This window comes from Papio anubis, chromosome 9, assembly GCF_008728515.1.
Source record: "Papio anubis isolate 15944 chromosome 9, Panubis1.0, whole genome shotgun sequence".
NCBI lineage: Eukaryota > Metazoa > Chordata > Mammalia > Primates > Cercopithecidae > Papio > Papio anubis.
In genome coordinates this window covers 8,027,978-8,316,335 of record NC_044984.1, presented here as the reverse complement: position 1 = coordinate 8,316,335, position 288,358 = coordinate 8,027,978, and the positions used below count along the sequence as shown (strand labels likewise).

At 37.0% G+C, this 288,358-nt stretch overlaps 7 protein-coding genes, 2 long non-coding RNA genes and 1 pseudogene across 14 annotated transcripts; 3 read left to right on the top strand and 7 right to left on the bottom strand.

The window, feature by feature from the left end:
• Window positions 1–19,240: 19,240 nt before the first annotated feature.
• LOC103875620 lies at window positions 19,241–32,760 on the top strand. The gene is made up of 3 exons (XR_634474.2): window positions 19,241–24,715; window positions 29,217–29,249; window positions 32,631–32,760. It is a non-coding gene; the product is annotated as an uncharacterized LOC103875620 (long non-coding RNA).
• Window positions 24,722–29,208, top strand: LOC110740646 (annotated as a pseudogene).
• Window positions 32,761–65,685: 32,925 nt separating the features above from the next.
• On the top strand, window positions 65,686–283,745 carry PRH2 (proline rich protein HaeIII subfamily 2). 6 transcript variants are annotated; one of them, XM_031650240.1, is made up of 8 exons: window positions 65,686–65,805; window positions 93,570–94,112; window positions 108,749–108,864; window positions 275,449–275,541; window positions 280,716–280,837; window positions 281,784–281,819; window positions 282,179–282,498; window positions 283,649–283,745. In XM_031650240.1, exons 5-7 carry the CDS (start codon window positions 280,774–280,776, stop codon window positions 282,478–282,480), a joined length of 402 nt encoding a protein of 133 aa, XP_031506100.1. In that variant the 5' UTR covers window positions 65,686–65,805; window positions 93,570–94,112; window positions 108,749–108,864; window positions 275,449–275,541; window positions 280,716–280,773; the 3' UTR covers window positions 282,481–282,498; window positions 283,649–283,745. The 6 variants fall into 6 exon arrangements, with proteins under 6 accessions (XP_031506100.1, XP_031506102.1, XP_031506101.1 ...); XM_031650242.1 differs by lacking the exon at window positions 275,449–275,541 and having other exon boundaries at window positions 93,570–93,723; XM_031650241.1 differs by lacking the exon at window positions 275,449–275,541 and having other exon boundaries at window positions 93,570–93,887.
• Window positions 80,414–81,501, bottom strand: TAS2R7 (taste 2 receptor member 7). The gene has a single exon (XM_031650237.1). The coding sequence runs from the start codon at window positions 81,438–81,440 to the stop codon at window positions 80,487–80,489; it is 954 nt and encodes a 317-aa protein (XP_031506097.1). The 5' UTR covers window positions 81,441–81,501; the 3' UTR covers window positions 80,414–80,486.
• On the bottom strand, window positions 85,064–86,303 carry TAS2R8 (taste 2 receptor member 8). Its single transcript, XM_009180211.4, has one exon. It carries the CDS (start codon window positions 85,991–85,993, stop codon window positions 85,064–85,066), a length of 930 nt encoding a protein of 309 aa, XP_009178475.1. The 5' UTR covers window positions 85,994–86,303.
• TAS2R9 (taste 2 receptor member 9) lies at window positions 88,112–89,175 on the bottom strand. Its single transcript, XM_009180210.4, has one exon. It carries the CDS (start codon window positions 89,087–89,089, stop codon window positions 88,154–88,156), a length of 936 nt encoding a protein of 311 aa, XP_009178474.1. The 5' UTR covers window positions 89,090–89,175; the 3' UTR covers window positions 88,112–88,153.
• TAS2R10 (taste 2 receptor member 10) lies at window positions 102,868–104,004 on the bottom strand. The gene has a single exon (XM_031650238.1). The coding sequence runs from the start codon at window positions 103,921–103,923 to the stop codon at window positions 103,000–103,002; it is 924 nt and encodes a 307-aa protein (XP_031506098.1). The 5' UTR covers window positions 103,924–104,004; the 3' UTR covers window positions 102,868–102,999.
• PRR4 (proline rich 4) lies at window positions 145,595–149,177 on the bottom strand. Its single transcript, XM_031650245.1, has 4 exons — window positions 149,114–149,177; window positions 148,111–148,146; window positions 146,792–147,117; window positions 145,595–145,696 (listed from the first exon to the last, which is right to left on the bottom strand). Exons 1-3 carry the CDS (start codon window positions 149,175–149,177, stop codon window positions 146,813–146,815), a joined length of 405 nt encoding a protein of 134 aa, XP_031506105.1. The 3' UTR covers window positions 145,595–145,696; window positions 146,792–146,812.
• LOC116268827 lies at window positions 215,861–240,444 on the bottom strand. Its single transcript, XR_004175983.1, has 3 exons — window positions 240,364–240,444; window positions 234,906–235,034; window positions 215,861–215,947 (listed from the first exon to the last, which is right to left on the bottom strand). It is a non-coding gene; the product is annotated as an uncharacterized LOC116268827 (long non-coding RNA).
• Window positions 247,919–249,544, bottom strand: TAS2R13 (taste 2 receptor member 13). The gene has a single exon (XM_003905994.5). It carries the CDS (start codon window positions 249,286–249,288, stop codon window positions 248,377–248,379), a length of 912 nt encoding a protein of 303 aa, XP_003906043.2. The 5' UTR covers window positions 249,289–249,544; the 3' UTR covers window positions 247,919–248,376.
• Window positions 283,746–288,358: the final 4,613 nt, after the last annotated feature.

Here is a 288,358-nt window from a genome sequence, read left to right as displayed (position 1 = left end):
TTTTCATTTTGTCTACTACTAGCCTTGACTCTAGCTTTTGAGCTTTCACTTACCTTTGAGAGTATGTAGATGTCATTTGTGAATGCACCTATATGTATATATTTAATTCTCCTGATCACCATTGTACCAAATTGTAAATGGACCTTGAGAAGTAGGTCAGTTAAAAATTTTGCTGTATATTTGTTTGATTTTGGTTTTTGTTACATTTGGTTTTGTTTGGTATAACTCTGTATAAACCTAGAAAAATGTCAGTTAGAAATGGTTTCTCTGTCCTGAGCTTAGAGCAAGAGTTCTTAAAGTGCAATCCCAGATCAGCAGCATTGCATCACCTGGGAATTTGTGAGAGAAGCAAATTCTTGGACCATATACCCCAGGCCTAATGAATCAGAAATTTGAAGGGGAAGAAGGTGGCTGGCAGGCAGCAGTCTTATGTTTTAACAAACCCTTTAGGCAATTCTAGAGGGTACTGTAGTTCGGGAACCACTGACATAGGGCGTAAGCAGCATGTAATTTAGCTTTTGATAATAGGTTATACTTATAGTGCATTGGTAACTTTTACCTTTCTTTTTTGCTAAGTATAATAAGAAATACTGGTTGTAAACAACTTCAGAATGTCATTTTAAAAATCCACTGACTTGCTTCTAATCAATATATTAAATATCCTTACTATATCTGCTTTATTATTATTATTATTAATTTTCCCTAGGAAAAAGTCTTTTTTTTTATTATTATACTTTAAGTTCTAGGGTACATGTGCACAACATGCAGGTTTGTTACATATGTATACATGTGCCATGTTGATGTGCTGCACCCATTAACTCATCATTTACATGAGGTATTTCTCCTAATGCTCTTCCTCCCCCAACGCCCCCCGACCCACCCACAACAGGCCCCTATGTGTGATGTTCCCTGCCCTGTGTCCAAGTGTTCTCATTGTTCAATTCCCACCTATGAGTGAGAACATGTGGTGTTTGGTTTTCTGTCCTTGTGAAAGTTGCTCAGAATGATGGTTTCCAGCTTCATCCATGTCCCTACAAAGGACGTGAACTCATCCTTTTTTATGGCTGCATAGGATTCCATGGTATGTATGTACCACATTTTCTTAATCCAGTCTATCATTGATGGACATTTGGGTTGATTCCAAGTCTTTGCTATTGTGAATAGTGCCGCAATAAACATACATGTGCATATGTCTTTATAGTAGCATGATTTATACTTCTTTGAGTATATACCCAGTAATGGGATCACTGGGTCAAATGGTAATTCTAGTTCTAGATCCTTGAGGAATCGCCACACTGTCTTCTACAATGGTTGAACCAGTTTACACTCCCCCCCCCAAAAAAGTAAAAGTGTAAAAAGCTTTTACACTTTTACAACAGTGTATCTCATTGTGGTATCTCATTGTGGTTTTGTTTCACATTTCTCTAATGACCAGTGATGATGAGCATTTTTATGTGTCTGTTGGCTGCATAGATGTCTTCTTTTGAGAAGTGTCTGTTCATATCCTTTGCCCACTTTTTGATGGGGTGTTTTTTTTCTTGTAAATTTGTTTGAGTTCTTTGTAGATTCTAGATATTAGCCCTTTGTCAGATGGGTAGATTGCAAACATTTTCTCCCATTCTGTAGGTTGCCTGTTCACTCTGATGGTAGTTTCTTTTGCCCTGCAGAAGCTCTTTAGTTTGATTAGATCCCATTTGCCTATTTTGGCTTTTGGTGCCATTGCTTTTTGTATTTTAGTCATAAAGTTCTTGCCCATCCCTATGTCCTGAATGGTATTACCTAGGTTTTCTTCTAGAGTTTTTATGGTTTTAGGGCTAACATTTAAGTCTTTAATCCATCTTGAATTAATTTTTGTATAAGGTGTAAGGAAGGGATCCAGTTTCAGCTTTCTACATATGGCTAGCCAGTTTTCTCAGCATCATTTATTAAATAGGGAATCCTTTCCCCATTTCTTGTTTTTGTCAGGTTTGTCAAAGATCAGATGGTTGTAAATGTGTGGTGTTATTTCTGAGGCCTCTGTTCTGTTCCATTGGTCTCTCTCTCTGTTTTGGTACCAGTACCAAACAGGCTTTCTTCAGAACTGTCACCCGGCTTTGATGAAACAACCATGACACTGACCCTAGACTAAGGTTTGAATTCTGCCTAAGTCACTCACTACCTCGGTTACCTTAGATAATTTACTTGATTTCTCTCTTTCTAGTTTTTTTTTTTCCCTGTAAAATGAGGAAGAGATTGGTACAGTCTCCTTTGCATTACTGTGAGGATTGCCAAGAGTCTGGATCACAGTTTGTTCTTCCGTGGGAATCATTGCCATCATCGTCATTGCCCTGTGTGCGGCCTTCCTTCCGCCAGCTTCTGTGTCCTTGGTGACATCATAAAATCAGGGAAAGGGAAGTCTGGAAACACAGGCCATTGAAGAATACGGTTTCTCAGAATTTCCACTCTGAATTTGCTTTCAGTTCAGTGTTATCGCCACCCTGTGGACTTCTTGGGTAATGAGACTCAGACCGGGAAGTGAAAACGGGGATTTTCAGCAAATCGGTTCCAGTAAATCTCAGCTGCTCTTGTGCGCGCCCTCTTTTGAGCACCGGAGGAATGAGCACAGTCCTTCATTCTTTTGGTTTTGCAAAGTTGTAGAGCAGCGTTCATAAGTGGTATCATTAATTAATCTGCCCTTCTCCCTAGACCTTCCTCTTCCCCAATTTTCAATATAAAAACTGATTCCCAAATAGTTTTAATTTCAAAGCTGGTCAGTGGTAAATTTAGGAAGATAATTTAAGGTCTCCTGACTTCCAATCAAACATAGTTTCCTCTTGCCCAACTGGATAATAGATGCTTGTTTTACAATTAGCTGATTATTTCTCAGTATTTACTTACTTTATAAGTAGTAATCAATTGACCAATTGGACTTATGGCACTGTGTTTACATGTGATCCTGCCCCTTTCTAGTTTATTTTCTGGAGGTTGTCAATCATCTTCCTTTAGAAGTATTTTCTGCCATTCTTTTTTGTGGAATTATTGGGTGATTGTCTAAAGGCCTGTTCCTATTTGCAGGGACTCTTTGAGAATTTCCACCTTTGTGTATTTCTCATACTTCCTGAAATATCCCTTCATTTCTCAGAAACTGTGCAAATCTTATTTCCTCTAAGCCCAATTTAAGTCCTGCTCACTTCTGAGCCTTTTAGGCCATAGTAACTCTTGCTCTTCTTTCTGAGGCTCATATCACTGGCATATATGAATTATTTTAATGTCTTAATTGTATTACCAAGAGCACTCGAATTCCCAACACATACATGATTAATGCTTATTTCTGGATCTATTGTGGGCATCCCTGCTTTCTCTTCCCCTTTCTATCATATTTCCATCTTTCCAAACAATCAGAAAAAAAAAATCCATGGCCTATTTTAGGTAGTGGCAGATTATTGTGTTTTGTTTCTACAGGTGTTTACTTGTGGCAACCTGTTTCCTCGTTGTGCATGTGTGTGCATGCTAAGTACGTGTGTGTGTTTAATTCCCTTATAACCTTCTGCTGTGAGGATTTTATCTATAAGTATTCCTTGGGATCTGTGTGCAAGTTGCTTTCCTCTACAGGAAAGGTTTTCCTTTGCTTCTTACATGCAAACTGAAGGTATCACTTTAAAATAAAATTTCAGGTTGAAGTTTTGGGGACTAAATGTTGCAAACATGTTTGAAGCCTGGCTTATGGTTATGAATTCTTAATGGCAATTATTTTCCCTCTCTCCTCTCATTTCCAAGGTTGAAACCTTTAATACATTTGTTGTTCCCTTTTTGTTGGCTTGTTTGTTTGCTTGTAGCTCTCCATCACAATCAGGGTGTAGTTTTATTGTATCCCAGGTACATGTGTGCTGGAGGAGTTTCTATGAATTAGTCTCCAATTTGACTGTTTTTTCATTAGTCCAACTTGAGTGTGGGCTTTGTGGCTGTCCTTTGTCCACACTGGCTACACCAATGAAAGCTCAGATTATCCTTGATTTACATATACCCTCAGGACAGGACCAAATTTTAGGCTTTACTTACTTCCCTGGATTTTTGCTTTGTCTTTATTTTTGTTAAATCTATGAACATTTCCTTTTATTTTTACCAGATCAGTCATGCATTTAGCCATATTTTTTCATGTTACAGCTAGAATCCTAAATTCTTTGAGTTGAGATACTTGTCCTTGAAGTACACAGTGATCACCCATTGAAAGTTTTAGACTAATTTTAGGATGAGTTTGTAAATTTCATGGAACAATTCTGTTAGGATTTTAGATTGCAATTTCACTAAATTTGGAGAATTCCAGGAGAATTAATATCTTCACAATACTCTTCCTTCTCATTCTTGAAAATAACTTATGATTCCACTTATTTATGTCATTATGTTCTTCAGTAATGTTTATGTTTTTTCCTTTGAAGATCTTACGCTGCAGTTTTGTAAACAGGGTTTTTTTAACTTCCATTTTTTTATTTGTCACTGTTGTATAACTAGCTAATACTTACATAGTACTTACTATGTGGCAGAAATCATTTTAAATTCCTCAGTAATCTTTTACCTGATGAACTTGTTTATTGATTTAAATAGTCTGTCATTTGGTTTCTCTTGAATTTTCAATGAAGGCAACTATATTATCACTAGTCATTGACTCCTTTCTCATTTTCTTTTCAGTACCTGTGCTTTTTATATAATTATTCATTCATTTTTTATTATTATTTGTCTATTTGGTGTCTCTCTTTAATGAGATTGTTCTGCACTGTGTGGGTTGTCACTCTTGATTGCAGTTTTATATTTTCATTTGAGAATTCCTCTTCCCCTGCTTACAGTGTTCGAGTGGAGACGATTAGAATCTGAAGGATAGAAATCTGACAGGATTGAATTGAGGAAGAAAATCTGGGCCCAAAGATAGAAATCAGATAAGATGGCTATGGATGAGATTTGTTCTGTACATATATATGCAAACACACACATGCATATATATATAAAAGTATTGTCAAACCATTTGCAGTGGTAGCTCAACCTGACGGTTCAGAGTTTCCAGACAATACAAAATGTGTTGGGAAAATAGTGTTGAAAGACAGATACTTCCATCTCTCATGGAGCTTATATCAGAAGAGGAGTCAAATGTTGAAAAAAAAGATTATACTACAACAAAGTCATAATCATTGTACTAAGGACATTAAAGCAATAGATCATTTGGCAATGTGCTGCTCAAAAGAATCAAGTTTAATTCCTCTTCCCCTGCCTACAATGTTCTAGTGGAGATGGCTGGAATCTATTACTGCAAGACCTTCCAGTGCAGGAATGAAGATTTTTCTATTCCTTTTGGGTGTTGCCAAACACCTGGAACACTGTGCTACTTCTGTGACCCAGTTATTCATACTAATGTCTCCGGTCTAGAAGCAAATGCTACACTGTTCACTGCATGACTGTCTCTCTGTCTCTCTCTCTCTCTCTCTGTGTGTAAATGCTTATGTTTGCGTGGGGATGTGGAAACGGGGCCAACCTGCCTGACTGTTTTACATTCCATCTCTAAGCAGTCATCCGAAGGATGATTGTCCTTGGCTCCAGACTCCTCTTTATTTTCATTAATTGCAAGTTAGCAGAGTCTGCAGAATTCATCTCACTCGTATCAGCCATCTTATCTGATTTCTAATTTCTATTTTTGCGCCCAGATTTTCTTCCTCAATTTGATCCTGTCAGATTTCTATCTTTTAGATACATATACATATATTTGGTTTTCTAGTGACATTTCCTTCTTTTGTTCCAACAGGGTTAAGACTTTGTTCTTTATTTTAAAATTCATTCTCAAAGATTAGTTGTGAGGTGAAATTTGTTGCATTTGTCCATCCTGCTTCATTGATGTAATTGTTACTAATACCTACTTATTAATTGTTTTCCTTATTCTTAGCTATCTTTTATTGGCTGAACTGCTAGCACAACAACCAATAATAGAAGAAGTAATGAAATAATATTTGTATTCATCAACTTCTGATCAATGCATAGGTCAGAGAAACAGTGACGTGAAAAAAATGAATAATGATCATAGGCTATTATATATTAACTGAAATCACTTTGCATTTCTCCAAAACGTTCATAAATCATATCACAAAATTCTCCCCACAAGCCTGGGACAATTGGTGTAATTTCAAGTAGAGAACAACAGATCCAAAGAGTAATTGAGATTCACACTATTAGAATGTAACAGAATGTCTCAATGCTCAGGGTAGCATGGCTGTTAAAAGCACAAGATGTGCAGCCAGACAGTCTGGGCTCAAATTTCATTCCAATTACCAACTAACTTGTGTTACTACTGCAAATTATTTAATTTCCCCCTCTCATAGTTTCTCATTTACAAAGTGTTATTAATTAGTACTTCCCTTAAAATATTATAGTAAAGATTAAATTGAAAGAGTTTAGAACCGTTTCAATTATATAATATGGTGGTCAGGCACAAAGGCTCATAGCTGTAATCCAGCACTTTGGGAGGCCTAGGTGGGCAGATCACTTGAGGTCAGGAGTTTGAGACCAGCCTGGCTAACATAGTTAAACTCCATCTCTACTAAAAATACAAAAACTAGCCCGGTGTGGTGGTTGACTTGAAGTCCTGGAATCAAGTTATCCACCCACCTAGGCCTCCCAAAGTGCTAGTTATAGGTGTGAGCCAGCATGCCTGGCCACATATATGATTTGTATTAGTCCTTTTTCTCGCTACTGATAAAAGACATACCCAAAACTGGGTAATACAGGAAAAAGAGTTTCATGCACTTGCAGTTCCACATGGCTCACAATCATGGCAGAAGGTATGGAGTACTGTGTCACACCTTACATGGATGGTGGCAGGCAAAAAGAGCTTGTGCAGGGAAACTCCCCTTTTAAAACCCTCAGATCTCATGAGACTTATTCACTATCATGAGAACAGCATGTGAAAGACATGCCCCATGATTCAATTACCTTCCACCAGGTTCTCACAGCATGTGGGAATTCAAGATAAGATTTGGGTGGGGACACAGCCAAACCATATCATTCCGCCCCAGCCCCTCCCAAATCTCATGCTCTCACATTTCAAAACCAATCACGTTTTCCTAAAAGTCCCCTGAAGTCTTAACTAATTTCAGCATTGACTCAAAAGTCCACAGTTCAAAGTCACATCTGAGACAAGGCAAGTCCCTTCCACCTATGAGCCTGTAAAATCAAAAGCTAGTTAGTTACTTCCTAGATACAATGGAGGTACAGCCATTGGGTAAATATAGCCATTCCAAGTGGGACAAATTGGCCAAACAAAGGGGGTACAGGCCCCATGCAAGTCTGAAATCCAGAGGGGCAGTCAAATCTTATAGCTCCAAAATGATCTCCTTTGACTCCATGTCTCACATCCAGGTCATGTTGATGCAAGAGGTGGTCTCCCATCACCTTGGGCAGCTCTGCCCCTGTGACTTTGCAGGGTATAGCCCCAGTCCTGGCTGTTTTATGGGCTGGTGTTGTCTGCGACTTTTCCAGGCACATGGAGCAAACTATCAGTAGATCTACCATTCTGGGGTCTGGAGGATGGTGGCCCTATTCTCACAGCTCCACTAGGTGGTGTCCCAGTAGGGACTCTTTGTGGGAGCTCTGACCCCACATTTCCCTTCCACACTGCCCTAGCAGAAGTCCTCCAAGAGGGCCCAGACCCTACAGCTAACTTTTGCCTGGACATCCAGGAGTTTCCATACATCCTCTGAAATCTAGGTGGAGGTTCCCAAACCTTAATTCTGGATTTCTGTGCATCTGCAGGCTCAATACCACGTGGAAGCTGCCAAGGCTTGGGGCTTCCACCCTCTGAAACAACAACCTGAGCTGTACCTTGGCCCCTTTTAGTCATGGCTAGAGTAGCTGGGATGCAGGGCACCAAGTCCCTAGATTTCACACAGCAGAGGGACCCTGGGCCCGGCCCAGGAAACCAGTTTTTCTTCCTGAACGTCCTGGCCTGTGATCAGAAGGGCTGCTGCAAAGGTCTCTGATATGCCCTGGAGACACTTTCCCTGTTGTCTTGGTGATTAACATTCAGCTCTTCATTGCTTTGCAAATTTATGTAGCTGGCTTGAATTTCTTCTCAACAAATAGGTTTTTCTTTTTTATCACATTGTCAAGCTGCACATTTTCCAAACGTTTATGCTCTGTTTCCTTTTTAAACTGAATGCCATTAACAGCACCCAAGTCACCTCTGGAATGCTTTGCTGCTTAGAAATTTCTTCTGCCACATACCCTAAATCATCCATCTCAAGTTCAAAGTTCCACAAATCTGTAGGGCAGGAGCAAAATGCTGCCAATCTCTTTGCTAAAACATTACGAGAGTTCAGTTTTTTTTTTTTTGCTCCAGTTCCTGACAAGTTTCTCATCTCCATCTGAGACCATCTCAGCCTGGATTTCATTGTCCATATCATTATCAGCATTTTGGTCAAAGGCATTCAACAAGTCTCTAGTGAGTTCCAAACTTTCCCGCATCTTCCTGTCTTTTTCTGAGCCCTCCAAACTGTTCCAACTGCTGGCTGTTACCCACTTCCAAAGCCACTTCCACATATTTGGGTATTTTTTCAGCAGCACCCCACTCCTGGTACAAATTTACTGTATTTGTTCGTTTTCATGCTGCTGATAAAGACATACCCGAGACTGGGTAATTAATACAGGAAAAAGGGTTTAGTAGACTTACAGTTCCACGTGCCTGGGGAGGTCTCACAATCATGTAGAAGGCAAGGAGGAGCAAATCATGTCTTACATGGATGGTGGCAGGCAAAAAGAGCTTGTTTAGGGAAACTCCTCTTTTTAAAATCATCAGATCTCATGAGACTTATTAACTATCATGAGAAGAGCATGGGAAAGACCTGCCCTCATGATTCAGTTACCTTCCACTGGGTCCCTCCCTCAACATGTGGGAATTCAAGATGAGATTTAGGTGGAGACACAGCCAAACCATACCATGATTGAAACAGTTCTAAGCTTTTTCAGTGTAATATTTACTACATTTTGAGGGCAGTACTATAATTAACAACATTTTGTAGATGAGAAACTAAGAGATGGGGAGATTAAATAATTGCAGTGGTAACACAAGTTAGAATAAAATTTGAACCCAGACTGATTACTAGACTAGTAGCCTAGTAATCCCAGCTACTTGAAAGGCTGAGGCAGGAGAATCACTTTAATCTGGGAGGTGGAGGTTGTAGTGCCAAGATTGCACCCCTGCACTACATCCTGGGTGATAGAGCAAGACTGTCTCAAAAAATAAAATTATTTTAAAAAATCATATAACATGCACTCAATAATTGTAGTAGTTGTTATTATTATTGCTATAATTTTGTCCAGCAGCTTTTACTGTATTATATTATTGTATGTATAGGGGTAAAACCCCACCCCCGATATTTAACCGTGAGTTCTTTTCTATTTCCCTAAGTGTCTCGGCTGGTTTGAGAAATAAAGGGAGAGTACAAAAGAGAGAAATTTTAAAGCTGGGTTTAGAATTTGGAGGAGACATCACATGTCGGCAGGTTCTGTGATGCTCCCCGAGCTGTAAAACCAGCTAGTTTTTATTAATGATTTTCAAAAGCGGAGGGAGTGCATGAACAGGGTGTGGGTCACAGAGATCACATACTTCACAAGGTAATAAAATATCACAAAGCAAGTGGAGGCAGGGTGAGATCACAGGACCACAGGATGGGGTGAAATTAAAATTGCTAATGAAGTTTTGGGCATGCATTGTCATTGATAACATCTTATCAGGAGACAGGGGTTGAGAGCAGACAACCTGTCTGACCAAAATTTATTAGGCGGGAATTTCCTCGTCCTAATAAGCCTGGGAGTGCCACAGGAGACCGGGGCTTATTTCATCCCTTCGGCTTCGACCGTAAAAGGTGGCCGCCTCTAGGGGGCCATCTATAGACCTACCTTCAGGGCGCATTCTCATTCTCAGGGATGTTCCTTGCTGAGAAAAAGAATTCAGCGATATTTCTCCTATTTGCCTTTGAAAGGGGAGAAATATGACTCTGTTCCATCCAGCTCACTGGCAGTCAGACTCCAAGTCTTACCTCCCTTGTTCCCTGAAGATTGCTGTTATCCTGTTCTTTTTTCAAGATGCCTAGATTTCATATTGTTCAAACACACATGCTCTACAAACAATTTGTGCAGTTAATGCAATCATCATAGGGTCCAGAGGTGACATCCTCCTCAGCTTATGAAGATGATGGCATTAAGAGATTAAAATAAAGACAGGCATAGGAAATCACAAGGGTATTGATTGGGGAAATGATAAGTGTCCATGAAATCTTCACAATTTATGTTCAGAGATTGCAGTAAAGACAGGCATAAGAAATTATAAAAGTATTAATTTGGGGAACTAATAAACATCCATGAAATCTTCACAATTTATGTTCTTCTGCCGTAGCTTCAGCTGGTCCCTCCGTTTGGGGTCCCTGACTTTCTGCAACAGTATGTAAGACATTTTACATAAAATGTAAATTTTCACAGTCCTTTTGAATTTAGGGATAAGCCCAGAAAAAAAGAAAAGAATTCTAACAGTGCAAATATACACAAACACACACATGCACACATATATAAAAGTATTGTCAATCCATTTGCAGTGGTAGCTTAACCTGGTGCTACGGAGGTTCTAGACAACAAAATGTATCAGGAAAATAGTGTTGAAAATGACAGATACTCCTGTCTCTCATGGAGCTTACATCAGAAGAGGAGTCAAATGTTAAAAAAATGATTACACTGAAACAAAGTCATTATAATTGTATTAAAGGCATTAAAGCAATAAATCATTTGGCAATGTACTGCTTAAAAGAATCAAGTTCAATCATGATGACTGCAATTTTATCTCCTGGAAGATATACCGGGAAAATATGGTAGTTGCTTTTTAAATTGTTAAAAAAAATGTGGTAGCAGAATATTTACAGCTCTTATTAGAAGAATTGGAAACTTAGCACTTTTTTATTTCCATTTTTACTCTACAGTTGAGAAAAACAAAGAATCTAACAGGCAGGATAATTCAGGACTTTGGAGACATGTATTCCATTGCGAAGAAAATGACAGATGTTCTATTGTTATTGTTGTTAGAAGATTCTGGAAGTGGGGAGATGGCTAAAACAGTAAACATGCATTAGTAGGTTCATGGATTTTAATTAGTATGTTAGGAAGGCAAAAATAAAAACTTTCTATGTATTTATCGGAGATTAATATACACAAGAATTCTTCCATTACTTGTGTCATTAATCTATATTTAACTCAAAGTTGAGTTAATAAAAACAGCTTCAGGGGTTTCTTTATTAATGTTATTATTATCATTATTATTATTTGATACAGAGTCTTGCTCTGTCACCCAGGCTGGAGTGCAGTGGCACGATCTCAGTTCAATGCAAGCTCCAACTCCTGGGTTCACGCCATTCTCCTGCATCAGCCTCCTGAGTAGCTGGGATTACAGGCACCTGCCACCATGCCTGACTAACTTTTTTGTATTTTTAGTAAAGGCGGGGTTTCACCGTGTTAGCCAGGATAGTCTGGATCTCCTGACCTCGTGATCTGCCCGCCTCGGCCTCCCAAAGTGTGAGGTGTCTAACACTTAACATTATATAAGATTATCCAGTATATTCTGATTGCCTACTACGTCCTAAGCACTATTCTAGGTATTTGGGGTGTATTAGTGAGCAAAATAGATAAAGATCTTTAACCTGAATGCACCTCAAGTAAGTCAATAGAAAATACCCACTGTGTTCCATGAACCCTGTCTTTGTGGAGAGAGAAATGGGAGAGGAGTAGAACCCTGCTTCTGAGGATGGAACTCAGGGCAAACTAAAGGTAGCCAAGCTGCAGTCAAAGAAAGGGACAGCTGTCATGACATGCTCCTCAGGCTTGTTCCAATGATGTTTGCTCACCTGAGGTATCTTCACTGTTTACCCCTTAACAAGCGTCTACACTTGTAGGCTCACTTGCCACTAGGTATGCTGTTCAAGCAACGTCATGAACTATCCGCTGCATCTCAGGTCATCTCTGTTTCTAGGCAGAATATTCAGGGCATGAGGAGAAGCCAGATTACAATGGATTGAGAAGTGAATAATTGCTAAAGAAGTATTCTTAGATGACAGAGTGAGATTTCAGTGGCATTAAAACAGTCATTCAGGATCCTGCTACTCAGATTTTTGCCACACAATTCCTGTTGTAGGAGCTTATATGAAAATAATAGTGGAAAAAAGAAAAGCACACTTCTGTTGAGTTGCATCTAACATAAATTTAAGAACCAAAGTTAGGACACCAGGGGAAAAATTGTGGATTGACGGAATTACCCTTGATGATCCCATAATTGCCCAAGTTCAAGTACTTGGTACCTGTTTTGTTTTTACAACTATATATCAGTTCCTGTAACCTTTCGTTAGTTAATGTCTTTTATGCAATTAATTAATTCTCCAATTGCTTCCTCAAGAATATTAGCAAATCCATCACTGCTTACACGTCTGTTCATATGAACCATTCATTTCTTTTCTTCTTTTTTTCTTTCTGACTGTATCTCAAAAAAAATCTTTTGAATCAATTCTTTATTTTATTTTATTTTATTTTTTTTGAGACGGAGTCTCGCTCTGTCGCCCAGGCTGTAGTGCAGTGGCCGGATCTCAGCTCACTGCAAGCTCCGCCTTCCGGGTTCATGCCATTCTCCTGCCTCAGCTTCCCGAGTAGCTGGGACCACAGGCGCCTGCCACCTCGCCCGGCTAGTTTTTTGTATTTTTTAGTAGAGACAGGGTTTCACCATGTTAGCCAGGATGGTCTCGATCTCCTGACCTCGTGATCCGCCCGTCTCGGCCTCTCAAAGTGCTGGGATTACAGGCTTGAGCCACCGCGCCCAGCCGAGTCAATTCTTTATTATTTCCTTAGGTTTTCCCTTGTATACTGACTTTTTCAGCCTGATTGTACTTAGTAAAGGTGATCATTAGCGTCGTATATGCTACATTTCAACAATTTTAATGTGTGAATGGATAGCTTCCATTGTAACATTTGAAATTATCTGGATAAGCACTGGGTAATGCAGGACTATTTGGTGCAAACCAGATTACAAGTACCTAAGTGAGCCCTTTGACTCTATTTCTCCCTTGAGAAGGCTGAGCACAAGAGGGGACCATTGACTATTTATTGACCTAGCCAAATGACGAAGAGAGAAGAGAATAATCTCTCTGTCTTAAGCGAGAAAGCCCAGCTAGAATATATTCCAGGGGGTAAATGACCAATAGTGTGCACTGCACAAGGATTCTGAAACAGCATACCTATCCCTAAAATATAATCAAGTTAATATCCTAATATCCTTGGTTCCGAACATTCAGATGAGAAAATCCTTATATCCTGGGAGGGAACAGAAAGGGAGGTGGGCAGAGATTGGAAACATGGAATGAAGCACAAAAGTGTATGAAGAATAAGCACGCCTCTCTTTTCATAAGTACCTCATAGCAAATACATTATCCTATAGTTACAAAACGAACCCAAATTTTACAATAAAAACACCATCAGAGAAAAAATTATCTCTTATTAATTTTTCAAATAAAATGTCTCATGCGTTATCAATTAAAAATTTTAAAAAGTAAATTCCACATTACTCTGCTCTCCAATGTCATCTTCTGCTCATTTTATTCAGGCCATTCAGATACCTTGTTAGATTCCACTTTCCTTTCATTGTAGCTAAAATTGAGTCATTTTCACTTAAGCAATTATAGGTGCTTGCATCTCGAAAGTCAAAAAATATTCCGTTGCTTTCCCTCGACAGTCTCACACATATTCCTTTCCCAACTGATAAGAAAGATGATTACACATAAAAAATAATACAAAAATATCTCCACAGTTAAGTTTTGAAAATTTGCCTTGAGCAATACCATTTAATGAGCAAAAGTGATGTTCCTTTGATCAGTTACAGAAGTAGAAGAAATAAAAGAAAGAAAATATTGTTTTCTACTTAAACTATCAGTCAATTTCTAACAGATGTCCATAGTCCATAAACTGTAAACTTCAACTCCACAGGAAAAAAATATCACCTTTAAGAAGTTATGGTGAGTTTATGCCTTATCTACACTCTCAGAGAAGAAAATGTGAAACTCTCTGTTTTCTTTAAAATTGTGTAAACATTGCATACAGTTTACTTAAGGAATTATTCCCCTTAGTTTATGAGAAATCTGAATTTCTAATTCCTTTTCAAGCTGATATTCCTAGTATCATACTACTAAATGGAACATGAGTTCCACAGTGGTTTTTTTTGTTTGTTTGTTTGTTTGTTTTTTTAGCAGGGCAGTCTTATTTGTACAAATATAGGTCCAGGAAAACTTAGCCATCATCCAAAATCTTCCAGTCTCCTTCCTGTATGTCTTTATTTCCATCAGAATCCCAAAACTTTTAGCTCTACATTATAGTGTCTGTCTTTATTACCTCCAGTAGTAAAATTCTCTACCATCATATAAATGACAAATACAACTTGCATATACTTATAATATACAATGTGATGTTTTGATATATGTATACATTGTAAAACAATTACCAAGAGTTAATTAACTATGAGCCAATTAACATATTCTTCACCTCACATAGTGATCCTTTTGTGTGTGTGTGTGTGTGTATATATATATATAGTGAGACTATTTAAGATCTATTCCCTTACTGATTTTCAAGTATACAATACATTATTATTAACTATAGTTACCTTTCTGTAAAAATGGATCTCTAGAACTTATTCCTCCTGTCTAGCTGAAACTTTATACCTGTTGATCAACATTTGTCTCCCCATTCTCCAACCCCAATCCCAGCCCCTGGCAACCACCATTCTACTTTCTTTAGATTCTACTATAAGTGAAATCATGCAGTATTTATCTTTCTATGTCTGGCTTATTTTGCTTAGTAAAATGTCCCAGGTTCATCCGTGTTGTCACAAACTACAGAATTTCTTTTTTTTTAAAGGTTGAATAATATTGCCTTCTAATACACACACACACACACTACATTTTCTTTATGCGCTCATCAGTTGATGGACACTTAGCTTGATCTCATAAATGGCTATTGTGAATAATGCAGCATAACATCAAGATATTGATTTTTTCCTTTAAATATATGTCCAGAAGTGGGATATCTGGATCATATAGTAATTGTATTTTTAACTTTTTGAGAAACTTTCATACTGTTTACCATAATGACTGTACTAACTGACATTTGCACCAAAAGTGTGCAATAGCTCCGTTTTCTCCACATCCTTGCCAATACTTTTCTTGTATTTTTGATAAAATCCATTTAAACAGGTGTGAGGTCATATCTCATTGTGGTTTCAATTTGCATTTTCCTGAAGATTAGTGATGCTGAGCATTTCTCAAATACTTACTGCTCACTTTTATATCTTCTCTGAGAAATGCCTATTCAGGTCCTTTGCCCATTTTTAAATTGGGTTATTTGTTTTCTTGCTATTGATTTTCTTACATATTTTGCATATTAATTCATCAATACAGATATGGTTTCAAATATTTTCTTTCATTGTGTAGGTTGTATCTTCACTCTGTTGATTGTTGCTTTCACTCTACAGAGCTTTTTAGTTTGATGCAAGTCTATTGTTGCTTTTGTTACCTGAGCTTTTGGGGTCACATCTAAAAAATCATTGGCCAGATCAATGCCAAACTTTTCTCTACGTTTTCACTTAGCCATTTTACAGTTTCAGGTCTTACACTTAAGGCTTTAATTGATTTCATTTTTGCAGATGGTGTAATATTTTATATATGATGTGGTCCAAATTCATTCTTCTGCATGTGGATATTCAATTTTCCAACATCGTTTATTGAAGAGATTGTTCTTTCCCTGTTGTGTGTTCTTGTCACCTCTTTGAAGATCAATTGATTATAAATGCATGGGTTTACTGGACTTTCTATTTTGTTCCAGTGGTTTATATGTCGCTTTTATGCCAGTGCCATGCCATTTAATTACCATCATTTTGTAGTATCTTATGAAATTACATGGTGTGATGCCTCCAGCTTTGTTATTTTTACTCGAGAGTGTTTTGGTCTTTTTTTTTTTTTTTTTTTTTCATAGAAATTTTAGGATTTTCTGTTTCTGTGAAAAATGCCATTGGATTTTGGTAGGAATTGCATTAAATCTGTAGATCACCCTGGGTATTATGGGCATTTTAACAATACTAGTTCTTCCAATCCATGAAAACAGGGTATTTTTCCATTTATTTGTGTCTTGCTCAATTCCTTTTGTCAATGCTTTACAGCTTTTAGTGTACTGACTATTCACCTCCTTGGTTAAGACTTCCCTTTTAATATACTTTTTGACCCATTTGCTGTGCAAGAGTGTGTTGTTTAATTTCCACATTATGTGAGTTTTCCAATGTTTTGACTGTTATTAATTTCTAGTTTCATGCTATTGTGGTCAGATAAGATACTTGATATGATTTCAGTCTTCTTAAATTGGTTAAGACTTGTTTTCTGACCTAACATGTGATCTACCATGTAAAATGTTTCATGTGTACTTGAAAATAATACATATTCTACTGCTGTTAGATGGAATGTTCTAGATATGTCTATTAGGTTGATTCGGTCTATAGTGTTATTTAGATATGCTGGTTTCCCTATCTCTATTGATTTTTTGCCTGTAAGCTTTTTCCATTGTTGAAAGTAAGGTATTAAAGTCTCCTTCTATTGTATTGCTGTCTCCTATTATTGTATTGTTATTTCTCTCTTCAGTTCTGCTGATATTTGCTTCACAGTTAGGTGCCGTGATCTTGGGTGCATATCATTTTACAATCATTAAATCTTCTTGATGAATGGACTCTTTAATGATTATATAATGACCTTCTGTGTCTCTACCCACAATTTTTCACTTAAAGCCTATTTTGTTTACATAAGTATAGCCATGTCTGCTCTTTTTTAGTTATCATTTGCATGAAATATCTTTTTCCATCCCTTCACTTTCAACCTGTATGTGTTCTTAAGGGTAAAGTGAGTATCTTGTAGGCAGTGTGTAGTTGAATTTTGTTTTTTAATTCATTCAGCCACTCTAAGCTTTTTGACTGTAGAATTCAATCCATTTACACTCAAAGTAATTATTGATAGGTAAATAATTACTGCTGCCATTTTGTTAATTGTTTTCTGATTAGTGTGTGGTTCCTTTGTTCCATTCTTCATCTCTTGATGTCTTCTTTTGTGATTTGATGGTATTTTTGTAGTGATATACTTTCAGTCCTTTCTCTTTGTCTTTTATGTACTGATTATAGATTTTTTTTTCTTTGTGGTTACTATAAGGCTTACATAAAACACGTTATAGTATAATAATCTATTTTAAGCTGATAACAACTTAACTTTGACAACATTAAAAAATTCTATACTTTGACTTCTCCTCCCCCTCCCAGTTTTTATGTTATTGATGCCACAATTTACATTTTAAATGTATCTAGTAACAAATCTATTATTGTGAATCTATATATCTATTATATAATATATATCTATTATATTTATATAATAGATATATATTAACAATTTATCCATTGTTATATCTATTAACAAATTATTGTACCTATAGTTTTGTATTTTATTATACTAGATTTGAAGGCTATTTATGCACTACCATTATATTAGAGTATATAAATTTCACTATATTTTTCCCTAAAGTGAGTTTTATTTTATTTTTATTTATTTATTTAAAGTTAATAGACTCTGTTTCTTAGAGCAGTTTTAGATTTACAGAAAAATTGAACATAAAGTACAGAGTTCCTATATATTCATCTCCCATCCCTACAGTTACCTTTATATTAACATCTTGTGTTGGTGTGGCACATTTGTTACAATTGATGAATCAATATAGACACACTATTGTTATCTAAAGTTCCTATTTTATATTAGGATTCACTATGCATTGTACAATTCTATGGGTTTTGCCAAATGCATAATGACTGCTTTAACTTTTATCCGTCATAATGACTAAGTGATATACAATTTTAGTAGAATGAACAGAAAAGAAATGAATATAATTAAAAATCAATTTGTGCAATAAAATGATTTAAATTATATGGATTGGTGCTGCATAATTTAATAAATTTTTATTTGCACTGTAACATACTTGTAAAAGTAGACTTATACAGTGAGTTATATAGCTTTATATGTTTCTACGTTCATAGTTAGAATTCTTTCCTTTCAACTTTAAAAATTTTCTCTGGCATTTCTTGTAAGGCAGGTGTAGTGGTGATGAACTACCATAGCTTTTGTTTGGGAAAATATTTCCCTCTCCTTTATATCTGAAGGGCAGTCTTAGTAGGTATAGTGGTCTTGGTTGCCACTTTTTAAAAATTTTAGCTCTTTGAATAAATTATTCCACTCTCTTCTGGATTCAGGGTTTCTGCTGATAAATTTGTTGAAAGTGTTTTTGGGGTTCCCCTATATGTGATGTGTTACTTTTCTCTTTCTGCTTTCAAAATTTTCTTTTTGTCTTTGACTTTTGATAATTTAATTATAATGTGTCTTGTGAAGATTTCTTTGTATTTAGTCTATTTTGTTACTTTTGGCTTTATGAATCTATACATTAATTTCTCTCTCCAGATTTGGGAAGATTTTTGCCATTATTTCTTTAAGTAAACTTTCTGCTTCTTCTCTTTCTTTTCTCATTCTTTTACTCCTATAATGCATACATTGACTCTCTTGATGATGTACTATAAATTCTGCAGATTTTCTTCACTCTTTTTAATTTTTTTTGTTTCTATAACTGGATAATTTCTGATGACATGTCTTTATGCTCACAGATTCTTTCGTCTGATTGATGAAGTCTGTAGTTGAAGTCTCTCTGATATTTTTAAGTTCAATCTTTATGTCCTTCAGCTTCAAAATTTCTATTTGATTTTACTTTTAATAGTTTCCATTTTTTTGGAACTTTTCATTTTATTCATGTATTATTTTCCTAATATTTGCTTAGTTGTATATTTGTGTCCTCTTGTTCTCACTGAGCCTCTTTAAGATGGTGTTAATGACAATAATTACTGTTATTTTTTGAGACAGGATCTTGCTCTGTCATCCAAGCTGAGTAAAGTGGCATGATCATAGCTTACTGTGGCCTCAGGCTCCTGGGCTCAAGTGATCATCTCACCTTAGCCTCCTGAGCAACTGGAATTACAGGTGAGTGCCACTATGGCCAGCTAATTAAAGAAAAAAGTTGTAGAGAAGGGGTCTTGCTGTGTTGCTCAGGCTGGTCTCAAACTCCTGGCTTCAAGTGACTCTACAACCTCGGCCTTCCAAAGTGCTGATATAGACATGAGCCACTGTACCTGACCAAGATGATTATTTTGAATTCTTTTACAGGTAACTCATAGATCTCTAGTTCCCTAGAGTTTGTGCATTTGATGAGCAGGTACCTTTTCCAGCCTTTATAGACTGGCTACAGCAGGGAAAACCCTGCACCAGTCAGTTTATCTAGAGATTCTGTGTGGGCCATGTAACAGAATCTCTAGAGAGATGGCTTTGGTGTTTGGATTAATGTTGAGCAGGTCTGACACCTGGAAAAACAGAAGCTGTCCAGGCACCATGGTCTACTGCGGTGGACCTTTTGTCTGGGTCCGCAGAAGCAGGCCTGGAGGTGGGATCCACAAAGACTAGCCTGAATCCTGGATCCATAGCAGCCATCTGGAAGCTGCAGTGGGACTGGGACCTGGGTCCATGATATAATAGTAGGCTTGGGTCTTTGGTCCTGGATCCACAAAGTCTGTCCTGGAGCCTGGATCTATAGCAGTGGTCCTGGAGCTTGGGTCCATGGGGCCAGTCTGGTATTGGAATGTACTGTAGCAGTTCTGGACCCTGGGTTTGTTCAAGTAAATCTGTAGTGTGGAATTCCAGGGGCTGGCTGGGACTCTGGGGCCATGGGAACCAGTCTGGAGCTAGGCAGACCTGGAGTCTGAGTCCATGTGGGCCAGCCTGGATCCTGGGCCATGGGATCTAGCCTGGTATGAGATTTCACTGAAAAAATATAGCAAAAGTCTTTATGCCTATGGGTCCTGTCCACTAGAAGAGTTTAACTGGCTCACTTCTTCATTTTAATGGAGGCATAACCTATGTACACTATAACGCATATCTTAATTATATAGCTTGGTAAAATTTTACATATAAATAAACTTGTGTAACTGCTTATGAGATCTAGATAAAGAACATCTCTGTTAGCTTATTCTTAAATTGAACTCTTGATGTTTTTGGAGCAAAGTCTGTGCCCCCAGATCCAGGTGAGGAACAATATATCCCTTTCTGTAAGCTCTCTTCTTCCCCCAAAAGTGCTTTTTTATGGCTTCTAAATTTTGCAGGCCATGAGTATATTGCCTACTTCAAGGGAAGCAGATATAGCTCTGTAGTCCAAATCCTATTCTGAAGCAGTGGACTTGGCATCTGGTGTTCTAAGATTTTTTGCAGATGTGACTTTACTTTTTTTTTTTCTAAAGCATATTTAACTTAATTGTTTTCATTTTGTTTACAAAATGACTAACAAAGTTGAATATCTTTTCTTGTGTTTATTGGCTATGTTAATTTACTGCTCTGTGAAGTGTCTGCTCAAATTATTTGCCTATTATTGAATGGTTGTCTCACATTTCTTATTGCTTTGTAAGGGTTCTTTCTAATTTCTGGTACAGCCCTTCTTAAAGACTTGTGATGGAGATATCTTCTTTATGATCTGCTCTGTTGGTGTCAATTGCTATTTTTATGATTTCCTAGGACAATTTTGGAGGCCACCTCTCAATACGTTTTGCAAATAGCTCCTACTAGAACAATTATTCCACTTTGTAGGATCTTGTTTTTCATTCTCCATTAAACCAATCCTGACCTATTGAAAATGAAGTGAGGCCATTAAATATAAATTGTGCTTTATCCAAAATGTAATATGTAAACATTGCATATAACTTTTTGAAATTAAACCTTACTATGGCATCATGAAGAATTAACAATAGATAAAGGAATCTGAGCAATGTTCCATAATGAAGTTTGTTTATTCCAGAGTAAAAGAGAGTGAATAATCTATGTATTTATATGTTGTATAGATATTATAAATATGTCTGAGTTAGCAGGTAGACATATAACCATTTTAAGGCAGGAGAACAGACCGCTAGATGCTATTGCATTGTTCCTGCATACCTTTGATTCTAAGTGTTTTCATAAAGGGAAACTATAACTTATGAGAAATAAGACTTTAGATCTATAGATTATTTGTTTAATAAAATAGGAAGACATATCAGGAAGCTCAGCATACTTCATTTAAATGGGCACTGACCTCAATAAAGAAACTATTTTCTCTCAAAATTCTAATCTTTTCAAGCAATACATTTTGTTAACCAACAAAAATAATCATGGTCCCTTTACTTTCTATTTCTTATTTGACTGATATTGTGGTTGACCCTAAGAAAACTCTCAGAAGCTCTGTGTGGTATAAGTATTAAGAAGAAAAAGCAAAACAAGCTTAAATATTTCACCCTTGTATATAAGGACTGATGCCTAACATAGATTAACATCATGTAAAGAAAGTTTGAATAATATCATGTTTTTTAAGAAAATTCCTCTCCCGAGCAGGAATATCAGACAGCTGTTAGTATTTGTTAGTGTTTCTCTTGCTGTTCCACTTAGTGTTATTGACTTTTGTGCTTTAACCTTTCCCTTTCCTGGAATATCTAACTCTCCTGCCAATCTCAACAACCGGTGGAAATCTGACTGAGGAGCTTTCTCTAAATCCTGTGCTGGAAACCTTCTGTAATGAGGAGGCACATTCTACGTCATTGAGAATAAAGCTATCAATCATAAATAATCCATAACAATAAAATAATAAAGATAACAATGTTTTTCCTTTATCTCCCTGTTTTTGTGTTTTAGCATCCCTGTAGGACTCAATTTAATGTTGAGGGATAGGTAACATTTCACTGATTATTTCTGTATACCCACCAATTCCCAAAGGGCTGTGATGGAGGTTTACTACTTTAAAATGGAAGGTACAAAGCAAAGGTAATAAGCTTTTATTCAAGGAAGTCTTTCAAAGTCATTGATATAACATCTATTTCAAATTGTCGTGAATATATATGGCACATGAAAAGAAAGCAACCTCAAGAATTAAAACCCAAGTTTTACTTTGGATTCTTCTCCCATAACGAGTAACAAGTACTTGAGAAAGTCATTAAAACACTCTGGGCTTCACTTCACTCTCCTCATTTTCAAGTTAAAGATTTGGGGAAAAAAGTTTCCCTGATATTTTTTGCTTCATTATTTTAAGATAAAGTTTAGTTTTATAAAGTTAGATTAATAAAAATTTAGGTTTTAAAGGAGAAAATAAAAGAGCTATATCTATTGGGAGATAACCGGTTTTAATGATGCTGTAGATACATTTTTCACCTGCATCAATATTGTTTTCAACTGCAAACAATATTGTTCGGTAAAGATGACACAAATGGTAGATGTCAGTTTAGAAGCCCACGTTTACCCGTGAATAGAACATACTGCTCTTTCTCAAATTTGCATCACTAGATGGAGCCCTTGAGGGAATACCATTTCAGGAGATGGAATTTTGAGGATTCACATTAGAAAGGAAAGATTCCAAGCCTCACACAAATCCAAAGGGAATTAAAGCTCTTCTCTTGAAGTTCAATGCACTTTAATTTGGCTTTGGATAAACAGAGTACCAAGGTGAGCTAATGATTTTCCCCAACTTCTACGACTGTTCTTCTTACTCCCTTCATACTGCTTTGAAGTAGACAGCTTTTAAAATTTCCTAAACTGAAATTCTAATAGTCTTCCTGTCTAAATTGTGTGAGTCAGGGCAAATAAAAAAGTTGAAAATACAAAGTAGACATTTGGATAAGGCTATAATATACTTGTAGAAACTCACCTAAGGGCTTAAGAGAAGACCGTAGAGGGATAATAATGTGAAATTCGTCTATATTTATAATAACTGTTGTTCTGTTCCCTGATAAGACTACTTTCGTGTTACTTTAAAAAATACTACAGTCATCATCTGGTCACTTCTCCCTGCAGCTACTATTATTTCTGCAGTGTGCTCCTGTGCCCCACCACCGTCTCACCATATCTCATTCTGAATACTATACAGCTCTCAACTTTCTCTTTGATACTGACTATCCTATTTGTTCTCTAATTTCTGCCCTTATCTTGTATAAAAGACAGAAATAAAAAGATAATTGGCCGCAATCTTGCCTCCTCTCTGTAATAGCTCTGATTCTTTTCTGCCAATGTCTTCCTCCCGCATGCCAAAGACATGGCTGCCAGTGCCTTGGATCCTGTCTCTGGTGTTAACCTTCTACTTGGCTCTCTTACCAACTCACTCTCACCCTCCATATACTAATACATGCTGTCAGTATGTGGGAGGCAATCTTTTCTTTCATCCTGCTGTAAATATCCCAAAGAAGAAATGCATGCATTCTAAGGAACACCCATATCGTTCATCATTATCACTAATATTTATTGAATACTTATGAATATACCAAGATAAGAACTTTATATGTGTAATGTTATTTAATTATCACAAACTGATATGAGTTAATTACTGCTTCTCTTTCACAGACAAAGAGAATGAATGCAGCTTAGAGAGGTTAATCAGTTTGCTATAATTACAAAGGCAGTAAGTGATGAAGACAGATTTTGACACTGTATCTGACTTCACAACATAAAACTTAACCCCTGTGTTCTATTACTTAAGGGAAGTTTTCTTCTTTGGGTGTATTCTCTCAATCAAGCCTTTCCCCTGCTTATAAAATAGTCTTTTTTATTTTTGTAATTTTTCATAGACAATTTGATAAAGTATCAATTTCTACCATGAGAAACCTTTTTTATTTTTTTTTTTCCGGATATGCAGCGTTTGAGACAAGCATAAGTCTTTAGAAAGTGATTAATTCAATTCTCTCAGTTTTAATAATGCTCCAGGTCAAAAAGGTAATAAATGGAGGAGTCAAGTCCTGAGTTCATGGAAATCGTTAGATTTGACCTTTTGTGTTTATGTGAGAAGCAACATTTTTTTTTTTTTTTTTAACTTCCTAATTTCCTTCTGTGGGGGCAAGTTTGTCTTAATTTTCCTTTCAAGGTGCTGTGGAAAAATGTCATTGTTCACCACATGTTCTCTGGATCCTCTATGCAACTTCTAACATCTCACTTCCAACATTTTTTGCTAAGGGCATGCATAAGGTGTCATCCATCTTTATTTTTAAATTTAATATCTATGAACTAAATTAAATCTTATATTAGATATTATACATTAATGTGGGTCTCTACATTATAGATGCTTTCTCTGATGCTCCTTTGTGACTCCTTTTCTACTGAGAAATCAGAAAGTTCTCCTAGATTCTTTCCCAAAAGAGTTTTTGGGTCATCAGGCAATTATATTTGTGTTATCTTAACCTTTTGTTGTTTGTCATTCTTGTCATAGTTAAGGAAGACAGCAGAATCCATATATCATTTGACAATTGTTAGTAACATAGAACACCATGAAATAGGTGGTAAATCATATGAAGGAAATGTTCCAGTAAAAGCCGCCTCAAACTCCAGAGGCCATTCCTGGGTAGCAGCAATGCTGTTATTGTTCTCTATAAGCCATATAAGTGAGGATCCCCAAATTTCCCCAGCAGAGGGGAAGTATAAGTCTGATTTAAAGATGTTTTCTTTCTTTCTTTCATCTACTTTGCTGGCTTTGAGCACAACCCAGGAAGAAGTTCAAAACCAAGAAAACGGTAAGTCTGATACGATGACAGGTATAAAGTTTTGAGACATGTTAGCAACTAGACTGTCTTTTTCACTTCAGTCATGTTTTTCCTTTCTTTTTCCCAAGACCATAGAGAATAAGATGTAAGAGAATTAAGATTTCAACCCTAATTCCAACATAACAACTGACTAGACAATCTACTCAGCATATGACTTGTTAAATCATGATTCCATTTCATATATGTCTTTTAAGTCTATCGATTTCTCTATCAGTTACGTACGATGTCAGTTCTTCTAATCAGTAGTACAGATTAACAACAACTACACACTAACATTTCTAAGATTTCTCTTATCCTTTCTCAAGAGTCTTGCCTTATTATTTTAATCATGTGGTATTGAAATATCAGGGAGAGATTTAGCTTATTTTGAATAGCATTTCTAATAGCTAATTGAAATAATTAAAGGACAATTTCTTATTATACGCTTGTCACTTTGGTCAATTAAAATACAATTTTAGAATGCTAATTAAATTGATTAAAGAAGTTATTTTTTTCTACAGAATTGTAGAGATAAGCCTTCTTCAACTTATTCATTTTAAATTAAGAATGTATTTACTGAAAACCTATTATGCAGAGGGTACAAAAGAAACATGTGATGTGACTTATTGCCTTTAGGTAGCAGACCATCTTCATGGGAGAGTAAGGCTCAAATATACTTAATAAGGTAGTACCTAAAAGAAGTACTAAATTCAACGTTTTTACTGATAGATTATGTTATACAAACAAGTGATACACATTCCACAGACCCGCAGGATTAGGATAGTGACGAACGGGGTCTCTCCTGGCAGTACTATATGAAAGCAGAGTAAAAGTCAGCAATAGAGGGGCTCATGGCAGGGCAAGCATTTAGAAAGTTACTTCCACTCTTTGACCAAGTATTGGTTGAAAGGTGTGCCATCGAAACTGTAACCAAAGAAACCATTATGCTTCCGGAAAAATCTCAAGGAAAAGTATTGGCAGCCACAGTAGTATCTGTTGGATCAGGCTCTAAAGAAAGGGTGGAGAGATTCAATCAGTTCGTGTGAACCTTGGAGATAACACTCTTCTTCCAGAATATGGAGGCACCAAAGTAGATAACAAGGATTAGTTCTCATTTAGAGATGGCGACATTCTTGGAAGATATGTAGACTGAAATAAATCCTGTTGAAATGGCATCAACACGAAGCTTCCCATTCCACTGAAGTTCTGAAATTTTTCATCATGTAAATAATTTATATGTCTCTCTTTTACACTAAGCTAATCATAAATAATGGCAAAAATAATAATGACTAAGTTATTAGAATCAAATAAAAAGAGAATTAAAGGAGTCAGATGAAATAAGCAAGAATGGAGTATACTTGATTGAATTATTTTTTCATAGTTATGTTTGCATCTATTATATGTCGTGCTATTGCAAGGAACATTTAAAAAGTAGTGCTTGGAATAAGATTAATAATAACTATTGTAAATGTATCATTTGAACCTCTCCATCCTTATGGATTTCATTATTTTAAAAAGTACCACTTTTTTCACATAGAAATAATATAAAACATAATTTAAAAGTTGAAATATTTACAAGTCAACCTCAGGTGTCATTACAAAGTTTTCGGCTAAATTGTAAAATCATGTATTTAGTTTTAAGAACCTAATTTTTTTCATTCTCGTTAGTTTATCTAATTTTTTTTTGTAATTTACATCCTATATTTGGTCTTATATATTTTCAATCTTATATATTACTTAAAAATAAAGTCGGAAGCCACATTAAGAATAAAATAAAAGGACCATGAAAATGGTTGTAATTGATATCTAGAAATAAGATGATATATAAAGTGGGTTGCATAAAAGCTATACTTACATTTACCACAAGGTGACATCCTAGCATCACGAGTGACAATAAAACTACAATACATTCAGAAGCATAATCACAATATGATGAAAACTAGCTCAAATTATTACAAGTTCTTTCTTTCAAGGAAACCATCATGAGAAACCAGGGTTTAAGCATTATGCTTAGTATTTTATAAGTTTAACTCTCCCTGACTCTAGTTACCTTAGATTTTAGATAATTCTAAATAATTATCCAGAATAATTCTAAATAATTATCCAGATTAATTCTAAATAATTATCCGGAATAATTCTATATAATTATCTAGATACAACTAGATAATTCTAACATCTAATTTTACCTCTTATCTTGGCATCTTCCCTTTCCTCCTAGTCATATCTTCCTTTATTTAAAGAGAAAAATGAATCCTACCTAATCCTCAAGTCAGTTATATATCAGCTCACTCAGTTCTTGAAAAATAATCCTTGATTTGTAGAATCCACTTTCTAATTACACTCCAGTCAACAGGAGTTTGGTCTCCAATGCCACCTTTCTATTGAAACTAGCTTTCAAAGTTTCAATGAGCTCAATGAGTATCAAAATGAGCTTGCATTTGACACTAACTACTGTTCATCCCACTCCTTCGGAAACTCTCTTCTAGTAAGGTTTGGTGGCATTAGCCTCTTCTAAATTTGTTGTTAGCTGTTAGGTTGTTGCTATTCGATTTAGTTAGTTCTTCTTCCTTAGTCTCTTCCTTATATGGTTGCATCCTCCAGAATTTTGCCACCAAAAGATCTGTCAGCCAGTCAGTTTTCTGTACAGGAGTCCACAGACTATTTTCTCAATCCTTTCCTTAGAGTTCAAGAAACACAATCCAGCCAATATTGATTTCATAATGTGGTGGGCTTTGGGGCATGCACATCTTTTTCTTGAGTTTCCATCCAAGGTTTAAGGTTTTAGTTCCTGATACTGAGAACACCGAAGGCAGATGGCAGGCAGCTTCCCCTCTGAATCCTTTTCAGGCTCATCCTTCTATCCTTTCAACTTATCCACTGCCACCACTTGTCTCTTCTTGCATTTGATTCTGATGAGTGGTTCTACTGCTGGGCTCCACTGTTGAGTAGGGAGAAAAAAGTGGTCTTGGATCCTGCATGTGAAGGTGGAGAGGGAAATAACTCCAAGTCATGTCTTGTGTTAGGTCAGATTCTTCAGAAGCCAATCCTTAAATGGCACTGTTTTTAAAAAATATTTATTGAGAGCTCTCCCAGAGAGGGGATTTAGTAAGCAGGGTAGATAAGGAATAAGGCTAAGCAAAATGTGGTCTCACGTGCAGACTAGCTTAGTCTAACCCCACACAGAAAAGTCTGAAACACCTATTGCTCCATAGAGTTAGTCTCACTTGAGGCAAGGAGGCCAGACTTTTATACCTTCATGCCAGAGAGCCACTGCTAAGGGTAGTTACCTGGAGAATGGGGTAGCTGTGAGTTGCTAGTAGCCAATACTCACAGCAAGTCAATGGCCACTGGCCAGTAAAAGGGATGAGGGCAGGGCTCCCATAACTTCCCTACCTGTTGTCTTCAGATGGAGGATCTGAAAGCAAGTCACGCTTTTTCACTGCAAAGGTTAATCCTTGCTGATATCCTAGAGGTAGACATGTTCTATCTTTGACCTAGTGTTTAGTCACTTTTAAAAACTCAGTTTACATATAGACAACAAAAAGTAGAAACTTTACAGTGGAGAAACCTGGGTGATACCATCTTAAATAAGTAATCAAGTTAACATCGTCAGTAAGTGCCAAGACACAGTGATATCAGGCACGCCCTGATGTGATCCAAGGAGAAGGGCTCTTCACCTCTGTGGTACTCTTTCCAAAATCTGTAACTGCAGTTTAGTTATAAAAAAATCAGACAAACACGAATTGAAGGACATTCTATAAAACAGCTGCCCAGGACTCTTCTTAGACATACAGGTCATGAAAGACAAAGAAAGACTGTGATACTCTCACAAATTGGAGGAGACTAAGAAGTTAGAAATAAATGCAGTGTGCGTCTTGCATGGAATTCTGAAACAGTAAATAAGCATTGGTGGAAAAGCAGGAAATTCAAACAAAATCTGTAGTGTAGTTAAGAATATTCTACTGCTGCTAACTTCTTCATTTTGATAGTTGTACCATGGTTACGTAAGATGCAAACATAAAAGGAAGGTAAGGGAAAGGTAAACAGGCACTCTCTATTATCTTGGCAACTACTCTGAAATCTAAAATCATCCAAAACTTAAAAAATATTTTTTTTCTTTTGAAAATCCTTATTCTATTTGCTTATAAATGAGGGACTGGGTTTGTGATGAAGAATAATCCATTCTGCCATATTACAAGTGCATGAAATAGTTGACAAAATAATATTCCTATTGAACAGTAAAAAATCAATAACATAAAGGAATATTTATATCAAGCATAATTTTATGCTACATATTCACTGAGATGATACATGACAAATGGCTGTAGTATGGCAAATAGAAAAGAGCCACTTTGTTTTCCAATCACTTACTAATAGTAATTGCCCTAGAATGAGAACAACATATTATCAAGTCACTTTAGAATTTGCTAAAAGAAGATGTTTGAGCAAGAAGGGAGCACTTACTTTATACTTTATTCTCCATTTCCCTTAGGTGTTTGGCAAGACCAGGATGCTCAATGGCAAGGTGAGATCCTGGTTATCTCTTTTTCTTCTAGCATTTGTTTCCCTAAGTGGAATACGAGATTTACTGCATCTTTTTGGTGAATGATATGAAATAGAGGCCTGATGTTCATGACTGGAGGGCTTATCATTGAGAATTATGTTAAGCTGTAAGTAATAGAATTCTTGACTAACTGTAGCTTAAACAAATAGCAGTTTCATTTTTGTATATAATGGGAAGTCTGGAGGTAGACAGGCTCCTGTATTTCAGCTCCTCTGTCTTCCTTTGGGGGTGCTCCACCCATTGCAGGACACCCAGCAGCCTTGCCTCACTTACTGAATACAGTTAGGGAGCTGCAGTGCTGTGACAGCCAGATCGGCCAGCAGATTTCCAAAATGCTGCCAGTTGAGATCCACTGGGCACATTACTCCCCTGAACAAAATCAGGGTTCTATTAGCAAAGAAGAGGAGAAAGAGAAGTTGGGCTAGCACTGCCTGCCAGAGAAGAAAATGAAGTGGAAAATAAAGGGCAGAGTTATATTTATTTACTTTTACTCTCAGGTCAGGGACTGACCTGAGTACATTGTGCAATGTGCAAAAGTAATGTAACATAATGTCATTCTGCCACCTGAAACTGTGACCATGGAACACGTAACAAAGAGGGAGTGAGGGAAAGGAAGGTAAGAGACATCACTATCATCTGATAAACAAGCAAGAGCTGGAGAATAATTACCCACAGGGTAATTGACAGGATTGAACAAACTCATAGTGAAAGAAAATGTCACAGAAAAATTAGCTATGCAGGACATTTTATCAAATTTTTTTTCCAGAATGAAACAGACTGATGAAAGAAAACATTGTAATATGTATAGCTCCTCCATGAAAAGGATTGTAAGCTGCTCCAATTCTGTTACTCTCCTATTAAAGGAAACTAAGGGTTATAGAAAAAAGAAAAATTCAGTTTTAAGCTGAAATTAATACTTGGTTGATTCTATAATTCCACTATTTTTCCTTTATCTTTTTTAGGAAGTCAATTCAGACAACCATATTAGTTTTATTTATTGTTTAATTTACAGATTATATGTATCTCTGTGTGTGTGTATGTGTGTGTGTATCTTTTCTTTTCTTCTTTCCTCTTTTCTTTTCTTTTCTTTTTTTTCCTTTCTTTGAGAGACAGAGTCTTACTTTGTCACCCAGGCTGGAGTGTAGTGGTGCCATGACAGCTCACTGCAGCCTTGATCTCCTGGACTTGAGTGATCCTCCCATGTCAGCCTCCCAAGTAACTGGGACTATAGGCTCACACCATCACAGCTGGCTAATTTTGTATTTTTTGTAGAGACAGGGTTCGCTATGTTGCTTAGGCTCATCTTGAGCTCCTGGGCTCAAGTAATCCTCCTGCCTCTGGCCTCTGACACTATATTTTTACTCTTTTCTCTTATGTACAGTGTTTCCAAGTCTATGGTATAAGGAACATCAGGAGTTAATATATTCATATGTTAAATTTTCTTAACTTTCTATAGTGTTATAATGGCATAGAATAATTATGGACGTTTATAATGCTTCCTGTCATTTACTAATTACTGATGATATTTATTTGCATTTTAATAAGAAGCCTGTAACCTAATTGACCTCATGTAAAGGAAGAAAGCTATTCCTGTTAGTCCTAGTGAAATTTGATCAGTGTTTCTTGGATGACAGTAAATGTGAACAGATAACATACACAGTGTGCAAAAACTTCTGAAAATAACTGATTTTTGTAGATTACATAACTAGGGTTAAAGAATTAGGGACCCTTAGCATTGCAAGGTACTTTTAGGAATCTCCTTGGATTTAATTATTCTCTTTAGCAGTAATCTTTGTCTAATATACTGTAAATTTTACTAGTTTATCTTTGTTATCTATCTTGTCCACTCCAAAATAGAACTTTTTTGTTTTTTCTATTTACTACTGTATCAGGAGTGCTGACAACTCTGGAATACACAGTAGGCACCCAATACATATAAGGGAATAAATAAATGAATAAAAGCTATCTGTATCTGCTGATCATCCGCAATTTAGATGTCCCATACTACATTCCAAGTAAGCCTACATTTGAACACACCTGGTAGTTTAAAAAAATGTGTACATGTATGAAACTATTTTAACATAGCACTGCAATAAAATTCTATTAAAATAGAAAAACATAAGTTGAGCATCTTTCCATATTGTATAAGTAATTCCTTGACCCCAATTTATTTCAAATGTGTATATTCCAAATAAACATACATATACTAAATCTATATATATTTGGAATATATACTTTCCAATTATGTATATAAATATTTCAAATATATATTTTATAAATATATGTATTCCATACATAATATATATCAAAGTATTACAATAATCAGGTTGGATTTAGTCTAACAGCCAGTTCATAATGATACCTTAAAAATATACTTGATAGTGCTTTATAGTGCTTTTAAAACATGATTTAAGGAGCAAAATCAGCTAACAGAAGAGCATAATTAGGAGATTATAGACATATCTTTTAAAGAAATTAAATTCCTGGTACAAATAAGAGAAGGTAAAAAAGCTCACAATTCCTTTTTTCTTTCGTAGTTGAGGGCAAGCCAGGTACATGTCCTGAATTTATAGAATCTTTTGACACAAAGCAACAGAGCCGCAGTCAAGACTGAAGTCAAAAGAAATTTAGATCCCATCTGGGCAAAAGGGCCTCTAAGCAACAATCTAAGATTTCCACCTGTTGTTCTGGGGTTCCTTGTATAAATGATTATGACTGCAGAGATCTTATGAAGTGCTGTGGTACCTGTAGATGTGGCCTGAGGTACACACATCCTCTTATGATTGACCCTGTATTTTTCAATTCACCTCCACAATCTAAGGCATAAGTAAGTATGGGGCAACATGATCTCCTCATCCGTTCTCCGACTCTCTTAAAATACTTTATGTATCTTTTGTCTTAGTATTCTTCCAACCCAACCTCATATTTTATATTCTATTATAACTATAGTATAGAATTTATAGTTAGAATGGTCTAGAATATAGTCCACTTTCTCTATGACATATAAAAGGGCATGCCATCTCAGAAGAAATTCCACATATATGTCACCTGATTTCAATTATTTATTCATTCAATTAACATTCATTGGATGCCCACTATATGTCACACACTGAGAATGCAGGAATGGACAGGACAGGTGGAACCTCTATAGTTATGCAGTTGATAATATTAGCATATGTTCTTTACCCTTCACTAAGCAACCAGAACTTTTCCTTTTTTTTATTCCCTTCTGCACCCCTTCCATCTCTAAGGAAAAGAAAGCATGAGTCTCATGTCACTTAAAAGTTAGGCATCAGTTTTTAAGCCTTGGTTGAACTACTTTCTTCTCTGTTTTCCTCCCAGATATTGGATGGAGAAATGGATTCAGACGGAGGCATCATTGAGCTTATTCTTCTTGACTCATCTCAGTCCAAACATTACTCTCTCAAGTGTTGTTGTTAAAATCTACATATTAAAAGCTCAGCATCATCTATTTGTGAGCTCTGTGTCTCATTCAGGGATTTTAATTAATTTTGAGTTCTAAGGGTACCGGAAATAACTGGATTAGCAAAGCCTACGGTCTTCTCTGCTGTCCAGTTGGGATACCTATGGCCCAATGGGGCATCCCCAAAGTTTCTTTAGAATATGAAATCTAAGGGATTCTGGAAAATATTCAGAAAACACACATTTCAATTTAATCATCGAAATGGCCTGCAGATAATTCTGAAAGTCCACCTGCCATACAGGTTCTTTGTTCCTGTTTTGTCTTGTATGTAATTGGTATTATTTTAATCTTTCATTTGATATTGATCTAATCTTTTACTATTTGTTTTGGGGAAATATATGGAAGAAATCCATGCCAATGACATTTACTAATCTGCTTAAGTTAAGGCACAAAGTAGATTAGTGAGATCCATGGAGCCATCTTTTATGATGTCCACTTCGAGATGACAAATTTTTCCCATTTGTATAATTTGAACTTGTTAATTTAAGAAATAATTAATGAACTTTAATGAAGCCTACCTTTGCACAGACATGCTTCATAATATGGCATGAAAATGCATGAATCATATGGATAGTAACTTGTACGAATTCAAAGAACAAAGAAATTGCTGGTAGAAGCTATAGCTGACAATGCTGGCAAATATTCTCATTTGTTTTTATATTTTATTCAGTGATGGGGAAGAAGAAACTCCAGAAAAAAGAATTCCACATAAATATTAGTATGTTTCTTTTATATTTTTCAAAGAAAACTTGTTAGAATAAAAAGAAAAATTATGTTTACTAAAAGGTAGTAGCCAAAAGTTGCATATAGCTCAGCATTGTATTATGTTGCTCAAGGCTTACATTCAATATACTCCTCTGCAAAGCTGTAATTATGATTTTGTTTTACTGAGTCAATGAGGAAGAAAATTATTGTGTTCCCGTAGTACTGAAATGAAAGTGAGCTTGCAGCTGGAGTGATGAGATAAAACTAATCTTGCTGTTAGTGTCTAATTGGCCCTAAACATGGCGAGTCTTAGGCACTTTGAATAGCAAGGGGTAGGTTGATGATAATGCTAGTGAAAAATTAGAATTGACCACTTTAGCTGCTTACTAAGTAAGACTACTTCCTACCACTGTGAGCTATGTAGCTTAGCTATCAACTTTTAAAACTTATTTTTATTTACTTTGAATTCCACAATTAATATATAAAGTCATTCTCAGTGTAAACATATTTTTAAAAATTATGAACAAACTAAAAATCCTTCTTGACTTATCTAAAAATAAATACTATAATCTATTTGATTTATTATCCAAACAGGCCTTTTGGGGTGCCTTTATGTTTAAGAACATTTATAAATATATACTGTTATTTTGTGTACTTAATTAAACATAACGTATGCATCATAGCATATCCATTGTGTTCCACCTTTAGTTTCTTACTTAACAATATGTCTTGGAGACAATTCCATGTCAATTTGTAAAGAACTGCCTCATTCTTTTTTTAACTGCTGCTTAGGATTTTATACAATTAGATATATTAGAATTAACTCCAGCATTCCTCTGCTGGGGGCCATGTAAATGGCTATAATTTTTTTGCTATTACAAATAATGTTTAATATATATATATAAACATACATGTTTTAATATAAGTATCATTATTATTTAGGTATGGTGAGACCAACAGATCAGAAGATGACTACCATTGAAGAGATAGTGTGTTATTTGCAGATCCCAAGAGAATGGGACACACCTTGTCATACTGTGGGTGGTCACACATGGAAGCCTCCATGACAGTCAGGCAGCAGAGGGAGCAGGAGAGGACTGTGGGCAAGATCTTCTATTGTGGTGTCTGTGGGAAGGAATGGGTTGATGCAGGATAAGAAGGTTAAGGATTAGCTAGTTTGTTTCAGTGGGCTCTGGGGTATATAGACTGTTCCTGGTTGTCTGAGACCCTGGGGTGATTAGGACAGGTGGATAGTGGTCTGGAGTGTGAGAGCCCAAAGGAGCTGGTTGTGGGGTGTGGACACTGAATTGATTTGCCTTCGTAAAGCAAGTTCACTGGATGGGTTGCTTGCTGTCTCTAAGAGTTGGCTAATCCTCAAAGGGATGGTCTCCCCAGGGTGAGCAAGGCCTCAGATGTCAAGGCATTGACACACAGAAAATAAAAGCCATTTGCTATTTAAATATCCTTCCATTTCATTTTCCAATGTTAGCTCCTAATGGAATTGCAGAAGGGAAAACAGATTAAAGCTTTTCTAGGTCAATCATATTAAACAAATACCTAATAACGATCTTGAAATTTTTTATGTAATATTTGTTTACAATATTTGTTTAAAAAATAAACCCATGGTGACTGGTAGAAATTGTGAAAAATTTAGAATATACTTTCTATTTCAGTTATTATTAAATCTCCACTTTTAAATAACATACACTGAGAAATAATCAATATTCTTCCACATTACCTGCTTAAGAGAATAAGGTGGTCTCATGCCTTAAGTGGTTGAATTTACAGCTTTTCTGTTTCTGGACCTGCCTGCTCTTCAATATTTTGTACTTCTAGAAAGAAGTACATATTGGGAAGTAACTCTTCTGTTTCTCCAAGCTTGTTTCTCTAGGCAAATGCATTTTTTTTCTCATTTAGCAAAAGCAAAAAAAAAAAAAAAAATTTATTCATAGAATAAATCGAATAAAATATTACCACATTTTTGAGGTTATATTACTTTAATCCTAATTCTGATACAGTTAGCAAGGTGATCATTCTTAAATCCAATAAACTAGTGGAAGCAAGTGTTTTTGCTTATTGCATCAGGGAGAATGGCAGTGGTGTATACATATTTACTTCCTTAATTCTATGATTTCATTTATTATAAGATATAACATCACTTTAATGTCATATAACTTTAATATTGAAAAATAGCTAGCTACATTAAAATATGCATTGATTGTAGGATGAATACCATTAACAGAAAAGAAAAAATAAACATTAAATATTTCAGTTGTACTAATGTTTTTAGGGGATTTTGTGAGATTTGTATTAATTTTTTTATTGATACATGATCAATGAACATATTTTAAAATTACATATGATAATCAAATACATTCATATAATTTTTAAAGATCAAATCATTGTAATTGAGCTATCTATCCCTTTAAATATTTGTTCATGAAACTATTTTTAAGTGCCCTCTTTTAGACTTCTACACTCCAAGTTGAGGTGTGGTGAGCAAAAACAAATAACAAAAAACAAGAGAAGTGGAAACAGTGCTTGTGCCCAGAAAAGTGGTGAAGGCAGGGTCCTATGAGCCGTTTTGAGACAAAATAAATTTTTAATAGAGGTGACTCTAGCCACTACTGTAAATATAAATTTACAGTAAATTTAGGACCAGTTATAGTACCAGTAAGAAAACAACTGAGCTATGGGCCCATATACCTAATGTAAATGACGAATTAACGGGTGCAGCACACCAACATGGCACATGTATACATATGTAACAAACCTGCATGTTGTGCACACGTACCCTAGAACTTAAAGTATAATAAAAAAAATAAAAAAGGAAAAGAAAACAACAGAGTTTAAGCCAGTGGATGACCAATAAAGAGAAAAGAATGTCCGCCCGGAAAAGAGTAGTCTAAGAAATATGTAGCACTAGAAGGCAGAGCTAAGGAGAAACCTTATCAGAAACCGTATCATATCAAAAGACATCATAAGGAAGCTCTTTAATGTTATCCAAACTTAGGCTGACCACCCACACCTCTGCAAATCTTTTCAACAACAGCTTTCTCTTGGATATAGTGGTGAGTAGAAATTTCAGTCTTGGTTGTTGTCTTAATTGTTGCTCTTAGAAACGTATATTTGTCCCATATCTTTCAATTCCATAGTAAACCACTGCTCACTTTGCTGTTGGATACCACCAGGGTGCCCTGAATATAATACTCTTGAATTATTACTGTTTCTTCCCCCATAATAACATTAAAGAAGGAGGTAAGAGTCAAAACAATCTTTCCCTTTATTCTCTTTCCTGATGTATACATTTTTAAAAAGGAAAAGTTTAGACTAAATGGAAGAAATTACAATGTAGAATTGGAAAATATTAAAACTTTGTACTGAAAGTAATTTTGTCCGGGGCCTAAGGAGAAAGCATTGAGGAAATTAAACTTTCAACAAAGAATCACTGCAAGTTTCTGTCTACTGACCTTTCACAAAAATGAGACAATCTTTTCATCTTAAGAGAGTTCTAGCAGTATCTCAGAAAAAAGAATTCAGGGTGGGAGATATTAAAAGATGGGCTCAAATGATTTAAGGAAGGTCTCTCAGGATAGAGAAGTGATTGGACTTGGGCAAATTTCATGGCATAATAATTTAGAACTGGTGGACATATCAAAGTGAGGGTCTTGAAGCTAATCTTTCTTTTTTTGTTTTTGAGAGAAGGTCTCACTCTGTCGCCCAGACTACTGGAGTGCAGTGGCACGATCATAGCTCACTGCAGCCTCAAACTCCGAGCTCAAGTTATCCTCCCACCTCAGCCTCCTGAGGGCTAGGTAGCTAGGACTACAGGCGTGTGCCACCATGCCTGGCTATTTTATTTCTTACATTTTTTAAAGATGAGGATTTGAGGTTTTGTTATGTTGCCCAGGCTAGTCTTGAACTTCTGGCCTCAACAAATTCTCCTGCCTCAACCTCCCAAAGTGCTGGGATTACAGGCATGAGCAACTGCAGCTGGCCCATAAATGTTTTTAAATAAGCTGTTTGTCCAGGTGAACAGACTGTTGCCTAAGAAAAGTTGATTTTCAAGAATTTCCTGAAGCACAACAAAGTGAAGTGATTTTTGGTCTTACAGGCTTATTTTTCCCAGACTAAGTTTTCTCAGAATAACTAGGTCATATTAATACAGGAGAAGGTTTCAGTTCTTAGTTCTAATATCTATGTCACGTACATGCAGGTTGTTACAATTCTCATAGGCCAATTTCTAACCTGATTCCGTTGCCATCAATTTTGTAATAGTTTGGCTTCTTTGATCTTCTAAACCTCTAGTAAGTCCCAGGATATCATGTTGCTTACCTCTGGGTTTGATTGTGCCCTGGAATGTAATCTTCTCTTCCTACTGCAGTAGGTTTCCTAAAGTCTAAATAATTAATCTATGGTAATGCCCAGAGAATTTTCAGAAATATAACAGGTGATGCCTGTTGCAATTTTAACTCCTAAAATGCCCAGGAATTTATGGTAGAGGGATATGGATACAGGCTTTAATTTGGCATTCCAAATTGTATAGTGTCTATGGGGAAACGTGGGTCCTCTTAGCTGATTCTCTTTGCCATGTTTCTATAGAGGTAAAGTACAGGCATACTTGTGTAATAATATTAAAATGAGACTCTTGGTTTTATGAAATGCCTTAGATGGTTAAAACTAACTCTGCTTACCTTTCAAACAAAGTACTAGATGGCCTAAGCAGGACTTGCAAACCATGTGGCTGAAAACGTATTTAAAACTAATGTGCCATACCTACTTTCAGGTAATGTATACCAAGCAGACTGGAGATGAGAGAGAGAAGTTCTTTGGGGAAAAAGTGGTGAGAATGCTGTGACAATTTTCCTCTCTCCCCATGGAGATGAGTTGAAGAAAATGCTTCCTCCTCACTGACCACTTAGTAAGAGGGGCTCAAGAGCTTAATATGGTTCTCTGGAATTTGAGGAGTACCAGTTAATCATTGTCTAAATCACCCCGGAGAAAAATGTCTTCAGGTGAGTGTGGCTGAACAACCCTGTTGCCCAGCAGAGTAGAAGGCAGCATTTGAGAGGAAACCACATGCCTAGCCGCAGCAGATGAAAGGTGCATGCTTTCTATGGAGCACTTGTGGGCTACATAGCAAAGAGAGACTGAAATTCCCTAGGAGATGTTCTGAAATGGAGAAGCAACTCAGCAGAGAGAGGCTGGGGCAGAATCTGGGAAAGGAATGGGAATGATCAGAAATTGTCGGCTGAAGCCAGGGTGCTGTCCAGGTCAAGGGAATTGCAATCAGAGGCTGCAGGGTTGGGGAAGGGGAATCACTCTTTCGCACCCACCCCACACCTCACCCACTGCCCCTCATGTAAAATAAAAATAAAAATAAACAAATCCATAAGAGAAAGGGCAGCTTTCAGCATGTGTCCCAGTGGCAACCTATAAAATAAGTTTCAACAAGCTGAAGTTAACTAAAAATTATTTAGTCATTTGGTCAAGTGAAATCAACAAACACGGCAATTCTTTTTTTATTTTATTTTATTTTATTTTATTTTTTTTACAATGCTTTAAGAGTTTATTTAACAATTCTCTACCCAGTTGAAAATTAAACCAAAAGAGTTTCATGGAGTCATTCTGAGATGCTCATAGAAGTATTAGCAAAACGTAGCTAGTCTGTTTTATACGTCATGTAAATATTTTAGAATAGCATTCTGTGATCATTTTTTTAAAAATTTAAGTTCTAGGGTACATGTGCACAACGTGCAGTTTGTTACATATGTATACATGTGCCGTGTTGGTTTGCGGCACCCATTAACTCGTCATTTACATTAGCTTTTTCTCTTAATGCTATCCCTCCCCCAACCCCCCACCCTACAATAGGCCCCGGTGTGCAATGTTCCCTGCCCTGTGTCCAAGTGATCTCATTGTTCAATTCCCACCCATGAGTGAGAACGTTCGGTGTTTGGTTTTCTGTCCTTGGGATGGTTTACTCAGAATGATGGTTTCCAGCTTCATCCATGTCCCTACAAAGGACACGAACTCATCCTTTTTTATGGCTGCATAGTATTCCATGGTATATATGTGCCACATTTTCTTAATCCAGTCAAATCATTGATGGATATTTGGGTTGGTTCCAAGTCTTTGCTATTGTGAATAGTGCTGCAATAAACATACACATGCATGTGTCTTTATAGTAGCATGATTTGTAATCCTTTGGGTACATACTCAGTGATGGGATCACTGAGTCAAATGGTATTTCTAGTTCTAGATCCTTGAGGAATCCAAACATAGCGATTCTCTTAACTGCAAACAAGACCATCAGAGAAAGTCATCTTAAAAATATTATGATGTATTTGTTTCCATGAAAGCCAGGAAATTAAAATTATAACAAATTCTGGTTTTGTGATATTAAAAATAATTAAACTTAAAAATAATTTTGTAAGTTTCAATATATCTACTTTTCAACTTTTCAGTATATTTTCCCATTACTTTAATGTTCTGGAAAAAAATTAGTCATTAAAAATATATAAAAACATGTATATAGGAGAATATATTTTCCCTTTTGCCTCTAGTTTCAATGTAGATAGTATGAAAATATTTGTAGTATCTAATATAGTAAGGCACTGGTATTTATTTAAAATTTCAACATTTTGCTAATTATGAATTTTTCTGTGTTAATTTTGACTGTTAAATGTTGCATTAAAATTATTGATAAAAATAATAAGCAAATAAATATATAGCATTGTTGTAGATTACTGAGTTTTTTGACACTCCCTGAAATTTTGTACCCAGGGCAAGTGCTTCTCTTGCTCCACCATAATTCTGGCTCTACCAGGTGGAGACATATACTCTCATCTTACAAATCCACCATGCTCAGAGAGTACAGTCTGGATTTATTGATAAGAAGATAATTTTTTCTAAGTGGCTCATAATTTGCAAAATAACTTAGTTTCACAGCGAAGTTAGTATTTTGCATTATAAACAGAACAGTTTTTACTTCTCTTTTATCACTCCTGCTTTGTAATAATGTCCTGAAACCTAAATTATTATGACAATGTTATATAACCTTCTTATAGAACATGTTTCATATTTATGATTGATAGAAATAACTCTTAAAATCTATATAGAATATTCATGATCCATCACTCAACTTAGAAATAGAACATAATAACTCAAAACTGACTGTATGCTTATCTCCCAGTCCAACTCCCTGCAGGTAACAATCCAAATTTTCCTTTATTCCTTTGCCTTTAATAATAGTTTTACAACACAGTATCTGCAAAAACAAACAAACAAAAAACCCAGCAGTTGCACATAATGTTGGAAATGGTATCAGATCAGTGCTGTTCAGTACCTTAGAGTCACTTTAGTGATAGCATGATAAATACCAGATAATTTTTTGTTCTTTAATTGTTAGTCTCATGACTGGTGACATTTTCCTGCCATACTTTAAAAGGAAAAAGATGGCCGGGCGCGGTGGCTCACGCCTGTAATCCCAGCACTTGGGAGGGCGAGGCGGGTGGATCACGAGGTCAGAAGATCGAGACCGTCCTGGATAACATGGTGAAACCCCGTCTCTACTAAAAATACAGAAAATTAGCCGGGCGAGGTGGCGGGCACCTGTACTCCCAGCTACTCGTGAGGCTGAGGCAGGAGGATGGCGTGAACCCGGGAGGCGGAGCTTGCAGCCAGCCGAGATTGTGCCACTGCATTCCAGCCTGGGTGACAGAGCGAGACTCCATCTCAAAAAAAAAAAAAAAAAAGGAAAAAGATGAAGAGATTTGTGAATCTCTTTATCTGTTGCCTTTTTTGATTTTTTAAAACTATATGTATTAAATATTTATTGGGTACAACTTGATGTTTTGATATATGTATACATTGCAGAATGATTAAATCAAGCTAATTACCATAAAAATGATAGCTTTACAACATATTTATATACTTCTAAATAATATATTGCTTAGTTGGCTTGTGTTTTACAGCATGGTATTGTAATATATGCACAGTATTAGGTGGCTTGAATTTTTTTTAACCCCACATTCTATTTTTTTTCAACTTTTATTTTAAGTTCAATGGGTTCACGTGCAGGTTTGTTGCATGGGTAAATTGCATGTCATGGGGGTTTGGTGCACAGATAACTTTGTTACCTAGAAAATCAGTATAATACCTGATAGGTAGCTTTTCAATCCTCACCCTCCTCCCACCTTCCACCCTCAAGTAGATACAGTGTCTATTGTTGCCTTTATGTCCATGTGTACTCAATATTTATCTCTCACTTATAAGTGAGAACATGCTATGCTTGGTTTTCTGCTTGGGTGTTATTTTGTGTAGGATAATAACCTCCAGCTCCATCTTTGTTGCTATAAAGGACATGGTCTTATTCTTTTTTTATAGTTGCATAGTATTCCATGATGTATATGTACCACATTTTCTTTATCCAGGCCACTGTTGATGGGCATCTAGGTTGACTTCATGTCTTTGCTATTGTGAAAAGTGCTGCAGTGAATATGTGAGTGCATGTGTCTTTATCATAGAACAATTTATATTCCCTTGGGTATATACCCAGCAATGGGGTTGCTGGGTCAAAGGGTAGTTCTATTTTAATGTCTTTGAGAAATCTCCAAGCTGCTTTCCACAAGGGCTGAACTAATTTACATTCCCACCAGCAGTGTATAATCATTCCCTTTTCTTCACAATCTTGCCAGTATCTGATGTTTTTGACTTTCTAGTAATAGCCATTTTGACTAGTGTGAGATGGTTTTTCCTTGTGGTTTTGATTTGCATTTCCCTAATGATTAGTGACATTGGACATCTTCTCATGCTTGTTGGCCACATGTCTGTCTTGTTTTGAGAGGTGTCCGTGTGCTTTGCCCATTTTTAATGGGGTTGTTTTTTACTTTTTGATTTAAATTCCTTATAGTTTCTGGTTAGTAGACTTTTGTCAGATGCATAGTTTGCAAATATTTTCTTCCATTCCATAGATTGTATGTTCACTCTGTTGATAGTTTCTTTTGCTGTGCAGAAGCTCTTTAGTTTAATTAGGTCCCACTTGTCAATTTTTGTTTTTGTTGTAATTGCTTTTGAAGTTTTCACTGTGAAGTTTTTGCCAGGGTAGATGTCCAGAATGGTATTTCCTAGGTGTTCTTCTAGGGTTTTTATAGTTTTAGGTTTTACATTTAAGTCTTTAATCCGTCTTGAGTTGATTTTTGTATATGGTGAAAGGAAGTGGTCCAGTTTCAATCTTCTGCATACGGCCAACAAGTTATCCCAGCACAGGTTATTGAATAGGGAGTCTTTTCCCCATTGCTTGTTATTGTTGACTTTTTCTAAGATCAAATGGTTGTAGATGTGCAGTTTTATTTCTGGGTTCTCTAACTTGTTCCATTGGTCTATATGTCTGTTTTTGTACAAGTACCATGCTGTTTTCATTACTGTAGCCTCATAGTATAGTCTGAAGTCCAGTTGTGTGTTGCCTTCAGCTTTGCTCTTCTTGCTTAGGATTGCTTTGGCTATTTGAGCTCTTTTTTTGATTCCAAATGAATTTTAGAATGTCTTTTCCTAATTCTGGGAAAAATGTCATTGGTGGTTTGATAGGAACAGCATTGAATCTGTACATTGCTTTGGGCAATATGGCCATTTTAACCACATTGATTCTTCCTATCCATGAGCATGAAATGTGTTTCAGTTTGTTTGTATCATCTCTGCTTTCTTTGAGTACTGTTAGTAATTCTCTTTGTAAAGATCTTTCACTTCCCTTGTTAGTTGTATTCCTAGATACTTTGTGTGTGTGTACGGCTATTGTGAATGAGATTGTGTTCTTGATTTGGCTTTCAGCTTGGATGTTATTGATGCACAGAAATGCTACTGAGTTTTGTACTTTGATTTTGTATCCTGAAACTTTGCCAAAGTTGTTTATTAGATGTAGGAGCTTTTGCGCAGAGATTCTGAAGTTTTCTAGGTATAAAATCACAATTGCAAAGAGAGATATCTGCAAAGAGAGATAGTTTGATTTCCTCTCTTCCTATTTGGATGCCTTTTATTTCTTTGTCTTGCCTGATTGTTGTAGCTACTATGTTAAATAAGAGTATTGAGAGTGAGCATCCTTATCTTGTTGCAGTTCTCAAGGAGAATGCTTCCACCTTTTGCCTCTTCACTATGATGTTGTCTGTGAATTTGTTATAGATGACTGTTATTATTTTGAGGTATGTACCTTCAATACCTAGTTTTTTGAGGGTTTTTAACATGAAGGGATGTTGAATTTTATTGAAAGCCTTTCTGCATCTGTTGAAATGATGATGTGCTTTTTGTTTTTAGTTCTGTTTATGTGATGATTCATATAACCTTGCATCCAAGAAATAAAGCCTACTTGATCATGGTGGATAAGCTTTTTGATGTGCTGTTGGATTCAGTTTGTTAGTGTTTTGTTGAGGCTTTTTTGTATCTATCTACATTCTACTTTTGTGATTCCTCCATATTGACAGTAGATGTGATTAATTTTTACTCAACATACCATTTCACCAAGTGAACACATTGTATCTGTTTATGAATTGTGTGGATAATAGAGATTTGAACTGCTTCCAATATTTTGTTATTGAGTGACATTATTGTCAACATTCTTGGAAATGTCTCAAAGAATACATGAGTGACAATATCTTCATTTTTATTCTTAGGCCTAAGAATAAAAATTCTGAGTCACAGGGTATGCACTAGTTTAGGTTTACAAGATAATGCCAACTTGTGTTAGAGTGGTTTAATAATTTTTGCTTCTATAATCAGTATAAAAATTCCTGTTTCACATCCCTGCCAAGTCTGCTTTTGTCCAACTTCTTTAAATAAAAAGTTTTATTGAGATATGATTGTCATACAAAAAACTATACATATTTATACAATTTGATAAATTTAGAAATAGATATACATTAACGAAACCATCCCCACAATCAATACCGTAAATGTATCCATCACCTCCAAAAGTTTCCTCCCATGCTCTGTTTTTTCAGATAAGAAAACACAAGATCTACTCTCTTCACAAATTTTTAAGTATAAACACACTATTGTTACTATAGGCACTATGCTGTATAGTAGATCTGAAGGAATTAATGTATCTTGCATAACTTTTTACCCTTTGACCAATGCCTTTCTTTATCTCCCTGTCCCCAACCTCTGGCCACCACTGACCTGCTCTCTGCTCCTATGAATTTGACTATTTTAGATTTCACATTTAGGTGGCATAATGTACTGTTCGTCCTTCTGTGTCTGATATATTTCACTTAGCATAATGTCTTCCGGGTTCTTCCATGTTGTTACAAATGATTGAAACTTAGAAAAATTTATTGTAATTGACAAAAGTGAAAAAAAAAAAAAGAGCTTCAACCAATCACAAACAACTAAACGGCCATTTGAACAGCCATTTGATTATACAACTGGAAACCGCTCATCAGACCATACACAAATAAGGCAAATATCTCATCACACCAGTTCCAAATAAGGCAAACACTTTACTGTTGCCAATTAGGTGATTCATCTGCTTGCCTTTCCTTTGTGTCATATAAGAAGCTCACTGTTCATGCTGCTGTGTGAAGCTCTCTGAACCTCTTTCTGTTTTGAGTACTACTTGATTAATAAACTGTTCTTTGCTCAAACTCTGTTAAATTTTATTTGTCTAAAGTTTTTGTTTTAAAAGTATGTACCATATTTTCTTTTTCCATTCATTCATCAGTAGATATTTAGGTTGCTTCCACTTTTTGGCTATTGTGAAAAATGCTGCAATGAACATAAACTGCTAAGATCTCTTCAAGATCCTAATTTCAATTATTTTTGGTATATACCCAGAAGTGGAATTACTGGATCATATGGTATCCCTATTTTTAATTTTTTGAGAAACCTCTAAACTGTTTTTCATACTGGCTGACCCAATTTACATTCCCATCAATCATTCCAATGACGAATGGGATTACGTCAAATGAAAACACTACTGCAAAGCAAAGAGAACAATCAACAAAATGAAAAGGTTATCCACTGAATGGGAGAAAATGTTTGCAAACCATGTATCTGTAAAGGTTAATAGTAAAAATATATAAGAAATTCCTACAACAGAAAAAAAACAAACCAATTAAAATTAGGCAATGTATTTCAACAGACATTTGTCAAAAAAAGACATACAAATGGCCAACAGTTAGGTCAAAAGGTGCATAACATAATTAATCATCAGGGAAATGCAAGAAAAGAACTCTTGGACATTGTCAGGCTTCTTTACTTTTGCCTATCTGGTGGTGGAAAAGTGGTATTTTATTGTTGTCTCATAAGCATTCCCCTGGTTATTAATTAGGTCGAGCATCTTTTCATGTTTATTGGTCATGTGAGTGTACATCTTCTGTGCAATTCCTGTTCAATGTTTTCTGCCAATTTTTTAAATTGAGTTGTTTTCCTTATTTTTTGGAGTTCATGTAAATTTAGGTTACTAAGTGTTAAATGTGTGTGTTGTAAATAGTGCTTCCAGCCAGGCGCAGTGCCTCATGCCTGTAATCCTAGTACTTTGGGAGGCCAAGGGGGGTGGACCAACTGAGGTCAAGAGTTCGGGACCAGCCTAGCTAACGTGGTGAAACCCCATCTCTACTAAAAATGCAAAAATTAGCTGGGCGTGATGGCACACACCTGTAATCCTAGGTACTCACTGTTTGAACCCTGGCGGCAGAGGTTGCAGTGAGCCGAGATCACGCCACTTCACTCCAGCCTGGATAAAAGAGCAAAACTTCGCCCCTACTCCAAAAAAAAAAGTGCTCCTATTTTGTATTTTTTTTTCTGTCTTTATGATGTCTTTTGATGAATCCAAATATTCCAACTTTTTTCCCAGCTTTATTGAGGTATTACTGATAAATAAAAATTATGTATATTTAACATATACAACTTAATGTTTTGATATACATATATATTGTGAAATGATTGCCACAATGAAGCTAATTAATATATCTATCATCTCACGTAGTTACCTTTTGTTGGTTTTGTGATAAGACAATTCGACTCTATCAGCAAATTTCAAGTATACAAAACAGTATTATTAACTATAGTCACCACTATGTATGTTAGATCTCTAGAACTTGTTCATCCACATAACTGAAACTTTGTGCCTTTGACCAATATCTCTTCATTTCTTCTACCATTCTACTTTCTGCTTTTTTAGTTTGACTCTTAGATTCCACATTTAAGTGAGATCATGCAGTGTTTGTCTTTTTGTGTCTGGCTTATTTTGCTTAATGTAATGTCCTCCAGGTTCATCTATGCTGTTGCAAAAGGTAGAATTTTCTTCTTGTTATAAGCTGAATACTATTCCTGTGTGTGTGTGTGTGTTTACTATTTTTGAAAAAATCATTCATCCATGGACACTTAGGTTATCTTGGCTATTATGACTAGAACAGCAATTAACATAGGACTACAGATATATCTTCAACACATTGATTTGATTTCCTTTGCACGTACACTCAAAAATGGGATTGCTGGATTATATGGTACTTCTTTTCCAAAAATCTTTGAAGAACATCCATATGGTTTTCCATAATGGCTGTACTAATTGACAATTCCACCAACAGTGTACAATGGTTCCCTTTCCTCCATATCCTTGCTCAAACTTATATTTTGTCTTTTGATAATAGTCATTCTAACAGTTATAAGGTGATATCTCATTGCAGTTTTGATATGCATTCCCCTAATGCTTTGTGATGCTGAGCACCTTTACATTGACCTGTTGGCCATTTGTATGTTTTATTTTTAGAAATGTCTATTCAGGTCCTTTGCCCATTTTTTAATTGGGTTATTGGGTTGTTTTTGGCTATGTAGTTATTTGAGTTCCTCATGTATTTGGGATATTAATTCTTAATCAGATACATGGTTTGCAAATATTTTATCCCTTTCTGTAGGCTGTTTCCTTCACTTTGTTGATTATTTTCCTTTACTGTGTGGAAGTCATTATTTTGACGCAGGCTCACTTCCTTATTTTTGTTTTTGTCGTCTGTGTTTTTGGGATCATATCCAAAAAAATCATTGACCAGACCAATGTCAAGAAGTTTTGTTCTATGTTTTTTTTTTTTTTTTGAGACGGAATCTTGCTCTGTTTCCCAGGCTGAAGTGCAGTGGCATGATCTCGGCTCACTGCAACATCCATCTCTTGGGTTCAAGCAATTCTTCTGCCTCAGCCTCCCGAGTAGCTAGGACTACAGGTGTGCGCCATCATGCCAGGCTAATTTTTGTATTTTTAGTAGAGATGGAGTTTCACCATATTGGCCAGGCTGGTCTTGAACTCCTGACCCTGTGATCTGCTCACCTTGGCTTCCCAAAGTGCTGGGATTATAGGCGTGAGCCACCGCGCCTGGCCTCTATGTTTTTTTTAAAAGTAGTATTACAGTTTCTGATCTCGCCTTTAGCTCATTTCGAGTGCAATGTTATAGATGGTGTGAGATAAGTGTCTACTTTCATTCTTCCACATGTTGATATCCAGTTCTCCCAACAGCATTTATTGAAGAGACTATCCTCTCCCCCATTGTATGTTCTTGAAAGCCTTGTCAAAGATTAGTTGAATATAAATGCATGAATTTCTTTCTGGATTCTATTCTGTCCCATTAGTCTATATGCTTGTTATTATGCCAGCACTATAATGTTTTGATTACTGCTGCTTTATAAGAGATAAATATAATCTATACCTCAATTTATTTACTTACAACTTTGGAATGATAATAGTACCTATTTTTCCAGGTTGTCAAGATTAGATTAAATAAGATGGCTAAAAGGGCTTACACAATACTTTGGGCATATATTATCAGTCTCAAGTTTGGGCATGTGAATATTAAAATCAAGATCATGACTCAGTTCTAAAGAGCAGGGGGTGAAGATAAAAGTTACATTTGGAAGACGGCTTGAAGGAGTAAAATGAAGGTCAATTATCAGGTGAAAGCAGGTAAAGGTCAAAGCCTCATAGAGCCATGTGGAATTAAAGGGTAAACAAGTTAATTATTGGATGATAGAAGGGAAGGTGTCAAGTGTTTACCGGAGCGAAAACTAGACTTCAAGTGATGATTAAAGGCCAAGATCTGAACCTGGCAGAAGCAAATGAGGAAGTAGGAAGTTAAGGCTTAAGGTAAATTGCAGGACAGTTCCTTTCCATTGTATTAGACTACAGCTTGCTGGCTAGGGTCTTCATTTTTAACAGTGTTTTAAAAATATTAAAAGTTATCATTAAAGTTTAAACAATATAGGAGCATAAAAAGACAAAGTCTTACTGACTTCCACCACGATTTTATTTCCAGAAATAAATCACTAATAACATTTTTGTCTATAATTTGAAATATTTTCTGAACACAAATCTGTCTCTCATATATATATATACATATATTAGGTTGGTGCAAAAGTAATGGCAAAACTGCACTTAATTTTCCACCAATTTATATTAATGAAAATGAAAGAAAAATGATCACTGCTATTAATAAAAATGAAAATGAACACATTACTACATTCAACAAAATGCTGAGTGAAAAAAATCATTATATATCTGTATATATATTCCTTTTATGTAGAAATGGGATCATAGTAATCTTTGTTTTTATTTAATAATATAGTTAGGATATAATTCCATATGCATACCACACATTTATATCTCCTAACTTCTTTTAAATAACTGAATTATATATTTTTTGTATTGGTGATCTGTAAGTTACCTAACAAATTTGGTGAACATTTATATTGTTTCCAGTATTTTGCTATTATAAGCAGTGCTGCAATAAAATTTCTTATTCATTTATTTACCTATTATGCAATAACAGTTGCAGGATAAATTCTAAGACTGAGATTTCTGGGTAAAACACCAGGCACACTTTACATGTTGATGGTTTGTACAACTCAACTTCCAAAAATTGCTTCAATTTGAACTCCCCAAAGGTATAAGAGAATGGGTGCTTCCTACATTCTTACTAACAAAGTTTTTTAAAAAATTATATAGTGTACACAAATGTATATCATCTAATTAATAATTTTAAGGAAATATTTATTGTTAAAATGTAATATGCCTCTAGAAAAATGTACAAATTATAATTATGCAGATTTACAGATATTTATACAGCAAACACATCCAAGTAATACAGTCCAGCTAAGTTTTATACTAATATTTTACATTATATTACAACACTCCAAAGGAATCCCTTGTGCTGTTTCTCAGACACTAGTCTCCACTGCCTGTACATACATATCTTTCATGTTGATTAGTGTTACTGTTTTAAACTTTATGTAAAATGTAACAAGATAATATCTACTTTTCTGAGTTCAGTTTCTTTCACTCAGCATTTTCTATGAGTATAGTAGGAGTAGTGTTATTATTATCATTGCTATGTAATATTCCATTCTATGACTATACTACAATTTACTCATCTATTTTCCTGCTGACAGACATATGGGTTATTTCTAATTTGGGCTATTTCAAATCATACTGCTAATAATAATACACTTTTTTTAGTGCACATATCTTACATTACTGTTGTGTCTATTCCTGGAACAAAAACTGCTAGGTCATAGAATATGGGCATGTTCAGCTTTAGTACATACAGCAAATCTTTTTCCAAGTTGTTTGTATTAATTGGTACTCTTCACCAAATACATCACCCCTGCTGATTTCGCATACAGAAAATGACATCTCCTAGCTTTAGTGTACAATTCCTTAATTTTATGTGTCATATATTATTGTTTCTTATGTTCATTAGGAAAGTCTGAATTTTATTCTTTGGGAATAACTGTACCCACCTCTCTCTACTACCTGGATACTTCTATAAAATAAAATACAGTAATGCATTGTTTAATGATGGAAATATGCCTGAGAAATGTGTTGTTAGGTGATTTTCTCATTGTGTGAACATGATTTAGTGTACTCACACAAACCTAGATGGCATAGCCTACTACACACCTAGACCATATGGTGCAGCCTATTGCTCCTAGACTACAAACTTGTATAGCACGTCACTGCACTGAAAACTGTAGGCACTTGTAACAGAGTGGGATTTGTGCATACTAACCATAGAAAAGGTATAGTAAAAATATGGTATAAAAGATTAAAAAACAATACACCTATATAGAGAACTGTATTAGTCTGTTCTCGAATTGCTAATAAAGACATACCTGAGACTGGGTAATTTATAAAGAAAAAAAGATTCAATGGACTCACAGTTTCACATGGGTGGGGAGGCCTCACAATCAAGACGGAAGGTGAAGGAGGAGCAAAGACATGTCTTACATGCCGGCAGGCAAGAGAAGTGCCGAGCGAAGGGCAGAAAAGCCTCGTATAAGACCACTGGATCTTGTGAGAACTTGCTCATTATCATGAGAGCAGCATAAGGGTAACTGCCCCAATGATTCAATTAACTCCATCTGAGCCTGCCCGATTTGGGTGGGGACACAAACCATATCATCCCGCCCCCTCCCAAATCTCATGTTCTCACATTTCAAAACAAATTATACCTTCTCAGCAGTCCCCCAGAGTCTTATTTCGGCATTCACTCAAAAGTCAACAGTTCAAAGTCTCATCTGAGGTGAGACAAGTCTCTTCCACCTAGGAACCTGTTGTACAATTAAAAGCAAGTTAGTTACTTTCCAGATACAATGGCAGTACAGGCATTGGGTAAATACACCCATTCCAAATGGGAGAAATTGGCCAAAATGAAGAGGTTACAGGTCCAAAATCCAATGGGGCAGTCAAATCTTAAAGCTCCAAAATGATCTATTTTGACTCCATGTTTCACATCTAGTTATGCTGATGCAAAAGGTGGGCTGCCACAGCCCTGGGCAGCTCTGCCTCTGTGGGTTTGCAGGGTACAGCCTCCCTCTTGACTGCTTTCACAGGCTAGTGTTGAGTGTCTGCAATTTTTCCAGGTACATGGTGCAAGTTGTTGGTGGATCTACCATTTTGGGGTGTAGAGGATGGTGACCCTCTTCTCACAGTTCCAGTAGGCAGTGCCTAAGTAGGGACTCTGTGTGAGGGCTCCAACCCCACATTTCCCTTCCACACTGCCCTAGCAGAAGTTCTCCATGAGGGCCCAGCCCCTGCAGCACACCTCTGCCTGGACATCCAGGCATTTCCATACATCCTCTGAAATCTAGGTGGAGGTTCCTAAACCTCAATTCTTGACTTCTGTGCACCTGCAGACTCAACACCACATGGAAGCTGCCAAGGCTTGGGGCTTGTATGCCCTGAAGCCATGGCCTGAGCTGTACCTTGGTCCCTTTTAGCCATGGCTGGAGCAGATGGGATGCAGGGCACCAAGTCCCTAGACTGCACACAACAGGGGGGCCCTGGGGCCAGCCCATGAAACCATTTTTTTCCTCCTAGGCCTCTGGGCCTGAGGTAGGAGCGACTGCTGCAAAGGTCTCTGACATGCCCTGGAGACATTTTCCCCACTGTCTTGGTGATTAACGTTGGGCTCCTCATTACTTAGGCAAATTTCTGTAGCAGGCTTGAATTTCTTCCCAGAAAATGGGTTTTTCTTTTTTACTGCATTGTCAGGCTACAAATTTTCCAAACTTTTATTCTCTGCTTTCTCTCGAACCACTTTGCCGCTTAGAAATTTCTTCTGCCAGATACCCTTAATCATCTCTCTCAAAGTCAAAGTTCCACAGATCTCTAGTGCAGAGGCAAAATGCTGCCAGTCTCTTTGCATGGCAAGAGTGACCTTTACTCTAGTTCCCAACAAGTTCCTCATCATCATCTGAGATCACTTCAACCTGGACCTTATTGTCCATATTGCTATCAGCATTTTGGTCAAAGCTATTCAACAAGTCTCCAGGAGTTCCAAACTCTCCCACATCTTCCTGTCTTCTGAGCCCTCCAGGTCTCTAGGAAGTTCCAAACTTTCTCACATTTTCCTGTCTTCTTGTGAGTCTTCTAAACTGTTGCAACCTCTGTCTGTTACCCATTTCCAAACTTGCCTCCACATTTTCAGTATCTTTACAGCAGTGCCCCACTACCTGCTACCAACTTATTGTATTAGTCTGTTCTCACGTTGCTAATAGACATGCCTGTGATGGGGTAATTTATAAGGAAAAAGAGGTTTAATGGACTCACAGTTTTAGGTGGCTGAAGAGGCCTCACAATTATGGCAGAAGGTGAAGGAAGAGCAAAGGCACATCTTACATGGTGGCGGGCAAGAGAAGTGCTGAGCAAAAGGGGGCAAAGTCCTTTATAAAACCATCAGATCTCATGAGAACTCACTCACTATCACAAGAACAGCATGAAGGTAACTGCCCCCATGATTCAATTACCTCTACCTGGACCTGCCCTTGACACATGGGGATTATTACAATTCAAGGTGAGATTTGGGTGGGGACACGGCCTTATCATGAATGGAGAACTTACTATCAAGCACTTACCATGAATGAAGCTTGCAGGACTGGAAGTTGCTCTGTGTGAATCAATGTGTGAGTGGTGAGTGAATATGAAGGCCTAGGACATTACTGTGCATTACTGTAGACTTTATAGACAATGTAAGCTTAGCTTACATTAAGCTTATTTAAAAAATTATCTTTCCTCAGTAATAAATCAACCTTAACCTACGTGAATTTTTTTATTGATCATTTTTTAAACTTTTTGACTCTTTTGTGGTAACATTCAGGCTAAAACACAAATCGTACAGCTGTCTAAAAATATTTTCTTTGCTGTCTAAAAATATTTTCTTTCTTGATATCCTTAATCTATAACATTTTCTTTTTTTAAAATTTTAATTTTTAAAATTTTTAAAATAAACTCTTTATCCAGCCACCTTAAGCTTTTCTCCAAATCTGCTTTTATATTCTTTTGATTACCCACCTTGGTGAATTCTAATGTTGCTAGTTGTATAAACCAAAAAAAAATTTTTTTGTTAAGAACTAAGACACAAGCACACACATTAGCCTAGGTCTACACAGTGTCAGAGTCACCAATATTACTGTATTCCACCTCCACATCTTGTCCCACTGCTAAGTCTTTGGGGGCAATAGCAAGCACAGAACTGCCATCTCCTAGGATAACTGCGTTCGTCTGGAATACCTCTTGAAAGACTTGCCTGAGGCCATGTTACATTGAATTTCTTTTTTTTAAGTAAGTAGAAGTTACACTTAACTTTCTTTTTATAAGTAGAAGTGTACTCTAAGATACTGATAAGAAGTATAGTAAATACATAGAAGTATAGTAAATACACATACCAGTAACATAGTCATTTGTTATTATCAAATATTATGTGCTATAAAAAACTGTGTGCACTATAGTTTTATACAACTGATAATGCAGTAGGCTTGCTTCCACTAGCATCATCACAAACAGGTGAGTGATGCATTGTCCTATGATGTTAGGATGGCTACAATGTCACTAGGCAATAGGAATTTTCTGTTTCATTATAATCTTATGAGACCACTGTTGTGTATGCAATCTGTCATTTACTGAAATGTCATTATGTGGCACATGACAATAATTATATTTGTAGTTTTAAATTTTTGATGAGATGTAAGTATTTTGGACTTTTATTTTTATTGATTTGCTCTTTCAGTCTCCATGTGACTTTCCCAGCTAGGAAAATTTTTTTCTACTAATCTTTCATTTTTGCTTCTGTGCCAAAGTGTCTATATGTTGACTGCCCATTCTCTGTTCCTTTCCGTTATTGCATTACAATTTTTATGCTATGTTCTTTCCCACTGCATTCTAGACACATATTTATTATAATAATAACTAGCATTAATTTTGAGTATTTACTAAATGACCTTTACATATTTTGACTCAATCTTCATGAGAACCCAAAAAAGTGAGCTCTATTACCATTTCTCATTTATACACAAGGAAACTGAGGCCAGATTAGACTGAATAATTTTCCCAAGTTTATGTGACTAGGAAGTGACACAGTCACAATTTTAACCCAAGCAGGTTGGCTTTGAATTGTTGACTTGTAATCAACATTCCACTCCATACTGTCTGTCCTAGATAGTTACATAGGCCACAACACATGCTATTTGATTTTCTGGTGAATACTTTTTGCTTCTTTCTGCCTTAATGAATTTCAGTTGTGCTTTTCTAGTTGTACTTTCCATAAAAGCCTTTCTTGTTTGATCCAATTCCACTTTTATATCATAATGTTCTTTTCTGCACACTTTGTGCTACTCATTCACAATGCCTACTATTCATTCTTAATCTTAATTGACTTCTTCTTCTGTTGATGTCACTAAGTACTCCGTGATGGCATCCCCACACAGGGCTCCTTGATTTTTTCTGTATCTTAACCTTCAGTTTTCTCAGGAGAGTCTTTAACTGTCTTCTTCCTTTCTTGTTTAACTTACACACTGGGGTTTATTTCATTCACTGCTATGGCTTTAAGCACCTACACATTTGTGACTCCAAAGTATATATTTCACCCCAAGCCGAATCCTGAGCTACACAGTAGAATATTTATTCCTGTAATGTTGGTTGAGCACCTATTTTCCAGGTGCATGTGAGACACTAGAAAATTCCACATGAGGCCGGGCGCGGTGGCTCAAGCCTGTAATCCCAGCACTTTGGGAGGCCGAGACGGGCGGATCACGAGGTCAGGAGATCGAGACCATCCTGGCTAGCACGGTGAAACCCCGTCTCTACTAAAAAATACAAAAAAAAAAAAACTAGCCGGGCGAGGTGGCGGGCGCCTGTAGTCCCAGCTACTCGGGAGGCTGAGGCAGGAGAATGGCGTAGACCCAGGAGGCGGAGCTTGCAGTGAGCTGAGATCCGGCCACTGCACTCCCGCCTGGGCGACAGAGCGAGACTCCGTCTCAAAAAAAAAAAAAAAAAAAAGAAAATTCCACATGACTCTTATCCAGTCACCTTAAGCTTTTCTCCAAATCTGCTTTTTTATTCTTTTGATTACCCATCTTGCTGAATTCTAATGTTGCTAGTTGTATAAACCAAAAAATAAAATTAATCTCAGAAAACTCAGTTGACTTGCTTTTTTATTCTATCATCTTTACTTCTGGAATATCTCATTTAGTATTTCTCTTCATTTGAATTATCACTGTGTGTTTCTTGGGGGAATTGCAATAGTCTACTTTCTTCTCAACAGTCGTAAGAATCATCTTTCAAATGTGGTGCTCTAATGAACTTATTTTTTGTGGGATATTTGTTAACTATTTCCCATTCCATAAAGTATAATTAATACCACCACCTTTGTATGGCACACACAACTTTTGTCATCTGGTTTTATCATTTGGTCCCTGCCTACACATGCAGTCTTTTCTCCTTTCACTTCAAATCTTTTCTATCTTAAGACACTATAATTCAGAAATACTGAACAATATTCAATGTCTCAAATATGGATGTTCTTTCCTTTACACATTTCCTGAAGTACTCATCATTCAGCTATCTATCTGACGTTTAACTTTTAATTTATGACTTCTTTGGAAATACCATGTTCTTTATGAAATTTTCTCTGATTTCCACAGGCAGACGTGAGTGCTCCATTTACTGCTGATGATTTGAATTTGCATGTACTGGCCTAATGGCACTAATCCCATTCATGAGGACTCCACCTTTGTGATCTAATAGCTTACTGAAGGTTTCACCTCCTAGTACCATCATATTGGGATAGTATTTTAACATAAGAATTTTGAAAGGATAGCAACAGTGAACCATGAACATAACACTGCACTTCAGTCTCCAGCCTCCTGAGCAACAGAGTGAGACCTTGTCTCAATAAATAAATAAATAAATAAAAATAGTGACTAGTCCTATCAAATAAGGAGTAGTGAAAATAAGGAGTTGCGCTTCCCAGTCTTGCTTTCTTAACCTCTAGTCATCTAAGCAGCACACATAAAGTTTTGCGTTCCACCCTAACAGTCTACTGCAAGAATGATTCCTATAGATGTGATAGCTGAAATGATGAAAATGATTGATATTTATAAGGTCAAAGTTAGAAACTTAAAGTGTCAGCTGGAAATGCATTCATTATGTAGCATGTCTAACTACTAGAAACTTAACCAATTATTTTTGTCTAAGCAACAAGATATCCCAAGGCCAGGGCTGGTATGGAAGTTTAGTTATGCTATCAGGAGCTAGGTATTTTTCTATCTTTATTTCTACCATACGAAACGTGTTGATATTCACCCTCATCTTATGGTCCCATATTGCAAGATGGCCATTAAGATTTAAGATATTGTGTCTGCATTTTAGGCAACTAGAAACAATGATAAATGGTCAAATATTATGCCACAGGTATCTGCTCTTCCTCCACTCCCTACCTGAATGTAAAGTGGCTCTGAGGAGCACTATCCAGTAGACTTCAACCAACTTCTAACTTTCTGGAATTATGCCACATGGTCACCCCCAGCAGCAAAATAATCTGAAAATAAATATTTATTAACAGGAAATGTTGCCACCCTGATCAGTATTGGGTTTCTGCAAAGAAAATGGTAAAAATTGATACTGGGTAAGTAGACAGTGGTACCTGCCCCACCTTGTAGGTAATAATTTAAAAATGAATATTCAATAAAACAGACACAAAAAGGATGTAAAAATAATCAAGAGATTTCAGTGTTACAGAAGTCAAAAGAAAAAAAACTGTAAGAGGGAAGAAATATATAGCAATATACAGAATTTTAAAGAGGTTAAGGAGAAAAGGACTAAGAAAATATTACTAAGTTTGATGATCAGAGACAAGCTGTGACCTCCAGGGAGAGTAATTTCAGGACACTTTTTTAAAAGTGAGCAATTGTTTTAGTAAGAACAATAGGTACCTCAATAGGTTAGGAAAATTAAAAAAGTTTATGGAAGACTTTTTTTAGGCTAACAGAAACGTGAGGATTTTTTGGCTATAGGTAGCCAAATTAGTGAAGATTGAGGATGTAAAGAAGGGAACACAAAATTGTAAAAACAAAATATGAAATTTTCATCCAGAGGAAAAAGAATCCTTTCTTTCATTAACTATGTTTTAAAGAGATAGTTGGATATGGTGATTCTATTCCAATGAATCTCAACTTTTTTTTTTTTTTTTTAAACGTGCTAGATATAGATCTCTTAGTGCCTGAGCACATTCAGGGATAAGAAACTAATTTTCCCTGGATAGCTCAATCAATTGTTTCAAGTTTTAATAATTCTAAGAAATTTATTTTAATATTATTCTAAAGTAATTAAAATTATTTAAGATAATTTAAAATTCAAAATTATTTAAGATAACTTAAATAATTATAAAAATTATTTTATACTATCAACAAATTATCCCCCTTTTGAAATCAATAGCTCTTTTTGTATCTTCCAGAACTACACAAACAAGATTACTTTTTGTTCTATGTAACTATGTGGAACTATCATGCTTACTCATATTCTTCTCTTTCCAAGCTGAACACTCTTAATTCACTCAGTGATTCTTGAATGATATTGTTTTCCAACCCACTGATTATTCTGATTATGTTTAGTTTCAAGATTTCACAGTCCATTCAAATAACGAACTCAAGCACATTCTGAATAGTTATAGTTTTCTGAGTCTGAAGTTGATTTTAGTCTCTTACTGGCAATTGCTTTCATTTACCCAAGCCGTGTTAGATAACTTATACTAATCTTTCTCGAGGCCTTATTGCTCTTTCATCTTGTGATTATATTTCTATTATTTTAACCTTTGATTTCCTGATGATTCTGTTGGCTCATTCTATAGGAAAAGGACCAGAAGTAATTGATGTTCAGACAACTTGAACCATATTGAATATGGTAACAGAAAAGAGAACCATAGTTCTGAGTGGAATATTAATTAATGAAAGACAATTATTAATACGTATAACTAACAGTTGAGGAGGATGAACAATTGTTTTCAGGAATCTTACTAAATTTATGGTTTTCCTTTGAGGAGCTAGACCAGACTTTTAAACCAACTCAGCAAGTCTGACTGATGGGCAAATGGACAATTAGATATGAGTAAGAAGTGCCCAACCCAGTCCTTTATGGACTGTGTCTGAGGTTCCTACAGCATCAAGGGAGATGCACACCATGGCTTCCATCAAGGTGCTGCTGGTCCTGCTCCCAACGGCTTTGGTGACCCTGAGCTCTGCTCAGAGCATAGATGATGGCAAGAGGAGGAAATGGGGACAATACAATGGATAATGGGGTTAAAATGCATGGAAAAGACTAGAGTTAGATTGACCCTTTCAGAAATTAAGCACTTTATTTTCAGAGAGTAGGTCAGTAAAAGAGGCAACCTTAATTTCTATTTTTCACTGATTGCAGATACCTCTCTGAAAATCTGGGCCTAAGTCTTAAGTCAACATCTTCATGATGTAACTTTGCTGTTCTAAAGTATATGGATTTTCAGTTATTGATTCTGTTTCTGTGAAACAGGGCATCTAAATTGAATGGAAAATCTGTATTTTTCATTTCTATAATCTATAATAGAATTCTATAATTCTGTAATTCACCTAGAATTGCATTTCCTTGACATCAAACTCTTGAACATTTAAAATTATTGATAATTTTGATTAAATTTGTACTTAATCAAAATTTTGATGTTAAGCAGGCACTATCAAATTCTTTCCATTCCATTCCTTAATCCTTTAAAATACAGGCCACCCCTCATTCAGAGTCAATGATTGGGACTAGGGTTCTACTTTGGGAAATTTTGGTTTATTGTATCCAAACCTTTATAATTTTTTTTCCCTAAAGCTCTCTTAGGCATTTTTAAAACTCTTGTGTCTAAACCTAAGTGTCTTTCTACAAATTCACAGTTGGGGTTTTATCAAATCATGTCTTAAATTTGTCTTCTTTTTCATTTATTTTCTCTTAAAATCCTGAGTATTGTTGCTGAAGAGTTCTTTCAAGAGTAAGGTAAACCTTTATTAAGGGATGCGTTCTTTTCTTTTTTCTTCAGAACCTACCATACTTTTCTTCTTTGCTTAATAAGCATTCTCAAAATTCTTGAACATTGTCAACATTGAGTTTAGGGAGTACCAAAGGGAAAAAGAGACTTACAAAACCTGAAAGTTTTAGTGGTTCTCAATAATAATATTGTTCGATTTATTGAGACAAGCCTCCTCTGTCACCCAGATTGGAGTGCAGGGGCATGAACACAGCTCACTGCAGCCTCCACCTCCTGGGCTCAAGCTATCCTCCTACCTCACCCTCCTGAGTAGCTGGGACTATAGGCACACACAATCACACCCAGCTAATTTTAAAATTTTTCATAGAGATGGAGTCTCACCATGTTGCCCAGGCTGGTCTTGAACTCCTGGGCTGAAGATATCTTGCCACGTCATCCTCCAGAAGTACTGGATTACAGGCATAAGCCACCATGCTTGGCCCAATAATGGCTAATATAGACCATCTCCTTCATTTTCACATTAGAATCTCTTGTGTCAGAGTTGTAATTAGCATCTGAACATCAGCAGAATATCGACACAGTACTTATTTGTAAATGTTTTTCTCTAAATCTTTCTATAACCAATGGCTAATGATTGAATAGCACAAATCTCTTATCTTTGCAAGAGCAATATCTCCCTTGACATATAACTAATTTGAAGCATAAAGATACTGTGAAATTTGCCTACATTATTATAGTCAATCAGTGAATGTATCATTGCACTTTCTTTTGCCACTCTGAATTAAAACACAAATTCTTCATTGTTTAGTTTTGAAGTCCTGATGTCTGCTTAAATACTAATTTGTCTCAGAGTAAGTGAAATTTAAAGCCGCTGTTAGTCACACACACTTTACACGAAAAATCTGAAGTTTGTTCTAATGGCCTGGGTGAGAGACTGTGTGTAGGAGGAAGGATATAATACATGTCCAGAGTACATGAGAGAGCTAATGAGTTATGCCACCAAAGAAGTGGCAGAATTGAGTAAGTGAGTCAACCAACAATTTTGTTGTTTAAAGAAAACTTTCATGCTTAATCATCTTTTTCCCTGGTTCTTTATGATGTCATTTCAAACTTCATTCTTTTTCTCTTCTTTCTTTGAAGGAGCCTCTCAAGAGGAAGATGAAAAGACCCAAGCACCATGTGAGCTATTTTGAGTTCAATTAAGTTATTAAGAATTGTTCTGAATGAATTCAAGGAACCTCTTGGTTATTGTTCTAATAAAAAATTTCTACAAGTTTTAGCTGTAATGCAAATAATCATGTTTAACCATGAAAACTTTTTTTCTCAACCATTCTACTATTACATTTTAGTTCCACATTGTAGAAGAACAAAAGACCAAAAAAAAGTCCAGGTGCTGCGGCTCAGACCTATAGTCCCAGTGCTCTGGGAGGCTGAGGAGGGCAAATCACTTGAGGTCAGGAGTTCGAGATCAGCCTAGCCAACGTGGTAAAATCCCTGTCTCTACTAAAAATACTAAGAGTTAGCTGGGCATGGTGGCACACACCTGTAGTTCCAACTACTTGGGAGGCTGAGGCACTTTAACCTGGGAGGCGGAGGTTGCAATGAGTTGAGATTGTGCCTCTGCACTCCAGCCTGTGCAACAGAGCAAGACACCATCTCAAAAACAAAAACAAAAAGACGCAAAAAGAAAAAAAAAAAAAAAACAGAATGATTTGCTTTAGATATAAGGGGCTGTCTGAGGTCCAGTGTGGGGTTCCTCCTTGCTTTCTGATTCTTTTCTTGCCTAAGGTACCTGGCCTTGGCTGGTGTTGTGTGGCCAGGCCTGTTTGATGATTTCTGAAAGAGATATTTTCATTATTCTCCCCCAACATTAATTCAATAAAATTCAATGCTTCACAATCACTCAGGCAGGGCCCTATTCTCTGTACTGAAGATACAAAAAAGTAAATTAAACACTGTCACTGTCCTTAAGGAATTCAGAATGTAATGGAAGATGTAGCTTGGACATAACACCTAATGATGATCACCATCAAAAGAGTGACAAAAAAGGGAGTTATGAAAGCTCAGAGCAGGAGATGAAAGGGAACGTCTCATGTAGGAAGTGATACGTAATCTGTGCCTGGGAGAGTGGTGGGAAGGGAACAGAAGGAAATGCATGGCTAAATCTACACATACCTCATTTCATTTTCAATGGCTTAGGAACATAGAATAATCCTGAATGACTGAAATCAAAATAAAAGATAATGAAGTTGGAAATGTGGGTGAGCTCCAGATTGTGAAGGCTGTTACAAACGGCAACTTGAATTTGTTATTTAGTTTTGTGGCAAAGAGATTTTTGAACAGCAGAGTGGCACAATCATTTCTCTGTTCACCTGACAACAATGAAGACAGCTTGAGGACACAGACTGCCTTTGGTTCTTTGAATCTTAGTGTCTGACATGTCTAGGGTATTCAATTACAAGTATGTTAGTCTGCAAGAGAATGATCGTAATTAAGAGTCACAGCCATGAGATCACAAAGAAGTAATTGAAAGTTGATACGAAAGACAGTGAGGGCCTACAGTTTTGGGGGGCATTTCTGTTTTTGTTACCAGCATATAAAACTTGGGAAACTTCACATAAATATATTTCTGGGTTCTCTGAAAAAACAGAACAGGATACCCTAGACTCTGTTTTCAAACCTGACTGAAGTTATCTGGCAATAGATAGTGGTCTTTACCTTTGCATGGCACTGGTAGTCGTCTCTTGTTCACCACCTGGTCCACTCATGATTCCCCTGGCTCCTCTATATTTGAGTTTGAGATTCCCAGCTTAGGGTATTTTCACACCTTGACAGTGATGGCAGTCATCTAGATAGAACAGGGGGAATATCTGAATTAGGAGTGGGTTGTTAGTGCTTCAAATATGAAAAGGATTTAAGAATGTCCTTTACTGAGGTAGAAGAGCCAGAAGTGAGAGAGAAACATGGAAGTAGAAGAGTGTGTTCTGGGCTGAATTGTGTTCCCCCAAAATTCTTATCTTGACATCTCATATGGTTTGCCTGTGTCCTCACCCAAATCTCATCTTGAATTGTAGCTCCCATAATTTCCACATGTTGTGGGAATGAGCAGGTGGGAGATAATTGAATAATGGGGGTGGTTTCCCCATACTGTTCTCATGGTAGTAAGGAAGTCTCACGAGATCTGACGATTTTATAAAGGGTTTCCCTTTTTGCTTCACTCTCATTCTCTCTTGCCTGCCACCATGTAAGACATGCCTTTTGCCTTCTGCCATGATTGTGGGACCTCTTCCCCAGCCACGTGGAACTGTAATCCATTAAACCTCTCTTTCTTTATAAATTATCTAGTCTTGGCTATGTCTTTATCAGCAGCGTGAGAACAGACTAATACAATGTTCTAACCCCCAGTACCTCAGAATGTGACCATATTTGGAGATAAGGCCTTCAAAGAGGTGATTAAGTTAAAATTAGGCCTTTAGGGTTGCACCCTAGCCCAGTATGACTGGTGTCCTTGTAAGAAGAGGAAGAGACACCAGGAGCACCCATGCACAGAGGGACTGCCATGTTAAGGGGCAGCAAGAGGGTGGCCTCTCCAGCCAGAGAGGCCTCAGAGGAAACCAAACTTACAGATGCTTTCATCTTAAACTTCTAGCTTCCAGAACTGTGAAAATAAATTGCTGTTGTTTGAGCCGAAAAAATGGTAAAGATGGTGAGGGCTTGGATTTAATTATAGGTACTAGAAATTTGCAAAAGGAGACAATATGGGATGGGTTTTATTTATATATTCTATTTGTGAAACTACAGACTTAATAGTTTGTGGAAAGTAATAGAAGCAGTGGGAGAGTGGGCCTTGTATGATTGCTCTGCTATTGGCATAGATAAGGTGGCTGATAATTATCCCCTGTTCAATAGACTTGTGTCAAGGTATCATATATATTTACAGGTAGAGATAGTGACTCTGTCTGGTGGTTTTTTTAGACACCATGAGAAATCTGGTGGTTTATGGTTTATTTCATGTACTGTATAGACACTCCTTTATAACCATGGGGGATTGCTTCCAGAACCCCTTGTAAATATCAAAATCTGAGATGCTTAAGTCCATTATCCTAAACTGGGTAGTATTTGCACATAGCCTATGCAATCCTCTGGTGTACTTTAAATAATATCTAAATAAGATATATACCTAATGAAGTGTAAATATTATGTGAGTAGTTGTTACACTGTATTGCTTTAAAATTTGCTTTTTTTTTTTTTTAGATGGAGTCTTGCTCTGTTGCCCAGGCTGGAGTACAGGGGGCGGGATCTCAGCTCACTGCAAGCTCCACCTCCCGGGTTCACGCCATTCTCCTGCCTCAACCTCCCGAGTAGCTGGGACTACAGGCGCCTGCCACCACGCCTGGCTAATTTTTTGTATTTTCACAGCGTTAGCCAGGATGGTCTCAATCTCCTGACCTTGAGATCCGCCTGCCTCGGTCTCCCAAAGTGCTGGGATTACAGGCATGAGCCACCACACTCGGCCTAAACTTTGCATTATTTTTAATTGTTCTATTATTTTCTTCAAATACCTTTGATCCGCGTTGGTTGAATCTGTGGATGCAGAACCCAAGGACATGGAGGGTGGGAGAGTACACCGTGATGACGCAATTGAGAGGTGCCCAACTAAGTGCGGGTCCTCTCAAGAGTCAGGATTTCTCTTCCCCTTTTCTTCCAGGGCCTGGGTCCTGGCCACCACCTAATGGCATTTAAACCAGTAAAATATTACTCCTAAGTTTAGACTATGGCGGATTCCATAGTTGCCTTAAGTTTATGGCTAACCCTTCTCTTTACTTGTTCTTTTCTGGATCTGCGTCATTTCACCTAAGCTGCTGATGAATTAGTTGAGGAAACTCAGGAGGAATCACAACTCACACCCCAAGGAGAGCTTAGATGCCAGTGTGGCAAGAAGGGCACAAATAAAAAGGCAGGTCAGGGTCAGCAGCCTGTCCAGGGAGGCCAGGAGAGCTCACCTGAAAGCTGCATGGTGGAGGTGAGAGGTGAAAGCGTGCTGGCAGCCCTGGCAGCCCTCCCACTCGGCGCCTCCTCAGCCTCCGCGTCAACTCTGGCGAGGCTCGAGAAGCCCTTCAGCCCCTCACTGCACTGTGGGAATCCTTCTCTGAGCCGGCGGAGGCCGGAGCCCGCTCCCTCTTCTTGCAGGGAGGTGTGAAGAGACAGGCGCGGGCGGGAACCAGGGCGGCTCCGGGCGCTCAGGGGCCAGTGCGAGTTCTGGCGGGCGCGGGCTTGGTGGGCCGGGCACTCAGTGCCGCCAGCCGATGCCACAGGCCCAGGACAGTGAGGGGCTTAGCATCCGGGCCAGCAGCTGGGGAGGGTGCGCTGGGTCCCCCAGCACTGCCGGCCCGCCAGCACGGGGCTGAATTATCTCCCGGCCTCAGCCTCAGACGCCTACCCGCAGGGCAGGACTCCCACCTGCAGCCTGCCATGCCCGAGCACCCGCCAGGTGAACTCCCGAGTGGGCGGAGCCTCCCGGAGGGGCGCCGCCCCCTGTGCCTTGGCGCCCAGTCCCGTCCACCTCCCCGCTGAGGGCTGCAGGCGGTGGACTGGCGGGCAGTCTGCAGGGCCCTGGTCGGGGATCCACTAGGCAAAGCCAGCTGGGCTCCTGAGTTGGATGGGGACTTGGAGAACTTTTATGTCCAGCCAGAGGATTATATATGCACCAATCAGCACTGTGTGTCTAGCTCGGGGGTTTGTGGATGCACCAATCAGCACTCTGTATCTAGCTAATCTGGTGGGGACTTGGAGAACCATTTTGTCTAGCTAAGGAATTGTAAATACACCAATCAGCACTCTGTGTCTAGCTCAAGGTTTGTAAACACACCAGTCAGCACCCTGTGTCTACCTCAAGGTTTGTAAATGCACCAATCAGTGCTCTGTGTCTAGTTGAGCTGGTGAAGATTTGGAGAATTCTTATGCCTAGCCAGAGGATTGTAAATGCACCAGTCAGCACTCTGTCAAAACGGATCAATCAACTCTCTGTAAAATGGACCAATCAGGTCTCTGTAATATAGACCAATCAGCTCTCTGTAAAATGGACCAATCAGCAGCATGTGAGTGGGGCCAGATAAGGGAATAAAAGCAGTCTGCCCAAGCCAGCAGTGGCAACCCCGTAGGCTCACTTTCCGAACTGTGGAGATTTTGTTCTTTAGCTGTTAATAATGAATCTTGGCGCTGTTAATTGTGGGTTCACGCTGCCTTTATGAGCGGTAACACTCACTGGCAAGGTCTGCAGCTTCACTCCTGAAGCCAGTGAGACCACGAACCCATGGGAAGAATGAACAACTCCAGAGACGCTGCTTTTGAGAGCTGTAACACTCACCGTGATTGTCTGCAGCTTCACTCCTGTCAGCGAGACCACGAACCCACCAGAAGGAAGAAGCTCCAGACACATCTGAACATCTGAAGGAACGAACTCCAGACACCATCTTTAAGAATTGTAACACTCACCATGAGGGTCCGTGGCTTTATTGTTGAAGTAAGTGAGACAAAGAACCCACCAATTCCAGACACAGAGGTGGCATAGGAGGCTGAGATTGCCAGGTTTCCCAGGGTGACAGAGGTGGTAGAGGTAGCTAGAGAGGCCAGCCTGGAAGAGGTGGCCAGGGTGGTCAGTACAGAGGCGCTCCTATCGGCCAGTGAAGAAGGAAACCAGCTAAAGATGGCCTTTTGTAATTCCCTAAATCCTACCTTTATTTTGTTCAATAATCTACTGAATTTCTTTTTAAATTTCCTAATTATTGTTTCTTGTTGGTTTTAATTTCTCTTATTTAAAAAATCTTGACTTTAATCTCCCTTAAAGCCTTTGTCTAGATGTGTATTTACTACAATTTTCCTTGTTTCCACCTTACCCAAAGTCGCCTTCGTTTTTATAAGAGCAAGTGCTATTTCCGCTCTGAGGTTTTTCTGACACTTTTACGTTAGCCCACAGCCTACGCAAGTTCTACCCCTTTCTTTCTGTATTTTTTCTTCTCCTTTTCCTCCTCTCCTAGCCGCCGCCTCCTTCTTCCCCTCCCCACTTCCTTCTCCTTTTTCTGTTGGTATCTTGTGTTGGGAGACCACTTAATGGTAGAGCTATCAGGCATAGATGATGCCCAGGTTAATTTATTACTTCCATCTAAAATCTCTTTGCTTCAGAGACTGATGGAGCTCAACTGGTGACGAAAGACCTTTTGAAAGTGCAAATTTCTGAGTCTTTCTTTTCTCAAACTACCAAACATCAAAGTCACCAGCATTAAAGCCTTGGCGTTTGTTTTCTTTTTAGGATCATGATGCTTAGTCAAGGGACACAAAAATAGGGAGATACGGGGCCCTGACTGGACTCCTACTGGTCTGTATTGTGGAGCTTTAAGGGAGCTCAACTTTTAATATAATTTTTATGAGGGCTTAACTACCAGCAATGTTTGAAATGAAACTATTTTTATTCTTGACAATAGTAACTAGATTATCAATACACATATGCTTTTCTCAGTTCAAACACAGGGAAAGTTACCTTGTGAACTTCCTTGTCAGAGGCAATGTAGCAAGGCACCTGAGCCATTTTGTTACATTTTTGTTTATAGCTCGGATTCATGAGGGCCTGCGGAACCTCAGCATGCACTGTTAGAGATGACTTACCAATCAGCTGTCAATCAGGCAAACTTCCCCTTAGTTTATAGACATGCAGATATACTTTATACATTATTTTGAGATCACACAGTTGACTTAATTCTGCATATATGAATATGTGAAAATTATGTGAGTAAAACCTGGTGATGGTACCAGAAGTAGGCAAAGTATAGAAGAAGATGCATATAATGGGTTGAATGTGTCCTCCAAAAATTTATATGATCCTGAACTAACATCAATATCTCTGAATGTGGCCTTATTTGAAAATAGGGTGGTTGTAGATGTAATTAGTTAAGATGACTTATATGATTAGGGGTTGACAGCCCTATGACTGGTGTCTACAAAATGTGGAGATTTGGACACAGACATGAACACGGAGAATACCGTGTGACGATCAAGGCAGAGATTAGGGTGATATAGCAGAAGCCAAGGGATGCCCAAGATCACTGGCAAACTACAGGAAGCTAGGAGGGAAGCACGGGAGGAATTCTTCCTTATGGCCCTAACACGGAACCATCTTGAGTCAATAACTTGATCTCGAACTACATCCAGAACTGGGAGAGAATATATTTCTGTTGTTTAAGGCACCCAAGCAGTGGGTACTTTGCTACAGCAGCCCTAGCAAACTAATGCTGTGAGAAAGTTCACCTATCAGATTTGTTTTTAAAGAATGAGCATAGCCTAATTACACTGTTTTTATTCCATTCCACTTGCAGAGCCTTAGTGGAGGTCAACAGAGAGAGGTGTCAGAGGCATGCATCTCTCAGTTGCTGGGCTCACAGTCAAGCTAGTGGTTGTGCCTAGCTGAAAATTTCTTTGCTTTTCTGAGTGTCAAAATATAGTTATACCTACGAGGAATCTCCTATGTGAATGCAGAAGACCCCCAAAAAAGATTGACTCTAAAATCAGTTGAGGATAAAAATGAAGGCTCGAATGGCATTTCTATTAAGGTTATAAATAGTTTACTTTTAATGTTAGGATTAATGAAGAATTTATAGAAGGAGAAATGAAAAATATTTAATTCTGTTGATTTCCACATGCACGATCACGTTTAATTCTAGAATCAGATTTAGAACTGACCTTTCTCTTGGAAGCAAAATTAAGATTTGATAGTCCTGTTTTTCTCAGTGCCTGGATTCCTGATAGAATTTCCCTCTAGCTTCTGAAGTAATATGACCTCTCTGCGAATGAATATGACTGGATTCATGTTCAAACATATATGAGTGTAATCAATTCAAAATATTCTAAAACAGATAAACCTGAGGGTAGAAATATTTGGAACTGATTAAGGTGAGGATTAAAGAATAAATGTTTTCTTTTTGTGTTGCAAGCAGGCTAGCAGCCTTATTTGTGATCTTTTCTAATGTTTCATTAAACCATTTATTGAAGGTATAAAAAAGCTAAAAAACCAAAACCAATGAACCTCATAACATTAGGTAGTACAGATAATTGACATTAATTTACTTGGTAATGAGTTGGTATCATTTCAATCAAAATATTTGTCAGCAAAGATCATGTCCCATATCCAATCAATACAGTTTTGTGTAATACAAGCATAGCAAATAGGCAAGGACATTCACAAATAAAATAGAAATGTATGTATAAATGTATGTATGTATGTACAAATGCCGTATATATGTATATGGCACATTTTCTTTATCCACTCACTGATTGATGGGCATTTGGGCTGCTTCCACATTTTTGCAATTGCAAATTGTGCTGCTACAAACATGCACGTGCATGTATCTTTTTCATATAATCACCACTTTTCTTCTGGGTAGATACCTAATAGTGGGACTGCTGGATCAAACGGTAGATCTACTTTTAATTCTTTAAGGAATTCCCAAATTGTTTTCCATAGTGATTTTACTAGTTTACATTCCCACCAACAGTGTAAAAGTGTTCCCTTTTCACCATATTCACACTAACGTCTATTATTTTTTGATTATGGCCATTCTTGCAAGAGTGTGGTGGTATTACATTGTGGTTTTGATTTGCATTTCCCTAATAATGATGTTGAGCATTTTTCCGTATGCTTGGTATCCATTTGTGTACCTTCTTTTGAGAATTGTTTATTTATGTCCTTAGCCCACTTTTTGATGAGATTGTTTTCTTGCTAATTTGAGTTCTTTATGGATTCTGGATATTAGTCCTGTGTCAGAAGTATAGATTTTGAAGCTGTGGGTTGTCTGTTAACTGTGCTGATCATTTCTTTTGCTGTGCAAATGCTTTTTAGTTTAATGAAGTCCCATCTATTTACCTTTGTTTTTGTTGCATTTGCTTTTGTGTTCTTCGTCATGAAGTCTTTGGCTAACTCAGTGTCTAGAAGGGTTTTTCTGATATTATCTTCTAGAATCTTTATGGTTTCAGGTCTTAGATTTAAGTGTTTGATCTGTCTTCAGTTGATTTTGTATAAGGTGAGAGATGAGGATCCAATTTCATTCTTCTACATGTGGCTTGCCAATTATCTCAGCACCATTTGTTGAATAGGGTATCCTTTCTCCACTTTATGTTCTTGTTTGCTGTTTTGAAGATCAGTTAGCTGTAAGCATTTGGCTTTATTTCTGGGTTCTCTATTTTGTTCCATCGGTCTATGTGCCTATTTTTATACCAGTACCATGCTGTTTTGGTGACTATGGCCTTATATTATAGTTTGAAGTCAGATAAAGTGGTGCCTCCAAATTTGTCCCTTTTACTTTGTCTTACTTTGGCTATGTGGGATCTTTTTAAAATTTCATTTGAATTTTAGAATTTTTTTTTCTAGTTGTTTGAAGAATGATGGTGGTATTTTGATGGGAATTGCATTGAATTTATAGATTGCTTTTGGCAGTAGGGTCATTTCACAATATTAATTCTACTTATCTATGAACATGGGATGTGTTTCCGTTTGTTTGTGTCATCTATGATTTTTTTTCAGCAGTGTTTTGTAGTGTTCCTTGTAGAGGTCTTTCACGTCCTTGGTTAGGTATATTCCTAAGGTTTTGTTTTGTTTTGTTTTGTTTGCAGCTGTTGTAAAAGGGGTTGAGTCTTTGATTCTCATCTTGGTCACTGTTGGTGTGTACACTAATTTTGTATCCTGAAACTTTACTGAAAATATTTACCAATTCTGGAGCTTTTTGAATGAGTCCTTAAGGTTTCTAGATATACATTCATATCACCAGCATTGACAGTTTGACTTCCTCTTTAGCAATTTGGATGCCCTTTATTTCTTTCGCTTGTCTGGCTAGGACTTCCAGTACTATGTTGAATAGAAGTGGTGAAAGTGGGTATCCATGTTTTGTTCCAGTTCTCAAGGGAAATGCCTGCAATTTTTTTTCCATTCAATATAATGTTGGCTGTTGGTTTGTCATAGATGGCTTTTAGTACCTTAAGAATGCTCCTTCTATACTGATTTTGTTGAGGATTTTAATCATAAAGTGATGCTGGATTTTGTCAAATGCTTTTCTGCTTCTATTGAGATGTCATGTAATTTTTCTTTTTAATTCTTTTTATGTGATGTATCACATTTATGAACATGTATGTTAAACCATCTCTGCATTCCTGGTATGAAACCCACTTGGTCATGGTGTATTATCTTTTTGATATGCTGTTGGATTCAGTTTGCTAGTACTTTATTGAGGATGTTTGCATCTATGTTAATCAGGGATATTGGTCTGTAGTTTTCTTTTTTTTGTTATGTCCTTCCCTGGTTTTGGTATTAAGGGTGATACTAGCTTCATAGAATGATGTAAGGAGAATTCCCTCTTTCTCTATCTTTTGCAATAGTGTCAACAGGATGGGTACCAATTCTTCATTGAATGTCTGATAGAATTCAGCTGTGTCCATCTCGTCCTAGACTTTTTTTTTTTTTTTTTTTTGGCAATTTTTGTATTACCATTTCAACCTCACTGATTGTTATTGGTCTGTTCTGAAGATATGGAAGAGATTCTGTATCTTTCTGGTTTAATCTAGGAGGGTTGTGTATTTCCAGGAATTTATCCATCTCCTCTAGGTTTTCTAGTTTACGTGGATAAAAGTGTCCATAGTAGCCTTGAATAATCTCTTGCATTTCTGTGGTACAGTTGTAATGTCTCCTGTTTCACTTCTAATTGAGGCTATTTGGATCTTCCCTCTTCTTTTCTTGGATAATTTCAATAATGGTCTATCAATTTTATTTATCTTTTCAAAGAACCAGCTTTTTGTTTCATTTATCTTTTGTATTGTATTTTGCTTTCAAGTTCATGTAGCTCTGCTCTGATCTTCATTATTTCTAACCAGCTTTTTGTTTCATTTATCTTTTGTATTGTATTTTGCTTTCAATTTCATTTAGCTGTGCTCTGCTCTTCATTATTTATTTTCTTCTATTGGTTTTGGGTTTGGATTGCTCTTGTTTCTCAGTTTCCATGAAGTGTGACCTTAGACTGTCTATTTGTGGTCTTTCAGACTTTTTGATGTAGGCATTTAGGGTTATGAACTTTTCTCTTAGCACCACTTTTGCTGTGTTCCAGAGGTTTTGATAGGTTGTGTCACTATTATTGTTCAGTTCAAAGAATTTTTAAATTTCCATCTTGATTTCATTGTTGATCCAACAATCATTCATGAGTAGGTTTTTAAATTTCTATGTATTTGAATAGTTTGGAGGGTTCTTTTGGAGTTGATTTCCAATTTTATTCCACTGTGGTCTGAGAGACTGCTTGATATAATTTTGATTTTTAAAAATTTACTGAGACTTGCTTTGTTACCCGTCATATGGTCTATGTTGGAGAATGTTCCATGTGCTGATGAATGTATATGCTGCAGTTGTTGGGTAGAATATTCTGTAAATATCTGTTAAATCTGTTTGTTGTAGGGTATAAAGTCCATTGTTTCTTTTTGACCTTCTGTCTTGATGGCCTGTCTAGTGCTGTCAGTGGAATATTGAAGTCCCCGACTATTACTGTGTTGCCATCTATCTCATTTCTTAAGTCTAGTACTAATTCATTTATAAATGTGGGAGCTCTAATGTTAGGTGCATATATGTTTAGGATTGTGATATTTTCCTGTTGGACAAGGCCTTTTACCATTATATAATGTCCTTCTTGGTTTCTTTTTAACCACTGTTCCTTTAAAATTTGTTTTGTCTGAAATAAGAATAGCTACTCCTGCTCATTTTTGGTGTCAATTTGCGTGGAATATCTCTTTCTACCCCTTTGCCTTAAGTTTGTGTGAGTCCTTCTGTGTTAGGTGAGTCTCCTGAGGACACCAGAAAGTTGGTTGGTGAATTATTATCTTTTCTGTTATTCTGTATCTTTTAAGTGGAGCATTTAGGCCATTTATACTGAATGTTAGTATTGAGATGTGAGGTACTATTCTATTCATTGTGTTGAACTTGTTGCCTTTATAGATTACCTAATGCTTTTGCCTTACAGCCCTTAAGGATTCTTTTGTCTTGACTTTAGATAACCTGATGACTATGTGCCTAAGCAATGATCTATTTGTGATGAATTTCCCAGGTGTTCTTTGAACTTCTTGTACCTGGATGTCTAGATCTCTAGCAAGACTGGGGAAATTTTTCTGTTATTCCTTCAAACATGTTTTCTAAACTTTTAGATTTCTTTTCTTCCTCAAGACACCAATTATTCTTAGGTTTGGAGGTTTAACATAGTTGCAAACTTCTTGGAGACTTAAAAAATTCTTTTTTCTTTGTTTTTGATGGATTAGGTTAATTCAAATGCCTTGTCTTCAAGCTCTGAAGTTCTTTCTTCTGCTTATTCGATTCTATTGCTAAGACTTTCCAATGCATTTTGCATTTCTCTAAGTGTATCCTTGATTTTCAGAAGTTGTGATTGTTTTTAATTTATGCTATTTCACTGAAGAATTTTCCTTTCATATCCTGTATCATATTTTTGATTTCTTTAAGTTGAACTTCACCTTTCTCTGGTGTCTCCTTGATTACCTTAATAATCAACCTTCTGAGTGTTCTCTTTTTGGCAATTCAGAGATTTTGTCTTGGTTTGAATCCATTGCTACTGAGCTGGTATGATCTTTTGGAGATGTTACCCTTGTTTTGTGATATTGCTAGAATTATTTTTCTGGTTCCTTCTCATTTGGGTTGACTATGTCAGAGGGATGATCTTGGATTCAGGGGTCGCTCTTCAGATTCTTTTGTTGCACGAGGTGCTCCCTTGATGTGGCGTTCTGTCTTCCCCAAGGAATGGGACTTCCTGAGAGACAAAATGTAGTGATTGTTTCTGCTGTTCTGGGTCTAGCCACCCAGCGGAGCTACCAGGCTCCGGCCTGGTACTGGGGAGTGTCTGCAAAGAGTCTTGTGATATGATCTGTCTTCAGGTCTTGCAGCCGTGGGTAACAGCAGTTTCTCAGTGTCTCAGGGAGCCTGCAGTGGTGATCCAGTTCCTTCAAAGGGTCTGTGGATTCTCTTGACTTTCCTAGTATGTTTCTGCAGTAGTTCTTGAAGCTAAAGTTCACAATGTTAGTCTCCACACACTGCTCATAGGAGCAGGAGCTGCAAGCTAGTCCTGCCTCCTGTCTGCCATCTTCTAAAGTAAATATCTTGATAAAGAGGTTCCCCTTTTCTTTAAGCAAAATTTTATACTGTTAAATCATTTATATCCCAATCTGAAGTATTTGCAAAAGAATGATCATCTTACGCCCTCTCAAAAGTCTCTTTGTTGGCTGCAGAATAAATAACAAATTCAGTTTGCTATTTACATCAGTGTCTTTCAACATTATGAAACTAACCCACATTTCCAACTTTAGCTTCCTTTGTTTCTCTTCAGCCTTGCTGGAGTGTTCAGTGTTCCTAAATCAATGAAAATGCCATGAGCTATGCATAGACTTAGCTATGCATTTCATTCCACTTTCCCCAGCCCTCTACTCTCCCTGTTGCAGATCACTTATCACCTCTTGCATGAGATTTTCCCTTTCACCCCCTGCTTTGAACTTTCATAACACCTTATTTTGCCACTTTTCTGATGGTGATCATCATTAGGTGTTATGCACAAGCTAAATCTTCCATTGGATTCTGAATTGCTTACAAAGTGGTAAATAATTCATTACCTTTGTATCCCTAGTGCAGAGAATAGGATCCTTCCAGAATGATTATTGGAAGACAAGGAAGAGAACAATGAATAAATTGTTGATTTGTATATTTTGGGCCATACAAGCTTATTATATGATTCTAACTGGAACAAAGATATCATTTCCCAAAATAATTTTCTTTTGCCACACTTAAGGTTCCTAGCAGCAATTTTCTAACAGTTTTAGAACAGCTTTTTTTTTTTTTTCCTAGCTACACCTAAATTCCAGTCACAGAGAGCATCCTACTCTCTGATCGAGATATTTTAAGGATAAACGTTGGGATTTGTATATAAATTGTAATTAAATAATTTGCATTTTAGCATACAGAAGTTAAATACGCCGGGCGCGGTGGCTCACGCCTGTAATCCCAGCACTTTGGGAGGCCGAGACGGGCGGATCACAAGGTCAGGAGATCGAGACCATCCTGGCTAACACGGTGAAACCCTGTCTCTACTAAAAGTACAAAAAACTAGCCGGGCGAGGTGGCGGGCGCCTGTAGTCCCAGCTACTCGGGAGGCTGAGGCAGGAGAATGGCGTAAACCCAGGAGGCGGAGCTTGTAGTGAGCCGAGTTCGCGCCACTGCACTCCAGCCTGGGTGACAGAGCAAAAAAAAAAAAAAAAAGAAAGAAAAAGAAGTTAAATACCAGATTATACGGTTCTTTATTAGACGCATAGGTGTCCTGATCAGGTTTGAGAAAGACTTCTCTCTCCACATGATTATGATGGGCCTGGACTGAGAACTACAATAGATTATCTGTACACATATATTTTGCCTTTGGAAATACAACCATATGGTTGGTTACAAACCAGTAATTGCCAATATCTGCCCAGAGATGCTAGAATTAGACTAAAAACCTGAACATTCACCTCTTACTATGTGAGAACGGCTTTCAGAAGAAGTCAAGTCTGCACATATTTCTACCTTTTTGGCACCCAATTAATATTTGTCTTTCAACGTCTACTCAAAACTTGAATAGGTGAAGACAGAATTGCTGACATGCACCAGAGTCATTCTGTCCACCTAAAATTTAAGAGCCTTGATACTGTGTCTGATAGCTGCTAAGTATATCTATCCCAATTTTATTCTTGATAACTAGGGAAATAACCACGAGGTAGCACTGTGAATTCACTGGAGCCACCAAGGAATTTGTCCCCAAAGCCTCCACTCTTGCTGGAAGATCATAATGGCATTTCAATTGCTCTGATAATAGTGTCAGGGCAAACCCTTTATTTAAAAACTCTTAAAATATATAATGACTCCTCTTTCTCAATTCTGTCAAGTGAGTGCAGTTCCCTTGGAGAGGACTGAGAATTGGGAAGACGTTTACCATGAAAACTTGCAATCACTTTACAGGGTCTTTGCTTAACAGAATACAGTCTCCTACTCAATCAAAGGACTTTTTTAGTAAAGTGACTTTGTGCTTGAAGCTTGAGGAGGAACAGTGATTTTTCATTGCACTAGCTTCTTGGCATTTCATTTTTTCTTATGTAAATCAAGAAACAGTTTATTTCTCTTTCTGTATGAATTCTAAGAACACCATTTCTGTTAGTGATCACTGCAGATTCCTGTACATCATGGTATTCTGATTATCTCTGTTTGGCCTTGTTGTCAAATGTAGTAACCAACATTGAGTACTGCACATAGCAATTTCAACAAACTCATTGGCACTTGGGAGTCCAGTTTCTTGACAGGCTCTCCCACTAGGTGACTCTGGCTTACAGAGAACAGCCCATCACTGAGTTCTCATTGCTACCAGTGCTCCCCTCACCAGGGCATTCATTATGTCTCAGTAAACGGATGTCCTTTGGGATCTCTCAGGGCACACAGTCAGGTGGTGGTTTCTCAGGTCTTAGGTGGTTTGTCTGTTCTGTCTTTCCCATCTCCCTGAATTTCCCCGATCCCTTCCTAATATCATATCAAAGAAGTTGCAGCAACTCCAACTTACATACTAAGTCATCAGTGTGTCCAAGTTCCATGGAGTCATCCAAATAAAATATGAGGCCTGGATTTATGTGCCTATGCCAGCATATTGAGCCCCAAATCATTACTGAAAGGCCCTCATTCAATTTTCCATATCGATGCAAAAGTAATTGCGGTTTTTGCCAATTACTTTTAATGGCAAAACCGCAATTCATTTTGCACCAACCGAATACAAGCTAAATAAAGAGGACCTCTTGGTTCTTGAGGTGGGTCACCAACCTCAAGACCCATTTCCAGCATGTTTCCTTATTCCTACTGAGATATTAGCAGTATAAGATAGTATTAGCTTAAAGCTACTTTGCTTTGGAAGAGAAACTGTGCTTAACTGGTTGGGCTGTGCCGAAATCTTGATCTGAAATACTGAGGACTGGTAGGGCAGATCTTGTGAAAAACAAGCGTTAACTTGCCTGAGGTTGAGTTAGTTGAACAGTATCCAGGAATAGCGTGGCTATTCTTCTCTTGCAACGGGAAGGAATCTGCTTCTCGTGGCCCTGAAGTTTCAGGGAATCTGAGAGTTAAATATTTTCAGCTTCATTCACCTAAATATCCTTATCTCTGGTCCGAGGGTTTACTTTTTTGGGTCAGGACCATGATTGTAACATAATTGCTTCAGCAATTACTAACCCTCTCCTATATTATTAAAATTGCCCCCTCTATTAAATCATTTCAATTTGCATGCCCTCACCATATCATCCTATAGAAAAATAAAACCAATGAAAACACTAAAACTTTGCCTTATTTCCAAACTCCATTCTCTATTTTCCTCAGTAACAAAACTTACTAAAAATATTATGTATTCACCCTGTCTGTGTGTTCTCATTTCATTCTCTCCCTAACCTTCCCCGCTGACCTAGCCTCCACTGCCTTTGCTCTTGTTGGAGTCACCAATTTTATCCATGTTGCTAAATCCAATGGCTACTTTGTCAATTTAGTTTTTCTCAGCAGCATTTGAAAAGCTGGTATCTCCCTCCTTGTAACACAGTGATGTGAGTTACATTTCTTTATTACATTTCCATTCCACCACACTCTCTTTGCTTTTTTCTTGTCTTCCTAACAGAAGATAACAAATGAGATGCTTCTCATTTTCTTTTGCTGTTTTTTTTTTATCCATCTAACCTCGACAGATTCAAACATCTCAGAGCTCAGATATGGTGTCACTTCCTCATCAGTGATTTATTTTTATTTTTAAAGGTACTCCCATTTATATGGTGATGACTTTGGAATTTATCTCTCTGATGTTCTATCATTAGTTACAGATTCATATATCCAATTATCTATCTGAGCTCTTCACTTGGTTATTTCATAGATGTGTCAAGCATAACACGTAAAAAACATAATTTTTATTTCTAGTAATTACTCCCAAAATCCTAAATAGCCATATACTGCCAGTTGTTATGTCCTTTGCAGGGGCATGGATGAAGCTGGAAACCACTATTCTCAGCAAACTAACACAAGAACAGAAAACCAAACACCACATGTTCTCACTCATAAGTGGGAGTTGAACAATGAGAACACATGGACACAGGGAGGGAACATCACACACTGGGGCCTGTCAGGAGGTGGGGGACTAGGAGAGAGATCTCATTAGGAGACATACCTAATGTAGATGACGAATTGATGGGTGCAGCACACCACCATGGCACTTGTATACCTATGTAACAAACCTGCACGTTCTGTGCATGTACCCCAGAACTTAAGGTATAATAATAAAAAAAAAAGTTGTTTTGAATCCTCTTGTCCTTTAATTCCTGTCTTTATCTAATCATTCACCAAGACCTAGCAGCTTTATCCTACATAATATATATAAATCATTCATTAAGAAAATCCCCTAACCCCATTGCCACCATCAGGTCTGAACCATCATGATATCTCATAGGGACTGCTTACTGTAATAACTTATCAGCTTCCTAATTGTACTCCCTCACCAAAGTATACAGTATTCTTCCTATAACTAAAGTGAACTTAAGTCTATATTTGAGTCAAATTATGTTGCAGATAGCTTTAAATTCTTCAGTGTCTTTCCATTGCACTTAAATCCAAATTCCCTCTCACGACCTACAAGGTCTTTTATGATCTTGACCATGATCTCCTGCCATTCACTCCTTGCTCATCACACTTTGGTCATTCAGACCTTTGTGACATTTTCTCAAACATTTGCTCCTTAAGGTCTTTGCACTTACTTGCTCTGCCATCTTTTGGAGATGTTATTTCTCCAGGATGTTGTATGACTAGATTATATTTGTCATTCAAGTCTCAGCTAAGAGTTCATTTTCTTGGGTTGATCTATCCTGACTATGCTATATACAGGTATCCTTCACCTTCAGTTGTTCTCAATTGCATTAATCATGACTCATAATAATTTCTTTGTTTACTTGATCATTATTTGTCTTCCGTAATGCTTTCTATGACTGTACATTTCATGAGAGCATGGATTTTGTCACATTTGATCTGTATTTTCTGCACCCAAGATAGAGTCTAACAGACATTCAATGTGCTAATGGATATCTTTTTATTAAGCTGGGAACTAAAACAGAAAAAAGGAGTCTTTCTGTGTTTTCTGTAGCCCCTTCACTACACTCACCTAGAGAAAGCCTGAAAACTCTCTCCTAAATACTTGGAGTGAAAGACAGTGCAAATATTTCTTTCAACCCTAAGTTATCATCTTTGCATAATTTCTCAGAATTAATATAATCTCAGAAGAAATATACTTACCTTGGTTATATTACTTTCATCCTAGGTAGACCAGAACGAGAATTATGTACAGTAAGAGGTTACTAACACTGCTACTATTTCTACCTCTGTATCCTTTGCCTGACTGCTGACCACAGAGAAATTGAATTTTGAGATGCCATGTTTGCAATTAAATTTCTAGGGTCCACAATATAGAGGCACCAAATGTGGAGCTTCCAAGATTGCAATCAGCCTTCAAGTTTCTTTTGTTTCTATGCCTAAAAAATTAACACAAACTGGGCCTTGGCTCAGTTAGGGTATGGGGAAAGGTATTCTTTGAGACAGTATTAAAATAAAGTAAGCTTTAGCCTATGCATCTAATTTTCTTTTCTTTTTTTTAAATTACAAGGTATCCAAAGCATCTTTGTAAATTTAGCAGTTAAATCAATGTGTATCTTTTTCACTTTCAGAGAGGAAAAATGAACAAATAAAACTAGTATAAAACTAATTTTGATTTTTACCAAATTTATTGATGAGAACATTTATATCTCTTTATTTGTAAATATTTTCTTTTTTGTACACAAAGTTCCTGGCTACTCTAGGCTGGTTAGTACAGGATTGATCATCCCAAAATATCTTTGCCACAATACAAATGATGTGCTTTTGATGGCATGTCCCAAATGCATATTTCCTTTTGTGGCCTGACATATGGTATTGTCTGGAGAATATTCAATATATGCTTGAAAAGAGAATGTGTTCTCTCTTCCTTTTACGGAGTCTTTCATAAATATCAGATCGGGTTGCTTGATAGTGTTTGTTAATGTATTCTGTATTCTTACAGATGTTTTGCTGTTCTACAAATTACTGAAAGAGAATCATTGAACCCTTTTTAAAAAGATATCTTATATACAATCCAAACAATGTTTCCCTGGGGTGTAGAGATGATCTACATTGAGGCAATATATCCTTTGAGAGTTTTGACATTTTAACATAACCATATATAAGCTTTTGATTGAAGGTCTTATCACAGCATCTTGACAATCACTGCCTGGTGCAGTCCGTGGAAGTACCTCTTTTGTAGAGAAATTTTGTTTGATAAATAATTAATAGTTCAATTTAGGCTTCTTATTTTATAAACATTTTCTACATAAATTTTCCCTTTTTACTTACAGATTATCTTTCATTCATTGACCTGCAATGCTCAAATAATCTTTGAACTTACTCTGACAATATATTTATCCGTAATATATACTTTCACTGTGATTATAATAAGATTATTCATAGAATTCCACAGCATTTATTAAGAACTGTCACTTTAGTGAGTCTGCCAAAAGTAGAGCTTTGCAGGGTGATCTGAGACGAACAATCTAACGAAGACTATGAGAAGGAACTAGTTGCTTTTCATAAAGATGCAAATAACAGCAAGATCCTATTACAGTTCTTTTGAATTAGTCATACAACTTTGCATCTGGAAACAGGGTTTAGAACTATGAAAATGCCCTCTACTCTCAATAGTTGATATTAGGATATTAATTTCTCTTTGTTCTGAAACATGTTTTAAAAAACAGCAACTCTAAAGAAAGGAAGAGTGAGAGAAGAGAGAAACAGGGAGACACAGACAGAGTCAGACACAGAGATACAGAGATCCAGCCAGCTGTACATAAGATTCACTACATTACAATTACAGATATACTAATTAATTAATTAATTAGTGTAATTTAATTAATTAAACAGATATACTAATTGATTAATGGAGTCATTAATCCATAAAACATTAATGCAACAACTGAAGTTAATTTAGAAACATCTTATCTTTGTTTGTCCTAGAAAAGCTTAGTTTTTCTTCAGATCTGTTTCTGTTGAAATTTTCTTCCTTTTAGAATAGACATTACTGTCCAAAGCACCTTTAGAGATGCACGTCTTAATTTATTGTTCCCCAGTATTAGGATAAATGAATGGCTTGAGGGGTAGATTAGAGCTATGAACTCACCAAAAATCACAGCTAATTCCGTCTCTGGAATAAAGTAGCTGGAGGTGGCGATGAGAAAGGACAAATAGTAGGCAATAAAGAGGAAAAGGAAGGAAATGACAGCTTTCAGGGCTCTCACATGGGCTTCTGTGCTGGGGTCTCTGCACCCTGTGGCACTGAGCTGCATTCGCCTGATATGTCTCCACAGGGAGAGGATCAAGAGGAAAAATGACACCAGGCACACAGAAAAGGGGAGCAGCGTTACTAGGTTGAGAAATAACTTGGTAGAAGCATGTTGAGCTTTAGTTACTCTGCAACTCCAAGTTAAGTTTGTTTTCCTCTTTGCCTTCACACAACGCCTGAAATCAGCATTCAAATTCTCAGTGGCTGGAAGGTTAATAAACACAGAGAGAACCATGCACCCCAGTAGAATCCAGGAAATCACCCTGTCAATTCTCCACTTCATCCAGAGGAAAAGTGGGTGAAAGAAATTAGCTATCTTGAAGAAATAGTAAATGCTGAGGCAGGTTGCAAACCAGATACTTAAATGGTTGGTTAGTGTCCAGAAGAAGTCAATGATTCTCATTTGTTTACCAGTGGCATAGACATCTGGATACAGCACCAACATAAAACAATCTAATAATATTACACATAATAGACAAATTCTGGAAATGGCCAGACTTGTGAGGATTAAATCAATGGAGGCAATTTTCCTCTTCTTGACCCAGTCCATGCAGTTTACCAATCCAATGAACGCATTCCCTAAGATCCCCACTGAAAACTCTCCAATTGCTAAGAATAGTAAAGTAGTCTGTACTTTATCTGTCATGTTTAAATAGAGAAATACGCAATTAGTTTCTAGTTGACCTGATGGAGTTTGACATCCACACCTGCTTCTTAGATTTTGATGTAGTTTTCGACTCTTTGTTGTAGTCTGTCTTGTGATGGAGACTGGAATGATAAATGAAGACTGGAGCTATCTTCATTAAATCCTAATTAGTCTTGACAAACAATGTGGTTGGTGATCCTTGGTCTGGCCACTGTATGCCCATTTACCTACTCAGTAGGTTGTAATTTTCCACATATGGTTAATTTAGGCTGAGCTACTTTACTAAGATGCAAATTCAGTCAATTCCCTTTCATGGTCCTGCGTTGTCTTTCTGAGGCTAAGGTGTGTGCATTTTGGATTCGTTAATTTGTGATGTATATTAGTAACCTCAATAGGGTTTCTAGATTTAGCAACTAAAAATTCAGGACACCCAGTTAAACTTGAATTACAGATAAGAAAATGAATAATTTTTTAGTGTATGTCCCAAATTGCTTAAGATCAGGGCTTTCAGGAAGTACTGAAGTTCAAATTTGATTGAGTGCTCCATTCTGGCAACCTAAACATCAAGAATTTGGTAGCAAGTATAAAACTAGCAAAAATGGAAATTTATTGAAGAATTTTTATTTTCCTGAATGTTAATATTGATAATTAGTCAAGAATCCAAAATTTGGTTCCATAGTGAGAGTTATATATTTTCAGGAAATTTAAAAAGTTAACACTAAACATAGATTATTTGATTCCAAATAAACTTTAGGTCATTATTTTGGCCATTCAGATGAACAGTTATATGGCATAGTGTCTCTTTAATACAACACATTGTCTTATTGACCAAGTGACATTTAATGGTTACTTAACAATGTTATATATAATAAGGTAGAGGACCTATAATAAAAAAAGCTATTGATTATCTTAAAATTTTTCATTTTCTCTTAAAATGTTCTCAAGGAAACAAGGTAACGTCTGTTACCTTGTTTGTGGTGATGATATCATGGGTCTTTGAAATTGTATACATTAAATATATGCAGTTCTTTTTATTATCTTAAAATTTTTCATTTTCTCTTAAAATGTTCTCAAGGAAACAAGGTAATGTCTGTTACCTTGTTTGTGGTGATGATATCATGGGTCTTTGATATTGTATACATTAAATATATGCAGTTCTTTTTATATCAATTATACTTTTATAAAGATTTAGAAAAATTTAAAAAATGTTCTCAAGGGTAGTTGTATGCATGACAGGGAAGATAGTAAAATTCTGTATTTCATTCTTTCCACATTCCTTTATACAAACTGCATGAGTATCTAGATCCTCAACCCTTCTAGCAGCAGACTGAAGGTTAAACTTTCCACATCTCTAGAGATGTATTCTTAGTTTGAAATAGCTTCTCTACTTTAGAGTTACTGAGAAGTGCTTTACTACATGATGTTTCCATAGACTAGTTTTTGGGTACTCACATCTTCCTAGGAACGCATGTCTTCTCTTATCCTTCCTTAAAGGACAAACCTTCATTCCAGAGATGTAGCCTCAATTTTGGACAGTCTGCATGATTATGTCGCCATGTTCACAGAAAACTGGAACATCATCTGTGATAGGATGACCTTGGAAATGATCCCTGACCTAGACTCATCATTTCTTTTTATTTATTTATTTATTTATTTATTTATTTATTTATTTATTTTTATTTTTGAGACAGAGTTTCGCTCTTGTTGCTCAGGCTGGAGTGCAATTTCGGCTGACCGCAACCTCCACCTCCCAGGTTCAAGCGATTCTCCTGCCTCAGCCTCCCAAGTAGCTGGTATTACAAGCATGTGCCACCATGCCTGGCTAATTTTGTATCTTTAGTAGAGACGGGGTTTATCCATGTTCGTCAGGCTGGTTTTGAACTCCCGACCTCAGGTGATCTGCCATCTTCAGCCTCCCAGAGTGCTGGGATTACAGGTGTGAGCCACTGTGCTTGGCCTAGACGCATCATTTCTATCCCACAGTGTATCCTGGTAAATGAAGTGCTCACAGGAACTATGATGACATATTTGCCCAAATTATTTTTAGACTTTTGTTTTGTTTGGTTTTGGAAACAAATGTAGACTTATGCATACCCATGTTGTATAGCATTAAGTTATGTGAATATATAGTTAAGAAAAAAAGTTCTACAAGACAGCATTTTGTCAAAAGCTTACTACTTTGAACCCCAGTCACTGTGGTCACTGGAGATGTTTGAAACATTGGAGAGGCAAGAAACAAAATATGGAAGAAAAAAACTGAAGCCTAATGGGGTAAAACCTTCTCAAAAGTACTAATTCAATAAAACATTTATTTCATCTAAACATTTAGAAAAATATAAAGTTCATCCTAGTATAAAATCTACAGGTATTTTGTAGAAAATAATATTCCATCAAGAGAACATGAATTCTTCCATCTTGTACAATAAAGAGTAACATAAACAGCTAGCATGTTAAAAATACAGTTCATAAATTTATATACTTAGGGCTATAAATATTAGTAATATACAGAGTGAGTTTTGCATAATAAGATAATTGATAATTTTCAGGTTAAGTAGTATTTTAGTTACAGTAAAAGGAAATTAGTAGATTGAAATGCATCAGAATTAAACATAGAAAGTAATGGGAGTAAAAGCGACAATGTACAGCCATGTTAGAACGTACACAACCTGAGATATGCCAGACCAAACGTTTCAATAATATTATAGTGAGGATGGATTTCATGTTCACAGAAAAATTAAAAATTTTAGTTACTTATTTTCCTTCTTTTTAAATAAAAATTATTCTGTATTTTTTGTAAACATTTGTTGCTTATTCCAGTGACGGTATGTGCTTATTCCATGGTATATGCTAATTTCTTCCCAATTCATTTCTTTTGTTAAGTCCTGAGTGAAAACCTTTGCAGGGTCTGGCTAGAGAAAAGAACCTGAGTGGGCAGTCTGACTGATATTTGTTATCCCCATTCTTTAATCCAGATTGTGAAGAGGGCTTAGGAACACCCCTTAGTGGGTGGTACTTGAATGGGTTTGATTCCCACCCAGGTGCTCCATGAAAAGCAAGTTGTTTGAGAGGAAATTTAATCTCAAGGAAAATAAATAGCATCAGAACAAGGTTAATCAGAAAATATTCTCTAGGAGACCACAGAAAGCATCATTCAGGAAAACCAAAGACCAGAGAAGATCTGAGTTCCTAGTCAATAAGCCAAATGGGAGTGACTCAGCAGAGCCATGAAAGGAGCACAGTTAAGGAGCGGTAATAAAAATGTATGACAGAGAAAAATGAGAAATCAGTTACTGTAGCTCAGGTTGACTTTACCATGAGCCAGAGTAAAATCTAAAAAGATTTTAACCAGGCAATAGATGCCTAACATTTGCAGTGAGGAGACAAGAAGAGAACCATGAGCTCTGAAATTCTTCGAGGAAAAGGAGTGTAAAGATGAGCATTTCTGGGTTGTAAAGAGATACAAAAGATGTATTCATTAGTTTGCTACTAGGTCCTGATAATACTTAAAGATATGCATCTAAAATAAATGACATAACTGGGGAAAATGAGAATAGACTTATAAGAAAATTATATTTTTTGTTAGTGAATATTTGATTTTAAATTCAATTTATACAACAAAGATTTCATGTCACGCAGGCAATTTTTCTACATGTCAGCATTCTGACAGATGCCTGCCTCAGTTTGTTATTTAAAATAATTAAAATAAGTGAGTGACCCGAGGGATAGAGAATTGCTACAATCTCTCCAAACGCCATAGCTAACTTGTAGTTTGTAATAAGATAGCTAAAGTTCACCAAAAGAGAAGTAATATAGTATAGGAAAAAAAAGAAGATAAGCAAAGTCATAGTTTTAATGGCTCTCACATGAGCTTCTGTGCTTGGGTCTCTACCGCCAGTAGCATAGAGTTTTATTTGCTTGGTATGTCTCCACAAAGATCTTACTAAAAGGAAAAATGACATCAATGACACAATAAATGGGACAATTGCAAGCAAGTTAAAGAGAGTCAAAGGTTCAAAATATGGCATTTTACTCACATGGAACATTTCAGTAACGTTTCTTTTATGTTTGGCAATTGCATGAAACCTATAATCATGACTCAGTACTGTTGCTATTATAAGACTGACCAACAAGGAAATGGCAAAACATCCCAGCAGGATCCAGCGAACCACCATATCAATTTTCCGCTTCAGCCAGAGAAAAAGTGGGTGAGAGGAATTGGCTACCTTGAGAGAATAGAAGACATTAAGGCAGGCAGTAAACCACATATTTAAGTAGTTGGCAAATGTCCAGAAGGTACAAATGACTATCTGTAGTTTAGTTTTTGTATAAACGTCCGGGTAAAGTACTATTACAATGCCATTTACAACCATTACACTGATCAAACAAATTCTGGAGATAACTAAATTGGTGAGGATGCAGTCAATTGTGGAGATCTTTTTCTTCTTAATCCAGTCAATCCAGTTGACTAGTCCAATGTATCCATTCCCCAATATTCCTATTATGAATTCTCCAGTTATTAGGATTATAAAGATGTTATCTGCAGGACTGAACATGTTTGTAGAGAGAACAATCTGATGTCAAATATCACCGTAGATGAGCTAATTTACAGGTGATCTGTTGAAGCATGATAAATAAATTCTTCGAATCATGCAATAATGTATTCATCTGCTATTATTTTGACTTTGTTATCATTCCAGAAGTGTTCAGCTCTCCCCTGAAATAGGATTGTCTCTACATTCCTGAAGAAGAAACCAACTAATTGCTCCAAATGAGCAGCTTGTCTAGTTACTTATAGCCTGGAAAAATTAAAATTGTTACCCTTTAGTGAGTGATAACTGAAATGCTTGGCTGAAATTGCTCTCATGCAAATTCAAAGAGGTTTTATATCACGAATTTGCAACAGGCTTCTTGCTGCAGCTCTATATTTGGACCTTCAAACTGAGTTTCGAATAGGGAGTCACAAAAAAGAAAGAAATGTTTAATAAAAATCCAACTGTGTAATTAAAACTTCATTTTCATCATGTAAGTAATAAATAAGCCACAAATCAGTTCTCCCAGATGCAAACAAATTTTCACTTTGGAAGTAATTAGTACAATTAGATTGTAGATAACATTTAGTCAGAGGATAATAATTCTTGTCATCATTTAAACAGCTAATTAGGGAAGGATATGATACAAATCTATAACTATAAATGACATTTATTTTAGGCAGGCACATGGCAATATTTATGAAGAATTTGCTTTCTTTTCAATTGTTCCTTAGAAGTGAAATATGCCAGGTAAAGATTTGTTATCTTTATTTTTTTTAATGTGAGAAATACCCTTGAAGACAATTCACTTCCTGAAACATTGTCTCTTGTATAATAAGCATTGTAATCTAAAATTAGGGAAATTTAAGTTTTACATTATTCTAGTTCAAATCAACTCTTTTTACAAGATTTGTAATCTCACAGTGCATATTATAGTCATATTTCTAGATAGGGCAAACACATAAAAAAGTAACTACTCGGCAGACTGAGGCAAGGGGGATCACTTGAACCTGGAGGTGGAGGTTGCAGTGAGCCGAGATCGCGCCACTGCACTCCAGCCTGGGTGATACAGTGAGGCTCCGTCTCAAAATAATAATAATAATAATTTTTTTACCTGCCAGTATTTCCAAAGAATAGGACTAATTCTACTATTAAATTGAATTTATTTGTTTTGGGGTGAGGGAGAGTACAACTTAGCCCCAAATACATTTAAATATAGATAATAAAAATCACAATACACTAGGGATCTTCTTGTATTTAAATAGTTCTAGAATGTGTGCAACACATGCAGGATTTTTTCTATTTCTGACACTTGTGTAATGTGTAACAGGAAAGCATAAACTTAATAACTTAAAGAAACCTAGTTATCCATAAAATATTGCTGGAAACAAAATAGAAAATAAAATGATGCAGAGGGAAAAGAACATGTCAGAGATTTCTGAGTTAGAAGGCTAGAGAGAACATTCCAAAAACTATTTGGGAACTGACTTCTAAAATTGCCATCACCAGCTACAGTACTTATGAACAAGCCGACTACTGGCACCCTCAACCTTCTTTCTCAAGGTGGTTCTGCTATACATAACTGTGCCTCCTCTCCTGGTCAAACCTTCATTCTTGAGATTATACTCCTTTTCCCACATCATATATCATCCTAGACAGAACCTCATTAAAGACTGTTTTTCTCCCTTCTTGATCAAGACAAACTCTTCCAGAAATGGAGGGGATAGGGCAGTGAAGATAAGGACCGGTCTTCATTTCAAAGTAGAAGTTGTTTTGCATGATTGATTTTATAGAAAGGGTTGATGAGTTCTGAAATATTTTTCCCAAAGCCCATTTGCCTGAAATTCTTCTACTCATTGAATTCAAGGCCTTTGCCAGTATTTGTCAGAAAATAAGTAGAACCTCTTTGCATTTAGTCAATGACATGAAATGATGAAATGTTAGTGTGGGATTTAGATTCACTTTTTCTGCAATGACAAGGAATATGTGGTGCAATGATAACATTAGATTACCAAATAAACAAGACAAAAATGTGAAGGAACACAAAACAAATCTTCAGAATCATGGTAGACATTAATGACTTCCAATAGCATGTAAGAGAAAATGAATGCAAACAGAAGGGAGAATACCTGTTGTTGATTTCTTTCTCCTTGTAGTCAGGCTTTATGGGGTTTTTAGGGGTCTCTATGGACCAAAAGGCTTTCTTCTTCTAAGGAAACCCTTCACAAATCTTAGCATCTTCAGAAAAGCTTCCCTCAACTTGCTGTTTCCCATGATTAGAATGAATGAATGGCTTGATGGGAAAATGACAGTTACTATGTCACCAATCATCAACACTAATTTTCCCTGGGGAATCAGAGTGCTAGAGGTCATAACAAGAAAGACTGGGTAGTACACAATGAGGAGGAGCAGAAAGATGATCACTGCCTTTATGGCCCTCATGTGGGCCTCTGTGCTGGGGTCTCTCAACCCTGTAGCATGCAGTTGAATCTGCTTGGTGTGTCTAACTAAGGAGAAAAGTAACAAGAAAAATGAGATCAGGCAAAGCATAAAGGGAACCATCGCCCCCAGGTTCAGGGTTAACTGTTTGAAAGCACCTGGAATTGTACTCACTTTGAATGCCCAAGTAATGTTTTCTTCATGACTGACCTTGAAAAGGTGATACCACATACCATTAATTGGAAAGCTAATAATTAAGGAGATAAGAAAGGACCCCAGAAGAATCGCAAGGATGACCTTGTTGATCTTTAGCTTCAGCCAGAAGAAAAATGGGTGGGATATATTGGCTATCTTGAGTAAATAGAAGATACTGAGGCAAGAAGTAAACCAGAGACTTGAATTATTGGCAAATGTCCAGACAGCATCCATAATGCTTTCTAGCACATTAATGTCATATGTACCTGGAAAGAGCAGTATAAAGAAGCCATCTAATGATATTACACACAGCAAACAGATTCTGGAGATGGCCAAGCTGATCAGGATGATGTCAATCAAGGAAACATCTCTTCTTTTGAGCCAGTCAATGCAGTTAACTAGTACAATGAATCCATTTCCCCAAATCCCTATGGTCAATTCACCAGCAATTAAAATAATATATATTGCCTCTATTGTACTTGGCATACCAGCAGAGACTTCTGATTTTGAATATCACTGATGATGAATTGACTTTCAGCTGACCAGTGAAGAACAATGTATCTGTATACCACTTAGACCGTGGTATAATTGTCTTTATCTCTCTTTTTTGTTGGCAGATGAAGATAGCCAGTCCTGCTCTGGGCTAGAGCTGCTTACAGACTTCAATGATTGGGGCCAGTAATTTCCTTTGGTGTGGTGCAGTGATGACAGAAGGGCTCTAGGATGCAAATGGGAATGGATCTGGTTTCTTAAATTTGCACAATTTTTCTTATTTTAAGCTCTGTATATTTTGGATTTATCAATAGAGCTGTTGACCAGGAACTTCAAGGTGTATCAATTGCTTGGAAAATATGGCTCGAATTTAATTTGCTGGCCGACTATCCACCCTTGTTAGTATATTGGCATAGCTATCGCTATTACAGATTCTAGGTTTAATGTGTTAGCTTGTGTAGCCAGTTTACTTGCTTGGTTGACTAAAGCTTTCAACAAATTGTTGCTAACATTAAATGAGGCTTAAATGGCACAACTAGTGGAATGTAGAGGAAAGAATCTAAGGGTTTAGGAAGATAGATAGGAGTATTAAGGTGCATTTATTGTATGGGAACTTCACCTTCTCCCCATTACATGACTTAAGAGGGCCAAAAGGACACTCCATTCACTAGGGCATTGAGAAATACATTATTGAGGTAATTCCCAGTATCCTCAAAAAGCTGTGCAGTGTTGTCTTCTCAACAGAAGGTACAATGGGGGAAATAAACATGAAATTGTAGAGTTGTCAGTAAACGGGACACAGAAAATTCTGGTTTAGATGGTAGGGTTTCTTTTTTTTTGAGATGGAGTCTCACTCTGTGGCCCAGGCTGGAGTGCAGTGGCCGGATCTCAGCTCACTGCAAGCTCCGCCTCCCAGGTTTACGCCGTTCTCCTGCCTCAGCCTCCCGAGTAGCTGGGACTACAGGCGCCCACCACCTCGCCCGGCTAGTTTTTTGTATTTTTTAGTACAGACCGGGTTTCACCGTGTTAGCCAGGATGGTCTCGATCTCCTGACCTCGTGATTCGCCCGTCTCGGCCTCCCAAAGTGCTGAGATTACAGGCTTGAGCCACCGCACCCGGCCCTGATGTTAGGGTTTCTTAGAGTGTTCTTGCTTTGTACCTGAATGTAGCTTCCGTACATAGAAAAAATAGTCAAAATACTGATCATTTATCTTTAGAATGGAAACAGATCAGTCTGAACTGTGAGGAGGACAAAGAGCAAGAAACTAAAAAGCCTGAGAGATATGCAAGACTCTTCAATCTGAACTGAATAATAAGAATACATGCTCTGAATTTTCTTAGCTCTATTTTTTGGCAGTAGGTGTATTATAAATATTAGTATATTAATTATGTACACATTGGAAACACACAGTTTGTTTTATTGAGACACACTGAAACATGTCATTGGACGTAATAGAACATATTTGAAATGATAGAAAAAGGCACACAGCAATACACAGTTTCCAGAAATTGTATTTTGAAACTAATATTAAATTTTAAGGCAATATTAAATATTGCTTATCAAACAAACAATACAAAGTATTTAATGAGATAATGTGTCATATGTTCAGAGTTTGACAAAATAAAGAGATAAAAATTAATCTTGCAGATTTTTATGAGAAAGTAAATGGCTATTGTTACTCTATTAAGTGAAATTTGGGGTTTCTTTCATGCCTCTCTGTGAATTTTGTTTCTGAAGAAATATCAGATTTCACAACTCAAAAAGATGCACTGTGCTTGTCATGACCAAAGCCATAGAAGAGGTAATATTCTGAGAAGGACTTCACTAAAGAAATTGATTCGCATCCAACTGACAGACAAGGTTGCACCATGTTTACATCTCAGGGAATGCAGTATTTCATTATTTTGATTAAACTTTTGGAATGATAAAATTTTGAGGAGGGGAATAAAATGGGTTGAAGGTTATTATTTGGAAATGGAAGTACTCTGGGATCAATTTATAATGTCCAGAAAAGATGAAGATGAAAATATATCGTGTAGGTGGGTGATTAATAACTGACATTTTAAAATTTCTTGGTAAACCCAGATATAGAATCCAAGTTTGCCTTCTGAGTCATGGTCTTTTCCCCTGCATCCCTTCTTTTCTTTAGCTGTGAAGTTATTATGCCTATATTCAAATGTAAATGCAAATATGCTATAGTATATGACCAGAGTTCCCTAAGGGCCTATACTTACTAAAATGCCACCCTTTTATCTTTTCTTGCTATAAATTAAACCCAAATGATCTCAATTTATTTGACACCATTGAATATGTGTGTGTGTGTGTGTGTGTGTGTGTTATTTGCCCTTTGGATTTAATCTTAGCATTGAGAAGTTAAAGAGCGATCCTAGCTGACAGACTTTAACATGTCTTTCCATTGCAGAAACACTTTAATCTAGAATGTTAGTTTATTGATCATTTCTGTCTCCACTAGAAAACAAATGAAATGCTGGGAAACTTATGACATCATTTTCTGTATGTCTTTCCATGAGAAGTGAGCAAACACAAACCTACTTAGGCAGATATTTCTTAAATTTCATTTTCTTTTCTTTGTTGAAATACTGTTTACCATTCTTTAGAATCTTACATCTTTTACAGGCATTTGTCCTCGAATTATGCCACTGATCATTACTGATCAGGGGAAATGATTATACTCTTCATATTTGTAAATCAAGAACAGAATACTGCCGTACTGTCCTATTTTCTGACAACTTATATTTTGAATAGTTGCTGACTTTATCTTCCACCCCATTCTAAACTCTTCACTGTATCCATTGGGATGCCTAGTAAACCATTAGCAGAAGTCTTATATTCTCATTCATTTCTCTAACAGTTCACTTTATCTTCTTCATTTGAACTCGAGGTTCTGGAACTTTTTTGTTCAATGGACTCCTTTTCCAGTCTGGCGCATGCTATAATTTCAGAATAATGTTTTTAAATGCATGAAATAAAAATATTTGAAATTTATAAGGAATCCGTATATATATATGACTTTTTCCTACAGTATGAAATATATTTTTAATATAATATAGGAATTTATGTGCTTTTTAATTGACATAACAAAAATATCTGGCAGAAAGACCAGTGATGAAAGTAAATGATAATAAGTGGCACCTGTAACAACAAATATTTTTGACTTCCGAAGTAAAAAAATTAGAGACTGCTGGTATGATATGTGCTTGTTACTTACATTCAAGACATAAGAAATACTAGATTGAAGCTAAGGATTAATAAAAATAAGTATATAATTTGGTGCCCCTCCCAGTTTATTCATCACTCATGTCCATGGATCTTTTTATTTTAGTACTCTACAATTAAATCCTGTGGCAGCTGTTTTCTCTCTCAGACCCTCAGAGAAGTGGGTCTAAAGCTGGGGTGGGTGGGTGTTTTTCTTTCCCTCTCTTGTAACTTCCAAATTATTCTGTTTCCTTTTTTTTTTTTTTGAGACAAAGTTTCACTTTATTGCTTAGGTTGGTCTTGAACTCCTGGCCTCTAGCGATCCTCCTGCCTTGGCCTCCCAACGTGTTGAGATTACAAGTGTGAGCCACTGTGCCTGGCCAGATTATTCTCCCTCTAGTCCCTCATAAGACATACAGCAGTTCGTTATCTCCTGTCATCACTCTATACAAAACATTACCTTTCCTTGTCACAATCATAAGCCAGTCTTCCTTCCTTGATTTTTGCTTTCTACCTGAAATTAAATAGTTAAATATATTAAATTTTACCACCATTCCTTTTGTTAAAGTTCCCCTATCTTTTTGTTGGATGAAATAATCTTCTATTTAAAAAAAATTCATTCAGTAATCTTGTTTGTTGTATTTTTAATTTTTAAAAAGTTAATTATTATGGACATATAATAATCGTACAGATGTATGGGGGTACATGTGAACCTCATGAAAACAGGGCAATATAAAGACCCATGTTGGGAAGGGATGCCTTGAATGAGAAATATGCATATTTAAGAAGAGGACAGTCTTAATGGAGAACTATATAGATTCAATAATTCAAACATAAAACACCTAATAGCATATTGGGAATAGTCTTGTCTGTTTGAATAAAAATGGCAAAGAAATAGAATATTTGGGATCCATGAAGACAAATAATTTATTTGCTAAATAACAAAGTTTGGACAAGGCTTGAAATATATATAACAGTTAAGAGCTTTAGCTTTGGTGCCAGACAGCTGGAGTTGAAGCTCATTCTCAGTTTTATTGTGTGATTTAGATTGTGCCGAATCTTTTCTTTCTCCAATGTGTAAAACATTGATCATAAAAACGAATCCTCAAATTCGGGTGAAATTACAAGGGAACCCAAATACCCAGAATAATCTTTAAAAAAGGAGAACAAAGTTGGAAAACTCACACAATATTTTTATTTTATATATATATATATATATGTATGTATGTATGTATGTATGTATATTTTTTCCTGCAGGCCTCATTAAGGCTTCCCTGAGCCCTGGGCTGGCTTCTGCCATGGCAGATACCAGAAGCAGCAAGCCTTGTCCCTGTTCACAGAAGATTCTAGCCAGATCAGGAGCTGAAGATAGCAAAAGAGGGAGAAGTCTAATCCACAGTCCCAGGCCCTGGTGAGTAAGGTCTGGTGCGAGGAGAAAGTTGATGATATGGAAGGGCGTTCCAGTCCTGCTCCTTCTGCTTGGAAGTGGAGAATCCGGAGAACCTGGGGGATGCAAGATGGACAGGCTGCTCCTTGAGAACATCCAGCCTCCTAGAGAAGATGGTTGCTGTCAAGGTGACTGAATGAACTCAACTATGCCTTGTTATTTTAAAGCCCATTGTCTGCTTTCTGAACTGACAATCAGGAGTCCATGTGTGTCTTAGAGAACGATTGTTCATTGTAGTAGAACCCATTGGGAGAAGTCTCTTGGCTCATGAACTCCATCTGGCCACAGCTGATTGAATTAGGGGTGGATACCTAACCCAAGTGGAGCCAATCGTATTCTGTGCCCACTGCAATGTAAGATGTAAAATAGGTATTTTTGTCTCCTTGGATCAGTGCTGTATCTTTAGTGTCTAGAATTCTGCCTACTACACAGTAGGGGCTCCATGAATATTTAATGAACAAATGAATGAATAAATCTCTGTGAAGAATTTGGAATTTTGACCTTGGAAACGCAGAGAATGGGAGTTGTGGAAACTGAGTCACATTGGTTGCATAAGCTAGAAAGAATACCCATTCCTTCCCATATCTGAGGTCCTTGGGGCTATCTCAGTCATGACTGAGTCCTGACTCTTTCTAAAGATGATTGGACTCAACTCTTAACTTTAGGACAGGATGGCTCAACATCCTAACTATGAAGCTCCTTCCTCCTTTCCTGCTTACATTCATTTCTGTTGCAACCCAAAACCTTTAATGACATGCTGAGAAATTTTGCACCTTGACATATCCTGTTCCCCACCCTAGGAGCTTCTCTAGGAGTCATAATCACTCCTGGCTGCATCTTGGGCTGCATCCAGATCTGCCCCACTGCCACCACCCCCGGCTCTGTGGGCTCTGGCTCTTAAGACTACAGGGACCCAGAGGCAGGAAAAAGTGGCATCATGGAATTCCATGTCCTTTAGGGCAAGTGGGAAGTACTATGCCTCTTCTCCTTCCAAGACCCCTCACTACATCCTGTCCTCAGATATGGCTCTTGGGCCCCTCAGGTCAGATACTCCTAATTTTTCATCTGCTTTTACTTTACAGACACAAAGGGGAGATACCAAAGAAATCTACAGATTCATTCAAAGCCTTATTAAAAATTCTCACAGACTTTTTCAGAAACAGAAAAATTTATCCTCAAATCCGTATGGAATTACAAGAAACCTTGAATTTCCAAAACAATCTTAAAAATTGAGAATATTTAAGCTGGAAGGCTCGCACTTAATATTTTTAAAATTCACTACATTACTTCTCAACCTTTTGGCTAAAGTCAAGTATAAAACTTACTACAAAGATATGATAATCAAGACTGTGTTTTATTGGCATAAGGATAGACATATAGACCAATGTAATAGAATTGAGAGTCTTGAAGTAAACCCATGTATCTATGATTAATTGATTTTGACAAGTGTGTAAAAATTCTTTAGGGCATAAAGAGTCTTTGACAAATGATGCTGTGACAATTAGATATCCACATGCAAGAGAATGAAGTTGGACCCCAAACTTACAACATATACAAAACTTAGCTCAATATAGATCAATGACCTAAATATAACAACTAAAACTAAATACACTTAGAAGAAAATCTAGTGGTAATCTTTATGACCTTGGATTTGGCAGTGGATTCTTACATATGACATGAAAAAAGTAAGCCACAAAAGAAAAAATACTTAAATTGGATTTCACACAAAATAAAACTTTTGTTTATTGCAAGCCTCTCCAAGAAAATGAAAAGACAATCTATAGACTGGGGGAAAATATTTGCAGATCATATAACTGCGGTGACTTTAACATTCAGAATATGTGAAGAATCTCTACAACCCAACAAAAAATCCAATTTTAAATTGGGCAAAAGATTTATAAATGTCTAATAAGCACATAAAAAGATGCTAAGCATCGTTAGTCATTGGGGAAGTGCAAACCAAAACCACAGTCACGTATTACTTCACATCCACTAGAATGGCTATAGTAAAAATCTTGGAAAATAACAAGGGTGGGCAAGGATGTGGAAAGTGTGGAACTCTCGTACATTCTTGGTGGAAATGTACAATGATAAAGCTACTGTGGAAAACAGTTCAGTGCCTCCACAAGAAGCTAAGCCTAGGAATTGCTATATTATCCAGTAATTTCACTCCTAGTATATATTGAAAACAGGAACTCAAACAGATACTTATGTGCCAGTGTATATTGCAGCATAATTCACAATAGCCAAAAGGTAGAAATCACCCAAGTGTTTTTCAACAAATCATGGTGTACACAGAATAAAATATTATTCAGTCATACAAAAGAATGATGGTCAGATACATGTTAAGATACTGGTGAGCCTTGAAAACTTTCTTAGTAAACTAAACCAGATACAAAATGAGAAAATCTGTGTGATTCTATTCATATGAATTATCTAGACTAAGCCAATTCATAAAGCCAAAAAGCAGATCAGAGGTCACCAGGAACTGTGGGAAAGGAAAATAGGGAGTTACTGCCTAATGAATCTAAAGTTTCTATTTGTGGTAATGTAAAAGTTTTGGACACAGTTATAATACTTGCACAACATTGTGAATGTAATTAGTGCCACAAAATTATACACTTAAAATGGTGAAAATGGCAAATTTGTTACATAAATTTTATCACAATAAAATTAAAATAAATGTGTACATTTAAAAAATTAATATTCCAGACCATAAAAACATGCAGCATGGAAATGGCTATCAGGAGATAAGAACAAATTAAACTTAATTTTATACGAAATGAAGATAAAGATAAATGAAGATAAATCAATTTTAAACCCAGCACATGAAAATTTGATATCAATAGAAAACAGGAAAGGAAAAAAAATCTAAAATAAAGCATTAAAATAGAGTAAAAAGAAGAAATGAGAAGATAGAAAACATTATAGTCACAATTACATTAAGTGTAAAAATGTGTCTCAATAATAATTTTGAGATTACATTATTAAATAAAGGGTCAAAAATGAGATATTTGTTTTCTACAAGAGACATTTAAAAAATAAAATGCAGAAGTGTTGAAAATGCAGAGGTGGAAAACACATAATCTAGAAATGATAAATGCTTGAAGTGATGGATCCTAAATATCTTGACTTTTATTACACATTATATACATGAAACAAAATATCACATATACCTTACAATGTTGAACAAATATTATGTATCAAAATAAAATAAAATAAAATGTAACAAAATTAAGGAATTTACCAAGGGCGAAGTAAAATTTAAAGCAAAAATTTTCATGACAAGGGTTTTTAATATTAGTAAAAATAACCATAAGAAAGTAATGACCATGAATAAAAATGCAATTATCAACATTGCTTCAAATTAAATGCAACTACAAATAAAATAATTATGAGCATAAACAAATAAGCAATTGTAAGTGTAGGTTTACTAATTTAACTATTGGAATTTTTCATATATTAAAGATGTAAACAAGTAATATCATTAATGTTGTTCATCTAATGTATATACATTTAACTTTAACACCATCAAACTCATTTAAAGAAAATCAGTCACAAAAATAGATCATACATTGGGCCAAATAAATCTCATCCTTGGCCAAATATCATACACATATGCTGTCTGACCCAACTTAAATAAAATAAGATATCAATACAAAAGTTACCTTTAAAAATCTCATTATTGTTAAATATCTCTTGCATTAAAATGAAAGTGTAAAGAATATTTTGAAATTCTTTGAATTGAATAAAATATAAGAACCATGTGTCAACATTTGTGGAATACATATAAGTTGATATGTGGGCAGCAAACATACAATTTTGAATACCTTTACTGAAAAAAAAAAGAAAGATTGAACAAAGCTAGTGAAACAAACAACTTTTGCCTTCAAAAATATGGCAAACTGTCATCCTAAGCAAATTAACGCAGAAACAGAAAACCAACTATCACACGCTCTTACTTCTAAGTAGGAGCCAAACACTGGACACACAAATGTAAAAATGGCAACAATAGACACTGAGGACTAAGTGGAGAGGGAGAGATGGCAGGGATCAGGGGGTAAGGACTGTCAAACTACCTGTTGAGTACCATGCTCACTACCTGGGTGATGGGTTCAATTATACTCCAAACCTCAGCACCAAGGAATATAATCTGCTAACAAACCTGCACCTGTACCCCCCTATCTAAAATAGAAGTTAAAATTATTTTTATAAATTTAAAAAAACTATAAAAATATATGAAAAACCAGATGTCTGAAAAAGTCCTTCCAGTCCAGAAAAGATAGAGATACTGAAAAAGAAGCCTTCAGAATTATTTTTAAAGTGCATGGTCCAGCTGTCAAGAGAGTTAAAAAAGAATCCTCAGATGCCAAAAATAGTGGGAAAGTGCAAATCATGAGAGGAAACAGTGCCGAAGATAGAGTGAGTCCCTAACTAACTATCTTGGAGTTAGATAGAGGAGGTTACCTATCAGAGGGCATTGTCACTCTCCTTTAAACCAGTGTTTAAGCATTTTTTTATTTTGTTATTTTTTTAAATTGATGTTCTGAGGTGAAAAGGTATATGCAAAACTATCCCTAAAGGCTGACGGAGCCGAGAGGCCAAAGAAAGAGGCTAACAAATCTAGTTTCTCAGAAAGAAATATTTATTTATTTATTCACTTATTTATAATTTTTACTCCAACCACTTTTTGGGTACAAGTGTTTTTTTGTTACGTGGATAAGTTATATAGTGGTGAATTCTGAGATTTTAATGCACCCATCACCTCAGTAGTGTAAATTGTACCTAATATGTAGCTTTTTTATCCCTATCCTCCCAGTTCCGACCTCCCCCTTTTGAGTCTCTAAAGACCACCATATCACTCTATATTTCTTTGCACACTCATAGCTTAGCTCCCACTTATAACGGAGAACATACAGTTTTTGGTTTTCCAGTCCTGTGTTACTTCGCTTAGAATAATGATCTCCAGGTCTATCCAAGTTGCTGCAAAAGATATATATATCTTATACATATATATCTCTCTCTATATATATCTTATACATAGATATATGTTATCTTCTTTAAAAGAAATAAATATTTAGTAGGAACTTATAAACAGAGGCAATGTCTTGGGTGGCCGCAAGATATTGGATCCCCACACCCGCCCTCCAGAAAATATCCTTTATATATTAAGGTTTTTGGGTAAAACATGTGCAGCTACTCATACCTCAGACTCTCTTGCTAAAACTTATGACCACTAAGAAGGTTAGATAAGCATCTTTATGAGGGGTCATCTATGTCACAGGAATTGTTTAAAGAGCTTGCTGCAGAACACATTGGTATGCAGGAGATAAGCATCAGTGGCTGTGGTAGTTTTGCTTCAGGATGGCATCACTCTTTCTATGCAATAGGCTATTTTCCTACCTCATATAATAATAACTGTACACATTTATCAGGTACATAGTGATGTTTTGAAACATACAATGTATAGTGATTCGGTGGGTTAATTAGAAGATCTATCATCTCAAACATTTATCATTTCTTTATTGGGAATATTGAAATCCTCCTTTCTGATATTTAAAACTATGTATTATTGTTAGTTATAGTCATCCTATAGTCCTATAAAACACTAGAACTTATTCCTCCTATCTAGCTGAATTTTGTATACTTTTATAAACCCCTGTCCTTCTTAGCCTCTGGTATACTCTGCTCTTCTTTTTACTTCTATGAGATCTTCTTTTTTTAGTTTTCTTATATGAGCGAGAATGTGTGGTGCTTAACTTTTTGTTTCTGGCTTATTTCATGTACCATAGTGTCTTCCCTTTCCATTCATGTCATTGCAAATGACACTTCATTCTTTTTTTAAACTATTATGGATAAATAGTATTCCATTGTGTATGTATACAGCATTTTCTTCATCCATTCATAAACCAGTGCTTATGTTTTAAAAGATCATATGCATGTTGGATAAGATACCTGACTTGGACTTCTCCAAAGTTAGAAGTGAGATTGGATACTTTCTATAAGCCAAGGCCCCTGAAATGCAAAACCTTAATAGACAAAGGAGAAAATAATACATGTCCAGCAAAAGGCTAAAGTAGGAGTACTAAACACTCAGCCAGGGTAGTTAATTGAAAGAGAAATGTAAAGGGGAATGAAAGAGGAATGTTGCTCTAAGAATTTGTAACATTAGCCTTTCACTCATGTATATTTGCGGCTAGAAGTTAAATTCTATATAGCCTAAATCATTGCAAACTGAAAAGTTTAGCTTAAAGAAGTTGAGACTGCAAGTGACTCCAGTCAGCCTTCACAAAGTCAAACTCTTTCTGGCAGATGTCACTGTAAACCTGACCTCAAAGAATTCCCACAGATAATATTCTAATAAAACTGAGTTCAAAATAAAATCATAAAACATGTGAGGAACAAGCCAATATAATCAAAAGTTAGTACAAACAACAAAGTTAGTCATCAGAGCTACAAACGCAGCAGATATCAGAATTAGAGCTTCTGCAGTCTATGCAAATGCTGGGGAAGATTCTTTTTCCATCCTTTGTTTCTCAAAGCAAGTATACTAAACAGATATTTTTTCACATGCCTCATCTTTTATTTAATTGTATTTTTCATATGACATAAATTATTGCATACAAAATTACGTAATAATACAAGAAAATTAAAATTATCTATAATCCCAATATCCATAGATAAAGGACCTCGCAGTCCAGTTTATGTATAAATCTAATCAAAACGGATTTTTAAAGTAACATGCTTATTATCTAACTGTCGTCTATCTGTGTTGAGATCTATTTTACAATGTATGTAGAAATATGTTAACAATGGTTAGTTGAGTACTGCAAATGTGCATAATCAAATTCTTCTTTATATATTTTTGTGTTTGCTAATTTTAGATGCAACAAAACTGTGTTTTATAGTAGAAAATGGAGCTTTTGATGAAAGGAACAGGTATCAGTAAAAATAAGTTAATATCAGCAAAAATAGCAGAAGAAACCATAAATCAATATGAGATCATGTAAATTACCCACTTATTTCCCCAAACATTACAAACTAAATTACTTACTAAATAGCAAATTAAGAAAAAAATCATAACACATATATGGCATAGTGTTAATGTATAAAGTAGTCACAAAATTGGTAAGAAAAACTATGACATGAACAAATAAGGAGAAAACAATGAACAATTCCCAAAGTGTATATGCTATTGGTTAATCCTGTAATAATGCTTAACTGCACTAGTAATCAAATATATGTGAAGTAAAGATATTTTTGCGATCAAGGTAATGACATTAAAAATAATAACCTGCTTGATTTCAAGACTGGAATAAGATGGATATTTTTTCACTATTAACATATAGGTTTACTACTTCTACAGAGCAATTTATCAGTTCTGCAAGGAATTTGTCAAATTTCTCCCCATTGGAATTTTCCTTAAAAATAATTTACATATTACTCTGTCTATATACTAGTCATACTGGACCTTTAGTTTCTGGAATACCCTCTACTCCTTCTTGCTTCAAGACCTCGACATGATACTTTCCCACCCCAAATTTCTCCTCCTTTGTCCACCTTACTCCTACACATTATTTAGATATCAAATTAAACCATTAACCTCAGTGACATCTTGTCCATTCCCATGACCAGGTGAGGTCAGCATCCTATAGTTTTTCTCTCCCAATATCATAAATGTAGTTGTTTAAGTTAGCTAGCTATTCATTTGTTTTCCATTAGAATATATTTTCCATTATATTGATGTCTTGTTCACTACTCTGTCCTCAATACCTAGCCAAGTTAGCATTCAAATAGTATTCATATGAATGAATAGTATTCATGCTCTATAATACTCATATTATGTTTATTTCTAACAGTGGAAAACTGAAGACAATTTAAATGCAAACGATATGATAAACATTAAGTATATTATTGTATATTTGCAAGGGGAGTTATGTACCCCTTAAAATGATTAGTATAAGTAATTTTTGAAAACATGGGAAAATGAATAAATTCCACATTATCAACATAATCTATATGGAGAACATAGTTGTTTATACAATATAATTTCCAATAAGCCAATATATTTGGTTGAAATAGGCAGCTACATTAGGTTTTTTTTCCTGTTATCTCTTTATCTGTACATTCTAAACACAATAGTTTAAAAATATAAAAATATTGATTTGGAAAGCTGACATAGAAAATGAATTAAGTCTTTATATTTGGAAATATTTCACTCATTAGGCCATAAGTATGAAATCAAGGCACTTTTGGAAGTTGCCAAAATAAGTCACTGAGTTTATAACCTGAGTTGGACATAAAATTTCACTTTAAAACCCAAAATTTGAAACATGTCTGTGAATGCAAGTTTGTGCAGATGAACGTGTGTGTGCGTGCATGTGTGTGTGTGTGTGTGTGTGTGTGTATGAAGCTCTAAGACAGAACATTTCATATTTCACACAGATTCTATCCTGTGTTCATCTTGTGTCCTTTGGTCAGGGACTGTGTTGAATCTTGCAGCCTTTGGATCTATGCTTCTAGAAAAATCTTTACTCAACTTTAATTGGTTCATAATCTGCCTTATCTCAAATCACTGATTATGAAGAGTATATTTATTTCATCAGTGTTTTGATCCCATATCCCTCAACTAGACTTTGTTTCCCTAGCTATATTTCACAGACTTACATCTGTTACTCTGACTACTTGCTACACATCAAACATACACCAGTAAAAGAGGATGTTAGATTTTAAAAAATGAAAAAATAACCCTTTAAATAATTAAAATAGCATACTGAAAAGAAGCACCACCATCTGTCCTCACTTCCATGTTCTAAATGTCAAGATTGATCTAATTTTCTTTCTTTTTTTTTTTTCTTTGGGTTTTCTTGGAGAATAGGTGTCCTTGCTTCGGAAAAGTCAGGTAAAGCACAACAAGAAGTCTTATTTTAGAGCTTATTCTCACCGTTATAATCTTTACAGGGAATAGTCTCCAGGCTGATGGTTTTCCTCTAGGAAGTTTGTAGGAAGAAGTTGCAGGGTGGGGAAGCTGACTAAGCCACTGAGTTTGCATGTGAGATTAAAATCTCCTCAAAGACGAGATTCCCTGAAACGTAGTCAAAACAATTATGGAAGATTTCAGTGATCTTTAATGACACAGTTAATAAAACAAAGCAAGAATGCTGCAGTGCAGTGAAACAGATCTTCAAGGATTTATTCACTGGATTCTTTTCATGGAACATCCATATCTCCCCAAGGTGTCTATGTGGCTCTGAGATTTTTCCTTTCCTCACAGCACTTCAATTGCTGTAGTACCCTCAAAGAGGCTTGCTTTAGCTTGCTGTTTCCTAGAATTAAGATAAATGAGTGACCCCAGGGATAGATGGCTGTGGTTGTCATTCCAAATATAAGCAACAGTTTGTTTTCTGGCACAGTAAAATACGATATTTCTATGGCTATGCCTATAAAATACAAGATAAAGAGGATGATGAAAGATATTAAAACTTTCATTGCCTTCACATGAGCTTCAGTGATGGAGTCTCTCAGTCCTGTCACATTCGATTGCATCTGCCTGTTGTGTCTCCAAAGGGAAATGATCAACAAAACACTTGTAATTAGGGATAGTGTAAAGAAGAAAATGACTCCCAGATTTAGCAAAAGCTGTTTAATAAAGTATTCACTTTTATACATGTTGAGACGCCAGACTGTGTCATTCTTCATTTTAAGATCATTAAGAATCTTCACAATATATGCAAAATTAAGTAAGCATGAAATAAGTAAGAATCCCATCAGAAGGGGAAGAACTCTATTTATTCTACTCTTCAACCAGAGAAATATGTAGTTGGAAAAATTTGCTATCTTCAGGAAATAGAAGATACTGAGGCTGGTGGCAAACCATATACTTGATTGATTAGTAATTACCCAAAAGTAACTAATATATTCAATTAGGTTACCAGAGGCATAAACATCTGGAGAGAATATCTGTATGAATCCATCTGTAATTATTATCCATATCAGAAAAATTCTAGAAATAGCTAAGCCGGTGAGAATAAAGCCAATTGTAGATAACTTATTCTTGGCACAGTCAATGCAGTTTACAAGTCCAATAAATCCATTCCCTAAAACCCCAAATACTGACTCACTAATTACAACCAAAATGAGGATGCCTTCCACTACACTTAGCATATCTGCAAATTCTTAATATTGCTTCTGTTACGTCTATCTTAGATTACCTGCTGCAGAACGAGGCATATATTGGCTGCTTGATGGAAGCATGACTTTCTTCTCATTTGCTATATAAAGACTTGAAATTGCCCCAGTAATGGCTTATGATGGAATTAGAAATTTCTTAATGAAGACCTTTCCAAATATATCTATAAAACGTAGCTAGTCTAGAGAATGTATGTTCAGACTGAATGCCTATCTATAATTTGTTAAAATGCAAATGAAAATTTGTGTTTCATGGATTTTACATGTCCTCCTGAGACTACTTTACATTTAATAAATTGAATTGTAGAGAAGGAGTGCCAAACATATACTTATAGAATGTAATGCAAAACAGAAACAAAATACTTGACTTTATCTTTTAAAATATCAAATCATTATTTATGTCATTTATAATCAATTTATGTTTGTAAAGAAAATACTATGTAGAAGTGAAAAACAAATTTAGCCATTGTAGATACCTACTCTAAATGATCAATTTAATTTTTAATTAAAATTTAAGTTCAACTCTGGGTATGACAAGTTTCACAAATGTATCACAAAACTGTTGCTGTTGTTGTATACTCATGGTTATTACACCCTTGAATGCAGAAGATTATGTTGACTACCCTTGCCATGAAAGGCTCTTAGGAATAATCTCTTCATTTAACACATTACTGTTTGCTGGCACCCATTTATTTATCCAACAAGTATTTACTGACTATCTAGATACAAACTCTCTCTTGATCTTTGAGGGAATATAGTGGTAGACAGAATCTCAAAGCTTGTGTGATTTATGGAGTGTATATTCTAATGAGGGAGGCAGGAAACAAGTAAATCAACATACTGATCTAAGAATTAAAAGTGAAATTAAATGTGAAATCTACCATTTATTGAGCTTTTATTATATTCCTAGCACTATGTTAAGTATCTTAAGGTCATTTTTTTCTCAATTTCACAAGCCTTCAATCCTTTAAAAGAGGGGCTATTTTTTGTATTTACATTAAAAATGAATAAGCTTTGGAGAAAAAAAGACCTTCTCTCATTTATCCTGGCATGACTACCATAAATAAAATTGCATAATGATTTCAAAATAAAGTTAAATTAAGCATAGGAATAGACTACAAATGATAGAAAATCAAAACAAACCAACCAAAAGGAAGTAGAAAACTTAAATTCTCATGGACTGTGCATATTGAAATTGACAGATAAGAATATGTGTAGATAAATTAGCTAATGTATACACTGTTTACAAAACACAAGATGAAATTTCAGAGAAAAGCAGCAAGAGACTGTCAAAGAAATGGGAACATCTGGGGAAAAAACTTCTAGAAATGGAGAATATAATTATATAAAATGTAAATGAACTAAATACTCCAAGTAAAAATTAATATTAACAAAGAAGAATTTAAAACTCTGACCATATACTGCTTACAAGAAACACAATATAATATATAAAAAGAAAGCTTTAAAGTAAAATTATGGAAAAATAAGCCAGGCAAACATTATCCAAAATAAATCTGGCATAGTTATATCAATATTATATAAAGCAGGCTTTAAGGTAGGAAACAGCATTAGAGAATAAATGGGGAGTGTACTTTATAGTGATAAAAATGCTCAAATCTACAGAAAGATAGGGTAATCCCAAAAATTTATGAACCAAATAAACTACCAGACATTTACAGAAAAGGAAAAATAAGACAAATCTATAATCATCATGAAAGACTGTAAAATATATAACTCAATAGCTTAGCCTAGAAACATACCAAAAATCAATAGATGGAAAATATATGAAAAAACAATTGACAAACTTGTGTTCAACAGTAAAATAATTCATTATTTTCATGTGCACAGACTGTTTTTATCAAGAGTGATCATATGTGAATCCAAAAGAATATCTCACAAGTGTTGAATGTTCCCTGAATTCAAAGGAATAAAATTAAGTTCAATAATAAACAGATAACTAGAGAAAGAAACAATTTACTAAGACAAAAAAATTCTAAATACTCAAGTCAAAGAAGAAATAACAAAAATTAGAAGAATATTTTTAACTAAATAATACAGGTTGTGTATCCCTTATCTGAAATGTGTGAGACCAGAGCGCTTTGGATTTTGGATTTTTTTTTCTTTTTTTTAAATTTTGGAATATTCACATCATACTGATTAAGCATCTCTAATTCAAATATTTGAAATCCAAAATGTGCCAATGAGCATATCCTTTGAGTGTCATGACAGAGCTCAAAGAGTTTCAGATTCTGGAGCATTTCAAATTTCAGATATTTGGATCAGGGATACTCAACCTGTAATAAAGAAATGAGTTATTAAAGTTTACATAATCCAATTAAAGCCATTCTTTGAAGGAAGTTTGTAGCCTTGAATGCATCTTTTAGAAAGGAAGAAAGGCTAAAAACAGATGAATTTTGTTTTCATCTCTAGAAGCTAGAAAATTAAGAGTGAAAGAAAATTGAAGTCAAGAAATTATAGTAACAGCAGAAATCACCAAAAGAAAAGAACTAGATACAGTAATATACTAATGTTGGTCAAAAGAAAATACAAATTACTACAGTCCTTAGAGATAACAAAAATACAGCCTGGGTGTGGTAGCTACTGCCTGTAATTTCAGCAGTTTGGGAGACCCAGGTGGGAGAATCACTAGAGCCCAGGAGTTTGAGACCAGGCTGGGAAACATAGTAACACCTTATCTCTACTAAAAAATAAAAATAAAAATAAAAATAAATAATTTATCAGGTCATGGTGGTGTGTGCCTGTAAGGGAAGCCAAGGTGTAAGTATCGCTTGAGCCCAGGAGTTTGAGCTTGTAGTGAGCTGTAATTGGGCCACTGCACTCCAGCCTGGGTGACAGAGTGAGACCTCATCTCTCTCTCTCTCTCTACATATATATATATATACACGCACACATATACATATATATAATGTTATATAATGTACAGTTACATATCCTTGTGTATAATCTTTCATGATAACACAATACTGTGAACAGCTTTATATAAAATTTCATCAAGAACACTTATAAGACAATTACTGGCTAATATAGCCAGAATGTAGATGCAAAAATTCCAAACAAAATGTTAACAAAATAGAATCCAGCAATATATAAAAGAATAATTCATTATAACAAATGAAGTTTTAAAAGCTAATAGATTAAAATGAAATAATTAAAGATATAGTCAATTAACACAAAAGAAAGCCAGAAAAAGGACAGGGGGCCAAAAACAAGTGAGATAAATGAAAAACATAGAGCAAAATGCAAGACTTATAGCCAACCATGCTGATAATTGCATTAAATATGATTTGACTAAACACTCTAAAAGATAGAGATCATCAGAATGAATAAACAAAAGCACAACTAAATGTTATGGTTGGAAGATAAAACATTAAACATAAAGGCACAGATAGACAGGATGTAAAGGGATAGAAAAAGCTATACTATGGAATTTGTAACCATAAACAGCAGGACTAGTTCTATTCTCAAAGTGGCCATATTATCAAGACAAGTAGTAGAAAAATAGAGGGATGTTGTATAATGATAAAATATTCAATTTATCAAAAATATTTAACAATCCTGAAGGTGTATCAGACTAATAATTGTGACTCAAAATAAATAAAGCAAAATCAACAGAATTAAAGCAAGTGATAGGCATAGCAAAGATTTAAAAACCCCTTTGCTGTGATCTGCATGTGTCTCCTCCGCAGTCTATATGTTGAAACTTAATTGCCAGTGTGCCAGTATTAAGAGATGGGTCCTCTAGGAGGTAATAAGGGCAGACCTCTCATGAATGAGATTAATGATCTTATAAAAGAGGTGTGAGGGAGGTGTTCATCCTTTTTGCCCTTTCACCTTCTACCATGTAAGGACACAGCATTCATCTCCTGTGGAGGATGCAGCAACAAGGAGCTACCTTGAAAGCAGAGAGCAGACCTCAGGAGACATGTTTATCTTCAACTTCCTAGCATCCAGAAATGTGAGAAAATAAATTTCCATTGTTTATAAACTACCCAGTCTAAGGTACTTTGTTGTAGTAACACACATGGAATAAAGAACTCTCTCACGGTAATTGTTAAAAGAAGTAAACAAACAGCAGTAAAAATAGAGAAGACGTGAACGACACTTTCAAGAAACTTGATCTAGTTTACCCTTCTACAAAATTATATCTAACTGAAGACCAACCATTCTTTTCAAGTGCATGTGAAACTTTTGCTAAGATTAATTATACTCCAGTGAACAAAATAGTTCTCAATAAATGTCTCATTTTTAAGATGGATGTGATAGCCTTTTGTGACTTTCCACATTTAACCCAAGGAAGGAAGGAAGGAAGGAAGGAAGGAAGGAAGGAAGGAAGGAGAAAGAAAAGGAGGCCAAATCAAAAACGTTGTAATTCTTTCATGTTTACATTTCCTTATTTTTGTGAATTTTCTAACAAAATCCATTTTTGGATGGCATTTCATTAAAACTATAATTTATAAAGGTTTGGCATCACTTTGTAGCTAATTCTAAATCCTGACATATGGTATACCTCTTGGATATTCTTTGGTATAATTCATATAATGTTTCATAATTTTAACAAATATAGTCCTTATTTATTACTTAACAGATTTCCCTAGCTATGCTTTTTGTCACCTTTAGAATTGGGAAAATATTGTTACAACACATTTTCTAATGAATTTTGGTTGAAATGTAGGAAAACTCATGTTATCTGAAGATTTACTTGCATATGGTATCATTTCTAAATTATTTTAGAATCTGAATACTATTTATTTCTATTTCTCATTTCATTCTGTTTTGGTAGACAATAGTACCATCTCCACATTGTTCTTCTCCCCCTTCAAGAATGGTAATAAAAGCAGGAGACTGACTTGGGCGGCAGGATTCCTGAATTGCTCTGAACCCTTACACAGTACTCTGGTGAGTGTCTAGTTCTTTGTTTCCAAGTATTGGGGAATGTTTTCCCAAGTCCCTAGGAAGCTACTTCTATATGGCCTCTAATTCTTTTTCTACTCATTGCTCACATTTTCTTAAAAATTTTCAAGAAGTCGCTTATTGTATTAGTCTGTTCTTGCACCGCTATAAAGAAATACCCGAGACTGGGTAATTTGTAAAAAAATAAAAATAAAAAGAGGTTTAATTGGCTCATGGTTCTGCAGGCTGTACAGGAAGCATAATACCTTCTGCTTCTGGGGATACTTCAGGAAGCTTCCAATCATATTGGAAGGCAAAGGGGGATCGACGCATGTCAGATGAAGGGAACAGGAGCAAGAGAGAGCAAGAAGGGGAGATGCTATACACTTTTAAACAAGCAGATCTCATGAGAACTCACTCACTGTCATGAGAGCCGCGCCAAGAGGGGAGGGTGCTAACCCATTCAAGAGAAATCCATCCTATGATCCAATCACCGCCCACCAGGGCTTCCTCCAACATTGGAGATTAAAATTCAACATGAGATTTGGTGGGGACACAGTTCCAAACCATATCACTCATACTTTATGGAAGGTAGTTTTTATTCTGTAATTGATTTCCCTCAGCCATCAGTTTAGTCTGAATTTTGTTTACAGGCTTTTTGTTGTTATTTTATATAACGTACACACATTGTACATGTTTTTGTAGTTTGGCACATCTATCTTTTCCTTTGAGGTTTCAACCACTTCCCTTATGATTCAAAATGTCTTCTTCTCAAGATTAAACATTCATCTTTATTTTCTTTTGTCCTTTCACAATTTTTACTAAATTAAAAAAAAAGAAATTTTAAGATATTAAGCTAGCATTACCTCCCTACAACAAGTAGTTCACAATACTTATGAAGATTCTTGGTTGCATAACTAGAAACCAACTTTAATCAATTTAATTAGAAAAAGAATTTGTTGGAAGGGTATGGGTAACTCATAGAATTGATAAGTACACTTGAAAATTAGTATCAGACAAAAACCAAGAATAGGATGATAAAGGCAAACTCCTGCCACAGAACAGCCTTTGTAAGTTGCTTTCCCCACTGTCAGAGCTGGTTACGCTCATGCTGCCACTGCCACTGCCATCCTTAAATTCATTTTTCATGAAAAAAGGAAAATTAAGTTTTTTCACCTACTGTAAAAAACCTCTAACAGATTTTGGGTGATGTTCATTCTTCTGTATATCTTGTAACTCAGTTAACGTATGTTATATTGCATTATAAGGGAATAATAGATGAAAAATAGATATTTTATAAACTATGTATGTATTTATTTCCATAACAAAATAAAGGATAAATACTCATAACAATTATAATCTTTTTTTTCCGCAACTGGTTGCATGGTTGTAACTAGTATTTATCATTTTCTTCCACTTCAGCTGTAATATGGTTTGTTTGTATCCCCACCCAAATCTCAACTTGAATTGTATCTCCCAGAATTCCCACATGTTGTGGGAGGGACCAGGGGGGAGGTAATTGAATCCTGAGGGCCAGTCTTTCCCATACTTTTCTTGTGATAGTGAATGAATCCCATGAGATCTGATGGGTTTATGAGGAGTTTCTGCTTTTGCTTCTTCCTCATTTTTCTCTTGCTGCCATCATTTAAGAAGATCCTTTCATCTCCCACCATGATTCTGAGGCCTCAACAACCATGTGGAACTGTTAAGTCCAATTAAACCTCTTTTTGTTCCCAGTTTTGGTATGTCTTTATCAGCAGCATGAAAATGAACTAATAGTCAAACTGGTACCAGTAGACTGGAACATTGCTGAAAAGATACCTGAAAATGTGGAAGCAACTTTGGAACTAGGTAACAAGTAGAGGTTGAAACAGTTTGGAGGTTCAGAAGATAGGAAAATGTGGGAAAGTTTCGAATGTCTTAGAGACTTGTTGAATGGCTTTGACAAAAATATTGATGATGATATGCAAATTATCTGGTGGTAGATAAGACGATTTTCTTCTTTTGTTTCTGTTTTGGATCCTGGTTTTTAAGGCATCCAGGTCTGCTGTGAGATAGAGCTCTTATTATCTTTATGAAAATGACTTGTAAAGCTTATAAAATGATTTAAAGTTCAGACATGGTGCTATTTACCACTTGAAAGGCTATAACTTATATTTACGATGACTAAAAGCCTGAATTCTGTTCTTGTTATTGGAAAATGTTATATTGGCTTCTTGTCGTAATTTTACACTTTCCTTCTCACTCAAATTCTATTAATTTTTGTTCATATATATTTTAACTGAGGATTGGGGACCTCAAACAATGCTTTTGTTAAGTAAACACTCCAAACCCCACTTCAGAGTTGAACTCTGATTATTCCATTTAAGTCAATCGATTCATGACATTGTACTGACAACAGATCCTTGATCCAAGCGTGGGATCAGGTCCTAAATGGCTTCAACATATTGAAAGGAAAGATTTATAACTCATGGTTAAATAAGGCTTTTCTCATTCTGGCAAGACATGATTACGAAAGTTGACCCAGTTGCCATTGGCAGTCGTCTTCTATAATAACCTCAGAGGAAAGAGTTCTAGGACAAAGATTCTGAGTTCAGCAGAGTGGACAGGGAAATAACCCGGGTCCTTAGTCATGGCATTCAGCTCCTGATATTACCGTAACTGGGACCCTCTCTCCCTTAGATGCTTAGTTACATGAGTTGATCACATTCTTTATAGTTTACAAGAGTTCGAGACAAGGTTTTCTCTTTTTATAATTAAAAGCTTTCTAACTAATACAGCTCCTCAAAATACTGGTAATATATACATATTTCCAGGGACAGGTTGATGCATATAATAAAATAGTGTATTTTAAGTCACATTATTACACATATTAATAATTAATCTGAGTAATTCTCTTTATTTGTGTAAACTTCACTTAGTATAGAAGGTTAACATAAATGAGAAAATATTTTCTTTTCCAAATCACACAATAATATTTATTAAACTTTAACTTCACGCTGAGGTCTGTAATACAGAAATAAAAAGAAAAATATTAAGTTGTGTAGATATAATAACTCTGTATTTCATGTTCACTAATTTTAATATTTTAATTTTCTTTCTGGTTACAGAAGCATTTTATTTTAGCATCTTTACCAAAGTCCTTAGATTGTCTCTACTCTTTTGAAGGAACATTCCCTTCCAGTGTTACCACACGAAGTAAGATGCAGTCTCACATAGTAGTATAAAAAGAATTTTCATTTTACGAGGAAACAAAGTTGTGTGCAAAGTGGGTAAAGCTTTCAGGGTAACTGAATCTCAGGCATCAGACAACCACTTAGGAAGTGAAAACTTTAAGTGACTTTAAAATTAACTCAGATAAGGTCATGATCTATACAGAAACTTGGAAATCAGCAAAACAGCTTTTTAAAAAGATTTGTTGTCAATACTTTCCTATACAACTTTAAAGTTTTAAGTGTGTTTGGTGGGGAATACATTAAAATATGTTCTTCTATAATAGTTTTCCCACTAATAAACATATAATTATATATTTTTCAGGTTAATAATATTCTTCGATATCATTATTATCTAAGTGTGCAGTGATGTGATCTTGGCTAACTGCAGCCTCGACCTCCTGGGCCCAAATGATTCTTCCACCTCAGCCCCACCAAGTAGCTGGGACTACAGGCATGAGCCACCATACCCAGCTAATTTTTTCATATTTATGTAATTTTTTCATATTTTCATAAATATTTATGGATTTTTTTCCATATTTTTTTCTTGTAGGTTTAGCCATGTTGCCCAGGCTGGTCTTGAACTCCTGGGCTCAAGTGATCTGCCCGCATTTTCCTCCCAAAATGCTCGGATTACAGTCATGAGCCACCGCACCCAGACTTGGTTTTTCAATAATTCCCCTTCTCTTGGTTTATAATGTTTCCAATTGTACACTGCAGGGTTTCTCAACCTTAGTGCTGTTGACACTTTGGGCTGGATAATTCTTCACTGTTGGGAGCTGTCCTGTTGTAGGATGCTTAGCAGCATACTTGGATTCTACCTAGAAGGTGCCAGTCATACCTCCTCAGCTGTGACAACCAAAAATGTCTCCAGACATTGCAAAATATCCCCTGGGATGAGGGGCAAAAATCTATTCAGAGACTAACCATTGATATGCTATCTTGACTACTATGTTGGTAAACAATTATGTGTATGAGTGTTTGCAAATATTTATGTTGCTTTCCTTAAATTCCTGCAATGTTAGCAATAGGTCAAAAACTACACATACTGAGAAAATTACATACCCCTATATGAGTAAATATATTCTTGAGAGAATAATTCTGGGAAAGGTAGAATAGATACTAAAATTGAATATGTAGTAGGTCAAAAAGGAAGTCCTGACAAATTTTCAAATATCCACATGCAGACCATATTAGTTATTTTGCTGAGAAATACATACTTACATGGGACGAGTGAGAAAGAGTAATTGTAAAATCTTCAAAATTTACATTAAAATAAAATGCATGGTTTCCTTTCTAAATATACAGAGAATATTACAAAAAAACTATACTTATAAATGAATAATTAGCCTAGACATAATCTATTTCAATTAAAAAGCTTTAACTGGGATATCAGTGGAAATTTTGAAGAAAGGGACAGAAATAATGTGTTTCTGGATGAAGAAACAAAAAAATGTAAATAATGTTATTAACTTCACGAATGCACATATGTATGTTTTATTCGGTTGGTTGTTATGATGTTACTGTCAGAGAATTTATCTTAACATTTCTTGGGTATTTTTTTTTTTTTCTGGAGAGTGAAAGGTAAGGGTTGGGTTTTGCTTTGCAGGTTGATAATTGATCATTTTTTAAAGATATCTTTAGATATTTTAAAAAATCTAAGACAACTTCCATAGTATTTAGTTGCTATCACGTATCTAATAATTCTCCTTTATTAGTTTTAAGTAAGGTCCTATACAACTACATTTATTTTCTGAACTTAGATCTATAACATATTGATTATTGTAGATCATGACTTATTGGTTTAAAAATTATGTTGTGGCTGGGCGCAGTGGCTCACGCCTGTAATCCCAGCACTTTGGGAGGCCAAGGAGGGTCACGAGGTCAGGAGATCAAGACGATCCTAACACGGTGAAACCTCTACTGAAAATACAAAAAATTAGCCAGGTGTGATGGCGGGCACCTGTAGTCCCAGCTACTTGGGAGGCTGAGGCAGGAGAATGGCGTGAACCCAGGAGGTGGAGCTTGCAGTGAGTGGAGATCACGCCACTGCACTCCAGTCTGGGCAACAGAGCGAGACCCTATCTCAAAAAAAAAAAAAATTATGTTGTAATATGTTTAGTTTCATGAATTCTCTCCTGTTTTAGTCAGCTTCTTCTTTTTTTAAATTTATTTGTCTACTTCTTCACAAGTTCCCTTTTCATATTTTAATTTTTATCTCATTTTTTTCTTCTTTCATAGAATTGCTTTCTTGAATTTGATAGAAAACATTTAGTAACTATTATCTAATATTAATCCTCATTTCCTGCAGTGAGTCTTCTTTAAAACAATGTTTTTCCTTCACCTTCTGTGTGCTAGAGAGTGCTTTTAAATGCTGTATATTTTGTTGTTGCTTCAAGTTTTTTTGTTTTTAGCTTGTTTTTATTTCGTTTACTCAATCTTAAAGGGTAAGCCTTCAAACAAGGCCTGACATTTCCCCCTGAAGCCATGAATGACTTCTTTTATTTTCTTATTTTTCATTTTTTATGGTTTTTGATTATTTCTGTGGTCTCAGACTGAAAGTGCTGTAATTAAATTAGTGACCCATAAATCTAGGAGAGCAGGGAGGATTTGGTTTTTTTTTTGTCAGTTCCAATAAGGGAATTACAGTTTCTTGTTATCTCTTCATTTTTTAGGAGTTTCTCAAATGTTTATGACATGAACCAGACTAAATGTAACCCTGATTTTCTCCAAATGTGTAAATAGATTTTATCCCCTAGTGTTTTTTTCTCTACACTAATATATAGCATAATTTAGAATAGCACTGTTTTGGAAAATCCATCTGATTTTACTGAGAGCTTCTGGAACACACACCATGGAATTTTCACACTGTTTACTCAGTTAACCCCTCTTGACTTGCTATCTTGGTAACTATTTCTCCAGAACCACTTCTGCTGGTTTGTTATTCACCGACACAAACTGAACCCTTGATACACACAAGACCCTACCAATGATTAGGACTCTTTCATTTAAAGGAATAGGAAAGGCTGGCCCAAAATTGCTGCCAAGTCCAGCCATGATCCTTCCAAGTCCAGAGTTACCAAGATGAAGTGGAATTGTGTCTGATGCTTAGATATCTTTCTTCTGTAACTTCCAATATGAATTTGGGCTTTTGCCTCTTCCTAAAGGTGACTTTTTATATTTCAAAAGCTGATTTGATATTCTCAAATACTTCACGGGAAGACCATGGCAGAGGACTTTCCTAGCAGTGGTTATATTTATGGCTATATGGTTGTATGCACCATATTTCAAGGGTTGCAGCAGATCAAGGGTAGATCTACATGGATTGGAGAATACAGCAATCACTGAGGTGGGGCACAGGGTACAGCCACATATGTTGTCACGGATGTGATCACCTTGTTCAGAGTTTAAGTTCTCCAGATGCAAATATTTTCTCTTAATTTATAACATGTTTTTAGTACTTACCCTTTTTTTTTAGTTTTCTTATGATTTTTGCTTTTATCATAGCAAATTTTGTTTCAGTGTGATTTAACATGCTTTATTCATGATACTAATTTTTCATTGTCACCTTCAGAAACTTTGCTATTGTTATTAAATGAAAATGTTAAGAAGACATATATTTCTAATTTTGCTACATTATAAAAAGCTATATAGTTGTTAAAAGTTCTTAGAATTTTCTTCTTACTAAAGAAAACTATCTCATACTGATTAAGTAGATTTATTTATAATTTACTTTTTATAATACATTTTCTTTCTTAAAAACTAAACCCTTAATTAAAAAACTTCATAAAGTGCTATATCAGACTATTTACTCAACTAATTTTGGTGCTGTTACTAACAGAATCGAGACTAATAAGAGTTTAATTTATTCTTCTTTACTCCATCTTTTACTTTTAAGTCAGAAGATGTAAATTTAAACCCTAACATCTAAATCTTATAGTGAAATCACTTAAATAAAATCAACCTCAATATCTTTTTGTACAACTTTTGTGAGAATTACATTGAATAATCTATGCCAAAATGCATAGGATATTTAATAGAATTCAGAGAAAAGTTTCCTCAGCTTCCTCTATGCTATGAAATCTTATATGTTCTTGAAGCAGGGTTTAATTTGCCTTATCAGACTCATAGAAGCTTGCTTCAGTTTTCTGTTCCCACAAATCATATTGAAACAGTAAACTGAAGGATAAACTGATGCTACAATAATAATCATAATTACTGTTTTTTGTTTGTTTGTTTTTAGTCTGGAGTAAAAGCAAATTATCAAGTGTCCAAATAGTGCACAATTAAGAGAATGACGAAAGAGAATGACGAAATAGATCAGTTTTTCTGGCTCTCACGTGAACCTCTGTTTTGAGGACTCCTGTTTCTTTGGCCTGATGCTTCATCAACCTGCTATGTCTCTAAAAGGGAAAGATTAACAGGAAAAATGAAATGAAGGGCACAGCCAAAGGGATGAGGGGGTCCCAGGTTGATAAAAATCTGAATGCCAAAGTTCTAGGTTTTACACATATATTTTTTCCAAGTGAAGTTTCTTTCAAGTTTTAAATAGTCACTGACCCCCAAAATATCCCATTTTATGCTCAGAAGATTAACAAACAGAGATGTAAAGAACCCCAGGAGAATGACAAAAACAATTTTACCTCCTCTCCCCTTCAGTCAGAGAAAGAAGAAATTGGAAAAATTGGACAGCTTGAGGAAATTGAAGACACTGAGGCTGGTAGCAAACCAAATACTTAAGGCATTGTTCATACCCCAGCAGAAATCAGTGATTATGTTTATATTAGATGACGTGCAAATGTTTCTGAATAGAAAGCTCCTCTAATGCTATCTTCAAGAAGTAAACATTATCACACCAGTTCTGGAGAGGGCTAAGCATGTGAGGATGAAGTCAAACAAGGAGATGCTCTTGTTTTTAACCCATTCAGCACAGATTGCTAATCCAGTAAATCAATTTTCCCAGATTCTTATTATGAATTATGAAACTTCAATGGCTACAAGAACTTTTGCAAATGCACTTGACATATGGCAGGAGTAAAATCCCGGTTACTTCTGTCACTGCTGATAGATTGATTTTCAGATGACTTTTGAAAGGTGATAGAACTGTTGAGAGTGCGCCTCCTTAGGATTTTACTTTGGAGTCTGTTAAGAACCAGAGGAAAATAAAATCCAACCCTGATGTGAGAAAACAGTACTGGCAGCTTCATAAAACTCATTCCAAACGTGAAAACCCTCCCAACAGTAATTCGTGCATCAGCCTGATTACTAAATGGATCTTTTTGTCATTGACAAAGGCTGAATTTTTTATTTATGAGGCTGACTGAAGGTTGAGCTTATCATTGCTAACATGCAAATAAGAAGTTTCTATGGCATTGTTTTCTGCTTTCTTTACTCTCACTCAGGACATTTGGGATCCATTCATCAGAGAATTCAAAGTAACAAGTTACAACTAAATTGTCCGTTTTTCCTTGTAAATTCTGACACCTGAGATTCAGTTTAGCTGGGATCACCAATTGGCTACAGCCAAGACCTTTAAGATCCCTGTTCAGCATTTGTGAATTCTCCACCTAAGGCCCTCTGGGCTTTCCTATCCAGGGAAAGGCAGTACTAGGCCTGAGCTACGTGACTCCTCACTCCTTGGCCACAATACTCCAATTTAACTAGGATTTCATCTCTAAAATGTATCAGAAGAAAAATAGGAAGATAGTGTTTGTTTCTTCATGGTCTTTTTCTGTACTCTATGTCTTGTTCTGGTCTTACTTACATTCTAAGCTGACAACTTCTTCAGGCCCCACCGAGTAGCTTAGAATAATGAGAACAAGAAAGCAAGTTTAAAGAAGGAAAACACTGACCTCATTTTCTTCCTCCTTATAAAGCTCTGACCCTTATTAAGACCAATTGGTATGTTCAAAGGTGTCCAAGATAATATGTCCAAGTGCTAACCCTGGTTCCTGTGGATGAAATTTGTGTGGCTTTGACTTTTCTAGCTAATCCATATACTTTTTGGAGGAGGTGTGACAATAATTCAATTTAAAGTGATTCCTCAGCCTACTCCTCACTCACTTTAATCTGATACTTAGACTCAGTAATGTAAGCCTGAGGAGAACCAATGGACGAACAAGAAAAGATCCACAGGGCTGGAATCACAGGATAAAGTGACTGCGTGCTAGTAGTGTTCTTTGTGCCCTTATTCTCTAGTAAAAACAAGTAAGATATAACTGTATTTATGAGTCTTTGAGGAATATTCACTAGCCATACAATCACCATAAGTGATCTGTGAAACATGGTGTGTACCAAGCATCATTATGGTATTCTCAACACCCTCTCTCGTCTAAACCAGTAGAGAACAAAACAAAATGTTAAAAGCTTATGTAAACTGACTACCTCTCTTCATGAACAAGGTGCTGCAGTAACTAAAAAGTCAAGTAGGAAAACTTCTCCTTGACAGAATTACTTTTCTGAAGTGACCAGCTAACTTTCTCCATTAACTTCCCTTTGTGTACAGTTGTTTGGCATGTAGAGTCTCGAGCAGTTTTCCTCCAATGATACAGTAAAGCTTAGTTTGAAGTAGAATAGAGGTAACACACTGTGGTGTTAAAAATATAAACCTGGGGGTAGAGCAAGATGGCTGAATAAAAGCCTACACCATTCATACCCCCTGCAGGAATACAAATTTTTTTTTTAATTCAATACACATTTATTATGCACTATTTTATGGTAGGCATCGGGTTGAGTGGCAAAGACAGAACAGTGAACAAAACAGGGAACACCCCCAGTCTTACAAAGTGTACAACCTCCCAGCAAAATAAAAGACCTCATCTGCGTAATGGTTTCTGTCTTTTTATAAATCCCATTACACCCACTAGGAAGGCAGCAGAGCATAGACTCTTTGCATTAAGATTAAGACAGAACTGGGGGCTGGACACAGTGGCTTATGCTTGTAATCCCAACATTTTTGGAGGCTGAGGCAGGAGGATTGCTTGAGCCCAAGAGTTTGAGGCCAGCCTGGGTAACATAGTGAGACCTCATCTCTATAAAAAAAAATTACAAAAATTTTTTTTTTCTGAGCATCATAGTATGTGCCTGTACTTAGAGCTACTTGGGAGGCTGAGGTGGGAGGATCAATTGAGCCCAGTAGCTAGAGGCTGCATTGACCCAAGTTCTTGCCACTGAACTCCAGGCTTGGCAATAGACCAAGACCCCATTTAAAAATTAATTAATTTTTAAAAAGAAGTGGGTTTATTTCAGGTCCGGTGATTTTTTTTTTCAGATTCTATGTTTTAGAAATTTATTTTATTTTATTTTATTTTATTTTATTTTATTTTATTTATTTACTATTTTCTTTGAGACAGAGTCTCCCTCTTGCCCAGGCTAGAGTGCAATGGTGCGATCTCGGCTCACTGCAACCTCCACCTCCTTAGAAATTTATTTATTTATTTATTTTTTATTATACTTTAAGTTCTAGGGTACATGTGCACAACGTGCAGGTTTGTTACACATAGGAATACAAACATTTAATAGCTAACTACACACAAAAACACCATCAAAAGAACCAAAAATCAGATGAACAATCACAGTATCTGGTTTTAACTTCACATAAGAGGGTGGAAAAGATAGTTTTGAAGTGGAGATGCCACCCCTCCCACATGCCCCAGCAGTGGCCTCGTGGTGTGGAGAATCTGTGTGCTTCAGAGAGGGAGATCACAGTGATTGCGAGGCTTTGCCTTGAACTCGGTGCTGTCTTGTCACCGTGGAAAGTAGAACCAGGTTGTATTCGGCTGATCTCCACCCACAGAGAGAGTATTTGGTCCAGCCCTAGCCAGAGGGGAATTGCCCATCCCAGAGGTCAGAGCTTGAATTCTGGCAAGACTTGCCACCATGAGCTGGTGTGCCCTGGGGCCCTAAGTGAACTTCAGGGGCAGTCTGGACCACAAGTGCTGTAATTCCTAGGAAAGTCCTAGGGCTCAGCTGTGCTCATAGACAGTGGACGGTGGGGCACAGGACCTACTGAGACACCAGGCTTGGGGCAGAGGGAGTGCTTTTCCACCCCTCTCCCATCCCCTGGCAGGGGCCACACAGCATGGAGAAATTTGTATGCATGGGAGAGAAAGAGCATAATGGCTAGGGGACTTTAACTTGAACTCATTGCTGCCCTGTCACAGTGGAGATCTGGCAGGATTCATCACCTGTTGACTAAAGAGTGCCTGGGCCCTGAATAACCAACAATGATACCCAGGTAATATGCCGTGGGCATTGGCCTCTGAGATGTGCTGGCTTCAGGTGTGACCCAACTTATTCCCAGATATGGTGAAAGACTCCTTCTGTTTGAGTAAAGCAGGGGGAGAAAATGGGGGCTCTGTCTTGAGCCTTAGGTACCAGCTCAGTCACAGTGGGATAGAGCAGCAAGCAGGCTTTTGGAGTTCCCCAAGTCCAGGCCTAGGCTCTTGGTCAACATTTCTCAGTCTGCTCTGGGCCAAAGGGTGAGTCCCAGGGCTGGCAGCATTCATCATGAGCTGACTGAAGAGCCCTCGGGCTTTAAGTGAAAATTGGCGGTGGCCTGGCAGAAACCCCTGTGGGCTAGTGGTGGTGGCGGCCACAGGGAGAGGCTCCTTTGCCTGTGAAAGAGGGAGGGAAAAGTGGGAAGACTTTGTCTTGTGGTTTAAGTGCCAGCTTAGCTGCGGTAGAATAGAATATCAGGCAAGTTACTAAGGTTTTTGACTTTAATCCCTGGCTCCCAGGCAGCCACCTGGGACCCAGAGGAACTTGCCACCATGAAGGGAGGAAAACAAACCTGGTTGGCTTTGCCATCTGCTGATTGTAAAGGCCTGGGGCCTTGAGTGAACTTAGATGGTAGCCAGGCAGTGGTTACATTGGATCTTGGGAGAGACTTAGTGTTGTGTTGACTTTAGGTTTGAACCCAGATGTCCCAGAGGTGGTACACACAGCATTGCTTGTGTCCCCTAACTCCCAGTTCCAGGAGACCCAGCACAGAGAGAGACTCAATTTGTTTGGGAGAAAATAAGGGAAAAGCACAAGTTTCTCTGCCTGGTAATCCAGACAATTTTTCCATATCTTATCCAAGACTATCAAGATAGTACCTCTACAAGTCTGCAGGAACCACAACATTATTGGGTTTGCATCCCAAGTCCCTTGGAATACATAAAAAACCTTCACAGGAAGGACAGACACAAACAAATCCAGACTGCAAAGACTACAATAAATGCCTACCTCTTCAATGGCTAGATACTGACAAACATCTACAAGCATCAAGACCAGCCAGGAAAACATGACCTCACCAAATGAACTAACTAACGCACTAGGGATAAGTCCTAGAGAAACAGGGAATGTGACCTTTCAAGCAGAGAATTCAAAACAGCTGTGTTGAGGAAACTTAAAGAAATTCAAGATAACACAGAGAAGGAATTCAGAATTCTATCAGAAAAATTTATCAAGGAGATGGAAATGAATAAGAATCAAGCAGAAATTCTGGAGTTGAAAAAATGCAAATGACATACTGAATAAAGCATCAGGGTCTCTTAATAGCAGAATTGATCAAGCAGAAGAAAGAGTGAACTTGAAGACAGGCTATTTGAAAATACATGGTCAGAAGAGACAAAAGAAAAAAGAACGAAAATGTATGAGGCATACCTATAAAATCTAGAAAATAGCCCCAGATGGGCAAATCTAAGAGTTATTGGCCTTAAAGAGAAGCTAGAGAAAGAGATAGGAGTAGAAAGTTTATTCAAAGGTATAATATAAGAGAAATTCAATATCAATATCCAAGATAAATATATAAGTATTCAAATAGAAGAAGGTATAAAACATCAAGCAGATTTAACCCAAAGAAGACAACCTCAAAGCATTTAATAATCAAACTCTCAAACAATAAATAAAGGATTCTAAAGGCAGCAACCAACCTGAAGTCTTTTTTACATGACAAATCTGGAACAATTTGAGCATTAAAATAATGTTAGTAATCAAATATGAACCTATAAGTGCATGCCAATAAGCAGGTGGATAAATAAATGGTCGAATTTCAAGTAAGTAGTCTTTATAAGGCAAAAGTATTTTCTTGTTTATGAAGAGTATATGTCAAAGGACTTTCAGATATAATATATCTTTCTTACACTTATTAATAGTAACTAATATTATAAAATGACTTAGGAAGATTTCCATCATATATTTCTGGGATGCTTTAACTGTTAACCTGTCTGATATAGTTTAAGAAATCAGTTTGCCTCACCTCTCCTTCCCTTCTTCCCTTCCCTCCCCTTCCCTCCTCCTTGTCTCTCTGTTCTCTCTCTCACATTCTATAGTAAAGACTCAGGTTTATACAGTCAGATGTTTGCTTTCCTTCTTGCAGGTGCCAGAGAATCCCAAGAAAGCTTTCTTCGTTTGGCTGTATCCAAAAATCACAACATATGAGTGACCCAAAGGATACTGATTTCCTATCATAAACCAGATATCACAACCAGTTTGTTCTGTAGCAAAAAATTCTCCCGTACATGTCAAGAAAAGGGCAAATTTTTGTAGAGCAACAGGACAAAAAAGGAAAACAGTTTTCTTGGCTCTGAAATGGGCCTGTATACTGGGGTCTCTGGAAGCCCTGACATTGAACCTAATGTGTTTCATGTGTCTTCACGAAGAAAGGAGTAACAAGAAAAAGAAAATCAAGGGAATAGAGAAAGAAGAGAGAGAGATCCAATAATGAAGATGATTATATCATTAACAGTTTTATTATTATTTACATCAAGTAATCCAGTCATATGTCTTTCATATTTTTTTGGACATGATACCAGAAGACATAAAAACTGTACGGCAAAGGAAAGTTCGTAAACAGAAAAGGCAGACACCAGTGGAAGTGTGAAAGCTACCTTGTTAATTCTCTATTTTAGCCAAAGGTAAAAGAGGTAGGAGAAAATGATGATCTTTAGGAAATAAAAGACAGACAAGTAGCAAATCAAGTGCACAAGTTGTTGACCAGTCTCTGAACAATAGTAAGGATATGGTTTCTTTCCCTTACATTATGGATTTTCTAATAGAAGAGCATTGATTCTGGCGAAGGCCAAACTAGTAAGAACGAAGCCAACCATGCATAACTTCTGATTTCTCATCCAGGCAATGCAATTTGTGAGTCCAATGAATTAATTGCCTACATTCCTTTTATAAATCCCCCACCTATTACAATCATGGAAACCTTCTCCAATATATTCAACTACAAAGAGAAAATTCTGATCTGTAGTTTGTTGTGTGACTAATTTTCAGATGACTTTCTGGATAATAACATAGATCTCATGTTTTGATTGTACAGTGTTTATTGTTTTTATCTTACCATGGCTCTTCTTTTTAGCTATAAAATTTAGCAAACTGCAAAAAGCCAGTGAAATCACCCTCTGTAACATTCATTGAAAATTTCCAACTACCTCTGCTAAGAATTTTCAGTCTTGGTCCAGCTGTCAGCTATGAACTGTAAATTTCTTTATAGAAAGATGATTGACAAAGCAAATTATCATTTGCTAACATGTAAATAAAGACACAGACTAATTTTCATTCTTTTGAATAAAATTCTTTCTCCTCTTCCAACGAAGTGTTTCATTTGATTTACAAATCTGAAGTTTGACACAGAAACCTTTCACCACATTAAAATAATTCAACATGTAGGGAATACCAGCAATCCTTACGCTAATTAATTATAATGCAGTCACACTGTAGATTGCTACATTCCAAAGTAAAATACAGAGATTGAAATTTTCAAGGAACTTAATGGGCAATATATGAATCTAATATGAGTATTGTAATTATCAGGGAAACTTCCCCCACCGCTCCACAACCCCACTATAAAGATGCAGGCCTTCCAAATAATCTGTCAGTAGCTTTTTAAACACATTTTAAAAAAATGATGTCTTTCGATGGAACATAAGCACCCCAAACTAAACTTGGAAAAAGTGAACTTCTTTTGTTTCCTCAAAAGCAAGATTCTAGCACTTTGGGAGGCTAAGGCAGACAGATTGCTCGGGCCCAGGAGTTTGAGACCAGCTTGGGCAATGTGGCAAAACCCCGACTCTACCAAAAATACAAAAATTAGCTGGGCTAGGTGTGTTGGTACACGCCTGTAATCCCAGACACACAGGAGGTGGAGTTGGGAGGATCACCTGAGCCCAGGGAGGTTGAGGCTGTGGTGAGCCATGAAAAAAAAAAAATGTTTTTTTGAGATATTATAGTCTTCAAATATTTCCATAGAACTTTGTTAAGGTTACATTGTCTTGAGGGGAAAATGCTTAAAAAGTCATGAATATACTTAGGATGATCTGTTATGTGTATATCTATATATACTGATATAGATGCATATATATATACATGTATACAAATACACACATCTATTTATACACACATTGTACTGTGATTTGTCCTCCACTTCTCTGTATTTTAACTTGTCCGGGTTTTGTTACTTGGATTGCTTCTTTATGGCATTATTTTATTATTTTTAATCAACACAATAATTGTACATATTTATGATACAGTGTGATGTATGAATGCATGTGTACAATGTGTAATGATCAAATGAAGACAATTAGAATATCCGTTTCTCAAGTATTTAACATTTCTTTGTGTTGGGCACATTTAAAATTTGTTTTTCTAGCTCTTGGAAAATATACAATAAATTGCTGTAATTGTACTCACCCTACTGTGCTATAGAATACTAGAACTCATTCTTTCTATCTAGCTACACTTTTGTATTTGTTCACCAACCTTTGGCTATCTCCCTCTCCCTTGTTTCCTACCACATTTCTAGGAATCATTATTCTGCTTCCTGCTTCTATGGAATCAACTTTATTAGCTTCCACATATGAGTGTGAACATGTCATGTTTGTCTTTCCTTATCTGGCTTATTTCACTTAACAGATGTTCTCCAGTCTTATGGATGCTACCATAAATGACCAAATTTCCTTCTTTTAATGGCTAAATAGTATTGTATTCATTATGCATATATATCATATTTTCGAATCCATTCAAATGCTAATGGACACTTAGGTTGATTTCATGTCTCAGCTATTATGAATAGTGTTGCAAAAAACATGGGAGTGCAGATATCACTTTGACATATTGATGTCCTTTCCTTTGGATACATACCCAGTAGTGGGATTGCTGGGTCATATGGTAGTTATATTTCTAGTTTTTAAGAACTTTCATTCTGTTCTCCATAATGACTAAATTAATTTATATTTGTACCAACAGTGTGTAAAAGTTCCTCTTCCACATCCTCTCAAGCATTTGTGGGTTTGTTTGTTTTTTTGTCTTTTTGAAAATAGTCATTATAACTAGAATGAAATAATATCTCATTGGGGTTTTTATTTGCATTTCTCTGATGATTAGTTATATTGAGCACATTTTTATATACCTATTGGCCATTTGTATGTCTTCTTTTGAGAGACAGCTCTTCAGTTAATTTGCCCATGTTTTAATCTAATTATTTGTGTTTATGGCTAAGTTCCTTCTATAGTCTGGATATGAATTGCTTGATAAATGAATAGTTTTCAAGTATGTTCTCTTATTCAAGAGGTTGTATCGTCAGTCTGTTGATTGTATATTTGTGTATGCTTTTATCAAATCAACGTAATGTAAACTAAATGAGATAAAGCTAAAATGTTCATTATCTTGCTTAACATAAAATGTATTATTCATCTAATTTTATTGTTACTATTATATAATACTATAATTTTAATTTCACCATTGATTATATAGTTACAATTCTGATGGAAACAGTGAAATTATTTTCTTTTAACTTATTTCAGGCAGATAATTTCAACAATGAAGCTCAATTATCTATCACTTAACATAATAAAAGAAGTTGGGTTAAATGAAAGAGATGTGTGCTATTTGTTGTTTTTATTTTTGAGAGAATCACCAATCAATTCAGTTGTGTTTGTGAGGATTTAGATTTTCTTATATTCATGTAACACCAAAGGTTCCTCAGGACACAGAGAGAAGCCTGTTTCAGTTTGTTGTTCCATAAAATCAGAAAAAAATAAATGACTGGATAGATAGAAAAATGTTAACACAAGAGCAAAAATCTGTGCCACAATGCTGTGTAGATTAGAATAATTTCACTTTATAATCATATTGTTCAAATAGTATATAATAAAGAGGAGCAGGAATAAAATTATAGATATTAGAAGATGTCAAACTTATCCTTGCATTCTTTTTGTACAAAATTTCCTCAGTTTACATTTAAGCCCACATGTAAAATTAAAGCACGGTATTCTGGAAATTGCCCAACAGGTGGGAATAAAATCTATTAGGGAGAGTTTCCAGCTCCTGATCCAATCAATGCAGTGAACCAACACCATAACTCTAATTCTCTGAATCCCCATTATGAAATCTATAGCAGAAATCATTGTAAATATATTCTTCAACATGTTTGCCATGCTTAATTATGGGATCTCTGCCTTCTGTACACCACTGATTTATAAATAAGATGTTATAAATTTGTGCATCCAAAGCTTTAATATTCAGTATGTTTCTTTATCCTGTACTATTGATTGATACTGGAAAAGAATGGAATGCCTCCAGTGTGCTCCCAAAGTCTAGTTATCTTTGAAAAACAAAAAACTACCTTTATTTTTCTCAAAATTTCAGCTACTGATTTTCAAGGCAGATATTATATTACCTGCTGTTGTGACACTGTATATAATTTCCTTGTAAAGCTATCAACTAGGATTTGAATTCTGATTTGTTAAAATACAAAATAGAGATTTTAAAATATTTTTTGCATTTTTTTTCTTAAGATTTAAATGTTTTTTTCCATTCACCTTAGTTATAAGCTAGAAACATTAAATACATATAGAAAATATGGTGTCTTCGTGGATCTCCTGAGAAGCAAGGCAGTCACTGGGATAAATGCCTATATGAGAAAGGAAGGGGAGAGCGAAAGGTGAACAGAGCTGTTGTACTAGGATATAAGTTTTACCCCTGTGAAGGAGAGAGGGAGGGAAAGAAGGAAGGTCTTAGGCAGCAATGCAGTCCTGAGAAAATTTCAAGATGTATGGTAGGGAGTTATCAAGCCCAGGCTGCAAATTAGAGGAGTCCTGAGTCTCCCAGGAGCAGGCCTGCCCTTTGAATCTTCCCCCTTCTCAGTCTTTGGCTGGAAGCAGCTCATGGAAGTGAATGGGGTGATAGACTTCATAGCATAGATGCTGTGCTTGTTAGCTGTTGGGGAAATAGGATTAAAAGCAAAGTCTCCTCTCAACCCAGGAAGTCTCCCCACAAAGGTAGTAGAGAAAGAAAATAGTTTTCTTATTAAATAAATATTAAACCAGAATCTGATATACATTACAGGCAACCTACTAAGAGACTGCAAAGACAGAAAGAGATGTCACCCCTTTTTGTATAACCAATATATGCATACGACCCAATATATACATTTTCTCAAGTTAAGTGATAACTAATCCGCAGGAAAGAGGACTTGGCAGCATTATTTATTACACATAGTTTATCTTAAATTTACCTGGAAATTGGGGTGGCCATCTGTGTTAGTTAATAGACTTTAAACAAAGGACAAATAAACGCATATCTTTATGTAGGAGATAGTCTTGCCACTTGGAGCCTGGTGGCCATTGAAGTTAGGCTCCTGATCCCAGCAGAAACTGAGAGATAAGAGTGCTTATTTGTAACAGAGATAATTAAGCCTCTTTCTTCTTAATGTGAATTTGCCCTTCTGCAGCTAATTATGCTCCATCAAGTCTGAGATTTCAGAGGCACATTCCTACCACATGCCACAAATGTCTAAAATGGCAGTTTATCTTCTTACCTCACCAATACATATCATGTATAAAGTACCCAAGGTTTAAGTAAATACATAAAATCTGCTTTCTGATACTATACCAGGATCATTTAGAGTCTGTGGCAGTTTTGAAACAGGGCTACAAACTCTTTGATCCTCTTCCTTTTGAGGCCTAGGGCCTGCAGACCTTCCTCTTAAAGCCGAGTGGGCTTGTAACAGCTTTAAACAATAAATGTGTAGTGGAAGTGACATTATATAATTTCTAAGGCTATCAAGAAAAACTGTATGGATTTTCCCTTAGTCACTGGAAAGTTTCCTCTTACAGTCCTGAACCATTTCATAAGAAGTCTGACAAAGTTGAGACCAGCATGCTGTGAGGAAGCCCAAGCCACACGAGAAGGCCATATGTAGGCAATATAGTCAACCATTTCAAATGAGTCTATACTTCTGCTCATCCAAGTCCAGTGATAGATATGAGAGTAAAGGTCTGCTTGATTATTGCAGCCCCTGCCACTTGAGTCATAGTCAGCTGTGTACATATTCTCAGGTGAAGGTCCAGACATTTTGAAGGAGAGACAAGCCTTCTCATAGTGCCCTGTCTGAATTCCTGACCCACAGAATCTGGAAGCATAATAAAATACTGTTGTTTTACACCCACTAGGGCCTGTTGGGGTGGGAGGTTAGGGGAGGAGGAATATCAGGAAGAATAGCAAGTAGACGTTGGGCTTAATACCTTGGCGATGGGCTGATCTGTGCATCCAACCACCATGGCGTATATTTACTGATGTAACTGCACATTCTGCACATGTACTCCAGAACTTAAAAGTTGAAGAAAAAATAAAAATAAAATAAAATAAAATATTGTTGTTTTGTATCTCTGAGTTTTGGACTCAGGGTGTTTTAAAGAACAATACATAACTAAAATAGAGTTATTTAGCACGTACATGCAGAAAGTCTTTTACTAGCTTAGTTTTTATTTTCTGAGCATCATTATTTATAGTAGCCAAAAGATAGGAAAAACCCAAATGTTCATCAGTGAATAAATAAATAGACAAAAGGTGCTTTAGTCGTGTAATCAAATATTATTTAACTATTAAAGGGAATAAAGTGCTGACACATATGACATGTATGAGTCGTGAAATTATGCTAAGTAAAAGAAATCAATCACAAAAGACCCCATATTATATAATGTCATTTAGATGAAAGTCCAGAATATGAAAATATACAGATATGGGAAGAAGATTAATAGATGCTTAGGCTGGGGTGGGGAGGAAGGTGGGATGATGGGGCAATAGGGAGGTGTTAGCTAAAGGGTATAGGATTTCTTTTTGAGGCCATAAAATGTTCTACAATTGACAGTGGTGATGGTTGCACATGTCTGTGGAATATATTAAAACTCATTTAATTGGATACTAAATGAGTGAATTGTATATTATGTGAACTATATGTTAATAAAAGCATTTAAGACAAAAACAAGTTACATATGACATTTTTCCTTATACAATATGTAACATCTGTGTATATTTTTCATAATTTTTTTATACTTTGCAGTAATCCTATTAGCTCAGTCATCTTCGATTCGGGTGAGGTATAAATAAAATATCAAAAACTTTACATCATTTCACTTTTGTTGACTATTGCTTACCGAGAAGCTTCTTACTCGTTGGATGAGACATGATAGGATAGGCTATGCTGTAGCATCTACAATGTGAGTTTCATGAAAGGTTAATTTCTCGGTTCACATTATATGACCAATTTAATTTAAAAATGCAGAGTGAGGTGGTGACAATTTTCATGTAGTTTCTCAGGAATACAGGCTAGTGGAGTATCCAACAGTAAACATGTGGCTTTCAAGTCCCTCACCTAGGAAGAAAAGAGATATGGAGAGCCGCCTTTTACATACAAATATTCAACTGTTCCAACATGATTAGTTGAAAAGATTATCCTAATCTTTATTCTTATCCTTTTATCCTTATCATTATTCACTGAGTTGTTCTGTTGAATTTGTCAAAATTAATTACTATGTGTATGTCTATTTCATAATGATCTATTCTGTTCTAGTGTTCTATATTTGTATATATTTAATATACTGGCTAATTGGTATATTACCAATATCATACTGTCCTAATCTTTGTAACATTTATGTAATGTTAGCCTTCCAAATTTGTTTTTATTCTTCAAAGTTTTGTTTTGTTTTCTGCTATTAAGTTCCTTTTCATTTCTATAGAAATGTTAGAACTGGTGAGTTAATTTCTACATAAAAAGTCTGCTGGTGTTATTGAGCGAATGAACCCACTGCCCAATGTGCACAGAAGCCAATAACTATGGCACTGGCTTTTGAGAATAGAAAGGCTTTCTTTTAAAGTCCGTCAGCAAGAAGACAGGAGAGGGATCAATTCTGTCTCCCCAATTTGGGCCTGGTGCAAATTTATGAGTTCAGAGGGCAAGGCAAAGGATTTAGGAATATGGCTTTGCAGGGTCTCATTGGAGGGCTTTAAATTTGACCATTTGTTGAAAGATATATTGAGGCGGATTTTAGCACTGAATCTTCCAGGTCAATGGAGCCCCTCATGTCTGAAAGAGTTCCAGCATCCAAGTTCCTGTTATGGCACAGTCTTATTGGTTTAGAGGGGAGGATACGTTGGTTCTGGGTGTTGTTAGAAATCAAAACTCATTTTATTATACATGCCTGGGCTATATAACTTGAAGTTTTTGCCTCTGTTACACCTAAAAGGTGACTCCACATACTGTTATCAGCAGAATAGGCTCAGTTTGGGCTGGTTCCATGGATACAATGGGATTTGATTGGGATTGTGCTGGATCTATAGATTTACTTGAGGATAAATGACACCTTAAATAATACTGAGTTTTCCAATGATAAATAAGATATATCTTTCTACCTATTACCATCTTTTTAAAATTCTCTCAGGAATATATTGCATTTTTCAGCATACAAATTTGACCATCTTCCTTTATAGTTTTGCCTTAATATGTCATATTTCTATGTTACTGCAAATTATATTTTTAAAAATTTTATTTTCTGATTGTTCATTATTGGTACACAGAAGCACAAGTATTTTTGTATGTTGATTCTGTATACTATACCTTGCCAAGCAATGTATTAGTTGTAGTGGTATTTCTGTTTTTTTTTTTTTTTTTCAAATTCCAAGGAATTTTCTATGTAGATAGTCATGATGTCACCTGCGAATAAAAACAATTTCACTTCTTCTTGGCAAATATGATGCTCTTTTTTTCCTTGCCTTATTTTACTGGCCACAACCTCCTGTACAATGTTAAATGGAAGTGTGAAACAGTGGGCTTCCTTACTTTGTTCTTGATTTTAGGAAAAAATATTCTGTATTTGTTCTAAGTGTAATTTTAGTTCTAAATTTTTCATAAGTGCTTCTTATGAAGTTGAGGAATTTTTCTTCTAGTCCTAATTTTCTAAAAAAAATTTTTTGAGACTGAATCTTGCTCTGTTGCCCAGGCTGGAGTGCAATGGCATGATCTCAGCTCACTACAACCTCCCCCTTCGGGTTCAAGTGATTCTCCTGCCTCAGCCCCCACTCCCCAACAGACGCTGGTGTGTGTTGTTCCCCTCTGTGTGTCCATGTGTTCTCAATGTTCCACTCCCACTTACAGTGAGAACATGTGGTATTTGGTTTTCTGTTCCTGTGTTAGTCTGCTGAGGATGATGGCTTCCAGCTACATCCATTTCCCTGCAAAGGACATGACGCTGTTCCTTTTTATGGCTGCATAGTATTCCATGGTGTATATATGTACCACATTTTCTTTATCTAGTCTGTCATTGATGGTCATTTGGATTGGGTCCATGTCTTTGCTATTGTAAATGGTGCCGCAATAAACATACACGTGCATATGTCTTTATAGTAGAATGATTTATATTCCTTTGGGTATATATCCATTAATGGAATTGCTGTGTCAAATAGTATTTTTGGTTCTAGGTCCTTGAGGAATTGCCATACTGTCTTCCACAATGGTTGAACTAATTTACATTCCCACCAACAGTGTAAAAGCATTCCTATTTCTCCATAGCCTCATGAGCATCTATTGTTTCCTGACTTTTTAATAATTGCCATTCTGACTGCCTTGAGATGGTATCTTATTGTGGTTTTGATTTGCATTTCTCTGATGATCAGTGATTTTGAGCTTTTTTTTCACATTTGTTGACTGTGTAAATGTCTTCTTTTGAGAAGCGTCTGTTCGTATCCTTTGCCCACTTTTTGATGGAGTTGTTTTTTTCTTATAAACATGTTTAAGTGCCTTGTAAACTCTGACAGTAGACCATTGTCAGATGGGTAGATTGCAAAAATTTTCTCCCATTCTGTAGGTTGTCTGGTCACTCTGATGATAGTTTCCTTTGCTGTGCAGAAGTTCTTTAGTTTAATTGATCCAATTTGTCAATTTTGGCTTTTGTTGCCATTGCTTTTGGCATTTTAGTCTTGAAGTCTTTGCCCATGCCTATGTCCTGAATGATATTGCCTAGATTTTCTTCTAGGGTTTTTATGATTTTAGGTCTTACATTTAAATCTTTAATTCATCTTGAATTAATTTTTGTGAAAGGTGTAAGGAAGGGGTCCAATCTCAGTTTTCTGCATATGGCTAGCCAGTTTTCCCAGCACCATATATTGAATAGGAGATCCTTTCCCCATTGCTTGTTTTTGTCAGGTTCGTCAAAGATCAGATGGTTGTAGATGTGTGGTGTTATTTCTGAGGTCTCTATTCTGCTCCATTGGTCTGTATGTCTTTTTTTTTGAACCAGTATTATGCTGTTTTGGCTACTGTAGCCTTGTAAGATTGAAGTCACATAGCATGATGCCTTCAGCTTTTTCTTTTTCCTTAGGATTGTCTTGGCTATAGAGGGTCTTCTTTGATTCCATGCAAAATTTAAAATAGTTTTTTTCTAGTTCTGAGAAGAATATCAGTGGTAGTTTCACAGGGATAGAATTGAATCTATAAATTACTTTGAGCAGTATGGCCATTTTTATGATATTGATTCTTCCTATCCATGAGGATGGAATGTTTTTCCATTTGCTTGTGTCCTCTCATATTACCTTGAGCAGTGGTTTGTAGTTCTCGTTGAAAAGGTCCTAGGTATTTTATTCTCTTTGTAGCAATTGTGAATGTGAGTTCACTCATGATTTCACTCTCTGCTTGCCTATTGGTGTAAAGGAATGCTCGTGATTTTTGCACATTGATTTTGTATACTGAGACTTTGCTGAAGTTGTTTATCAGTTCAAGAAGTTTTTGGGCTGAGATGAAGGTGGTTTTCTAAATATAAAATAATGTTATCTGCAAGCAGAGACAACTTGATTTCCTTTCTTCCTACTTGAATACTCTTTATTTCTCTTTCTTGGCTGATTGTGCTGGCCAGAACTTCCAGTACTATGTTGAATAGGAGTGTTGAGATAGTGCGTCCTTGTCTTGTGCCAGTTTTCAAAGGGAATGCTTCCAGATTTTGCACACTGAATGTGAGTTTTGTCATAAATTGGCTGTGGGTTTGTCATAAATAGCTCTTCTTATTTTGAGATATGTTCCATTGATACCTAGTTTATTGAGTTTTTTTACACTGAAGGGATGTTGAATTTTATCAAAGGTTTTTTTCTGCATCTATTGAGATAATCATGTGGTTTTTGTCTTTGGTTCTGTTTATGTGATGGATTATGTTTATTGATTTGCATATGTCAAACCAGCCTTGCATCCCAGGGATGAAGCCAACTTGATCATGGTGGATAGTTTGTTAATGTACTGCTGGATTCAGTTTACCAGAATTTTATTGAGGATTTTTACATTGATGTTCATCAAGGATACTGGCCTGAAGTTTTCCTTTTTTGTGGTGTCTCTTCCTGGTTTTGGTATCAGGATGATGCTCACTTCATAAAATAAGTTATGGAGGAATCCCTCCTTTTCAATGGTTTGGAATACTTTCGGAAGGAACAGTATTAACTCCTCTTTGTATTTCTCATATAATTCAGCAGTGAATCCATCTGGTCCTGGGCTTTTTTTGGTTGGTAGGCTATTAATTACTGCCTCAATTTCACAGCTTGCTATAGGTCTATTCAGGGATTCAACTTCTTCCTGGTTTAGTCTGTCTTGGTAGGGTGTAAGTATCCAGGATTTATAAACTTCTACTAGATTTTCTAGTTTATTTGTATAGAGTTGTTGATAGTATTCTCTGATGGTAGTTTGTATTTCTGCAGTGATATTCCTTTTATTATTTTTTTATTGTGTCTATTTGATTCTTCTCTTTCTTCTTCTTATTAGTCTAGCTAGTTATCTATCTATTTTGTTAATTTTTTCAAAAAACCAACTCCTTGATTCATTGATTTTTGGGGGGAGGGTTTTGCATGTCTCTATCTCCTTCTGTTCTTCTCTGATCTTAGTTATTTCTTGTCTTCTGCTAGCTTTTGGATTAGTTTGCTCTTGCCTCTCTAGCTCTTTTAATTGTGATGTTAAGGTGTCAATTTGAGATCTTTCTAGCTGTCTGATGTGGGCGTTTAGTGCTATAAATTTCCCTGTTAACCCTGTTTTAGCTGTGTCACAGAGATTGTGGTATGTTGTCTCTTTGTTCTCACTGGTTTCAAATAACTTCTTGATTTCTACCTTAATTTCATTGTTTACCCAGGAGTCATTCAGGAGCAGGTTGTTCAGTTTCCATGAAATTGTGTGATTTCGAATGAGCTTCTTAATCCTGAGTTCTAATTTGATTGTACTGTGGTCTGAGAGACTGTTTATGATTTCAATTCTTTTGCATTTGCTGAGGAGCATTTTACTTCCAATTATGTGGTCGATTTTAGAATAAATGCCATATGTCTGTGAGAAGAATGTATATTCTGTTGATTTGGGGTAGACAGTTCTGTAGATGTCTACTAGGTCCACTTGACACAGTACTGAGTTCAAATCCTGAATATCTTTGTTAATTTTCCATCTTGTTGATCTGTCTAATACTGACAGCAGGGTGTTAAAGTCTCCCACTATTATTGTGTAGGAGTCTAAGTCTCTTTGTAGGTCTCTAAGAACTTGCTTTATGAATCTGGGTGCTCCTGTATTTGGTGCATATATATTTAGAATAGTTAGCTCTTCTTGTTGATTTGTTCCCTTTACCATTATGTAATGCCCTTCTTTGTCTTTTTGGATCTTTCTTGGTATATAGTCTGTTTTGTCAGAGACTAGGATTACAACTCCAGCTTTTTGTTTTTGCTTTCCATTTGCTTGGTATATTTTCCTCCATCCCTTTATTTTGAGCCTGTGTGTGTCTTTGCACGTAAGATGGGTCTCCTGAATACATCACACCAATGGGGTCTTGATGCCTTATCCAGTTTGCCAGTCTGTGTCTTTTAATTGGGGTATTTAGCCCATTTACATTTAAGGTTAATATTGTTATATATGAATTTGATCCTGTCATCATGACGCTATTTGGTTATTTTGCACACTAGTTGATCCAATTTCTTCACAGTGTCATTGGTCTTTGTATTTTGGTGTGTTTTTGCAGTGGTTGGTACCAGTTTTACCTCTCCATGTTCAGTGCTTCTTTCAGGAGCTCCTGCAGGGCAGGCTTAGTGGTAACAAAATACGTTAGCATTTGGCTTGTCTGGAAAGGATTTTATTTCTCCTTTGCTTATGAAGCTTAGCTTGGTAGGGTATGAAATTCTGGGTTGAAAATTCTTGTCTTTAGGAATGTTGAATACTGGCTCCCAATCTCTTCGGACTTGTAGAGTTTCTGCTGACAGGTCCTCTGTTAGTCTGATGGGCTTCCCTTTTTAGGTGACCTGGCCTTTCTCTCTCTAGCTGCCCTTAACAGTTTTTCCTTTATTTCGACCTTGAAAATTTGATGATTATGTGTCTTGGGGTTGATCTTTTTGTGCAGTATCTTTTTTTTTGAGACGAAGTCTCGCTCTGTCACCCAGGCTGGAGTGCAGTGGTGTGATCTTGGCTCACTGCGAGCTCCACCTTCCGCGTTCATGCCATTCTCCTGCCTCAGCCTCCTGAGTAGCTGGGACTACAGGCGCATGCCACCACACTCGGCTAATTTTTTGTATTTTTAGTAGAGACGGGGTTTCACTGTATTAGCCAGGATGGTCTTGATCTACTGACTTCATGATCCTCCCTCCTTGGCCCCCCAAAGTTCTGGGATTACTCGTGTAGTATCTTAATGGTGTTCTCTATTTCCTGAATTTATATGTTGGCTTGTATTGCTAGGTTGGGGAAGTTTTCCTGGATAATATCCTGAAGTGTCCTCCAGCTTGTTTCCATTCTCCCTGTGTCCTTCTGGTACTCCAATCAATCGTAGGTTTGGTCTTTTCATGAAGTCCCATGTTTCCTGGAGGTTTTGTTCATTCCTTTTCATTCTTTTTCCTCTATTCTTGTCTGCATGTCTTATTTCAGTAAGGTGGTCTTCAAACGCTGATATCCTTTTTTCCACTTGGGCGATTCAGCTGTTGATACTACTGTATGCTTCACGAAGTTCTCATGCTGTGTTTTCCAGCTCCTTCAGGTTGTTTATATTCCTCTCTAAACTGGTTATTCTAGTTAGCAATTCTTCTAACCTTTTGTCAAGGTTCTTAGCTTCTTCACATTGGGTTAGAGCCTACTCCTTTGGCTCTGTAATAGTTTTTTATTATCCATCTTCTGAAGCCTACTTCTGTCAATTCATCCATCTGATCCTCTGTCCAGTTCTGTGCCCTTGCTAGAGAGACATTGTGATCATTTGGAGAAGGGGCACTTTGGGCTTTTGCGTTTTCAGCATTTTTTTGTTGATTCTTTCTCATCTTCATGAGTTTGTCTAGTTTCAGTCTTTGAGGCTGCTGATCCTTGGATGGGGATTTTGTGGGGGCCTTTTTTGTTGTTGTTGTTGAAGCTGTTTTGTCACTTTTTGCTCTTTTTTTTTTTTTTTTTTTTTTTTTTTTTTTTTTTTTTGAGAAGGAATCTGACTCTGTCACCCACGCTGGAATGTAGTGGTGCCATCTCAGCTCACTGCAACCTCCATCTCCCGGGTTCAAGTGATTCTCCTGCCTCAGTCTCCCGAGTAGCTGGGATTACAGGAGCCTGCCACCCTGCCCAGTGAATTTTTGTAGTTTTTGTAGAGATGGGGTTTCACTATGTTGGCTAGGCTGGTCTCGAACTCCTGACCTCAAGTGATCTGCCTGCCTTGGCCTCCCAGTGTTTGGATTACAGGCATGAGCCACTGCACCCAGCCTTTGTTTTTCCTTCAATAGTCAGGTCCTTCTTCTGTAGGGCTACTGTAGTTTGCTGGGGGTTCACTTCAGGCCCTATTCATCTGATTCGCTCCTGTGCCTGGAGACGTCACTCAAGGAGGCTGGAGAACAGCAAAGATGAGTGCCTGCTCCTTCTTCTTGGACCTCTGACCTCGAAGGGCATCACCAACCTGATGCCAGTAGGATTACTCCTGTATAGGGTGTCTGACAACCCCTATTGGAGGGTCTCACACAGTTGGATGGCATGGGGAACAGAACCCATGAGAGAGTGGGATCTTCAGATCTGTGGGTTGCACAGTTCCGTGGAAAAACATAATTTCCCCAGTTGGGTAGCATGCTCATTCATCCCTCCCTTGGCTGGGGGTAGGGTGTCCCCCTTCCCTGTGTAGCTCTCAGGTGGGCCTCTGCACCACACTGTTCTTCCTTCTCTCTGTGAGTCATGCCAGCCTTCTAGTCAACTTTGATGGGAGAACCTGGATACCTTGGTTGCCAGTGAAGGATTCACATGCTTCTTTTTCTTTATGTTTCTTTATGTTTATATTTCTTTATGTTTCTTTTTCTGATGGGAGCCTCTGAAAGCTGCTGCTTCTAGTCAGCCATCTTGGCCCTGCCCCTCTAAGCACTATTTTGACTGTAACCATGTAAGTTCGTTTGTTATTATTTTCATTTTGTTAAAAATGGTGCCAGTTTCCCTTGAGACTTTGTTTTTCATGCATTTAGAAACATGTTGTTTAATATTTAAATATCTGGGAATTCTAGATTATCTTTTTCTTATTGATTTCTCATTTAAGTTTCTTATGGCCAGATAACTAATAGTTCTGTATTTTCAGCGCTTTAAAGATGTTAGATTGCTTTTCACTTCCATGGTTTCTGATGAGAAATCTGTTGCCATTTGAATTATTGTTTGTGTGTCACATTTCATTTTTCTCTGAATTTATTTTTTTCTTTAGAATTGGGTTTCATCAATTTGATTATAATTTGTTCAAGCACAACTTTCTCTGACTTTATTATTTTTGGAATTTACTGTGCAGCCTCTTGAATCCATAAATTTATGGGTTTTACTAAATTTTGGAAGTTGCTGAAGTTTTTTTCAAATATCTTTTATGCCATAATACCTTTACCCCCTTTCTTTGAAATTTTAATGATATCAGTGTTGACCACATCTAATCTTTAGGGTCAGATGTCCTCCTACTCTGGACTTTTAATTGACCTGACTCATATGACAAACTCATATTAAAGAATATCAGATTTTAGGTTTCTTTATCCTGGCTTGATAAAACCCACTGTCTCAGGACTTTTCTTCTAAATAGAAAAGTAGTCTGAAGGCTTGTCCTGATTTATTTTTAAGACTGTAGGATTCCGTTCTGCCAGTTAATATTTTTTCACTTTCTCTTTCTATTTTCTTTTTATATCAAATACATTTCAGCATGAAATTTTGTGATGGACTGTTAGTCTGATGTACACAATTTAGCCAGGAATAAATATTTGTGGATTCAAAATAGACATTCAAACGATCTGTCCAGATTTTTTAAGTGGTGTTGGTTTTTTTCTTCTGTTTTGTTTTCAAATTCCAACTGATGAATGAAAGCAGCTGCCTAGAGAATAATGAGGTGGGCGCCAAACCTGGGTTGGTCGAAGGAGGAGTTATAGCACCTGTGCCATGCTATAACTTAGATAAATGACCTTATCTAAGCCCATTGCTTCAAATTCCACTGAAACTGGTGAACTTATCTTTTAGGAATGGAGGGGCTGTAAAGACATTTGATGAAAGAAAACTAAGAGGATTTGCCACCGGAAGGTCTACCTTTTAAAAGGGGGCTAAAGAAAATTCTCTAGTCAAGAAAAAAAAAAAAAAGATTAAAAAAGAAAGTTTAAAACACCGAGATTAAAGAAACCACAATGAAAAGGGAAAAACGAATAAATTCATCTTCCTTTTCCTCTTTAGTTTAGTAAATGTATCTGACAGTTGAAGTTAAAATTATGACATTATCAGATGTGATTGTAAACTTGGTTTCAGTGGCATTTGAAGCCATGGGCTTAGACAAGGTCACTTAGGAATAGTGTAGCTATCAGGACAATTCAGACCTCTGAGACAGCCATGTGGAAACTTGACACAGCAAGCAAATAATGGGGAGCCCCACCCAATGACTGTCTTCACACTAGCAGCTCTCAGTGAAAGCTTCTGTATTTGGCCATTCTTGTATTGCCATAAAGAAGTAATGGGGCCAGGCACGGAGGCTCACACCTGTAATCCCAGCACTTTGAGAGGCTGAGGGGGGCGGATCACGAGGTCATGAGATTGAGACCATCCTGGCCAACACGGAGAAACCCTGTCTCTACTAAAAATACAAAAAATTAGCCGGGCATGGTGGCAGCCGCCTGTTGTCCCAGCTACCCAGGAGGCAGAGGCAAGAGAATCACTTGAAGCCGGGAGGTGGAGGTTGCAGTGAGCTGAGATTGCACCACTGCACTTCAGCCTGACGGAAGGAGACTCCATCTAAAAAAAAAAAAAAAAAGTAAGGTAATTAACAAAAGAAATTTAATTAGCTCATAGTTCTCATAGTTCTGCAGGGTTACAGGCATGGTGCCAGTATCTGGTTAGCTTCTGATGAAGCTTCTGGAAGTTTACAATCATGGCAAGAGGCAAAGGGGGAGGAGGCGTGTCCCATGGTGAGAGTGGGAGCAAGTAGGGGAGGTGCCACACACTTTCAAACCACCAGATCTTGCATGAACTCAGAGCAAGAACTCACTAATCACCAAGGGAATGGTGCTAAACCAGGGGTGTCCAATCTTTCGGCTTCCCTAGGCCACACTGGAAGAAAAAGAATTGTTTTGGGCCATGCATAAAATATACTAATGATGGGGGATGAGCTAAAAAATTGCAAAAAACTTCAATGTTTTAAGAAAGTTTACGAATTTGTATTGGGCCATATTCAAAGCCGTTCTGGGCTGCACGCGGACTGCTGGCCATGGGTTGGACAAGCTTGTGCTACACCATTCATGAGGAATCTGTCCCGTGATCCAATCACCTCCCACCAGGTCCTATCACCAACATCGAGAATCACATTTCAACATGAGGTTTTCAGGGGACAAACATCCAAACCATATCAGCTTCCCTGTGCCAAGCATGGATGGAGCTGAGAGCCTTACATGGGTTACTTACAAAATGTACATGTTTTATACAATATTATTAATTGTACAAAATAATTACTTTCTACCAAAAGTTAATTGTACAAAATATTAATTAAAATATTTAATGTTAAATTTGTACAATGTATATAAAAATATAAACGTCCCATAAAATTTGATAATAGCATATGCCATTTTATTTCTATAATACAGAAACTCTTCAATACTCAGCAACTTTGTTCACATTAGACCACTTTTATTTGTAACTATTCATATGTTGGGTCATAAACCTGCCATTTTACTCTGTGATTTCTGCTTATCTGTTTTTTTTTTTTTCTTCTTTTTTTGTCATTGTTGTTTTCTGTGTCTTACCTTCATGTATTACTTTAATTTTCTTTTATTAGAATTCCATTGAGGTTTATCTGTGGTATTTTTGAGTATATCTCTGTGTGCAGACATCTTAGTGGATGCTGTAGGTTTTACATCACATGTAATAACTTATCATGGTTTAATAGGGTCAAAATTTTAGTACTTTGAAAGATGTATGGAAACCTTATTCCTTGATTCCCTGTATCTCTCTTTACCCTCCTCTGTTCCTTATATATTTGTCTTAAATATTTATCTATATACACTTAGAATCACATCTGATAATGTCATAATTTTAACTTCAACTCTCAAATAAATTTACCAAACTGAAGAGGAAAAGGAAGATGAAGTTATTCATTTTTTCCCTTTCCACTGTGTTTTCTTTAATTTTGGTGTTTTAAAGTTTCTTTTTTAATCTTTTTTTTTTTTCTCCTGGCTAGAGAATTTTCTTGAGCCCCTTTTTAAAAAGTAGACCTTCTGGTGACAAGTCCTCTCAATTTTCTTTCATCAAATGTCTTTATAGCCCTTCCATTCCTAAAAGATAAATTCACCAGATACAAAAACCAGAATTGAAAGTTATTTTATTTCATCACATAGACAGTGTTGTACTGCTTTTCTATGGCTTTCATCCTTTTCTGATGTTTCCTACTTCCATTTGTATTGTTTTCCCTCCTATAGATAAGCTATTTCCTCTAGCTGCTTTCAAAATTTGTTCTTTCTTTTAATTTTCGGATATTTTACCATGGTATACCTTAGTTTGGATTCTTTGTGTTTATCTTGGTTAGTGTTATGCACTGAAAGTTTGTGTCCCCTCAAAATTCACATGTAGACATCCTAAATTCAATGTGATGTTATTCGGAGATTAGGTCTTTGGGAGGTAATTAGGGTTAGATTAAGTCATGAGGGTGGGTCCCTCATGTTGAGATCAGAGGCCTTAAAAAAGAGAGAGAGAGAGAGGGAGAGAGAGAAGGAGACAAGAGATATTTTTTCTTCTCTCCAACATGTGAGGATACAATGAGATGATGTCCATCTACAGCCAAAAAATGTCTTCAGCAGAACTCAACTATGCTGGCATTCTGATCACGGTCTTCCAGCTTCTAGTATTGTGAGCAACACATTTCTGTTTTTATAAACCACCCATTCTATGGTATTCTGATACAGTAGCCTAAAATGGCTAAGAGATTTTGGGTTTGCTTGAATTTAGAAATGTGTGGGTTTTTGCCCATTGCCAAATTAAGGAAGTTTTCAGTCTTTGAGACCTTTCTCAAAGTTGCCTATTTCTTCTCTCCTTCTGGGACTCTGAAAACACAAAACTTAGGCCTTCAGTTATAACACTACAGGTCCCTGAGACTGTGTTTATAGTTTTTTCCTGCTTATATTCTTGAATTTTTTAATGTGGTTTTTGTAAGTTTCAGTTCTAAAATTTCCATTTAGTTCTTTCATATATTTTAATTTCTTTGCTGAGATTATTTTTTAAATTTGCTTCTTATATGTTTGTAAGTAATATACTGGAAGCATTTTTACGATGACTGCTTTAAAATCTTTGCTGAATAATTCTAACATCTTTGTCATTTTTGTTCTGGAATCTTCTAATTATCTTTTACATTCAAGTTGAGATTTTTCCTGATTCTTCGTATACCAAATGATTTCTTTTTTTTTTTTTTTTTTGAGACAGAGTCTCGCTGTGTTGCCCAGGCTGGAGTGCAGTGGCCGGATCTCAGCTCACTGCAAGCTCCGCCTCCCAGGTTTAGGCCATTCTCCTGCCTCAGCCTCCCGAGTAGCTGGGACTACAGGCGCCCGCCACCATGCCCAGCTAGTTTTTTGTATTTTTTAGTAGAGATGGGGTTTCACCGTGTTAGCCAGGATGGTCTCAATCTCCTGACCTCGTGATCTGCCCATCTCGGCCTCCCAAAGTGCTGGGATTACAGGCTTGAGCCACTGCGCCCGGCCGGTATACCAAATGATTTCTAAATGAACCAGGACATTTTAGGTATTATGAGACTCTAAAACTTATTTACCCTTCTGTCTTAGCTAGCTTCCTCAGACACTACTCCAGCAAAGGAAGGGAGTGAGGGAAGGACACTGCATTACTGCCAGGGGATGGTAGAAATAAAGGTTTCATCTCAATCTCTGTGGACACCTAGGCAGGGGAAGTTTCCTCATTACTGCTGGCTGGAGGGTGGGTTCTGGCTCACCACTAGGCCTCCACTGATAACCTGTCTAGGGGGCAGAAGTGCCTTGTTACTGTTTCCCACATGGGCTCCGCAAGCACTACCTGGTATGGAAAGGAGGGTGCTTCTTCATTGCTGCTTTTAGAGTAGATCCAGCTCTCCATTTGCTCTCCAGTCATATCAAGGTGTAGAGGGAGAATGAGGGGCTTATTACCACAAATTGGGGATGAAAGTTCCAACTTCTGCTATTCTGAGATGCTATTCTGGAGGAGGGTTGGGACACCTTGTCGCAGCCTGGCAGGTGTAAATATCTAAAGATCTAAGCTCTCCACTTGAGGTGATAGTGTTTTCTGTGGTATTTGGCTATGGTAGAGTGATTACTGTCTAAACGTTTTCTGCTTTGGTAGACTCTTTCCTTGACTTTTGGCTAAAATAATAGGCTTTGTTGGGAAATTCTCATATGCGCCTGTTAGTATTTCTATGTTGAAGGCATTTTCAACTAAAAGTCTGCAAATTATAAAGTGAAAAAAAACACCTTAGAGAATTCTTCACTATGCAATTTATTGAGTCCCTACCACATCTGCCTTGGTCTCTCCAGGTCTGAGTTGTCATATATTTTATACATAATGTTCAGGGTTTACAGTTGTTCTTAGTAGAAGGAATAGGGCAAACTACATTTACTCCATTTTTCTGGAAGCAGACATTGGTTTACTTTCTGTAAGAAAGCAGTCGGTGAATTTCTGTCCAAATTCTCTGCCTTTTCAAGAGGAACTGGGCTTTACTTCCCAGATTAACATCTGAGCAACAATAGACTTACAGGTGGCATTACTTTCTATATAGGTAGAGAATAGGCTGAATATTAAATGTTAAGGAGCAGAATCGTTGGAATTGAAATGAAGGAGACTTCGTTTTTATTCATGTTAACCAGCCTCCTGATGATATGCAACAGTGCATTTGTTCATCAGTATACCTTTTGCACGACCTTTCTGCTTCTTTTTTGAATGGTTCTAATGCTAAAGAAAGTAAATGTTTATCAAATAATCTATCTTTTAGATAATTCATTATTATAAGTTAATTCATTATTAGAAAGATAATTTATTACTAGAAGATAATTCATTATTAGAAAGAACAAAACGAGCCTTTTCTAACAAAAGAATAAATAAACAAATGTATTGAACTTTTGTCGTATATCATGTAGGGTAATTTTATATACATGTTGCATTTTACAAGAATTAAATCATGTAATTTTGTATACATCATGTAGGGTAATTTTATATACATTTTATATACATTACGCATTTAATTCTTGTACGTAGCCCTCTGCCTTAGCCAATTCAAGCTGCTATTAACAAAATATCTTATCTTGGATAATTTATAAATAATGCAAATGTATTTCTCATAGCTCTGGATTCTGGAAAGTTGAAGACTGAGATGGTACCAGATTCGGGGTTGAGTGAGAGCCCATTCCAAACAGACAATTTCTCCTGGTTTCTCTCTCATGAGGCAGAAGTGTGAAAGAAGGATGAACATTGAGTCCTTACATGTCAAAAGAGATGGAACAGTTCAGCAGCCTTTGGGAGCCTCTATTTGTAGGGAAATTGATCCCATTCATGAAAGTAGAGTCCACATGACTTAGTCACTTCCCCCAAAGACTCCATCTCTTAATACTATTGCATAGGGAATTAGGTTTCAACATAAATTTATTTTGTAGAGACATAAACATTCAAACTAGAGCATTCTGTCTCTGGTCATTCCCCCAAATAGATGGTCTTCTCACATACTAAATACATTTATTTCATCTCCAAAATCCCCAAAGTCTTAACTTATTCCAGCATCCACTTTAAAATCTAAATCCAAAGTCTCATCTAAATATCATCAAAATCAGATATGGTGTGGCCAGTTTTCTAATACTGAACCATCTTTAACGTCCTCATCCTCTTTCAACATGGTTTATTATTCTTTTAGCATCCTGTTCATTTGTTTATGTACTGTTGAATAGTTTCCCTAGCAGAGTATCCTTGTTGTCCTATATATGTTGTTTAATGAAACTCACAATAAATTCAGAAACTTGTTTCCTGTACCTAAAACATTTAAATAAGAATTATGTGCTTTTAATGATAAAATTTAGATATTAAAATTTCCTGTATTCAATGACATTGGAAGTGATAATGAGAGGTGTTTGGAGATAGTTACCTATCAAATTCTTTTGCTTCTTAGGGTTATTTTCTATCCAACTTTCCCTCAGCATCTTGAGTTAAATTTGGCAGTCTATGTTATCTGACAATAATACTGATATTGCTGGAATTTTCACAACAAGAACAGAGTTTTACTCAAATTTCTTGCCCTTTAAAATACATTATGCTGCACCTTTTACGAAATCCACTTAAGTTTTTATAAAGAATGGTGAAGGACTTAGGGAGGAAGAGAAATGAGCAATGAGAAAAGAGGAGAAAAGAGAATAGTGAGTTTTATGGACAAGAGATCTAGAACTACATTTATGCCCCTAGAAACCAGGATTAATAGTTGTGGAAATTTTAAGAATTCCCCAGCACCTGCAACTCCCTCTCGTTTGTTATATATTCCTTGTTTTCCTAAAGTTACAAGAATATCAATGAAAGATGTGAAAATAATTTTAAGAATTTGCATTTGTGCTATGCAATCTAGGACAGAAGAGGAGCAATGGAACTCTTTCCCTTTGGCAGCTAGCTTTATTAAGATAAAGGAGGAGGGAAGCCTGATGGAAGCATCAGTGAACAGGAGTCCCAGATATTCTTAGATTGTATTAATGGCCCTCAAATTCCAGACTCAGAAACACCCACAAAGAGAAGCAACAATCAGAAATTGCATGCTATTAGTATTTTATTGGTATACTGAAGAAAGAGTTATGACCACATTATTTCAATGTAATGGCTTTCTGAAGGAAGTTATCTTCTTATTTATTTTCTGAAACAAACAAACAAATAAGGAAATTTATACACAAGATACAACATAGCAAAATGTATCTAATTCCTTGATGATATTAGTAAAGTAAATTATTGCTTTCAAGATTAAGAAAACAGATTATTTTTATGGTGTTTATGTTTTGGCTACTGTTCAAAACATTCAAGGTTATATTTATGAAAATGACTGCAACTTGAACCTACAGTAGTGAAAAACTAATACAGACCCACATCTCAATTAACAGTGGTTGATTGAAGAAATCATGGTACAGTCACACAAGAGAGTAGTATACAATTGTAACAACAAAATAAAAATGTACAAATAAATCACCAAGAAGATCTATATGTCTCTGTGAAATGACAAAGTTATCTAAGACATATATTATTTGAAATAAGCAAGTACAGATCTGCATTTAAAATAATATATCACTTGTGGGAAAAATAATGACATACGCTTATATACATATACATATTTCCAGGAGGATGTTCAAAAAATTAATGGTGGTGACATTTGGTGAGGGGTGTGGGTAAGTAGGATAAGGCATCACTTTAAGATTTAGCTTCATACCATTCTATTCAGTTAGATTTTTTTTTTCCTTGAGGATGTACTAATTTCAAAATAAGTATTTTAAAAATTAAATAAGATATAGAAGCATCAAGTTCAAGTATCATTTAGCAGGGACACTGGACCTGAGAGGCTGGTGTGAGGCAGAACTGAGCAAAGAGTGTTGTGGTGGAAACCAGAGAGAAACCTGAGATGGAGAGTCCTTGGGTCTGAGAGGGCAGACTCAAAGACGGGAGGCAGAGCACCAAAGGGAGAACACACCCCACTTCCTCATTACCAACTCATTTTAAGGAGACAACTCATCTTAAGAAAAAAGTTGGAGAGGTCAATATTTCATAAGATAAGAATTCTTTGAACTGCTTGTTAAAAATACAAGGACTTGCAACCTTATCCAAGAATACCTGAATACAAATCTTTAGAAATGGGGTTCAGGATTATGTAATTTCAACATATTTCCAATTGATTTGTGAACACAGTAAAGTTTGAGAACAGTAACAGTTTGGGCATTTAATGGAGAATGAACTGGAATCATACCTGTCGTTGAATTCTAGATTACTACCAGCGTGGCTGGTCCTGGAGATGTCTTGGCGGTTTGTCCCCCTGGAAGAATGCTGGTACTTCCTCCAGCCTTACAGGAGGAAGTCGGGGTAGAGGGCGGTGAAGGTCTGTTCGTTGGGGTCGTCGTCGTTGATTTTGAAAAGGAAGTGGGAGAGGATAGCGGTGATGGCCTCCTGGTTGTGGTGGTCTCTGCTGAGGACCATCGTCTTGGTTACAGCTATCACCAGGGAGTCTGGGTAGGAGTCCTTCAGGAGGAGGTCTCTGGGGTCCCTGATCTGGGCTCTGACTTGAGTCCTCTACATCTGTGTGAGTAATTAATGGACAGGAATGCATGAGCTCAGTGAAGAAAAGCTCTCCTCTCTTTATACTTCTCTCACCTTATCACATAGCCCTGTTCTCCCCAAACCTGCCGCTTGACTGTCATCTTCCTTTGTGCCCACTGGTTTTTTTTTTCCCTTTTTATGCAGCTGTCCTCTTAATCCATGTAAGAGTGATATGGAAAGTCTCATTTATTTGCTCCTGTGACAAGTATGTTTCCATAAATTTTGAAAAGAGGGGTTCTTGCATATCTTAGAGTTGCCAGAGGGTATCTCCAAGGACAGAAAAAAAAGCAAAAATATTATAGCTTTCAGTTATGTTGCTGGTTATTTTTTTTGGTTGCTGTAATAACTTACAAACTGTGACTCCATCTCTCGGCACCTAAGCCCTATGCAGAAACTAGAGCTGATTTCCCAGGCTCCTGGAACCAAGCAGAGAAATACTAAGAGACAGAAGAGAAAGACAATGTGAAAGCTTGCACAGGATCACTAAACAGCTGTGGCAAGAATTTATCATCTGTAGTGACACAGCTGAGTGGGTCAACACAGAGAAAAGACATTCATGCACTGTTTTTTGTTTTGTTTTGTTTTGCCTTACTCCCTAAAGCCACATAACTGTGCAGGAGAACACTGGGGAAGAAAGAAGGAGTTAAGGATGGAGGAGTCAGAATGAGAACACTTCTCATTTGTTCATCATCTCTCAGCAGTCATTCTAGCCTGGGAAAAAAGCCTGCCCACTCCTAATGTCCTCAAAGCCAGGCATCTCTGTATTCAAGTTGGTGGCCTGGCTCATGGTCCCCAGAATCAAAGATGGGTAAGAATTGTCTATATATTTAGGGGCACTAGTATTAATCAATACCTGACCCCTCTTACCACCTCCTCACAAAAAAAAAATGAGAAGACGACACTGAAAAAACTTTAAAAAATTCTAGTGGAAAAAAAGAGAAAAGAAATGGATTGAGGATCATTGGGATTTACCTGGTGTGGTGGGAGTAAAGTCTTCAGAGATCACATCTAGGAAAAGAAGTACAGGATGAAGTAAACATTACCTCATAAATCTTTCAGGGCTCACAAGTGGTCTATAGGGAAAGGGGTCTTCTGGCCACACCCTGTGCATCCTAAGTTACCTTGTCAACCATCTTCTGTGAAGCTACTGGAAGGGGAGGAAGATGTTAGGGGAGGCAGGATTGTTACTACCACTGAGCATCAACCATGAACTCAACATAGAAGAGTCCCTTTTTGTCATCCTTAGGATCCCTCAAACCCTAATGCTAATTTAGGCAAACTGCTCTGGGTGTTTTCAAGTCATATTTTAGTTCTTCTACCTTATTCCTTATCTAAATATTTTGATCATATTCACAAGCTTCCCCAAGAGGAGCAACCAGGAGTAAATATTTGGACACAATCATGTACATGTACTGCCAGCAACATATTGAAATTTTAAATGTGATTGGAAGAAAATGGGAATTTGGGGACCTGATATTTCTATACCACTATGTAGAAACACACAAATTTATCTTCCCGTCCTCTATGTCTGAAAGTACTCTGATGTTTGTTTATCTCTTTCATCGATGTTGCATCCCCTGTACAGCAAGGACACTATCATCACTGTCCACTGAGATTACTGTAGGATCTTCACAGCTGGACTTCCCTGGATCAGTCTTGCATTCTCCATTGCATCCTTCACAGCACAGCCAGGTCTTTCTAAAAATACAAATCTTACTTTGTCATTCCTCTAATTGAAATTCTCTATTTGGTTCCAAGTGTATATTAAATAAAGTATCAGGCCTTGGGATGGAATGAGGGCACAACAGATGTCATCCTTGGAATGAGAGCTCTGAGGCCTTACCCTTCTTCTCAACCTCCTTCCTTCCATCCTGCTCTTCCTCTGCAGTGGTGTGGGGTGAACCCCTGAGGGCCAGGAAGAGTCACAGCCCGTCATCCCACTCCCCATCTCCTTTTTAAAAAAATTTTTTTTTACCATTATCTGTGCTCTGAGCTGAGCTCAGAGCCAGCAGGACCACTGACAGCAGGACCAGCAGCATCTTGAAGGAGGCTCTGGAGTTGCTCCCAACTCTGTGCTGAGAGAAACATGGCAGCTCCCTTTATAAACATGAGCAGAACAATGGCACCTTTGAACTCCATACTGGGTGGACCTCACCACTTGAAAGATTAGGTTTTGCTTTCCTCTCATAAAGTTGAATGCATCTCTTATTACTTTTTGGGACTTTAGCCCAGCAGGATGTGGTGGTAGGATGTGGTTAGGTACAACCTGTGACTTCAGCATAGTTTCTGAAGGAACAGTATCCAAGCAATCAGCACAAATACTGCAGCTGAAGTTTGGTCATCATTTTATTTTCAATCGGGTTAGACAGTTATTTGGTCCTTCCCCTGCATTGGTTGTCTGTGTGCACATGAGCTCACATTTATATATGTGTGTCAGCAGTGATCCTATAGTCGGAAGTGAAAATGATTAATATCTCTAGCTATTTGTATAGCATAAATTCCATTTTTATGGCATATATACCTATGTGGATGATATGTAGCTTCATTTCATAATAATATAGAGATCATTTCTGTTTAATGTTGAGTTGTGTGAGGACAAAACACACTTGGGCACACATGGATGACAGATGGTTTACCCTCAGGCTACTCTGGCCCAAAGAGATTAAGATTCTCCTAATCTAGCACTAACCAGAGATACTTTATTGTTGTAGAACACACATATTAAAACATTCTATCTTTATTAATATCCTGGGGGTTAGTAAAGCAAAACTGGCCACAGAAAGCACCATTAGATTTCCGCACAGAATAGTGTGAATACACAGTTCCTTGAACAAGCCATGCTATTTTATGTCCCTAAGACTTCTTCCATGGTCTTTCTCTCTTCTAGAATGTTCTGTAAGATTCAGTTTAGATCTTACTTCTTGTACTAAATATTTTAATCACGCTGACTGATTATTGAGTGGACACAATAATACAATCTAATTAGATAGTATCATAGTCTGTTGAAAGCCTCAAGTATTGCATTGATTTTCTATTTTTTAACTAGTTTCCATGCTATTTGCTTCTCAGATTGCCTTCACCAAAGATTATTTTCTCTGTAATATTATTATACTCATTCTTCTTCACTCTTGTGCTGAACCTTACTTGTTGATACGTTATATTGTGAATCAATCCTCTCTATGCCTATGCTTTATATCTGGCTGCTTTCTTCATGCGTTCTGGTAGAAATCTTTATTTAATTTTCTAAACAAGGTTCTATACTTTTCTTCACTTGCTTTCTTCATTTTTGTTTTTAAAATTTGGCACCAAGATACTGTGTTTCCAAAAGGTTTTGTAGGGTCCTGTATTGGTAGCTCAATCTTCATCTGCTGATTTTTCTGTTCTATCTAGTGGTTTTCCACTTATATTTTCATGGAACAGCTAGATCAGTCAGTATCACCAGCTGCCACTTTTCATTACAGGCTTTGTGTAGGTCTTGTATTTTTTTTACATTTTTGTACAGGGCTAGTGATAATTTGAGGATAGCTTGGTTGTAAGTATGACAGGGTCAGGGGAATGTGACTGGAAATCTTAAAAACAGGCCTCTTGACCATTGTGGATGAGTGGATCATGTGCTGTGCAGATGAAGATCTGGTCTGGCTCTTCTGAAGTGTTGGAGGTAATATTACAGGAATATTTTCTAATCAATGGTGTTTGTTATGGATAACTTTACTTTGGCAAGGTGACCAACAAATAAATATTTTCTCTGTCCTAATTATGGATGTATTTTGAAGGTGAAATATATTATGAGTTAGCAATTCTTCTCTGTGTGGGAAGCAGAAGAGTTCTAGCTGTGCTTTATGGATTTTATGGATTAGAGAGAGTAGTTGTTTGGCTCTACAGATCCAGCTGTGTTACTGGGATTGCTGTCTCTGATTTCACCAGACACCGTTTAACGTGGGAACTGGAGATAAGCAGTCCTGCCTAGGTGGTTCACAGTAGACCATCAGCTAGGAAAGGAAGGTCAGGTAGAAGGAGCAGAGGGGAGTGCCAGGCAGACATGATTCACTGTGTGGGTGGCTGTGCCTCAGTAGGATAGGGCACTGGTCAGAGTCACGAAGCCCTGATTCCAGACTCTAGCCCCCAGATGACATTTCTAGATGCACACTGATCTGGAAGGAAACCTACTGCATTGAAGGGAAGAGCCAAGTCATGGAAGAACCAATCACCTGCTGACTAAAGAGCACTTGGGCCTTGAATAACCTGCAGTGATATCCAGGTAGTATGGTGTGGGCCTTGAGTGAGACTCTGAGATGTGCTGGTTTCAAGTGAGACCCAACACATTCCTAGCTGTGGTGGGTATGGTCAGAGACTCTCCTGCCTGAGAAAAGCAGAGAGAAAAAGTAAAGGGGACTTTGTCTTGAACCTTAGGTACCAGGTCAGCCACAGAGGGGTATAACAGCAAGTGGGCTATTGGGGTCCCCAATTCCAGGCCCTGGCTCTTGGACAGCATTTCTGGACCTGCTCTGGGCCAGAGGGGGAGCCCACCCCTATGAAAGGTGAGTCCTAGATCAGGCAGCATTATTCACCATAGGCTGAATGAAGAGCCCATGGTCCTTAAGTGAATATCAATGGTAGCCTGAGAGTATTCCCAAAGGCCTGTGGTGATGGTGGCCATGGGGTAAGGTGCCTCTGCATATGAAAAGGGAAGATTAGAATGGGAAGAATTGCATCTCCTGGCCTGAGTGCTAGCTTAGCAGCAGTAAAACAGAACGCAAGGTAAATTTCCAAAATTTTGGACTCTGGTCCCTGACTCCTGGACAGCATCTTTGGACCTGCCTGAGGCTAGGGGATCTTGCTGCTATGAAGAGAAGCACATAAGCCTATCCGTAAACCCAAAAGCAGTACTAAGAAGGACGATTATTGCTATATGTGCCTACATCAAAAAAAAAAAAAAAAAAACACTGGCATAGAAACAGACATTTTTGGACTGTGAGCCTGGCCTCTATGAATCATCGCTTCAGCTCCTGATTGGTCATGGGCCAAAGTCCTGGGCCAAGCTTTCACTTCATCTCCTGATAGGTCCCAGAGCAAGCTGAATCATCACAGCCTCTATGAATCATCACTTCAGCCTCTGATTGGTCCCAGGCCAAGGCCCTGAGCCAAGCTTAGTCACAAGTTCTCCAAGACAGCCCATGGGCTAAGCACATTCCTTCCCCTTCCTAGTCCATAAATACCCTGGACCCCAGCCTCATAGAGGGCAACCCATTTGGGCTCCCCTCTCTGCTGACAGAGAGCTTTCTTCTTTTGCTTATTAAACTTACGCTTTAACCTCACACTTGTGTCTGCACTTCTCAATCATCTTGGACATAGGACAAAGAACTCCAGATACTATCTCAGACAATGAGAGACTGTTACATCTTGGTGCATTGACAAGACTACAACACGACAACAAGAAAACTTTGGGGAAACTCTCCAGAACACCAGAGCGGGCAAAGATTTCTTGAGTAATACCTCAGGAGCACTGGTAACCAAAGCAAAAGTGAAGAAATGGGATCACATCAAGTTAAAAAGCTTTTTTTCACAACAAAGAAAACAATTAACAAAATGATGAGACATTTCACAAATATTTGCAAACTATCCATCTGACAAAGGATTAATAACCAGAATATATAAGGAGCTCAAACAACGGTATAGGAAAAAAATCTAACAATGCAATTTGAAAAATAGGCAAAATATTTGAATAGACTTTTCTCAAAAGAAGACATACAAGTGGCAAACAGACATATGAAAAGGTGCTCAACATTATCAATAATCAGAGTAATGCAAAATAAAACTACAGTGAGATACCTTTTCACCCCAGTTAAAATGGCTTTTATGCAAAAGACAGGCAACAACAAATGCTGGTGAGGATGTGTAGAAAAGGATACTTTATGCACTGCTTGTGGGAATGTAAATTAGTATAACCACTATGGAGAACAGTTTGGCAGTTCCTCAAATAGCTAAAAATAGAGCTACCATGTGATCCAGCAATTCCACTGCTAGGTATATAACCAAAAGAAAGGAAATCAATATATCAAATAGATACCTGCACTCCCAAGTTTACTGCAGCACTATGCATAATAGCCAAGATTTGGAAGCAACCTAAGTGTCATCAACAGATGAATGAATAAAGAAAATGTGGTACATGTACACAGTGGAATATTATTCACCCATAAAAAGCATGAGATCCTGTCATTTACAACAACATAGATGCAACTGGAGGAGACTATGTTAAGTGAAATAAGCTAGGAACTGAAAGACAAACATTGCATGTTCCTTCTTATCTGTGGGAGCTAAAAATTACAACAATTGAACCCATGGAGATAGATAGTATAAGCATGGTAACCAGAGGCCTGGAAGAATTGACTGGGGTAGGGATATTGGGGTAAAAGTGGAGACTGGTAATGGGTACAAAAATAGTTAAAAATATGAATAAGACCTAGTTTTTACTAGCACAATGGGGTTACAGTAGTACACAATAATTTAATTGTACATTTAAAAACAACTACAAGAGTATAATTGGATTGTTTGAAACACAAAGAGTAATTGCTTGAGGTGACGGAGACCCCATTTGTCGTGTTGTAATTATTGTATATTACATGCCTGTATCAAAATATCTCATATAACCCATAAATATATACACCTACTATGTACCCCTAAAATTAAAATTTTAAAAAAACTTCAAAGATAAAAATTGTTAAAAGAAGAGAAAACCATCCAGTCATATATAAGGGAATGATCACCAGACCAACAGATAATTTATCAACAGAAAGTTTATAGGTTGGAGAGAATAGTATGGAATATTCAAAGTTCTGGAAGAAACATTTTCAGTCATACATACTATACCCAGAAATGTTATCATTCATAAATAAAGGAGAAATAAAATCTTTCACAGAAAAGCAAAAGCTGAGGGAATTTATCAGCATTAGACTAACCTTATAACAAATGCTCAAGGGAGTTCTACATCTGGAAGCAAGCAGATGATAATCACTATTTTGAAAACATACAAATACTCACTGTTAGAGAAGACACAGAAAGAAGAAAGAGAATCAAGCCTTATTATTTCAGAAAACTAACAGAAATGATAAACAATAAGAGAGGAAGAAAGGAAGAAAGGGGCATATAAAACAACCAGGGAATGATGAGCAGTATAGAAAAACCACAACCTCACATGTGAATAATAACCTTGAAGTAAACAAATTAAATTCGTCATTTAAAAGATACATAAGTCATATAAAAGGGAACTCCATTAGATTAACAATGAATTTCTTAGAAGAAACCTTACAGGCCAGGAAAGAATGAGATGATATATTTAAAGTATTGAAACAAAATTCTTATCAGCCAAGTATACGATTTCCAGCAAAGATATCTTCAAAAATGAAGTAGAAATAATGGCTTTCCTAAACAAGAAAAACTGGAAATTCATCACTACTACACTGGTCCTACAAGAAATGCTTAAGGAAATTCTATACCTTGAAGCAAAAAGACGATATGGTCCATCAAAAACACACAAAAGTATAAAACTCACTGGTAAAGCAAATACACAAATGAAAAAGAGAAAGGATTTAAATTTTAGCACTACAGAAAATCAACAAATGACAATTATAAACAATAAAAGATATAGAAAGGAAAAAGGATATATGAAATAACCAGAAAACAATGAATAAAATGACAAAAATAAATCCTCCAATAGTAATAATAAGCTTGATGGTAAATGAATTAAAATTTTGAGTTTAAAGATATAGAGTGGCTTAATGGATTTTAAAAAACATGACACAACTATATGCTGCCAATAATAAAGTAAATTTGTCTGTAAAGACACATGGACTTAAAGTGAAGGGATAAAAATGATATTCTATGTGTCTGTTGGCTGTATGAATGTCTTCTTTTGAGAAATGTCTATTCATATCCTTTGCCCACTTTTTGATGGGATTGTTTGTTTTTTTCTTGTAAATTTGTTTGAGTATACATATGTAACAAACCTGCACGTTATCCACATGTACCCTAGAACTTAAAGTATAATAATAATAATAAATAAATAAATGATATTCTATGCAAATAGAAACAAAAAGTGAGTAGAAGCACTATACTTGTATCAGATAAAACAGATTTTAATTTTTAATTTACAAACAACAAAAAGACACAAAAAAGTCATTATGTAAGATAAAGGGATCAATTCAGCAAGAGGGATAATACAATTCTAAATATTCAAACAACACTAGAGCACCCAGATATATAAGGCAAATATTATTAGACATAAAGGGGAAGATAGATTCCAATAGAGTAATAGTTAGGGATTTCAATGCCCCACTCTCAGCCTTAGACACATAATCCAGAGTGAAAATTAAGAAATAAACATTGGATTTTAACTGCACTTTAGACATGTCTCAAAAAAAGACATACGAATGTCCAACAGGTATATAAAAACTGCTCAACATCACTAATCATTAGGCAAATGCAAATTAAAACCACAATATCATCCTTCTCCAATTAGAATAGGTATTATTAAAAGTAAAAAAAAAAAAAGATGCTGGTGAGGATGCAAGGAAAAACTCTTACATACCCTTGGTGTTGGTGGGAATGTAAATTAGTACAGTCACTATGGATACAATATGGAGATTTCTCAAAATAACTAAAAATAGAATGACCATATGATCCAGCAATTTCACTTCTGGCTATTTATCCAAAGAAACAGAAATGAGAATATCAAAGGGATACCTATATTCAAATGTTGACTGCAGCACTATTCATTGCAAAGATGTGGAATCAACCCAAGTGTCCATCGGTGGACAAATTGATAAAAAAAAAAAAAGATACATATCCACAATGTAATACTATTCACCCATAAAAAAAGAATAAAATCATGTCATTTGCAGCAACATGGTTGGAACTGGAGGGCATTATGTTAAGGGAAATAAGCCAGGCACAGAAGAACGAATATTGCATATTCTCACTTATGTTGATCACACAGTAGAGAGAATAGAATAATGGCTACAAGAGACTGGGACAGGTGTGTGTGAGGCAGGGGAATGAGTATGAAGACAGGTTGGTTAATAAGTTCAAACATACAATGAGAAGGGATAAGTTCAAATGTTTGATAATAGATTAGGGTGACTATGGTTAACAATATTTCAAAATAGCTAGAAGAAAGGACTTGAACAGTTCCCCAAGCACAGAAATGATAAATACTCGAGAAGATAGATACCCTAAGTACTCTAAATTAATCATTATACATTCTATGTGCTTATAACAAAATATCATGTGTCCCATAAATATGTACTAACATTATGTATCAATTTTTAAAAACCAGGCTTGATAACTTCACTGCTGAATTCTACCAAACATTTAAAGAGGAATTAATACTAATTATCCTGAAACAATTCCAGATATTGCAGAGGAAGAAACACTTCCAAACGCATTTTACAAAGCCAGCATGACCCTGATTCCAAAACGAAAGATACATCAAATAAAAACAGCCGCAAGCCAACATCCCTGATGAACATCAATGCAAAAATTCAACAAGATTTTAGCAAAGTTTACGCAGCAGCACATGAAAAAGATCATTCACTATGATCAAGTGAGTTTTATTCAACATATACAAATCAATAAATGTGATGCACCTTATGAACAAAACGAAGGGCAAAAGCCATATGATCATCTCTGCAGATACAGAGAAAGTATTTTATAAAATTCAATATCCCTGCGTAATAAAAGCTCACAACAAATTAGACACACAAGATATGTACCTCAACACAAAGAGGCCATATATGACAAACCCACAGGTAACATCATGCAGAATAAGGAAAGGTGAAAGATTGAGATTAGGAGAAAGATAAGGATGTTCACTTTCACCACTCCTATTCAATGTAGTATTAAAAGTATTAGCCAGAGATATTAGGCAAGAGAAAGAAATTTTAAAAAAATTGAAATTGAAAAGAAGGAAGTCAATTGTTCATCTTTTTGAATGACATGATCTTATTTATAGAAAACCCTAAAGACTTCAAAAAAAAAACTGTTAGAATAAATCCGGTAAAGTTGCAGAATACAAAATCAATATACAAAAATTAGTAGCATTTCTATATGCTAATGGTGAACTATATGAAAAATAATTCAGAAAACAATATCATTTACAGTAACCAAAACAGAATAAAATACCTAGGAATAAACTTAACCAAAGAGATAAAATATCTCTAATACTGCAAACTATGAAACATTGATAAAAGAAATTGAAGAAGATACAAATAAATGAAAAGATACTCTATGGATTGGAACAATTAATATTATGAAAATGGCCATACTAATTGAAATGGTCTTCAGATTTAATGCAATCCCAAACAAAATACCAATGAGCATACTTCACAGAAATAAAAAATGCCCAAATGTATTTCCTGCTTTTGAGTAAGGTATGCTCTGAAAGGGGAAAAAGGCATTGAGATAAAAAAGCACATTATAAGATAGAAAACCATGTGCCATTTCCTATCATTTACCTTGATGTTGGATCCAGGAAACTCTCTCTATTTTTAGGTCAAATGATTAACAAACTTAATTGGCCTTCGCCTTGTAATTTAACATAAAACATGGGTTCTGGTAATTCAGATGTAAACATCTTTGTGAGGCGTATATTTTCCTCCTGCAGAGAGAACAAGTAATCTTACATCTCTCAAATTTGTTTCAGTTGTGTATGGAAACAGTTATCCCTGATTTGGTAATGTTTAAGCTAGACTTTTGCAAAAGGATATGTATGAGTTTATATAAAATTAGATAGTATTGCATGTATTTGTACTGTGCAATGTGTACATGCAATAGTTTAAGCGACGAAACTAAATGGTACAAATTTACTTTGAGGTTGTTCTGCATTTGTAAGTTGGAGCAGTCACTTCCTTGGAGTGTTGTGCAGACTTGGGAATGAGAAGCTGTAGATTTTCATTCTAACTCTGCCACTTACAGTGGGACAACCACTTGCAAAGCCCAGCTTTGTCTATCAAACTAAGACTCTAAATCTTCCCAACACCAGTAATGAAGATGATGTTTTCAGATCAAGAAGATGAAGGATTCTTCAGAAGGATCAGCACTGTGTCAGAGGCAGCAACTGGAGATCTGCACAAAATAGCTACTGGGCATCCAGTCCCCCTACTGAGAAGTGCATGATTCTCCAGACCTCTTGCAATACACGTGCAACTTTCTGATCATCTCAGTGTCTACTCTTAAGTATGAATGGAATCAAAAGTTGACTAGACAATTGAAGGAATTCTCCATCAAATGAGACTCAAAGAATCAGAACAAAGGGTAATTCTGAAGGAAAAGAGGTAAGATAAAGAGCAGAAGAAACGTTTACAAGACTATAATTAATATATTCTGAGATAACCATAACACATAAAAAGATGCTATCAAATAGAAGATTGACCAGAGAACACAAAAGAATATGAGCAATTGTAAATTAAATTGATGATAAGTTCAATAAAATGTAAAGTTAAGGAAATCTTCTATGAGGTAGAGTAAAAAGGCAAAGATATGGTCCATAATGTGAAGACAATTAAAAAATTCACCTAACATGAATTTTAGAAAAAGAAAACAGAGTATATATCGGGAAAAACATTATCAATTAAATATTGCAATACATAATGGAAGGATAATTCTCTATAATGAAAAAAGTCAATGATTATCTAAAAGACCAGATTTAACATTTTCAGGGCCCCGTGCAGGAAGACAAATGGAGGCTCACATACTCTATCTCTGAATAACCACAGGTTTTAAAGTAAACTAGACTCTAGGTTCAGGTAAGGTTTCCATCCAAGTCCTGAAGCCTGTCCCTTGGAGACTGCCCCTCTGACCTGGCCTAGAGACAGAAGAATCATTTGTTCCCATGCTCCAACACTGACTGATCCTGCAAGCTGAGAGGTGGGAAAATACGGGGTGACAGGGCTGTCTGCTGGAGTAGCAGGCAGGAGCTGGGCTTCGGGCCCAGCACTGACCTGGCCAAGCTCCTATGGGAGCTTGCTAGGCAAGTTGTGCGCTTCCATTCCTCACTTCTGATGAAAGATTTCTAAGAAGTTATAAGCTTCTCCCCACACTACCCACTGAGCGTAGGTGTGGTAGAGAGTGCAGTTAATGAGCAGGGTGCATGAAGCTGTCTGCCTTGACGTGCCCTTTGATTTATTTGAGCTAAATAGCTTAAGCAAAAGCATATATATATATATATATATATATTTTCCCTCTGGTGTGACAGAACAGAAGTGGTGAATTTTATTTGCTTGTCAAATTCTCATACCTGCATCTTCAGGTCTGGAGGGCTCTGATTCAGATTTTGCCACTTCTCCTATTTTCCTCATTTTATTTACAGGTAAACTTTAAAAATATTTTCTAATGAGAATAAAAAGTAAAACATTCCCTTGGTTCCAGTGTTCACGTAAAGCCCCATCTAAAGTGCAGTGCCCAGATTAGGGACTCCTCTTGGAATGCTGAGTGCTCAGCACAATAAATGGGGAAAGACCCACATCAACTTATGTCAAATTACATTTTGGGGATAAAGAAGGTTCTGAAGTTTCCAGGCATATAAAATGATTAAGAATTAGAATAATAATTCTGGATAGTGGATAGAAATGGATAGAAGTCAGACGACAGTGGAAAAGTGCTATAAAAAGCCTGAATAAAAATAATTTTCAAACTAGCATGGTATATCAGCCAGATTATGAATCGAATGAGAGTCTAGATGAAAATATTCTCAGACGTAAAAGATCTTGAAATATATTGTCTCTTACGCAGTCATTTGCAAGAAGCTATGGTCATGGGTATAAAGAAAATTTTAAAAAAATTAGAAAGAGGAAAGCATTAACTCAGGATACACATCATCCTCTTAAGAGGGACAAAGGGGGACTTCTAGAGTAAAAGCAAATTATTTCACAGGTGTGACGGTGAAGAAATTCGTATTGAGAGAGACTGTGGGGCTGGGCGCGGTGGCTCACCCTATAATCCCAGCACTTTGGGAGGCCAAGGCAGGTGGATCACCTCAGGTCAGGAGTTCGAGACCAGCCTGGCCAACATGGCGACACCCTTTCTCTACTAAAAATACAAAAATTAGCCAGGTGTGGTTGCTGGTTCCTGTAATCCCAGCTACTCAGGAGGCTGTGACAGGAGAATCACTTGAATCTGGAAAGCGGAGGTTGCGGTGAGCCTAGACTGCACCATTGGACTCCAGCCTGGGTGACAGAGTGAGACTCCGTCTCAAAAAAACAAAACAAAACAAAAAACTGAGTGACATTGTGAAGGTCTGTTAGGAGTTGCAGAAAATTTAATGTTTAAAGAAAATGAAATAAGTAAGGAAAAAGAGATAACTTTTAACACTAGAAAAAAACTGCAAGGAAGTAAATGTTAGTTTAACAGAGTATTTCAGGTACAGAGTAGCGTTGATGTCAGTGACTGTATGCACAACCATTAACAAAAAGCAAAAACACCTCCTCATTCTAAACAACAGTCACTACCAAAGAGACTTCAGTACTTGGAGCTGGAACCGCCATTCCTAGCTGGGTTTTCTAGGAGGAAGCAGTGTCGTGCCTATCATTCAACCTAACTGTGTCCATGTTAGAAACAATTTGGGGAGAGTGAGGTTGTAATAGGGGCCAGGTGGGGAGCGAAGGGACTGGATGTGGAGACTTTCCTTCTCCTCCACTCTAGATGTTTACCCCACTGTGAAGCCAAATGAGGGAGACTCAGAAAACTGATTAGAATGGATGGCCTCTTCATAGAGCTGCTTGACAGAGTAGCTGGCTTTTTTCAAAGCAAGAGAGACAGAGACAGAAAGACAGGGAGAGACAGACAGAGAATGAGATAGAGAAGTTAAGGAACAATCAATGAAACCATAATTTCTTCCATACTATAATCCAAGAAGTAACATACCACTACTCCTGCCATATTCTATTGTTCACATAGGCCAATCCTTATATATTGCAGTGGGGACTACCTCAGAATGTGAATACCATCAGGTAAGGATCTTGGGTGCTGGCTGTCTCACAATGACAATTAATTTGATACAAAAATAAAGCTGGTTAAGGATATCAATACTTTTTTGTACTCAATGAAGGCTTAAAGTTGTGACATTTGAGCAGATTTTAATACAGTGATAAGGAATTCTTGATAAAGATAGGAACGAGCTTGATCTATTAGAGAAAAATTAAGAAGATCAGTATGGCTAGAACAGAGTGAATTAGATATAATAAAGTCAGTAAGTTCAGATATAGACAGGGTTGCCATCTGTGCAATCTTGGACATTACAACAAATTTGAATTTTGTTCTTTTGAAACTATCGATAACAATCCACTGGAAAATTTTAAATAAAATGAATTTGATTTTGAATTGGTTAATTTGCAGAAAGAGGATCAGGGCAAGAGTAGAATTGCTCTTTGTAGTAACCTACAAATGATTCTTGCCTAGAAGGGCTGAGAGTGATATGAGTCACTAGAAATTGTTGCATTTAAAATCTATTTTGAAGGTGGAACTTCAAAATAATAGAATTTTACTATTGGACCAGAAGCAATTTGTTTTGTGAGGAAAAGAGATGTAATTTATTGTGATAGAGAAAATTTGGAGGAGAATAATTTGTAGCAGCAGGAGGGAAGCTGGAAAGTTAGGAGAAACCCTAGGAGAGAGAGTGAGGTCCCTGGACGTGTTGATAAAGTGTTCCTGGAGGAAGGGTGTGGTCAATGACATCAGATTGCTGAGAAGTTAAGTGAAATGCAGGATTGAGAATTGACTCCTGAACTAGGTAGGGTGGAGGTCACAGATGACCTTGTCAGAATTATAGTAGTAAGTACAACAGCCTCTGTAGACTTTGTAGAAGAAAAAATGGAAGGTGAGTAGATGGGGGTTATAACTATAGTCATACATTTTAAGGACTTTTGCAATAAAGATAGCAGATAAACAGTGTGGTAGATGGAAGGGCAGTAAGGGTGTGGGAAAATCCTGGAAAAATGGGTGATACTACAGCAGAATTTTGGTGACTGGTTCAATCCCATAAAGAAATACAAATTTTAGATGCAGAGAAGAAGACAGACATAACTGCAGAAGCAAAATCCTTGATTAGGCAATAGAATGTGGAACCCAATGCGAGGGTAAAAGAGAAGCCAAGGGATTTCACTTGAGATAACAGGAGAGAAGCCAGAGTATAGGGCATAGGTTGCATGTGGATTGGCCACCTTGGTGGTGATTATGATGAGATCATTCTGTTCTGATTTCTTTGAACTCACTGAAAGTTTTGAGACATTTCCATAAGATGTGGCCAATTTTTAATATTGAAACATCCTTGCAATTCTCTTTTAACATGATATATTATTTTTAGCACAGTGTTGACTTGTTCATGTACTATAATTTTTCCTAATATCTTTGTAGTCCTACACATTTATTTTATGAATATCACAGAACAAATTCAAAAGCTTATCATTTTCTATGTTTAAGAAAAATTTAAATATTTTAAGATTATGTGTTCTTTAATGATATAAAAACCAAATATTTAAATTTGCTATTGACATTGCAGGTGAGAGGTGGTTAGAGAACGTTTTCTGTCAACTTCTTCCATTTCTGTCAACTTTGTTCATATTCAACCTTTTCTTAGCCCTTGAGTCAAATTTAGTCATTTACATTATCTTACAATAATGCCTATGTTCCTGAAATTTTTACATTCTGAAAAAGTTTTACCATAAATTCTTTGCCCCTAAAAATAGATCATACTGGCTCCTTTAGAAAATTCCTTCAAATTTTGCTAAAGAACGGCAAGGGGCAAAGAGAAGGAGAGAACTGAGTAATGAAAAATTAGGGAGAAAAGAGTATAGTGAGTTCTAGGGGGAACAACATTCTAGTCTTCATTTCTCTAGAAACCCAGATGAATTATTTTAGAGAGTTTAAATATTGCTTAGCCCCTGAAACTTTCTCTCATTTGTTAAATATTCCTTATTTCCCTAAAATTATAAGAAAATCAGTAAATAGCCGGGCGCGGTGGCTCACGCCTGTAATCCCAGCACTTTGGGAGGCCCAGGCGGGCAGATCACAAGGTCAGGAGATCGAGACCACGGTGAAACCCCGTCTCTACTAAAAATACAAAAAATTAGCCGGGCGCGGTGGCGGGCGCCTGTAGTCCCAGCTACTCAGGAGGCTGAGGCAGGAGAATGGCGTGAACCCGGGAGGCGGAGCTTGCAGTGAGCCGAGATGGCGCCACCGCACTCCAGCCTGGGCGACAGAGCGAGACTCCGTCTCAAAAAAAAAAAAAAAAAAGAAAATCAGTAAATCATCGGAGAATACTTTTTACAAAACTTTGCACTGGTTCTATAAAATCTAGGAAAGGAGAGGAACAATGGCAGCTGACTTGATTAGGATAAAGTAGGAGGGAATCTTGCTGGAAACATCAAAAAAAGACAACAAAAAACCCAAGAATAATCCCTTTTCCTCAAATTATAAGCAACAATGTAGTGCAAATAATGTGCTAGGTGCATAGAAAGAGTGAGCAAGCAAAAATAAATTAGGAAGAAAAGTGTGGTTAGACAATCAGACAGAGAGACAGAGAGAGAGAGAGAGAGGGAGAGAGAAATAAATGGGCTCTTAACTACCTCATTGCAGTAATACCAGCAAGTTATTAAACACTTTCTGCCTTGTTGTATCTTGTCTATAACTCCCTTCCTTCCTTGTTTGTTTCAGAAAGCAAATAAGAAGATAAATGTACCTCCAAAACCCATGACATAGGAACAATGTGCTTACAACAGTAACTTTAATATAGCAATGAAATAAGCATATAGCATGTAATTTCTGACTACTGTCTCTCTTTCTGGGTGTTTGTGAGTCTGGAATTTGAGGATCACGAACTGGAAGCATCAGTTCAGGCAAACACATTTTTAGCAACCGCTTATAGCAAGAACATCTTATATTCAACTTTCTGTGTCAAGCCTGTTTCCCTTTAGAAAGTGACCTCCAGTTCCATCCATCTTTCCACACTGGATGTTATTTCATTCTTTATGACTGAATAGTATGGCACTGTGTATATATACCACGTCTCCTTTACTCAATTATCCACTGATGGATACTTAGGTTGGTTCCGTGTCTTTGCTATTGTGAATGTTGTTGCAATAAACATACAGTTGAAGGTATGAATATGATACATGATTTCTTTTTCTTTGTGTAGATACCCAGTAGTAGGATTGCTCAATAGAATGCTAGTTCTGGTTTTACTTATTTGATAAATTATACTGTTTTCCGTAGAAGTCGTTCTAATTTACATTCCTACCAGGGGTGTGTAAGAGTTCTCTTTTCTCCGTATGCTTTCTAGCATCTGTTATTTTTTCCCCGAAACAAGATTTCTCTTGTTCTTGATGTCTAGTTTTAATCCATTTTGGTAAGAAAAAATATTTAATATAATTTCTGGCTTTTGAATTTATACAGACTTGGTTTTTTTCCTATGATATGATTTTCCATATCTTAGGTTGCACTCCTTACTGGCTTGTATGGTTTCCATAGAGAAGTCTGTTGCCAGTCTAATTGGAGCTAATTTATATGTTATTTTCTTCTTATTTCTTCCTTTGTTTAGGGTCATCTTTGTCCTCTACAGTTCAGAGTTTGATTATCATATGCCATGGGGTAGTACTAAGTTTAGTGTTCCAAGACCATACTCTATTTGTATAGTTATATCTTTCTCATATTTTGAAAAGTTTTCTTTTACTATTTGTTTGAATAAACTTTCTACCTCTTGCTTTGCTGAGCTTTCTCTTCAACACAAATAAATCTTAGGTTTTGTCTTTTGAGATAATTTTCTGTATCTTGTAGGTGGTCTTGTTTGTTCTTTTTTCCCCTCTGTGCGTTTTCAAACAGTCAGTCTTTGAGCTCACTAATTCTTTTCAGTGCTTAATTCATTCTGCTGTGGAGAGCCTCTAAGGAGTTTCCAATTCAGCAAATCTAGTTACCAGTCCCCAGATTTCTGTTTGATTTTTCAAAATTATTTTAATCGCTGTTAAAATTCTCTGAAAAATCAATAAATTGCTTTTCTATGCTGTCTTGCAGATAACTGATTTCCTTAAAATTGTTATTTTGGATTCTTGATCAGAGAGCTAACCAATTGAAACTTGTTTGGTACTTTTGTCCTTTTGGGAAGGCCCTGGCTCTTTGCTTGCTGTTGTGTCTTGTGGGTATACTTCTTTGTCTTTCCATAGAAGGGTTATTAATTAATTCCAGTTTTTCAAGTCTGGATTGTGTTTGCTGTTATTGAGTCTATTTGCTTGGCAAATCCTCACTACTGGGTTGTTGCCTCTTTTTTGACTCTAGGTGGTGCCTTAACCTCACTTTTACCTTGTCTTTCGTAAATAGTTGGAGTATTAACTGTCCTAAATGGGAAATATCCCAAAGGAATTGCCCTGGAAGTATGAGAAACCTGGCTAGGGGTTATGGTCTGGTGACCTAAGGAATGTACCTCCTAAAGCATGGTGCTATTGAACATCTACTCAGATTTGGCTTCTCCTTTGGCCAAGTTATGAACAGTGTCCAGAACTGGAGATGATCTTCCCTCCTCCCTATTTTGTCTCTTGTTCTCTTCAGGAATATTCCTCCCTGAGGACAGAGAATATTCATCTTCCCTGAGGGAGTCATAATGCATCTCATGGGCTAAGGGAGAGCAAGTTTCTTGCCAGGGAATCCAGGGTGGTGAATAACCTTTCTGAGAACATCAATTTCACTTTATTCACTCTAAAATCCATGAATTGGGGGAGATTCTCTGCATGCGTGGTGCCAGGAAGAATAGGAAGGTGGGACATCACGGAGGTGGAAGTACCATCTCATACTGTCTTCTTGATGATTTTCCACTTCTCTTTGGCCCCGAGAACCATCTCATTTTCATACTTGAGCTATGAGTTGTTCCTGACACAGATCTCAATGCTCTATATTTGTTTTTGGTATTCTGTTGGTTAGGGGAGTGAAGGCAGCTTGCCTCTACACCAATACTTCGGAACCAGTAGGTAGCAATTTTGTTGAGATAACCATATGCTATCTCTGAAACCACACTGACCCTTCAGAAAAAAATCCTCCCTCTTCCTGACCTGCAAGAATCACTGCTGACACTTAGGAGCTGGTCTGGGTTCATCCCATTCCATCCAGCACTGCTGGCACCCATGTACTCCTCTCATGGGTCTGAGGACAAACTTACATAGCCTGTGCCAAGACCACTGCCAGTACCTACCTGCATGTAACACCTTGGATTCTTAGGACTGGCCTACACAGACCATTGCCACTACCATTACCACCGACACATTCAACCCGGAAGCCTGAGGGTTGTCTTGCTACTGCTATTGCTGTCACCCATGCCAGGCACATTGCACAAAGTCCCAAGAACCACTCACTTACCAGGTCCACCGCTGCAACTTCCAGCACCACAGGAAACTCCCTGGAGGTACAATAATTGACCCAACTGAACCTGCAGATATTGGTATCCATGTATGCTGTCTGGAGGCTCAAAGACTGGCATGCTCATTCCACTGCTGCCACCAATGTGGGTAGAAGACTGGCCCATCTAGTACCCCTGTTCCCATCAAAACCTCACAAAAATTTTTACTAACAACCCCAGTCTTAGCAACTGAGGAAATCACAGACCACTGATGCTGACTAGAGACAAAGAAACCTTACAGATATTATGCTAGTGTATACACCCAGAATCAAAGCTAAAGTGCTGTATACAACCAACCCTATAGATATATCAATAGAAAAATAGTGTTCGCCTATGAAAGCCAATCAAGAAGAGGCTGTTACTCCAGACGTGCATATACTAATATAGGGACTCAAAAAACATGAAGATGCTAGAAAACATGACACCCCTACAGGACCACAATTAGTCCTCAGCAGGAGATTGCAACAAAAATAAAATCTGTGAACTTCTAAAAAATTCATAAATATTATATCATAGAAGCTTAAATATAATAGAGCAAAGATAATCAATACAAAAAATCAGAATATGAATAAGAAATTCAGCAGATACATAGATGTCATGAGAAAGACCAAACAGATATCCTGGTAGTAAAGAATTCAAAGAATAAAGTAAAAAGAATATTTTTCAAAAGCTTCAACAATAGAATAGGTAAGGCAGAAGAAAAAAATTCACCACTTGACAACTAGATTTCTGAAATAAACCAGATAGAAAATATAATAAATCATCTAAATAAAACCAGTATTAAATATAGAATACCATGCAGTTACCAAAGGTTTGATTCTGAGTATTCCAGAATACTCAAGAAGAAGAGATGGGCAAAGGCATGACAAAAATTTTAAACTAAATAATAGCTGAAAATTTGTCAAGTCAAGTCTAGCAAGAGATTTAGACATTCAAATAGAGGACCTCAATGATATTCAAATGGACACAACCCCAAAAGTCCTTCTCCAAGGTATACAGTGGTCAAACTGACAAAAGCCAAAAGTCGATAATTCTAAAAACAGTAAGATAAAAGCATGAAGTCAGGATAAGGGAAACCTCACAGATTAACAGTGATTTTCACTATAAACTGTGAAAGGAGAGAATAAAATAATATATTCAAAGTGTTCAAAGAAAAACATCTGCCAAACTTCAGAATGAAATAATAATAAAGCTTTTCCCTAAAAAGCAAAAGCTGAGAGAATTCATCACCACAAGGACTGCGCTGCAATATATGCTTAATGGAATATGCATAAGTGAATCCTGCTCCTGAAAGCAAAAGTACACTATCTACCATTATGAAAACACAAAAAATTTAAAATACTCCCTACTAGAGCAGACAAATGAAGACTTGAAATGATTTAAATTTTACTATTACAGAAAAATACTAAACCACAATAATAAAAAGTGAGAGAAAAAGAAACAAAGTATATATAAAACAATCAAAAACAAATAACAAAATGAATGAAGTATTTTCTTGAATATGAATAATAATCTTGATTGAAAATTGATTAAATTCTCCACTTGAAAGGCATAGACTAGCTGAATGAATTTTTTAAAAATATCCTAACTCTATGCTGCTTACAAGAAACTGACTTCACCTGATAAGACACATATAGACTGAAAGTGAAGGGATAGAAGAAAATATCCCATGTAAAAAGAAACAAAAAGCAAGTCGAAATAGGTACATTTACATCAGATAAAATAGACTCTATGTCAAAAACAGTAAGGAGAGGAAAAGAAGGTTATTATATAGGAATAGAAAGATCAATTTAGCATGAGGATGTAACAAAACTAAATATATGCCCCCAACACTAGAGCACCCAGATATATAAAGCTATTATTATGACATCTAAAAGGATAAATAGATTCCACTACAATAGTAGTATAAACTTTAACACCTGACTCTCAGCATTAAACAGATTATTTAGACAGAAAATCTACAAAGAAATATTGGACTTAATCTTAAGACTAAGGGGACCCAATACACATCATAGACATTTTTATCTAACAGTTGCAAAACATACCATTTTTCTCATTAGCTTGTGGAAGATTTTCTAGAATAGACCATATGCTAGGTCACAAAACAAGTCTCAGTACATTTTTAAAAAGCAGTATATTTTAAAGTATTTTCTTAGACCACAATGGATAAAACTAAAAATCAATATTAAGAGGAACTTTGGAAATTGTAAAAATACATGGAAATTAAACAACATGCTCCTGAGCAACCACTGGGTCGATGAAGAAAATTCTAGAAGAACATTAAAATGTTTTTGAAATATGGCAATGTAAATACAACATACAGCACAAATAGTGCTAAGAGGGGAGATGTTATGAATAAATTCTTTCATCCAAAAGTGGAGAGATTTCAATTAAATGACCCGGTGATCCACCTGAAGGAACTAGAAAACTAAAAACAAACTGAACCCCAAATTAGTGAAAGGAAAAATATAATAAAAATAAGAGCAGAACCAAACAACTAGAACCTAAAAGAAATACCCCAAACTCAAGGTAATGAAAAGTTGGTTTATTGAAACAATAAATAAATAGTAAATAAAATTTCTAAGTGTCTAGCTAGACTATGCAATATATATCTATATCTATATATCTATATCTGTATCTATAGACAGAGAGAAAAAACTGAATGAAACAAAATCAGAAACTAAAAAGAAGATATTACAACTTATACCACAGAAATACAACTGTATATTTTGGACAATAATACACTAATGAAACTGTATGTTTTGAACAACTATACACTAAAATTGACACCATGAAAAAATATTAATTCTTCGACATATACAACTCACACAAAATGAGCCTGGAAAGAAGGATAAACCTGAAGAGACTAATAATGAATAAAGAAATAGAATCAGTAATCAAAACAACATCTCCCAACAAAGCAAAGTCCAGACCTAGATGGTTTCACTGATGAATTCTACCAAACTTATAAGGAAAAAGGAACAGCATTCCTCATCAAACGGTTCCAATGAATTAAGAGGAGAGAATACTTCCTAACTAATTTTACAATGCCAGGAATACCCCAATGCTAAAAACATACAAGAACACAACAACAATAACTATAACAAAAATTAGAGGTCAGTATTTCTGATGAACACAGACACAAAAATCCTCAACAAAATGTGAGCAAACCAAATCTAAGAACACATCGAAAAGATAATTAGCAATAATCAAGTGGTATTTATCCCAGGAATGCAAGAATGGTTCAGCATACATGAATCAATAAATGTGGTACATCATATTAACAGAATAAAGACAAAAACATATAAGCATATGAATATATGTAGGAAAAAGCATTTGATAAAAGTTAGCATCCTTTTATGATAAAAATTCCCAACAAACTACACAAAGAAGGAATACACCTCTATATAATATAACCATGTGTGACAAACTCACACCTAACATCATACAGAATGGGGAAAACTGAAAGATGTTTCTCTAAAAACTGGAATAAGACAACACTCAGTCAACATTTTACTTTATGTCATGTACTAGCGAGAAGAATCAGGCAAGTGAAAGAAAAAGCCATCCAAATTGGAAAAGAGGAAGTTAAATTGTTCCTGTTTGCAGATGACATAGTCTTATATTAGGAAACACACACTGGGGCCTTTCAGAGGGTAGAGGGTGGAAGGAGAAAGAGGATCAAGAAAAATAACGAATAGTACTAGGCTTAATACCTGGGTGATGAAATAATCTGTATAACAAACCCCCATGACACAAGTTTACCTATGTGACAAACATACAGTTGTATGTCTGAACTTAAAATAGAAGTTAAAAAAATTGTTAACTTAAAAAAAGAAAAATCTAAACTCCACCAAAAAAAATTTAGGACTATTCAGTCACATGGCAGGATAAAATATCAATATGCAAAAATTAGCAGCATTTCTGTATACCAACAATAAATAGCAGGAATGAAAAATCAAGTATGAAATTCCCTTTACAAAGCTATACAAAATTACTTACTCAGTAATACATTTAACCAAGCAGACTGATGCTTTCCAGCTATATGACTGAAAATGTCAGCCAATCATATTGATCTTTTGTTTTTTCATCTGAAGAGTAAACATAATGCAAGGAATTATTAAAGGGCTACTGTAGGGATAAAAGAGCTAATGATATAAAACATTATTACTCTTCTAGGTACAATGGGATGATCATTACATCTTTGGCTATATACCCATATATGTATGAAAATTTATTGTATGATAATGAAGCAATTCAACCAATGAAGAAAAATTGGTCATTCCATGTTGTTTGGGGACAATTCAATATCCAATTATTTTACAAATTAATTTTAGATTTCTACCTCACAGCATGTGCTTCCTCACAGCAGGTGGACTGGTTTCTGAGAGAACAAGTCAGAATTACATGTCATTTTTATGATCTAGACTAAAAAGTTACTAAGCATCATTTCTTACACACTCTATTGGTCAAAGCAGTTACAGAGGTCCACTGAGCTTCAAGGGGGAGGACTTTGATGTCACCAGTTGCAGGGAGGATATCAAGGTGCCATTGTAGTCAGAAAGCATGAGGTGAGAGATAATCTTTCAGCCATCTTTGGAAGGTATGATCTGCCACACATTCCAAATTTCAAGATGCTAAAAATGTAGGCAGGTGCATCTAAAAATCAACAAATGTAGTAAGAAATCTATGGCAGAATTTATTACAAATATTGTTAAGCAGAAGAGAAGACCATGTTCTGATAGAAAAGCTACATATTCACCTAAAAGAAAAGTGAGTCTGTCATTAGTCACTTGAAAATAATCCCCTTTTAAAAATGCACACTTACCCGCTTCTTATATAATTTTATAACAATATGAGGAAGATTTGTGTTGCTTTTAATCCCCTGTAAAAGAAGGTGTGATTGTATTTTTCCACAGAATTTGAAATTGAGTAATTAAAAGTTTCACAATAATTAAAAGTTTCACAACACCCCCGACATTGCTAAAACAGTGGTAAACTGAGGCTAGACACTTGACTTTAGGCTAGTGAGCATTGTCTCCTTCTACAGCCCCAACCACTGACAGAGTAACACCAGCTCTGGGGCCAGGACATGGGAGACGCTCTCAGGCAGAAATCTAATAGTTGTGCATATAATATACAAATTTGTATTTTGGTATACAACTCTCTGACCAATCTCCCTCGTGACTTTCTGAAATTTTAGATTTCTTGTGATAAATGAATCAAAATTTAGGTCATTTAAAATGATATTCACAATTTAACCAGTGTCTCCCAAGACACCGTGGAGTGACCAGATGTTTGATTTTGAGTATTCCAGACAGAGAAGAGATGGACAAAGGCATGGAAAAATTTTTAAACACAATATTAGCGAAAAATCTGTCAAGTCTAGCAAGAGATCAGAACATCCAAATACAGGACCTCAAATATATCCAAGCTGACACAACCACAAAAGACCAAGGCACATAAGAGTCAAAATGTCAACAGTCAAAAACAAACAGAAAATTCTAAAAACAATAAGATAAAAGCATCAAGTCATATGTTAGGGAAGCCTCATCAGATTACGAGTGATATTCACAGGAGAAACTGTACAGGACAGGAGAAAATGATACTATCTCCAGTAAAGCTAATCTTCAAAATGGAATAATAATGAAGTTTTCCCCTGAAATTCCAAACCTGAGAGAATTCATTACCACTAGACCTGCTCTACCAAAAAATGCTTAAGGGAATTCCATACCTTGAAGCAAAAGGACAATATATACCATCATGAAAGCACAAGAAACAAAAAGAAGCTCAAAGGGGCCAAAATAAAACTGTAAGGTGGATGCCTAATGATTTTCCATCAGAACTCTCACGTAATTGCCCTTGTTTCATAAGATAAATGACCAGGAGCACTGTCGTGGTGAAGGACTCTGACGAAGTTTTTCCAGGCATTTTTCTACTAAAGCTTTGGCTAACTTTCTCAGGACATTTTTATAATAAGCAGTTATTGTCATTCCTTGGACCTCCAGAAACTCTACAAGCAAAACATGGAGAGATTCCCAAATAAATTTTTGACCTGACCTTTGCCCTTTGCCCATCCACTCTTGCTTTGACTGGACCATTTCCACCTCTTGGTAGCCATTGCTTTGATTGTTCTTTGTTTCAGATTGTACCAGTAAAGCCATGTTTTGATTCCCGTTATAATTCTTTGAAAAAAGAAACTTCAGGATCTTGACACCACTTTTTTGATAGCTACTTTTTCAGGGAAAGTTCTGTTCTTGTCTGTAACTCTTGGTGCGAGAGCTTGGGTATTCATTGCATGGAAAGTTTTTCTCAACTTTAGTTATCCAGTTAGAATCATGCAAGCTGAAACAGTTGAGAAGTGTGCAGTGTTGGCTATTGTTTGTACTGTTAATGACCAGTTCTCTTTTATTAGGGTATAAGAAAGATAATTTTTTCCTTGCAAATTAATATGAGTGGTTGGCCGACGGAGGCTTTATGTTCAACATCATCTCATCCCTTCTTAAAATGAGTTATCCATTTGTGAACTCCTTATTTTTTTGGCCATTGTCCCCATAAATTTTTTGTAAATTATCAGTGATTTCGCCATTCTTCCACCCAAGCTTCACCAGGAATTTGATGTATATATTTGCTATAATTTGAGCAAAGTTCATGTTGGTCTTATAAGGGCTCTTTTCAACTGCTGTCTTAGACTTCTTAATGCTATGAAGTAGATCCTGTTCAGACATGTTATAACAAGACAGTCTGAGTTCATTTTGGTTCAAAAAAATGTTAAAATCCATGCACAGTTGTTTAAATACAATATGCATTTTTCATGAATTTTTAAAAACCCAACGTATTACATGAAGATTTCATAATATAAGGTTTGTGTAGTTACCTTTGCAGTTTCTAGGTGACTAGGCACACTCTTGGTTTTCTGTTTTTTCCCTGGCATAAGTAGGACATGTTCTGAAGGGGGAATATATTATCACTTGTCAGATATTCTCTGTATATGTGGAAACTGAAACAGTTGTAACTGTGCTTTATGTGTATTAATTGAAACAGAGAGTTGTTGCTTGGGCATAGCAACTACTCTGTTATATTTGGGATATCTCTTGTACCTGGTTTCACCAGACATTACTTGGCAGTAGAAAACAGATGTTCAATCCAGCCAGCATACATAATTTATGGTAGCCCTTCAAGTACGAGAAAAGGTCAGAGAAGGAACAGAGTGGAGTGCAGGGTAGATGTGCCTTACTCTCCTTGTCTTGTGAATATAGGAAGACAGCAGGAGATGCTTTTAAATATCAATTAGTTTAGGCCTTTTCCTGACCTTCTCCTATGCTTGCAAAGAGTGAACGAGATGGGTGTAGCAGGAAAGAATAAACATCAGCTGTAAACTCATGGGAAACAATCAAAACAGAGGTTACCAAAGAGCTGAAAGACAGAGATAGGGTGGGTAAAGCAAGAATCATACTCTCGCAGCAGCTCAGGCACCTGTAGATGAGTCGAAGCCCTCAGTAATTCACTTGCTTTCTAAAATGGCTGCAAGTTAATATGTCTCAAGTAGTGTTCTTGATTTCAACGTCCTAAAACCTCTCTCCCCCAAAAATATTTTGCTATTGCTGCCTAAGCAAATACCACAGAGTGGTGTCTTAAGCAACAGAAATTCATTTATTCAGTTTCACCATGATCATGGTGTCAACAGGTTCAGTGTTTCTGAGGCCTGTTTTCTTAGCTTCTAGACATCTGCCTTCTTGCTATATCCTCAAAAGGGGCTGCCTTGGTGCGTATGCATATTTGGTGTCTCTATGTGTATGCAAATGTCTTCTTCCTATAAGGACACATATCAGATGGGACTATGTGCCACCATAACAGCCTCATTTTAACTTAATCCACACATTTCAGTCCTTGCCTCCAAATATTCTGAGAAACCTGGTCATATTCTGAGAAACCAGGAGTGAAGGCTTTCATCATATAAATAAGTGGAAACAGAATTCAGCCCATAACACTACCCAATGTCTTCTCAGTCAATGACAGCAGTTTCATTTTGTTGTTCAAATATATTGGAATCATGTCTGCTTTTCTCTCACTGAGGCCTGATCCATGAACAAATCCAGTGGACTCACCTCTACATACCTCACAATATGAACACTTGCATATTCTCTACTGCAGGGCTGTGGTTCATGCCATGATTCTGTCTCCAGGAGGATGTTAAGAACCTTAACTGGGTCTTGATAATGTTCTTGGCATCAGCTCTCCTCACAATAGCCAGGGTGACCTTTTACAGGTGAAAATTAGATCATATCACATTTGTGCTTCAAATACACCAGTGTTTTTTTATTGCACTGGTAATAAGATCCAAACTTCATATATCAACTCTTTCATATCTCTATGAGTTTCCCTTTCTTGAAGAGTGGGAGATTCTTTGAATAGGACAGAAAGGAGAATCTTCCTCAACTTCATCATGAACTAGCTTGTCTGCCATACAAAAGGGTTGTCTCCCAGGAGAGATGAACATGAAGAGAGTGGATGGACTTGTGTGATGTGATGGAGTGAATTGCATTGAGTCCCTGTGGTCTGGGAGGGGTTCATGTGAATTGGCGGAATCCTTGTGCCCATTGAATCAACTAAACATTCTTATGATATAATTAGCAATGAAACAAAAATGTCTCTGAGAATTCAAATTTGCATAGATTTCTTTTAAAAATCATGGCTACAAAATTATGATACTGGTGTACATATTTTAACATTATGTTTCATCTTCATAAAGATGTATCTCATAATTATTTAGGGTATTATTATTCTATGAACACAGTATAGCCATGATTTATTATAATAAAAATATTTCTTAAGCATTTACTGTATGCCATTTAATCTTTAGAACCAGCTTATTAGGTAAGAATATTGTTTACTACCATCTCAGTTTTATAGGTGAGTTGCCTGAGACATATGCCAAAGTTGTTAGAATGGTAATAAGTGGTATAGTTGGCAGTCAGTTCAGAGCCTATGTTCTTGCCTATTGTACTCTACCACTTTTTGTTATTTACTTATACATTTATTTACTCCCAAGAAAGTCAGAAGAAATGAGGTCCAGAAAATAAACTCAGGTGCAAGTAATAAGAGATGGGTAAGGTAAAACTTGTCCTGATACCTTAACAATTGAGGTAAGAAAAACTCTTTTCTTGAGTAAATAAGTTTGTTTCTAAATCATGAACACATTTACACATAATTCCCCAGTCCTATCTTTCTTTTCATCTTTATATAAAATATACTCATTAGAATGTCAGCATCTTTGGGACCCCCATGTTTTCCTCCCGTAGACAGGATAGGTAACCTTACTCCTCTCAACTTTGTTTCAGTAGTGTGTGTGGAGACAGTTATCCAGGATTTGATAATGCACTACTTGGTCTTATTCAGTTGGCTCTATTTATAGAGAAGCATTCCACTTTTTCTCTGGTACCACAGAATTTATTGTTTTCAATTCTTCACCTGATCCCACAGTCCTGGAAAAACATTTAGTTCAGCCTGTACCACTGCTATAATTTCTATGTTTTATTTATGGCTGAACTTTTAAAGTACTTACTAATGAGAATAAAAGGAATGAACAATGCTTTTGATTATGGTGTTTTTATAGAGCACCCTCTAAAGTGCAGGACCCAGGATAGGAGACCCTCTTGAAATACAGAGTGCCCAACACAATGAATGGGAAGGACCCACATCAACTTATATCTAATTAACTCTTCATGATAAGAAAGATCCTGAAGATTCAGCTTTGGAAAAGCGGTCATAGAGAAGATATTGAGAATCAGAATCTAAATGGAACAATAGAAGTCAGAAGACAGTCCAACAGTATTTTCTTGTTGTCATTTCATTTCATTTTTGTTTTTAGATGTGTGTTTACTTATTTGATGGGTTTCTGTGTTAGTTCATTTCTACTGCTCTGACAAGACCATAAATTGGGTCATCATTAAAGAACAGAAATTTGTTTCTTACCATTCTGTAGGCTAGCCAGTTTAAGATTAAGGCATCAACAGATTCAGTGTCTAGTGAGAGCTTCTGTTTGGTTGCAAGATGGTTCCTTGTTGCTGCGGTGCAGCAGGGGTTTAAAAATTCTAAGTAAAAATAACACTCAAACTAGAACCCTGTATCCAGTCAGGTAATCATTTAAGTGTGAAGGTAACATAACCCATCTGATGACATAAAAAATCTTGAAATATTTTGCTTGTCATATGCTGAAGCTATGCTAGCGGGTATTTCACAGGAGAAGAGGAAAACCAAGAGCAAGACAGTAACTCAGGATATACATTATCCTACTTAAAAAGGAGAAATAGGAATTTCCAGGACAAAAGCCAATTATCTGACATTTGAGATTGAGGAAAATTGTACTAGGCGGGATTTTGCAGGTCTGTTGGAAGTTGAAGGAAGACTTAGATGTTTTTTAAAACAAAGCAAATAATTGAGAAAACAGATAATTATTAACTTTGTGGTTGGGCGTGGGAGTTTGCAAGGAAATAAATGTAAGTATAATTAACACATAGACTCAGATATAGAGTATTGTTGACACTGGTGATTGTAGGATACAATCATGAACACAAAGCAAAGAAAACCTCCTCATTCTAAAAAAAGAAAATATATTTCACTACCAAAGAGACCAGACTTTCTAGCGGGACCTACTAGGAGGGGGCAGATAAATGTCTGTCACTCACCACTCTGGTCTCCATATTGTAATCGATTTGGGAGCAGAAGAGCTTGTTATAAAGGTCAGGAGAGGACTGAATAATTGGGGGTGGGAGAGTTCTCCTTCTACTGTCTAGATGTCTTCTTCTCTGTTGTGCCCAGGGAGAGAGATGTTTAGAGACTCACTTTATAGAGCATCTTCACATGGCAGCTGGGTGTTCTCAGTGCAAGTGATGTGTGAGAGAGAGAGAGAGAGAGAGAGGAAGAGTGAACGACAGAGAGACAGAGAGAAGGGGGGAATTGAAAAACAAAAGATGAAGCCACAGTTTCTTTTATAACTTAATCTCAGTGGTAACCGCACCACCATTTCTGCCACATTTTATTGGTCACACAAACCAATCCTGATATAATGTGGTAGGAACTACTTAAGAGTGTTAGTATTAGATAGCATGAATATTGAATAAGGCTATCTCATAGTGACTATGATTTAATAAATAAATAAAGCAGGTTAAGAAGAATAAGGGGTTCTGTATATTCAAAGAAGACTTTAATGTGGTAAGATTTGAACACGTTTGAATAAAATGCAAACACACATCTGATAAAGGTAGGAACAAATTTGGTATGTTGGAAGAATATTAAGAAGGCAAACCATAGTGTCCAAAGAAACCCACAGCCTCAATGCAATCCTTATCAATATACCAACGTCATTTTTTCACAGAATTAGAAATGTAATCCAAAATTACTTATGGAAGCAAAAAGGAGCCCAAAGAGCCAAAGCAATCCTAAGCAAAATGAGCAAATTGGGAAGTGTTACATTGCCTAAGTTCAAATTATACAAGACTACGGTAATGAAGATAGGATAATACTGGTATGAAAATAGGCACATAGGTCAGTGGGACAGAATAAAAGAACCAGAAACAAAGCAACATATTTTCAGGCAACTGATCTTTGAGAAGACAGACAAGAATGTACATTTGGGAAAGATCACTTGTTTCAATATCTGATGCTGAGAAAATTGAATTGTCATATGCAGGAGAATGAAACTGGATCCCTATCTCTCACATCTCTCATATAGAAAAATAACTCAGGATTGATTAAAGACTTAAGTGTAAAACATCTATATATAATAATACAAGACAATTTCTGGACATTGGCTCAGAAAAGAACTTATGAGTAAGACCTGAAAAGCACAGGCAACAAAAACCAAATTGGACAAATGGCACTTAATCTAAAAACAATCTACATAGCAAAATAAATCATCAACAGGGTCAACAGACAACCTGCAGAATGAGAGAAAATATTTGCGAACTATGTATCCAACAGGGAACTAATATGCAGAGTATACAAGAAAGTCAAACTACTCAACAACACCAAAAATTTTCATTAAAAAGAAGATAAAGAACATGAATAGTTGTCTTTCAAAAGAAGACATACATTTGGTAGGCCAAGGCGGGCTGATCACCTGAGGACAGTAGTTCGAGACCAGCCTGGCCAACATGGCGAAATCCTGTCTCTACTAAAAATACAAAAATTAGCCAGGCATGGTGGTGTACACCTGTAGTCCCAGCTACTCGGAAGGCTAAGGCAGCAGAATTGCTGGAACCCCGGAGGCAGAGGTTGCAGTGAGCCAAGATCATGCCATTGCACTCCAGCCTGGGCGACAAGAGCAAAACTCCATCTAAAAAAAAAAAAAAATCCTTGAACCCGAGAGGCAGAGGTTTCAGTGAGCCAAGATCACGCCACTGTACTCCAGCCTGGGTGACAGAGCGAGATTCCCTCTTGAAAAAAAAAAAAAGACATACAAATGGCAAAACAGTAAATGAAAACATGTTCAACATCACTAATCATTAAGGTAGTGCAAATGAAAATCACAATGAGATATCATCTTACCTCACTCAATCAGAATGGCTATGATTAAAAGGGCCAAAAACAACAGATGTTGGTAAGGATATAGAGAAAGGAGAACTCTTATATACCCTTGGTGGAAATGTACATTAGTAGGGCTTCGAATTAAAACAGTATGATTTCTCAAAGAATTAAACTAGAACTACATTTCCATTAAACAATCCTACTACTAGGTATCTCCCCATCTCCCCAGAGGAAATGTAGTCAATATACCAATACATACCTTGACCTGTATGTTTATTGTAGCAACATTACCAGTAACAAACATATGGAATCAACCAAAGTACCCATCAATGAATGATTGGATTAAAAATGTGATTATATATACACAATGCCATACTACTCAGTCATAAAGGGAGAATAAAACCACATATTTTGTGGCAACATGGATGGAACTAGAGGTTGTTTTCTTAAGAAAAACAGGCTATATCCAGAAAATAAAATATAACACTCTGTCACTCACAAGTGGTTGATAAAAAATGTGTTTGTGTGGGTGTACAGAGTGAAATGATAGACAATGAAGACTTGGAAGTGTAGGGGGAAGAGGGATTGAATAGTGAGATATCAGTTAGTACATACATTGTTTGTCATTATAGTGATGAATACCTTAAAGCTGTGACTTAAGCTCTATGTAATCTATTTAACAGAATTGAACTTGTAACACATATTTTAGGCAAATAAAATTAAAAAAAAATAAACAGAAAATCTTGACATACTGCTCCCTAACCTCTGCTGTAAAAAGAAGACTACTACCTGTGTGGCCATAGCAGCATGAATTAAGTATGGAGCAGTCCCCAATCCCAGAGACAGTTAGGGCTCAATACATAGGACTTTAGCCATAGTTAAAATTAGGAGTTTGTTCTTATCGAGTAAAAGTGGTGGCAATCAACTGGAAAACATAGAAGAGTAACATAATTTTTAAATAATTACTGTGGGGAATTGACTTTTGAGAAATAAATAGAACTACTATTTGGTTTAAACTGCAGATGAGGCTTGCTTAGATGGGCTGATAGAAATGAAAGTGGTTAAACTGGCTGCAGTAGGAAATTATTCTGAAGGTTGAACTTCATGATAATATAGCATATTTGACTAGATGTAATGTGATGTAATAGGAAAAGAGAAGATTCAAGAATAAATTTTAGTTGGCTTAATTAACTAGATGGATGTAAATGCTATTTACCAAGATGAAATTGAGTTGGAAGAAAAGTAACTTTGTAGCTGTAGGAGGAAAGAGGCAGAGGTAGGAGAAAACCTAGGAGAGAGTGAGAGGTCCCTGAAGATATTGGTAAAGCATTCCCAAAAGAAGGGTAGGATCAATGGTGCTAAACCGCTGAGAGGTCACAGGAGACGTAGGACTGAGAATTGACTCCTGAAATGAGTGGAATGGAGGCCATAGATAACCTTGACAAACTTGGAGTGGAAACAACAAAAGCATCTATAATGTGTGTAAGAAAAACTTGAAGATGAGAGGATGGGGAAATAATCACATACATATATTTCAAGAATTTTTACAATAAAAATGGCAGACAAATAATACGGTAGAAAAAAAGCACTAAGAGTCTTATGAAGACCTCTGTAGAAATGGGTGATGTTTCAGCAGGCTTTTGCTGATTGAAATAATCCTATAGACCATAGATGTAAGAAGCAGAAGGTGAAGAAGGATCACATGCAGAAGCAAAATCCTTGATTGGGCAATGTGGTTCAGAATCAAGAGGGAAGGTAAGAGATAGGGGTAGGGAGGTTTCAACTACGACAATAGGAGAGAAGCCAGAGAAATGGGATTGAACTGAATGTGGGTTGCTCAACTTGGTAGTGGTTATGGTGAGACCCTTCTGTTCTGATTTTTCTGAACTTCTTAGTGAATTATCTGAGGCTGTCAGTGGGCACAGGGCAGTTTCTAATATTGAACCTTCCTTGCTTGAGAAGCAGACATGCCAATCTCTGCAAGGTTTTTGGTATGTATGTTATCTCACTAGTCTTCACCCTCTAAGGTAGTTGTTATGATTATTCTCATTTTAGATGTGGAAATTGAAGCTCTGACAGTCAAAGTCGCTTTTTAACAGTCCAGAGATAGCATGAAAAAGAGTTAGGTCTTAACTAAAATCTGAGATTCCAAATGCTTTGCTCATTAAAATCATGCTGCCTCTTTGATGAAATCCATTCGGGTTTCATTAAAGAATGGTGAGAAACATAGGGAGGGAGAGAAGTGATTACTGTTAAAACAGGGCAAATGTGATAGAGAGCGTTCTGGGGATAAGAGGTATAGAATTGTATACATTCAACAGAAACCAATCTCAGTTTCTTGGAAATTATAAGGATACTTTTCAGTTTCTGGGACTTTTTTCTTTCTTTATTTCTTTTTCTTTGCATTTGTTGTGTTTTTTGTCCTTAAGATTACTGGAATATCAGTAAATAATCAGAAAATTATTTTTAAAATTTCAATTTGTGCTATAGAAGCAAGGGAAGCAGAGAAACTGTAAAACATTTTTCCATGGCAGCCGGCTAAATTGGGATAAAGGAGGAGGGAACCTTGCTGGAAGCATCAATGAGAAGAGGTTCTAGATGTTCTTACAATGTGTTCCTGGTCCTCAGATGCCACATTCACAAACCTTGAGAAACAGACATCACAATCAGAAACTGCAGGCTAATTATTTTATTGGTATATTAAAGTTAGAGCTATGACCACCTTGATCTAATGTCATGGCATTTGAATAAATTGAATCATTTTAATCACTGTTAACTTCTTACTGCCTGAAACAAACAAACAAGGACGTTCATAGACCAGACTTGACATGGCAGGAAATGTCTAATTCCTCACCGGTCTTACCACAGTAGAGTACATGAGAGCCCATCCTCTCTCCCCCCATCCCTTCTACCACCTGTGATTCCTTCCTAATTTTTTATGTGTTCACAATTCCTCACTGGTCTTATTGCAGTAGAGTACATGAGAGCCCATTCTGTCTCCCCCATCACTTCTACCACCTGTGATTTCTTCCTAATTTTTTTATGTGTTCACTGTTTTAATGCCATGGCACACAATGTGTGTGATTTAGTTTTCATCCCAAGGATCGGAGAAACTATTGTGCCCTCATTCCACACCCAGGACTTCTAGTTTATTTAATGTACAATGAAAATCCAATAAAGAATTTGTTCCAGGGGAATGAGAAGGTAAGATTGCATTTATAGCGACAGACGACTGTGCTGTGAAGGATTCAGTGGAGAATGCAAGGCAGATTCAGGGAAGTCCAGTTGTGAAGATCCTATACTGATCTCAGTAAGTACACAGGGATGATGGTGGCCTTGCTGTGCAGTGCATCAGCATCGATGATGGAGATAAACACACATCAGAGATACTGCAGAGACAGAGAATTAGATAGAACATTTGTCTCTGTCTAACTAAAGATATAGAAATATCAGAGCCACTCATTGTCATTTTGCCTTTGCAAAGTAACCAGACAGAATGGCATCTTCCCTGGCATAAATATAGACATGCTTGAAGGGGGAATACGTTATTAATTGGCAATTCTTCTCTGACTCTGTGGGAAGTGAATTGGTTCTAGCTGGATTTCATGAGCCTTGTCTTAGGCAGAGAATAGTTGGTTGGGCCAGCAGGTCCCACTGTGTTATTGAGATTCCTGTCTCTGGTTTCTCAGACACTGTTTTCCATATGAACTGGAGATGAGCAATCCTGTCTAGGTGGCTTAAGGTAGACCATCGGGCAGCAAAGGAATGTCAGAGAAAAGGAGTAGCAAAGAGGCCACGCCAACATTGCCTAATTATGTGGCCAACTGAGGTTGCTGCAGGCTTCTCCTTGGCGGGAGAGTACAGGAAGAGAACAGATAATGCCTCCAAATGTCACTCAAGGGCTCAGGCCCTTTCCCTGACCTTCTCCAATATCAACAATGAGTAAAGTGTGTCAGGAAAGCATAAATATCAGCTATGCATTCACCAGACACAACAAAAACAGAGGTGAGTGAAGGTAGGTGAAAGGGAAAAGCAGGACATGGGCACCTAGAGGTGAGTGAAAATACTCAGCATTCCATTTACCTTGTAACATGGATGTTTATATTCCGAGGTCCTGAAGAGCCAGTCTTCAACATATGTAGGAAACACGATTCAGTCCATAATATCTCCCAACCTTTTCTCAGTCACTGACAGTCATTCCCCTAGTGGTTCAAAAATCCTTACTCCTTCCAGGCACTGCCCATTAGCAAATCACGTTGGCTCCACTTTTACAATGCATCCCAAATAGAACCACTTGCATGATCTTTACTAGAAGGTGGTTGTTCAGGCCATAATGCTGCCTCCTGAAGGACTTTAGTATCCGCCAGCTGGTCTTGGTAACATTCCTCCCCCAGCACATCCCATACTACTTCTCAGATTCGTCAGAACAATCATTTAAAAGTGAGAATCAGGTCGTTAACACTTTTATGCTTCAAATATTCCTAGGATTTCATTCTGTACTTGTAATACGATCCAAATTTCATGCCTCAGCTCTCTCTTATCCACACATCTCTCTCTTTTTTGAAGCTCTCTGGATGGAATAGAAAGCAGAATCTTCCTCAACATACTGTGTTTATTGCATAAACAAACCATTTCGATAATGCAGTTGTGAGAATTCAGCTTTGCTTTGACTTGTCTAAAAAGCTTGGTTACACAACTATGATGGTCATCTTTATTTTTCAATGTTTCGTTGATTCTCCATAAATATAATTTCACAATTATTTTAGTGTATTCATATTCTTTCCGCCTATCCTAGCTAGGCTGATTATAATAGAAAATATTTCTTCATCATTTACTGTATGCTATTCAATCTTCAGAACCATCTTATTAGGGAGGCATAATTACTATTATCTTAATTTTCTAAGTGAGATGATGTAGGTGCCTGCCTAGGTTGATATAAAGGACAAGTCAAAGCAAAGCCTAATTCCCACACACAACTCCTTTATCAGAATGGTTAGTTTATGCAATAAATACGGTAAGTTGAGGACGATTCTGCTTTCTGTTCCATTCACAGAGCTTCCAAGTCTTCAAAAATAGAGAGATGTGTGGGTATGAGAGAGCTGAGGCATGAAATTTGGATCTTATTACAAGTGCAGAAGACAATCCTAAGAGCATTTGAAGCACAAAAGTGTTATGATCTGATTCCTACTTTTCAGTGATCGCCCTGACTGATGTGAGGGCAATGGATATGGGATGTGCTGGGGTAGGAATGTTACCAAGAGCAGCTGAGGATATTAAAGTCCTTGAGGAGAGAGCATCATGTCCTGAACTGTGACCTTCTAGTAAAGATTATGCAAGTGGTTCTATTTGGGATGAGTGTTGAAAGTGGAGGCAACTCCATTTGCTAAAGGGCAATGCCTGAAGGGAGTGAGGATTTTTGAACCACTGAACACCTGTTAGTGACTTAGAAAATGTTGGGAGCTGTTATGAGAGTTGAACTGTGTTCCCTAAAATTTCGTATGTTGAAGACTGTTCCTTCAGGACCTCAGAATATGAACATGGATATTAGAAGGCAAGTGGAGTGCTGAGGGCTGCCACTCATGTCTAGGTGCCCAAGCTCCTGCAGCAGTCCTGCTTCTCCCTTCCACCCACCCTCACTCACAGACAGTGTCCTTTTCAGCTCTTCAATCACTTCTGTTTTTGTTGTGTCTGGTGAGTGCATAGCTGATATTTATGCTATCCTGACACACTTTACTCATTGCTGACATTGGAGAAGGTCAGGGAAAGGGCCTGAGATGAGTGACTTTTAGGGATATTTCTGTTGTCTTCCTGTACTCTCCTGCCAAGGACAAGTCTGTCTTGCATCAGGCCTGTAGCAACCTCAGTTGGTGACAATATCAGGCAATGTCAGCCAGGCCTCTTTGCTGCTCCTTGTCTCTGACATTCCTTTGCTACCGGATGGTCTAATTTAAGCCACCTAGGCAGGATTGCTCATCTCCAGTTCCTATGGAAAACAGTGTCTGATGAGACCAGAAACACAAATCTCGAAATACAGCGGGATCTGCTGGGACCAAACAACTACTCTCTGCCTAAGAGAAAACTCATGAAGCTCAGCTAGAACCAATCCACTTTCCATAGAGCCAGAAAGAATTGCCAATTAATATATTCCCCTTTCAAGTATGTCTATGTTTATGTGAGGGATAATACCATTCTGCCTAGTTCCCTTGCAAGGGCAAAGTTGTCTGTAGCAAAATTTTTTGTATTAAGAAGTCTCCCTGTGTTATTACCTGCAAGAATTCAGAAGGGCCAGACCACACCCTCATCTGCACAGCCCAGGATCCACTCATCCACAATGGTCAGGAGGCCTGTCTTAAGATTTACTGTCACATATCCTCTCTACCCCCATCATACCTCCAACCAAGCTGTCCTGAAATTAACACCAGCCATGCAAAACATGTGAACAATTGCACAAGACACACAGAAGGTCTAAGTGGTAAATGGCAGCTGGTGATACCGACTAACCTGTGTATTCCATGAACTGATGAGCAGGGATTTACCAGATATAACAGAAGAATCAGTGGCTGAAAGAAGTGCTGACAATGCAGGACTCTGATAGGGCTTTTTGGGAACACAACATTTATCGTGAAATTTCACAAACAAAAAGAAAACAAAGGTAATAAAGAGTACTATATCTTATTACTTAGAAGATTAAATGAAAGAAATCTCACCAAATTCATGAGGGGAAAAGCCAGAAATATAAAGAAAAATACACATAATTAGCTTGTCTCAGAAAATAAAATACGAACAAGAAGTACCAGAGAGAACATGGGGAGGAATACACATCAGAATATTGTAGAAGAAAATATTCTGTGTGGATGAACAATCTGAGAAAACAGGTACCACAAATACTGACTAAACCAAGAAAACCAATACAATGCAATTGAGGTTTTGACAGGCGTATCTGATTATCTTATTTGAATCTAAAATTGTGGCCACTTAATTATCAGTGATAGGAATTCAAAATAAATCCTAAAAGAAATGAAGCAGAGGGTGAAATTTATAGAATATTCTAGAGAATGTGAAGAGCATGAAGGAAGTCTTAGCGACATGGCACCACGTGACTCACTCAAGGGAACTGTGTGTTTAGTTTTCTAGGGTCTGGAAATGTTCTGGTGGTTTCTGTGTTCATTTTGCATTAATAAGCCCTAAAAATACTTTAACATACATAATTTTAGCATTCCTGTATTGTACAGCACCAAGCCTTGCCTGAGCTGAGTGAGATACAGAAGCTTGGACAATTCCTGTAGCCTGAGCAGGCTGCGGAGGAGCTTTCTCTCATCTCTGTGTGCCCAGGAGTGTGCTGTCCTCACACTTCTCACCCATAGCAGAGGGCATCTCTATCACATCAAAAATTTAGCTAAATGTGAAACTATCTGTACACACACCATGAGAGATGGAAATAGGCTATAAAAAGAGCCAGAGATATTGACCCTCTTCACTGCTGGCTGTAGCTTCGCTGCCCACACACACAAAAACAGAAATAAATAGTACAGTGGGAAGCAGATAATAGTTTTACCAAAAATATTGAAACTCTAATGATATCTAAAGTTTAATTCTGACATTGTGCTGCTTGCTTGGACACAGTTCCTTCAAAACCTTTGTTTGAACTAAGTCATAGTTGTACCTTTTAGAAATAAGGCGCAAACAGCATCCAACCCAACCCATCCCTCTGGGCTAGAGTCCCAGAGAGAAATAAGGGATGCACGTGACCTGCAGTGAGCAAAGCAGAACCCAATCTCTTAGGTGGTGAGGCCCATTCAGTGTGGTGCTCAAAGGTGCCATTGTTCTGCTCCTCTTTAAAAGGGGAGTTGCCTCGTTTCTCCCAGCACAGAGTTGGGAGCAACTCCAGAGCCTCCTGTAAGATGCTGCTGATTCTGCTGTCAGTGGCCCTGCTGGCCCTGAGCCAGCCCAGAGCTTAAATGAAGGTAAGACAGAAGCGGGAGAAGATGAGGTGACTCTGCTTGACGCTTAGGAGGTAATAATGGTAATTAGGGGGAAGAGAGGAGGATGAAAACACAGATGGGGCTGCAGAGTTTTCATGCCCAGGATCAGGAGACCTATTGTGCCCTCATTCCACACTAAGGGCTTCTAATTTATTTAATGTACAATGAAAATCCAATAAAGAGTTTGCACCAGGGGAATGAGAAGGTAAGGTTTGCATTTATAGAGGGATATGACTGTGCTGTGAAGGATGCAGTAAAGAATGCAAGACAGATTCGGGGAAGTGCAGCTTCCTGGAATTTATACTATTTTACTGTTTTTACGAAAGTATAAAATACCATAAAGTATACTATAAAGTATACTGAAGTATAAAATACTATAAAGTCATTGTGTGGTTGTGCCGTGAAAATCCTATATTGATCTCAGTGGAAAGGGATGATGGTGGCCTTGCTGTACCTGGTGGGTCAGCATCAATATGGAGAAAAGCACACATCAGAGATACTGCAGAGACATAGAATTGGATAAAACACTTGTCTCTAACTAGAGATGTAGAAATATGAGAGCCAATCATTGTCATTTTTCTCTCCCCTACATGCAGTATTTCAATGTGCTGGGAGTTTTATGGGTAAGATTGTACTGAAATGATTACTTCTGGCAAACCCCTATTGAGAAAGCATGTGAACATAAGCAGTGTATTTACAGAAGGTGGGCATGAGGATGCAAAATATCAAAAATATCACATTGAAGTGTCTGGCATGCGTAAACTAAATTAGCATTACATCTTGAGGGATCCTAGGGAGGAAACAAAGGGGCACTTTCATGTTGAGTTCGTGGTTGTTGCTCTGTCGTAACAACGAGTTAACTTAGGGGATTCATGGGCTGTGGTGAGAAGTCCCTTTTCCCTGTAGAACACTTGTGAGTCTTGAAAGATCTGAGATGTAACTTTTCCCATCATCCTGTGCTTCTCTTCCCGATATCAGCCAGGAGCAATCTCCCTCTCTAATACCAGGTAAATCCCAATTCATTCTCAATCTGTTTTGACTGTCTTTTTCTGCTTACAAATTGATCAGTTCTCCAGTGTCTTCTTATCAACACTTTCCTTTCAGGAATTGATTAATATTAGTGCCCCTAAAGATATAGGCAATCTTCATGCAACCTTGATTCTAGTGACCATGAGCAGAGCCACCAGAATGAATGGCAGAGATGCCTGGCTTAGATGACAACAGGAGTGGATTGACTCTTCCCCCAGGCCAGGAGTGACTGCTGGGAGATGACAGAGAGATGGGAAATGGCCTCACTCTGACTCCTCCTTATACTGAGAGCCCCTCAACCGCTTCCTTCTTCCCCAGAGTTCCATTCCAGAGTTCTATGGCTTAACTGAAAATGCAAAGAATTTGGTGTCTGGGTCCCATTTCTGTGCATTTCCCCACTCAGCTGTGTCACCATAGCTTATAAAAATTTGCTGAAACTATTCAGTGAATCCTGTGTGGGCTTTTAGTCTGTCTTTCTCTTCTCTCTTTTTGTATTTCTCTACTTGGGTCTTGGAGCCTGGGCCACCAGCTCTAGTGCTCACATAGGTCTCAGGTGCCCAGGCATGGAGTTCAGTCAGCAAGTAATTGAGGTAGCTGGGATCATAACTGGCTGCATTACTGATGTTTCTCATCCTTTTCTTTTCTCGTCTCTGGGAATTCTAACGTATTCAAGACCATTTTGTACATTTTTATTTTTTGCCTAACATAAAATAGACATACTTGTCCTAGGCACAAAGAAATGAGACTTTTCATGACCCAGATATGGATTAAAGGGAACTCTGCCTGTGAAAACCTTGAGCAAAAGGGCTGTTAGTAGTTGAGAGGCACGTTCTGGGAGAGAGGGGCTGTGTACGAAGGACAGAGAGGTATAAAGAAAGGAGGTTCTTCTGTCACTGAACTCAGCTCTTCTGGTGTCACTTCACACAGATGGAGGAGACCCAAATCAGAGCTCGGATGAGAAGCCTCAGAGACCTCCTTTTGGAGGACTCCCACCTAAGCCCCCTACTGGTGACGGAAACCAAGATGACAGGCTTCAGCAAAGACCATCCCCACAAGAAGGCAAGAAGCCCCAAGGTCCCCCACCTCCGTCAGGGAAGCCACAAGGACCATCCCCGCAAGGAGGCAACCAGCCCCAAGGTCCCCCACCTCCTGGAAAGCCACAAGGACCACCCCCACCAGGAGGCAATCTCCAGCAGCCTCCGCCACCTCCTGCTGGAAAGCCCCAGGGACCACCACCCCCTCCTCAAGGGGGCAGACCACCCAGACCTCCCCGGGGACAGCCTCCCCAGTAATCCAGGGTTTAATGACAGGTATGATTCCAGGTAATTCTTCAAAGGGGCTCTAAGTGCTACAGTTCTCCAGCTTTATTGTGCCAATGAATCAACTAAAAGCCCTCAGTATTGTCCTAGACCCTATTTCTAAAGATTTGTATTCAGATACTCTGGAGTAGGGTAAGAAGACCCTGTATTTCTAACAAACTCTTTAAGGAATTCTGATGTTGAGAAACAACATTCCAAATAATGTCTTAAATTGTGCTGGCAACGAGGAAGTAGTGCCATGTTCTCTCTGATGCTCTGTTTTCTGTCCACAAACTCAGAGACCTCCCATTTAAAGTTTTCACCTGAGCACCGTTTGCTCAGTCCTGCCTCACTCCAGCCTCTCTAGTCCAGTATTCCTGCCAAGTGGTCCCTGAACGTTCAGCAGCTACATGGTGTCTCATTTTTTAAATTCTTTCTTTTCAGTAAGTACATGATTAAGCTGACAAAAAAGTATCTAACGGAATGGAAAAATATGAAGCTAAATTTAAAGGCATAACTCATCCTACCTGCCTTCCTTCCTTCAGAAAACCAACACTGTTAACTTTATGGCATCTTCTCTTTGAAGTATTTATGTGTACATAGACGGTTAGAATATTTTTCCCTCAGAATTAATACTATAACTTATAGGCAGGTACATATGTTAGTCATTTAAAAAATACATTTCTTTGAACATTTCCACATCAGTTTATGAAGCCAAGTAGATCTCTTCAGTGGTTTTCTGTATGTTTTTACAATTTTATGCTACTCCATTATGTGGCTGCACTGTGATTTCTTTAACCAATCCCTGTCACTAGACATTGAGGGTGGTTTCAACTTCTCACTGTTATAGAATATGTTCCAGTTACCATCTGTGTAAATATATCCCTGAACAAATTCAACAACAAGTCATAACAAGCTAAGAATGATCTTTTGTCTTTATCATGTAGGCAACAATTTTTAGCACATTGTGTGCAAGGGCATCAAAAGAGTGAACACATAAAAAATCAGGAAGGAATCGCAGGAGGGAGAAGGGATGGGGGAGAGAGGATGGGCTCTCATATACTCCACTGCAGTAATGTCAGTGAGGAATTAGATGTTTCCTGCCATGTCAAGTCTGGTCTATGAACTTCCTTGTTTGTTTGTTTCAGGAAGTGAAGAAGAAGATGATAGTGATTCAAATGATTCAAATGCCATGACATTGGAAGAAAGTGGTCATAGCTCTAACTTCAGTATACCAATGAAATAATCAGCTTGCAATTTCTGATTGTGGTGTCTTTCTCTGTTTGTGAATGTGGGATCTGAGGCCCAAGAACACATTGTAAGAGCACCTAGGACCCCTTCTCCTTGATGTTTCCTGGTAGCTTCCCCGCTCCTTAATCCTAATTTAGCCAGCTTCCCTGAAAAAAGCTTTTATTGTTTCTCTCCTTCCATGACTTCTATTTGGATTTTTGTTTTTTGTTTTTCTGAGATGGAGTGAGTCTCACTCTAGCACCCAGGCTGGAGTGCCAGCGGTGTGATCTCGGCTCACTGCAACCTGTATCTCCTGGGTTCAAGCTATTCTTCTGCCTCAGCCTTCAGACTAGTTGGGATTACAGGTGCTCACCACCACAGCCAGCTACTTTTTGTATTTCTAGTAGGTTTGGGTTTTCACAATGTTGGCCAGGCTGGTCTCAAACTCCTGACCTCAGGTGATCTGCCTGCCTCAGCCTCCCAAAGTGCTGGGATTATAGAAATAAGTCACCATACCTGGCCCTTCCCTAACTTACACAGCACAAATTGAAATTCTAAAATTATTCTCAGTGTGTTCACTGATATTCCAGTAATATTAAGGACAAAAAACCACAACAAATGCAAAATAGTCCCAGAAGCTGAAAGAAATCCTTATAATTTCTAAGAAACTGAGTTTGGTTTCAAGGGAATGAATATGGTTCTATGTTTCTTATCCCCAGAACCGTCTGTATCCCATTTACCATATTTTTAACAGTGATCACTTCTCTCCCTTCCTATGTTCCTCACCATTCTTTAATTAAACCTGAATGGATTTCATCAAGGAAGCAGCATGATTTTAAGGAGCAAAGAATTTGGAAACTCAGATTTTAGTTAAGACCTAACTGTTTTTCACGCTACCTCTGAGCTCTTAAAAAGCTACTTCGACTCTCGGAGCTTCAATTTCCACATCTAAAATGAGAATAATCATAATGATGACATTAGAGGATGCAGACTAATGAGATAACATACGTAACCAAAAACCTTGCAGAGATTGGCATGTCTGCTTCTCAAGCAAAGAAGTTTCAATATTAGAAAACTACCCTGTGCTCACTGATAGCCTCAGAAAATTCACTGAGTTCAGAAAAATCAAAAGAGAAGGAGCTTACCATAACCATCACAAAGCTGACCAACCTACATTCAGTTCAAGCCCAGTTCTCTGGCTTCTCTCCTATTATCATAGGTGAAGCCTCCCTACCCCTATCTCTTACCCTCCCACTTGATTCTGAACCACATTACCCAATCAAGGATTTTGCTTCTGCATATGACCCTTTTGTCTCCTGGTTCTTATCTATGCTCTATGGGAGTATTTCAATCAGCCAAAGCCTGCTGAAACATCATCCATCACCCATTTCTACAGAAGTCTTCCTAAGACTCTTAGTGCTTCTTTCCTACCACGTTGTCTGCCATTTTTATTGCAGAAGTTCTTGAAACGTATGTATGTGATTATTGCCCCATCCCCCCACCTCCAATTTTTTCTTCCACACACATTATAGATGCCTTTGTTCTTTCCACTCCAAGTCTGTCAAGGTTATCTATGGCCTCCATTCCACTCATTTTATGAGTCAGTTCTCAATCCTGCATCTCCTGTGACTCCCCAGCAGTTTAACACCATTGATCATACCTTGTTCGGGGTATACTCTATCAATCTAGTTCGCCCACTCTTTTGTAGGGTTTCTCCTACCTCTGCCTCTTCCCTCCTACAACTACAAAGTTACTCCTCTTCCAACTCTATTTCATCTTGGTAATGAATTCATCTAATTAATTAAGCAAACTAGGATTTATTTTTGACCTTTCTCCTTTCCTTTTACATCACATTACATCTAGTCAAATATCCTACGTCATCACTGTAAAGTTAAACTTTCAAACTAATTTCCTACTGCAGCCATTTTCGTCATTTTCATTTCTATCAGTCCATCTAAGCAAGCCTCATCTGCAGCTTGTGCCAAATACCAGTTCTATTTATTTCCCAACAGTCAATTCCCCACAGTAACCATTTAAAATTTATATTACCTTTCTATGTTTTCCAGTTGGTGGCCACCTCTTTTACTCTATAAGAACAAGATGCTAATTTTTAACTATGCTAAAGTCCTATGTATTAAGCCCTAACTATCTCTGGAATTGGGTGCTGCTTTATACCTAATTCATTCTGCTATGGCTACACTGGTCGACATCTTCTTTTTTGGCGGGGGTTAGGGAGCAGTATGCCTAGATTTTCTTTAATTTTTTAAAAATTTTACTTGCATAAGTACATGTATTGCAAGTTCAATTTTGTTACATAGATAAACTAGTGCTTAAGTCAGGACATTTGGGTATTCATAACTCAAATAATAAACACTCTGTTTATTAATTAATATCCCACTACTCAATCCCTCTGCCTCCCACACTTCCAAGTCTTCATTGTCTATCATTTCACTCTGTACAGCCATGCAAACACACTCTTTAGCAACCACTTATGACTGAGAATGTGTTGTATTTGATTTTCTGCAACCAGCCTGTTTTTCTTAAGAAAATGACCCCCAGTTTCATCCATATTGCCATAAAAATATGTGATTTCATTCTCTCTTTATGACTGAGTTGTATGGCATTATGTATATATAATTACATTTTTAATCCAATCATTCATTGATGAATACTTTGGTTGATTCAATATCTTTGTTACTGTGAATGTTGGTACAATAAACATACAGGTAAAAGTAGGTATTTGATACATTGACTACTTTTCCTTTGTGGAGATACCCAGAAGTAGGATTGCTCAATGGAAATGTAGTTCTAGCTTTAGTTCTTTGAAAAATCATAGTGTTTTCCATAGAAGCTGTCCTAATTTACGTTCTCACCAAGGCTATTATAAGAGTTCTTCTTTCTCCATATCCTTGCCAATAATTCTTTATTTTTTTGCCCTTTTAATCATAGTCATTCTGACTGAGGTAAGATGATATCTCATTGTGGTTTTCATTTGCATTTTTAATTGAATTTTTTTGTTGTTGTTGAGTAGTTTGAGTTTCTCGTATATGCTGCATATTAGTTCCCTATTGGATGCATAGTTTGCAAATATTTTCTCTCTGTGGGTTGTCTGTTGACTCTGTTGACGATTTATTTTGCTGTGTAGAATGTTTTAAATAAATTAAGTGTCATTTGTCCAATTTGGTTTTTGTTGCCTGTGCTTTTGATGTCTTAGTCATAAGTTCTTTTCTGAGGCTATGACCAGAAGTTTTCTTCTTGTATTATTATATGCCCACATCTTACATTTAAGTCTTTAATCCATCTTGAGTTATTTTTCTATATGAGAGATGTGAGAGATAGGAGTCCAGTTTTATTCTTTTGCATATGGCAATACAATTTTCTCGACACTATTTATTGAAATGAGTGATGTTTCCCAAGTGTGTGTTCTTGTCTGCTTTGTGAAAGATCAGTTGTCTGAAAATATGTAGCTTTGTTTATGGATCTTTTATTCTGTTCCATTGATCTATATCCCTATTTTTACACCAGTAATATCCTGTCTTCATTACTGTAGTCTTGTGTAATTTGCATTCATGCCATGTAACACTTCCCAATTTGTTCATTTTGCTCAGGATTGCTTTTACTCTTTGGGCTCTTTTTTGCTTCCATAAGTAATTTTGGATTATTTTATTCTAATTCTGTGAGAAATGAAATTGGTATTTTGATAAGGGTTGCATTGAATCTGTTGATTTCTTTGGACACTCGGTTGGCCTTCTTAACATTCTTCCAATATACCAAGTTTGTTCCTAACTTTATCAAGTATGTGTTTGCATTTTATTCAAATATGCTCACATCTTACCACATTAAAGCCTTCTTTGAATACACGGAATCACTTATTTTACTAAATCTGCTTCATTTATTTATCAAACTGTTGTCACTCTGAGATAGCCTTATGCAATATTTGTACTATCTAATATTAACACTCTTATGTAGTCCCCACCACATTATATCATGATTGGTTAGTGTGACCAATAAAATATGGCAGAAATGGTGGTATGTTACCACTGATATTAAGTTATAAAAAAAAATTGTGGTTCTCCTTTTGTTTTTCAATTCCCCCCTTCTCTCTGTCTCTCTCTCTCTCACACACATCACTTGCACTGAGAACACACAGCTACCATGTGAAACTTCTCTATAGTGTGAATCTCTAAGCATCTCTCTCCTTGAGAACAACAGAGGAGTAAGCACCTAGAGAGGAGAAGGAAAAGTCACTCACTTCTTATTCTTTAGTCCTTACACAACCTCTGTAACAAGTTCACTGTTCTAGAGTTGATTCCAATGTGGAGACCAGAGTGGTGAGTGATAGGCATGGTTCTGATCCCTCCTAGTTAGCCCTGTTAGAAAGTCAGATGACAGCTCCAACTACTGAGGTCTCTTCGATAGCGATATTTTTCTTTTTTTTTTTTTAGAATGAGGAGGTTTTCTTTGCTTTGTCTTCACAATGAGCAATGTCAACACTACCGTGTACCTGAATTTACAGGTTAATTACATTTACATTTCTTTCCTTGCAAAACTCCCATGCCCAAGCACAAAGTTAATAATTATCTGTTTTCTCAATTATTTGCTTTGTTTTAAGAACATCTAAGTCTTCTTTCAACTTCCAACAGACCTGCAAAATCCCTCTTAGTACGATTTTCCTCACTCTCAAAAATCAGATAATTGGCTTTTGTCCTGGAAAATTCCATTTTTTCTTTGTAAGTAGGATCATGCTATCCTGAGTTACTGTCTTTCTCTTTCTTGGTTTTCTTCTGTGAAATACTTGCTAGCATAGCTTCAGCACATGAGAAGGAAAATATTTCAAGACTTTTTATGTCGGCAGATGTGTTATGTGACATTCACACTTAAATGATTACCTGACTGGATATAGGATTCTAGTTTGATCGTTATTTTTACTTAGAATTTTTAAACTTCTGTCCCCCTACAGCAATAAGGAATTATTTTGGAAGCAGAGAGAAACCCTCACCAAACACTGAATCTGCTGATGCCTTAATCTTAGACTTCCTAGCCTACGGAACATTGAGAAACAAATTTCCGTTCTTTATTTGCTGGAGTATTTAGCTAATATCTTGTTTAAAAATTCTTTTCCATGCCCTTAGCCATCTGTTCTCCTTCTGGAATACTCAAGGTCAAACATCTAATTGCTACATGGTGTCTTGGGAGACACTGGCTAAATTTAAAGATACCATTTAAAGTGATCTAAATTTTGATTCATTTATCACAAGAAATCTAAAATGTCAGAAACTCAAGAGAAAGATTGGTCAGAGAGCTATATATCAAAAGATAAATTTGTATATCATATGCAAATATTAGGCTTTTGCCTGAGAGCATCTTCCATATCCTGGCCCCAGAGCTGGTGTTACTTTGTCAGTGGTTGGGGCTGTAAAAGAAGGCAGTGCTCACTAGCCTAAACTCAAGTGTCTGTAGCCTCAGCTTCCCACTGTTTTAGCAATGTCAGGGGGTGTTGTGAAACTTTTAATTACTCATTTTCAAAGTTTATGGAAAAATGCAATCACAACTTCTTTTATATGTGATACAAAGCAACACAACTCTTTCTCATATTTTCATAAACTTATGTAAGAAGGACGTAAGCAGATATCTTTAAAAGAGGGATTGTTTTCAAGTGATTAATGACAGACTCACTTTGATTTTAGGTGAACACATAGCTTTTCTCTCAGAACAGGGTCTTTTCTTTTGCTTAAGAACCCTGATAATAAATTCTAACAAACGTTTCTTACCAAAGTTGTTGATTTTTAGATGCACATGTTTACATTTTGGACATCTTGGCATTTCGAATGTGTGACAGATCATACCTTCCAAAGACGTCCAAAAGATTATCTCTTACCTCATGCTTTCTGATGACAATGGGACCTTCATATCCTCCCTGCAACTGGTGACATCGGATTCCTCCCCCTTGAACCTCAATTGACTTTTGTAACTGCTTTGACCAAGAGAGCAGATAAGAAGTGATGCTTAGTAACTTTTGAGTCTAGATCATAAAAACATAAAAATGCCATGTAATTCTAACTTATTCTCTCCTGAACCTGTCCACATGTTGTGAGGAAACCTATGCTGTGAGGTAGACATCTAAAATTAGTTTGTAAAAAATTGGATATTGAATTATCCTCAAGCAATATTTAATGACCAAACTCTAGTCATTGTTTGAATTGCTTTAGAATCATACAGTAAATTTCCGTTTCCTTTAAGGTTATTTTGTATTCAATGTTCCCTAACATCTTGAGTTACATTTGATAATTTATATTATGTTAAAATAATATTAATTTCATTGCAATTTTTACATCAGAAAAGTTTTATATCATGTACTTTTAATCTTTCCAAAATTCACAAATATATGGTTAACTTCCCATTCTTATATTTAAAGTTTGCATTATTTTCTGTTTTTTATTTAACAGAATTACAAGAAGCATGTATCTTTCATTTTAGTCCAAGTATTAGCTTTTCCATTTGCTGTAAAGTAGATCGTTTTTCTGTTCTTCCATTCTAGATATATTAATCTGAGTGGTAGACAACAAATCTTGTTATTATGTAGGCGATATTTCACTATATTAACTAACACATTCTTAATCTGTTAGAGGACTAAAAAGAATATTGTACTTGTAATGGTCATGAATTCAATTTTGATTTTAAATATTGAATCATATAAACAATATATAAGCAAATACTAACTTTACAAAAATTAATTTACTTACTTTTATAGTTCAGTAAGGAAGAAAATGCTTAAAAATACATAAATACAAAATGATCGTATTTTGTTTGAATGTCTGGGGAAAGCAATGTCAGAGGCTATTTTAACTGAATCTTTTGATAAAGCATTCTGACAATTTTTAATTTGGGAGCATTTCATTCCTTACAATTTCATGTCTGCTCTTCTTTTCTCAGATAATTATGGGGAAGCAGATATTCCAATCTTTGCAAGGTTTTTATGTATACTATCTCATTAGTCTTCATCCTTTAAGACACTCATTTTGAGTCTTCTCATTTCAGTTGAGGAATCTGAAGCTCTGAGATTTGTAAGTGGCTTGTTAAAAGCCCAGAGCTAGCAAGAAAAAGAGTTAGGTCTTAACTAAAATGTGAGAGATTCTGAATTCTTTGTTCCTTAAAATCACGCTGCCTCCTTGATGAAATCCTCTCAAGTTTTCTTAAAGAATGGTGAGGAACATAGAAAGCGAGAGGATGTTTTATAAAATTCAATTTTGGCCTCATTTCTTCTAGGAAATATTTTTTTATCACCACCAATGATAATTAAGGAGCCGCTATTATACATTCAATTAATATACTCTGACATTTCCATCAGAGACTCAAATGCATTTTGTTAATCTTCTATTTTATTGTCAGTGTTTATGTTGCTTTCCCAGAGTGTTCTTTCTTCACACAGAGGATATTTTCTACAATATTCTGATACTCATTCCTCCCGACTCTTTTCTAATACTTGTTAGTTAATATTTTATGTTTTGAGTCAGTACTCTCTATGAGTATTTTTACTCTTCTGTATGTCTTATTCTCTCCTGCATTTTTGTAGATTTTTCTTATTTAAACAAGGATATATAGTGTGCCTCACTATCTTTGTTCCATTTTTGCTTGTAAAATTTGACGATAACAAGTGTTGTGTTTTCAAAAAGTTCTTTTAGAGTCTTGTATTGGTAGTTCTCTTTTCTGTGGCCGATTCTTCTAATATACCTAATAATTACCTGTTCATCAATTCATGGAAGGTACATCAGCTGCCGCTTACCATTTCAGACCTTTTGTAGGGCTTCTGCAATTGTTCAGGTCTTGCACATGACTGGTGTTAATTTAGAATTAATTGGTTAGCATATGGTGGGGTTCAAGGGGGTATGTGATGGGAAATCCTAAAGACAGACCCCTTGACCAGTGTCATTGAGTAGATACTGGGCTGTGCAGATAAGGATCTGGTCTGGCTCTTCTGAAGAGATGCAGGTAATAGTACAGGAAGGCTTCCTAATACAGTAGGTTTTGCTCCAGATAACTTTGCCCTTGCAAGGACCCCAGGCAAATTGGTATTTTCTCTGGCATAATTATAAATGTATTTGAAGAGGAAATACATTCTTAATTGGTGATTCTTCTCTGGCTCTGTGGAAAGTGGATTGGTTCTAGCTGGGCTCTATGTGTTCTATTTGGCAATGTTGACTCACGAACTCAGTTATTTTTCGTCATTTCAATTTCACAATTTTGTCTATATTTATTGTTTACTGTCATCTCCTCTTTCATTCTCCTTGCCCTTAGGTATTAATTCCCTTTTCGCTTCTTTATTGTAAGTTTATTGGGACATTGGGAAGGAGCAGAAGTCAGTACATGTGTTCAATGAAGTGTGTATTACAATACCTGTAGGATAAAGAGACAAATTCCTTATTACACTTTAAAACAATTCTGTAAATTGTCCTATTGTTTATTCCTTTTTCTTTGTAAGTGTATTCAAGTTATTTTACAAGGCAAACTATTATTACTTGTATTCCAAATTTTAACATGAGAATCTGCTGTTCTTTCTTCACTGATTGCATTAAATATGCAAGGTTACTCAGTAACCTTGTGAAAACTAACCATCTGATTATGAACTCACTTTTTAAAAAGATACTAAAACAAACTTTAACAGCCTGAGGAATATCTGAGATTTTTTCCGAAAAGAAGGTCTGGGAATACCTACAGGAGCAAATTTCTAAATAATCTGATTCTTGCATCCACAAACAATGTCTTAGTATATTCCAGCCCTTCTCTAAATGGACTGGGGATTGCAGATTGTAAATAGTGGAATCTAGAAATGATATTTTATTGGTGGCCAAAGGGCCTACTGAAATGAAAGTGGTTGTATGATTTCAAATTCTTGCTCTTCCACTAGTTTCTCCTTTGCAGAACATACTCCCTGTGGAATGCTGCACTCCCTCAGGATTTGTAGGGTTCTCACTTCCCAGCATGGAGTGAATAGTCAATGTTAGCTATGCCTTCCTGCTTTTACAACCAATGAGGGGAGCCAGAGAAAATCTCACATTTGACTAAAAGAGCAAGAGGCACCTTCATGGCCCAAATCCATTTGGGCATTTCTGCTAGTGTCCAGGCCACACCCGTTTTCACACCATCCAGAGACATTGCTGACTGTGACAATTACCAACACAGAGAGGTTCTTTGATTTTTAAGAGAAAGAGTAATTTCCCTTGAGACTTTACCCTTTAAATGAAGACATTTGTTCACTGATTTCTAGTACATGTCACTGCTGTTTATTCTGAAGAGCTCATGACTAGACACCAGGTACAGCCATAGATTTTTGTATTTGTTCTTTACTCCTGGTCTTTCTTGAGAGATATTGCAGTACAGATTTAATAAATAGAACTCTGAAATTCTGTCTCCATTTTGTACGCTTCCTACCCAGGCATCATGTTCACTTAGCTGTGTCCACACTTGGGCAGAAGAGAGAATATGGTGCTAGCTCATGAGGACACGTCCCCTTCACCTGCCACTATTAGGAACTTCTGAATATGAGTGGACCAAGTGTTTTCACCAAGTCCTTCTTGGGGAATGAATTTACACTCCATTTCTATTGTCAGAATATGAGCCCTGTCAGAGGGCCTTGGTAGTTAGGAAAAGGAGGATCTTGGTGCCACAGACTCAGAGAAATCCTACAATTACTAAGACTATGGGAAGGTGACAACAGAATGCTAGACACATGGTGAATTATTCTTAGTAAAGTGAATCAAAGCTTTTCTTAATTGAAGATCAACCCAGCACCTCCACAGGAAACAGAGTCCATTTCAGGACTGGTTTGTAATTTTCATCTCTTTCTCTCTGATTATCTTACTAGAGAATTCATGCAATTTTCAATGGGGTTATTTTAATTTCCCATAAAATGATTCCAAACTTAAAACTTCCCAGATGCTATAAGCTATAAAATCTAACATGGAGGTTAAAGACCATCTCTTTTCTCCCTGTTGTTTTTGTTAACTTGTTAACTTAGAAAATGAAGCACTTTTTTTTATTAGCCCTGATTGTCCTCCTGCTATCCTCCATTTTCTAAGAAGATTCTGAGCTGTAGGACAAGGTCACCTCTAAATTACAGAGGATGGAATAATCGTAGAAATCTAGAGACCCATAGGATATGCCCAAAGGAGGCATAGATCCTGGCTGAGGGGAGGAAATTGTACCAGCATGAAGGAAGGACAATTATTAGCTGTACTCTACTGAATATGGGCTCAATAATTATTCATTGGAATTCAATTTTGAAAGTGGTTTTTACTTTATGAGGAAAGATGTTGCTTATTGCCTTGTGTTAATAGCCATGATAATTTTATTCCTGTCTAATATTTTATAAAGTGGCACTAACACATTACAGCGGCCACAATAAAAGCATGAAATGAATGTTTGGAAAGGATATTAGTTTTCCTATTGCCGCAATAAATAACGCATTATCACAAAGTGAGTGGCTTTGTAGCTCAGAAGTCAGAAATGGGTCTCACTGGATTAAATCCATGTGGAAAGGCTGCAATTTATGCTGATGTCTCCAGGGCCAAACCCATTTTCTTGCCCACATTCCTGGGCCCTCTTCCGTCTTCAATGCCAGCAATAGCCAGATGAGCCTCCCATCACCACATCATGCTGGTACTGACTCTTCTGCTTCCCTCCTCAACATTTAAGATGTTGTGATTACATTGCGTGTACTTGGATGATCCAGTAGAGTCTCTCTATATTCAGTTCAATTGATTAGCAAACTCAATACTCCTTTGTCATGTAAGTTAACATACACACTGGCTCTGGGAATTAGGAAGGGTGTGTTTCTGGGAGGCCATTAATCTTCACAGCACACACGGGATGGACATCTCACTTCCCTGGAACTGGTTTGGTTCAGGGCACGTGGAGAGAGTTACCTAGGCTTCTTCCAGATATTGGCATGAGGATATGAACGACTTTATGTCAAATTAGTTGTAATGCGAATATTTGTACTTTAAAGTATGTATCTACACAATAGTGTAGGTCAAAAATTGAAATGGCAGAAATTTGCTTTCAATAACCATTTTCGTTTCATGTAATTGTTAATAATATAGAGCCATTTTTGTTTATTTTGTAATTATACTCTTTTTGATGGTTTTCTTTCTCCCTATCTTCTATGGATTCTTTGAACAAGTTTTTTTATTCCATTTTAGTTGATCTGCAAAGTTTTTGGGTGTCTTTCCTATACAGCATTTTTAGGGGTTGCTCTAGGTATTACATCACATATACATAGCTTGTCACAGTCTAGTGGTGTGCGCATTTTACCCTACGGGCGTGAAATATGAAAACTTTACATCCCTGTTATTAACCCACCCCTGTTTGTAATACAATCATCTTAAATATATCTCTATATGCATTTAGCACCACAGTACATTTTGTAATTTTTGCTTCAACCTCACATTATTATCTTTCAATTTTGCAGCTCAGAATTATGAACTAGGTCTCAAGGCTGAGTTTCTTTCCGGAGGCTCTAGAGAAGAATCTTATTTTTTTGCCACATTCCCTGGACCTCTTTCCTCTTCAATGCTCTCAAGAGCCAGTTGAGCCATTTGAAACTCATACAGAAAACTCAAGAAAAGGAAGATGTTTTGTTTTTACCTACCTTTTCCCCCCCATTTTCTGTTTCCTTCTTTTCTTTTCTCTTTTTTTGCTTCATTTTTGATGTTCCAAAAATTTCTTCTCTATTCTTTCCTTTCTGTTTAGAGAACTTCCTTGAGCCATCTTTTAAAAAATAGGTTTGTTAGAAACAAATTCTCTTAGGTTTTTTTCTTCTCATTCTTCTGAGAGTAACTGGATTTCTGTCCCCTTATTAAAGGATAGTTTTATTGGAAATAAACCTCTGCTTGGCATTTTTTTTCTTTCAGCATTTCAAATATTTGAGCTACATTCTTCTGTTTATTCTGGTTTCTGGTAGTAATGCCACTGTTATTCACATTGTGTTTTTCCTGTAACTATGGTAATATTTCTTCCTAGCTGCTTTTAAAATATTTTCTTCATTTTAATTTTCAGAAATTTTACTACAGAGCTGCTGGGCATGGATTTCCTTGGGTATATTTTATTCAGGATTTGCTCAGTTCCTTCCATCTGCAAGTTTGTGCCCATTGCAAGTTTGGGGAATTTTTGGCCATTCTATTTTGGGTCCTTTTTCAATACCATCGTTGTTGTTCTCTTTTTCTGAAACTCATAATGCATGATTATCACATCATTTGTTATAGTCTTTCGTATTTGTGACACAATGTAATTTTTTAAAATTATTTTACCCTTTGTTGTTCAGACTAGATAATTTCTACTAACCCAACCTCAAGAACATTGTGTATTTCCTCTATCATTTTCTTTCTGCAGTTGATTACACACAATGATTTTTTATATTTTATACATTGTATATCTCAGTTCTAAAATTTCTATTTTATCTTCTATACTTCCTTTTCCTCTGCTGAGAAGCTTTTTTCTTGTATTTTGAGAGTATACACACTGATGTTTTAAAGAATGGCTATAATAGTTGCTTTAAAATCTCATCATTTCAATTCCAAGTTGCTTCAAAGTTGTCATCTCTTGATTGTTTCATTCCTTAATAATTGGTCAATTATTTCTGGTTTTTAAAAGTATACTGGATGATTTTCTATTTTGTCTTACACACATGCATTTGCTCTGTTTGCAATACACAAAAAGTTCGATAAGTCAAGCTTTGGACATTGGAGGGCAGAGACACTCATGCTACATCATAATCCACCTGTTGGTTCAAATGCCAGAAGGATTTGTCCCACTAACGTTTTTCTACTTGGAGCTTGTGCCTGGATGATTCTCTCTGACTCTTATGAGATAATATTATAAGTATTTAATATCATACTGTACATTCAGATGTAAAAACTACAAAAGACAGTGCATCAAATATGTTCTGAGAGCCCAGTTTATGAAGTATTTATATCTTTTTCTTTTGTGTACTGTTGGCTCAAACTACATCAGTTGAACTCAGGTACTTCTTTTTCCTTTACTTCCTACAGGAACAGCAGAGTTTGATACCTTCTTATTAGAAGCGATCACAGCAGTCAGGTGGCCCTGCTGTCTTCTGATTGGGAATTTATAGAGTGCAGGACAATGAGGCTCAGGTAAAAAGAACATCTACATGCCTGGTGTGGTGGCTTATGCCTGTAATTCCGCTACTTTCCAAGGCCAAGGTGGGAGGACTGCCTGATGCTCGGAATTCCAGATCAGCCTGGGCAACATAGTAAGATGCCCTGTCTTTACAAAGAATTGCAAACTTATCCTGTTCCATTGGGTGTTCCTGTACTCCTTGTGGCTTGGGATAGTGAGCTGGAAAGATTACTTGAGCCCATGAGATGGAGACTGCAGTGAGCCAGGGTTGCGCCACTGCACTCTAGCCTAAACAAAAGAGCAGGTCCCAATACCTTAAAAAAAAAAAAAAGAAAGAAAGAAAGAAAGAAAGAAAGAAAGAAAGAAAGAAAGAGAGAGAGAGAGAGAGAGAGAGAGAGAGAGAGAGAGAGAGAGAGAGAGAAAGAAAGAAGGAAGGAAGGAAGGAAGGAAGGAAGGAAGGAAGGAAGGAAGGAAGGAAAGAAAGAAAGAAAAGAAAGAATGACTAGAGCAACCAAAAAGGCTTTTTCTCCTTAGCCTTTTACCCAGATTCTACCTTCTTTAAAGTGCATCTCCCAGTGTCTAGAGAAGCCGCAGACTTGGGAGTCTCTTCCTTTCCTTCCTCTCACATGCCACTGTGACTCCATCCTATATCTGTCAACACGCCTTTTTCCACTCTCACAGAACCAAGTACAGAGGTGATTTGAACACCTATAAGCAATTTGAGTCCTTACCTTACTTGATGTTTTGCAGTATTTTGGGATGAGTGTATAGGACTTTTGGTGCCCCTTGGGTCAGTGAGATCTCAGGCCCAGCCCAAATCCTTAATGGAACTGCGATCAACACAGAGAAAAAGAAGTAGTAAGGGGGATATGGACTAAGGGTCTTCATGCAAGTAAACAAGACACGTTTATTTTCAAATTCAAGCACTGCAGGCACTGCTCAAGGCTCAACTGAATAAACACAAATATGTTAAATTTTCCCAATGTCCTGTAACAGCTTTGGGGGATCTTTAATCCTTCTATTTCCTGTTATCTGTGGAAGAGAGCCAAAATTAAAGTCTCATTTGGGAAGTTTGTTTCACTTCTAACACCTGACACTCAGGCTTCAACCATTTCCCAATCCTAATCATTAAGGAGCAACATAAAGGAAGAATATTGAGAATATTTATCTACCAGTTGTCATACCTTTTAAGCAGCATGCCAGCTATTGGTATGTCATTTTTACATTATTAACTGAAGAATAATGGATGTCCTTTACAGACTTTGTGAATTATGAAACAAAAGGAAATCCAAAGGAACTAAATGAGGATTGTAATGTGGATGACTAATGATTTTCCATCAGAACTCTCATACAACGGCCCTGTTTGATGAGCGAAATGAGCAGGAGCACTGTTGTGGTGGAGGACTCTGCTGAAGCTCCCCCAGGCATTTCTCTACTAAAGCTTTGGCTTTCTCGCAATTTTCTCAGAATAAGCAGATATTCTCATTCTTTATCCCCCCACAAAGACAACAAGCAAATGCCCCGTGCTTCCCAATAAACTTTGGCCATGACCTTTGCACGTTTCTTACCACTTTTGTTTTGACTGGACTTTTCCACCTTTTTGTAGCTATTGCTTTAACTGTGTTTTCAGGACTGTACTGGTAGAGCCAGGTTGCATCTCCCATTACAATTTCTTGAAGAAATGCTTGAAGATCTTCATCCCCCTTATTTAAAATTTCACGGAAAGTTCTGCTCCTGTCTGTAGCTTATCTTTTTGCCACAGTTTTGGCATCCATTAAGTGAAAAATTTACTTAGCATTAATTATTCAATTAGAATCAGGTAAAGGGAACCCATTGAGAATTTTGGAGTGTTGGCTATTGTTTGTACTGTTAATCATTGGTTGTCTTCTAATAGGGTGTAAACAAGATGAATTTTATCCATGTAATTTGATATGAATCCTCTGTCTCTATGGGCTTTAGGTTCAACATCATCTCATCCCTTCTTGAAATGAGTTATTTGTGAACTGCTGAGTTTTGGGCCATTATCCCCATCAGTGTTTCAGAAAGCATCATTGATTTCACATTCTTTCACCCAAGTTTCACCATGAATTTGATGTTTGTACTCTCTCTAGTTTTAGAAGAATTCATGTTGCTCTCATAGGGGATATTTTGAACCTGCTCTTATTTTTCTTGATGCCTCAACTAGCTCCTGTTCAAACATGTTATAGCGCGTCGGTCTGAGTTTATTTTGGTGCAAAAAATTAGAATCCATTCATGTGATTTTTAGTATAACATATACTTTCCATGAAGATTTCAAAGTCCTAGTGCATTACAGGAAGGCTTCCTAATACAATAAGGTTTGCTACAGGTCTCTTTGACTTTTCCAACTGACCAAGAAACTGTTTTCTTATTTCTTCTGGCATAAATAGAGATATTTGCTGAAGGAGAAATATAATACCAGTGATCAAATATTCTCCAGCTGAGTAGAAAGTCAAACAGTTGTAACTACGCGCCACATGCTTTAATGGAGGCACAGAGTAGCTGCTTGGGCCTAGTAGATGCCCTGATGTTATACGATTATCTCTGTTTTCACCAAACGTTATTTTAAAAGAGAGTTTTCTCTATCCCCTGAATTTCTTTGTTATAGCTGCCAACAAAATATCATGAACTGAGTGTCTTAAACAACAGAAATTATTTTTTCACAGTTCTGGATGCTCAAGTTCGTGATGAAGGTGTCAGCAGGTTCAGTTCTTCTGAGGCCTGTCTGCTTGGTATCTAGATATCTGCCTTCTTGCTGTGTCCTTACATGGGACTGCCTCTGTGCATATGCACTTCTCGTGTCTCTCTGTGTGTGCACATTTCCAATTCTTATAAAGACTCCAATCCGATTGGATTTTGTTCCACTGTAACACCCTCATTTTAACTTGATCACCTCTTTTTAGGCTCTTTCTCTAAGTGCAATCATATTCTAAGGAATGAAGGGTTGGCCTTTCAACATATGAATATGGGGAACACAGTTCAGTCCATAACACCACCCAATCCCTTCTCAATGACTGCTGTTTCCTTCAATTATTCAAACATATTGGAGTCACGTTTGCCTTTTTCTTCCTTATGCCTGGTCTGCAAGAAAATTCAGTGGATTCCACCTCAAAATACATCGCAGTATGACCAGTTACATATCTCTAGTACAAGGCTCTGGTGTATGCCAAGATTCTCTCTCCTGGAGGATGGTAACAGGCTCCATCTGGTCTTTGTAACAAGAATGTTACATTTCATATGAATTCTCCCCACAGTAGTCAGAGTGATCTTTTACAAATGGAAATGAGATCTTAACAATTTTGTGCTTCAAATCTTCTAAGTATTTTTTAATTGGACTTGTAATAAAATCTAAATTACATACCTCAGCTATTTCATACCCACGTGGCTCTCCCTTACCTAAATAGTGGGAAGTTCTCTGAATGGGACATAAAGAACGTTCTTCAACTTCACTATGCACTAGTTTGGGAAACTCAAATGCGGATAACCAGGAAAAAAGAAATTTGACAGCATGGATTAACTCCTGCTGATATCATGTGTATGGCATTGAGTCCCTGTGGTGTGAGAGGAGTTCGGATGAACTGGGAGAATCCTTCTGTCCATTGAATCAACTAAGCGTTCTCATGATATAATTAGCAATTAAAAATCATTCTCTCTGAGGATTAACTTTGCATAGATTTATCTAATAATTGTGGTTACACTATTATGATACTGGACCATATATTTTAATACTATGTTTTGTCTTCATAAAAATATATTTTACAAATATTTTTGTGTTTTCATATTTTATGAGCCTATTGTAGCCATGACTAATTATAATAAAAAATTATTAAGCCTTGCTAATGCCATTTAATCTTCTGAACCATCTTATTCAGTGGGAGTAATTTTTATTCCTATGTCAATTTTATTACAATGTGACATTAATTTTATTTCATTAGGACATGGTCTTCACTCAGAGACCCAAGCCTTCCTCCTATAGACAGGACAGGTAATGTTACTCCTCTCAACATTGTTTGAGGGGTGGGTGGAGACAGTTATCCATGATATGATAATATTGTTTATTCTAGACTTGTGTAAAAGGTATGTGTGAGTTTCTGTAACTTTAGATAATATTATATGTACTTATACCTTATTGTATGTATATGCAATAGTTTAAGTGACAAAATAAAAATGATACAAGTTGACTTTGAGGTTGTTCTGCATTTGTGCCTTTGAGTAATTACTTCCTTGGAGTGTTGTGCAGACATGGTAATGAAACACCGTGCATTCTCATTCTAACTCTACTTAACGGTTAGATAGTTACTTGCAAAATCCAGCTTTCTCTAATAAAATGAGACCCTAATTCTTATCCAGACCAACTCCAAAGTGCCAGCAGTGAGTATGATGCTTGAAAGTCAGGAAATAGGTGGATAATTCCAAAGAATCAGCCTGGGGTCAGAGACAGCATCTGGAGGTCTTCACCAAGTACCTATCTGGGTATCCAATCACCCTGTTATAAAGCACATGACTCATCAAAACTCTTGCAATTTGCATACAGCTTTCTGACTGTCTCAGTGTCTACTCTTAAGTATGAACAAAATCGAAGGATCACCGGACAATTGAAGCCTGTCTCCATCAAATGAGAATCACAGAAAGAAAAAAAGGGAATGCAAAAACAAAAAACAAAAAACGGAGACAAGAAGCAATGGAAACCTTTAGGAGATGATAGTTAATATATCTAGAGAGATAAGAATAGACACCATGCTCATACAGAATAGGATGCAATTAAGTTAAACAAATTGACCAGAAATTGAGAAAGACATTATCAATGAAACAATGCAATACATTTCCCAGGACTAAAGGATATTCTCCATTTTGAAAGGGTCCAATGATTATCCAGAAACCCAGGTTTAACATTTGCAGGGTTCAATGCGGGAATACAAACAGTGTCTTACATACCCTATCTCTGAATAATCACACATTATAAAGCAAGATAGACTCTAGGTTCAGATCACATTTTCACCTAAGTCATGCAGACTGCTGCTTGCAGATTGCCCTTATAACCTGGCCTAGAGACTGAAGGAGTATGTGTTTCCGTGTACCAATCCTAGTAATAAAACCCCGTGGATGTGGAGAAAGGAGAGCTCTTATACACCATACACCCTGATTGGAATGTAAATTAGTAAAAACTCTATGGCAAATAGTATTATTTCTCAAAGAGCTAAAACTTGAACTACCATTCAATCCAGCAATCTTACTACTGATATCTACCCAGAGGAAATATATGAAAAATAAATCTGCACTTCTATGTTTGTTGAAATACAATAGCAAAGATATGGCATCAACCTAAGTAACCATCAATGGATACTTAGGAAATCTTAAGTATGGAGACAATGGAAACCCATCAATGGGTTTGTAGGTAAAGAAATTGTGATATATACACAATGCAATACTACTCTGCAAAAAAGAAAGAAAGAAATCACTCCTTTTGCAGCAATACGAATGGAACTGGATGTGACAGATAATGTGCTATGTGAAAAAGACCAGATACAGAAAGTCAAGTATAACATGTTGTCACTAATAAGTAGGTGCTAAAATGTGTTTATATAGATATAGAGGGTAGAATTATAGACACTGAAGCCTTGGAAGAGTGAGTGGGTGGGAGGGAATTAAGAGTTAGACATTAATTAGTAAATGCAATGTTTGTTATTCTTATTATGGAAACTCTAAGGCCATGATTTAACCATTATGCAATCTATGCATATAACAAAATTACCTTTGAACCACATATATTTATAAAAATAAAGTTTAAAAATAAATGGAGGGTGGCCGGGCACAGTGGCTCACACCTGTAAGCCCAGCACTTTGGGAGGCCAAGGAGGGTGGATCACGAGGTCAGGAGTTCAAGACCAGCCTGACCAACATGGTGAAACCCCGTCTCAACTAAAATTACAAAAATTAGCCACGCGTGGTGGTGCATACCTGTAATCCCAGCTACTTAGGCTGAGGCAGGAGAATCACTTGAACCTGGGAGGTAGAGGTTGTAGTGAGCCAAGATCTTGCCACTGCACTCCAGCCTGGGTGACAGAGTGAGACTCTGTCTTAAAAAAATTTGAAAAAAAAAATTTGAAGGCAAATTTAAGCATACGTTTTCAAGAAAGAAAAAGAAGGAGATGGAGGAGAAGGAGAAATAAAAAAGAAGAAGTAGGAGGAAGAGGAAGAAGAAAGAAGAGGAAGAAAAAAGAAGAAGGAGGAGGAGGAGAGGAAGAAGGAGGAGGGGGAGAAGAAGAAGGAGGAGGAGGAGAGGAAGAAGAAGGAGGAGGGGGAGAGGAAGAAGAAGAAGGAGGAGAGGAAGAAGAAGGAAGAAGAGAGGAAGAAGGAGGAGGAGAAGGAGGAGGAGGAGATGACAACAAAGAAGACCAGTGTGGCTATAGCTGGATCAATTAGGTATAGAGCAGTCAATAAGTTCAGAGAATGGTAGCTCTACCCTAATGAACTTGACCACACTCAAAATTAGGGTTTTGTTCTTACAATGTAAAAGAGGGGTAAATGCACTAAAAAAGATACATGTGAAATATGATTATTAAATAGTTACAGTGGGGAACTGTTGAGAAAAAATAGATTTGCAATTTGGAGTAAGGTAGAAATGAGGCTTGCTTAGATGGGCAGATAGTGATGATGGTGCTAAAAAATTGCTGCAGTAGAAACATACTTGAAGGTTGAACAGTAGCATAGTCTATTTGACCTGATGTAATGTGATGAAGAAGAGTCAAGAATGACTTGCAGTTGGCTAAATCACATAGATGATTATAGATGCTATTTACCAAGATGAAACAGTTTTGAAAGACAATAAACTTGTAGCTGCAGGAGGGAGGCAGCAGAGGTAGAAGAAACCATAGGAGACATTGAGACATCCCTGGAGATGTTGATAAAGTGTTACAAAAAGGAGGATATGTTCAATAGTGTTACATTGCTCAGAGGTCAAAAGAGATGCAAGATTGAAATAGATTCTGCAAACCGACCGGAATAGCGGTCAGCGACACCACATCACAAAATTATGCAAAGTGTGAAAGCCTCTATAATGAATGTGGAAGAAAAATTGGAGGTGAGTGAAGGGAGGAAATACTATACGTATATGTTTCAAGAACTTTGCACTAAGGAAGGCAGACAAATAAGGTCATAGTAAGGAAGAATTAAGAGCCTTAGGGAGACCTTAGTAAAAATGAGAGCTGTTTCCAGCAAGTTTGTTGGCTTGAAATAATCCCATGGAGCATACAATGTAAGACTCAGGAGACAAAAGGATCATGCAGAATCAAAAATCCTTGGATTAGGCAAATGAGATGAAAAACTCGCACAGGAATGGAAAAAGATAGCAAGGAGGCTTCACCTAGGATAATAGGAGAGAACTGGGCTCAAACTACATGTGGGTTGGTCGGTTGGTGGTTTTTGTGGTGAGATCATTCTGTTCTGATTGTTTTGAACTCTAGTGAAAGCACTTAGGCTATCAGTTGAGACAGTAGCAATTTTCAATATTGAGCTTCATCTTTTACTCATCCTCTTCAACATGGTGGATTATTTTCTTGCACACAGATTGACTTGTTCATTTATTTCTGAGAGTATTTTCCCTTTGTGTTCATTTGTTTTCAAGGAATAGAGTTCTCAAGTACAGAGTTTAAATTCTGAATGCTTTTCAGCTTCATTATGGAATTTCAAAAACTCCTAAACTAGAGATATCTGTTCTATGCTTAAATAAAATCTAACATAAGAATTTTCAAAGTTCATTGACATTGATGATGCACAGTTGCTTGTGAGAGTCTCCTTTCAAATATCTATTTTTCTTTTCAAGTTATTTTATGTTCCTAATTTTTCTGAAACTTTGAGCCATATTTGATAACTTATGTTAACGCATATTAATGTTATTGAAATTTTTATATCAGAAGAAAGTTTTACACCATAAGTTTTCTGATTTTTCTAAAATTTCATATATCTGTGGATTAATTTCTCCCCATTTCTGAAGTTTTATTGTTTTCTGCTTTTAAATGAAACTAGGTGATGTTTGTATCTTTTATTTTCGCTAAGAACTAGACTTTCAATTGTTATAAATTAATTGCTTCTCTGTTTTCTCTCACCCTGTATATTTCAATTTTGGGTGGTATACAGAAAAAATGACATGCTAACAATTTGCTGTATTAACTAATGTTTAAAATCTTTAGGATTTCAAAAGTCTACATTTCTAATTGTCATAATTAAAATTCCATATATGATACTATTTTAAAAAAAAGAACCAATTAGGAATTTTAAGCAAAGAGCCTGATAAGAGAGAAAATTTCAAAAAAAAAATATTAGAATAATGCAATGTGTTCTATATTTTGTTTGAAAGCCTAGAAACCAATGTCAGAGAATTATTGCACTTAAATTTTTGACAAAGAAATCTTTAAGATTTTAACTCTAAGTACTACCTCTCACAAACTCATGTCCACTGTTCTTTTCCTAAAATCATGGTGGAAGCCAGACATGACTTATATCCAAATTAGTTTCTCTCCATGTATGTGATTCATTAGCCCCTCATCCTTTAGGGGGAGTCATTTTGATTATTCAAAAATTTAGAAGAGGAAACTTCTAGGCCTTGAGATGGGTAGCTTCCTATAGTCCAGAGTTAGCAGAGAGTTGTTAAACTACAATCTGAGATTCCAAATTCCTTTGTTTATTCAAGTCATGCTGCCTCTGATGAAATCCATTTAGGTTTCTCTTAATGAATAGGAAACCTATGGCAGGCAGTATAGAACTGACTAAAGCATACAGTGGGAAAATAGGGTCTAATGTGGCTTCTGGGGGAATAGGCACAGAACCACCATTTCCCTAGAAAATGTAAATTAAGTCATTTTGAACTGTTAAAATTCTCAGCTTCTGGGAATTTCTTTTCACCTCGATATTGTTTTTCTTACATTCATAAGCTTACTGGAATACCGCGGAAGTCATCCGTTACCAGTAACCTTAAATTCAGAGCTATAGAAGACAGAGAGAAGGAGTAACAGTGGAACTCCTTCCCCGCATAATTCAAGGATAAGGAGGGCAGAAGTCAGTTTGAAATGGACAAAGGAGAAGGGTCCTGATGTTCTTCAGAGAATGTGAACACTGGCCAGCCCCTGACCTAGAGTCCCAAAACACTCAGAAAAACAGACACCAATCTTTTCACATCACCAAGCTGATTTGTTTTGCCAAATTGAAGTTAGAGCACCCCGTGTTTCATGGCATTTGAAATGTTTCTCTCATCACTCCTGAAAAGCAAACAAACAAAGTAGCACAGTAGACAACACCACCTGGTGAAACAAGTGTCTAATCCTTCTGCCTGCATTGCAGTGAGGGAGATGCAAGTCCCTCAATGTCTCTGGTCCCTACAGTCCCCTTCTCCAGTAATATTTCTTTGTTCACTCTTTTTACCATTGTGGTAATGTGATTTAAACTGTTGCTTGATGAGGAAAGTATAAAAGTCACACAGCATTTTCAATTTGTTGTTGTTATTGGTTATGTGTAAGGGCTATTTTTACAGCATATTAAATTCAAGCAACATATCCTGTAATAGTGAGAATGTGAAACCAGCCTCAATGTCCAGTGACAGGGATTGGTTAAATAGATTTTTGGAACCACCAAAACAATAGAATAGTATACAATTGTAAAAAACAACCAAAATCCACAACAAACACTCGAAGAGATCTAAATGAACTCATGTGAATGTTTTCTAAACAATCAATTCTATGAATGCGACACAACTGAATATAGAGTATGGTATAAGTGTTTGTAACAAAAGCATTATATATATTTATGTAGCAATAAATATTTCCAAAAAGGATTCCAAAGAGTGTGGAGAAGGATAGAAGGGAAGAAAGATGAGTTGTGGTCAAATACTTAGCCTGTAATCTTTTGTTCACTGAGATTAGTTTTGTTAGCTACATGTATGTAAGGACTTTAAATGTAAGTATATTTTTAAAAATGAGAAACCATTTGGAATTGAAGCTGGGAGTTCACACCATTTAGTGGGAATATCGGGATGAAAGCCTGATGAGGTAGGACTGAGCAAAGCATGTCCAGGTGTAGAAAAACTTTAAATGGGAGTTTTTGAGTTTGAGGAAAGAAAAAACAGAAGCCGTAAGGAGAACAAGGGTTCTACACCCACCCCCATCACCCCTATTTAAAAGCTATGTAATTTGAAGATAGTGATTTCCCAAAATCAGATTTGCCTTCAAGAGCTTCTGTAAACACAGGATCTGATACAAATATAATGCTAGAAATATCTTTAAATGCACAATTTTAGAAATGCCCCAGGACAAGGCAATATTAACAGTCAATGAACTCACGGCACAAGGAAGCCAGGAACCCAGCATGAGCCTCTGGCGATGCAACAATAACCAACCATACCCGTCGCTGAATCCTTAGATTACCAGACTGCTCCGGAGGTCTTGATGGGCGCCCCTTGGGAAGGTGGAGGTTCCCTCGGGCTTCCAGGAGCAGGAGTGCACGGCTGGGCTTGCGGGCACCCCTGGTTTCTGTAGGTGTTTGCGCCTCCTGTAGGAGGTGGTGGACGGTGGTGGTGGCCTCCGTGATGGGGTGGTTTCTGCTGAGGGCCATCATCCTTGTTTCCATCACCAGCAGGGTGTTTAGATAGCTGTCCTCCCAAAGGTGGTCCCTGATGCTCCTCATCTATGAACTGGTCAGAGTCTTCCTCATCTGTGTGAGTTGAAACAAGAAGAGCTGAGCTCAGAGCTGGAAAACCCTCCTGTCTTCATACCTCTCTGTCTTCACCACAGAGCCCTTCTCTCCCTGACCTGCGTCTCAACTCCCAGCCTCCCTGATTCCCAAGGCTTCCTGATTAGAACTCCTCTTCATCCACATAAAGGTGATGAAAAATCGAATTTCTTTGTTCATGGTCCCCAGAATCAAGGTTGGGAGAAAACTACTTATATCTCTGGGGCACTGACATTAGTTAATTCCTGAGAAGAAAATGTTAATAAGAAGACACTTGAGAATTGATCAATTCTTCAGGAAAAAATGGAGACAAAATTTACTGAGAATTTATTGGAATTTACCTGATATTATGGAGGGAACGTCTTCCTGGCTGACATCTAGAAAAGAAGTAGAGGATGATGGGAAAAGTTACTTTGTGCATCTTTCAGGGCTCATAGTGTCCTACGAGGAAAAGGGACCTCTGATCACACCCTGTGCATCTCCCTTTGTGACCTCATCAGTCACTGTCTGATGCTACTGGAAGTGCAGGAAGATGTAAGAGGAAGCAGGGTTGTTACTACACTGAGCATCAACCAGGAACTCAACAGAGAAGGGCCCCTGTTGGTCCTGTTATGATTCCTCAAGCCTTAGTGCTTATTTAGTTAAACTGCTCTGAGTATTTCAATGACATATTTGGGGATTCTTCTGCCCTCTTTCATCTGTAAATATGTTGCTTATGTTTGCAAGCTTTCTCAACAGGAGCCACCAGAAGTAACCACAATAGTCTGACACGCCACTCCTAGCACCTTGAAAGGACACATGCAGGAGAGAAGAAATGACAAGTGTTTCACTCTGGTTATTAATTATTCTATGGACAGAGAGACAAGTGTTTTACCCATTGTCTGGGCAGGTTTCTGATACAAGCTTATCTCCCTTCATGATGCTCTCAGCCACTGTGGCCAGCAGCACAGCATCATCCCTGTCTACCGGGATCAGTACAGGATCTTCACAGCTGCACCCCCTGACTCTGTCTCAGGCCTTGCCATCCCTTCACAGCAGTCCCACAACTTCTATAAATGCAACTGCCCCCTCACTTCCCCTGGTACAAATTCTTTATCGGGTCTTTATTTGTGCAATCAATAAACTATGAGGCTCCTTGACATGACGTGAAGGCACAGCCAGGTCTCTGATCCCCTGGCATGAGAACTCTGCAGTCCCATCTGTTTGCAGCCCCATCTGTTTTCTAACCTCTTCTCTCTTCCTCCTCTTTCCCCCTCCAGCTGCTTGCCCAAAACCCTAACTTTCAGAGTCAAGCACATCTTCCCTCTCAACTGGTCTTACCTTCACTTGAGCCTGGAACTGGGAGCTGAGGCCAGCAGGGCCACTGACAGCAGAATCAGAAGCATCTTGCAGGAGGCTCTGGAGTCACTCCCAACTTCGTGCTGGGAGAACGTGTCAGGTCCCTTTATAAAGACAAGCAGAACAATGGCGCATTTGAGCTCCCTGCTGGGTGGGCCTCATCACCTCAGAGACTGGGTTCTGCTTTGCTTACTGCAGGTCAAGTGTATCCCTCATTTCTTTGGGACTCTAGCCCAGCAGGAAGGGTTGGGTAGGACGTTGTTTGTATCTAATATCTAAAAGGTACAACTATGACTTGGATAAATGTTTTGACAGAACTGTGTCCAAGCAATCAGCACAGTGTCAGAATTGAACTTTCGACATCATTTGGTTTTCAATCTGTTTGGAAAGACTGCTATTCTGATTTCCACTGTGCTTTCTGTTTCTGTGTATGTGTGTTTGTGTCGGTGTGTCGGGGTGGTGGGCAGCTATCCTACAGCTAACAGTGAAGATGGTCAATATCTCTGACTCTTTTTGTAGCCTATTTCCATCTCTCGTAATGTGTGTGTGTATGGACATTTCCACATTTAGCTAAATTTTTCATGTAATAGAGGTGGTCTTGCTTATCTGTGAGATGTGTGAGGACAGCACACTCTTGGGCACACATAGATGTGAGAAAGTTACCCCATAGCCTGCTCAGGCTGCAGGAACTGTCCAAACTCTGTGGATCTCACTACACTCAGGCAAGTCCTGGTGCTGTACAACACAGGCAAGCTAAAAAATTTGTATTTTAAAAATATCTTTATGGTTTATTAAAATAAAACTGAACACAGAAACCACCAAGGGATTTCTAGACCTGAACAAACTGAATATATGGTTCCCTAAGTGAGCCAGACGATGTCATATAGCTAAGACCTCTACTTTCTCCAGAATATTCTATATAATTCATCCTCTACTTTATTTCTTCTAATAAATATTATAATTGTCATCGCTGATAATTAAATCGCCACAATTATACATTCAACTAAGATAATTTGTAATGTTATCCGCCTTGGATTGATTGGTCTTCTGTTTTTTACTCAGTAATTGTATCACGTGTTTCATCAGAGTGGTCTTTCACACAGAGGATATTTATCTATAATATTCTAATACTCTTTCTTTCTCACACTTATTTGGCTATATCTTGTATTCTGAATCTACCTTTCCATGTTTACTTTTCTTCCTGTATCTTTTTTTTCTCCCCACACAAATGTCCGTTACTTATTCTTCTAAGTGATGGTGTATGGTACTCCTTACTACCTTTACTTTCATTTTTTTCTGTATAATTTGACAATAAAAAATTAAGTTTCCAAAAAGCCCTGTCAGGGTCTTGATTTGGTAGCTCTCTCCTCAGCTGCTGATTGCTCCGGGATACCTAGAAATTCCGTGTTCATCAATTCATAAAATATACTAGTCAGTATCACCAGCTGCACTTTCCAATTCAGACCTTGTGTAGGCCTTGTGTAATTTTTCACGTTTTGTGCATGGCTAGTCTTTATTTGAAGACAGCTTCATTGGAGGTATGGCTGAGAGGCCATGTGACAGAAAATCATAAAGACAAGCCCCTAGCCAGGTGTGCATGAGTGGATCCTGTGCTGTGCATACAAGGGTCTGGTCTGGCCCTTCTGAAGAGTTACAGATAATAATACAAGAAGCCTTCCTAGTAGATTAGATTTTGCTGCATACAACATTGTTCTTGTAAGGGACCCAGACAGATTGTTATTTTCCCTGGAATAAATATAGACCGATTTGAGGGGGAATGCTTTCTTAATTGTCAATTCTTCTCTGGCCCTGTGGGAAGTGGATCAGTTCTAGTTGGGCTTTATGAATTGCATCTTAAGCATAGAGTAGTTGCTTGAGCCCAGCAGCTCCCAGTGTGTTAGGGAGATTATTGTCTCTGGTTTCACCAGATACTGTTTTCCATAGGAGGTGGAAGTGAGCAGTCTTGCCTAGGTGACGCCAGGTCAACCATCATGTCAAAAACGAAGGTCAGAGAAAAGGAACAAAGAGGAGTGCCAGGCAGATACTGCCTGATGATGTGGGCAACTGAGAAATCTGCAGGCCTAGTGCAAGACAGGTTTCTTCTTGGCAGCAGAGTACAGGAAAAGAACAGGAAATGCTCCTAAAGGTCACTCAGCTCAGGCCTGTTCCCTAAACTTCTCCAATGTCAGCAATCAGCAAAAGAGACTAGTGTATCCGGAAAGCATAAATATCAGCTATGCTCTCACCAGACAAATCAAAAACAGAGGTAATGGAAGAGCTGAAAGGGACACTGTCTGTGAGCAAGAGGTGGTAAGGAAAGGGAAAGCAGGACTGCTGCAGGAGCTTGGGCACCTTAGAGGTGAGTGGCAGCCCTCAGCACACTTCTGGGTTTCTACTATGGATGTTCACATTCCGACACCTGAAGGGTCAGTTCAACATATGAAATTTTAGACCATGTCTCCATAACACATCCCAACATTTTCTCAGTTACTGACAGGTATTTACCTAGTGGTTCAAAACTCCTCACTCCCTCCATCATTAGCTGATCTAATTGCTTCCGCCTTCAAAATACATCCCAAATATGACCACTCGCATGACCTTTCCTAGAAGGTGATTGTTCAACCATGATGCTCTCTCCTGGAGGACTTTAAAGCTTCCAGCTGGTCTTGGTAACATTCTTCCCCCAGCTCATCCCGTATCAGTCTCCTCACAACAATCAGAGTGATCATTTAAAAGTAGAAATTAGGTCATATCACTTTTGTGCTTCAAATCCCCTGATTTTCCTTCTGCACTTATGATAAGATCCACATTTCATCCCTCAGCTCTTTCACACCCACATGGCTCACTCTTTTTTGAATACCAGGAAGCTCTCTGCATGGAACAGAAAGTAGAATCTTCTTCAGCTTCACCATCCTCTAGTTTGCTTGGAGCACTAAAGATGATTTGCCAAGAAAGATAAACATTGGCAGAGGGGATAAACTTCTCTGAGAGTCAGTGAGTTGCATTGAGTCACTGGTGTCTGGCAGTGTTGCAAATTAGAAGAATTGTTGTATTAATTGCACCAACTAAACAATCTAACAATACAGTTAGCAAATAAACATAATAGACTCTGAGATTTCAGCTTGCTTTGACTTGTCTAAAAATTTTATTGACACTATTATGGTGGTCTTCTATTTTTTTTAATTTGATGTTGATCCATAAGTATATATTATATATCACAATTAATTTAGCATATTTATTTATTTATTTTTGAGATGGTATCTTGCTCTGTCACCCAGGCTGGGGTGCAGTGATGCGATCTCAGCTCACTGCAACCTCTGCCTCCTGGGCTAAAGCATTTCCCCTGCCTCAGTCTCCCAAGCAGCTGGGATTACAGGCACCCACCACCCCGCCCAACTAACTTTTTGTACTTTTAGTAGAGATGGGATTTTACCATGTTGCCCAGGCTGGTCTTGAACTTCTGACCTCAGGTGATCCACCCCCCTCGACCTTCCAAAATGCTGGGATTACCAGGCATGAGTCACCGCGCCCAGCCAATTTAGTGTATTTCTGTTCTTTCCACCTATCCTAACTAAATTGGTTATAATAGAAAACTTTGGTTAAGCATTTACTATATTCCATTTAATCATCAAAACCATTTTATTAGGGAGATACTATTGTTAGTATTACCTTAATTTTACAGATGACATGACTTAGGTACATATCGAAGTTCTCATAAATGTAGTAAGTTGAATAGAAGGCAGTCAGTTCTCAGAGCTTTCTGTGCTCCACTACTTACTTGCTGTTCATTTATTCATTTCGTTACTACAGTGGGAGAGGGAATGAGGCTCACAGAAGAAACATATGTTCTCGTATTAGGAAATTATCAAAGTTAAACTTTCCTAACACTTTAACAGGTGAAGTGAAAGATATTTTTTTTCTGAGTAAATACGTTTGTTTTAAATCATAAGCTCATTTACATAGGCTTCCTGTAACCCATTCTCCTCTTGCCTTCATATAAAGACATTCATACAATTAAATCCTTTTTTTGGGGCAGATTACGAAAACCCTGTCAATGTAGATGCTCTATGTGCTTTCTTAATATACACTACATGCATTTTTCTGGTGAGCCATGTTAGCATTGGCAAAATTTGTGCAAACCCTTTTAAATGGACCAAACGTTGATTCTAATCATAATGAATCTAAAATGTTAGATTTTAGATTCTAAAATCTAACGAGATTTTAGAGAGAGAGACCGGTCTGAGATTTGTCTATAAAGGGATAAATTTGTATACCACTTACACAAATTTCAGTCTTCTATCTGAGAGTGTCTCCTGTGTCCTGGCCCCAGAGCTGGTGTTACTGAAACATGTCAGGGTCACTGGTCTCATTGTCTAAGGTGTTATCCGAGCTCATGGTCTCAGGACCAAGAAAATTAAGGAGTGTGGACACAAAGGTTGAGGCTGGAGCAAAAGTTTAATACACCAAAGAAGAAAGCTCTCTGCGGTGGAGAGGGGAGTCAAAGTGGATTGCCAGTTTTACAGTTGAATCCAAGAGTTTTTATAGAAAACTGCTGTCATCTCAGTAGCTATTTTTCTTATCTATAAAATTGCCTGCACAATTCTTAGGTATGTATGTAGTTGTGTATGTAGTTGTGGATATGTCTTATGTATGTATGTGTGTAGTTATGTATGTAGTTGTGGATATGTCTCTAGGCAAGCACAAAGTGCAGCTTTTTGTTTGTATAATTGTGTGTTTGTTTTAAGTAAGCCCCCTTGCTCCCTCTGCAAGTGCCACGGAGCCCACTGTGTACATAGGGCTTCTATGCCAGACTTTGCTACCTTGCCTGATTCTCTGTGGCTTATCTGGGCAGGTGCACCCTAGCTGTGATTTTTTGTGCAGGGAGCTTCTGCAGTCTGTTTTTCCCCAAGTTGCTCTGTTTTTCTGATTGCTGTGTTTTTTCAGGCAGGCAGCATTTCCAAGGACCAGCCTTATCTGTTTACCTAAATGATATTTTATTTTCTTCCCCCTCATTACTTCCTCAGTGGTTGGGGCTGAAAAGGAGTGCTAACCAGCCTAAAGTCAAGTGTCTGCCTTAGCAATGCCAGGGGGAATTCTAAAATTTTCAATTGCTCCTTCTCTGAGTTCATAGAGAAATACAATCACAACCTCCTTTAGAAGATACAAAGGAACATACATCTGTCTCACATTTTTATTAAAATGTACAAACAAGTAAGCTACTATTTTTAAAAGAGGGATTGTGTTAAAGTGACTAATAAATGACTCACTTTGTTTAGGTAAACATGTATGTTTTATCTTAGAAGAAAGCTTTTGCCCCTCCTGCTTAAGAACCATAAATTGGTCCGGTGCGGTGGCTCACGCCTGTAATCCCAGCACTTTGGGAGGCCGAGGCAGGTGGATCACGAGGTCAGGAGATCGAGACTATCCTGGCTAACACGGTGAAACCCCGTCTCTACTAAAAATACAAAAACAGCCGGGCGTGGCGGTGGGCGCCTGTAGTCCCAGCTACTCCTGAGGCTGAGGCAGGAGAATGGCTTGAGCCCGGGAGGCGGAGCTTGCAGTGAGCCGAGATCCCGCCACTGCACTCCAGCCTGGGAGACAGAGCGAGATTACGACTCAAAAATACAAAGCAAAACAAATAAACAAACAAACAAAAAACCCCATAAATTACTACCATATTTGGTTGATTTCAAAGTGCACATTTTTGCTTATATAACATCTTGGAAATTGGGATGTGTGGCACATTGTATTTTCGAAAGATGGTCACAAAAGTCTTTTTCATCTTATATTACCTTCTTACAATGGGACCTTACACCGTCTCTGGAAGGGGTGAGGTGTGATTTCACCCCCCTTCCACTTGGGTGGAACTTTGTTACTGCCGTGACCAACAGAATATGTCAGAAGTGATGCTTTGTGTCTTTTGCGTTTAGATCACAAAAATGTCTTGCAATTTCAGCTGGTTCTCTAAAGAAACGACCACATGCTACGAGGAAGTCCATGCTGTGAGGCAGAGGTGTAAAATTTGTTTTTAAAAATAATTGAATACATCACTGTCCCCAAACAATGTAGAATAACCAAGTTTTCTTACGTGATTGTATTATTATATGAATCGTATATTGCATTTCTATACATGGATGGTTATATAACTAAAGATGTATTCATCATTCGTTTTTACCTAGCATGGTGATATTTTAGAGGCCTTAGCTCTTTTTGTACTTACAATAGCCTCTCAATTATTTTTGCATGATGTTTACCCTTCTGAGGAGGGAATTAAATTTTTAATGTGATTGAGTATTGTTCCCAAAGTCACATAATTTATAGTTATAAGCAGAGTTCAGAAATTCTATGAAGAGAGAGAGAAAGAGAGAGACAGAGAATGATAGGGTAACCTTACTCATCAGAACAATTTAAAATACATATATCCAATTAATAAAATGCATAGGATTCAATTGAAGAAGAAAGATCAAACTTTGATGAAGATTATACACTATAATCTGAATACATATAAGTTTCTGGATAGGGAAATGCACTGTTCCAAAAGCACCAATTTTCCAGGTGTTCCTGTGTAAATTGATTGCAACACTGTACTCTCGTCATGTCTGGTTTTGGCTTTTTCTGATTCACAGATTTTCAGTGTGTCATCCCAGGTTCACAGTTTTGTTGTATTTGTTGTTTACTGTCATTTCCTCTTTAATCCTCCACGTGGATGGGTGCTTCTTTATCATAGTTGTTTAGGGACATGGGAAAAGGGCAGAAATAAGTACATGTGTTCAACTCACTGTGCATTCCAATACCCTTAGGATTAAAGGGCAAATATTACAGTTGCAAACAGCTTCATCAAGTGACCCATGTGCTTACTTTCTTTCTTTTTAAGTGTATTCAAGTTACTTTAAAAGACAGGCTACTATTACCTGTGTTTCTAATTCTAACAGAAGAGTCTGCAGTCTTTTCTCACTGGCTGCATTAAAGAGAACATGACCGTGAGTTTACAATCAGATGGCTATTTTTCAAAGGTTACTGAATAAACTCAACCTATCTTTGCAATCCTAGAAACAATTTTAAGTGACAAATAGCTTTTTATATGCTAATAGGCTAACAAATACAGTTTTATATAACGAAAGTACACAGTTTGAAGTCTACCAGTTAACCATGTTTAGAACTACCAAAACAAATGTCTCTATATGATAAGAAACACTTTAAAACGGGCGTGGGAGGTTGGTGGTTCACACCTCTAATCCCAATACTTTGGGATGCCAAGGCTGGTGGATCACTTGAGGTCAGGAGTTAGAGACCAGCCTGGTCAACATGGTGAAACCCTGTCTCTACTAAAAATACAAAAATTAGCCAGATGTGGTGGTGTCCGCCTGTAATCACAGCCACTTGGGAGGCTGAGGCAGAAGAATTGCTTGAACCAGGGAGGTAGAGGTTGCAGTGAGCCGAGATTGCACCACTGCATTCCAGCCTGGGTGACAGAATGAGACTGCATCTCAAAAAAAAAAGAAGAAAAAAGAAAATATTTTGTGTCTATTAGTTAATAGACATGGATAGAAACTCAAGTTTATAAGGCACATAAAGAGTTTGAATTTAACTCAAATTTTCACTCAATATTTTTTAGCTAAACCTAGTCTATACTCAAGTTTTCCTGATTGTCTGAAACATGTCTTTTTTAGTTTTATTGAACAATTGAAGGCTTACTTAAATGAGCATCCAAACAAGATTGACATATTGCATTTGATCAGATTTGAATTATCTATGAAGCAAAAGAAACTAGAACTTTGGGTTCCTGCATCTGCACAGGCCCCTTTCAAGACCCTGTTTAGACTGAACAGAAAACAAGTATTTAAAAGCTTTAAGAACTAGCAGTAGTCCTCTTTCTGCCCACTCCTCCACTCAAGCTTCCATCATTATTCATTTTTCTGTCTGCCACTTACTCACAGGGTCATCAGATTTCAATGCCTTCTGCTTCTCAAAGCACACCTCAATACTTTCAGGCATGTTTGAAGTTTATTTGAAAAGAAGACTTGGCCCTCACTTACAGAAGCAAATTTCTAACTAATTGGATTCTTATGGCTACAAATAATGGCTATCTTCTAGCACTGCTCTTAATGTACTGTGGAGTTGCAGATTTTAGATGGCGGAATCTAGAAATTTTACTTTCGTGGTGCCTGAAAGGCCTATTAAAATGAGGTTGATTGTATGGCTTTAAATTCTTATTCTTCCACTTCATGTATCCTTTGCAAAACATACTCCCTGCAGACCTGCAGAATGGTGTCCTCCCTCAGTATTTACAGGGTTCCTACTTCCCAATATGGAATGAGTGGTCAGTGTTAGTTATGTCTTCCTTACTTTACAACCCTTGGAGGAGTCAGGAAAATTCTCACTCTAGACTACAAGAGTAAGAAGCAGCCTCATGGCCCAAATCCATCTGGTCATTTCTCCTAGTGTCCTAGCCCCACCTCTTTCACACCTGCCTGTTGAGAGATGGTGCTGACTATGGCAATCACCAACACAGGAAGATTCTTTGATTTTAATAAGAAGAATAATTTCCCTGGAGGTTTTAACCTTTGAAGGAAGACATTTATTCCTTTATTGAGAGTATATGTCACTGCAGGTTATTTGGAAGAGCACATGACTGGAACACCAGGTAGGGCCATAGATTATTGTATTTTTTCTTTATTCCTGGGCTTTGATTTTCTTGGGAGGGATTCCAGAACAGACTTAAATGGGACTCTAAAACTCTGCCCCCATGTTGCACCCTTCTGTATGAATTCATTCTCACATTGCTATAATGAACTACCTTAGACTAAGTAACTTATAAATCAAAGAGATTTAATTGGCTCATAGTTCCATAGGCTGTACAGGAAGCATGGCTGGGGGAGGTCTCAGAAAACTTACAATCATGGCAGAAGCAAAGGGGAAAACGGCAAGTCCCACATGGCTGGAGCAGGAGGAAAAGTGCTACACACTTACAAAAAAAAACAGATTTCATGAGAACTCACTACCATGAGAACAGCAAGGGGGAAACCGCCTCCATAATTTAATCAGCTTCTACCAGGCCCCGCCCCAACATGTGGGGATTACAATATGACATGAGATTTGGGTGAGGACGCAGAGCCAAACCATATCAATTTCTTACCCAGGTATCATGTTCACTTAGCTAAGTCCATTCTTGGGGAGAAGACAGAATATGGGGCTAGCTCATGATGACACGTCCAGTTCACTTGCTGCTCTTAGGAACCTCTGAGTATGAGTGGGCCAAGTCTTTAAGCAAATCCTTCTCAGGGAGTGTTTTTGCACTCTATATCCATTGTTAGGATATTAGCCCTGGCAAAGTGCCTTGGCAGGTAAGAGAGGGACGATTTTGATGCCACAGACTCAGTGGAATCTTTTATTAATATATTAACACTGGAGAAAGCTGATGACAGAATGCTAGACCTATGTTGAATAATTCTTACTGTAAGTGAATCAAACCGTTTCTTAATTGCAGATCAACCCAGTGCCTGCACAATCAGCAGAGTCCATTTCAATGCCTGTTTGGGATTTGCATCCTCTTGCCCCGGTATCTTTTTTTGTTGTTGTTGTTATACTTCAAGTTCTAGGGTACATGTGCACAACGTGCAGGTTTGTTACATATGTATATACGTGCCATGTTGGTGTGCTGCACCCATTAACTCATCGTTTACATTAGGTATATCTCCTAATGCTATCCCTCCCCCCTCCCCCCTCTCCACAATAGGCCCCAGTGTGTGATGCTCCACTTCCTGTGTCCAAGTGATCTCATTGTTCAATTCCCACCTATGAGTGAGAATAAGCGGTGTTTGGTTTTCGGTTCTTGCGATAGTTTGCTGAGAATGGTGGTTTCCAGCTGCATCCATGTCCCTACAAAGGACCCGAGTTCATCCTTTTTTATGGCTGCATAGTATTCCATGGTGTATATGTGCCACATTTTCTTAATCCAGTCTGTCACTGATGGACATTTGTGTTGATTCCAAGTCTCTGCTATTGTGAATAGTGCCGCAATAAACACATGTGTGCATGTGTCTTTATAGCAGCATGATTTATACTCCTTTGGGTATATACCCAGTAATGGGATGGCTGGGTCAAGTGGTATTTCTAGTTCTAGATCCTTGAGGAATCGCCACACAGTCTTCCACAATGGTTGAACTAGTTTACAGTCCCACCAACAGTGTAAAAGTGTTCCTATTTCTCCATATCCTCTCCAGCACCTGTTGTTTCCTGACTTTTTAATGATTGCCATTCTAACTGGTGTGAGATGGTATCTCATTGTGGTTTTGGTTTGCATTTCTCTGATGGTGAGTGATGATGAACATTTTTTCATGTGTGTGTTGGCTGTGTGAATGTCTTCTTTTGAGAAGTGTCTGTTCATATCCTTTGCCCATTTTTTGATGGGGTTGTTTGTTTTTTTCTTGTACATTTGTTTGAGTTCTTTGTAGGTTCTGGATATTAGCCCTTTGTCAGATGAGTCGATTGCAAAAATGTTCTCCCATTCTGTAAGTTGCCTGTTCACTCTGATGGTAGTTTCTTTTGTTGTGCAGAAGCTCTTTAGTTTAATTAGATCCATTTGTCAATTTTAGCTTTTGTTGCCTTTGCTTTTGGTGTTTTAGACATGAAGTCCTTGCCCATGCCTATGTCCTGAATGGTATTACCTAGGTTTTCTTCTAGGATTTTTATGGTTTTAGGTCTAACATTTAAGTCTTTAATTCATCTTGAATTAATTTTCATATAAGGAGTAAGGAAAGGATCCAGTTTCAGTTTTCTACTTATGACTAGTCAATTTTCCCAGCATCATTTATTAAATAGGGAATCCTTTCCCCATTTCTTGTTTTTGTCAGGTTTGTCAAAGATCTGATGGCTGTAGATGTGTGGCATTATTTCTAAGGGCTCTGTTCTGTTCCATTGGTCTATATCTCTGTTTTGGTACCAGTACCATGCTGTTTTGGTTACTGTAGCCTTGGAGTATAGTTTGAAGTCAGGTAGTGTGATGCCTCCAGCTTTGTTCTTTTGGTTTAGGATTGTCTTGGCAATGCGGGCTCTTCTTTGGTTCCATATGAACTTTAAAGCAGTTTTTTCCAATTCTGTGAAGAAAGTCATTGGTGGCTTAATGAGGATGGCATTGAATCTATACATTACCTTGGCGCCCCCAATATCTTACTAGAGATTTCACACCATTTTCAATGTTCATCTTAATGCACAAAAAAGTCTAAACTTGACTCTTGCTGATATCAGCATCTATATCAGCAAGGGAACGTTGCAGTCCCTTTCCTCCCTATTTATCTTCCAAGCCCAATTGCCTTGATTTTCTGTCACCAAATAAGCATAAGATCAACAAGGCCTCTCTCTTGTTTTTCAAAATTCCTTCATTTCTCTCTTTCTAAAAAGTGGATTCCAAACGAATCCATAGAATCTTATCGAAGGGACAGCCCAAGGAAAATTTATCAGTCTTTCTGATGCATTGAACATATTATTCAGTTGTAAACTCTAAAGCCTAGCGACTCTGAAACAGGAGGTCCAGTTTTAATATTTCATCTCACTACTGACCTTTTTGGAAGCCCCAAAGTAGTTTCTTCACACAGTAAAATGGATGGCTGGGCAGAATGTGAATATCTTATTGAAGGCATAAGAAGAGGGAGAGAAGATAAAGAATTACATCTAAAGAAATTAAGTAACATGGCTAAGGTCACTGTAGTAAATGAGGAAAAATTAATTTGATCTTCTGAGCATTCCTTCTCTTCTCTTCGTAATTCCAGTTTAACTGGATGTTGTTTTCAATTTAGAAAATATAGCAAATTGTTCATTAGCCATGAGTATCACTCTGCTATCCACCACTTTCTAAGAAGACACTTATCTTTAGAACAAGGCTAATACTAAATTACAGGAAATTGAGTAATTGTGGGAAACTAGAGAAGCATAGTATGTATAATGGGTCTCACTCAGTTAGATCCACCTGTCAAGGCTGAGTCCCTTTCTGGAGTCTCTAGAAAAGAACCCATTTTTTGTCCACATTCCTTGGCCCTCTTCCATCTTCAATGCCAGCAATAGCCAGTTGAGCCTCCCATCACATCGCATCACATCGCCCTGGCACTGGCTCTTCTGCCTCCCTCTTCTACATTTAACAACCTTATGGTTACATTGAGTCCACCTGGATAATCCAGGATAACCTCTCTAAATTCAGGTCAATTGATTGGCAGATGTAATTTCCATTTGTCATGTAAGTTAACATAGTCACTTGTCTGAGAATTAGGAAGTGTGTGACTTCGGGAGGCCGTTAATCTTCATAGCACACACAGGATGGATATCTTACCCCTCTAGACGTGGTTTGGTTCAGTGCGAGTTGGAGAGACTCACCCAGGCTGCTTCCAGATATTTGCATGAGAACATGAATGAGTTTATGTATAATTAGTTGTTATACAAATATTTGTGATTTAAAGTATATATCTATGCAAAAGTGTAAATCACAAACTGAGATGGCAAAAATTTACTTTCAGTAACCATTGACATTTAATGCATTTTTTGATATTTTTGAGCCATCTTATTTTTTGTTTTTTATTTATACTACTTTTGATTGTTTTCTTTTTCCTGCTCTCCTATGGGGCCCTTGAAAATGTTTTATAATTCTATTTTAGTTGATCTGTGTAGCTTTTGAGTGTATCTCTCTGAACAGCATTTTTAGTGATTCTTCTATGTATTCGTTTACATGTACATAGCTTGTCATAGTCTAGTGGTGTACACTTTTTAACGGTTTTAGTGAAGTAAGGGAACCTTACATCCCTTTATAATTTTTAGGTCAAAGTTAATTTATTATTTTTCAGTTTTGTAGGTCAGAAATCTGAACTGGGGTTCACTGAGTTAAATTCATGTGTCAAGGCTGAGTTCCTTCCTAGAGGCTCTAGAGAAGAATGTCATTTCATTTCCACATTTCCTGTCTCTCTTCCATCTTCAGTGTTAGCAATGGTCGGTTAAAACATATGAAGAAAATTCAAGTGAAAAAGGAAGATATATTGTGTTTGCCCACTTTCCCCCTTTCTGTTATTTTTACTTCATTCTTGATGTTCCACAAATTCCTCTTCTATTCTTTCCTTTATGTTTAGAGAACTCCATTTGGCCATTACTTAAAGATAGGTTTGTTGGAAAGAAATTCACCTAGGTTTCTAGCTTTTCTTTTTTTCTTAGAATGCCTGGATTTCCATTGAACATAAACCTCTGGTAGACCATTTCTTCCTTTGAGCACTTTAAATGTTTGTGCTCCTTTCTACTGTTATTTCTGGTGATAATAACCATTGTTATTCATATTGTATTTTCCCTGTGACTATGATGTCATTTCCTTCTTACTGCTTTCAAGATTTTGTCTTTAATTTTCAGAAATTGGACAATGATGTTCCCTGGCACGGATTGCATTGGTTGTACTCTGGTTGGGATTTGCTCAGCTTCTTGAATCTATAGGTTGATGCCCTTTACCATGTTTGGAAAATTTTTTACTGTTATTTCTCTGAGTCCTCTTTCAACATCAACCTCTTTGGCCTGTTTTTCTGAAACTCAGAATGCATGAATAGTACATCATTTGTTGTAACCTTTCATATTCATGATATGATGTATAATTTTTTCAATTATTTTACCCTGTATTGTTTAGAGTATATGATTTCTATTGACCAACCTCAAGAATACTGTCTTTCCTCCATCATTTCCTTTATGCTATTTATCACACCCAATAAAGGTGTTTTTAGACATTATATTTTTCATTTCTAAAATATCTGTTTTCTTATTTTATATAATTCCTATTTTTCTGCTGACAAATTTTTCCTTTCTATTCATTTTGAGTGTCTATGTTGACCTCATGAAGGATGGGTATAACAGCTCCTATAAAGTCTTTGGTCATTTTAATGCCTAAGTCATTTCAAGGTTGTTATTTTTTTATTGTTTCATTCCTTGAGAAATGGTCGATTTTTTTGTGAGTTGTCTTAAGTACATTGAGTAATTTTCTATTTTATCTTGCACAAAGGGATTTTCTCTGTTTGCAATACACAGAAAACCCAATAAGGGTAGGTTTGGACATTGCGGGTGAAGGCACTCATGGTAAATTATGCTCCACCCACTGACTCAAATGGCCAGGGAGTTTGTCCCACTAACATTTTTGGTGCTTTTCCCTAGATCAATCTTTCTGGCACTTATGAGCTAATATGTTAAGTATTTAATATCACACCATACACACAGATATAAAGACAACAAAAAACAGTGCATCAAATGGGTCCAAAAGGCCCTATCCACAAAGTCTTCCTAACTTTGGGGTGTGTGTGTGTGAGAGTGTGTGTGTGTGTGCACTGTTTGTTCAATCCTCACCAGTTGAACTCAGGCCCTTCTTTTTCCTTTTCCTTTCTAAGCCTGCTTATTAGAGGCTATCACACTAGCCAGGAGGCCCTGCTATCTTCTATTTGAGTATTTATAGAATGTAGAAAAATGAGGGTAAACTATAAAGAATGACTGGAGGCCTGCATGGTGCAGTGACTCATGCCTGTAATATCAGTACTTTGAGAGGCAGAGGTGGGAGGACTGCTTAAGGCCAGGAGTTCTAAACCAGCGTAGGTGACATAGTGAGACTCCTCTGTCTTTAAAAAACATTAAAACATTATCCAGGCATGATGGTGTGTGCCTGTTGTCCTAGTCATTTGGGAGGTTGAGGTGGGAGGAAAAGAAGGGAAGGGATGAGAAGGGTATGGCAGGGGAGGGGAGGGTTGGCTTTCTTTTTTTTTCCCTCTTGGCTTCTTGCCCTTCTTTCTAGCATGCCTCCCAGTAGGGACTCTTGTATCTCCTCACATGCTATTGTCCTCCATCCCTCAGTACCCCTTCCCCCAACCCCCAGAACCAAGTAGAATGGTGATTTGTACACATATATCCAGCAGGGGTATACTAATTTGAGTCCCTACTCTCCTTGAAGCTTTGCAATATGTTGGGATGGTTCTGTAGGGACTTTGGTGTCCTTTGGGTCAGGAAGATCTCAGGCCCAGCCCGAATCCCTAAAGCAATTGACATCAGAATAGAGGTAAAGAAGTTATCAGGAAATATAGAGAAAGTGTCTTCAGGCCAGTATGCAAGACACATTTAAAGCATTATTGCCACTACTCAATTGTTAACTGAATAATCATCTGAATGTAACAACTTTGGGAGATCTTTAATATTTCTATCTAAAGTTATCTGGAGAAAAGAGCAAAATCTGTAAGTGTCACTTGGAAGTCTGTTTCAGTTCTCCCATGTGGTACTCAGTTTTCAAAAACTTCCCAATCCTACTCATTAATGAGCAACATAATGGAAGAATATTTATTTACCAATTACAAACATTTTATTCAACATGTTAGCTACCAGTTCCCATGGACTTTCAGCAAATCCTATTAATCAGCTTGTAGGATCCTTCACTTTCTCCTCCAGAGGCCAGGTCTTTGGGCCGTGTTTCATCCCTGTTGCCAAAATTATTATAAGCTAGTAACTTAGCTTGTCACTTGTTATACTTGCAGAAGGCACAAGATGGTTTATTATTTATAGAAGTGCTAGCAGTAGCCAGAGGAACATCATCATACTGTTTCTTCAAACTTCAGTCCCCTACAGGTATAAGATTAGAACCCAATGTCACATGTGCCTGTAGTGGTGTCCATCAAAAGAGAAATCTCAAAAATAGGAAACTCTGGTCTTAAAAACTTTGGTCACTGCAAGTAACTTGTCCATCTTTCCTTCTGAGGAAGAAAAGAGACTTTAGCTTTACACTGGAATGTAAGCAAATATCTCTGGAGAGAAGAAGAGATGTATCTTTAAACAAGTCTGCCTTCTGACCAAGAGGGATACACTATTTCTAAATCCCAAGGCTCTTTGCCATGACCTGGTCTTGGGCAAAGTGAATGAGACTCCTAGGGCACAAAATGTAAGAAGGCATTCAATTGGTTGCAGGGTCCTAAAACCAAGTGGCTCCTCAAACTTTGCACCCTGCGTGCCTTGCTCACCTGATCCTAGTTGAGGCCCTTCTGTTTGCTCATCAAACGTACCGTTTGCTCATAAGATAAGACCTAGACCATGCAGAAGTGCAATACATTCATGGAGAATTTTTTTCCCAACATCCATCCCTAAGACCAAGATTACACAGTTGCCCAAGATTGTAGAGTATTCTGAATATAGCATCTATTTTCTTCCTGGACAGAACTAAATCCATCAGAAGTAATGTTTAAAGAACTGTTTCTTTCTTTTGCATGCAATTTGTTTTTCTTTTAGATTAAGAGATGAGTCCAGAGGTAAGGGGGACAGGAGGAGGACTGTGACATCATGGATGACACTATCCTTTGAGAGCACCGGAGCAGTTAGAAAAGACTGAAAGGAAAGAGTAATCTTATTTCATAAGGGGTATGCCATTTTATGATTTAAATTAAGTCTGTGACTGTCACTTAGCAAAATTGCTAAAATCATTATCAGAATATCATGAGAGGAGGAAGAAAGAGAAGTAAAATATAAAACCATTTTGGAGGTAAATAGAAGACCACCATAAACAAGCTATCTACAGAATTATGGGGCTTAGGAATTCACAGTACCCTAAAAACAAGAACACAGCTTTGAGCATTTCTATACTCTAATTTTTAAAAATTAAGTATATTTTGTGAATTTTTCACCCACAAATTATTTTAACTGGAAGCCGTCACAGCTCGCTAATCAGCAGTTGGTGAAGGACTAAAGCAGCCCAAATCTTTCCTGTCTCAGAGTAAGGCCTGCTCGGGAGCAAGTGTGAGCTGGGGCTGTATGTGCAGAAATCAGAGCCTAAGTATGGTAAGTTGGACATTTCAGAGATAAGGAAGGCAGCTGGTCTGTGTGAAATCTTGTATCAATAACTAATTTTATTTTTTCAGTCGTAATTATGGAATTTGTGCTTTTCATTATTATATCTTCATAGACCATGATTTTTAACTTTAGATCAATTTACATTTTATGCCAGATAATTCTGTTGCGAGGGGCTGTCATGTGCATTGTGAGATATTTAGCAGCATCCTTGTCCTCGTACAGTTACCAGGTAAAATACAGGGTGTGTCAGTTCAATTTGAATTTCAAACAAGCAGCAAATAATTGTCATGGTCTGTGTATCCAATTATCAACGCTGCAGGTCTGTAATTGGTTCTCCATGGCACACTTATATCATGATGTAAACTTATATTATGGTTATCACAAGCAATACTTATTTATAAATTTATTCTTCATGTTTTTTTTTGGTTTGTTTGTTTTGTTTGTTTGTTTTTTTTTTTTTTTTTGTCTGAAGTGTAAATTTAACTGGGCCTCCTATATTTTTATTTGCTAAATCTGGTAACATTACAATAGATGCGAGCAGCATCCCTCCTTAACTGAAAACGTCTCCAGGCATTATTAAATGTCCCCTAGGGGGCAAAATTGCCCTGTGTTGAGAACCACTGTCCTAAAGGGATGACATCCTCTGCACTTGGAAATCTCATGGTCTGTTCTCTGGATATTTTAATTTTATTCATACATTTAAAATTTCATTTTAGGCCTGCAATGTCCAGGTTATTTTTCTAGGGTTTACTTTTTGTTCTATTGATTACTATATAATTGACTTTTTAAACTACTTTCTGCAATGTTGAAAATTTGTCTTTTGACTTTACTGCTGAAAACTGTATTATTTCCTTGCGATATATTCTTTCCTTTTTTAGAGAGAACATAATTGCTCTTCAAAATCTGCTTCCAATTATTTCATTTTAAGTATTTATTACTGTTTATCTTAAACTTGCAATTTTGTTCTTTTATTTAACCTGCTGTTTTTACATGCTTTTTAATTACATTTTTAAGAGGGGACGTTCTTACTAAATTTAATTCTGTAAACTGACTGGCTGTCCCTGATTTGTTTTTCTTTTCAAATCTTTATTTATTTTTCTTTCTTTACATAGTGACTTTCATAGAATGAGATCCTGTATTTGTTACTATCTTCTGAGCGTTCTATATTTTTATTTACTAACCCTGGTAACTCTGCACTAGATGCCAGCAGCAGTCCTCCAATATTGCTTACTTAAAATCTTACTGATTTTTTAATATGTGTCCTTGCCTTCCTTACACAGTTAACCAATTGAGTAAAATTTTATTGTTACTCCAAAGATTCAGATTCTAGAGTCCAAGTCTGTTGTACATGGTCAAGATTGTAACATTTTTGATGGTCAATGTTGCTTAGTGTTTTTAACTGAAAATATGAATGGAATACGGTTTATATTTGGAAATAACTCTTAGTGATGTGCGTTTCGATTGACTTTGTTTCATATCCTCCAAGTTTTCACTAAGCTGTAGACTCTACTAATTATTTTCATTTGAGTTTTCCTTCCTAGTTTTAAATTATCAATGGATCATCATTTTTAGGATAGGAACTAAATCTGTATGTGTTTATACATGTAACTCTGATTTTATGTACACTCTATACACATAAATGTATATTATAATTATTGATGTATTTCTATTCTATTCTAATGCTTATACAACATATTAATAAAATTTAATAATAATCTATTATATTGTTCACAGTGCCTAATGTAAAATGTATTATCAATACATTAGAATTTTACTATTCAATACATAATCTCCATATATGGTGCAAACAAGGTAGCAATCTTTTCTGCTCAATTTAAATCTGCAAGTATTTTCAATAATGCTCAATATATCATAGAATATAATGAGAAAAGAAGAGGTAGGTGAAAGAGACAAATGTGTAGCCCTCCTGTTCTTCTTCCTTTTGTTTTCTCAGAATATCATCACTCATATCAGGCATGTTTATAAAAATGAGAGATTATGTCCTTTTTGGCATATTTCATCTTCTTTAGGACACAAAGAGAAGCTTGCTTCAGTTTGCTGTCATGTAAAATTAGAAGACATGAATGGCCAGATGGATGGAAAAATAGCAGCACACTACTAAAAGTCCTTGCCACAACGCTGTCTAGAATAGGATAAGCCAATGTTAGTATGATACTGATGAACTGACGCACAGTAGAGGAGTAGAAATGAAATTATAGCTTTTATAGGTCTTACATGGGCTTCTGTGCTGGAATCCCTGGAATAAACACCGTGTAGCTTCATCTGTCTGGTGTGGCTCCATAAGGACAGGAGTAAGAGAAAAATGGAGGCCAGTGTTTCCACAAAAGGAAGGATGAACATCCTCTGAAGGAGAAACAGAGAAGTGAAATCATGCATGGTCTCCATATAGTTAAATGTCAAGTTGCCTTTTATTATTACCCATTCTTGGATTAAACTATTTATTATTTCTTTCAAAATGAAAGTTGTGCAGAAAGAGATCATTGCCTCTAGTACAACAAAAAGAAGCACCTTGTGAATTCTCTATTTCATACAGAGGAAAATGGGTTTGGAGAAGTTGGCTACCTTGAAGAAATGGAAGACACTGAGGTGGCTGGTACAGTATAGGCAGAAATAGTTGGATCCTGCCCAGAGAATGTCAAAACTTACTGCAAGATTCTTAGAATCAGGCATTTTCTCATAGCCTATATTGAAAGAGATAGCTAAAATTGTTTCCACAGGAAACATATCCTAGAGATGGCCAAGCAGTTGAGAATAAAATCAAATCAGGGAGACCTTTCAGTTCCTGGTTCAGTGATGTTTACCAATACAATGAATCCATTTCCCACAATCCCCATTATGAATTATACAACAGGAACTATTATAAACAATGCCTCCTGAATGCTTGACATGCCTGTACATAGTGAATGTCTGCCTTCAATACACCATTGACTGATTGATTCTAGCTGCACTCTTATAGATTTATGTATCCGAAGGAGTGACTTCTTTCTGTTTTTTTGATGGCCATTGGTGGAGTCTGGAGAGATCCAAGGTGTGCTCTAAAATTAGATTTCAACTAAATTGTAAAATATACAAGTTTTTTTTTCCCCCCTTGAAGGTATCAGCTAGTGATTTTCAAGACAAATATTATATTCCCTGCTGCTATTGACTCTGGTTATATTTTACATGGAAAGTTCTGCATTCAAATTTGAACTCCGATTTGTTAACATGCAAAATTAAAGTAGATTCTCCTTTATAGTTCTATAATGCCATCCTTTGCTTAAAAATTATTCATTTGTGTGATGTATCCCTTTGATTCAGCTATCACCCTGGGCTAGAAACTCTAAGCCCCCATCTAGAAAAATGCAGTATATCTTTAGAGTTTATGATCAGCATATTTCTTCATTGTCAACCTCACCAATACAGATTGATTAAAAAATATGCAAGTTTAAGAAAATGGAGAAAACAGCTCTCTGATATAATACCAAAATCTTTTAGAGAGTATGGAAGTTTTAGGCTGGGCGCAGTGGCTCATGCCTGAAATCCCAGCACTTTAATAGGCCGAGGCAGGTGGATCACGTGAGGTCAGGAGTTCGAGACCAGCCTGGCCAACATGGTGAAACCTCGTCTCTACTAAAATACAGAAATTAGCTGGGCGTGGTGGCGTACACCTGTAATCCCAGTTACTTGGGAGCCTAAGGCAGAAGAATCACGTGAACCCGGAGGCAGAGGTTTCAGTGAGCCAAGATCACGCCATTGCATTCCAACCTGGGTGATGGAGTGAGATCTGTCTCAAAAAAAAAAAAAAGGGAGTATGGAAGTTTTAAAACATATGATATATACTTTGGCACTTATTCTATTGATATCTTAGGAGTCTGTGTACTCTCGCCTTCAATCTAGAATGGCTTGTGACTAATTCAGCTAATAAAAATGCTATAAGAATTCTGAAGCTAAATCATAAAAAACTATGCAGATTTTTCTTAATCACTGCAACATTTACTCTTGGAGTCCTAAGCCACATGTAAGTAGTCCAACTACTCTGAGGTCACAATGTCCAAACCACATGCAGTGGCCATGTGCAGGCCCTTTGGCTCATTGTCCCACATGAGCCCAGCTTGTAAGTCCTTTAACCCCAGGTACTAAACCTATGAGCCAAGAAAACTGTATTTGACCTTTCTAATATGGTAGTTACTTGCCACATGTCACACATGGCTTTTTAAATTCACATTAATAAAAATTAAATAAGATTAAAAGTACAGAGCCTCAGTATTACTAACCATATTTCAAATGCTTACTAGCCACATGTGACTATTGACTATTTTATAGCCAACATACATAGGGGATATTTCTATCATTGCCTATCATTGACATTTCTATCTATTTATCAGCTCCACCTTAGATAAGTTCAGCCCCTAGTCACTTGAATTGCCCCCAGTTGTTCATAACTTTCTGGCTAAAGGCTTAGACGTTCTGGAACAAAAAGAAGTCATCCCTGCTATGCCTTGAACAAAACGCTAACCCTACAGAATCTTTAAGTGTATTAGTCTATTCTCGCATTGCTGTAAAGAAACACTCGAAACTGGGTAATTTATAAAGAAAAGAGGTTTAATTCGCTCATGGCTTCACAAGCTGTACAGGAAGCATAGCAGCATCGGTTTCTGGGGAGGCCTCAGGAAATGTATAATGATGGCGGAAGGCAATGGGGAATCAGATACATCTTCACATGGTTGAAGCAGGAAGAAGAGGGAGAGTGGGGAGGTGCCACACACTTTCAAGCAACCAAATCTTGTGATAACTCACTCACTATTGCCACACCACCACCAAGGGGGATAGTGTTAAACCATTAAAAACTGCCCTCCATGATCCAATCACCTCCCACTAGGCCCCACCTCCAACATTAGGGGTTGCAATTCAATATGAGATTTGAAGGAGAATAGAAATTCAAGCCATATCAACAAGCACCATAAAATGACTGTTATTTTACACCATGAAGTTTCTGGATGACTTTACTATGCAGCAATAGAGCATCAGAATAGAATTATTTAGCATATGAATGGTATAAATATTTTGTTATTTCAAATTTCCATGTCTCTTTCTTTCTTCTATCCCAAATAAAAGTATCCATAGCATCTTTATTTTCCTCAGTTTAAGAGGAACTTGTATAAATTTTCTATAATTTTTTCATACGTTGAGCTGAACTTAATCTTAATTCTGATGAGGTCAAACCAGGAAAAGTAAATTAGTCACGTTCTTTGTGTAATGCAACTGCTGCATTTCCCTCCCAAAGTGCAAAATTTAGTGACATTCAAAAATAATGGAGATATAATATAGACCTAGAGGAGTCAAAGAAATGAATGAGTTGGACAGCCCACCAAAAGATACACTCTAGGTAAATTCACAAAAAAAGCTCCATGACTAAAAGAAAGGCCAATTGTGGTAGGCAAATATGAAAGGCAAACAAAACTGAAACTGAAATAAACAAAGGGAAATTCAGGAAAATATTATATGCTGAAAGAGGGCTATTTTATTTGTCTTATTGAATATCTTCTTTGTTCCAGTCCTCTAGGAGGTGGGATGCAGCATTAAACACAACTATTTTTAAATGCCTTTAATAAGTTGACATTCTGAAAAGATGAACTCTAAACAGATAATTAATAAAAATGTATATCATATAGATATAAAATATAATGTATAAGAAGTTGCAAATATAAGTAGAGAGGGAAAATAGAAAGCGTGTCAGCAGAAGGGTTGAAATTTTAAATAAGGTGATTAGGGAAGGACTTATTGAGAAGGTGATGTCTGAACAAAGATCTAAAATAGGTAAAGAAATTATCCATGTTTTGTCTGGGTAAAGTATATTCCAGACACAGGGAACAGCATTATCAGTGTGCTAACATTGGATGTACCTCGTGTGTCTGAGAAAGAACAAGGAAAGCAGTGTGGTTGGTGCAGAGATGAGAGAGTGGGACCAGTAAGAATGAAGTCACAGAAGGAAGAGGCATGAGAGCAGCCATGTGGGCTTTGCCCAGCCAAGCCGTGGATGTGGGGATGTCCAGGCCGTGTAGCCCACTCTTCACACCACTGTGCCCAGAAGACAGCACATACAGTCAAAAGAGATTATATTAGAGCTTTAATATGTAACTCCTGCCCTACTGTGTTTCGTACTTGTGTGGTGCCTACTGCCCCCTCCTGTGGCTGATTTCTCCCTTTTGGAACGAGAATGTTTACCCGATGCCTGTACAACAACTGTATGTTGGAAGGAAATAAATTTTTTGTTTTGTTTTGTTTTGTTTTGTTTTGTTTTTTATTTCACAGGCTCATAGCTGGAAGGAACTTGACTTGAGTCTCAAATGAGACTTCGGACTTTGGACATTTGAATTGATGCTGCAACAAGTTAAGAATTGGGGGACTATTGTTGGGATGGAATGATTACATGTTTTTATGTGAGAAGGACATGAGTTTTCAGGGGACCAACGGCAGAATGCTATGGTTTGTACATGGTTTGTTTGTCCCCATCAGAACTCATATTGGGATTTGATCCCCGGTGTAGTGGTGTTGAGAGGTAGAGCTTAGTGAGAAGTGTTTGGGTCAAGGGTTGGATCCCTCATGAATGGCTTCATGCTATTTTCAATGTAGTGGGTGAGTTCTCACTCTCACAAGACTGGATTTGTTCTGGGGGAATGAATTGTTTTGTTTTTTTGAGGCGGAGTCACAAGCTCTGTCGCCGGGCTGGAGTGCATTGCTTGGATCTCTCAGCTCACAAGCGCCCTCCGGAGTTCTACGCCATTCTCTGCCTCAGCCTCCCGAGTAGCTGGGACTGAAGCCCGCCAACTCACCCGGCTAGTTTTTGTATTTTTTAGTAGAGACAGGGTTTCACCCGTGTTAGCCAGGATGGTCGATCTCCTGACCTCTCGTGATCCACCCGTCCTACGGCCTCCCAAAAGTGCTGGGATTACAGGCTTGAGCCACCGTGCCTGGCCATGAATTGTTTTTCATGAGGGTGAATTGTTATGAAGCCAGGATGCCCTTTTGGTTTGTTCTGTCTTCACTTGTGCTGCTTCTGCTTTGACCTTCTCCACCATGGTTTGACCCAGCACAAAAGCCGTCAGCAGAAACTAAGCAGATGTTGATGCCATGCTTCTTGTACAGTCTGCAGAACCATGAGCTAAATAAACCTCTTTTATTTATAAATTACTCAGCTTCAGGTATTCCTTTATAGCAACACAAACAGACCAAGAAATTGGGGGATACTATTTATAAAATTATTTCAGTGAATTAAATTAGATAAAATGGACAAATTCCTTGAAAGAAATTACTGAATCAGGCACACAAAGAAATAGAAAATCTTAGTGTCTATTTTTAAAAATTGAATTCTTAATTTAAAACTTTCACACAAAGCAAGGGATGACCTGCATGTTGATTTTCATCACATATTTAAGAAGAAAAAAATACCAACCTACATAAATTTTTCAGAAAATAGAGAAGGACGGGACATCCTTCTCAAACAAAGTCTCATAAAGGTTAACTCTGTGAGCTTTATTTCAAGAAGGAAAGTGGGAATCTACCAGAATCATAAAGACACACAGATTCCAGGGAGGGGAACACAGGCAAACAGCCCCCATGATGACACCCAGTTATAAAAGTGAGTGAAGCTCCAGTAGATGAGAGAGGCAGAGAGCCTCCCTCTATGACTCACCTTTCCACTGGGTATCTGAGCAACCCAGGCTGAGGAACAGTACCTTGTTTCTCCAAAGCCCTGGAGCTAACTTGGAGAGAGGCTTAGAGACACTGTAAGGGAAGGACACTGGGAAAAGGTTCAGGCCTTTTCCCAGACCCAGGACTGAGAGCAGGATACCGTTTTTAATTCAAGTGCGTACACAGTAAATCATTTTTCAGTGACTCGGCAGTGTAGCTGTGTAGGCATTTTAGTCTTGGGCCAGATATTGGAACACCTGCTCTAGAGCAGGGTGGGGACCTCCATAGCCAGAGTTGTGAGAAAAAAAACCTTAGCAGCAAACACTGAAGTTGTGCTCTCCTCCATCACAGGCCTGGGCCAGTTTATCCTGTGTGATAAGACTTGCAACCAGGCAGCTTAGCTACCTAGAACTAGTCTGTGTGTGTCATTGCTGGGTGCCCCACCCTGCTCCCCTGTGATTGTGGTGCAACAGAGTCACCTCCACTCCACCTCTAGGTAGAAATCCAGGCATTTGGATCACTCATTCACCTGGTTCAGCAGCCTAATCTGCTCCACCCTTCCTGCGCAGAGATCCTGGCACAGGGAGGCCCTCTCTGCTTCATGCCTAGGCAGATCTCAGGCTTGCTAGCATGGTTCAGTACCCTGAACCACCTAACCTTCCTTGACATAGGTTATGGTGCAGTGGGGCCGTCTCTGCTCCACATCCAGGCACAACTCTAGACATTTGAAGCACCCATTCACCTGGATCAGCAACCTACCCTCCCCTACCCTTCCTGTGCAGAGATTTTGGTGCAGGGAGGTCCTCTGCTGCATACCCAAGCATTCAAAGCACCTGCTCACACAGACTGGCAACCTGTGCTGCCTCATCCTTCCTGTGCAGAGATCCAGGTATAGGGCTGACCCTCTCTGTTTTATGCCCAGGCAAAAATATAAGCATTCAGAGCACCTGCCTGCCTGATTAAGCAGCCTGAGTCACTCCATCTACCCTGTGCAGAAATCTTGGTTGGTGGGGGTGGGTTCTGCTTCACAAACAGGCAGATTTCTAGGCATTCAGAACCCCCCACTCTCCTGGATAAAGAGTTTAGGCCAACCTCTCCAATATCGCTGTGCAAAGAACTTGGAGTCAAGGGGGTTACCTAGCTCCACCCCTAGACACAACTCTGGTCACTTGGTAGCCACTCAGTAGATTCTCCCTCAGTGTTGGTGCTTGTGTCTGCCATTGGGAGACCTATAGGTGGACCTGCCTTGTCTGGCTCCACCCACCTTGCTCCCCACAACCCCCAAGGCTGAGCAGGGAGTTCACACCACTGTGTACTCCATGAGTCAGCCCATTATCTGCAGCAACAGAGAGCTTCTTCCAGTAAACAAGGATCAAGTATATAACCACCACGTTGTGCACAACTGGCTCTTACCTATAATTGCCATCTACTGGCTTGTAGGTTGAACTGCACAGTCTAAAACCTGCAACCAATAAATGCATAGGGTTATAGAAGCTGGGCAAAAGACCCAACCCAGAATTCTCTAAAGTCACACCTCTTAAGGAGAGAGGGGGAATGGAGAGGGAAAGAAAAAAAAGAACAATAATATTATAGGGAAAGAAAGAAAAAAAATCCTACTTTATGAAAATAATTACAAAAATTAGAAATGCCAGTATTGCCAGAGGAGGAGGAAACAGAACGAGAATTCTACGACATAAAAAAAGTGAATGTACTGAAACCAACACCATCAAACCAACACATCATCGTCCTGTGTGATGAGACTTGCAACCAGGCAGCTTAGCTACCTGGAACTAGTCTGTGTGTGTCATTGCTGGGTGTCCCACCCTCCTCCCCTGTGATTGTGGTGCAAAAGAGTCACCTCCAATCTACCTCTAGGCAGAAATCTGGGCATTTGGATCACTCATTCACCTGGTTCAGCAGCTTAATCTGCTTCACCCTTCCTGTGCAGAGATCCTGGCACAGGGAGGCCCTCTGTGCTTCGTGCCTAGGCAGATCTCAGGCTTTTGCTAGCACCTGCTACCATGATTCAGTACCCTGAACCACCTAACCTTCCTTGACATAGATCATGGTGCTGTGGGGCAGCTACCAAACTCATAAACTGCTGGCATTCCTGAGAAAGAAGGAGAAAGAGTTAATAACCTGGAAAACATATTTGAGGAAATGATTCAAGCAAATTTCCCTAATCTTGCTAGAGAGGTAGACATACAGATACAAGAAATCAAGAGGACACCTGACAGATGCTATAGGAAATGAACATCACCAAAGCATATAGTTGCCAAACTATCCAAGGTCTACACTAAAGAAAAAAATCTTAAATTCAGCTACAGAAAAAGATCAGATCATATACAAAGGGAACCCCATAAGCCCAAGTAAACAGCTCAGCAGAACCTTACAAGCCAGGAGAGATTGGAGGCCTACTTTCAGCATTCTTAATGGAAAGAAAATTTTCCAACCACTAATTTTATATTCCATCAAACTAACCTTTATAACTTAAGGAGAAATAAAATATTTTATAGACAAGCAAGGGGTAAAGGAATTTATTACCACTGGACCAGTCTTACAAGAGATCCTAAAGGGAGTTCTAAACATGAAAATCTGCTACCAACATAGCACAGCTAAGCACATAGCCCAAGACTCTATAAAGAAATCACACAATAGAAACTACAAAGCACCCAGCTAACAACTTCACAATAGAAACAAAACCTCACATATCAATATTAGCCTTGAATGTAAATGGTCTAAATACCCTCACTTAAAAGCAAATTGAATAAAAAACAAAAGCCATCTGTCTGCTGTCTTCAGGAGACCCATCTCACATGTAATGTCACCGTTAGGCTCAAAGGAAAGGGTTGTAGAAGGATCTGTAACACAAACAGAAAAGAAAAAAAAGAAAGAAAGAATCACTATTCCTATATAGGATAAAACAGATTTTAAACCAATAACAGTAAAAAAAAAAAAAAAAAAAGGACAAAGAAAGGCACTACATAATAATAAAGGGTTCAATTCAACAAAAAGACTTAACTGCTCCAAATATGTATGCACTCAGCATTGGAGCATCCACCTTCATAAAACAAGTACTTCCAGACCTATAAAAAGATTTAGACACCCACTCAATAATATTGGGGGACTTCAACATCTCACTGAGAACATTAGACAGATCATTGAGGCAGAAAACTAAAAAGGAAATTCTGGACTCTTGAAAAAACCCTCAAATAATTAGGCATTGAAAGAACATACCTCAAAATAATAAGAGTCATCTATGACAAAACTACAGCTAACATTGTACTGAACATGCAAAAACTGAAAGCATTCCCCTTGAGAACCAGAACAAGAAAAGAGTCCCCACTCCCACCACTCCTATTCAACATAGTACTGAAAGTCCTAGCCAGGACATCAAGCAAGAACAAAAAAAAGGCATCCAAATAGAAAAAAAAAAAAATGTAGTCTAACTATATCTCCTTGCTGATGTGATTCCATACATAGAAAACACTAAAGACTCTGCCAAAAGGCTCCTGGCACAGATAAAGGACTTCTGTAAAGTTTCAGGATACAAATCAATGCACAAAAATCAGTAGCATTTCTATACACTAAAAAACTTCAAGCTGAGAGCCAAATCAAGAATGCAATCCCATTTACAATATCATCAAAAATTAAAATAAAAAATAAAACTAGGACTACAGCTAACCAAGGAGGTGAAAGAGAACTGCAAAACACTGCTGAAAGAAATCATAGATGACACAAACAAATGGAAAAGTATTCCATGCTCATGGATAGGAAGAATCAATATTGTTGAAATGGTTATACTTCCCAAAGCAATTTACAGATTCAACTCTATTCCTATCAAGCTACCAATGTCATTTTGCACAGAACTGGAAAAATAAACTATTTTAAAATTCATATAGAATCGAAAAAAGAGCCCAAATAACAAAAGCAATCCTAAACAAAAAGAACAAAGCCAGAGGAATCACATTACCTGACTTTGAACTATACTATAAAGCTACAGTAACCAAAACAGCATGGTCATGTTATAAAAAGAGACACATAAACCAATGGAACAGAATAGAGAACCCAGAAATAAAGACACACAACTACAGCCATCTGATGTTTGACAAAATTGACAAAAATAAACAATGGGGAAAGGACTTCCTATTCAGTAAATGGTGCTGGGGTATCTGGCTAGCCATATGCAAAGAATTAAACTGAACCTTTACTTTTCACCATACACAAAAATTAACTCAGGATGGGTCAAAAATTTAAATGTAAGACTTTACACTACAATAATCCTGGAAGAAAACTTAGGAAACACCATTCTAAACATTGGCCTTGGGAAAGAATTTATGACTAAGTCCCAAAAAGCAATGGCAACAAAAAACAAAAATTGACAAGTGGGACCTAATTAAACTAAAGAACTTCTGCACATATCATAAGAAACTATCAACAGAGTAAACAGGCAACGTATAGAATGTAAGATTTGCAAACTATGCATTCAACAAAAGTCTAATATCCCAAATCTATAAGGAACTGAAACAATTGAACAAGCAGAAAACAAATAACCCCTTTAAAAATGAGCAAAAGACATGAACAGGCGCTTCTCAAAAGAAGACATACAAGCAGCCAACAAACATTTTAAAATACTCAACATCACTAATCATTAGAGACATGCAAATCAAAACCACAAAGAGGTACCATCTCACACCAGTCAGAATGGCTATTATCAAAAAGTTAAAAAAAAAACAAAAAAAACACAGATGCTAGTGAAGCTGTGGAGCAAAGGTAACACTTACATCCTGTTGGTGGGCATGCAAATTACCTCAGCCAGTATAGAAAGCAGTTTGGAGATTTCTCAAAGAACTTAAAATAAACTACCATTCAACCTAGTTATACCATTACTGGGTATGTGTTCACAAGAAAATAAATCATTTTACCAGAAAGACACATATACACTCACAATTTCATTGGAGCACTATTCACAATAGCAAAGGCATGGAATCAACCTACGTGCCCATCAACAATGGATTACAGGCCAGGCACGGTGGCTCATGCCTGTAGTCCCAGCACTTTGGAAGGTCAAGGTGGGCAGATCACCTGTGGTCAGCAGTTCAAGACCAGCCTGACCAACATGGCTAAACTCTGTCTCTACTAAAAATACAAAAATTAGCTGGACATCCTGGCACCTGCCTGTAATCCCAGCTCTACTTGGGAAGCTGAGGCAGGAGAATTGCTTGAACCTGGAAGGCGGAGGCAGCAGTGAGCCAAGATCATGCCACTCCAACCTGGGCAACAGAGTGAGGCTCTGTCTCAAAAAAAAAAAAAAAAAAAATGGATTAGACCAAAAAAGTGTGATATACATACACCATAGTATACTATGTAGCCATAAGAAAATGAAATCATGTCCTTTGCAGCAACATGGATATAGCTAAAGACCATTGTCCTAAGTGAATTAATGCAGAAACAGAAAACCAAATACTGCATGTTTTCACTTATAAATGGGAACTACACAATTTTAACTAACACTACTAAGTGATAGAACTGAGAATTGTACCTCTGACTCCAGACTCAGCCCTTAACTATTACAGTACTTTTTATGGGAACCATATGAGTACAGAGGTGAAAATACTGACAGATATTGAAAGATGCTATTGGGTAAATAAACTACAAAAGAGTTCAGAGAAATTAGTGATAAAAATGATCATACTACTCCTCTCACCTAATTTTTAAGCAAACCCATTTGGGAGGTCCTTTCTAAAAAGAAAATAAAAGAGAGAAAGTGAGAATGCTCAAGTAGTTAGTACTATTGAAACCAGTTATTAAAAATCTATGTGGTATCACCAAAGAACCTGTTCTGACAGTAGAGAAAATGAAATCAGGCTTTCTGTCATTATACTCAAGGATAACTATGCCTTATTGCAAATATTTATTCCAACTGATCCATAAAATACCTTTGAATTTTGAAAGCAAAAGAAGTAAAAAATAATTTTCTTATAGGAAAATAATTGATTATTGAACTTCATTAAAAGTTTTTAATGCCCTCTCTTTGAAAGACACTGTAAATAAAATGGAATGACAAGCCTCTGGCTGGCAGAAAATATTTATAAAACTTATGTGTGATAAAGAATTTATATTCAGACTGATATGGTTTGGCTGTGTCCCCACCCAAATCTAATCTAAATTGTAGCTCCCGTAATTCCCATGTGTTATGGGAAGGACTCAGTTGGAGATAATTGAATCATGGGAGCAGTTTCCCCCATACTGTTCTCATGGTAGTGAATAAGTCTCATGAAACTTGATGTTTTTATAAGGGGTTTCTGCTTTCACTTGGTTCTCATTCTCTCTTGACTGCCACTACGTAAGACATGACTTTTGCCTCTGCCGTTATTGTGAGGCCTCTCCAGCAGTGTGGAACTGTGAGTCAATTAAACCTCTTTTTCTTTACAAATTACCCAGTCTTGAGTATGTCTTTATCAGCAGCATGAAAACGAACTAATACAGAGACTATATAGAGAACATTTACAATTCAGTAACAAAAACAGAAAGCAACGAATCAAGCTAAATAGTTGACAAAAGGTTTAAACAAACATTTCATAAAAAGAGGTTTTATGAATGACCCAAAGCACATGAAAAAATGTTCAGCCTCACTAGCCATTAGGAAAATGTGAATTAAAACTATGATGAGATGTCATTACATTCTGACTAGAATGGCCAAAAAATAAAAAATAAAACAAAGTACCTACCAACTGTTGGCCAGAATGTGAAATAACTGAAACTCTTGTATATTGCTGGCAATAATATGAAATTGTGCAGCCACTCCATAGAACTCTAGCATTTTTTTTAAGTTAAACATACACTTATCATATGATTTGACATTTTTACTTGTAGGTATTTACTCAAGAGTGAGAAAATTGTATATCCAGAAGAAGAGACACACATGAATGTTGATATAGTTTTATTTATAATGGCCAATGATTAAAAACCATTTGAATGTTCATTAATAGGAAAGATAAATTTTTTAATGTGGTATATCCAATACTACTCAGGAATACTGCTCAGGAACAAACTACTGATTAATACAACAAAATAGAAGAACTTCAAAAACATTATGCTGAGTTAAAGAAGCTTCACATATAATAGTGCACACTCGATAACTGTACGTGTGTGTGTGCATGTGTGTGTGTGTGTGTGTGTGTATATATATAGCATCTATATATTTATAGCCATATAAATTCTAAAAATCAAAGAACTTTCTTATTGTTACCAAGAGCAGATAAGTAGTTGCTTGGGAAAAAGGGCTGGTGAGGAGAGGGTAAACTGCAAAGGGCACTGACATTGTGGTCACACAGGTGTACACTATTGTCAAAACTCTAACCAAAATGTGGACTAACATGTTGCATTTTATTATATGTAAATTATGTCTCAATAATATTTATTTTAAAAGGCATGATGTAAAATATGTATGTACACATACATACAATATAATTCCTAACAAACACTTATCTTTTTATGTGGCAGTTACTCATATTAAACTTTTTTTAACCCATCAGCATAGTAATAGTGGCAAGTCCAAACTTCCCTTAATTCTATTCCAAATAACTGTTCTAGTTATCTGTAATTCACCATTTAAATAGGAGTAGATGATATAATAAAATAATTACCTAAATCACCCATCCCAATGAGGGATTTAGAATTGAAGAGCCATTGCCAGACAAAAGACTGTAGATTTACAATTAACATCTAAGTATGCTGTAGTATATGTTTTTAATTTACAGTAGAATCTACCAATGATTTCCTCAAATAAGTTTCAAATTCCTAATAATGTAGAAATATATGTCATAAATACATAATATTCTTAGGTAAGATGCTATTATAGAGAAGAATTTTAAAAAATTGTAGTGACCACCTTCACAATAGAAGAAACTAGGGAAAGTATAAAATATTTTTAAACTCCTCATAGACTCCTGTTTCTGCCTACAATATTCAATAATCTGTGGTCTGAATGGCTTATGAAATTGTGAGTTTCTCAACGTTTAGCCCATACCTTAGCTGCCACCAAAAGAGAGGCCTGTCTTAACTTAGGGTTTCCTAGAATCAGAAGAAAGGAGTGGCTTGAAGGATAGAAGACTCCAATCGTCTGACAAAACATGTGGATCAGTGTATTCTGATACAGCTCAGAAATCCATGATATGAGAATACATAGGAAGAAACTGGCATAGAGTAAAAGGAATGAGATCACAATTTTCAACGCATTTATGTGGGCCTTGGTCCTGGGTTCTCTGTGTCCTTTGTAATTGAGCTGCATTTTCTGGAGATGTTTCCGCAAGGAGAAAATTAACAGGAGGAAAGAGATGAGGGCCACAGTAAATGGTGCTAGACTGAACATAGTCATGGTGAATTTGACCGGCACTGAAAATGTTGGAAGGCCACTCATACTGAAATTCCAAATTGTGTTTCTTTCACATCGGTCCAGCCAGTCTTTAATATGTATGTTTATTTGTATCAGATTTAAAAATAAGAAGACCAAGGTTCCCAGCAGTATCATCAGAATCACTTGGTTTACTCTCCACTTCAAATAGAGAAAAGTAGGGCTAGAGAAACTCGCTATTTTGAGCAAATAAAAGATGCTGAGGATTGTAGCAAGCCAGAGACTGAAGTGATTAGAAACTACCCAGCTAAAAATCATAATTCTTAACCCTGTTCCAGACACAAATATGGCTAGATAATGCAGACCTAAAAACCAACTTACTAATAGTTCCCAGATCAGCCCAATTCTGGAGATTGCCAAGAATGTGAGGATTTTATCAACTGAGGACAGCTGTCTTTTACTGACCCAGTCAATGCAGTTTATCAGTACTATAAATCCATTGCTCAAATTCCCAATTACGAATTCTGCAATTATTACAAGAGTGAGGATACTCAGCAGGGCACTTTCCATGTCAGAACAGAGAAAGTTCAAAGTCTAATATCGCTGCTGGTTATTCACTGATCTAAAATGCTATTCATATCCTTGAGTGGACAGTGGAGTTCTTCTTCCTTCTCCTTTTTCTGCTCCTTCTTTCATTGTTAGCTCAATGTCAAGTGGAAATTTCTAAAGTTTGCTGATTGATCTTCACATAGCTGTACTGGTGACATCTTTTTTTCCTTCAATTTCTCTGCTGAGCCCCAGCTAAGAAATTTATGTCTTCACCATGGGCAGAAATATTTCATAGATGATTATGAAGCAAAGTTAAACTCACATTTGCATCCATGCAAATAAAGACGTATTCTCTTTCATTGTTTTGTACATTTTTGCCTCCTCTGAGTTGTGGAAAATTTGATTCAACCAGCTTGAGTTCTGAGGCACAAATATTATAAAAATCTGATTCATAGAATATGTAGCTAAATGAAGCTTTTATGGCTAATAGCATAGCCAATGAAGATTTATAAAATATGCAAAGATAGACCTATCTATTTCAAAAGAGTGCTCAATTTCTTGTGGAGCTAAAGCTGGATTTGGTCAGTACTGTGACTGAAGAGAAACTCGTTTACAAAGCATGCATCTTTCTCATTCCCTGCCTCATCACTACTTAACAGTGCTCACCCCCATCCCTCCATAGCACCAAATGCCTTCACGTTTTATCCACTTTTACCCTCATACTTCTTTTTTGAACTTTAAAAGTGATAAAAAGTAAGTAAATTTTATAAATTCGGCAACAGCTACCAAAGAAAGCAGTACTGTATTACGTCATAACCTGCAAAACTGATAACCAAGCTAAGAAACAGAAACACTAGTTCCCCTTATCCATGGGGCATATGTTCCAAGACCCCCAGTGGATGCCTAAAACAGCGGATAGTACCAAACTCTATATACAATATGTATTTTTCCTGTATTTATCTACCTATGATAGAGTTTAATTTATAAATCAAGCACAGTAAAAGATTACAAAAATAATAATAAAATAGAACAATTAAAACAATATACTATAATAAAAGTTGCCAGGGGTTGTGGCTCATGCCTGTAATCCTAGCACTTTGGGAGGTTGAGGCAGGAGGACCGCTTGAGCCCAAAAGTTTGAGACCAGCCTGGGCAATATAAGGAGACCCTGTCTCTAAAATAAATAAAAATTTAAAAAATAAAAAGTAAAAAATTTGTTTAAAAATATTATGTATGTATGTAATGTATGTAAAAAATATATGTATGTATGTAATATAAAATATGTAGTGTGGTGTCTCTCGCTCTCTCAAGATACCTTACTGTACTGTACACACCTATTTTTGGACCGTGGCTTACCTTGGGTAACTGAAACTGCAGATAAGGCGGGACTACCGTGTTCACTGTGAAGAGTCAAGATTCCTCACCCCATCCCACTCTTTCAAAAAATACCAAAAAAAGTGAATTACCAAAATTCTGAAAACTTGGAGACTCAAGAAAGAGTATCTAATTCAAAATTAATGTAAATAAAACACTTCATTATCTTGATTATAAGATAGTAAATAGCCATTTAGCTGGATGAATACAAAGCTATTTTTATTTAATAAACGTGTAATTTGTGAATTATAAATGTTTGTATTTTATTACTCACACAATCTTTTTCGGGTGATCTACAGAGTACTAAAAAATTTACAAAATAATTGCATCATCTTTGATGATTTGCAAGTTTCAATTATAACTTAAAATAGCTAGGTAGCTATTTTCCATTTTGTTGTTATAATGGTATATTTGTCAAGATAGAATAGAAAATATCTCCTTTAACAGTTTGTTAGCTTTGTATATTTATGACCTTTAAATATCTAGCTATGTGGCATGTGGTCTTTCATTTGCACTCTTGACCCAGGCCTGAAGAGATCTTTTATACTTTTTCAATTTAGGGTGATCTTCCTCTCTATCTGGAGAAAAGCGTTTGGGGATGCCAGTCACAACCTGATAATACCCCAAATCGGCACAAATAGACCTGAGGGACTATTTGTGGTATATGAAAAAAATACCACAGTTTTTTAGAACTTGTGACATAACACATGACAAAGACAGAGAGAATGGATAGCAAGCTTGTGGTTCTGAGCTGCATTTTTCTGGTGCATTTCCATAAGAGAAAACATTTAAAAACATGAATTTAATCAAAGAGATGTAGTCTCTCACTTCTATAAGAGAAAGAGAATAGATGCTAGGGAACATCACAGAAAAACTTTTTCAGCAGTCTGAACCGAAAAGGAAAATGAGGCAGAGGGCAGGAAGAGGAAACAATGAAAGGTTTGAGTATGTAAAGTATTTTTTAAGTCACTGATGGACGCAGTTTGCCAATGTTGTATTAGGATACTTGCATCTATGTTTATAAGGAATATTGACATTTAATTTTCATTTCTCATATTGTGCCTATGAGAATTTGGTATTAAGATTTAGCTAACCTCATATCATTTGATTAGAAATATTTCTTTTCTCTTTTTCATTTTTGCTGACTATTATTGTTACATATAACAAATATAGAACATTTAATGAAGTATAAATGCTATAGTATAAAGCGCACACTAATTTAAACACCTTCCATGTCAAGAAAGAGAACTTTGTATATCCTATAACACCTTATATTCTCCTTTCTAATCATAACCCCATCTTCATTCCAGAAGTAACAACTATCTCAACTCAAATCACATTATTGTTTAACTTTGTATATTTTACATTTGAATATGTATCCCTAAGCACTAGCTTGGTTTTGCCTGGTTTTGGATTGCACATGAATGGAATAATACTGTACATAATCTTTTTGAATGTAACTATTTTTGATCAATATTACGTTTTTAAAATTAATCATGTTGCATATAGAGATAGATCATTTATTCAATTGCTGCATAGTATTAATTGAATGACAATTCAAACTTTATCTAGTCTAGTGGAAACACAAAGTTGGCTTATTTTGAGTTTGGAGACTATGATGATGGTGATGCTATGAACATTCTTTAACATGTAACTTATAGAGTACATGAGCGTACATTTCTATGATCTTGATCTGGAACTATTCTGTTGCCTATTTCTTCTGGTCTCGTTTTGGCAGTTACAATTTTCTAGATATTTGTCAGTTTCAATTATTTATGTTTTTATGTAATTTTGATTATAATATCATCTTATTAAATTTTTAATACCAACAGAATATATCCTTTAAATTCTTCATATTATTTGCTTTTCTTTTCATGACTTATCTTACCAGAAGTTTGCTTATTTTATTAGTCTATTCAAATCTGTCTTGGTTGATCTTTTCAAATGTATTCTCTTTCATTAATTTCATCTCTTTTATTGTTATTTAATTAGTTTTACTTCCTTTGAGCATGTTTGCTGTTATTTTCCTGGAATATGTTTTCCTCTCAGAATTTTAAATCATTTCTCACAAGGTTTTACTATATTTTAATTATACTTAATGTTAAATATTTTCTAAATTTACTGTGATTTTTCTTCCACCGTAGACTATTTTTAAAATACATGTTCAAGTTTCCATTTACATAAAATTTTCTCTGCTAAAATTTATGTTTTGCATATCTGGTCAATTTTGATAAATGTTTTGTGTTTGTTGAAAATAATGTGTATCCTGAAGTTTTGGGGTGCAGTGTTTCATACATCCACTAAATCTATTTGTTAATCATATTGTTTAAATCCTATTTACCTTTTCTGAGTTTTGTCTTCTTATTCTATTACTTCTTGAGATTTAAGGTTAAACTATCCTGCTGTGAGTATAGGTTCATCTATTTCTTTTAGAAGTCCTGTCAACTTTTACTTTATATATTTTGATGCCACACTTATGAGTGCATGGAGCATTAGAATTGTTGTATCTTCATGGCAAATATAACCTCTGCTCACATGAGGTGACATTATCTATTCTAATGTCTTTTTCCTTAAAATCGATTTAGCCTCACGCCTGTAATCCCAGCACTTTGGGAGGCAGAGGCTGGCAGATCATGTGGTCAGGAGATCAAGATCAGCCTGGCTAACACACGGTTAAACCCCATCTCTATTAGAAATACAAAAAATTAGCTGGGCATGGTGGCGGGCGCCTGTAGTCCCAGCTACTCGGGAGGCTGAGGCAGGAGAATGGCGTGAACCTGGGAGGTAGAGCTCGCAGTGAGCCAAGATCGCACTAGTACACTCCAGCCTGGGCCACAGAAGGAGACTCCGTCTGAAAAACAACAACAACAACAAAACAACCAATTTAGTATATATTAAAATGATTATATCAGCTTATTTTTGTTAGTGTTTTATGGTAGACTTAGAGATATATATAGTACATAGCATAGAGGTCGTAAAATGGGACCTAGGGCTGTACGCTAACATTTTATTCCTTGTGGGATAAGAAATGCATTCTTGCAGGAGTCCCCTCTTCCCCCTTGAAGTTATATATTATCATGTAAATTTTTGGTCAATAAAATATTGTGGAAATGACATGTTGCTTCAGAGTGAGAGCATTTACTCACCAGTGTAAGACTGCAAATTTCTCATTGTCTTGCCTTGACACTCAAACAAGGGTCAATAAAGCATTTCTCAGCCTGGATTGTTTTGTGGCCACTATGAGCACAGGACATGTAACAGAAGTGAAAAACAAAAACAAACAACAAAAACTTCTCCTATGTGGAGTCCTTGAGATGTTGGGATCTTGTTAGTACAGAATAGACTAAGCAATCTTGGCTAGTATGAGACTGGCCTCTTGAAATGGGGTGCTGCTAAAACACAACACCTAACTTATGTGCCATTGGCTTAATACTTGATTCATTGGCAGTGAGTGGCAAGAAAAAACATTATTGTTTACTGTAAAACAAGTTAGGGAGTGGCAAAACATTTGATAGCTGTCACCTGTGGTTACATGGAAGGTAGATCACATATTTGAAACTTTTGTAACTCTAGAAAAAAATATAATTGAATATATTAATGGTGCATTTGACAATTTTTTAAAAATTGAATTCATAAAATAATTGCCTACTGTCTAGCTAAATAGCAAACAGAGGGAGATGCTCTAAAAGAAAATGATATTTATTTGGGAGTAATATTGCAATGGGAATACATGTGCCATAGTAAATTATGTGTGTATTCAGGGACATTAAAAAAGACAAGGATTTCTAAAAGAGGAAGATTACATAATTGTTTTGAGATAATTAACCTTGGATCCAAGGATCAAGAACAAGGGTGACACCTGTTTAAGATTACATAAGGAGCTTCTGAGCAGATGTCCTTGCAGAAGTATCTTTTTGTGTAGGGTTGTAGTGGCCTTTCTGCAATGTTGTTGTTTTGTAGAGTCTTTTCTGATAGCTCTTGTTACAAGCCATATTTACATTAAGAACACTCCCTTCACAGCCTTCTCCAGCTGCATTTGTCAGAGTTTTAACACAAGTGACTTCATTTTGATTCTGACAATTTTACACTACTTTTCAAGCAGGAAAAAGAATATCAGAAAGAAGAGTCTAGAAACTTGAGATTGTGCAGAGCTGGAATAGGCAATTGCTTCTCAACACTGAATAGTATTTGAGTTTCTAAGCCTGGTTAAAACTCAGCCTTGGCTGGCTGCGGTGGCTCACACCTGTAATCCCAGCACTTTGGGAGCCCGAGGCAGGCAGATCACGAGGTCAGGAGATCGAGACCATCCTGGCTAAAACGGTGAAACCCCATCTCTACTAAAAATACAAAAAATTAGCCGGGCATGGTGGCGGGCACCTGTCATCTCAGTTACTCAGGAGGCTGAGGCAGGAGAATGGTGTGAACCTGGGAGGCAGAGCTTGCAGTGAGCCGAGATCACGCCACTGCACTCCAGCCTGGGCAACAGAGCGAGACTCCATCTCAAAAAACAAAAAACAAACAAACAAACAGAAAACAAAAAAACTCAGTCTTTAGACCAGGATTATCTCAAGGGTATGGTTGTTACATCTACGTTAAAAATTCTGACTGGATTATATTTACAGACAAAGGTTCAACTGATAGTTACTGTTCTTTTAGTTTGACAAGGTAATATCAAGGCAGAGTGATTAAATATCTGGTTTCCCGAATAAAGCCTTACAGTGCTCAAAGTATCTGATTTTAAGTACAGAGAGAAAAGCAGAGGGGTGAAAAAGCAACAAAATACAGCAAATATAAGAAGCAGCAGACCAGACAAAAACTGTGACTTGTTTGTTTGTATGTAAAGCTGACACGAATTAAGTAGACTAAAAAATTGAGTTTTTAAAAAAATCATGCTTCTGAAAGAAATGCCAACCAAAACTAGGTCACATGTGTCAAAGTAAATTGAAATGGAGGCCAGGCCTGAAGAATCCCTAGGCAGACAAAGCCAGTTAGGTCTCATATGACCTTAAAACTGATTGATTTACAAAGGTAAGCAAAAATTAACTTGAGCTATTTTTTATAAATGCCTATAGTAAAGAAAAACAGAGCTTAAACTCAACCAATCAAAGACAGCGAACAGGATAGCCAAACACTTGATTGATTAGCTATTAAGGTACCTTATTGGATCTATCCTGTCTTTGCTTTTCTTCTGTGTCTGTCCTATAAAAGCGTCCCCATTGCATTCCCTCAGTAGAGCTCCGGAACCACCTCACTTTGGAGCCTTCCAATTTTGAACCATCATTTGCAAATAAACTTTTAAAAAACTTTAGTGTGCCTTAGTTTACCTTATTAACACATGTTGAGCTAAAACCCTCTAATAGTCTATTCTTGTGTTACTAATAAAGACATACACAAGACTAAGTAATTTATAAAAGAAAGAGGTTTAATGAACTCACAGTTCTACATGGCTGAGGAGGCCTCACAATCATAGCGGACGACAAAGAAAGAGCAAAGGGACACCTTACATGGCGGTAGACAAGAGAGTGTGTGCAGGGCAACTCGCCTTTATAAAACCGTCAGATCTCATGAGACTTACTTATTCATTATCATGGGAAAGAACCGCCCACATGGTTCAATTGCCTCCCACTGGGTCCCTCCCCATGACATATGGGAATTATGGGAGCCACAATTTAAGATGAGATTTGGATGGGGACACAGGCAAACCATATCAAACCCGATTCCAGAGATATAGTTTAACATATTGTGAAGACAAATGGGAGCTCACAGACAATATGAGAATCTGTTGAAGATTACGCTTTTTTTCCTAGTTCTAAAATTACATCTTTTTCAATGAGACTTACATTCTTTCCCCAACTCAGAACATTTCCCTGTCTTTAAGGGAGACCTGCCACAGATAGAGAACCATAAAAAATAACAGTAACAACCACATAAACTGTCATGTTAGCTGTGAAAAGAGTTAGTGGAAGGAATGGGCTCTCACCAAGACAGTGAAAAATAGAGGTAGGTGGTAAACAAATATGTGAAAGGACCATTTAGAAACCCAAGCAAGCTATCATTCTCCCCATTTTACTGGTGTTATAAAGACCTGAAAAGAACTCCCACAGAAATAGATTGTGTTATCATCAACAAATATATTTGAGTTGGGCATGGTGGCTCACACCTATAATCCCAGCATTTGGGAGGCCAAAGTGGGAGGATATCTTGAGCCCAGGAGTTTGAGACCAACCTGAACAACATAGAGAGTCCACCTCTCTACAAAATAAGATAAAATAAATTCAAATAAAATAGCTGGGCATGGTGGTGCACACCCGTAGTCCCAGCTACTTAGAAGGCTGAGGTGGAAGGATTGCTTGAGCCCAACAGGTTGCAGTGAGCCATGCTTATGCCACTAACTTTAGCGTGGGTGACAGAGTGAGACTCATATATATGTATACATTTAAATATATGTATACATGGGTGAGACTCATATATACAGATATGTATATGTACATATGAGATAAGCTGGTGAGAATGAGGTCATTGAAGCAGATATCCTGTTCCTTGCCAATTAAGTCAGTGATTAATTCCACAGTTAATGCCACCATGGAAATGTCCTCCTCTATACCTGTTTTCTCTTCAGAGAGAAAAATTCCTAATTTTATAATAATTTCTTATTTTCAACTAAGGTATTAATATAATAATTAAGGGATTAATATTTGATATTTATTGTTTCGGTACTTCTCTCTTGCTGTGTCCATTAATTCCATTGCTCATTGTTAATTTGTTGTTAATTACATTAAAATTGGTTCTTCTGTAGGATCAGGTCATATTGATCTTTATGAAATCAGAGTAATCATTATTCAAATGATTCAACCGGCAATTTTCATACTAACAAGTATTTTATTTCTTTTATAAGAGCCACAGGTGATAACTTTCCATATTCAAAAGAGTGCCAAATGAAGTCTAGTGTTCTCAGATGCAATTATGGACAGTTTTCCTATCACGGTTTTCACTTTTTGCTTCATCCTAAACTGCAATTTATGAACACATTACAGTCCCCAACTAGGAGACTAACAGGTCACTGAAGAATGGTATTGGCAGGAGATTCTTGAATTCAGTAGCAGGAATGAACTCAAAACCAGCAGTAGTGAGTGAGTTCTTCTTCTCTTGAGACTAAATTTGTGTTCATGGAAACGTTTTTGCAAGACTGAGTGGTTACAGTGTCAGAACGCTCCTCAGGTTTTGCCTCTTCAAACATGTCCGTTTCCCCTTTGACCTTCTGCCATGTCAAGATACAGCAGGAAAATCCTCACCAGAAACTGAGCAGATGTCAGTGCCATGCTTTTTGAACTTCCCAGCCTGTGGAAACATTAGGTCTTTATAAATTGTCCCGCTTCAATACTATGCAGCCTTAAAAATTACCAAGAACATGTCCTTCGCAGGGACATGGATAAAGCTGGAAGCCATTATCCTCAGCAAACGAATACAGGAACAAACCTGCACATCCTGCACATGTACCCCAGAACATAATAAATAAATTAATGATACCTTTTTGAAATATCCACATGATCAAAAATGCAAAAAAATTAAATTATCTAACTTCAGGCATTCTTTTATAGTAACAAAAAATGGACTAAGACAAAACTCTCTAGTGAAATCTCCAATTATTTGTTAGATGAAGTCATAGAAACAGGTGAAGTCTAAAAAGCAGGTTATAATCTATATAAACATTTAAGACTTTTATTAATATTGACAAAGGTCCCTATAAAATGCATACACCAATATAAGCTCTCACTAGCATTAAGTGAGACTGCTTATAACTCATAATGCACACATAATTCTATGTAACAATTTACAAAAGCAAAATGTGGCCAATTTGAAATGCAAAATAGAGCACTTGTTATTCATTTTACCATAGTACTATACTAAACTTATACTTTTGTTTAAACGTGAGGCTGAATTTTTTATATATGATAGTCTGGTTTTAAAAATTATTTCTATCTTTTTTATAAAATAGTAAAGGTATCAAAATTTTTTCTATGGTATTATTACAAATAGATTTTAAAGTTTTTAATCTATTATTTACCCTTTTATATTTATTTTCTTGAGGCATTCAGAAATTCTTCCAGTCATGCTATTAAATGCATTCATTTAAAATGTACTCTGCCTTTAATATCATGTTTAAACATGTCTTCCCAACTTTCAAGATTATAGAACAATTCATGATATTTTGTCTGTTTGATTATGCTTTACTTTTTCAATTCTGTATTTTATCCTTTTATTTACTTTGGGAGAAGAAGTATGTTACACATTTGTCTTCTTTCAAATTGCAATATTGTTGTTACAATAGTAATTATTGCAGCTTTAATTTTTCTTCACATATTTAAGATGGAAAAATCCATCTCACACAATATATTTGTAAACAGAAAAAGATATTTATAAACTCTAGAATTTTTGTTGCACTGGTGTTTCCTCATTCTTTCATGATGTCATGCTATGCCACTCCTTAAAGAGAAGCGTTGGAGGACATGATAGGTGAGAGGGTAGACACATAACTAATTATTTGTTGGACACCTAACTTAGGATGGACAGATTATATTATTTTTATCAGCAAATGTAAACTCATCAGTCTTTTCCTTAATGACATGTGCTTCCTCAAATTAAAGCCAGTAGAGTCTTATTTTGATTTTCTTGTAAAAGTTTTAAAGAATTGTTTTCAAATCTAAAGTGATAATACATCTAATGTTGTTTTTCCGTTTGTTGTGTATTAGAAATGTAATTTTGTCCCAATATTAAATGACAGAGGTCTCAATATCATTAGTTGAACAGTCTACTTTTTTGTTGTTGTTTCTAATGCCAAATCTATCACGTACGGAGGTTCCTACATGATAAGAATAAACAACCTGGTCTCCCCAGACTTGTCTTTAGTTTGATCCACTGACCTATTATTTATTATATACATTTATTGAGACAGGGTCTTGCTTTGTCTCAAAAGATATTTAAAAAATTTTTTTTTTATTTATTTATTTTTTCCCCGACAGGGTCTTTCTCTGTTGCCCAGGCTGGAGTGGCTCAATCAAGGCTCACTTCAATCTTGACCTCCTGGGCTCAAACAATTCTCCTGTTTCATTCTCTGATGTATCTAGGACTGCAGTTGCATGCCATTATGCCCAGCTATTTTTTTGATGCTTTTAGAGACAAGGTCCACTGTGTTGCTCAAGCAGGTCTTGAATACCTTAACTCAAGTGATCTTCCCATCTCAGCCTCCCAACATGCTGGGATTACCAGCATGAGCCACTAAATAAATACTTTAAATAAATCTTGCTATCTGCTGGATACCCTATCTTAATTTTCTTTTTCAAGAATTGTCTGATTTATTTTTGAATACTGAATTTAATTTATGTGTAATTTAGGACTATTCTGTCAACATGAAAATAAATTTCTTTAAGATTCTGGTTAGAATTGTATTGAATATGTGAATTAATTTGAGCATAATCAAAGTCTTAGAAAATTCATTTTTGCATATCTATATAGTTCAAATCCTTCACTAAAGTATTATAGTTATGTATAGTAGATCACATCATGAAACACTTTTGTGAGATTTAGTCAAAATCAAAATATAGTTCTTATTTGTAATAAGAAAGGGAACTTTTAAATTCCACGTTTTAATGGACCAGTGCTGGTGAATAGGTGTAATTTTAGCCCACATATATTGATATTGTACCCTGCAAACTTGTCGAATTTGTGTTATTTAAAAAGTTTTCCTGCTGATTTTTAAATTATCTAGGTGGAATTACTAGTATCAGCATATAATTTCTTTAGTTTCCATCCAAATTTCTATGTAACAATGTTTTTGTCAAAGTGTATTAGTTAAATTAGCTAACAAAATTGTCAATAAACAAGTATTGTTGTCTTAATCTTGATTAAATGAAATAGTTTTATGTTACACTAGTAACTATGCTTCTGTATTTGTTTAGTAGACATACAAGTTATTAAATGTTGCTTCTATTTAAACTGGGTTTGGTTATTTATCTTGATTAGGAGTTAAATTAGATCAAACATTTTTGCAACATCTGTTGAGATAATTTTATGTAAATTCAAATTATTTACTTTCTAGTTTCAAATCATCTTCACAGTCTTAGAACGAATCTTTCATTTGTAATATATTTTAAGTACATATTATGAGACTTATTTACTTTTACGCTTTTTTTTAGCAGTTTTGCGCCTGTATCTAATCGCCTACCTTCTCTTTATTTGCTGTGCTGTACTGTTTTTGCTCATGTTGAGGATAATTTTTTAACTTCTTAAAAGAAATGAGAATAAAACATTTAGGTTCACTGAAGCAGTTTGGAGAAGGTAAAAATTATGACATTTTTAAACTTAGTAAAAGTTTTTTATAAATCCATCTGAATTTGATATCGTGTGTATATTTTGATAGTCCATTCAAAATCTTTGAAATTGTTGATTCATTAAAGTTTTTTACTACTACTATAAATTTTTGTTGACCTGTGCTTTTTAAAAACTTGGCAATTTCAATTGAGTTTTTAAATTTTGGAATAAAATTATTTAGAACATTGATTATATAAAGCTCTGCTATTTAGTATTTTCTACATTTCATCAACTTTTCTGCTTCTCATATTTCTTGATCGATACTATCAGACTTTTGTATTTCCTAATCTTTAAAAGATTTTGGTTGTGCTACCACTGTCTGTTATATTTTGGTTTTCTATTTATTCATTCATTCATTTATTTATTTTCTACTTTTATTTTGGTTGATGTTCAAAAGCATAATTACTGCCCTCCAGACAAATTCTAACTTCTTCTGCTGAGTCTATGACTTGGAGAAATTTACTTAACCTTTCTATCCCTTGGTTTTTTGTTTGTTTGTTTAGATTTTGAGACAAGGTCTCACGCTGTCACCCAGGGTCTGGAGTGCAGTGGTAGAATCTTGGCTCGCTATAGCCTTGTCCTCACAGGCTCAAGTCATCTTCCCATCTCAGCCTCCCTAGTAGCTGAGACTACAAAGGTGCACCACCATACCCGGCTAATTTTTGTATTGTTTGTAGAGGGTGGGGGGTGGAGGCAGGTCTCACCATATTGCCCAGGCTTGTCTCAAACTCTTGAACTCAAGCATCCACCTTCTTGATCTCCCAGCATTCTGGGATTACAGGCAGGTGCCACCGGACTCTTCCATGCCTCTGATTCTTCGTAAACCAAAGGGAATGAGATTGTTTTTAGGAATAAACATAAAATAAATAGCACACATAAACCACCTAGAACAGTACCATATACGAAGTAAGCACAAGGTACTTATTAGGTCCTTCTTAACTTCTTCACCTTTCTTTGGATTTTTCTGTTCATTTTCCTTAACTCAAGGTGACTATGTGCCTCATTCATCTAGAAAACTTTTTTTATAATACTTGTACTAATGGATATGAATTCTTAGCTTTAGTTGGTTTTCTCATTTTGATTGTGAAAAGCTTTTTCATTTCTGAGTTCTAAATATTTATCTTCTATGTAGAAATGTTTATCTTTTTCTTAGTTATAGAGAATAGCTTAATTTTCAAACTTTTTTTTATTGATTTAACATTTTACTACCTTACTTTATGCATAATATTTATTCCATGGAGTCTGTTCTTTGTTACAGTGTACACAGTTTAGATGTATAAATGTTTCATGTGTATTTGAATGTTTGTGTCCAGATTTCTGTCAAGTACAGATTTCTACATAAAAGTATTGAATTAATTTTTGCTAATTTAATTATTAAAATATTCCATATCATTCTTACTTCTGCTTGATATGGCAGTTTATGAAGTGTGTCTTACATTCTTATTATTTGTGGATTCTTAGTTTCCGCTTGTGAGGTTTTTGCTTTGGCTTTATCTATTTATGTAATGCATTGTTAGGGTGTCCAAATTCATGATTATTGCATCTTTTCCATGATTTTTTTTTTTTTTGAGACGGAAGTTTCACTCTTGTTGCCCAGGTTGGAGTGCAAAGGTGTGATCTTGGCTTAGTGCCACCTCCATCTCCCAGGTTCAAGTAATTCTCCTGCCTCAGTCTCCCAAGTAGTTGGGATTACAGGCGCACACCACCACTCCCAGCTAATTTTTTTATATTTTTAGTAGAGATGGGGGTTTCACCACATTAGCCAGGCTGGTCTTGAACTCCCGACCTCAGGTGATCTGCCCACCTCGACCTCCCAAAGTGCTGGAATTACAGGTGTGAGCCAACACACCCAGCCTTCAGTGAATTGTTTTATTCTTACTACTCTGTAATCACCTGTCTTTAACTGTTACTGCTGTTTACTAACTGTTAATTTGTCTGATCTTTTTGTTTGGGTAGCGTGTGATTATTAGTTATAATTCAGTTAGATATGACAAATATAAACAAGTATTTGAATATAAGCATGTGGAAGAGTATCTATCTTTCACATAACTAAAAAGTACATGGGAAAGCTTTTGTGGCACAAATTTTCCAAGGGAATAGAGTGATTCTATCACTGACAAATGATAGGATAATAGATATGATAATAGATATTAGGCATAAGTACCAGTCACTATGCTCATTAGTACATGGTAGATTCTATTCATTTATTTTCTGTCACTGTGGTTTTCTGCTTTAGCTATGCTTCTTAAAAGCAGAACATGGTCGTGTTTTGTTTTCTTATTTATTCTCTGTCCTTTGATAGATCAAGTACATTTATTTAAATTCATGGAAATTTCTGATAACATTGAACTTGCTTTTACTGTCTTATTAAAATTTTGCTAGTTATCACTCTCTTTTTTGCTTTGAGATTGAATTGATAAGTTATCTTTATTCATTTCTCCATCTACTCCAAGTTTCTATTTTTATGTTATAAATTGTCCCCCAAAATTACTGCCTTAAAACAGCAGTTTATTATTTTTTTCCTCATGATTCTGTGTATTGCCTGGGCTTGTTGGGTAGTCTCTCATTGTGGTATTTCATGTAGTTTCCGTCAGATGAGGGATGGGACCATAGTCATCTGAAGGCTCAAATGGGATGAACATCTACAATGGTCCAACTCAATGGCTGACAGTTGATGTAGGTTTTCAGTGAGATGCTTAATGGGAGCTGTCCATCAAGAGATCTACAATGGCCCCTCTCTGTGGCTTGGGCTTCCAGCAGTATGATGGCTGAGTTCCACGGGTGAATATTCCAGAAGGCAGGAATGCTGCCAGTATCAGAACAGTGGACCTGGAAACAAATTGCATGCCATATGATCAACACAGAGCCATCCAAATTTGAAGGGAGAGGAAACAGACCTCTTTTTTGATAGATGTGTCCAAAAATTGTGGCCATTTTAAAACCATTGTATTATCTATAATTTTCAGAAAATACCTTATTTTTTCTATTTAATTTACCTAAACGTGATAAGATATAAACTTTTTTAAGGCAAAATTTAATGTCTCCATTCTGTTTCTTTCAGTCATGATGAACTCAGTATACCATTGTACTTGATTATCCCACATATTTTTAAATATTTCACTGTAAGAGTTCAAGAACGGGGAAAGAAACACAAAAAGCAGCTCAACAGTCAAAGACAGCTTTATTTTGGAGAATAAACTTGAGAGGGGTTTCTGGCCAATTTTGGTCAGCAGTATTCTCTTACAGACTAAGAGCATTTAAGGATTCAGAGTGAGAGAACTTATTACAGGCTTGGAATGTTTCTGTGTCGGGGAGAAGTTTATTGTGGGAATGGAATGTCTCTGGTTGGAGGGGAGGTTATATTGGCACTGACATCTCTCTGGCAGGAAGGGAGGTTATCATGGGGATGGCATGTCTCTGGTCGGGAAGGGTTTATCTTATGGTTGGAATGTTTCTGGTCAGAGATGTCATTTGTGGTGTATGCTTATGCTGACCTTAGTCATTAGGCTGATTCACTTTGGATTTAGGCGTTTTTTGATCAAGGTGAACTTTAAAATGGCGGTGCTTGTCCAAGATGGCGATGCTCCTGCTCTGTCAATCCAGGCTCTGTAGTTACTAGAAAGATGAGGGGTGATGTGTTCTTGCTGGCTCCTTCCTGCTGATGAGGGGACCGAGAGTTTTCTGGTCTTGGATTGACTGTAGTATTAACACTGTATGTAGATGTTTTGGGGTTGTTTTCTGTGAAATGGCCATAATCCTGTCAGTTAAAAATCTCTGAAGAAAGTTAATTAGGCAGGGTAAGAACATTAGTCCTAGGCATGTTATGAGGATAGGACCCAGGAATGGGATGACCCATGGTATAATTTTGTTCCCAAACCAAGAATCTATTTGGTTGTTTTGGTATTCCCTTAGTTTTTTAGCCCTTTTGTTTAAGTTTTTCAGCAGTGTCTCTTACTAGGCCTGATTGGTTGAGATAGAAGCGACATTCCTTACCTAAGGAGAAGCAGAGGCACATGTTTGGAAAGATCCATGTGTTAGTTTCTATTAGTAACCATTGTTAAAAGACAAATCATGGTAGGACTGGTTTACTTTATTATACTTGGTTTAATTATTTGTATACAGTGCAGTAAGAATAATTATTTGTTACATAAGCCTTTTAAATTTGATTTGTTGGAACTTTGTTCCATAGAAGGAATCTGAGATAAGACCTTTTTTAAAGCCCAGCCCAGCCATGGATCTGTACCATCAAATACCATGAGTTGGGTGAATTCCTCTCTTGTTGAGGTTCTAAGATAACTTGGGGTTCCCGGCCTGTCAGAAAGTGACATTCTTTACTTACCACAGGTCAGAAACCCTGTACAGGGACTGTATACACAAAATATGAGGCCAGTTTCCAAGGGCTTTGTTGTCTTCTTAAGTCATGTTTGATTCCTGAAAGGTAAGCATATGATTCCAGTCAAAGCCTTGGTAAAAATAACCAGTTTTTCCAATTGTGTCCTGTTACAAAAGCAAACAGATTCTTATTGCACTTATGCAAATAACTACATTGCCACAACTTCAAAATGTCAAAAATATCGCTCCTGTCTCCTGTTAGTTCAGTTCATGAAGTTAATTCCTGTCCTGCTTGATATTAATGAACATTTTTAGCTCTTCAAGAGTCCTGAACGTTTTTCCTCTTTTCTGATGTCACAATCTCCAAAGTTATCAGAAACCTGCACTCAAGAGTACCTGTTAGAGCTTTATAGCTGATTATAAAAGCACCTTCTAAAGAGAACCAAAACAAGGTAACAATTATTTATGGATGACCAAAAGTTTTATGGTAGCCATCGTTAAAGTCACAATTGACAAAGATATCTGTTACCTTCGTGGCACACAATAATTTTATCATAACAATTGTAATTATTACTGATAATGTACATGAAGATATATCAGAATTATGAGATTCTCCCATAACTTTGGAACACATACCAATAACATATTTATACAAATATAGCCCAAAGAAAGCCAAACACCATTTTATATTTGACAATGCTTCCTGTATGATTTTATACCAATAAGCCAAATTTTACCTTTATATTAGTGTGCTATTAATGTAAAACTCAATTTTTTTTTAAGGTGGAGTCTCACACTGTGGCCCAGGCTGGAGTGCAGTGGCACGATTTCGGCTCACTGCAAGCTCCACCTCACGGGTTCACGCCATTCTCCTGCCTGAGCCTCCTGAGTAGCTGGGACTACAGGCACCCACCACCATGCCTGGCTAATTTTTTGTATTAATACAATCTTGTAGATACATTTAACCAATTTTAATTTTTGACCATAAGGTAAAATTTTTATAGACCCTTTTAAACCCTTTATAATTTTTGTTAAAAAGCAAGTTGGTGCTTTAAGAGAAACCCATTGTGTTTTACTTGAATGCTCAGTTTACAGAAAAATTGGATGATACCCCTTCAACTTTAGCTGATATGTTTACACACAGAATTTCCTTTACAAATAACTTTCCAAAACTTGCTTAAACTTTCAAAACAAGTCTTTAACCTTTTAATCTAGGTAAAAATTCACATTCTCATGCCTCCTTATAATCTTTTTACAAAAAGTATATGCACACTGTTTTTTCAATAGCCTTAAATACATGTTACGCTGTTAACTTTTAGCAACCTTCACTTTTGTTGGTGAGTTTGGGATTTTAATTATGTACTAGGTATAGAACCTAGAACCCAGACAGAAGTTCAGATAAGGTCTGACTTATTCCAGTGTTTCACTCCATGTGTCTTAGGTCTCACCTGGCTGCAAAGCAGGCCATTTGTACAGCTAAGAGTTAGAGTGGCATTTTATAAAGCATTCAGGAGGCCTAATCACTTTTAAATTGTACAACATTTCTTGCATAAATTCCCTTTTATAAAATTTTTCACAACTTTCACAATCTCTAATATGCCTCAACTTTCTGACTTGTTGTAAATATTTCTTTCTTTAAACATCCAGCTAATTTACTTTAGGATGAGAATTTATCATACAAGATTCATTTTTATATGAATTTTCTTTCCTTTAATATAAAAGATTATAACAGTCCTTTCCCAAAACAAAATTCCTTTATGTCTGTGGACTAGACTGCCTATGGCCACAAGATTAGAAGTTAGGGTATTTCACTAAATAGTTCAAGATGTAGCTATCTTTATTAAACTAATATTAATGTTTCATTTATTAAAAAATTACAAAAGCAAAGATTATTCTGTTTGGACTGAGTTATAGTTTTGTAGCCTCTATGCCAAATTTTGACACCTTATAGTATTTGGCAGAGATAAGTATGAAATTGCTTGATGAATACATGCAAACAAAAATGTATGCTGACAACTCTTAAGACTTTTTTAATCCTGCTGTACCAGTAAGTTTTAAAGATTTAAGTAACGTGGACTGAAAAGTCCTACAGCTTTTACTTTTCCCTTAAAAATATTTGATTCAAGGGCTTATTTTTCTTAGGCCAATTAATTAGAGCTTTTTAAATAGACATTGCACACATGACACGTATATATCCACACGGACAACCGGAATAAGATCCAGTAGTTATAAGATTTTTTTATTTTCTAATTTCCCAATTGGATTATTGGCCTTCAGGTGATGCCCTTTAAGAAGAGGGCTAGGAAAACAATTTCCAGGGCCTAATAAACAGCCATAGCTGGAAGACAAAGACAGATTTTGAGAGGCACTTGTTCACCTCTAATTCCAGGGCTTCCAAAAGGAAAACAGATTTTTCCCAAAACAGGATTTGTGGGGCCTCTTCTGTTTTCCCAAGGAGTCCCAGGACACCAGAAGTAATTTTAGGGCCTTTCATACATGCACCAAGAGTGGCAAGATAGAGTGGAGAAAAGTAATTCAGTTGACTTGGAAAAAGCCTTTTCTAGGAAAACAAGATTTATGAAGAGAGAAACATAAAGGCCTTTTGAATATATTCATAGCTCGGATGTCCATTTTAATTAAGCCGAGTACTCTTTTTCATCAGGGGTGAGAGTGGAGGTTAGAATTATCTAAATATCATGCCAACTTAAAGGATTGGTTTATATTCAGGAATTCCCTGTGATAATGACAGGGATTTTCAGAGAAAGATCCCACATGTTGTTCGATCTGTGACAAATCAGACATGGAGGAAGGGACATGAACGTGAGCAATGCCTTCAATCCCAGCCGCTTTCTGGAGAGGGAGAATGTCAGAGGTTGCTTGACTGGTTGGAGTGGTTTTTGAATGGGTAACAGGTGGAGAAGGAGGATGAGCAGGGTTCGGGGCTGAAGGCTTGGGGGCAGGAGATGCCACAGGGGTGGAGGCTTCCAACGGGTGAGGAGCAATTGCAGGAAGATGAGAATATAGTGGGAGTTCATCTGCAGGGTCAAAAGGGGTCTTGGAAGAAGGGGTTTCGAAGGAAGGAGCGTCAGAGGAAGGGGAGACCCAGGGAGGGTTTTCATTAAGAAGAAGGATTTCATGAGGGGTGCAAGGTTGACGAAGGGAGGGTCGGGATGTAAGGTAAAAGAAAACCTGAATAGAGAGAACCTCTTGCCATTTGCTGTTCTTGATTATAAAGTTGTCAGGGTTCCTGAGAAGTTGAAAGTCAAAGGTGCCATTTTTTGGTCATCAGCTGTCATTATATCTAATTTGTGTTGGGGCCAGGCCATGTTGCAATAAAAAACCAAATGCTTTGGCTTTATGCTTCCTGTAAGACAAGTCTGGTGAGGTTGTGAAGGAGACAGCCCAGTGGAGAGGACATAGGAATGTGGGATTTTTGGGCACCCATGTGGACTGGTAAGAGGAAGTCAAGAATGTCTGTTTTTGTTGCAGGCATCCCCAGACAAAAGACAGAGACCAGGAATCCTCTTTATAAAGAGGATAAACAAGCTGAGAAGAAACTGGGCATCCCCAAGGTTTCTTCCAGGTTAGTCCCTTGTTCTGCAGGGACTGGGACAACAGACCTGACTTTCTTGGGTACCACGAGAAAGCCAGGGGAGGGCAGATCTTACCACTTGGTTGGATTAGTGTCCAATGTTGGATGTTCTGGTTGGAATTGGCAAAGGGCCTCTTGGACTGGAGCTGCACGAGGAAGGGAGGGAGAAAGAGAGAGAGGGAGAGAGAGAGAGGGAGAAAGAGAGAGAGAAAGGGAAGATGAGGGAGGAAGAGGGCAGAGAGTGAAATACCCATTGCAGGCTGTCAGAGGTGGATTTCTGAGACCTGAGGGTTTTGAGGCTCACTGGAGAGTAACCCCAGCCCGAGCCTCATAGTCCCCTTCAGGCTAGTGTTGTCCTCCCCAAGCAAATCACTCGAAAAGTGAAGTGAGAGACAAGATGGAGTGGGTGGCCAGAGACTCTCAGGATCCAGTGGGATGAGCAGTTGCTATCTACTGCTTCCTGGGTTGCAAGAGAGCCTCTACCTCTGACTCCCATCCTGGGTTTTGGGACCAAATGTAAGAGTTAAGGAAAGAGGAATGAAACACCTAAAGTGGCTCAATAGTCAAAGACAAGTTTATTTCAGAGAATAATCCTAACAGGGATTTCTGGCTGATTCCAGTCAGGAGTATCCTCTTTTACAGACTAAGACAATTTAAGGTTTCAAGATGAGGGAACCTATTACAGGCTTGGAATGTTTCTGTGTGGGGGAGAAGTTTATTGCAGGGTTGGAATGTCTGTGGTCAGAGGAGAGGAAATCTTGGGGCTGACATCCCTCCCTCTGGAGGAGAGGTTATCTTGGGGCTGGAATGTCTTTGGTTAGGAGGGGTTTATGTTACAATTGGAATGTTTCTGGTTGGAGATGTCATGTGTGGCTTACAGTCATGCTGACCTTAGCCATCAGGCTGATTTCCTTTGGATTTAGGTGGTTTTTGATCAAGGTGAACTTTAAAATGGTGGTGCTTGTCCAAGAGGGTGCCGCTTCTGCTCTGTCATCCACTAGCTTATGATGGATTCTACAACTGTTCTAATATTTGAACCGTGTTTCTGTAGGATAATTTTATGCCAAATAGTATAAATCTTGGAAAAAATCGTTAACAAAAATGTTGGAAATTATAGAAGATAATAAATATAACAAAATTGTAGCAGAGGTTTGGACATATTTGACAGATGAGAGATAAATTTTTAAAAAAATATCTTAAGTAATATAATAAATATACTTAATATTATATTTGTGCCAAACTTTATAAAGTAAAAAGCATATGCTTCTCTAATAGAATTTATTTAAAGAAAACATAATAAGCAAAATAAAATGGAATTATACAGATTACTTTTATAAATCAGATTATCCTAACCCTAGGAAATTATTAAAAATGAAAACCAAATACAAATCAAACCATATATATTCTAGAAATATGTATATATTAAAAACATACGAGCAAACAGAAAACTTAAATTTACTGATAATTCTGAAAATAAAATTGTAGTCAGCTGCATACAAAAATTGCTGTGATTTGATTTACAAAATAGAAAACAATTTAGAAATTGATGGTTTTGGCCGGGCGCGGTGGCTCAAGCCTGTAATCCCAGCACTTTGGGAGGCCGAGACGGGCGGATCACGAGGTCAGGAGATCGAGACCATCCTGGCTAACACGGTGAAACCCCGTCTCTACTAAAAAATACAAAAAAACTAGCCGGGCGAAGTGGCGGGCGCCTGTGGTCCCAGCAACTCGCCAGGCTGAGGCAGGAGAATGGCGTGAGGCCGGGGGGGCTTGCAGGGAGCTGAGAACCGGCCCCCACACCCAAGCCGGGGAGAAAAAACCAAACTAAGTCAAAAAAAAAAAAAAAAAAAAAAAAAAAAAGAAATTGATGGTTTTATAATGCAATGAGGAGTATTGAAAATAAGTAAGCAATAAGCTCAAATGCTTGAGAGAGCAGAAATAAGAATGATTGAAAATTAAAGTATTAAATGAGTGAGAAGAAATGATTTATAAATTTTGAACTAAAAGTAATAACTTCTTGAAAAATCCAATAAAATTGGCAAAAGACTCTGAAAATTCTTGAAGAATAAAGGAAAAACATAGATAATCTTCAGAGTAAATAGGTAAAGCCTAAATACGTGTTTTTAAAGATAATACTTTTTTCTACATTCTGAAAACGAAACAAGAGAAATTGAACACAGTTTTTAGAGATATATAATACGAAGTGACATATATAAAATGACTTTAAAATATATTAAACATGTTGTACTACTTAATATTTAAGTAAAATATTATGAAATTTAATAGAGAATTCACTCCTCTCAGAAGTTGTTGGGCTTCACGGAAGTTTCCTCAACTAACAGGAAGTCCTTTAATATGATGATTTATACAAAACATTGAAAAGAAGAGAAATACCCCAAGTTCTTGGGAAAAAATGAATAATTTTGATAGGACTACTCTAACAACGGTAATAACTATAAATCTCACTTTAAAAACTAAATAATTTCAAACAAATTGAAGTGATATATTAGTTAAATGACCTAACAGACTTTCTTTTAGGAATGTTAAGGAATGTTCATCATTTGTTTTGGATAATGAAGTCAGCAGAGGAAAAAAATATATAAGTAACTGCTAACCTTATGGGTATCTGCAACACACTGAAAAATTATCTAATAAAAAGGTACAAAGAAAAAGCTTATCACTGTTAGAGATAATTAGAAAGTGAATGATCTTATTTAGTATTAGGCAAACACATAAAAGAGAAATACGTATTCAAATGAAAGGAGTGAAATTACCACCACATGCAGATCTGTTTTTCTATCAAGAAAATAACAGAGAATCTACTAAAGTAAAAAAGGAAAGGAAGAAAAACCATTATAATTAATATAAAATTTAATACAATACCTGATTATTAATTCAATTTCTAAAAAACCTTTGTGATTACACAATAACTAGCTAGTAAATATTAGAAGAACGTGATCACGAAGAAACCAAAAGACATAATCTTCAACGTTTTTAATGCCATTGTGATGGCAACCATCTGATTGTTTTAGTCTAATTTATTTCCACCTCCAATTATAAGAACAGCTTCTTTCCCAGTGATGGCTACCCCTAATGGTGTATTCTCTGCACCAGAGGAGTTTGCCGCTCTGGCTGCTGGAAATTCTTGAACTCAGAGAGTGTACATATAAATTTATAAGACAGGTCTGGAAAATATCTGTGATATGCAAGCTTCGTGTTTCGGTGGATTAGGTTGGCTCTTGTCGTCCTCTTCTGTGTAGTTCATTCAATCATTTACTCTACTGCTAATTGATTAAACATTTATTAAACTACCCTGTGTCCAGGCTTTCTTTTAGGTCATCAGGCTATAATAATAGAAAAGACTAACAATTTTGCTGCTCTGATAAATTATACACTCTATTCTAGGGACAGAACTTAATGAAATCACATTTCATTGTATTCAAAGTTTAGTAACACTGACCTTTGGTCATTTTTATCCTTTATCTCTCTACTTGAACTTGATGTTAGATAAGTTTTGACATACTAAGACTAACTTCAAATTCCTTTCCAATATCAAATCAATCCTAATATGAGTTGCATGTACCTAAATTTCAATGTTTTTGGCACAAATTATTCTCGCTAATTCTTTTTTTAATCTCCATTCCTTTTTCCACTTACCAGTCACCCAGAGGCGCATGATCAATTAAAATATACATTTAAAAATCATGCTCACAACATAAGATAAATGTTGGAGATTCATACATTAAAATCAAAATTATGTACATACTTTGCAATTATAATGAGAAATATTAGTGAATTCCAAAAAAAAGGTGCAGGTTCCTGATTTTTGTATTTATAAACTGATTATATATATTATATATATTTTATAATATATATTATAGATTTATAATAAATCACTGACTGAAAATGTAGTAAAGTGGAAAGAGTGAATGAAATACAGGTTGCTTTTTGATTGTGAGAAATGTCTAACAAATATTTATAAATTGATTCTTATAATTTGAAAACTGTTAGGCATAAAAATTATTATTTTCACATTTAGTAAATACAGTTGACCCTGAAAAACAAGAAGGTTTGACTGACCCTGTGTGCAGTCAAAACTCCACTACTACTTTTGACTTCCCAAAAACCTGACTAATAACATTCTGTTTACTGGAAGCCTTACCAATAACATAAACAGACTAGCACATATTTTGTGTATTGTCTGTATTACGTACTGTATCCTTTTAATAAATAAACTAGAGACAAGAAAACGTTATTAAGAAAATCATAAGGAAGGAGAATACATTTACAATTCATTCAGTGCAAACGGATCATCACAAAGGTCTTCATCCTGGCTGCCTTCAGGTTGGGTATGCTGAGGAGGAGGAGGAGGAAAAGAAGGTGTTGGTCTTGCCATCTCAGAGGTGGCAGAGGCAGAAGAAAATCTGTGTGTAAGTGAACCCATGCGGTGCCCACCCACGTTTTTCTAGGGTCAGCTGCGTGTGTCGGCCATGCATATTTTTCATATGTATTTTAAAATTTTCCAAATAGGTGAAAACTGAAACACTATTTGTATTATTTGTTGCTGGCAAAACTCCTGTATAATAATTAGGTAACCTGTGTAATGGTTTTTATTTGTATAAATATTTTAAACATACATGTAACTAACATTTAATTGCTGTAGATAAGAGCATTTTCTGATAAACATTTGAAATTTATTCAATATCACACATGATAGAAGAATCCAGAAATAAGGACAAAATACCACAAAAGAATTTTTTAACAGCATTTCTTTTCCAGATTATATGAGATGGTTACAAGAATGATCTATGAATGTGAGGGCTTCCCAGCTTTCAACCACACCTCAGCTGCCCCAGCACCAAATCAGAGATTGTATCCCAGAATCAGGATAAATGAGTGGCCTGAAGGGTAAACACTTGCAATAGCCTGGCTAAGCATAAGGACCAATGTGATCTGTATCACCTTAGAATGAAAAATCACTGTAAGAAGAGACAGAAAGTAAATAGCAAATAATAAGAGGAAAAGCATCACAAATATCGTGGCTCTTTTTTGGCCTTAACTCTAGGATCTCTGAATTCCATTGCATTGAGCTTCATATGTCTGAGATATTTCCACAGGGAGATTAACAAGAGAAACATGTAAGGATAGAGGAAAGGGTACAAAGGATCCGACAGTAAATATAATCAGTTTCAAGAAGTTTGTACTTTTAGTAGAGACAGGGTTTCACCAGGTTGGCCAGGCTGATCTGCCCACCTAGGCCTCCAAAGTGCTGGCATTATAGGTGTGAGCCACCATGCCCTGCCAAAATATTTTCTTATCATATACAGATGTTTGTTTGGGTAGTTGTAAAGACGGTTAACTGGTAGGCTTGAAACTATGTACTTTTGTTATATAAAATCATATTTGTTCGCCTATTAGAGTATAAAAAGGTGTTTGTCACTTAAAATTTCTTATAGGGTTGCAAAGATAGGTTGAGTTTATTCAATAACCTTGTGAAAAATAACCATCTGATTATGAACTCATGGTCATATTCTCTTTAAGGCATACAGTAAGAAAAGGCTGGCTGGGCGAGATGGCTCATGCCTAGGTGAGCAGGAGGCCTAGGTGTGGATTGCCTGAGCTAAGGAGTTCACAACCAGCCTGGACAACATGGTGAAACCCCGTCTCTACTAAAATACAAAAAAATTAGCCGGGTGTGGTGGTGTGTGCCTATAGTCCCAGCTACTCAGGAGGCTGAGGCAGGAGAATTGCTTGAACCTGGGAGGCGGAGGTTACAGTGGGCCAAGATCACACCACTGAACTTCAGACTGGGCAACAGAGTGAGACTCCATCTCAAAAAAAAAAAAAAGAAAAAAAGAAAGAAAGAAAAGACTGCAGATTCTTACACAGTAAGAGCAGTCTGCCTTGTAAAGTAACTTGAATACACTTGAAAGAAAGTAAACACATGGACCATTTGATGAAGCCATTTGCAACTGTAATATTTGCCATTTTATCCTAAGGGTATTGGAATGCACAGTGCATTGAACACACATACTTATTCCTACCATTTTCCCATGTCCCTATACAATTATAGTAAAGAAATACTCAATGACAAACAGGATAAAAGAGGAGATGACAGCAAACAAAAAATGTAATAAAATTGTGGAACTGGGATGACAAATCGAAAATTACCAGTTTGTGAATCTGAAAAAGCCTAAACCAGACATGAAGAGAGGACAATGTTGCAATCAATGTACACAGGAACACCTGAAAAATTGGTGCTTTTGGATTAGTGCATTTTCCTATCCAAAAACTTATATATAGTCAGATTATAGTGTATAATCTTCATCAAAGTTGAGTCTTTCTTCTTCAGCTGAATCCTCTGCATTTCTTGTTATTTGATTTTATGTGTTTTGAATTGTTGAATGAATAAGGTTATCTTGTCATTCTCTCTCTCTTTCTCTCTCTCTCTCTCTCTCTCTTGCTCTCTCCCTCTCTCTTCATGGGATTTTCTAACGCTGCTGATACCTATAAAGTATGTGAATTTGGGAACGATACTCATTCATATTGAAATTTTAATTCCTGCATCCGAAGAGTGAACATCATGCAAAAATAATCAAAGGGCTATTGTAAGTATTAAAAAAAACTAAGGTGTCTAAAATGTCACCATACTAGGTACAAAGGGATAACGAATAAATCTTTAGCTAGTCATCCACATATAGAAATGCAATATATGATACAGATAATAATTCAATCACTGAAAAAAACTTGGTTATTCTACGTTGTTTGGGGACAGTGATGTATTCAATTATTTTTAAAAACAAATTTTACACCTCTGCCTCACAACATGGGCTTCCTTGTAGCATGTGGCGGTTTCTTTAGAGAACCAGTTGGGATTGAAGGCATTTTTATGATCTAGACTCAAAAGACACAAAGCATCACTTCTGACATATTCTATTGGTCACGGCAGTAACAAAATTCCAACCAAGTGGAAGGGCGGGGGAATCACACCTCACCCCTTCCAGAGAGGATGTAAGGTCCCATCATAAGAAGATAATAAAGATGAAAAATACTATTGTGACCATCCTTGGAAAACACAATGTGCCACACATCCCAATTTCCAAGATGTTACATAATAAAAAAATCTGCACTTTGAAATAAAAAAACTACGGTTGTAATTTATGGTTCTTAAGCAGGAGGAGAAAAATCTTTTTTCTAAGATAAAACATACATGTTTATCTAAACAAAGTGAGTTATTCATTAATCACTTTTTTTAAAAATCCCTCTTTTAAAACTACATGATAACAGGGTGTTGTGCCGATACCCTTTTTTTTTTTCCCCTGAGACCGAGTCTTGCTCTATCGCTCAGGCTGGAGTGCAGTGGCACTATCTCCACTCACTTCAACCTCCATCTCCTGGGTTCAAGCAGGTCTCCTACCTCAGCCTCCCAAGTAGCTGGGATTACAGGTGCAAGCCACCATCCCCAGCTATTTTCTGTTATATTTTTAGCAGAGACGGAGTTTCACCATGTTGGCCATGCTGGTTTCCAACTTCTGACTTCGTCATCCACTCTGCTCAGCCTCCCCTAGTGTAGGGATTACAGACATGAGCCAACCCGCCCAGCTGACAATTTTATAGATAATAAAAATAGCTACTGACATGAGAGCAGTTTCTTATAAAAGCTTGTGGATTCAGCTGTAAAAGTGGCAATCCACTCTGACTCCCCTCTCCACTGCAGAGAGCTTTCTTCTTTCGCATATTAAACTTTTGCTCCAGCCTCACCTGTTGTGTCCACACTCCTTAATTTTCCTGGTCATGAGACCATCAGCTCAGATAACATCTTAATAATAATACCAATGACCTGGACCTGTTTTGGTAACACCAGCTCTGGGGCCAGGACACAGGAGACACTCTCAGGCAGAAGACTGAAATCTGTGCAAGTGGTATACAAATCTGTCCCTTCATGGACAAAACTCAGACCAGTCTATCTCTTGGATTTCTAAAATTTTACGTTCATTGTGATGAGAATCAACATTTGATCTATTTCAAAGGATATGCTCAAATTTTGCCAATGCTAACATGGCTCAGCAGAAAAATGCATGTAGTGTATATTAAGAAAGCACATAGAGTATCTACATTGACAGGGTTTTCATAATCACAAAAAAAAAGGAATTAATTTGTATGAGTATCTTTATATGAGGTCAAGGAGGAAAACAGTTTACTGGAAGTCTACTTAAATGTTCTTATGATTTAAAACAAACTTACTTACTCAGGAAAAATATATTTCTCGCCTCACCTGTTAAAGTCTTAGGAAAGTTTAACCTTGATAATCTCCTAGTAACAGAACTTATGTTTCTTTTCTGAACCTCATTCCCTCTCATATTATAGTAATGAAATGAATAAATGAATAGTAAGTAAGTAGTGGAGCACAGTAAGCTCTGAGAACTGACTGCCTTCTGTTCCACTTACTACCTTTATAAGAACCTTGGTATGTACCTAAGCCATGTCATCTGTAAAACTAAGGCAATGATAACAATCATATCTCCCTAATATAGTGGTTTTGATGATTAAGTGGAATATAGTAAATGTTTAAAAAATGTTTTCTATTATAACCAATTTGGCTAGGGTGGGTGGAAAGAATAGAAATATGCTAAATTAATTGTGAAATATATAATATATATTTATGGGTCATCAACATCAAATCAAAAAATATAGACGATTGCCATGATAGTGAAACCAAAGTTTTTAAACAAGTCAAAGCAAAGTTAAGTCTCAAAGACTAGTGTGTTTATTTGATAACTGTATTATCAGAATGCTTAGTTGATACAATGAATACAATAATTCTTCCAATTCACATAAACTGCCAGACAAGTAACTCAATGCAATTCACTCACTGTCAGAGAAGTTTATCTCCTCTGCCAATGTTCATCTTTCCTGGCAAACCATCCTTCAGTATTCCAGGCAAACTAGAGCAAGGTGAAGTTGAAGAAGATTCTACTTTCTATTCCATTCAGAGAGCTTCCAGGTCTTCAAAAAGAGTGAGACATGTGGGAGTGAAAGAGCTGAAGCATGAAATTTGCATCTTATCATAAGTCCAGAAGGGAAAACAAGGGATTCGAAGCACGAGGGTGATATGCTCTAATTTGATCACTCTGATTGTTGTGAGGGAACTGATATGGGATGTGCTGGGGGAAGAATGTTACCAAGACCAGGTCGAGGCTGTTAAAGTCCTCCAGGAGAGAGCATCGAGGGCTGAACAACCTTCTAGTAAAGATCATGCAAGTGGTCATATTTAGGATGTATTTTGAAGGTGGAAACAATTAGATCAGCTAATGCTGGAGGGAGTGAGGAGTTTTGAACCACTAGGTAAATACCTGTCAGTAACTGAGAAAATGTTGGGATGTGTTATGAGAGATGGATCCTAAAATTTCATATATTGAAGACTGACCCTTCAGGGCCTCAGAATGTGAACATCCATAGTAGAAGGCAAGTGTGGGGCTGAGGGCTGTCACTCACCTCTAGGTGCCCAAGCTCCTGCAGCAGTCCTGCTTCTCCCTTTCACCCACCCACCCTCACTCACAGACAGTGTCCCTTTCAGCTCTGTTTTTGATATGTCTGGTGAGAGCATAGCTGATATTTATGCTTTCCTAATACACTAGTCTCTTTTGCTGATTGCTGACATTGGAGAAGGTCATAGAAGGGACCTGAGCTGAGCGACCTTTAGGGGCATTTCCTGTTCTTATCCTGTACTCCAGCGCCAAGAAGAAATCTGTCTTTCACCAGGCCTGCAGTTTTCTCAGTTGCCCACATCATCAGGCAGTATCTGCCTGGCACTCCTCTTTGTTCCTTTTCTCTGACCTTCCTTTCTGACATGATAGTTGACCTGAAGTCAACTAAACAGGATTGCTCATCTCCAGGTCTAATAGAAAACAGTATTTGGTGAAACTAAAGACAATAATCCCAGTAACACATTGGAAGCTGCTTGGCTCAAGTTAGTACTCTGTGCCTACGATACAACTCATAAAGCCCAACTAGAACAGATCCACTTCCCACAGGACCGGAGAGAGGAATGCATTCCCACTTCAAATATGTCTATATTTATTCCAGGGAAAATACCAATCCTCCTGGATCCCTTATGAGAACAATGTTGTCTGTAGCAAAATCTAATCTACTAGGAAGGTTTCTTGTATTATTATCTGCAACTCATCAGAAGGGCCAGACCAGACCCTCGTATGCATAGCACAGGATCCACTCATGCACACCTGGCTAGGGGCTTGTCTTTATGATTTTCTGTCACATGGCCTCTCAGCCATTCCTCCAGTGAAGCTATCCTCAAATAAAGACTAGCCATGCACAAAAAGTGAAAAATTACACAAGGCCTACACAAGGTCTGAAATGGAAAGTGCAGCTGGTGACACTGACTAGTATATTTTATGAATTGATGAACAGGGAATTTGTAGGTATCACAGATAATCAGCAGCTGAGAAGAGGGCTACCAATCCAGGACCCTGAAAGGACATTTTGGAAGCTTAATAGTTTATTGTCCAATTGTAGAGACAAAAATGAAAATAAAGGTAGTGAGGAGTATCATACACCATTACTTAGAAGCTTAAATAAAGGGCATCTCCCAAAAGACATGTGGGGAGAAAAACAAATACATAGGAAGAAAATTACATATGACAAGGTAGACTCAGAATATAAAATATCAACAAATAAGTGTGAGAAAGAGAATGAGAAAGAATGAGTATTAGAATATTATAGAAAAAATCCTCTGTGTGAAAGGACACTCTGATGAAACAGGTGACATAAATACTGAATAAAAAACAGAAGACCAATCAAGGCATTTGAGGCTTGGATAGGCATTACAAATCATCAAGTTGAATGTATAAGTCTGGCCACTTAGTTCTCAGTGATGAGGACTACAGCATTTGTTAGAAGAAATAAAGCAGAGGATGAATTATATAGAATATTCTGGAGAAAGTAGAGGTCTTAGCTATATGACATCGTCTGGCTCACTTAGGGAACCATGTATTCAGTTTGTTCAGGTCTAGAAATCCTTTGGTGGTTTCTGTGTTCAGTCTTGCTTTAATAATCCCTAAAGATATTTTTAAAATACAAATTTTTTTAGCTTGCCTGTGTTGTACAGCACCAAGGCTTGCCTGAGCATAGTGAGATCCACAGAGTTTGGACAGTTCCTGTAGCCTGAGCAGGCTGCGTGGAAGCTTTCTCTCATCTATGTGTGCCCAGGAGTGTGCTGTCCTCACACATCTCACAGATAAGCAAGACCACCTCTATTACATGAAAAATTTAGCTAAATGTGAAAATATCCACACACACACACACACACACACACACACATTATGAGAGATGGAAATAAGGTATAAAAAGAGTCAGAGATATTGACCATTTTCACTGTTAGCTGCAGGATCACTGCCCAACCCCCACTCCCCGACACACCGACACAAACACACATACACAGAAACGAAAAGCACAGTGGAAATTAGAATAGCAGTCTTCCCAAACAGATTGAAAACCAAATGATGTCGAAAGTCTGTGTCAATTCTGACACAGTGCTGATTGCTTGGACACAGTTCTGTCAAAACATGTATCCAGTCATAGTTGTACCTTTTAGAAATTAGACACAAACAACGTCCTACCAACCCTTCCTGCTGGGCTAGAGTCCCAAAAGAAATGAGGGATACACTTGACCTGCAGTGAGCAAAGCAGAACTCAGTCTCTAAGGTGATGAGGCCCACCCAGCAGGGAGCTCAAATGCGCCATTGTTCTGCTTGTCTTTTTAAAGGGAACTGACACGTTTCTCCCAGCACGAAGTTGGGAGTAACACCAGAACCTCCTGCAAGATGCTTCTGATTTTGCTATCAGTGGCCCTGCTGGCCTTCAGCTCAGTTCAGAGCTCAAGTGAAGGTAAGACCAGTGGGGGAAGATATTGTGACTCTGATTGGGGTTTACGGGCAAACGCTATAGAGGGGGAAAGTGGAGGGAAGAGAAGAGGATGAGAAAACAGATGGGGCTGCAAACAGATGGGACTGCAGAGTTCTCATGCCAAGGATCAGAAGACCTGTTGTGCCTTCATTCCTCATCAAGGCCTCATAGTTTATTGATTGCACAAATAGAACCCGATAAAGAATTTGTACCAGGGAAGTGAGAGAGTGAGATTTGCATTTATAGAGACATGGGACTGCTGTGAAGGACGTGGAGAATGCAAGACAGAGTCAGGGAAGTGCAGCTGTGAAGATCCTGTACTGATCCCGGTAGACAGGGATGATGCTGGCCTTGCTGTACAGTGGCTGAGCATCATGAAGGAGATAAACACATGTCAGAGCTACTGCCCAGACAGAGAAATGGGTAAAACACTTGTCTCTGTCTACATAGAGATAGACAATAACCAGAGTGAAACACTGTCATTTTCTTCTCTCCTGCATGTAGTATTTCAAGGTGCTGGGAGTGGCATGTGTCAGATTGTATCCAAGTGGTTACTTCTGGTGGCTCCTGTTGAGAAAGCTTGCAAACATAAGCAACATATTTACAGATGAAAGAGGGCAGAAGAATCCCCAAATATGTCATTGAAATACTCAGAGCAGTTTAACTAAATAAGCACTAAGGCTTGAGGAATCATAACAGGACCAACAGGGGCCCTTCTCTGTTGAGTTCCTGGTTGATGCTCAGTGTAGTAACAACCCTGCTTCCTCTTACATCTTCCTGCACTTCCAGTAGCATCAGACAGTGACTGATGAGGTCACAAAGGGAGATGCACAGGGTGTGATCAGAGGTCCCTTTTCCTCGTAGGACACTATGAGCCCTGAAAGATGCACAAAGTAACTTTTCCCATCATCCTCTACTTCTTTTCTAGATGTCAGCCAGGAAGACGTTCCCTCCATAATATCAGGTAAATTCCAATAAATTCTCAGTAAATTTTGTCTCCATTTTTTCCTGAAGAATTGATCAATTCTCAAGTGTCTTCTTATTAACATTTTCTTCTCAGGAATTAACTAATGTCAGTGCCCCAGAGATATAAGTAGTTTTCTCCCAACCTTGATTCTGGGGACCATGAACAAAGAAATTCGATTTTTCATCACCTTTATGTGGATGAAGAGGAGTTCTAATCAGGAAGCCTTGGGAATCAGGGAGGCTGGGAGTTGAGACGCAGGTCAGGGAGAGAAGGGCTCTGTGGTGAAGACAGAGAGGTATGAAGACAGGAGGGTTTTCCAGCTCTGAGCTCAGCTCTTCTTGTTTCAACTCACACAGATGAGGAAGACTCTGACCAGTTCATAGATGAGGAGCATCAGGGACCACCTTTGGGAGGACAGCTATCTAAACACCCTGCTGGTGATGGAAACAAGGATGATGGCCCTCAGCAGAAACCACCCCATCACGGAGGCCACCACCACCGTCCACCACCTCCTACAGGAGAGCCACAAAACACACAGAAACCAGGAGGCCATCACCATCATCGTCCCTCACCTCCTCCTGGAAAGCCCGAGGGAACACCTCCACCTTCCCAAGGGAGCCGCCCATCAAGACCTCCAAAGGAGCAGTCTCCCCAGTAATCTAGGATTCCACGACAGGTGTGATTCCAGTTTATTCTCCATCAAAGGCTCCAACTGCTACAGTTCTCCAACTCATTGTGCCAATGAGTCCATTGAAAAGCTACTATATTGCCTTGTCCTGGAACACATTTCTAAAAATTGTTATTCAGATATTCTTGTATATTGTATCAAGATCCTGTGTTTTACAGAAGCTCTTGAAGGCAAATCTGATTTTGGAAATCACTATCTTCAAATTACATGTCTTAAATAAGGTTGATGATGAGGGTGGTGTAGAACCATGTTCTCCTTTTGGCTTTCTGTTTTCTTTCCTCAAACTCAAGACTCCCATTTAAAGTTTTCACCTGGACATGCTTTGCTCAGTCCTGCCTCACATCAGGCTTTCATGTCCAGTATTCCCACTAAATGGTCCTTGAACTTTCAGCTGTTAAATGGTTTCTCATTTTTAAAATACTTACATTTAAAGTCATACATGCATAAGCTAACAAAAACTAATCTCAGTGAACAAAAAGGTACAGAGCTAAATAGTAAGAGCCTAACTCATCTTTCTTCCCTTCTATCCTTCTCAAAACCCCCACCTTTTACTCTTTGGAATCTCCTTTTGGAAATATTTATTGCTACATAAATATATATAATGCTTTTATTACAACCACTTATACCATACTCTATATTCAGATTTGTGTCTTATTCATAGGAAAAATTGATTGTTTAGAAAACATTCACATGAGTTCATTTAGATCTCTTCAGTGTTTGTTGGTTAGTTTGTTTTTACAATTGTATACTATTCTATTGTTTGGTGGTTCCAAAATCTATTTAACCAATCCCTGTCACTGGACATTAGGCTGGTTTCACATTCTCACTATTACAGGATATGTTGTAGTGCCCATCTTTGTAAAAATAGCCCTTACACAACCAACAGCAACAAAGCATGAACAGCATAACAATACTTGTTTCTCTTTCTCATCTAAGCAACAGTTTAAATCACATTACCTGCAATGGCTTAAAGAGTGAACAAAGAAAATATTACTAAGGAGAAGGGGGCCGTAGAAGGGATAGAGGGCAAGAGTAGGGACTTGCATCTCCCTCACTGCAGTACACCAGTGAGGGATTAGACATTTCCTGCCAGGTCAAGTGTTGTCTATAATCCTCCTTGTTTGTTTGTCTTTTTCAGGAAGTGAATAAGAAGAAAACAGTGTTTCAAATGCCATGATACACGGGGTCATGCTCTAACTTCAGTATACCAATAAAACAATCAGCTTGCAATTTCTGATGGTGGTGTCTGTTTCTGAGTGTTTGGGACTCTGGAATCTGAGAGCCATGTTCACATTGTACGAACATCCAGGACCCCTTCTCCTTTATGTTTCCAGCAAGCTTCTCCCCTCCTTATCCTTAAGTCATCTGCCTGGGGAAGGAGTTCCACTGTTTCTTTCCTTCTTCTTCTATAGCTCGAATTTTAAATTGTACAAGTATTTTCAGGTCATTTCCTGATATTCCAGTAAGCTTATGAATGTAAGAAAAACAATATCAGTGAAAGAAAGTCCCAGAAGCTGAGAGAAATTTTAACAAGTTCAAAAGTAACCAATTTGGTTTTCTAGGGAAATGAGTATGGTTCTGTGCCTCTATTCCCCAGAAACCACTAGACCTATTTTCCCCTATTTTATCTTTGATCAGTTCTATCCCTGCCTATAAGTCTTACTATTCTTAAGAAAACCTAAATGGATTTCATCAGAGGCAGCATGACTTGAATAAGCAAAGAATTTGGAATCTCTCAGATTGTAGTTTAACAACTCTCTCTTGCTAACTCTGGACTCATAGGAAGCTACTTACATCTCAGAGCCTAAGTTTCCTCTTCTAAATTTTTGAATAATCAAAATGACTCCCCTAAAGGATGAAGACTAAGCAGATCACATACATGGAAAACTAGTGGATATCGTCATGTCTGCTTCCCACTAATGATTTTAGGAAAGAACAGTGGACATGAAATTGTGAGGAATTAAATGCTCCCAAGTTAAAAATCTTAAGATTTCTTTGTCAAAAAATTTAAGTGCACTAGTCTCTGACATTGGTTTTCTCTAGGCTTTCAAACAAAATAGGAACACATTGCGTATTCATATTTTTTTTTAGCATTTTCTTCTTATCAGGCTCTTTGTAAAATTCTAATTAGTTCTTTTTTTAAAAAAATAGTATCTCCTTATGGAAATTTAATTATGACAATTAGAAATGTAGACTTTTGAAATCTAAGAGATTTCTAACATGTTAGTTAATACAGCAAATTATTGCTTGCATAATGTCATTTTTTTCTGTGTACCACCCAAATTAAAATATCTAGAATGAGAAAACAGAGAAGCAATCTAATTTATAACAGACAGAAAGTCTAGTTCTTAAGCGAAAATAAAAGATACAAACATCTTATAGTTTCATTAAAAAAGCAGAAAACAATAAAAACTTCAGAAATGAGAGGGAGAAATTAATCACAGATATGTAAAATTTTGAAAAAAATCAGAAAACATGATGTAAAACTCTTCTGATATAAAATTTCAATGACACTACTAATATTACTTTTAATGTAAGTTATCAAATATGACTCCAAGAATTACCGTGAAAAAATTGAATATAAAATAACCTAAGAAAAATGAATGATGTTGAGAGGAGACTCTCTGCAAGCAACTGTCACTGTCATCTCCAATGTCAATGAACACAGAAAATTCTTATGTTGAATTTGTTAAGCATAGGAACAGATATCTCTAGTTTAAGTTTTTGAAATTATAACAAAGGCTAAAAACATTCAGAATTCATTCTGTGAGGCTCATTCATGAAAATAAGTAGACCTGCAAAGGAAAAATACTCAGAAGTAAATAAACAAGTCAATCTGTGCAGAAAATAATCCACCATGTTGAAAGAGGATGATAAAGATGGCTCAATATTGAAAATTGCTACTATCTCAACTGATAGCCTAAGTGCTTTCACTAAGAAGTTCAAAAACAATCAGAACAGAATGATCTCACCACAAAAGCCACCAACTTGACCAATCCATATGTAGTTTGAGCCCAGTTCTCTCCTATTATCCTAGGTGAAACCTCCTTGCCTCTATCTTTTCCATTCCTACTTGATTTTTCATCTCATTGCCTAATCAAGGATTTTGATTCTGCACATGATCCTTTTGTCTCCTGAATCTTACGTGTATGCTCCATGGGATTATTTCAAGCAGCACAAACTTGCTGAAACAGCTCTCATTTTTACTAAGGTCTCCCTAAGGCTCTTAATTCTTCCTTACTATGACCTTATTTGTCTGCCTTCCTTATTGCAAAGTTCTTGAAACATATACCTATAGTATCATGTCATGTCTGTTCCCCAATAATGATTTTAAGAAATAATGGCAGACATTAAATTATGAGGAAATAAATGCTCCAAGTTAAAAATATTAAGATTTCTTTGTCAAAAAACCTAAGTAAAATAGTCTCTAACACTGCTTTTTTCTAGGCTCTCAAACAAAATAGGATCACTTTGTCTCCTCATATGTTTTTTAGCATTTTCTTTCTTACCAGGCTATTTGTAAAAGTCTAATTAGTTCTCTTTTTTCAAAAATAGTTAGTGCCTGCTTGTATGTTGTCTATACTGGTAGATATTTAAAATGGAAATTTAATTATGACAATTAGAAATGCAGGCTTTTGAAATCTAACAGCTTAGGAACGTGTTGGTTAATATAGGGAAATATTGCTCACATAATATCAATCTTTGTGTACCACCCAAATTAAAATATCTAGAATGAGAAAACAGAGACACAATCTAATTTATAACAGATGGAAAGTCTAGTTCTTAAGCGAAAATGAAAGATACATACATTATGTAATTTTATTAAGTAAAAAAGAAAAAAATACAAACTTCAAAAATGAGATGGAAAAATGAATCATAGAAGTGTAAAATTTTGAAAAAAATAACAGATGTAAAACTCTTCTGATATAAAAATGTCAATGACATTAATATTACTTTAACATGTTATCAAATATGACTCAAGAATTGTCAGAAAAATTGAATATAAAATCCTAAAAGAAATGAATGATGTTCATATAGGAAACTCTCTGCAAGCAACTGTCACTGTCATCTCCAATGTCAATGAACACAGAAAATTCTTTTGCAGCATCTGTTAATCACTATGAGCAGATAATTCTAGTTTAAATTTTTCTAAATTATAAGAAAGGTAACATTCCTTCAGAATTTATTCTGTGAGGCTCATCAATGAAAATAAGTAGACCTGCAAAGGAAGAATACTCAGAAGTAAATAAATAAGTCAATGCTGTGTGAAAATAATCTACCATGTTGAAAGAGGATGGTGAGAATGGCTCAATATTAGAAAACTGCCACAGTCTCCTCTGATAGCCTAAGTGCTTTCACTAAGAAATTCAAAAAGAATCAGAACAGAATGATCTTACCACAATAGCTACCAAGTTGACCAACCCACATCCAGCTGGAGCCCAGTTCTCTCCTATTATCTTAAGTGAAACCTCCTTGAGTCTATCTTTTCCCTTCCTACTTGATTTTATATCACATTGCGGAATCAAGGATTTCGATTCTGCACATGATCCTTTTGTCTCCTGAATCTTACCTGTATGCTCCATGGAATTATTTCAATCAGCACAAGCCTGCTGAAGCAACTCCCATTTTTACAAAGGTCTTCCTAAAACTCTTAATATTTCTTTACTGTCACATTATTTGCCTGCTATTCTTATTGCAAAATTCTTGAAATATATATTGACGGTATTTCCTCCAAGTTTCCTCACCTCCAAGTTTTCTTCCACGTTCATTATAGAGCCTTTCATACTTTGCACTCCAATTGTGTGATGGTCATCTTTAACCTTCATTCCAGTCAATTCAGGAATCCATTTTCAGTCTTGCATCTCATTTGACCTCTGAGCAATATATCACTCTTGAACATATCTTTCTTCCTGGAACACTTTATCAACATCTCCAGGGATCTCTCACTGTCTCCACGGGTTTCTTCTGCCTCTGCTGCTTCCCACCTGTAGCTACAAGTTTATTGTCTTTCAACTCTGTTTCACCTTGGTAAATAGCATCTATATTCATCTGTGTGATTTTGCCAACTACAAGACATTCTTGACTCTTCCTCATACATCACATTACATCAGGTCAAACAGACTATGCTATGTTAAAGTTCAACCTTCAAAATACATTTCTATCGCAGCCATTTTTAGCACCATCATCACTATCTGCCCATCTAAGCAAGCCTCATTTCTACCTTACCCCAAATTGCAAGTCTATTTTTTTCTCGAGTCAGTTCCTCACTGTAACTACTTAATAATCATATTACACATATATGTTTTTTAGTTTGTGTCCTCCTTTATGTATTTATTTATTTATTTGAGATGGAGTCTCACTCCATCACCCAGGCTGGATGCGGTGGCACGATCTCGGCTCACTGCAACCTGTGCCTCCTGGATTCAAGTGATTCTCCTGCCTTAGCCTCCCAAGTAGCTGGGATGACAGGCATGTGCCACCACACCAAGATAATTTTTGTATTTTTAACAGAGACAGGTTTCACCATATTAGTCGGGCTGGTCTTGAACTCCTGACCTCAGGTGATACAACCACCTCGGCCTCCCAAAGTGCTGGGATTATAGGCATAAGCCACTGTGCCTGGCCTCCTCTTTTACACCATAAGAACAAAATCCTAATTTTGAATGTGGTCAAGTTCCTTTGGGTGGAGCCCTACCAGTCTCTGAACTAATTTACTGCTGTGTACTTAATTGATCCAGCTATGGCCACATGGCCACACTGGTCTTCCTTGTTGTTGTCTCGTTCTCCTCCTCCTCCTCCTCCTCCTCCTCCTCCAGGCTTTTTAATTGGTTCAGCTTACATGATTCTA

Coding starts and splice junctions, on each gene's coding strand:
- TAS2R7 (XM_031650237.1), bottom strand. CDS start 81,440: ATGACAGATAAAGTACAGACTACTTTACTATTCTTAGCAATTGGAGAG.
- TAS2R8 (XM_009180211.4), bottom strand. CDS start 85,993: ATGTTCAGTCCTGCAGATAACATCTTTATAATCCTAATAACTGGAGAA.
- TAS2R9 (XM_009180210.4), bottom strand. CDS start 89,089: ATGCCAAGTACAATAGAGGCAATATATATTATTTTAATTGCTGGTGAA.
- TAS2R10 (XM_031650238.1), bottom strand. CDS start 103,923: ATGCTAAGTGTAGTGGAAGGCATCCTCATTTTGGTTGTAATTAGTGAG.
- PRR4 (XM_031650245.1), bottom strand. CDS start 149,177: ATGCTGCTGGTCCTGCTGTCAGTGGTCCTGCTGGCTCTGAGCTCAGCT. Junction 148,147..149,113: donor AGCTCAGAGCACAGATAATG/GTAAAAAAAAAT, acceptor TTCTTTTCCTAG/ATGTGATCTCTGAAGACTTT. Junction 147,118..148,110: donor CTTTACTCCCACCACACCAG/GTAAATCCCAAT, acceptor TTACTCACACAG/ATGTAGAGGACTCAAGTCAG.
- TAS2R13 (XM_003905994.5), bottom strand. CDS start 249,288: ATGGAAAGTGCCCTGCTGAGTATCCTCACTCTTGTAATAATTGCAGAA.
- PRH2 (XM_031650242.1), top strand. CDS start 280,774: ATGCTTCTGATTTTGCTATCAGTGGCCCTGCTGGCCTTCAGCTCAGTT. Junction 280,838..281,783: donor AGTTCAGAGCTCAAGTGAAG/GTAAGACCAGTG, acceptor CTTCTTTTCTAG/ATGTCAGCCAGGAAGACGTT. Junction 281,820..282,178: donor CGTTCCCTCCATAATATCAG/GTAAATTCCAAT, acceptor CAACTCACACAG/ATGAGGAAGACTCTGACCAG.